At 46.9% G+C, this 288,358-nt stretch overlaps 1 protein-coding gene across 1 annotated transcript; it reads left to right on the top strand.

Annotated features, from left to right (window-relative positions):
• The first annotated feature begins 69,156 nt into the window (after positions 1-69,156).
• On the top strand, positions 69,157-278,850 carry LOC147706627 (cell adhesion molecule CEACAM8-like). Its single transcript, XM_086933117.1, has 5 exons — positions 69,157-69,265; positions 169,055-169,414; positions 215,236-215,343; positions 271,675-273,689; positions 275,298-278,850. Exons 1-3 carry the CDS (start codon positions 69,205-69,207, stop codon positions 215,307-215,309), a joined length of 495 nt encoding a protein of 164 aa, XP_086789243.1. The 5' UTR covers positions 69,157-69,204; the 3' UTR covers positions 215,310-215,343; positions 271,675-273,689; positions 275,298-278,850.
• The last annotated feature ends 9,508 nt before the right edge of the window (positions 278,851-288,358 follow it).

Raw genomic sequence — 288,358 nt, 5'->3', positions numbered from 1 at the left:
CCAGGACGCCCAACCAAGCGCGACCCGCCCCCCACATTTCCCGTCTTGATGACAATTTAAGCCAGCCCCCCGAAGATTTCTGGACCCTTCGATGGTGATCAACAAAGACCAACAAGGACCACCCTCCGCGCTGCTCCAACAATGCTAGCAACTCCTGGCCCACTCTAAGGTACCAGACCTGCTCCAAGCCCCCTGCCGCAACCACTCTTATACCTTAGTCCACTCCGTACCCCCTCTACTTGCCCCTAGCCCCCCGCAGCAACCACCCTTGTAACATAGTCTACTCTTGCCCCCCCACTACTTGCTCCACGTCGCTTTCTCCCCCTTCAGCAACCACCACTATACCTTAGTCCACTCTGTGCCCCCGTAATCACGGCTCCCATAAGTAGGGGGGAACCCCAAGTGCCCACCAATCATTCATCGTGGCCAGTCTCCCACAGTCGATACTACCAGTCCAAGGGAGTCCTGCCCCCCATCAATAGCAAGTCCTGTCCCGCCTACATAATATGCAACAATGTCACCAGGCACACCAGTTTCCGTCGAATCACCCATGTCGATCCACATGAAACCGCACGGCGCAAATGCCTTGGCTATTAGCTTCCCCCCTAAACTCTCCCCTAAAGCGAGAAGAAATCACAAACACAATCTAATCAGACAACACCCAGAAACACTATTTGTAGACATATACCACTGCTCCTCCAAAGGGCAGGTGAAGATGGATTTCATCTTCCACACATATAGACCTGAGAGCTGGAACTCCACTCTAAGAATGCAACTACACATATCTAAAACGACGACCACCTCACATACCTGCAAACTGATGACCTCTCTTCCTAACCAGGCAACAAGAAAAGTTAATACATCAATGACCATTTACGCAAATGGCACAGTTCTGATACAGGCCAACACCGAGAACTTGGAGGCCTTTGACTCCCTCTTCCCTACTCTTTGCGCCTCTCATCTACACTCTCTTCGTCTCGCTCCAACCCAGTCCCCCTCCACGATCAACCGGCCCCTTCAGGAGAAGTAATTATCTACTCCCACTCCCCCGATGAGACCCTCCAACCCCCCCAGAAACTCCTCCCACTCCTCTGTCCCCACGAATCGTGACAAGGAAGATCAGTCCCCACAGCCCCCTCAATCTCATCTTCCTCAACAGCACAACATCATCCCTCGGGCTCGGTCTACAGACCCCCCTATCACTCTTCCAGAATCATTGAGGAAGAGCCCACGACTAAACCCTCTACCAAGGGTCGCGAACAGAGACAGCCGGGCTGTCCCATCCACCATTAGACCTCACAAGTCGACCCTGCCCCCCACCCCACGAGATGTCCCAACCCAAAACTGCACGACACCAGCCCCAGAAGACATGGCGCACCGGCTGGATCTACTAGAAGGCCAACTAGAAATTATATTCAGAGTCCTTGATGAAATCCTTTCCAACCTAGACAAGGCGAGAAAGCCCCAACATTCCCAACTAATGGCTTCCTATCCGTCTGAGTCTACCCCCCTAAAACCCCAATTCGGGATCGCTCCCGCACGCGGGAACAGACTGCTGAGGCCCACTAATACCGATGCTATGATCCCACCTCAATCTCTCACAGGGATCAAAGCCCCCACGTCTGGAGCTCAGATCCACACTAACAAGGATGTGGAGACACAAAAACCAAGACCATCCAGAACGAAAGCAGCAATGTCCGCCAAAGAAGCTATGTACCTAGCCTCCACTTATGACTCGCCTTTCCCAATTTCCACTAACTCCAATATCCCAGTGATCACGGGCTTCAGAAGAGACCTCCCTCTCGTGACAACCTCAAGACCCCCGCCCTCTCTCACCTCCATACCGAGGGCCCCATTAGGAAAGCATCTGAACAAAAGTAATCCAGCGACTAACTGCATGTTCATTAACTGCAGATCCACCCCCAAGCATACAACGTAATTAGCTGAAACCATCCTCTCTCAGGACCTAGACATTGCGTTCATCACGGAGACATGGCTAACGGAGACCTCCCCACCCTGTCTAGACATGCTGGTGCCCCCAGGTTTCACCATCATCAATAAAGACAGAAAAGGTCAACGCGGGGGTGTAGCCATCATCCATAAAGATGACATTGACATCGCTGTAATGGACCCATGCAAATACAGCTCTTTTGAATGCCTATCTGTCACCATCAAGACTAAGGATAACCGCCCTTTAGGTGTTTACCTTCTCTATCACCCAGCTGGCAACTCCCCCACTTTTGGTGAACACCTATCTGACCTGATTTCCCAATGCGCTCTCAAAGACACTAACTTCATAATCCTGGGTGATCTCAGCTTACTCTGGAACGAAGCCAACAACACACTAATTCAATCTCTCAATAATCTCCTTTGTGACAATAACCTTTCCCAACACTGCTCTGAAGAAATCCACAACAAAGGAGCGGCCCTGGATGCCATCATTGCCCATCGAGACGCATTCATGATCAGCAACATCCTCCCTGTGGACTGGTCGGATCATCACATGATCTTTTTCCACTTCAACCAAGGAGTCCTATCCCTGCCTCCTGCTCAAGTCCCCCAAATGGTCAAGAAATCTCAACCAGATCCCCCTGGGCATCAGGGAGGATAGACTCAAATTGCTCCTACCCAGTGACAAAGTTCTCTCCACAAATGACCTCACCTCGCTCTATAACGCGAATATGGGATTCCTTCTTGACCAACTAGCACCCTTGAAACTAAGAAAAAAGCGAGCCATTCCGTCCAGATCCTGGTTCGACTCTGACACTAATGAAGAAAGGAGACAAATAAGAGCCGCAGAAAGATGCTGGAGGAGCTTGCCCACTACCTGCCATCGCGACAAGCTCAGAACTATCCGGAAAAATACAATAATCACACCAAGAACAAAAAATCTATGTTTTTCCGCTCTGCTCTGGGGAGCGCAAAAAACAGACCTACGGAACTCTTCAGTATTATTAGACAGCAAACCTCCAAACCAGGTACTTCCCTGGAGCAGGCCTCCAAAGAACGATGCGACAGCTTCGCCAACTTCTGTGATGATAAGATCTCCAAGATCAAGCACTCTCTGGTCACCAACTGCTCCCCCCCCCACAGCAGACACGATGGGGTGCTTGGTAGCACCCCCCCCCCTCCCACTACTAAACCCTGGTCACTCTTTCGGCCCATTCTAGAAGAAGAGATAGTCAAACTTATCGCCACCTCTAAACCTTCATCTCTCACCCTTGACCCCCTTCCGGCTCAACTCACCAAAAAACTGAAACTCTCCCTTGCCCCACTGTGGTGCAGGATTATCAACAGCTCCCTAAAAACTGGAGTAGTCCGAGACTGTCTGAAACTGGGACAAGTCACCCCTCTACTAAAAAAAAACTGGCCTGGACAGAAATGACTTAAATAACTTCAGACCCGTCTCTAACCTTCCTCTTCTCTCCAAAATCCTAGAAAGATGCGTTCTCCTCCAACTAACTCGGCACTTGGACAATACCAGTCTCCTCGACTCACATCAATCGGGATTCAGGAAAGGGTGCAGCACAGAAACTGCAATCCTCAACATATTTGATGACTTACACAAATTACTGGACTCAGACCATTGTTGCCTCCTCATTCTCCTAGACCTATCGGCGGCATTTGACATGGTCAATCACAATCTTCTCCTCAAAGCTCTGGAAGAAAGGGCTGGACTCGACGACGTGGTCCTCAACTGGTTCTCCTCATTCTTGCACAACGGCTCACAAAGAATCAAAATCAGAAGCTTTGAATCCGACCTTCACCCAGTCAAGAGGAGAGTACCCCAAGGTTCAGTGCTCTCCCCCGAACTCTTCAACATCTACATGGAACCCCTCACCACCCTACTCAGAAAAGCTAACATGCCCTGTCACCTCTACGCTGATGATACACAACTCTGCTTGGAAATCTCCTTTTCTAAAGACATCCATAGGCTCAATGAAACACTAAAGGAAGTCCAATGTTGGCTGTCAAGCAACCATTTAAAGCTGAACCCGGACAAAACTGAACTACTCCTCATCTTGAACAAAGAAGAGAACCCACAAATGATCGAATGGTTTAAAGATATTGATGCGCTCAAGGAGAACCTCACCTTGGCTGACTCCGTTAAATCATTAGGCATCAGGCTAGACTCCAAACTTGACTTGACCAAACACATCAAGATCTCGGTAAAGAGTGCCTTCCTTAACTTGAAACTACTAAACAAAATTAAACCTTTCATTCCATCCAAAGATATCAAACAAGCCACCCAAGCATTGATGTTGTCACGACTGGATTATGGAAAGGCAATCCTCTCGGGAATTGCCAAAACTCACCTTGCTCTTCTGAAAACAACCCTCAACGCGGCCGCCAGAATGGTCACTGGAATGAAGAAATTTGATCACATCTCTCCGGCACCGAAAGAACTCAAGTGGCTACCAATAGAAATGCTGGCGAACTTTAGAACAGCCTGCCTCACACACAAAGCCCTTCACACAGGCAAACCCGAATATCTTATTTATTTATTTATTTATAACATTTATAGAGTGCACTGTTACCAAAATGGTGTCCTGGCGCTAGAAGGAAAGCTTCCCTCGCCTGGCCTGAGACTTAATGAACGGAGAGCCATGTTTTCAGAGTTTTGAGGAAGGTCATAAAATCTGTAATCTGTCTGAGAGCCAAAGGGAGAGCATTCCAAGCCCTTGCTGCCCCCAGGACAAAGCTTCTGCCACCCCAGCGTGCTTTCCTTATCCGAGGGGTCATGATCAGCCCCAGGTTGGCTGGCCTAAGATATTTGCCCGGCAGGTACCATTGAAAGCACTGTGTTAGGAACGACGGGCAAAGCCCACGAAGGGCCTTGAAAATTATGCACAAGGTTTTAAAAGAGATCCGTTTCCGCACTGGGACCCAGTGCAGCTTCACCAATTCCAGGGAGACGGATACAAACTTTGGTACGCCTGTGATGAGATGAGCTGCTGCGTTTTGCAAGGCCTGTAGTTTGTTAAGGAGCCCCTGTAGGGCATTAAGAAATAGGCTGTTGCAGTAATCAAGGCGAGATAAAACCAGGGCAGGCACCACTGTTTTCTTACACTCATCGGGTAAAAAAAGAAGGATTTTCCGTATTATTTTCAATGTAAAATGAATGGATGACGTCATTGCATTGACTTGGGGCCTAAAGGTGAGTTTATCATCAATAAGAACCCCTAGGTTCTTGACCTTGGTGACTGGAATGGGGGTACACCCATCCCTTCAGGCCACCAGCTTGGACCCCAAAAGTTATCACTGGAGCCAAAAAGTAAAACTTCGGTTTTAGCCGAGTTTAACTTTAAACAGTTCCTGGCCATCCAGTTGCTAACCGCTGACATGCACTCTTGGTATTTACTGGCTATGCCTTCCTCTCTACCTGGTAGCAGTGATACCACAATCTGTGTATCATCCGCATATGATGTGAGCTCAAACCCATACGCGCGAATGACTGGGGCCAATGAGGAAAAATAAACATTGAAAAGGGTGGGACTTAGGGAGGATCCCTGGGGAACACCGCAGGGTAGCACAAATGGTTTAGACTCGAACTCCCCCAGAGCCACCACCTGGATCCTATTGGTGAGGAAACCTTTCAAGATCTTAAGGGCCTTCCCTTGTATCCCGCAAGCCTCCAAACGGTCCACCAAGATCGTGTGGTGGACCGTGCCGAAGGCCGCTGACAGATCCAGCAGTATCAGGGCTGCTCTACCCCCAACGTCCATCACTTTCCTGATCTCCTCAGATGATTTAATTAAGGCAGATTCGGTACTATGACCTGCTCTGAAGCCATGTTGCAAAGAATCTAGGGCTTGTGTGGCCCCTAAAAATGCGCTAAGCTGACTGTTCATGGTTCTTTCTATTAGTTTGGCGGGTAGCCGTAGTCTGGCGATGGGACGGTAGTTATTGGGATCAGTAATGTCCAGATTGGGTTTTTTTAACAGAGGGAGGATCGAGGCCCATTTCCAGCTAGATGGGAATTCACCAGCCACAAACATGTTGTTGAACAAAGTGGCTAAAGTGGTGGCTGTAGGAGCCGTGGCTAACTTTGCCACCGTGGCCGGGCAAGGGTCTCTGGGAGAGCCTGATTTTGTACCTAACAGCAGTTTCTTAATCTCCTCCGTGCTCACAAGGGAGAAGTTCCGAAGCTTGACCTCATTTGAGTTGGCAGTTGAGTTCCCCCGCCTAGCCACTGGCAAGTTATCCCTCACTTGACCTTCAAGGGAGTTAAAGATGATCTCCACCTTGCTTATGAAATACTGAGCTAGATCCTCGCACAGTTCCAGACTGGGAGGGGTACTCGCCGGCTTTGGAGTGGCCAGACTCGAAACCATGTGAAATAGTTCCTTAGGTGAGCTCCTGGCACAATCAATACGGTTTGTGAAATAACTTTGTTTTGCCTTCCCAATCATGTCTTTATATACAACCAGACTTGATTTGAGTCGTCTTTTATCTGCCTCATTGTAATTTTTCCGCCAAACATGTTCCAGTTTCTTACAGACAAGCTTATACTCTCTGGCGTCCAAACTCAGAAAAGCGGGTCAGAACACGACTCTCAGAAGCTCTAACACCCTACTTCTTATCCTGCTAAAAGCACGAAAACAAAAAACTGCGGTCAGGTCCTTTGCCGGAAATGCTCCCAAAATTTGGAACTCTATCCCCACCACATGAGAACTATTCCTTCCTTCCCTAAATTCAAAAGCCAGCTCAAAATCCTTTTCCTCGACCGCTCCCTATCGAACAGATAGGAAGAGCTCGTAGTGTTTAAAACGCCACTGTTTTCCTTTCCAATGCGCGCTGTCGTACCCTGAATGTCTTGCTTACTGTATTATGTTTGCTTTCTTTTGCACTACTCTGTACTTGTTGTGAAGCGCTCCGATACCTTCCGGTCAGGCTAGCGCTATATAAAACTTCTTAAATAAAAAATAAATACATAAATAAGTACACAAATAATCACAAGAGGCTTTTCCTCTTTCCACGTGTGCAGCAGAATGCAGCACACATAGAAAAGTATAAACGAGGAGAAATAAAGATATTTCTCCTCGTTGTGTCTCCCTTACGCCTCCCCTGGGAGGCTTAAGGGAGGCGTAAGCGTTTGGCACTGCCTCAGATTTATGATTTCTCATAAATCTGGGGCAGTGTCAAGAGGCCATGGATGTTCCTGGGAACACCCCCAGAAACATCCATTGCACGCCCCTTTAACGCAGAACACTGTGTTAAAGGGACTGATATTTATCAGGCAGCTTTAAGCCCAAAAAAGTGGCTTAGTGCTGCCTGATAAATATCACGCAGGCTTCTGCGCCAGAGAACGTCACAAAAAGTGATGTAACGGAGGCGCAAAGGGCCTCATAAATGAGGCCCTTTCTGTATATAACCCTAGGCAAGATTCCTACTGCAAGCACAGGGCCACTCGCAGCATTTGTTCCTCCTTACCGGCCTCTCACCCTCTCCACCTCCAGATCCCACTCAGCCTCCTGCCTCTGTTCCTCCTCTCCTCTCTCTCCACCTGTCTGTCCCGCTCTCTACCTGACTCTGTGTCCATCTGTCTTTCTCACTCACCACAGGCATGTCCTCTCCATCTCTTCTTGTCTCTGTCCTCCGCTCTTTGCGATTTAACACAGCTCTCTCTACCGTCTTTCCTTGCCTGTGCGCCTCCTCTCTTCACTTTTTCACTCTTCTCTCTCACACTCACATTTTTGCATTTCCTTTCAATCTGTAGGACCTATATCTCATCCATTGTCTCGTTCTCCTCCCGCTTATCCCTTCCTCTCTTCCATGTCCGTCTTTTTCTAAGCGTCCCTCCAGTCTGCGACTGACTCTTTACATATACATTTCTTTTCTTTCTGCTTGTTATCGATATCAATGCCATTGCTATGGAAGCCCCCATGGCTTGGACAAAGTAGATCATCAACTTTTCCCTCTATTACAATCAAAAGCCCTTGTTACTCCCCTCCTCCCCTTCTCTTAGTACTCTCTAATGTGCCTCATGGATATTAGTCGCGAAAAATAGCTTAGCATCGACCCTGTACTCCCGGCCACCTGAAAATGCTGTCCAACATCACCTCTGCGACTTCTAGGAATCTATCCCGGAATCTGTAGACTCCACTTTTACCTCTAGGCATACAAGACCACGCAAATGAATACTCCTATAGACTCATGGAATTCAAACAGAAATGAAAGAACCTAGAACGTTCGTGGAGACGCGGAAACTCGAGTCTGATAGAACTGCCTTTAGGTCCACTCAGAGATTCAATCAAATGCCAGAGCCATGCAAAATCTTCAAGATTGTCCAATTCTTTTACCGCTGTAATCCATGCTATCAATTTATTCCTGCTTCTTCTGTTATGTTATGGGAATTTGTAGAGCACAACAAACCACCCTTGAGGGTATCCAGGCGCTGAGTAGGGCAGGAGGAGATAATGCCTGTTTCGCCTGGAAGAGACATCTATTGAGGTTCCTTTGAAAGTCCAAATGGGAGCTTCACAGGTCCAAAGCTGTGCAGTTTCTCACATAAGGCTCTCCCGATGATCCCTGCACTCACTTCTTCTTCTCCTCTCATGCACAGCTTTTTAGCAACACTATTGCTACACTATTCAATGCTTTCCTGTCCACAGCAGACCTTTCCGGTGCTTGGAAGCAAGCCAGTCTCTTGCCTCTGCTAAAATAAACCCTCTTCTATGCTAATTACACCCCTTTCCCTCCTGTCTTACTCAGCCAAGGCCTTTCAAAGTTTAATCAACAAACAAGTGTCCACTTACATGGAAGTGAATCACGGCCGTCACGGCATCTCAACCGGAAGTGAGTTCCACCTCATTGCTGTTGGTACTCAGAGAGCTTTTTTGCCTACCCTGGCGTCTTTTGTTTTAGGAAAACGCAGAATGTGCGGGAAACCTAGGGGAATTAGAGAACACTGCCATTTGAATTAAAAGCATCGACTTGAAAAACATCTTGGTGCAATAGGCAGTCAACAGGGGAGGAGAATATGTGATCAAATCGTATACAGTGCAAACACAAGGAGATGATGGACGGAGCGCTGAAATTTTTTTTGAGTCCGTCATTGATCTGTAGCTCAATTCTCCACCCCAGTTCAGACACAGATATATGCAAATCAGTCTTGACCCTGTTCCTCATGGGAAACGTCCAGCCCGAACTGCCAAGCCAGGTCCTCCCTGAACTGGAAACAAGCATCCTGGGACCGGTTTTGGGCTAACAGCCGTCATCAGTCAGGCTAGCTTGAATCCAGGCTAACAGCCCTCATCAGCCAGACTGATCAGTAACAGTATCACACTGGGTGTAGTATTTAGCACCCATATGCAAAAGAAATGTGCCCAGAGTGTGCAAATTGGAATGTCACACCATCTGTCAACAGATCCTGCATGGGGGCAAATACCAGGACTCTCCAATACCCACCAGCAGGAAAAAAAAAAAATTCAATTAGTGCATGGGATATTCCAGCCAACTTGTAATCCTGTTTCTGGTGCAAATGAAAGTTTGCTCCTATGAAGGAAGTGCCTAAAATGTAGTATACTCAAGGCACAGACTGCAATGAGGCTTTTTTGATCATTCTACAGTGCTGTGACTCGAGGAAAGGAAATAAACATCTTAGAATCTGAGAAAACAGCTGTTCCAAACAGTTATTATTAGCTTTTCTATTTGTTGCAAGCCAGAAACCAGACGTACAGAAAAAATTGTAATGATAGGGGTGGGCGTAGTTCGCGAAGTAGCGCTACGCAAAGCTACGCGAAGTGCACTTTGCACTACACAAGCTACGCGTAGCACTACGAGAACTGCGTAGTAGCATGCGGACAAGCATCCAGCACTGTGCAATCATTGAAAACGGCATCTTGCACAGTGCGAGCTGTAGTTTCTGCCGCTCGAGTAGATTTTTACTCGAGCTGTAGCTTTCTCAACGCGGACTGGTAGTTTTTCATTGCGAGCGGTCGGGAGCATGCGCGACCACTCGCAATGAGAAACGTAATCTCCCCGCGTTGAGAATCTCGCCGGGGGGTTTATTTTCCATGCTCGCGATTAGCAACTTGATGTTGCTGATCGCGAACAAGGAAAAAGTCTCACGAGAATGTCATTTTGCTTGCTTGCGGTCGCCAACTTGATGTTGAGGACCGCGAGCTAGCAAAAAATGACCGCTGCATTACACTACGCATGTTCGCACTGTGCTACGTGCAGTTCGCGTAATGCAAAGATGCGCAAACTTCGCAAACTACGCGAGCGTAGCGTAGTGCTTTGCCCTAGGTTAGTAATGACCTCAGCCCTAACCAGAGAACCATCATCTTGTGTGACATGCACAGCATCTTCAGAGAACACAGCCTTTGTACAGAACACTCCCAACACTCTGTCACATGTATGTATAGCTGAACCACATGTATGCAGGGTATGAGAAGAACCTCATTTACCGAGGAATGATCGGGTTTTTAAACAAGCATTTGCAATGCAATAGGTCTCACATTACTGAAAGTTTGAGCTAATGGCATTGCAAATAATATTGCAACGCCAATAGCTCAAACTTTCAGTAATGCGAGACCTATTGCTTTGCAAATGCTTGTTTTTAATTTGTAGGTACAAAAGGGGGTGGTAATGGACGGAGCATCTGAACCAATCAAACACTCACACCCAGTGAAAAGATCTGGGTTTAATCCATCACCGTTCTTTAGCCCACTCCGCCACCCCAGTTCAGACATGGCTACATGCAAATCAGTCTGACCCTGTGCCTCATGGGAACAGTCCAGCCCGAACTGCCAAGCCATGCCTTCCCTGGACCGGAAACAAGCCTCCGAGGACCGGTTTCTGTCATTCCAGCCGTCTTCAGCCCGGCTTGCTTGAATCCAGTGGCAAAGTGAGCAAGGGACTCACGTCTGAGCATACCCTGCCACACTTATGGTGGCCAAAAGTGGTACAAAAGGGGGTGGTAATGGACGGAGCATCTGAACCAATCAAACACTCACACCCAGTCAAAAGATCTGGGTTTAATCCATCACCGTTCTTTAGCCCACTCCGCCACCCCAGTTCAGACATGGCTATATGCAAATCAGTCTGACCCTGTGCCTCATGGGAACAGTCCAGCCCGAACTGTAAAGCCATGCCTTCCCTGGACTGGAAACAAGCCTCTGAGGACCGGTTTCTGGCATTTCAGCCGTCTTCAGCCCGGCTTGCTTGAATCCAGTGGCAAAGTGAACAAGGGACTCACGTCTGAGCATACCCTGCCACACTTATGACGGCCGAAAGCGGTACAAAACGGGGTGGTAATGGACGGAGCATCTGAACCAATCAAACACTCACACCCAGTCAAAAGATCTGGGTTTAATCCATCACCGTTCTTTAGCCCACTCCGCCACCCCAGTTCAGACATGGCTATATGCAAATCAGTCTGACCCTGTGCCTCATGGGAACAGTGCAGCCCGAACTGCCAAGCCATGCCTTCCCTGGACCGGAAAGAAGCCTCCGAGGACCGGTTTCTGGCATTCCAGCCGTCTTCAGCCCGGCTTGCTTGAATCCAGTGGCAAAGTGAGCAAGGGACTCACGTCTAAGCATACCCTGCCACACTTATGGCGGCCAAAAGCGGTACAAAAGAGGGTGGTAATGGACGGAGCATCTGAACCAATCAAACACTCACACCCAGTCAAAAGATCTGGGTTTAATCCATCACTGTTGTTTAGCCCACTCCGCCACCCCAGTTCAGACATGGCTATATGCAAATCAGTCTGACCCTGTGCCCCATGGGAACAGTCCAGCCCGAACTGCCAAGCCATGCCTTCCCTGGACTGGAAACAAGCCTCCGAGGACTGGTTTCTGGCATTCCAGCCGTCTTCAGCCCGGCTTGCTTGAATCCAGTGGCAAAGTGAGCAAGGGACTCACGTCTGAGCATACCCTGCCACACTTATGGCGGCCAAAAGTGGTACAAAAGGGGGTGGTAATGGACGGAGCATCTGAACCAATCAAACACTCACACCCAGTCAAAAGATCTGGGTTTAATCCATCACTGTTGTTTAGCCCACTCCGCCACCCCAGTTCAGACATGGCTATATGCAAATCAGTCTGACCCTGTGCCCCATGGGAACAGTCCAGCCCGAACTGCCAAGCCATGCCTTCCCTGGACTGGAAACAAGCCTCCGAGGACTGGTTTCTGGCATTCCAGCCGTCTTCAGCCCGGCTTGCTTGAATCCAGTGGCAAAGTGAGCAAGGGACTCACGTCTGAGCATACCCTGCCACACTTATGGCGGCCAAAAGTGGTACAAAAGGGGGTGGTAATGGACGGAGCATCTGAACCAATCAAAACACTCACACCCAGTCAAAAGATCTGGGTTTAATCCATCACCGTTCTTTAGCCCACTCAACCTTTAACAAGCATGAGTGAAATGTGTGCAGCTACGGCGAGATTAGGTAAACAAGCACAGCCAAGTGCCACAGCCAAGGGCTTCTTTATATATTTAGCCCTGTTGTGTTCCTAGTACTTTTGTCCACCTGGGGACACTGTTTCATGTTGCTCGCTCTCTTGTCATCAGCTGTCCCTTCTCCAATGTTGTGAACCGCTGATGACTGAAGCAAGCAGATGTGTTCCTCGGTGCTCTGCGACCTGAGTGGAATTTGTGTTGGTTGTACAAATAAAGCTTGCTGTTGTATTCCTTCCTCCTGTCCTTTTAGAATTGTTATGATTCTTTTGTGGTTCTACATTCTATATGTGGGAGTTAGGCAGTGCAAGTCTGTCTCCTGAAGATTGTGGATGTACAAGCTGTTATCCTTCATTAAATCTCCTATCTTCCACTACTACTGTCTCCTGGATTACATCATAATTTTGGCGACGATTTGGGATACTTTGAGAACACCACCTTTTCATGTTTTTTTTATTTTAAAAGAAGTGGATACTTGGAGAAAGGATTTAAACAGCGTTCACGCATACCTGAAGGTATTTATTCATATTAAGTGTATATTGATTGCACCAGCCGCTGTAACATTTTTCTTTATTGAATCTTCCTCACGATTTTAACCTTTGAATCTTATTCATGATAAAACTTTTCATATTTTTACCAGCATCGTTTTTTTCCCACTAAATACTGATGGAATCTCCAACATTTCCTGTTTAGAATTCGTTATATTAATCCGAAAACTGACTTCACCTTATTTCCAGTACTGTTCCTGCCGACTGATGTACTTTTGAATTCCTGGCATCGCGTGTACATTTAAATCGCTGGAATCGCGTGAGCCCGCACGCTCTGGATCTCCATTCTGCCTTCTGTCTTTGATCGGTGAATCTTCTACGTCTACACCGAACTCTGACCCCTTGGCACGCATCACGCAACGTCCTACGTCGTCGCGTAGTCCACCATTTTGAATCACCTTGACGATGCTTCACAATGCCGATCCGCACGGCAGCGGCTTTATAAACCTGGATACTTTACATTTTGCATCGCAATTTCTACGCCAGCAAAATAAAAGTATTTCTATAGATTTCTACACCAACAAGCTCAACGCTACTTGATTTCTACACCAGCAAATAAAAAAGTTCTTCTTTGGTTTGTGATTTAACCAAGATAGACATCGGTGACTACCTCTTTTATTTTAGTTTCTTTATTTCCATTACTTTTATGTGTATAATGTATTTATTCTAGGCTTCTTCATTTACATTATATTATTAGATTTCAACCTACTTTCTACAATGTCTAATAACATTGTTTCTCCTGCACATTTTTTACCTATAGCTGGTGATCCCAAAATGGAATGGGATCTATGGTTTCCTACATTTCTAGCGTATGTTGATGTTGTAGAGGAGGATGGCTGTTCTCCTAAAAGGAAATTAGCACTGTTGAAAAACTGTTTAGGTGGTGCTGGTCTCAAAGAATTAGAAAATGTACCTCCTATTGAAGGAGCGGGTGATCTAAATGTATTTGATATTGTTGTTAAGCAATTGGGCATTAGATTTGGAAGGAAGATAAATACTGTCATGGAACATTTTAAATTCTATTCCCGTGCACAAAAAGAAGATGAATCAATTGAGAACTATGTAGCTGCATTACGAACTCTCGCTGGTTCCTGTGCTTTTGAAACAATTAATTTTGAACAGGTTCTCAGAGACCAAATTATGATGAGAACTAAGAGTAAGAAAATACAGGAACGTTTATGGATGGGAACTGAAACTACCCTCAACGCTGTGTTAAACATTGCTAACGGCATCGAACAGTCTGAATTGTTTGTAAGCGAGATCAGAGGTCAGGAAAGCAAAAACAAAGTAGTTATTCCTGAAGTTTCTGTAGTAAAAGAATCTTATAATAAAAAAAAAACGCAGTTTGTTCCCAATAAATAATTTTTTATTCCTAATAAACAAAAAGAGAATTATAGAAGGGACATTAAACCTTTTGAAAGGAGAAATCAAATTGTTTGTTACAGGTGTGGAGGTGTCGACCATGTAGGGAGCTGCAGAGGTTGTCCTGCTTGGAACAAAATATGCATTAAATGCAAGCGTTCAGGCCATTTTAGCAAAATGTGTAGATCTACTCAGAAAGTGAATTTATTGACAGATGATGAATCTGATCCCATTCCCATTGATAATCTTGGAATTAATAGTTTGTTTTGTGTTGGTGACACTAAGTGCAAAGGCTTTCCTAAAGATATAATTTTGATTGATGGCAATGAAATGTCCATGCTTATTGATTCCTGCCTATGGTATAGTATAATAGGCATGGACATTTTTAAGAAATTTTGGGATTCTTTGAAGTTATCACCACCAGATGTATATCCCGGTGGTTACACTGGCCATAAAATTGATTTGGTTGGTTTCATGTGGGCTGACATTACATTTAAAGGTAGGAGTATTAAAGGCAAAGTTTATGTCGCTACTAATGGTGCTTCCATTCTCAGTTGGCCTCATCAGCATGAATTAGGTATTAAACTTGACCCCAATGCATCACATCCTGTGTATGTTATATCTCCTGAGACTGATAAGTTCACCAATTTCATAAAGGAAAAGTTTCCTGCCATTTTCACCGACAAGTTAGGTAAATTCGAGAATTTCAAACATCGCATTATTCTCAAGGAAGGAGCTATTCCTGTGTGGCACAGAGTAAGAAATGTGCCATTAGCGTATTGTGATAAACTAAAAGTCATTTTATCTGATCTTGGGTCCAGGAAGATAGTGGAACCTGTTGAATCTTCTCCTTGTGTTTCGCCAGTGGTTTTATCCATTAAAAGCAACGGCGAACTTCGACTATGTGTCGACCTTCGGAGCTTAAACCAAGAGATTTGGGTTGATAGGCATCCTCTACCCAACATACATGAGTTGATTTCTATTCTCTCTGGTGCATGTGTTTTCTCTACCGTAGATTTAGCTAGTGCTTATCATCAAGTACTTTTGCATGCAGAGTCTAAGTTTCTGACTACTTTCATAACACCAGAAGGTATGTTTCAATTTTGTCGCATGCCTTTTGGTTTAGCCAGTGCAGCTTCAGTCTTTCAAAGACTCATGAAAGAGGTTCTTGAGGGTTGCGAAGGAGCTATAGCTTTTCAGGACGATATTTTAATTTTTGGGAAGAATTTTGAAGATCATGACAGAAATTTCAACGCTGTACTAAAACAGATTCAAGACAAAGGTCTAACTTTAAAGTTCTCAAAGTGTAAGTTTAGACAGAGTAAAGTGGAATATCTTGGACACAAGATTTCTTCCCAAGGTATTAAGCCTAAGCTCAATCATATCCAAAGTATACTTAAGGCTCCTGCACCTTCTAGTAAGGAACAACTTGTGTCTGTCTTAGGACTTACCGAATTTTACAGTAAATTTGTACAAGATTATTCATCAAAAGTACATTCGTTGAGATTACTGTTAAAAAAAGATGCAAAGTTTTTATGGACTGTTGAACAACAATTTGCTTTTGATCTATTGAAAAAAGAGATTCTTAATGCTCCATTTTTAAGACCTTTTGAGTTGGGTAAAGAATGTATTGTATGTGTCGATGCAAGCAATGTAGGTTTGGGTTCTGTATTAATGCAAAAGAATAGAGGTGAGGAGTATGTTGTTTCTTATGCCTCAAGAACTCTCCATGGTACTGAGTACAATTATTCCACTATTAAGAAAGAATTGTTGGCCTGCACTTGGGCCGTCGAACATTTTAGACAGTTTCTTTGGGGAACTAAATTCCGTTTACGAACCGACCACAAGCCTTTAATCAACATGCTAGCGGCTGGTGGTGGGAGAACTCTGACAGCGCGTTTGGCACGCTTGACTGTGAAACTGCAGGAATTCCAGTGTGTAGTGGAATATGTTCCTGGCCGTTTGAATGTACATGCCGATTGCATGTCTAGGTTGCCTTTAGATTCGCAAGTTTCCAATTTTCTCAGTGATTTTGATGTTGTATTTTCCATTGGGGATGTCAATGGTGAAGGTAACAACAAGTTGTCTGGAACTATTTCAGAAATTGACTGGAGAAATGCCATGTATAAGGACTCTGGTTTGTCTAATGTAGTGACGTATTTACAACATGGTTGGCCCAAGGAACGGAAATTGTCAGGTGATGTTCTGTCTTTTTATAAGATAAAGGATGAAATCATGTTTGACCAGGGTTTTGTAACTAGAGGAGATAAAATAGTTCCTTCTTGTGATTTAAGGAAGAAAATTATCTCAATGGCTCATGAAGGTCACATGGGCATGTCCAGCACCAAAAGGCGTATTCGTGAATTCTACTGGTGGCCAGGTATTGATAATATGGTTGATAAATGGGTCAGTTCTTGTTTGCCTTGTTCTTCAAGTGATAAGTCTGTGAAACCTCTAACTGTTGGTGTTTCACCCATTGAATTTGTTACATCTCCTTGGAAAAAATTGGGAGTGGATATTGTTGGTCCTCTTGATTTGTCACCTAACAAAGACCTTTTTATTTTGGTTTTGATTGACTACTTTTCCAAATGGCCAGAGCTAAAAGTTGTGGATAAAATAAGTTCTACTCAAGTTGTGGAATTTTTGGATGAAGTGTTTTGTAGAGAGGGCATTTCTGCTGAAATTGTTTCAGATAATGGTCCAGAGGTTTATTAGCAAAGAATGTTCTTCTTTCCTTAAAAGATGTGGTATTGTACACAAAAGGGTGTCAAACTATAACCCACAGGCCAATGGTCAAACAGAACGTTTTAATAGAGTGATAAAAGAGTCCATCCAACTTGCTGTTAAAAGCAATTTAAATTGGAGAGAAGCACTGCGTTCCTCTTTATTGTCTTATCGTGTCTCTCCCAATTCTGTTACAGGTTTGTCTCCTTTTGAGATGTTAAGAGGCAGGAAACCAGGTTCTAAACTTTTACCCTGGTGGATGAAAAGTAAAATCGTTTGCGAGCGTTCTTTTGATCCTTTCAAAGTCAAAGACAGGGTGTTAGCATATCAGGAAAGGATGAAAAGGAATTGTTCTGGTTCTGTCACTCATAGTCCAAAGATTAAAGTTGGTGATTTTGTGCGAGAAAAATTTGGTAGAACGTTTGGCAATAAATGGAATAGATAGTCTGACCCGTGCAAAGTTTCTGAGGTTTTTTCTAAGGCTGTAAGAGTTGAAGGTGGTAAGGTCTGGAATTTTAGGAGGGTTTCTTTGTATAAAGTCATGGATCCTAAGGCGATTTCGCAATCAAGCTCTAATGCCAACGCAACTTCGCAATCAAACTTAAATGCTGAAGATGATGTAACTTTTTCAGCTTTATTAGACACTTTTGGGTGTGAGCCACAAACTGAGATTGTCAATTCGCCACAGTTTGTCAATTTGCCTCAAACTGAGAATGTTGATTCGCAATTTAGTGATGTTAACTTACCCATCAATGATTGTGGTACTCTAGATGATAATTCTAATGTGAATGCTGATTATGAAGTCTCTAGGTGTGCGGTTGAACAATCTGGCAATGATGCTTTAAGGAGAAGTGTTCGTGTTAAATATTCTCCTATCAAATTGCGTGATTTTGTTCATTGTTTATTTTTTTTATTTTTTCTGTTTTCAAAAGGGGAAAGGTGTGTTGTATTCCTTCCTCCTGTCCTTTTAGAATTGTTATGATTCTTTTGTGGTTCTACATTCTATATGTGGGAGTTAGGCAGTGCAAGTCTGTCTCCTGAAGATTGTGGATGTACAAGCTGTTATCCTTCATTAAATCTCCTATCTTCCACTACTACTGTCTCCTGGATTACATCACTTGCCTTCTAAATGAGGTTGTGTACTTTGCATCTTTACAATTTTGGCGATGAGCGGCCAACACAAAGAACACATGGCGTGCAAGTTCAAAGCTGCCAAATTGAAGAATCGCTTTACTATACTATTAACCGTGGAGGTGTATTTCCAAAAAAACCTGGATGTCGAAAAAAGTAATATTTGTTTGGAAGCCTTACTCTCCTTGGTGTTGGAGAACTACATGAATGCGAACCACTCAGGTCAGTCAGGAATTCTAATACAGGACTGGAGGCTTCAGTTTATGCTTTCTCTTTCTTTACTGCAAAAAAACAGCAGCCAATAAGAACGTTTTTAACATATTAAAAAACATTACATTCCCAGAATGCGGTGCACAGTCTAAATATCGAATTCTAAATATCGACCTACAGAAATATCGAGTTGGTAATATCGAAGGTTAAGAATATCGAGGTCAAGAATATCGTTGGACAGAATATCGACCCTAAGGTAAGTAATATCGATTTTTTTATATCGATGTAAGTAATATTGAAGTTAGTAATATCCATATCAAATATATCGATGTTACTAATCTCGATGATACTAATATCGATATTTATATTATTGTTATGTATTTTATTATGTATTTAATATGTATGTGTTATATGTTTTTGGTTAAGTATTCTACTGGTTTTAAATTATATGTATACTATTTGTATATGTTAATAATGTTTTTTAAGTCAATTATGTGTTTTAGTACTGGAGCGGGTTGTGGGTTTATAGGGGAAAAGGGTGGGAAGTAAATTAATTCTACTAAATAAATTATTAATTTTTCGAAATTATAAATTAATTTAAATTAATTTTTGCGTTTAAGTTCTGTAGGGGGTTGTGGGTTTATAGGGGAATTGGGTCGGAAGTAATTTAATTGTAATTAAATAAGGATTTATTTTTATTTATTGGTATTGATAATTATTTTATTTTGAATTAATTATTCATTGGTAATTACTTTTTTAAATTGGTAATTCATTTTTTTAGTTGGTAATTAATTTTTTTATTGGTAATTAATTCTTTTATTGGTAATTCCTTTTTTTAATTGATTAATTGGTAATTATTTTAAGTGTATTAATGCATTAATGATGTGTGTTGTGAGGTTATATGGTGGGAAGTAATTTAATTGTAATTAAGTAAAAAAGAAATTGTGTTGAGTATTTATAATTACATTATTGCTAATCAATTAATAATTAATACATTTTTAATTATTTTTAATGTTATAATGAATTGGTAAGTAAATATTAATTGTTAATTCAAATTTATTTTTTAATATTTATTTGTTAATCAATAAAATATTGTTAATTAATTAGTAATTACTAAATGTTTTTGAATAATTATTGTTTTTTGCTATTGATTCTTATTATTATTTATTTTATTTGTATTTGTTAAGATATTTTTACTAATTATTATTTAATTATATTCATTTTAATTGTTAATTAATTATTGTTATATTTGTTTTATTATTTCTTGGTATTGTTGATTAATTTGTTGAAAATTAATAATTAAATTGTTATTATTTGCAGAAAAATTATTATTTTAATTATTAGTAAGTTGTTTTGACCCCTATGCTATCGAACACTTCCCCTACTGTTGCATTCTCTGGAGTTGGAATAGTAATTTTTACCCACCCTCTATCCAACACTTTCCCTACTGTTGCACTCTCTGTAGTTGTAATAGTAATTTTTACCCTGCACTATCCAAAACTTTCCCTAATGTTGCACTCTCTGGAGTGGCAATAGCAATTTTTACCCATAAGCTATCCAACATTTTCCCTACTGTTGTACTCACTGGAATGGAAATAGTAAGTTTTACCCCTATGCTAGCTAACACTTTTCTTACTGTTGCACTCCCTGGAGTGGGAATAGTAATGTATTCCCCTAAGCTATTCAGCGCTTTCCCTACTGTTGCACCCTCTGGAGATGGAATAGTAATTTTACCCCCTACGCTATCCAACACTTTCCCTACTGTTGCACCCTCTGGAGTTGGAATAGTAATTTTAACCCCTACGCTATCCAACGCTTTCCCTACTGTTGCACCCTCTGGAGTTGGAATAGTAATTCTAACCTCTACGCTATACCATATTTATTGTTTTAGTTAATGTAGTGTCTAATTTATTTAAAATTATTTTTTTAACTTTGTTATATATAGTTTTGATATTTTTATTCATATTATTGTTGTACGTGTATGTATGTATTTATAAATTATAAAATGTTTTTTAACAATTGCTAAGTTATTAGAGTAATTCATTGTAAATATTATTACGTAATTATATATATTGTATTATATGAACAAGACATTAATTTGTCGAAACGCGTAGCAAGCAATAAAGAGTTTTCTTTGAAGCACTAGAACCTTTTATTGTGCGTTTATCTGGAAAAACTGTTGTGATATTGTATTATATATATATGTTTATTTTTTTTTTATATTATATGTATTATTTATAATGGTAAATATATTTTTAAGTATGTTTATGTTATTTATATGTATTATTTATTTAATGTTATATTATTTTTAAACATTTTTAAAAAACAATATTTTTTACGATGTTTTTACAACAATATTTTTTTCTGATCTTTTTGCACTTACCTTAATGTAGATAGGACTTCGATATTTTTGATGTCGATATTCTACCTCCGATATTTTTTACGTCGATATTCTGAGATTCCCAGAATGCATAGCGTAACACTATCCTCAACCATAGAGACTAGCCCTATCAATGACTCTCCACACCGGAATACTTCCTCTTTCTTTGCTGCTCGCCTAGAGTTAGGTGCTCGATTTTATTTTCTTGCCATAACTCTTGCTTGCTATTGTTGTTGATATTTCTGTTGCATTGATATTGTATGCGATTATATATTGAATAGACTCTACCTTGTGTCAGTGTAATTCTCACTTTGTGCTTGGTGCATAATTTCCAGCGCATCGCGCTATCATTTCATTGTGGGTTCTCAGAAGGCAGCGATTTCCCATCACGCCCCCACCTTCCATATGCCTTTGCCCTCCTTGTAACTCACCGCAATTCTTTTCCGCGGTCTGCGGCACCTTCCCTCATACGGGCCCGTACACTGATTGAGCCTCACATCGCGAAGCAAAATTGGGCTTGTTTTGGGCTATTTTTGGGCTACGCAATGCCCAATATCATTTCCTCCTCGCTCCGTGCGCATTTCCAAATGTGGTCCGGAGAGGAGGTTGTTTTTCTTCAGTGCCCCTCACTGACACCTCTCCTGGGCTGAATAACAAGGCAGGCCCTAAGCTGTGTTCAGGCTTCCTGTATAGCAAAGTGGCTCTTGACACCTCTGGGCTGAGATATTGTAGACTACAGCTTTGCTGAGGAGCATTTCTATATTCTATTATTCTGATTGACATTTGCACCAGGGTTGCTCCCCCTTGACCAATTCCTTTGGGATCCGCATTTTTAATACAATTGTCTTCCGCTGTACATTTCGCGTTGGAAGACTGGGCCTACTTCGAGGAGGAGTAATATGGGTACTATGAGGAGGAGCATGGGCCCCTCCTTGAAGACAACCTTGTGGATGCCCTCGATGCATCAGTACAAGAGTCCGTCAACAAGGTGGTGGAGGTAGCAGTTTCTAAAACCATTAATAAGGCTTTAGCGGGCACACTAAAACCTATTACGGCTCAGTTAGAAAATTTTGCGAAACACCATGGTATGCTTCAGCAGGACGCGGCGAATCCTTCCACGTCTTCTGCAGGAGGAAAATCTGCTCCCACTAAATGCCCTATTGCACGTATGCGCAGGCCCTTAATAAGTTGCCGCCCCCTTCTGCCAGGGATCACCCGTACTAAGGATCGTCAACTCTGCTCCCCTCGTCATCCACGGTGGTTACGGATACCGACACTGGTACAGACACTGACTCCATTGGACACACCGTATCTCCTAAGAAAAAGAAGGCTAAGAAGGCCTCAACCATCCACAATCCCCTCCTGTTTACCAGCCCACAAATCCATTCGATTTCAATCCACAGGACATAGTGCACCCAAGGTCATCCGATTGGGCCCCTCCTCCGGAGGTTGCAGATTACATTCACCAAAATCTGCGCCACCGTTTTGATAGGGAGGTCAGGAACTGGCTGTGGTTGGAATGCCCTCGCCAAGATGTACCTGACAAAGTTGTGGAGATGCCTGATATAGATCCTAATAAGCTGGCCTTCCTGAAGACATTTCAGAAGGATCCCAAAAAAAGGCATCGAACGAGCCTGGTGAGGGTGCCAGGATAAATTGCTACACACCATCGGCCCCTTATTGAAGAACCTGGAATTGGCTCTGTTAGCCAAGGAGTCTGGAGATCCGATTGATCCTGATATTCTCGCTGGGTGGATGCAGCGTATCTGCTTCTTTGGTAACGTAAATTGCACCACTGCCTCTGAGCTCCGAAAATCCCTCCTAATGCATATGGATACTAATTTGACAGAGCTGGCGTCGGCAGAACCAGGTGCCTTGGCAGGCGGCTTACTATTCTGGGAGCGCTTTGTAAAAGACATCTCCAAGTATGTGGGGACCTTCACCTCTTTAGACAAGGCCCAAGCAAACATCAAGAGGGTGTTCCACGTGGGCCTTTTTGGAAGGGCCGGACGAGGCAGGAGCTGCTCGCCGACCTCCAATACCAGCAAGGTCCTTCCAGAGGGGGTTACGCCGCGGGCGAGGAGACTATTAGGACCCTACTAGAGGCGGCAAGTTTTACCCAACAAGACGTTTCAGCCATCGCCGCTACCATCAAGGAGGTCACAAAGGGAACTCCCAACCTCAAATTACACCAGGTGAGTCCACTGTCTCTGTCTCTATACCTTGTGGGGGGTCGTATTCGCCACTTCCTTCACAATTGTCATGCTATTACTCAAGACGCCTGAGTCCATCAGACAGTGCATGGTTTTCAAATAGATTTCTTCCAAACTCCCCAGCAAGGGGTCCCACTAACCCCTCTGTATTTTTCCCAACAAGACAAGCTTTTTATATATGATGAAATAGACAAATTGCTGGAGAAACATGCAGTTGCCTATTGCGAGGAAGGGGAGCCTGCGGGCTTCTGCATAAATTAAGGGACCCCCTCTATATTTACGTTAATGACCAGGGAAAAGAGAGGACGACAACAAGTTAAACATACTAGAGTTCCCCCATGGTCAAATCATATTATCTTATAAGACAAGGCTCATCAAATTGATCTGTTAACCTTCTTAGTAACACAGGTACAACAAATTAAGTACTTTCATTTCATTTCTTTTTTCTTTTTTAGTGATATATCAAAAATATTTTTCTTTTTTTAGAACATTTCTTCTGTATACATCAAGTTCATTGATTGTAATTCAATCATTTTAAAATGCAGTGAGAAATACCATGATCTTTACAATATATTAAAAGAAACCCAATTATTTTCACAATACAAAACAGTAAGGCCCTGTTTCACACACATCAACCCACAAGCACACTACTTACTCATACACATTTACATATATTCCAATCTCAAGAAAAACTATTCCTAAGGTTGAGGTAACACAGATGTTATTTGTGTATTCTCCACGCCTGCGGGCTTCTGCAGCAATATCTTACTGGTCCAAAAGAGGGGCGGCGGTTACAGGCTGGTGATGAACCTGAAGGATTTCAATTACTTGGTACTCTACCGTCACTTCAAGATGGAAGGGATACATCTTCTAGCGGACATCCTAAGGTAAGTGGATTGGTTGGTCCCCCTCGATCTCAAAGACGCTGTTCCGCTCTCTGAACGACTCTGGCCCTTCCTTTATCAGAGATCTTTTCAAAAAATACTGCCCCTCCCGTCACCTTCGATCCACCTACAAATCACTCTTGACTGTGCCTCCTTTCAAGAGGAAACGCCACGGAGGCAGCTGCTTCGACCACCAAGCTGCTGTACTCTGGAATTCGCTTCCTCTCCATATAAAGCAGATTGATAACATACTTAGCTTTAGGCAATCGCTGAAGACCTGGCTGTTTTCTCAAGCTTACTACCGATAGCACTGCCTGTCCTTTGACTGTCCTGTTTGGCTCCTTCTACAGCGCCATGAAGCCTCCGGGCGTACGAGCGCTTAACAAATCCCAACTAACATTGTAACATTGTAACGCATATCTGACGGTTCCTATTTTCCATCCCCATCGCATGTTCCTGCAGTTCCAATGGCGCTGCAGGCACCTGGAATATTTGGTCGTGCCTTTCGGTCTTTCCTCGGCTCCTTGGTGTTTCACAAAGTTATTGAAGCTGGTGATATCACATCTCCGGGAGCAGGGTATACACTTAATAGCTCACCTCAGCGACATTCTGATCATGGCTCCCTCTGCTCAGCTAGCAGCTCTCCATCTCCAAATAACAGTGACATTGTTAGAGAGTCTGGGGTTTGTCATAAACAAAGTAAAGTCGATCCTACTCCCAATGCAGTCGTTGGAGTTCTCGGGGTTTGTAATCAATATCTAGACAGCCCAGCTCCAGTTGTACAAACAAAAGCTGAGGGATTTGAAGAGAGAATTGAGGAGAAATTTAGATACTCAGTTAATGTCCTTACGGGTGATAGCACGTTTGATGGGCCTGTTAGCTTCCTTCATACAGGCGATATTTCTGGGACCGTTGCATTATCGAGCCCTTCAGCATCTCAAGATCAGACATCTCCAGAAGGGCCTCTCTTATTCGGATCACGTTCCCCTGATGGACGAAGTCCGGGCAGAAATTCAATGGTGATTAACCCACGTGGATGCTTGGAATGGTCAGGTATCTTCAGATCTCGCCCGGAGCTGATCATAGAGTCTGATGCCAGCAGGTCAGGTTGGGAAGCCCACTGCAGGGGAGTGACCACAAGGGCAGATGGTCCCTTCAGGAGTTGGAATTACACATCAATTGTCTCGAACTTCTGGCGGGGTCATTTGCGATTCGAACACTCTCTCCCAGGAAGGTATTGTGTTGAATTCTATTGAGAATGGACAATATTTCCACTGTGCGATATATCAACAAGTTGGGGGGAACAAGGTCCCCGATGTTGGTGGAGATCGCCAAGGATTTCTGGAATTATTGCCTAGCACATCAAATCACAGTGATTGCGGAATACCTTTGGGGTTGAGTCAATGCAGTAGCGGACTAGCAGTCCCGCCACCTGAAGGTTTAGAGAGACTGGAAGCTTCATCCGTCCCTGTATCGCTAGCTTCAGTCGCTGTGGGGATCGTTTCACATAGATCTTTTTTCCTCCAAACGAAATCATCAGCTGGAGTCCTTCTTCAGCTGGAGGCCAGATCCCCTGGCGAGAGCGGCAGATGCATTCACACAGGACTGGTCTCAAAGTCTACACTATGTATTTCCCCTGTTTATCTTGATACCCAGAGTAGTGAATCAAGTGTCTCAGCAGGAAGCAGAGATTCTGTTGGTCACCCCAATTTGGAGGTCTCAGCCATTGTTTCCAGTCCTGCTGGAGATGGCATGCGACTCTCCAATTCGTCTCCTGTATTTTCCATTGATGCTCCAGGGCCCTCAGGGAGAGATCCACCCGCTAGTCCTGGCGGGGCAGCTATCCCTGATGGGCTGGAGGCTCTCTGTCGTTGCCAGGAATTTCATCATCATCATTGATAACTTTATTTCGGTCAACACAGACCATAAAAGTACACATAAAATAAGTACATACAAGCACAGAATATTAAAACAATAAATTAGATATACAGTAAAACTTGAGGCTAAAATTGGATTAAACTTGATAGTTATCAGACTGTACAATACAAATAATAGATGAACACAAATATTATAGAAAACTTCTCCGTTTACACCCATACCAAACAAAAACTGTGATACAGCAAAGACGATAGTTGGGTGGGTATCTGTAACAAGGTCGGGAAGGGTGGCCGGGAGGACTGGTGGACACCTGATGGTATTTCCCCTTCTACTCTACAGACTGGAAGAACGAGGGATGCGTGGGAGCTTCAGGAGGAGGAGAGCGAAGAAGCGTCCACGGGCTCCTTTAAGTGGGCGTATTGCAACGAAGAGGGATCCCCGCCTCCTGATGACGTCTCCTCTCCCGGATGGATGAATTCGGGGGAAGTCCTCTACACGGCGTGTGACGACACCGGGACAGGAAGGACCGGCGCAGGCGAGGAGAGGAGAACGGAGACGCGAGCTGAGGACGGAGAAACCGAAGGGATCGACTGTGGAGGAAAGCCAGGAGGCCAACGTTTCTACGCTCCGCCGTGCCATACTCCCGAGGGAGGAGTATGGCTTAGCCAGGTACGCCGGCGTTTGGCGGGCTGGTTGGGGAAGGGTCCCCCTGTTGCTAGCGTAAAAGATTCTTAAGTCTGTGCGCGTCCGACCGCAACTTCCCCCCCCCCTCTTTCCGCTACCCGTACCTGCTACCTTATTTCCCGTACCCCTGTACCTCACACGTATCCTCCCTCCTCAGAGCACGTTAGTAATTACAGGTGTCCCTGCACAAACACCGGGTTCCTTTTGGGCAAACGCGATAAGGACAGTAGTAGCTAACGGCGTCCCTCTCTCCTTCTTCTCTTTCCATGACCGGAGCCCTGAGATCTCACGGCGGTGAGAGACGATCCAGGAGGGAGACCAGTAACCCGGGACAATAGAAAGACCAAGAAGACCAACACCACGGATAACTCCGTGTTCGCGAGGGAGAGACTTACGTATAGAACACGTCGTACCATAAAAATAAAACCCAGCTTAAAGAAGTACACTGGTCAGCCTCTTACTGTTGTAACCCCTGTTCCTATACCAGAGACTGTCCCTAGCACCCCTCCCATGCTTACAGTGGTGTCAGAAGTGGGATCTTGCCCCTCAGTAACAGAGGCGGCCATGGAACAGGTGGTACAGCAGCTTATAGAAGGACAACAGAAATTAGAATGGGCCATCGGTCAACAGATGTCGGCGGCCGATGCTGACCGAGACATGTTTAAAAACACCATAGCAGCCCAAATTGAGGGGCTCCAGAAAGTGGTACAGAACCCAGGAGTGCCTATTCCACTGGAAAGACGGAGTTTTGGTCCACATCCATCAGGAATGCAGCTACAAAAATACGTGCCAGGAGAAGACCCTGACGCCTTTCTTCTCAATTTTGAGCGGGCAGCCAGAGCCTGTGGGTGGCCTGAGGAGAAGTGGCCTTTCTTTCTAGCACCCTTGTTGTCTGGTGAGGCGCAAGCAGCCTACCAAGTGGCCAACCATGCGGGGGTAACACCATATGCAACCATTAAGGCGGTGATCTTAGACCATTTAGGACTTGATGCCGAAGCCTACAGACTGAGGTTCAGAAAAGAGAAAGGGATTACTGGCGAACACCCTAAGACTTTATATCTGCGGCTAAAGATGGCCGCCGATAAGTGGCTAAAGCCCGAGACTAGGAGCAAGGAGGAAGTGATGTCCAGCATATATCTGGAACAATTTATGGAGGCGCTGCCTTATGGTACACAGCGTTGGCTCAGACAACATTCCGGCCTAACGGCTGAACAGGCCATTGAGATGGCTTCAAACTATAACAGAGCTATGCCCCGTACTTTTCCATGGGAAACGGACAAAGGTCTCAAAGGTGTCCCAGGAACAGCAAAACAAGAAAAAAAACCTAAACCAGGATCAGAGACATTGAAGTTCCGCCCTATGAGATTCGAGACCCCACCCACAAAAGGACCTCAGTGTTTTGAGTGTGGGGAATGGGGGCATATAGCCAGAATGTGTCCACGGAAAAGGTCAACAGAAGAACCGATGGAGGTCGGGTACATCCCGAAGGCTGTGATGTACACTGCTGAGATGGGACCGTCGTTTTACGTAAGGGTACAACTGAACAGCAAATGTGTAAAAGCCCTTTTAGATTCTGGCTGTAAACAGTCAGTTGTCAAGAAGCAGTTAGTGCGACCCTCCCAGATAGGTCCCAACATGGTGGTACACATCAGATGTGTACACGGCGACGTGAAGCCCTACCCTGTAGCACAACTGTCCATAAAACCCCTGGGAGGGAACCCCTGTACTGTAAAGGTGGGAGTAGTGGATACGTTACCTGAAGACCTCATCTTAGGGGTAGATAATCCAGATTTTTTGAGTCTCTTCAAAAAGAAGATAGAACAGACAAGAGGGATATACCTAACTACAGAACCTTGGGAATTAGATCGGGGTTTCAAATTAGCTCAAAGCAATGACCCCACCCTTCTGAATGCATGGGAAGCAGCACACGTAGGGGAGACCACACAGAGACAAGGATACCCCAGGTTCAGAATTATTAACGATCTGTTGTACAGAGAAGGAAAAGCAGACGATCCACCTCAACTGGTTGTTCCAAAGGACTTTAGAGAACAGATACTGTTCTATGCCCACACGCATTTAACTGCAGGACATAGTGGAGCTGAGAAAACCCTTCAGAATATCACCAGACTTTTCTTTTGGCCCGGTATTTACAAAGCAGCAGAGGTATATTGCAGACAATGCGAAGTATGCCAAAAGAAAAATATGTACCGACCACCAGCAGTACCCCTTCAACCCCTTCCCATCATTGGCCACCCTTTTGAGAGGGTGGGGATGGATCTCATAGGCCCCCTCCCTCGTACAACTAGGGGACATACCTATGCTTTGGTTGTTGTGGACTACAACACCAGGTTCCCTGAAGCTTTTGCCCTCAGTGCTCCTACAACCAGAAATGTGGCAGATAAATTAATCGAACTGTTTTCAAGAGTAGGATTTCCCAGGGAAATTCTTACAGATCAAGGAACCCCCTTCGTTTCTAAAATGATGGCTGAGGTATGCAAGACCCTAGAGCTCAGACATATACGAACTTCAGCTTACCATCCCCAGACAGATGGGTTAGTTGAAAGGTACAATCGTACACTTAAGACAACCCTCAAAAAAATGTTAACAGCAGAGAACAGGGATTGGGACAAGTTGTTGCCTCTGGCTCTCTATGTCCTAAGAGCTCAAGTACAGAGCAGTCTAGGGTATTCCCCATTTGAGTTGTTATACGGGCGTCAGCCAAGATCCCTCCTGGAAATAACAAAGGAAGCCTGGGAGAAGGAGGAGATGGCAGAACAAAGATCTCTGCTGGAGTACACGAACCAGTTGAAGTCCAGACTAGGGAAGCTAAGGGACCTAGCTTACTCCAACCTGGAGAAATCCCAAGAGAGTCAGAGGTACCAATATGACAAGGGCAAGAAATGGAGAGTCCTGAACAAGGGTGATTGGGCATTGGTACTTCTTCCATCGTCCACTCAAAAATTCAGGAGTGAGTGGAAAGGGCCATATGAAGTGGTAGAGACTATAGGAAAAACAACCTACCGCCTACAGGTTTCACCAGGAAGACAACAAACTTTTCATATCAATATCCTGAAGAAATGGATAGGGTCTCCCCCCAAATCAGCAAACCTAACGTTGCCAATAGCAGATAAAAGCAGTACTCTGGAGATGCTCCCCATCAATCCCGAATTATCATCAGGTGAAAAAGGAGAGCTATTACTTAAACTACAAAAGTTCTCCCCCATGTTTTCGGATGTACCAGGCCGAACACATCTCGCAGAGCACTGCATAGACACTGAACCAGGCAAGATAGTCAAACAGAAGGCCTACCGTATACCGGCGGCACGTAGAATTGATGTGAAAAAGGAAGTCAGGGATATGCTTCAACTAGGAGTCATTAGACCTTCAAGAAGCCACTGGAGCTCCCCCATAGTGATGGTACCAAAACCGGATGGGTCCACCCGGTTTTGTATGGACTTCCGCGCGCTAAACGCTATATCCTCTTTTGATGCGTTTCCTATTCCCAGGGTGGATGAGTTGATAGAGAGGATAGGAGAAGCAAAGTACATCACAACGCTAGATTTAACCAAGGGTTATTGGCAGGTTCCACTAAGAGAAAAGGATAGACATAAAACTGCCTTTGCCACCGACGATGGGTTATTCGAGTTCACAGTACTACCCTTTGGGCTCCATGGAGCCCCAGCAACTTTCCAGAGGCTAATGAACAAGGTGTTGGCTCCACACACTGAGTACAGTTCGGTGTATCTAGATGATATTGTCATCTTCAGCAAGACCTGGCAGGGTCACCTAGAACACTTAGAACGCATACTACTGGACTTACAAACCGCCGGGTTGCATGTTAACTCAAAGAAATCTAGGGCGGCTTTCCCCAAGGTCAAATACCTGGGGTTTATGTTGGGAGAAGGGGTCATCGCCCCTCAGGAGGAAAAGATAAGAGCTATCACGAGTACACCTTTTCCATCCTCGAAGAAGGAACTTCGGGCTTTTCTTGGGCTGATCGGATACTACCGGCGGTTCATCATGAATTTTGCTGTGATCGCTGCCCCTTTGACCGATCTCCTAAAAAACAACGCCAAGAACAGCATAGGGAAGTGCCCATCCCAGGAAGCCAAAGCAGCCTTTGAAGTGTTAAAGAAGGCCATTACCTCAAGCCCTGTGCTAATACCACCAAACTTTGAGAACACTTTCTCCCTATCTACAGACGCCTCCGATGTGGGCATAGGGGCAGTTCTATCACAGAAGGGCGAGGATGGATTGGAACACCCCATCCTCTTCATAAGCAGGAAACTCCACCCCAGGGAATGCAAGTACCCAACAGTCGAGAAAGAGTGTCTGGCAATCCGCTGGGCGGTGGACAAGTTGAGATATTACTTGGAGGGTAGACCATTCACTCTCTTCTCAGACCACGCGCCCTTGCAGTGGATGCAGAGAAACATGACTCAGAATTCCAGGGTGTTAAGATGGTTTTTGTTCCTCCAACCCTTTTCATTCAGGATTGTGCACAAAAAAGGAGTTGACAATGGAAACGCCGACTATTTGTCGAGGACACCCATTCTCCCCGATCGGGAGATTCCAGGGGGGGAGGAGTGTAACAAGGTCGGGAAGGGTGGCCGGGAGAACTGGTGGACACCTGATGGTATTTCCCCTTCTACTCTACAGACTGGAAGAACGAGGGATGCGTGGGAGCTTCAGGAGGAGGAGAGCGAAGAAGCGTCCACGGGCTCCTTTAAGTGGGCGTATTGCAACGAAGAGGGATCCCCGCCTCCTGATGACGTCTCCTCTCCCGGATGGATGAATTCGGGGGAAGTCCTCTACACGGCGTGTGACGACACCGGGACAGGAAGGACCGGCGCAGGCGAGGAGAGGAGAACGGAGACGCGAGCTGAGGACGGAGAAACCGAAGGGATCGACTGTGGAGGAAAGCCAGGAGGCCAACGTTTCTACGCTCCGCCGTGCCATACTCCCGAGGGAGGAGTATGGCTTAGCCAGGTACGCCGGCGTTTGGCGGGCTGGTTGGGGAAGGGTCCCCCTGTTGCTAGCGTAAAAGATTCTTAAGTCTGTGCGCGTCCGACCGCAACTTCCCCCCCCCCTCTTTCCGCTACCCGTACCTGCTACCTTATTTCCCGTACCCCTGTACCTCACACGTATCCTCCCTCCTCAGAGCACGTTAGTAATTACAGGTGTCCCTGCACAAACACCGGGTTCCTTTTGGGCAAACGCGATAAGGACAGTAGTAGCTAACGGCGTCCCTCTCTCCTTCTTCTCTTTCCATGACCGGAGCCCTGAGATCTCACGGCGGTGAGAGACGATCCAGGAGGGAGACCAGTAACCCGGGACAATAGAAAGACCAAGAAGACCAACACCACGGATAACTCCGTGTTCGCGAGGGAGAGACTTACGTATAGAACACGTCGTACCATAAAAATAAAACCCAGCTTAAAGAAGTACACTGGTCAGCCTCTTACTGTTGTAACCCCTGTTCCTATACCAGAGACTGTCCCTAGCACCCCTCCCACGCTTACAGTATCATATCCTAGAACTCTACAGGCTTGGGCACATTGGGTAAAACCTAAGTTCCTACAGAGTGGAACCAACCAACATTTCCTTATTGTCCGTTAGGCTGGGCAAAAAAACAGAACATGGCATACATCCTCTTGCTTGTAATTACATGCTGGGCATACAATATTCTCTATGTTAGCCCCTTTACATGTAAATGCCCTAAGCGGGAAGCTGCCAATCCTAAGCTACATGTAGAGTTTCCTTGCAAGGGAAGGATAAATGAAATCCAAAAAATCCTCCATTCTGGGTTCAATTTTTACTTGAAGGAACTGCACCCTCAATCTTCCCAGAGTGGTGCGTCTCTGGAGAGATATTAAGTTCTGGTTCCTAGCATAGCGCAGCAGCTCGGCTTTCATTATCCTTGGGCAACTATCTACATGGTTCTCCCACAGCTCAGGTAAACCAATTTGCCCACAGAGTGCCCTAATGTGTAGGAGCCACGGAATATTCTTGGTTTTTAGAGCGGCCCACACCTCTGTGAATTCTTCTTTGTAGGAAACGAATTCAGGCACGGACCAAAGCCTCTTCCAATACATCAGTGGCCGTGCTGCTGCTGTCTCCTCTATAGGTTCTAACCCCAAGTCCATACGCAGGGGAATAAGTGGTGTGCTTGCTGGTAGGACCAGTAAATTCCTCATAAAGGCATGTTCTACCCTCGCAAAACTAGTTATACGTTTATGTCCCCATAATTCTGCGCCGTACAAAGAAGCCGCTTTTGCCTGGAGTTTATACATTTCTACAACCGGTGCCGCAGGCTTAAAATCCGAAGTTCTATGGACTTTACTAATTCCCCCACCACTTGGGACAACCTAAAGGCCACCTTTGCTGTCTGGGGGCCCCAATCATAGTTTTCTGTTAAAGTAATGCCCAAGTACTCGAAAGTCTTTACTCTTTCCAAATATGTACCATTTAAAAGGGGGTTAGGGCGAGTTTTCTTAGGGGGATTAAAAATCATAAACTTGGTCTTATCCAAGTTTATCTCTAGCCCGCGCAATGTGCAGAAAGCTGCGAAGCCGTCCAAGGTGCGCTGAATGCCCGTTGATGTTTTAGATAACAACAGAGTGTCGTCTACAAACATCAGAGCGAGCACCCGCCCGGTCACCAACCTTGGGGCATCATTGTCTTTTACTCTCAGCAGATGATCAACTAGCCCATTTATATAGAGACAGAATAAGGTTGGGGCCAGGACACACCCCTGGCGTACCCCTTTCTTCACAGGGAAGCGAGCCGAAAGTTCCCTGTGCCTCCCACACCTAACTTGAGTGTAGTTATTCATGTGGAGTCTATTCAAAATGTCCAACAAATAAGTGGGTAGACCCATGCCTAGCAATACGCCCCACAACTTTTCCCTCGGTACTAAATCAAATGCGACCCGCAGGTCCACAAAAATGAGGTAGAGGCTGCCACCCTCTACACACACCGCTTCCCAGAATTGTACCTGCAGCCTGAAAATGTGATCTATTGTGGAGATGCTCAACCTAAACCCAGCCTGAAATATAGGCAAAATCCCATTTTCCTCTATCCACCCCTGGATTCTGTCTAGAATGATCCTGCCCATCAGCTTTTGTGTGGTATCTATCAAGCTGATAGGCCTATAATTAGACGGGGTTAACGGACAGCCTTTTTTGTGGATAGGGACAATCTCTGCTCCAAGCCAGGTATCTGGCGGGTCATTCCCCTTGAGTATTGCGTTAAATAAAACAGTCAAATATGGTGCCCAGATTTTAGGTTGTGCTCGGAATAAATCCCCAGGAAGCTTATTTAAGCCAGGTGCCTTGTTGGGTAGAGGTTTGGCTATTGCGGTCTCAACCTCCATAAGCGAAAGTCCAGGGGCCCACCCAAACGATACTCACACAGGGAAGCCACTATCCCCTCGCCCCGCTCAGTATCCAAGGGCCCCACCAATCAATGCTCATGGAGGGGTCCTGGGGTAAGGAGCGGGCAAACCTCTTTCACATCCCCCATCACAGGAACCATCAGCCCCTCCAATCTATGCTCATGGAGGGGTCCAAGGGTAGGGGACAGAGATAACTCTTCAGCGGGGTTAGCATATAATGCTCCAAAATGGGCTTCCCAGACTACAGGTGCTATATTCGCTAAGGGAGGTGGTCCACCCCCACGATTACCGGTATTAACAATCGACCAGAACGACTTGGAGTCTTTGTTCAGGAGTGCTAATCTTAATTCTTTCCACCTATTCACCTCCCAGTTTTTCTTTTCCCTATTAACAACCTGCCTATACCTGAGCCGACACTGCTTCATACTAACTCTATCCTTATCTTTTATTGCGACTAACAGGTCTTTTTTTGATTTTCGACAGGATGCGTCATACCAGGAGTGAGTTTGGGCTGGGGTAACCTTTGTTCTTCCACATGGGTAGAACACGTCCGATAGTTTGGCAATCAACTGCTTGTGTATTTCTACAGTCCTAATCTGGGCCTCTCGGTTAGGAGCCCTTTCTCCCACCTCCCCCATTTCTATCAGCTGCGGTAGTGGCAGCTGGTATATTCCTGGAAGTTTAGTCGGCGAGTCCTGAAGTTTCGACCACTTAATTTGCCGCCGATTATTAGATAGCAGGAAAGGCGGTTGAGCAGAATTAGGCTCAGGGGCCGGGCTAGACAGACCAAAACTCCCAAGTTTCAGTGTCAGAACTAGAGCGTTGTGGTCACTATCGTTCCGCGGGTGGACCTTAAAATCCAAAACCCTGTCCCAATGTCTGACTTCAACCATTATGTAATCAATAATGGAGTTTTGCCCTAATCTGTTAAAAATTGATAAGCCTGGTCTATCTGGTTCCACCCTCCCATTACACGCCCACAAAGACGCTGATTTAATTTGAAGAACCAGGGGAGTCCAGGCTCTAACAGGGGCTATCCACGGCTCAGGAATGCGCCAGTACTGGTCCTCATCATCCAGTTCACCCATATCTGAACTGGCAAGAGGTTCAAACTGGCAGTTAAAATCTCATCAAGTCAAGTCAAGTCATAACACTTATATAGCGCACTACATACCCAGAGGGTTTCAAGGCGCTAAGGAAGGGGAGGTGGATTATTTGTCAAATATCCACGTTTTAAGCTGCTTTCTGAACGCTAGGTGATTCTGGGTGAGGCGAAGGTAAGCGGGGAGTGAGTTCCATGTTTTGGCAGCCAGGTATGAGAAGGATCTGCCTCCCATGGTGGTCTTGTTGATGCGAGGTACAGTGGCGAAGGCTTGGCTGGAAGAGCGCAGTTGGCGGGAGGGGGTGTAGAAGGACAGTCGAGAGTTGAGGCAATCTGGTCCGATGTCGTAGAGTGATTTGTGTGCGTGGGTAAGCAGTCGGAAAGTAATCCTCTTATTGACGGGTAGCCAGTGGAGGTCTTTAAGGTGACCAGAGATGTGTTCGTTGCGTGGGATGTCTAATATGAGCCTGGCTGAGGCGTTTTGTATTCGTTGTAGTTTCTTCTGGAGTTTAGCGGTGGTACCTGCGTAGAGGGTGTTTCCGTAGTCCAGTCGGCTCGTGACTAGAGCGTGGGTGACTGTTTTCCTTGTTTTGGGGGGGATCCAGCGAAATGTTTTTCTGAGCATGCGAAGAATGTTAAAGCAGGAAGAGGATACGGCGCTGACTTGTCTGTTCATTGAGAGTGAAGAATCCAGGATGACGCCAAGGTTCCGTGCGTGGTCTGTCGGGATGGGTGCATTTCCGAGGGCTTCCGGCCACCAGGAGTCGTCCCATGCAGAGGGTGATTTACCTAAGATGAGGACTTCTGTTTTGTCTGAGTTCAGTTTCAGACGGCTTTGTTTCATCCATTCGGCGACTTCTTTCATTCCTTCGTGTAGGTTAGTTTTGGCGGTGCTGGGGTCCTTGGTGAGAGATAGGATCAGTTGAGTGTCATCCGCGTAAGAGATGATGTTGAGGTTGTGTTGGCGGGCGATGGCCGCGAGGGGGCTCATGTATACGTTGAAGAGGGTGGGACTGAGTGAGGATCCTTGTGGTACGCCGCAGATGATTTCAGAGGCCTCGGACTTGAATGGTGGGAGGCGGACTCTCTGGGTTCTTCCGGTGAGGAACGAGGTGATCCATTCCAGTGCCTTTCCTTGGATTCCGATGTTTCTGAGGCGTTGTAAAAGGGTGCTGTGGCAGACTGTGTCGAAGGCTGCAGAGAGGTCGAGGAGGATGAGGGCGACTGTGTCTCCATTGTCCAGTAGAGTTCGAATGTCGTCTGTTGCTGCGATGAGTGCGGTCTCAGTGCTGTGTTTGGCTCGGAAGCCAGATTGTGAGGGGTCGAGTGATTTGTTGGCTTCGAGGAAGGCGGAGAGCTGGTTGTTGACAGCTTTCTCGATGACTTTGGCCGGGAATGGAAGAAGTGAGATGGGGCGGTAGTTTTTGAGTTCGGTGGGGTCTGCTGTTGGTTATAGGGCCATTGCAGGGTCAAGGGAAGAAATAAACTGCCCTAAGCAAGGGAGTGTCAGAAGAACACATTGGACGTCGGGTGAGTTGGTTGGAATATGAACTGCCTTAGCACCCAAGTGCATACCCAACCAAATCGACAGGCCACCCGAGGGTCTCTCCCTACCCCGGGTTGTGGCCAGGATATCAAAGGTGGCAAAGCCAACCCTCACAGTCTCTTCCAGCGCCCATGCCTCCTGCATCAGACAGATGTCATGATTTTCTATAAAGAGGCCCCACTCAGGGGTAGATAATTTATTTCTCATCCCTGCCAAATTCCAGGACAGGACTTTAATATTACCGTCCTTAGCCCCAGGACTAGTTGGGCCTGGATCTTCCATTGGGCCGTGTTCACCATATACTGCCCCACTAAGGCACGTCGGCCTCTCAATCACCTGCGTTTGTTCTATTGCTCATTGCCCATTGACAGATCGGCAACAGATCCAAATACACTCTCCTGCATCTCGGGCGATAGAGCATCAAAATCTACAGCCGGGTAATCCCTCTCCGTACTCTGCCCCACATTAGCCCCTCTAGGCCCCCCGCACCCTCTTGTTGAATAATAGTAGGGGCACAGAGGGGATTAGCATCATCATTGCTCCCCGTTCTCACTGCTTGGGGGCCTATCTCACTGGCCACTGGCGGTGGGGGCGATTTGGCCTCCAGGCGTCAATCCACTAAGTCTAGAGTGCTAAACCTGTTATTCTGAGGGAACAATGAGAGCAAGGGGGTAGTTGGTTGTGGGCCCTTCTAATGATTTGCCCCTACTTGATCTCTATATGATGGTAGGTTCTGAGCCCCCTTAGCTGCCCACCTCTGTTTTACTTGGGGCCCCACTGGGGAGCAGGATAAAAATAGGACAAATGTAGGGGTAGGATTTGTGTTTTAGACCCAACTGGGGCCCCGTTGCAGATATAGTCCACTGCACAGATGTTCCTGAAGTTAATAATTACACAATTTCCTACAATGGTTTTTGGCCTTGCCCCTACCCAGTCAACCCGTCTAGCAAACAGTATTTCCCAGAGATCTGTGGGGGAAGAGGCCTATTGAAATTGAGCCACTGTATACATTTATTTTTAGGATCAGTATATGCTTCATTTTTCCCCTTGTCTAACGCTGGAACCCTGGCAAGCAGCACCACATATGGTAATGAGGCTGGGGGGAGATCAATACGAGGTAGGGCTTTTACAAGTTTCTCCTCAGCAACATTTCTACCGACTTGAAGTTGCTCATCCAAGTGCCCTATTATCCCCCCAGATGCCCTTCTTCTAGATGGAACGTTCTTGTTGTCTTCAATCTTTCCCTTAATGGTAGAGGAACAGGATTAGTGGGCGGATTGTGGTTTACCACCGACGGCGGTGCAACAGGTGTATTATTACTGTTAGGCAGATTACTGGAATTGGCTTCACCGTTTCCAGGTTGCTGCTCCCCATCACGAAGACCATCCCCCCCTAAAACTTGCAGATCTGCCCGCACCTGGGCAGGATCAGATCGCAGCTCTAAATACAAAAGTTTCTTTTCAATCTGGATGAGTCTATCATATATGGGGAGACAAGTCCTTTTGAAAATAAGTTCCAATTTCGCCCAAAATGCAGTTCCCAGATCTGCCGGATCAACATCTCTGAAGTTCATTGGAGCAGTGGCCATTTGGGTAGCCTGTGGGGTTGTTACTGGAATATTTGGGGGTCTTGTACTTGATCCCTCACTCTTGTCATTCCCTTTTTTAAGCTTCGCTTTTTTATTTATTAGAGGAGCACCACCCGCTTCCTTTTCACCACTGACTCTGCTACCACCTTCATGGCCTCAATTTTAGATTTCTGTAGGAATCTCGTTTTTGGTCTCATATTTGGAGGGCCTGATTCTTCATCATTAGGGTCAAGCGCACTTGTACTAGCCGGTGCAGTGTTCATGCTTCCTCGTGAGGTTTGCAGGTCTTCGCTGCCCTGAGGATGTAGACTTTCCATCTCATTATGGCCAGCACTGATACCAGGTTGTTGGTTTGGGGAAATTGCATGCAATATTGAACCAAGGGATCAACGTTTATCAAAGGCTGGGTCCAGTGACAGTCTTTTTTCAGTCAATTCAATTTCGCATGAAAGCACAGATGATGCCCTGGTAATGAAACGATCCAAAGTGCCCACGAGGGAGCCACCCATATTGGACTTCCCCCCCTTTGCCTCATTATTGGTAACCATAACAGAGACTACGGGGCAAATACCTCTCTAGATAATCGCCACTAAGGTTATCAGTCCGCTGCAATGCAGTGTAATATTTAGATGCACTGACCTTAGTTCCACACATGGTAGGGGGAGGCCCCGTCCCGTCCTCTACCGGGCTCGAACGGGCTAAGATGGGCCCGCCCTTGGCCTGGGCTTTGCCCGGCGTGCGTCCCGCGGGACAAGAATGAGAGACTGGTTAAATACACCTATTATGGTCAGGGGCGTGGGGGTAGGGCGGCTCTCGGCCCCGGTGTCTCCTGGGGAGCGTGGTTCTCCCCTGTCGTATGCCCCGCTGCTGCTGCTGCCAAAAGTCCGGTGGTTCTGTGAGCGTCTCCCGCAAAGCGGGAGACGCGAGAGGTAATATGCACCTGGTCAGGGGCGTGGCGGTAGGGCGGCTCTCGGCCCCGGTGTCTCCTGGGGAGCGTGGTTCTCCCCTGTCGTATGCCCCGCTGCCAAAAATCCGGTGGTTCTGCGAGCGTCTCCTGCGAAGCGGGAGATGCGAGAGGTAATATGCACCTGGTCAGGGGCGTGGCGGTAGGGCGGCTCTCGGCCCCGGTGTCTCCTGGGGAACGTGGTTCTCCCTTGCCGTATGCCCCGCTGCTGCTGCTGCTGCCAAAAGTCCGGTGGTTCTGCGAGTGTCTTCCGCGAAGCGGGAGACGCGACAGGTAATATGCACCTGGTCAGGGGGGTGGCGGTAGGGCATGGGAAGCGGGAGACGCGAGAGGTAATATGCACCTGGTCAGGGGGTGGCGGTAGGGCGGCTCTGTGCCCCGGTGTCTCCTGGGGAGCGTGGTTCTCCCCTGTCATATGCCCCGCTGCTGCTGCTGCCAAAAGTCTGGTGGTTCTGTGAGCAGGCTTCCAGTTTTATCCAACAAGCCTGGGCCCCTTCGACCAGGAAGCGATATAGTCCTGCATGGAAGGCTAGGATGGGTTGGTGCTTGGAGAAGCACCTGGATCCCGTGGAAGCAGATATTTCTCAAATTGTGAACTTTCTCTCCCAGAAAGTCGCCAATGGTTTATCCTATAGATCAGTGAATCATTTCCGTTCAGCTATCTCTGCAGGCCATGCACATCTGAATGGCAGACCCGTGGGTATGCATCCGATAGTGTGTAAACTTCTAAAAGGAATACGTATAGCGAATCCTCCTAAGGCTAAGTATACCTCTTTATGGGACGTTTCTAAAGTGCTGAATTTTTTTGAGAATTGGCCTATTGATGATAGTGTTACGCTAAGCATTCTGGGAAAGTAATGTTTTTTAATTTGCTAAAAACTTTCTTATTGGCTGCTGTTTTTTGCAGTAAAGAAAGAGAAAGCATAATCTTCGCCTCAGTGTCCTTAATAGAATTAAAAATTCTTGGTGCGAATGCAAGAACATTTTTTATTCATGCATTCTAATTTGAGCAATTCACTGTGTACCTCAACTGTCAGTGATTTTCAGTCTAATGGTCTTCAGCACTGTGAATGAATGTTTGCACTACGAGTGTATGCCGATGATATTTCGTGGCGGTCTTAAGACTAGTACAGTTGAATGGCATGAGGTATGAAAAACCATTGAATAACTGTTATCAAGCCTGGCAGCCTTGACGGTTCAACTGTCAACCAACGGCTCATGCACGTTCCAACTGACAGCTCATCTTGCGCTGGATTCAACTATGTTCTGCATGCAGAGTTGTTGACGAGTGCCCGTTTAGAGCTGTTACGTGCATTTGCGTCAACCGGCGTCATTTTGGATGAAGTGGCGCAGGGCTTTACAACGTGACGCATCTCCCTAGATGTGTCACGTTGTAAATACCCCGCAGCATGGCGCTGGCTTTGCACCGCCACTGGGTCACAAAAGTGATGCAACGGCGGCACAAATGTGGCGTGCGGGACTTGTAAATCTGCCCTGTAACGTTACGCCATCTTGGAAGATTTTTGTGTTTAACATCAATCACAGAGCAAATGTGTTCCCGTTTGAGTGCTTCCTGCATGGATGGGCTCACCGGAATTGAATACGGCTCTGGGCTGCATGGCAAGGTTTGGTTCAATGCTGCTCTCCTGCGGCGATGGGCGCAGCATTGCAAATTCAGCTGCATATTTTAAACAGTCATTGTTCTCATTCCATCAATGTGATGATACTGCTTCTGTTTCTCTGCCGCAGAAGTAGTTTACTAAAAACCAGTTCTGGGACAATTTAGTTTTTACATTGTTGAAGTAAATATATATTAATGAGCACATACAGACATTACATACAGGTATAGTGCCAAGAGGTCTGAATGTAAGGCCCTGATAGTGCCGATTTACATCCAATATGCTTTCCATTTAATAAGGACAAAATAAGATCAAACATCATTTTTTTGTAGCAAATTATTCAGGGCGTTCCTGTTCCTTTTATGAGGAAACGCCCGTCAGATGGAAACTACCCTTTGTGGTCTAACTGAAACCGCAGACTAGTTCCAGCACGTGGAGATGCGAGCTGAGACAGGAACACGGAGGCCCCGCCCCTCCCCCCACATCCGGTCCTGTGCTGGAGGCAGGAACTGTCTGTGCAATGAAGAGCGAGAAGGGACTGCTTCACCCCGGAGCAGCCACGCACCCTGCAAGGACCGGCTTCATCCAGACCAGCACATCTCGAATCTGATTGGACGCTTGGAATGCCAATCCTGTCCCCAGGACTGGATTTAAAGGATCCACTCTCATCTATTCCGATGCTGCCTTTTGAGTGTTTTGACTCACTGAAGCATTCGACTCACTGACGTTTTTGACTCACTGAAGCTTTTGACTCGCTGATGCTGTTCTCAGTGAAGCTTTTGATTCACAGAAACGTTTGATTCACTGACGTTTTTGACTCAATGAAGCTTTTGACTCACTGAAGCTTTTTACTCACTGACGTTTTGGACTCACTGAAGCTTTTCACTCGCTGATGCTGTTCTCAGTGAAGCTTTTGATTCACAGAAACGTTTGATTCACTGACGTTTTTGACTCACTAAAGCCATTGTCTCACTGAAGCTTTTTACTCACTGATGTTTTGGACTCACTGAAGCTATTGACTCACTGAAGCTTTTGACTCACTGATGTTTTGGACTCACTGAAGCTATTGACTCACTGAAGCTTTTGACTCGCAGGCTTGGGGGCTGGCTTGGCTGAGCTCGCCCTGGCAGCAATTTTACTCATTCACCCGACACCGTGGCATTCAGCACTGATGTTACGAGTCTGATTTGTCCAATGGCTCCTGCCGATACAAAGAGGGCGGACACTCATGTGTCACACAGGCACACCTTTGCAGCTGAGTTAAGAACTTCTTAGAGATCCTTGTTGCTCAAATGGGTGTAATTTCTGATAAATTTAGGTTTCTCTCATCTTCGTTGCTTGATTTTGCTCGTGAGAAAGTGTCGCTCATAGTCGTTTAATGCCACTCATGATTACATTGAAATTATGGAAATATCACAAATGAGCTATTTGAAACCTTGGTAGCTCTGTTTCCCCTGAGCAAGACAGCTGGCACAGTATAGAGGTGCGGGAGTTCAGATAGTAATTGAGAAATGAAAATGACTTCATGTTTATGTCCAGAGTTTGGCTGCTTGTAGTGAGAAAGCAGTGGCTGACCTGTTGAAGGCCACCACACTGTGAAGGTAGTGTGGTAGACGTCAACAGGTCGTCATTTGCCCTAAAGCAGTTAAACCTACCAAATCCATGCAGCAAGAATTGTCAACAAGCAGCAGGGATACGATGGCCACATTGCACTAACTCTTTGTTCCATGATCGTAGAGGGCTTCTCCTGTTCCATAAGGGCTTCAGGGACTGGGGAACATTAAAAAGCACAGAGGTCAAGTAAAGGTGACAGTTGCAGCTCATAGCCATGCACAGCCAAGAGAAAGTTTCAGTTGTTCTACATGGTCCATGGAGAAGATGGTCCATGGTCTAGAGAGAGAATAACAAATATTGAGAAGTACAAAGAAGACAGAAGAAAAGATAGACAGAGGAGGTTCTAGAAAAGGAAAGAAGATTGAGAGAAAGAAAGGAGAGTAAAAGAAAAAGCAAGAGAGAGAACGAGATACAGGAATGGGAAGATAGATGCAGCAGCAAACAACCATAACTTCTCTCACTGTGGCCTGGTGTCCCACAGTTCTCATCCAGATACCAACACTGTGTACAAACACTTGCTTCTAGTTGCTCAGGGACGATGTTATGGTTTCCAGGGGACACTCACTGTGTGGGCAGCAGGATGTCCTGCCCCTGAAGTCTGAACATCCATAGGACCAGGCGCGTAACGCCCATTGGGCTCAAAGGGCTTCAGCCCCCCGGACCCCCCCACCCCCGTCGTGTGAGACAGCTTCCCGGGCAGGATCTCTCGGGTGTTAGCAGGCTTCTGTGCCGGAGCTTTATTAAAGAAAATGACATTGGATTGTTGAAGCACGTGTCTCCTTCCTATCTTTGGGAACCCATATAAACCAAAGACTAGATTTACAAACACTTGGTGCAAGGGGGGGGGGGGGGGGGGGGCAGGAAGGGAAGTCGCTGCGCTGTGTGAAAGGGAGAGATATTTGTAATAACAAACATTTATACAGCGCTACGTTCACCTCACAGGCATCTTGGCGCTATAGCATCTTTGCCAGGTTCCCTCTACACCGTACAGTACGCCTCTAACAGCTTTGATAACCTCCAACCCCATTCGTCCTAATTCTTTATTGAAAGGTATCCAGGCTTCCACTGGCTCTTGGTTCTGTAGGCATCTGTTCCACATCTGGGCCGCTTTATCATGGAAAGCCCTCTCTCCCTCCCTGACTTTCCTATGCAGATCAGATCAGCTGTAGCAGAGCGTCTACGAGGTCTGTAGTTGCGGAATGTATTTTGTAGCCGCACAGGCCCAGTGTCATGGGCGTAGGAACTGTGGGGGACGCGGGGGACATATCCCCCCCAGATTTTGGAGTGGGGGGGACGCAGGGGACAAGGGTGGGTCTCCCTTCTAAGAGGGAGATTGGCAGGCCTGTAGCTCACGAAAAAAAGTGTGAGCGGAGCTGCGTGACCTAATGGCCCTGCACTTGACCTGGCGCCTCTCCAGTTACCTGTCTGTGAGCCGCCAATGAATTCCGATAGTCACAGCATAAGGTGACATCAGAGGCCACTCGCCCCCCTGCCTATGCCCTCTTCAACTCTTTGTGTGGCGCAGCACCCCTGAGGCGCCGGGATTTATTTATTTCTCACCTCAGCTGCCTGTAGCCAGTGGGGACGCACCCAGAGCATCGCTGTCAAAACACCGCGACTTTGACATCGCATCCTCATTCAAATCGCAAGCTTTTAGTACGCATGCTAAAACTGCGCGATGTCATTAACATCGCATGCAATTACAATGCATGCGATGTTAATGACATTACAGCGCAAAGCGGTGGTTATCTTTGGCAAATACAGCAGATTAAGCGGTGGTTTATGCAGCAGATTAAGTGGTGGTTTTATATTTGGCAAATGCAGTGGTTTATAAAAGGGGTTTTATTATAAAATACCGGGATTATAAAAAGGGTTTTGCCATATAAAAATGCTGCGGATTTTACAAGGGGTTTTGGCAAAACGGGATTTGTATGCGATGTTGATGGCAAAACGGGATATTAAAAACATCACAGTCACATGCCATTTAAAACTGCATACTGGATGGATGGGTGTATGGGTGAATGGATGCATGGGTGCATGGATGGATGCATGAATGATAAATGGATGGATGCATGATGGGTGGATGGTGGCTGGATGGCTGGGATGAATGGGTGTATGGGTGAATGGATGCATGGGTGCATGTATGGGTGCTGGGTGGGTGGAGTGGGTGTGTGGATTAATGGATGGATGCATAATGGATGGATGGGTGTATGGTGCCCGGATTACTGGGATGGATGGGATGGATGGGTGTATGGGTGAATGACGAGGGCAACAGAGGGCAGAAGGCCACAAAAAACGAGGGCAACATAAGGCAGAAGGGCACACAAAAACGAGGCAAACAGAGGGCAGAAGGCCACAAAAAAACGAGGGAAACATAGGGCAGAAGGGCACGAAAAACGAGTGGAACAGAGGGCAAAGGGGCACGAAAAACGAGGCAAACAGAGAGCAGAAGTCCACAAAAAACGAGGGAAACATAGGGCAGAAGGGCACGAAAAAAGAGGGCAACAGAGGGCAGAAGGCCACAAAAAACCAGGGCAACATAAGGCAGAAGGGCACGCAAAAACGAGGCAAACAGGGGGCAGAAGGCCACAAAAACGAGGGAAACATAGGGCAGAAGGGTACGAAAAACGAGGCAAACAGAGGGCAGAAGATGCAAAATGGATGGATGGGTGTATGGTGCCCGGATGGATGGGATGGATGGGTGTATGGGTGAATTACAAGGGAACAGAGGGCAGAAGGCCACAAAAAACAAGGGCAACATACGGCAGAAGGGCACGAAAAACGAGGGCAACAGAGGGCATAAGGCCACAAAAAACGAGGGCAACATAAGGCAGAAGGGCAAGCAAAAACGTTGTCAAGACGTGCTAAGTATATTCACCGATGTGACACGCAATCCTATTACATGGCCACATTTGCGTCGCAATTACGTGCGATGTGAAAATGGCTGGTGTAACTACCTTTACGATGTAATTGCCACAATGCGAATGCACGTGATGACGTTGAGGCCAATGGATCGTCATACAACCTAGCCAGTGGCAGTACACTGATTGATTTGCTGACCTCGGACTCCTCGCCCCGTGTCTGTTGCCGGCTTGAAGACGGAAGGGCTGCAGCAGCACGCTCCCACTAAGTGTGAGGTCCCTCCTGCGTGAGTACCTATCCCATTGAAGTGACTGACTTTTGGTTCGGTTAACTTGTAAGTAAAGCCAAGGGCTGTTACACTGCATTCATCTGTCGGTCTGTTGTACTCGTTTTTCCCCCTCCCTCCTTCTTGCTTTTTTGTTGCGCCTCTCCCTCTCTTCTGTTCTTTGACTCCAATTTTAGTTTGCCATTTGCTGAACTTTGATTTTACCTGACATTGACATGTGACCAGCCAGGTGTGACATGACAGTGAAATGTTGTGCTCCCCAGTTTTAGGATTCCAGTGGCTCTGCCTAAAACCCATACCCTCCTCTTGTGTAACGCAGACTCAGCTCCAGTGCGCTGGCCAGCAATGACATTCCACAACAAGGGAAATGGAAGACCCATGGCTTGACCACTGTGTATCTAATGATATTATAGACTACGCTGATAACATTAATGGTAAGCTACATTTATTCAGGCAGAACCACTCTGAACCCGGAGAAAAATATGAAGGGCCCTTTTTGCAGGCGCGGCAAGTGTAAACTGAGTTGCCCCATTATCAGTGCTTTAAATGGGAAAAAATAAGTGCAGGTACTCATTAAAATTAGTTAGAGGTGTGGGAAAGGGGTGGGGCTAGCAGCAGGGCTAAGGGTAAAATATGATGATACATAATGACCTCTATATCAGTTACAGCACATATCAAAACGCATAAGGAATGCGTTTATGTTTGAAAAAACACATGTTTATTTCATTGGTAGACTGCAAAATATATGCAAAAATACTAGCCAATAGACTCAACGCATACCTTCCGAAACTCATACACAACTCGCAAGTAGGCTATCTTAAAAACCGGATGTCACATGACAACACGAGACTCCTATGCCACGTAATTAACCACTCCTCACGTAGCGACAACGCAGCAGTCATGATAGCTTTAGATGCTGAGAAAGCCTTTGATAGAGTCTCATGGCCCTTCTTGGATCAGTGCATGGGGAAATTCAGGTTAGGTCCAAACTATAGGAAGATGGTGATGGCCCTATATGAGAACCCCAAAGCAAGGGTGGTGGTCAACGGAGGCACATCAAACACACTCAACTTGGGAAGGGGGACTAGACAAGGATGCCCCCTGTCACCAGCCCTATTCCTGCTAGCCATAGAACCGCTCCTCACGATGATCAGAACCAATGTGGACATTGTAGGGATACCAATAGGGGAGAGACTTTCAAGCTAGCGGCGTACGCAGATGACGTACTAATAGTCACGGAAGACCCAGAGAGATCCATAAAAGCACTGACTGACACCATTGACAAATACGCCAAGGTCTCGGGGTACAAACTTAACAGAGACAAATCTGAATGCAAACCTCTAAACATCCACGCAACAAGAACAGTATTAGGAACATCAGGACTAACATGGCAACCAAAACCTATAAAATATCTGGGTATCCTCTTCGAGAGGGACCTAAGAATGACACTGGAACACAACGAGCACGCAACGATACAGAAAATCAAGGACAAGGTAGAAGGGTGGTCCCCCAGGTTCACAACATGGTGGGGAAGGATAGAGGCAATCAAAATGATGCTCTCACCGATGGTCAACTATTTGCTAACAATGCTCCCACTGACTAACACAGAGAGCTTCCACAAGACACTTGACAAGTTACTAAACAGCTTCCTTTGGAGGGGGAAGAAACCAAGAATAAGCCTACACAAGCTAAGGCTATCTAAAGAACAGGGTGGCCTGAACATAACGAATTTCAAGCGATTCCAGACGGCATGCATAGCTAGACAGGGACTACATTGGCTAGACCCAAGACAGGAATACACCCCAGCATGGCTATCATTTGAGCGCGGACAACTAAAAGGCATGAACCCTATAACACTCCTGACAGCCACACGACACCCAGCAGTGAGGGAGAACCCCGTCCTCAAGAACACAAGGACAGCTCTACTGAGCGTCGACAAAACACTGTCAACAAGCATCAGGGGAGGCCAATTTGAATCCCTCTGGCACAACCCTACCTTAAAATACAGAGATAAGGTTCTAGACATGCCTGTGTGGTACGGACAGGGCATATCCACGGCCCACGACCTTCTAAGACAAGGCGAGAACACAACGTTTGACACACTCAAAGAAGCGCACAACCTACAAAACATAGAACTATACAACTTCCTGAAAATAAAAGTAGCTATTAGGAAGGCAAACCTCACAAGTCAGACACCTTCGCTCTTACAGCTTGCAGCTAATCTCAACAAAACAGGACACCAAATAGCACACCTCTACAGAGCCCTACGCCCCAAACACACCAAACTCAATGACAAAGTCACAAACTTCTGGGGGACTGTAGCAGGGAAGGAACTAAGCGAAACAGAAAAGGCCGAATTGTGGAGATCGACCACTAGGAAAAAGATAACTGCTTCACTAAATCAGACCAAATACTGGTTACTGCACAAGGCTTACTGGACACCGGCCCGCCTATCCACCCTGGGGATCCGAGAGAGCGACACATGCTGGAACTGTAACGAAGGTAGGGGGGATTTAGAGCATCTCTTACTCAGCTGCCCCCAGATCAAGGATTTCTGGGAAAGAACGGGGAAGCTTATCAATGACATCACTGGTGTAGCCATACACATAGATTTTCCAAGTCTAGTCCTGGGCTTTGCATCCCCGTCCATCACAACGACAGAAGACCGCGACCTCATTGACCTACTGTTGACGGCTGCAGTCAAAATAATCCTAAGCAACTGGAAAGACACCACAAAAGCGACACCACAGGCATGGCTCAACTGGGTCACTTTCCTAAGAGGGGCAGATAACATTACAGCGAAATATACACCGAAAACACACAGGCAATCAAACATGTGGAGGCCCTTAGACCTCTACCTTTCATCACATAAACCCCCCTAGGCGCAGACACCAGACACTAGACAGCCACCGAGGGACACACCACAGGGACCGACACTCCAACAAGAGAAACCGGCTAGGAAGTACACTCTCCTATCTCCTACCTCTATCACTCTCTATCCTCTCTATCGTCCGGGGTGCTATACCCACCAGGCAGATCAAAGGGGGGAAAGAAGACAACGCCAAGGAAGACTCGGATAACGGACTTCTTCTTCCTTCTTGGACTAGTAGAACTATCCGACCCCACGCACCATGGCAAGGAACGAACTATTGCAGGACAATATTACTATACCCCCCCCACACCCCCCCCCCCCCCCCCCCGGCGCCTTCTTCTTTTTTTTTTTTTCTTTTCTTTTTTCTCCTCTTTCTTTCCGCCACTCATGTATGCTCCATGTAAATATATATTTTTTTACTTACAATAAAAAATTACAGAAATAAAAAAAAAGAATGTTCTGCTGATTGGATTGTTTGAGAGCTGTTCTTCACACGTTACTATTTCCACCTGCGTTTGGGCCCTTATGATGTTACTACTTGAATAAACATAATTTATCCACTTTACATCTTCGTTTCCTGCTTCAACAGAGGTGCACACAAAGGAAAGCAGCCTTTGTGCTGAACTTTTAGTTGAAAAAAACATCTTTGGGAAGGTAGAGGATTGTTTGGCGCTGCTGCTCGTGCACTTCCCTAAATCGGACAGGATTAATGACTGGCAGCCCCAGCCCATTTCACATGCCTGATGGAGGAACACTTTAAGCGGATAGCCGCTGCGCACCTGATCAACAGTGCACGGTCGGTTTAGACCCTGTACTGTTGATCACAGCGTGACGCAAGGCAAGCCCTCTCAGACCTCTGCAGTGGGGCCATTCAATTGAGCACTGCTGGAATCTCCAGCAGCGACTCTGCAAACGGCCTTTCATGCGCTCTGTGACTTGCAAGCTCCTCGTAAGCAAAGCGGCATGTGCCCTGAGCTGGAGGAGTCACTGAGCCTGAGCCTGCTGTGCTCTCAATGAGGGTACCGGTACTCTTCCCTCAACTAAGAAAAGTGCTGGTACTGGCGGACAGAAAATTCGGAAGTGCCGGTACTCATTACCGGTGAGTACCGGCCCATTTAAAGCACTGCCCATTATCAAATCTTTTACCATTAATGGCCTGACAGTGTTCTCAAATTAAAAATTGATTTTCCCACTTAAGCTGCTTGTGTTTGTGATTCACAAAAAGTGCAAGAGATTTACTCACACTCTTGAACCAGCATTTGAAATGTGTGTAGCCCTTATGACCTTACTGCACCAGTCGGTGCCTGTCCACCTTTAGAAGTGTCAGCCCTGCTGGGGCATCTTCTTGATAAAACATGTGCCAAGTGCCACATGCCCTCCGAGCTTTCTGTTTGTGTTTGTATGTGACAGCTGTGGGTCATCTTGAATTAGGGACACTCAAGTGGGATTTCAGGAAAAATTATGCTTTTGAACACTGTACAAATTAGATTTTCAGCTAAGTGACTACATTTTTACTCACTCCCTTATATATTTTGGGTGCAAGGGCAGGCTATGGCAGAGTACCGGTGGACTATAGGCTAGAGGTTACCTGCACCATGTTTGAGCCTTCGTGCAGTTCATCACACTCACACTCTCTCCTAGTTCTGTGTTTCACAATTCTCTATTGCTCTTAAAACTATGTGGAGTTTTACACCTGATGGTATCTCGGCTCAGGATACTGCTAGCGAAGTTTTTATCTCAAGTCCCTCAATTGCATTTCTTTGTACTTGTCACCATTTAGCAACTGAGCAGGATGATCTCAGTACCACATTTGAGTAGCCAGTACATCTTCCAAGTCCACTACTTTCCTGCCTTTCTTAATATTTCTCTTCATAACTATGCGATTGTATACATTTAACGCGCGTACGGTCTCTCACAATGGGCGATTTGTATAGGGTCACTGGAAAGTCCACAAGATTGTCCCTGTCCCCCCCAGAAATTTAGTGTCTCCTACGCCCATGCCCAGTGTCATGTCATGCCCGGTGTACTGTGCACAATGCCTCAAGTTTTTCTTTCTTTCACTTCCAATGAGTGTAGGGCTCTCATCGCCTCTGACGAGGAATCACTTCTTGTTTGATCCAAGGCCAATTTTGCTGCAAGTCGTGGTCCCCGGTTCAATCTATTGATTAGGTGCTCCGGGGCTCCCAGAAAGAAACGCATTGCAGTAATCGAACCTACTCAGACCTGTGCTTGGTGGGACCAACCTTCTTGCAAGCGGAAGCGGGACTGGGACATATTCCTCAGATTTATCATCAGCCCAAAACAGGCAGCTGCTGTTTGTTAATGTGCGCTTCGAGGGAGAGTGTTCCATCCACACACACTGCCAGGCTTCGCACCCCCTGAGTGGACTGCGGACTCTGCGCTGCCACGGCTGGAGGTTCCTTGCCAGTGATTCAGGAGCACTGGAGGGAGAGCAGCATGGAAACTCAGGGGCAGATTTATGATAACTGGCGCATCCCCAGGGATGCGCCAGTTATTTTGCGCCGCTGCTCCGCCACCCATGGTGCGCCGCATTTACAATGCGGCGCACCGTGGGGCAAAAACGGCACAGATGCGTGACGCATCTGTGCCGTAAAGGTGGCGCATTGCTGGAGTTGCGACGCAAGCGCGACGCAGCTCCAGCAAGGCTCGGGGGTGCCCCATATTTACAATGCTGCATCAAGACCTACGCCTGCTTCAAGCAGGCGCAGGGTTTTGACGCAGCATTGGCCTGAAAGTGACTGAGTGAAATCTTATAGATTTCACTCAGCCACTTTTGTGAGGCGCACCTGCCCCGGAACGCCCACCCTGCGCCGGAACGCCCACAAGTGGCGCAGGGCTTTACAACGTGACGCATCTGCCTAGATGCGTCACGTTGTAAATGGGTCGTAGGGATGCACCACGTTTACGCCGCAGTTGCGTGACGCAAACGTGGCGCATTCCCAACATAAATCTGCCCCTTTGTGTTTCATTCATCAAACTTTAGGCCTTTCTTTTGTAGCCAACTAGCCATCTCTCGTATGCAAATGTGAAAATTATCTAAAGGGCTCGAGCAGTGAGCACTTTTTCTCAATGGTTACAATTAGCAGCGTGTTAGCATGCTTCACGGACGTACCTATATGTGAAACATGTTCCGTTTTCCTAACCTTTGATCGGACAGGGGGGGTAGAAATTGCTTGATGTCTGTCTGCCAGGAAAGATTCAAGCCATAGTAGACAAGTTCCTTCAACTCCTGTCTCTAAATCTCGGTAGCAGTTTCTGGTGGTTGACGGGGTCAAACTCAGCAGTTTCTGGTGGTTGGCGGTGTCAAACACAGAAATTTCTGGTGGTTGGCGGTGTCAAACACAGAAATTTCTGGTGGTTGGCAGTGTCAAATGCAGCAGTTTCCTGGTGATTGACGGTGTCAAACGCAGAAGTTTCTGGTGGTTGGCGGTGTCAAACGCAACAGTGTCTGGTGGATGGCAGTGTCAAACGCAACAGTGTCTGGTGGATGGCAGTGTCAAACGCAGAAATTTCTGGTGGTTGGCAGTGTCAAAGGCAGCAGTTTCTGGTGGTTGGCGGTGTCAAAGGCAGCAGTTTTTGGTGTTTTACGGTGTCAAACGCAGAAGTTTCTGGTGGTTGGCGGTGTCAAACGCAGCAGTGTCTGGTGGTTGGCGGTGTCAAAGGCAGCAGTTTCTGGTGGTTGGCGGTGTCAAAGGCAGCAGTTTCTGGTGGTTGGCGGTGTCAAAGGCAGCAGTTTCTGGTGGTTGGCGGTGTCAAAGGCAGCAGTTTCTGGTGTTTGATTATGTCAAACGCACCAGTTTCTGGTGGTTGGCGGTGTCAAATGCAGCAGTTTCTGGTGGTTGACGGTGTCAAACGCAGCAGCTTCTGGTGGTTGATGGTGTCAAATATAAAAACAGTAGTGCACATGTTTGGGGGGCTATTGCACTGAAAAGGAAGAGGCCAACATTGAGAGTAGCTAATAACCGCATTGACACTATATGGATTTCACTAAGTCACAGACTTCTCCTGGTCTTGTCGGGTGTGTCAGGCTCACGCACACATTAGTGTTACTGTTTGTTTAATTGGTAAACGTGTGGGAACATTGGCTTGCAAGGGTTTTTTCTGTTGCCCATACATTCTTGGTCATTCAGTCTATGAAATGTGAGAAAATATTTTTTTTAAATTAATGTTTGACATCTGCAGGGATTTCAGGATCAGAGAAAGAGGTGGCATCCTCCCAAGTCACACCACCCAGGGCTCCTCCAGCTGTCTTTTAGTCAGTAATGTCTGGGCTTCGTAGAACTCCCTGGGTCTCAGAAGACTCCGGGTTCAGGTGTGGTATTCACAGTTGAGGCTAAGAAAAAACCCAAACAGCCTCCAACCTCCTTGCAGAGGCACGGGAAGGGGGTGGAGCGGAGGTTGGGGGTTTATCCATGTGTCTTTGTGTGTGTGTGAGTGTGTATGTGCATATGTTTCGCCCTTCACCTCTCCCTGCCTCTATCCCCTCCAAGGAGCTGGACATGGTTTGGATTTTATCACAGTCAGACACAGTTTAGATTGGGGCACAGACAGACAGCTCCTTCCTTCCTCTTCCAAACCTCATAGAGGTTACTGAAAGTGCTCCAAAAGCAAAACTAATAACATAGTCTTTGTTCCGCAAGAAAACGGTGTCAGGGAGCAGTGGCGGCTCGGAACTACGGCGATTGGAGTGATGGGAAAATGGATTAATACATTAAAAAATATATATAAATAAAAAGAAATACATTAAAAAAAAGGTACTTACCATGATTTCAGGAGACACGTCCTCCTCGCTCGCTTGTCTTCTTCTCCTGACATCAAGTTCTGCTGGGCTTAACCAACCCTGGCGCCGCATGTGAGCTGAAGGGAGGGCCTCTCTCGCCGCTCCTGAGGCCACTGGAGGCATTCCTAGGCTCTCAACCCGGCTATCTAAGATAGTTAGGTTGAGAGGTTTATAATGGGTATGTTAGGCTGACCATTGCAAGACAGCTGACCAGAGGAACATGTGCACCATTCACTTCAGAATGAGCGGTAGTGTGAGTGGGGGTGTGTTCGGAGGGGCTGGCATTCAGTCTAGACTGAGTGGTAGTATGAGTGAGTGTGTTTGTGGAGGGGCTAGCTTTCAGTGTAGAATGAGCGATATTTTGAGTGCATGTGTGTTTGGCTGGTATTCAGTCCAGAACGAGGGGTAGTGTGAGTGGGTGTGTGTTTAGAGGGGCTGTATTGAGTGCAGAATGAGTGGTAGTGTGAATGGGCATATGTTTGGAGGAGCTGGTATTCATTGCAGAATGAGCAGTTTTGTGAGTGCAGGTGTGTTTAGAGGGGTTGGTATTCAGTGCAGAATGAGTGGTAGTATGAGTGAGTGGATTGTTTAGAGGGCCTGGTATTCAGTGCAGAATGAGTGGTATTATGAGTGAGTGGAGTGTTTAGAGGGGCTGGTCTTCAGTGCAGAATGAGTGGTAGCACGAGTGGGTGTGTGTTTCGATGGGCTAGAATTCAGAGTGGTAGTGTGAATGTGCAGTGTTTTTGTGGAGCTGTATTCCGTGCAGACTAAGCAGTAGTGTGAGTGTGAAGTGTGTTTTGAAGGGGCTGGTATTCCATGCAGAATAAGGGATAGTGTAAGGTGGTGTGTTTGGAGGGTCTGGTATTTGGTGCATAATGAGTGGTAGTGTAAGTGGTGGTGTGTTTGCAGGGGCTGGTATTCAGTGCAGGATGAGCAGTAGTGAGTGCCCGTGTGTTTGGAGAGGCTGCTGTTCAGTGCAGAATGGGTGGTAGTGTGAGTGCAATGAGCATTTGGAGGGGCTGGGATTTAGTGCAGAATGAGCTGTAGTGTGAGTGTGCTGTGTGTTTGGAGGGTCTGGTATTAAGTACAGAATAGGTGGTAGTGTGAGTGGCAGTAATACTTCATTCTACGAGTGAGCCTGCATGGGCTGGTGAGATTCGTGCAGTAGTGACAAGTGAAATGTTTATTTTTTGTGCATTCATTATTGTATTAAAAGTAAGGTCCAGGGCTTGAATGCTGCCTCTGTATCTCCTGGCTCCATGTCATGTGCTTGCTCTGGAAACACTGACATCCTTTGTTTACCAAGGAGCCTCGTTCAGTGGATGTCATGTGAGACATCACAGGGTGTCTCTGTCTCCTACTGTCCCCTCGTGCCCCACCCCTGGGGGCTGATAAAAGAGGGAGGGGCCAGCACTGAGAGAGAGGAGGGACAATGTACATCACATGGGGAGAGAAAGATTTAAAGTGTGAGAGACAGAGACAGTGCAAGTTTTGCTGTATGTGTGATCACATGGAAAAGGGAACGCTACATGTAATGACACACAGGAGGTGCTGTACATGTGAACCCTGAGGGGATGGGTGCAGGTTATCACACGGAGACAGAGCAAGCTGTGCTATATTTGTGATCACATGGAAAAGGGAACGCTACATGTAATGACACACAGGAGGTGCTGTACATGTGAACATAGAGGAGGTGGGTGCAGGTTATCACACGGAGACAGAGCAAGCTGTGCTGAACATGTGATCACATGGAAAAAGGGAGTGTTGCGTGTGGTAAATGTGAGAGGCTGGCCTGGTATATGTTGTACACCTGTCTAAGTGGACACCCTGCACCAGTCCAGACAACCCTAATGGTGATTTCGGAGGTCTTAGACAATCATAGAATGCTCTAGATGGTATATGGCTATCTCACCACCTGGGAGAATGGACTCTGTAGGATGTAGGGTTGTCGTGCTCATGCAGGGGCTCCCTCACACTTAGAACCAAGCACCATATCTTTATGATTGATAACGCCTGCTACAGGGGTGAATTATAGGTTTTGAGTGCAGTGACTCCAAATATAGGAAACCTATATCTTTAGTAAGTGGTGCTAGCACCAGCATACACAGGCTGCAATGGCAGGCCTGTAGTCACAGTTTGAGTAGTCTCTCATGGGTGGCATAATACATGCTTCCAGCCCATGGAGGACCTCCGGGGTACCTATGCCCTGGGTACCTTAGTACCATATACTAGGTACTGATACGGGAACCCCAGTATCCAATCTGGGATGTACCTAAGTACTGAACATAAGAATTTAGGGGAGAAAGCAGAGAGACTGGCGCCCTGATAAGCAGAATCCTACTCAGACTAGTCAAAAAAGTATATAAAGTATACAGCCCCTAAAGGAACTCAGCCTCTTACATATATCAAACTTTAACAAGTGCATCACATAACTGGTCTTCACAGATTTCTTAGACTACCTCTTTCTTTTTGATTCACACTCACATCCAGATAAAAATTCCTGGAGCCAGGCCTGCACTCGCCGTGCACTCACATGGGCACTCCTAACACCCACACAGCACAGAGGGTTAATATGCCTGCTACAAAGTACGTGAATGGTAGGCGACATTTGCCAGTGCGAGCTGCGAAGCCTTAGAGCAGCCCCAGGTAATCTGTGCCCCATGACACCCTTCGTAACTTCAGAGATTCCCTTAAGAACCATCTGTTTCTTCAAGCATTTTTTTAATCCTGTCTACTTCACCCAACTAGCGCTAAGAAACCTTCTGCTGCACATGCGCTTTAAAAAGTTCATTACCATAACGTAGGTATGCATTTATGTAGCGCTTCATTACCATGACGAGGAAGTGAAGCGCTCCTGTTTGCATCATACTCAAAGCGCTCTTTTGGAGTGCTTGGTTGGCAGGCTGTAGAATGAGGCGCTTGAAGGGTCAGAGACATGCTTCAGACATGGTGCAGGCAAGCGTCACCTCCATGCGCATGATGTCAGCAGAGGATGTGAGAAACAGACGGAACCAGGGAACTTTCCTCCCTGGGCGGGAGTGGTCCCAAGCTGATGGTCCTTGAGGGCAGAATAGGCGCATCCGTGGACCCACCCAGGAAGTAGCTTAGTTGAGTGCGCATAGAAGCCGACCTCCCAAGACGCTGTGGAGAGGTTATGGCCTAACAGCCAGAGCTGCCGACTATGGCACTGAGGACCCAAGTTTGAGTCTCGGCGTCGGCTCAGCTTCCTGTGATTCTGTGTGATGTGACTGGTGCTCATGTAAAGCGCTCCAATACCTTCGGGTCGAGTTCGCTCTATTTAATATATACAAAAACAACATGTATAGGTAGTGCTTCAAATGGGCCGTTACTCACTGGTACGGAGTACCAGCACTTTTTAATTTTTGCCCCTTGAGTACCAGAACTTCTCCTAGGACAAGGAGAGTACCGGTACTCATGGGTGCCTTGCCTAGACACACGTGATGCTCCTCATTTTCAAAGAAAAACCAAAGGAAATGATGGACGGAGCGTTGACAATACAAGCACTCACCCCCAGTCAACTGATCTGGGTTTAATCCATCACCGTTCTTTAGCCCACTCTGCCACCCCAGTTCAGACATGGCCACTTCAGCCCGGCTTGCTTGAATCCAGTGGCAAAGTGAGCAAGGGACTCACTTCTGAGCATACCCTGCCAACTTGGGTTAAACAACGGTGATGGATTAAACCCAGATCAGTTGACTGGGGGTGAGTGCTTGTATTGTCAACGCTCCATCCATCATTTCCTTTGGTTTTTCTTTGTTCGCCATAAGTTGGCAGGGTATGCTCAGACGTGAGTCCCTTGCTCACTTTGCCACCGGATTCAAGCAAGCCGGGCTGAAGACGGCTGGAATGTCAGAAACCGGTCCTCGGAAGCTTGTTTCTGGTCCAGGGAAGGCATGGCTTGGCAGTTCGGACTGGACTGTTCCCTCGAAGCACAGGGTCAGACTGATTTGCATATGGCCATGTCTGAACTGGGGTGGCAGAGTGGGCTAAAGAACGGTGATGGATTAAACCCAGATCAGTTGACTGGGGGTGAGTTCTTGTATTGTCAACGCTCCATCCATCATTTCCTTTGGTTTTTCTTTGTTCGCCATAAGTTAGCAGGGTATGCTCAGATGTGAGTCCCTTGCTCACTTTGCCACCGGATTCAAGCAAGCCGGGCTGAAGACGGCTGAAATGCCAGAAACGGGTCCCCAGGCCTTTTGGTTTTTATTTGTTCGCTCCTCATTTTCGCTTGCCTCTGCAGCACTTTTCACATGACCAGCTCTGATTCTGCAATCCTGGGCTGAGATCGCACAGGAGCGCCAGGACCGCAGCTCTTGTGACCTGGACACAGCAATCTTGTCCTGTTACTCTGTAACTCTTACAGCAGTGTTGGGAGGTGACCGTTTGACCCTGCACAGTAGGAGTTGAGAGTCCACCATAAAACTAATGGACAAGGGCGTGGGGACCCTTCTTAAGGGCAGTACAGCCTTTCAGCATGCCATTGTTTCAATTACTGAAAATGTTAGTTCATCAGCAATTTAAATTAGGCATTTTTACTTGAATGTAAATCTCCGCCCTTGCCGGCAACTTTATGATTACCCTCAAACAAAAAAAAATACCTTAAAGGCAACACAATTTGTTTGGGTTTGGTGCATTTAAACTGCTTTTTTTCCTACGGGAAACCATGCCTAACCCAAATGCTACAGGCAGCTCCATGAAATGCCTTAGACTTTCAGACAGTTCTAGATTTTAGCTGGTAATGCTTTTGCATGCTGGGACTCGCAGTTCTAGTTTCTCATTATAAATAAGCGTTTCTAAAAATTCAAGCATGCAAAGCTTTGATGGTAAAATTCAGAGATGGTTTTGAATATACCCTTATTAGTAAATGCTTTATAAATGATTGTTAGGGCTATAACCATTAGACAAATACTTCCAATTTGCTTACAATGCTCTTGGATTTCTTGCATATGAAGTTTGGAAAGGTTGAAAACTTAGCCCGCCCCTAGCTCCGCCCCTAGCAGTGCCTCACACTCCACCGCTCCTTTTGGTGAGCACCTGCACTTTTTTTCCCCGTATACAGCTCTGTCTATAGGCGGAAATGTGACATCACGGGTTTGGTTCGAGTCCCGGCGTCGGACACCTCCTGTGATCCTCGGCACATCACCTCCCAGTGCTTGAAAATATACACAAAACGTGTCCGTCCTTGTCTAACGCAACGTGCTGCTCATGGAAAGTGCGGCGACGCCCTCGGGCCAAGTTGGCGCTACATAAATGAAGTGTCCATAAACGACCGCCCAGGAGGGAGGGAGCAGCACCCCTCCTCGAGGCGCTGTAAACCAGCAGGGCACCCGAGCCTGGTGATGGAAGCCCCTCACCCCCGGCCCTCTTCTCGGTGCAGGGGAAGAGGCAGGCACCCCAAACAGCACAAGAAGCACCAAGCACCACCTGATGAGATGCAGGCGCCCCAAACAACAGAAGAAGCGCGGTGCACCCCCTGATAAGATCCAGGCGCCCCTAACAAGAGAAGAAGCGTGGTGCACCCCCTGATGAGATGAAGGCACCCCAAACAACACAAGAAGCGCCACGCACCCCATTCCTTGGTGAGATGCACTTTCTAGCAGTGGTCGAAGTGGGAAATAAAAAGTAGGGGAACTGTGGGTGGAGAATCAGGGGGCAGGAATAACCAAAGATTGAAACAGTGGGCGGAGTCAGGGGTGTGGCTAGAAATAGCAAAACATACCAATTTTTAGTACGTTTAGCATTTCACTGACCAGTTACAGCTTATAACGTTATTTAATTAAAACAATGGATAAACATGTTTATTTCAGGTTTAATTCAGGAACTTATAGGGAATACAGGTTTATGTAAAGCGTGTGAAATATAAGCAGGAACAACATGTTACTTTAACCCTTTTGTTGCTGCAGTCGGCACACAAGGTGCCCCATGCATAGCCCGGTTCAAACCAGTTACTGGGGCACTCCAGCCCCAGCTGTGGTGCGAAACTGGACAAAGGGAAAGGGGTGTAACCAGGGCCGGTTCTAGGATTTACGAGACCCTGGGCTAAAATGGAATGTGCGAGGCCCCTCTAATGTAGATAAGTGGCCCCTTTAAGGAGACCAATCACAGACACTGTGAGAGGCCCATTGTCCAGCATTTTGCCCCCCCCCCCACAGTCATTTCTAACACCTTCAGTCTGACAGGTGTGAGTATTGCTTGTGGGCTAAAAGTTAAAACTATGGGGGTGCCAAAATGCTGGACAATGGGCCTCCCACGGTGTCTTTGAATGGGTCTCTTTGCAATTGAAGGGGGCGTCTCCCTCCCCTATGCCTCAAGACACCATCCCTGGGGGGCCCCTCTGAAGGACCTTAAATGCAAGGCGACACCTTTCTCTGAAATGGATCGCCAGGGAAACAACAGGACACACCACCAGTGCATGGCCCCATGCTGGTGGGCTGAGTGCGAGGCTCTGGGCAGCTGCCCACACTGCCCTTGCCTAGCGCCGGCCCTGAGTGTAACCACCCCCTTCTCAGGTTCCACTCATAGGAGGGACCTAGCAGGTAATCCAGCCCCTTAGTTTAGTATAAAGTTAGGAGCTGTGTATAGAGACTTTAGATTTATCCTGGAAAGAAACTCTGAAACTAAACTCTTGGACCTTCGACGTTCCATATCGACTGGAAGACTGAAGACATCTCCCTTGTGGTCAAGGAGTGACCACCCTGTGCAAACAGGCACCAACAGTAACTTGCCAGATTGCTTTGTCGACGCTCCCGATGGAACCCGAAGACTTAGCAATGCAGGAACTGGACTTCCAGACTTCTGACTCCGACTCACATCCACAGCAAAGCTGAGACCCGTGGCGGACACGAGAGACGTGGGACCGGACATCCTTACTACCTGATTTTTGCTACCTGTGCAGCTTCTGAGGTACCCTTGAATTTGTGCATTGGGGTTTGAGAGGCCCCAGACCTGAGCAGCATTTGCACCGAAGCTCAGCCCTCCACACTCTACGAGTGCTGCGTGGGGCCTGCGCCTGCATTTCCACTCAATACGTCTTTGCGGTTGCTAGCCCGTTGGCTTATAGGCCCTCTGAAGACATCTTTGTAAAACTACACCGCTTTCCTGGTTGCTCTGGGCTTGCTCCAGCTTCTAAGTGAAGGAGAAGCTCCCCAGACTTGCTGGTCTGAACTAAAGCCAATCTTCCCATCCTGCGTGGATTGCATTTGCCAAGGTTTGTTGGGTCCAATCCGGATACCGACACCGCCAACAACTAGATCCGTCATGGGACAGCTCGACTCCTGCACCTGGTCACTGGCTAGTGACCCAGACTCCGTCCCCACTGCTTTCAGGTTTTTCTCGACTGTGATCCGGCCTTGGATCCACCCGGACATTTTTCTCCTGGTCGCCTGCAGCACTTTCTTGCAGCTCTCCATAGGAGACAGCGACGAAACCCGACACGAAAGAACACCTATGCACCCGGCTTCCCTGGGTGAGGTAACTTGAGTAATCCGGTTCTCCAGTGGGTATTAACTATCCAAGTGTCCTAGTTTAACATGGTTTTCCCGTAGTCCTTCCGGAAGGTCCCACATCTACTACTTCGTAACTTTTACGTTCCCATTGAAACTCTATGGTAACCTGCATATGTGCTTAGACACTGCACACGCGTCCTGTGGGCCTCTTACTTCCAATCCCTTGGTTGCTCAGTGTAGCCCCAGCAAATTCCTAGGCCCTAGGCCTACTCACCTTTCCTGAAGTGGTTCTTATACCACTTATTCAGTATATGGTTGGTGAGGCCCCTAGAGCAGAATTGTATTTGTGCAACTTATAGTATGGTTATTGAGCAACTTGTGCTGTATCTCGAACTGTGACCTCATAAAGAGTGCAGAGGGGTTGTGTTAGTGATAAATACATATATATTTGATATATACCTTGTGTGGTGTCCTTTCATTTGGTATTATATATGGTAAAACAGCTGGCTTCATATGCTCTCTGAAGTTTAAGCCTAAGACTGCCTTGTCCATGCTACCACTAGGATAGCTGGTCTATAAGGTTGACTTTACAACCGTCACCATAAGGGTTGTTTGGACTGGTGCAAGGTGCCCATTAGAATAGTGGACATCATGTACCAGGCCAACTTCTCACACTCCCCTGTTCACTGCTCCTGCCCCGTCCACTGCTCCTGCCCCGTCCACTGCTCCTGCCCCGTCCACTGCTCCTGCCCCGTCCACTGCTCCTGCCCCGTCCACTGCTCCTGCCCCGTCCACTGCTCCTGCCCCTTCCACTGCTCCTGCCCCGTCCACTGCTCCTGCCCCGTCCACTGCTCCTGCCCCGTTCACTGCTCCTGCCCCGTTCACTGCTCCTGCCCTGTTCACTGCTCCTGCCCCGTTACCACTCTTGCTCATGCCTAATCACCTCTCCTGCCCCAACACTTCTCCTGCTTCGTCACCTCTCCTGCCCCGTCACCTCTCCTGCCCCGTCACCTCTCCTGCCCATCACCTCACCTCTCCTGCCCATCACCTCTCCTCTCCTGTCATGTCACGTCACCTGCCCGTCATGTCACCTGCCCGTCACCTCACCTGCCCGTCACCTCACCTGCCCGTCACCTCACCTGCCCGTCACCTCACCTGCCCGTCACCTCACCTGCACGTCACTTCTTCTGCCCGTCACTTCTTCTGCCCGTCACTTCTTCTGCCCGGTCACTTCTCCAGCCCATCACTTCTCCAGCCCATCACTTCTCCAGCCCATCACTTCTCCAGCCCATCACCTGCCCATCATGTCACCTGCCCATCACGTCACCTGCCCGTCACCTCACCTGCCGGTCACTTCTCCAGCCCATTTCTTCTCCTGCCGTCCCCTGCCCGTCACGTCACCTGCCCGTCACATCACCTGCCCGGTCACTTCTCCTGCCCTGTTGCCTCTCTTTCCCTGTCACTTCTCATTCCCAGACACTTCTCCTGTCCCGTCACTTCTCCTGTCCCGTCACTTCTCCTGTCCCGTCACTTCTCCTGTCCCGTCACTTCTCCTGTCCTGTCACTTCTCCTGTCCCGTCACTTCTCCTGTCCCGTCACTTCTCCTGTCCCGTCACTTCTCCTGTCCCGTCACTTCTCCTGTCCCGTCACTTCTCCTGTCCCGTCACTTCTCCTGTCCCGTCACTTCTCCTGGCCCGTCACTTCTCCTGGCCCGTCACTTCTCCTGGCCCGTCACTCCTCCTGCCCCCGTCACTTCTCCTGTCCTGTCACTTTTCCTCCACCGTTGCTTCTGCCCCATTCACTCCTCCTGCCCCGTTCACTGCTCCTGCCCCATTCACTGCTCCTGCCCCGTTCACTGCTCCTGCCCCGTTCACTGCTCCTGCCCCATTCACTGCTCCTGCCCGGTTCACCGCTCCTGCCCGGTTCACCGCTCCTGCCCGGTTCACCGCTCCTGCCCGGTTACCACTCCTGCTCATGCCTAATCACCGCTCCTGCCCCATTACTTCTAATGCTTCATCACTTCTCGTGCCCCGTCACCTCTCCTGCCCATCACATCACCTGCCTGTCATGCCACATGCCTGTCACTTCTTGTGCCCAGTCACCTCTCCTGCTCTGTTGCCTCTCTTTCCCAGTCACCTCTCCTGCCCTGTCACATCTCCTGCCCCATCACTGCTCCTGCCCCATCACTGCTCCTGCCCCATCACTGCTCCTGCCCCATCACTTCTCCTGTCCCATCACTTCTCCTGTCCCGTTCACTGCTCTTGTCCATTCACTGCCCCTATCCGTTCACTGCTCCTGCCCATTCCTAATCACCGCTCCTGCCCCTTCACTTCTCCTGCCCCATCATTTCTCCTGCCCCGTCACCTCTCCTTTCCTGTCACCTCTCCTGTCCCATCACTGCTCCTGACATGTCACCTCTCCTGCCCCGCTACTTCTCCTATCCGTTACTTCTCCTGCCCGTCACTTCTCCTGCCTGTCACTTCTCCTGCCCTGTCACTTCTCCTGCCCTGTCACTTCTCCTGCCCTGTCACTTCTCCTGCCCTGTCACTTCTCCTGCCCTGTCACTTCTCCTGCCCTGTCACTTCTCCTGCCCTGTCACTTCTCCTGCCCTGTCACTTCTCCTGCCCTGTCTACAGATCAACGAGAGAGAGAGGACTAGGTAAGCTAGCCCGTATCCCCAGTATTATATATGTAAATCAATGTGGACTAGCTAGTTTAAGGGAGGAGGTTTTTAAGTGACTCAGGTACGTCAGCAAATAGATAAGGAAAAAGCACTGTTTTCCTTAGAAAACCCTCACCCACCGACCTAGTCGGTGGCATGCTTCATCATCGGGCCCACCACAGTGGCACCGAATGTGCCCCGGGTGTGCTACAACGCCAGGTGACTGTGGAGCTGGTATATTGCTGAGTGTGCAGTGAAGGGGTGTGATAAGTGAAGTTTAAAATGCTATACTAGAGGTCCCAGCACCCGAGGGTTAACAATATTTAATAAACTGGGCCTCTGTTAGCAGGTTAAAAAGGCAAAAGGACGTTAAAGGAGTGTTACGATGACCTCCGGCGTCCAGTGTGGTCTACATGTTTCAGCCAGTGCCTTTTAATTCTAAGCTGGCTTTCCTCAGGACCAAAGAGAAATGTGAAAAGGTGCAAAATTATAATAAACTTAACTTAAGTGTGTGTCTGATTTTTACTATGTGTTGCGCACGCTAAGGCGCTGTAACTGTTAGAGGGGGATTCCCTCAAGCTTTTTCTGTTATTTCTCAGTAAAAAGCCTCATGGGTCGCCTGGCAGAGAAAGAGACCGAGTAGTTCGGTCTGGTTCCTCCTGGGACCTAGTAGTCCATCCGCAATTCTTATACTGGGAAGGAAACAAGCTACCGGGGACCGGTTTCTGGCATTTCAGCCGTCTTCGGGCCGGCTTGCTTGAATCCTGATGGTGCAATGAGCAAGGGACTCACATCTGAGTATACCCTTCCACGCTTATGGTGGACAAAAATGATTCAAAAAAGGGGGTGGTGATGGACAGAGTGTCTGAATTAAGCAGACTACTCTTACCCAGTCCAAAGATCAGGGCTTGATCCATCACCGTTTTTTAGCTCACTGCACCATCCCAGCCCAGAACTTGGCTATTTGCAAATTAGTCTGAACCTGGCCCAGTGCATCATGGGAACAGGGCAGACCAAACTACCAAGCCAATTCTTATACTGGGAAGGAAACAAGCTACCGGGGACCGGTTTCTGGCATTTCAGCCGTCTTCGGCCCGGCTTGCTTGAATCCTGATGGTGCAATGAGCAAGGGACTCACATCTGAGTATACCCTTCCACGCTTATGGTGGACAAAAATGATTCAAAAAAGGGGGTGGTGATGGACAGAGTGTCTGAATTAAGCAGACTACTCTTACCCAGTCCAAAGATCAGGGCTTGATCCATCACCGTTTTTTAGCTCACTGCACCATCCCAGCCGAGAACTTGGCTATATGCAAATTAGTCTGAACCTGGCCCAGTGCATCATGGGAACAGGGCAGACCAAACTACCAAGCCAATTCTTATACTGGGAAGGAAACAAGCTACCGGGGACCGGTTTCTGGCATTTCAGCCGTCTTCGGCCCGGCTTGCTTGAATCCTGATGGTGCAATGAGCAAGGGACAGTGAGATAAATAACGGTGATGGATCAAGCCCTGATCTTTGGACTGGGTAAGAGTGGTCTGTTTAACTCAGACACTCTGTTCATCACCACCCCCTTTTTGTAAATCGTTTTTGGCCACTATAGGTGTGGCAGGGTATACTCAGACATGAGTCCCTTTCTCACTGCTCCATCAGGATTCAAGCAAGCCGGGCCGAAGAAGGCTGAAATGCCAGAAACCGGTCCCCGGTAGCTTGTCTCCTTTCTGGTACAGAATTGGCTTGGTAGTTTAGTCTGCCCTGTTCCCATGATGCACTGGGCCAGGGACAGACTGATTTGCATATAGCCAGGTTCTGAGCTGGGATGGGGCAGTGAGATAAATAACGGTGATGGATCAAGCCCTGATCTTTGGACTGGGTAAGGGTGGTCTGTTTAACTCAGACACTCTGTTCATCACCACCCCCTTTTTGTAAATCGTTTTTGGCCACTATAGGTGTGGCAGGGTATACTCAGACATGAGTCCCTTTCTCACTGCTCCATCAGGATTCAAGCAAGCCGGGCCGAAGAAGGCTGAAATGCCAGAAACCGGTCCCCGGTAGCTTGTCTCCTTTCTGGTGAAGAATTGGCTTGGTAGTTTAGTCTGCCCTGTTCCCATGATGCACTGGGCCAGGGACAGACTGATTTGCATATAGCCAGGTTCTGAGCTGGGATGGGGCAGTGAGATAAATAACGGTGATGGATCAAGCCCTGATCTTTGGACTGGGTAAGAGTGGTCTGTTTAACTCAGACACTCTGTTCATCACCACCCCCTTTTTGTAAAACATGTGTACCCATGCATATTTCTGGGGTGAAACAGGGTGTCCTTTGGACACCCCTGTACCCTTGAAATTATTCTCAAATTGCGATTAGCAAATTGCGAATCGCAAATTGAGAATAACTTCCAATTCATTCCGATGGGCCTCCTGGCCCGTAGAAATGAATGGGAAATATTCCTTAATTGCGATTCGCAATTTGCTAATCGCAATGAAGGAATTTTAAGAAATCGCAAAAAAATGCAATTTTGTACATAAATGCCTATTTGCGATTCTCAAATAGCGATTTCTTAAAAATCACTATTTGAGAATCGCAAAAGGGTATCTTGATACATATGGCCCCCTATCTTTTCCAGCCAACAACCTTTGACAAAGCCAATAGTCCTGGCTTCTTGTATGTGTAATGTTACTTGTTGTATTATATATGTGGAGGCAATAACAGAAGCAGCAAAATACAAGTCGGGCAGCACATTACGCTGGGCACATATTTTTAGCATAAATGTTTTCAGCCAAATCCTTAAGCCACGTCCCTTTGAGAGCCCCCCAGTTTTTTCATCCCACTTAAAGCCCTGCCCCAATTGTGCTGTGCGTGATGGAAGGTCATGAAAAGTTGGTTGTATGGGTGTCAAGGGGGATCATATTATCAGAGCCACTGTCGCGTCACAACGAGAGATTCCCCAGCACACAGGCCCTTTACGAGGAGATACAAAGCTATACTGATCGGCGCTACTTAATGATTTCAATCAGATCTGCAGCCTTTGCAGTCTCAGACAAACAAAGTCAGCATAGAGGGAAGTGAGACAAATAGTTTTTCTCAGTCTCTTTTGATTGTACTGGGTTGCCTTCCTGAGGAACAGTGCAAAAAAATTCAGTGTATCAGTGAAAAAAAAATGGATTAACCCTATACACAGAAAAGGCATTTCTTTCAGGCCTTCTCGCATAACATGACACAATCCTTGTATTGTATTGTAATTGCATTTATATGGTGCTTACTACCCCCAACGAGGCGTCGAAGCGCTCTTGCAGGGAAAGCGCCTCTGTAATCACTAACTCCAATCTCTGTGGCACATGACATGCTAATGGCAGACGGCGGGCGCATTGTCATTCGAAAGTGGGCCATCAGCCTTAATCGTAAGGACAATGGGCCCGCCCTCAGCCTGTGCGAGCTCAGGGAGGGGCTGCTGCTGCCTCTGGAGTTTAACAGAGAAGTGCGAGCAGCCCCTGAAAGCGAAAAAAAAAGCTATACCTTTTTATTAAGTAGAACTATTCTTGCCGTCACGGGATGCGTTTTTGAAAGTAAGAAGTAGGGGAACGGATTGGAATAATTTCTAGAAGTAGGGGCACGCCGTGCCCACCGATCCCCCTCCACTTCTACCACTGCTTTCTAGGGGCTAGTACATTTGCTTAGGGGGGCTCCGTTAGCCCAGGACGCTTTCTTTTGCACCCCGGGGCGCGCAGGCCTCGTTATCTATACTACTATTATAAAGAGAGAACTGTGTCCTTTGAGCCAGGTAAACTTGAAAAGTGCACCACCAATCGCAACACCCAATACAGCGTTGGAAAGGGCAGTCGCTGCAGAAGGACATAGGCTATGCAGACGCCCACCATATACATTTAAAAGGTAAAAGAACCGTACCAGCAAAGTAGTCCCTTGTGGGCGTGTCTGTGTTGTGCTGTGGGCATGTGCTGGGGGCGTGTGGTACGTTCCGCCCTTCATGCCATGTCTCATATTGTGTGCTAATCCCACCCTGCTCCCTTTAAATACCTCTGCACCCCATAATCTTAACCCACCCTTACTCCTTAAAATACCCCAACATCCTTAAACACTAACCCATCTTAACCCTATAAATATACCCTGTACCCCAACACCCAAACCTATCCCTAAACCCTAAAAATACCCCTGTACCCAAAAACCAAAACCTAGCCCTGAACTCTATTATTACCCCTGTTCCTCAAAACCCAAACCTACCTCTGAACCCTAAAAATAACCCTGTACCCCAAAACCCAAACCTACCTCTGTGGAGAAGTGTGGCTCACTGGTTAGAGCAGGCCGACCCTGAAGCAGAGGTCAGACCCGGGACCAGGGTTCAATTCCCAACGCGGCAGGGTCTTGAGCTCAAAATGTCCACGGACTCGATAATTCTCGCTTCAGTGCCTGACCTAATCATGGGTTCACACTCTGCAACTCTGGGCATTAAGCTTGCAGAATCTCCACAACGGCCCCCCGCGGCGGGATGCCTGGCTTACACCTTGGGGATACCCTGTAGGGGCTATCTCACAGGGAAAAGCCAGGACGGGTTCCCAAGGCAAGCGCTTAGAGACCCCTGGGTGATAAGCGCTATATAAATCCAATATACAATACAATACAATACAATACTCTGAACCCTAAAAATAACCCTGTACCCCAAAACCCAAACTTACCCTTGAACCCTAAAATACCCCTGTACCCCAAAACACAAACCTAGCCCTGAACCCTAGAATTACCCCTGTACCTCAAAACCCAAACCTAGCCCTGAACCCTTAAAATACCCCTGTACCCCAAAACCCAAACCTACCCCTGAACCCTAAAAATACCCCTGTACCTCAAAACCCAAACCTAGCCCTGAACCCTAAAAATACCCCTGTACCCCAAAACCCAAACCTACCCCTGAACCCTAAAAATACCCCTATACCCCAAAACCCAAACCTAGCCCTGAACCCTAAAAATACCCCTGTCCCCCAAAACCCATACCTACCCCTAAACTCTAAAACTAGCCTTGTACCACATAACCCAAAACTATATCTGAACCCTTAAAAAAATACCCAAACACCTCAAAACATATACCTCAGTACCCCAAAACATATACCCCTATACCCATACTTGCCTTATCCAAACATTTAAAAAAAACATGCTTTTACCATTCATGCATATACAACGAATTTCGTTGTAAATGTATGCGTGGTAAAAGCATATAAAATGTAATGCCATGCGTTATAATGGCACTGCGGAGTCATGGTACTTTCGTAATGAAAGTATGCGGAGTGATGGTATGCGGAAAGAAAGTTGCGGAATAATGGGTGTTTACCCTTCCCCGGTAAGTACATTGGTGGCACGGCGGGCCACATCTCCAGTCACATACACATATTTTTTCACCACCCATTCGAAAAATGCACAGGTCTCTCTCATTGATGGCCAGCACCGACATACACTTTTAGACACACCTCCCACCACAAGTTCTAGAATTGCGAACTTTAGAGCTGGAAAGCTACGTTCGAATCTCGGCATCAGCTCAACATCCTGTGATTCCAGGCAAATCGCTTTGTCTCCCCTTACCTACCACAAATGAATGTGTTCTTCTGTAATGTAAATTGTGCTCATGTCATGTTGTCGAGTTTGGGCTATATATTGCAAGGAAAAATAAAGTAGGGAAACTTGAGTACACACACTACTGAACGCGCACTGTTAAGTGCATCAGCAGTGCACTGTGAATCGGAGCGTTTCACAGGCCTGTCACAGATAAGAAATGCTATCAAAACGAAATCCTCCAAAACACTATACTACTGGCCGGCAGCAATTCATACCCGGACAACGTCGGGACGGGCTGCTAGTCCCCTTATAAAGTCGGGGCGCCAACTCCTCAGTCGAATCATGTGTGGCTAACAAAGGAGGGAGGGAGGGGGGAGGATGCGCGTCATCTATAGGAGTGTCTGTCTGCAGAGGGAGGGAGCGGCGGCTGTAAAGTATTTATCTCCTGGCGATGGCGGTCCTGGGCCCCGGCAGGGAGCGAGGGACTCCCTCCGTGCTGCTGCTGCTCACAGGTGAGGCTGCTCCGGGGGCGGTGACAGGGAGTGCCGCCCCGTGCCCCCGCCCAGGGCACCTACAGGAGCTGTGCAAGGCTCCTCTCTCCGCCGGGAGCAGGGCCGGTGATCCTGCTCCGGAGCAGTGACAGGCTGTGCCACCCCCGTGCCCCCGCCCAGGGCGCTGTGGCTAGTGAGGCTGCTCCGGGGGCGGTGACAGGGAGTGCCGCCCCGTGCCCCCGCCCAGGGCACCTACAGGAGCTGTGCAAGGCTCCTCTCTCCGCCGGGAGCAGGGCCGGTGATCCTGCTCCGGAGCAGTGACAGGCTGTGCCACCCCCGTGCCCACGCCCAGGGCGCTGTGGCTGGTGAGGCTGTTCCGGGGGCGGTGACAGGGAGTGCCGCCCCGTGCCCCCGCCCAGGGCACCTACAGGAGCTGTGCAAGGCTCCTCTCTCCGCCGGGAGCAGGGCCGGTGATCCTGCTCCGGAGCAGTGACAGGCTGTGCCACCCCCGTGCCCCCGCCCAGGGCGCTGTGGCTAGTGAGGCTGCTCCGGGGGCGGTGACAGGGAGTGCCGCCCCGTGCCCCCGCCCAGGGCACCTACAGGAGCTGTGCAAGGCTCCTCTCTCCGCCGGGAGCAGGGCCGGTGATCCTGCTCCGGAGCAGTGACAGGCTGTGCCACCCCCGTGCCCCCGCTTAGGGCGCTGTGACTGTCCACTGCAGCGTGCAAGCAGCGCCCTCCCTGGGCACGGCTGCGGCAAAAGGTCTATGGGCGGGGTGGGGGGGACTGTTCGAGGGAGGGGGCGGGGTTCTGTGTCTGTCCAGGGCAGGAATGCGGGAGGGGCTCGGTGCAATATCGAGTCTGCAATGAGGGCTTCAAGTGGGGTGAAAAAGGTGTGTGCATTGGGGGGGGGGGGGGCGAGAACTACGGAGGTAACACCGGATCCTTTCCTAGAGGCGTGGTCTGTGTAAAAAGTGCTGGACTTATTTATTTATTTATGCGTTTTTGTATAGCGAGGACTTTACCCGAAGGCGTCAGAGCGCTTCACAATAGGAACACATACATAAGGAGAAAATTACAAGTAACCAAATTACAAAACCAAACGTTAAGTTGTATGAGGCAAAAGTAACAATTGTGAGCAAACAAAATACAAGAGGAGCAAACGGTGCATTACAGGAGGAAAAAGTGACGCGTGCAGGTTACAAGAGAAAACAAAGTACAAGTAGAGGTATAATACTGCAATATATGCTAGACACTCCGGCACAAGAACAAACGTGACGTAGGCAATGGTGGCACTTGTGCAAGTATCGAAAGCAAACAAAATGTGAGGAGCAAACAGTGTGTACAAGAGAAAAGTGACGTGAGCATGTTACAAAAGAGAACCAAACACAGGTACAAGGGTAATCCATATCCATACTATCTATCTATATCTATCCATACTAACATAACAAAGAGAGAGCCCAAACCTTTGAGGCGGGTAATCTCAGGAACCACAGCACCAATCATAACACCCAATACAGCGTTGGAAAGGGCAGTTGCAGCAGAAGGACATAGGCTATGCAGACGCCCACCATATACATTTAAAAGGTAAAAGAACCGTGCCAGCAAAGTAGTCCCTTGTGGGCGTGTCTGCGTTGTGCTGTGGGCGTGTGCTGGGGGCGTGACACACTCTGGGGGCGTGTGGTACGTTCCGCCCATCATGTCATGTCTCATATCGTGTGCTGTGGGCGTGTGCTGGGTTGTGAGCATTTGCGGGGCGCGGGAATACAGGAAAAAAAGCGAGCTTTGTGCCCAATATTTCATTGTTTTTTCTTCCCAGGTTCTGTACATTCCAGCTCCGGGTGTCCACCCTGCTCCCTTTAAATACCCCTGCACCCCATAATCATAACCCACCCTAACTCCTTAAAATACCCCAACATCCTTAAACACTAATACATCTTAACCCTATAAATATACCCTGTACCCCCAAACCTATCCCTAAACCCTAAAAATACCCCTGTACCCCAAAACCTAGCCCTGAACCCTATAAATACCCCTGTACCTCAAAACCCAAACCTACCCCATAACCCTAAGAATACTCCTGTACCCCCAAACCTAGCCCTGAACCCTAAAAATACCACTGTACCCCAAACCTACCCCATAACACTAAAAGACCCCTGAACCCTTAAAATACCCCTGTAACCCAAACCTACCCCTGAACCCTAAAAATACCCCTGTACTCCAAAAACCAAACCTAACCCTGAACCATAAAAATAACCCTGTACCCCAAAACCCAACCCTAAAATACCCCTGTACCCCAAACCTAGCCCTGAACCCTAAAAATACCCCTGTACCCCAAAACCAAAACCTACCCCTGAACCCTAAAATACCCCTGTACCCATAACCCAAACCTAGCCCTGAACCCTAAAAAGAACCGTGTACCCCAAAACCCAAACCTACCCCTGAACCCTAAAATACCCCTGAACCCCAAAACCCAAACCTAGCCCTGAACCCTAAAAATACCCCTGTACCCCAAAACCCAAACCTAGCCCTGAACCCTTAAAATACATTTGTACCCCAAAACCCAAACCTACCCCTGAACCCTAAAAATACCCCTATACCCCAAAACCCAACCCTAGCCCTGAACCCTAAAAATACCCAAGTGACCCCAAAACCCATACCTATCCCTAAACCCTAAAACTACCCCTGTACCCCATAACCCAAAACTATATCTAAACCCTTAAAATACCCAAACACCCCAAAACATATACCTCAGTACCCCAAAACATATACCCCTATACCCATACTTACCTTATCCAAACATTAAAAAAAACATGCCTTTACCATTCATGCATTTACAACAAATTTCGTTATAAATGTATGCGTGGTAAAAGCATATAAAATATAATCCCAGGCGTTATAATGGCATTGCAGAGTCATGGTACTTTCGTAATGAAAGTATGCTGAGTGATGGTATGCGGAAAGAAAGTTGCGTAATAATGGGTGTTTATGCTCCCCCGGTAAGTACATTGGTGGCACGGCGGCCCACCTCCCCAGCAACATACTCATATTTTTTCACCACCCATTTGAAAAATGCACAGGTCTCTCTCATTGATGGCCAGCACCGACATACACTTTTAGACACACCTCCCGCCACAAGTTCTAGAATTGCGAACGTTAGAGCTGGGGAGCTATGTTCGAATCTCGGCATCAGCTCAACATCCTGTGATTCCAGGCAAATCGCTTTGTCTCCCTGTGCCTACCACAAATGAATGTGTTCTTCTGTAATGTAAATTGTGCTCATGCCATGTTGTCGAGTTCGCGCTATATAATATTGCAAGGAAAAATAAAGTAGGGAATCTCGAGTTCACACACTACTGAACGCGCACTCTTAAGTGCATCAGCAGTGCACTATGAATCGCAGCGTTTCACTGGCCTGTAACAGATAATAAATGCTATCAAAACGAAACCCTTCAAAACAATATACTACTGGCCGCAGCAATTCATACCCGGACAACGTCGGGACGGGCTGCTAGTACTGCAATAAATGGCAGATTCTCAAACCACAAGAACACACTGGGAAGGCACTTTCATGGTCATGGAGAATAGACATTTTCTATACTAAAAGGTCTTCCTTCAGATAATAGAGAGGGCGTGAATTAAATTTGGAGGTGTCTTTGGAGGAGGAGAACTTTGAGGTCCGTTTTCAAGGCCTGGGTGGAGGTGGTCCGGAGCTGAGGCGGACGTGAGTTCCAGATTCTCAGCGCGTTGCCTGAAAAGGATTGGGCCATCGATCTTTCCTTCTTCAAAGTGGGAGGTTCAAGCAGTACATTTTCCGCATTACGAGATGGTCCAGAGCCTCCAGAGAGTTTCAGTTTTTTCGCCAGGTAGCGAGGAGAGGAGGAGTGCAAGGCATAGTGGGTGATGCAAGCAGTCTTGTAGATAGCTCTAGCCTCGATGGGAAGCCAGCGGAGGGTGGATAACATTGGTGTGATGTGGTCGCTTCTTTTGGCCTCATATATGAAACGAGCTACTGAATGGAGAACAGACTTAAGGGGGGACAGGTGGGATTTGGGGAGGCCAGTGCGAAGAGAATTACAGTAGTCCAGTCTGGAGAGGACCAGCGATTGCACCAGGATTTTAAGGTCTTGCTCCGGGGAAAAAGCGACAAATTCCCCAAAGAAGGCGCAGTTGGTATTGAGCAGACTTTGCAATGGAATTGATGTGGCAGATTAGATTGAGTGTTTTGTCGAGTATGACACCAAGGTCGACAATGATGGCTTTATTGTTAAGTAGATTCATCTGATCCATCCATGATTGAACCAGGGGAGGAGAAAGTGAAGAGGAGAGGAGGAGGAATTCAGTTTTGGAGGGATTCAGAATCAGTTGATGAGTTGACATCCAGTTTTGAATGGAGTCGAGAGTAGAGCTTAGGACGGAGAGATCATGAGTGGAGGCAACCTTGAGGTAGATTTGAGTGTCATCCGCATGGAGATGATAGTGGATCACGGATTTGCTTAGGAGATTTCCCAGTGGTTCTGAATAGAGATTGAACAATGTGGGTGCAGGTATAGAGCCTTGAGGAACACCTTGACCTACCGCCAAAGGGGATGAAAGACTGTTCGCTATTTTGATCATTTGAGATCTATCAGAGAGGAAGGAAGAAACCATTTCAGCACTGTGCCCTTCATGCCCATTCTCTGTTGAAGAGTGTTGAGGAGGGTGTTGTGATTGACAGTGTCAAAGGCTGCAGAAAGGTCAAGGAGAATTCGAAGACAGGACCCCCCAAATCGAGTATCCGCAGCGCGTCATCAATCACTTGCACCAGGGCTGTTTCAGTGCTGCAGTTTTGGATGAAGCCGGACTGACAATTGTTAAGAAGATCATTGTCCTTGATATGACGAGAGAGTTGTTTCGCAAAACACATCTTTCTGTGATCTTCGTAAGAAAGGGTAGGTTAGTGATGGGGCGGAAGTTGTTGAGGTCATTTGCATCAGCAGTGGGTTTTTTAAGCAGAGGGGTGACTTGCCCAGTTTTGAAGGAGACAGGAAGGGAGCCTTGACAGAGGGAGAGGTTGACCAGAGGGGTCCAATAGGAAAGAGAATGGGTATAGAAGTCAATGGCACTGGAGATGGGGTCCAGAGAATGGTTGGAGGGCTTTATTTCGAGGATGCACTTGAGAAGGGCATCTTCAGAGATTGGGTTAAAGTTCTGACAAATGGCTAAGGATTTATGCTCCTCTGGAGGGGTAGGATGAGCGACCTGATCCACAAGGGATTTCACTTTTTCGTCCAAGAATATAGCGAAATCCGCTGCTTTCTTGGTAGAGTCCTCCAACTTGGAGGTTGGGGAGACCAGTTGGGAATCTTGATGAGATTGAATAGTTTTTTGGGTCTATTTTTGGCTGAGTCAAGGAGGGTTCTGAAGTGCGATGCTTTCCCAAGGAAGATGTGCTTGTGGTACTTGGATCTTGCTGAGCGAAGCGTGGCCAAATTATCTGTGGAGGGCACTTGCCTCCATTGTTTCTCCAGGAGTCTTAGCTGCTTCCTTTCTTCATGGAGGGATTTGTTGAACCAAGGTGCTGAGGGAGTGGGCCTTATCTTTTTGCTTTTGAGTGGAGCGACATTATTGATTTTGGCTGCAAGGACTGTGAGGCATTGGGAGGTGAGTTAGTCAACATCTAGGTTTGGGTCTAGCCTTGGAAGTGATAACAAAGCTGATTCACAGAAGGAACCAACATCAATATTTTTTAGCATCACGGAACCAGGAGGTAGCCCTCTTAAGTTGGCCAAGAGTTATAGAGTGTGATAGGTGAAGAGAGAATGGGATGAGGAGGTGGTCAGACCAGTCAACATGAATAGGGGTAGTGATAGAAAGCATGCCTGCTTTAGAAATAACAAGGTTCAGGATTGAGCCATTAGAGTGTGTTGATTCTGTGCAGTGTTGGATAAGATTGTTGGCAGAGAGGAAGGTGGCCAGTGAGTTCGCAGAATAGTCTTGCGGTGAGCCCCAGTGGATATTGAAGTCACCCACGAAGGTGTGATTGTCACTTTGCGAGAATTGGTCGCTGATGAAGTCAGTGAGTTCCTCCATAAACGAAGGGCCTCTACAAGGCGGGCGGTAAATGACATGGACTGTAACGCATGGCATGTAAAGTAAACCCCGATCTCCCCAGAGTGTGCCCCGGCCAGTGCTCTGGTACCTCGCGGAGGTGATTGCCTCCAGCAGAGCTCACAGCAACCCACATGCATCTAAAACCAGCCACAGCCATTGGCTTTGCAAATGCTTATTAGGAGTATTAGATAGATGAGTAACCAAAATGATCTTGTTCTGAATAATTACAATTGAAAATATTTCCGTTCTGGAGATATGAGACTGTGAATTCAACACTTCTAAAGTCAGAGAATGGGTTCTGCTCTTCCGAATGTGTCACTTACGTTCTTCCCTCACGCCACTTCCTGTACCGCCTCCTCCCCTTGTAAGCAGTTTTCTCATCACAGCTTTCTGAAATCCTCCATCTCATATCTCACACCTCCTCTCTTTCCTGTGCAGCAGCCTCAGTTCTCCCCCTCCTGCATGTACTGAGTTTTTATCGCCTCCAGTTCACCACCCCCTACACACCACACACCCACTCACACTGTGAGCACGGATACCTTTTACTGCTGCCTTGTATAGTATTGCAAAAAGTATAGATGATGGACGGAATGCTGAAGAAATCAAACAGCCACTCCCACATCTTGCCCTATTCCATACTTTTTTTGCTCCCCATACCATTCCAGTATGGACCCAGCCATATGAAAATCAGTCTTGACCCTGATCCCCATGGAAACAGTCCATCGTCTGCTCTTTTTACAGGCTGACTGATGAGGGATGATGCCCTGAAACCGGTCCCAGGATGCTTGTTTCCAGTCCAGGGAGGGCCTAGCCTGGCAGTTCAGTCTGGACTGTTCCCATTGGGGGCAGGGTCGAGACTGATTTGCAAATGGCTAGGTCCAAACTGGAGTGGTTTGGTAAGCAGAACAGCGGATGGATTTAACCCTTAATGTTTTGATTTGTTCTGCATTCCGTCCATCATCTGTTTTTGCTTCTGTATAGTATTGCAGCATTTATATAGCCCCTCCTACCCCTGTGTGCAGCACCAAAGAAATTGCCTACATGAGCAGCAAGCTATGCCATGTAGCAGGTGTGGTTGGAAGGGTGTTTTCTCAGATTTTTTTTTATCATACTTGGGAAGTGTTCCATGTCTTCAGTGATGACCACCGAGGTGCAGTTATCATTTTCAAGGCTCAAGGCTCCTCGCTCAGCCCCACCCTCTTCAACGTCTACATGAGCCCCCTCGCGGCCATCGCACGCCAACACAACCTCAACATCATCTCTTACGCCGACGACACCCAGCTGATCCTCTCCCTCACCAACGACCCCGCCACCGCCAGAGCCAACCTACACGAAGGGATGACGGACGTAGCCGAGTGGATGATGAACAGCCGCCTGAAACTGAACTCAGACAAAACGGAAGTCCTCATCCTGGGCTCTTCACCCTCCGCCTGGGACGACTCCTGGTGGCCCACGGCCTTGGGCAGCGCACCCAAACCCACAGACCACGCACGCAACCTGGGCTTCATCCTGGACTCCTCCCTCTCCATGACCAGACAAGTCAACGCCGTCTCCTCGTCGTGCTTCAACATCCTGCGCATGCTACGGAAGATCTTCCGGTGGATCCCCACCGAGACCAGGAAGACGGTCACCCAGGCCCTCGTCACCAGCCGACTGAACTACGGCAACTCCCTCTACGTCGGAGCCACCGGCAAACTCCAGAGGAGACTCCAGCGGATCCAGAACGCCTCAGCAAGACTCATCCTCGACATCCCCTGACACAGCCACATCTCCGGACACCTGAGAGACCTGCACTGGCTCCCGGTCAACAAAAGAATCACCTTCCGTCTCCTCACCCACGCACACAAAGCCCTACACAACCAAGGCCCAAGATACCTCAACAGCCGCCTCAACTTCTACACTCCCACACGCCAGCTTCGATCGACCAACCACGCCCTCGCCGCCGCCCCCCGCATCCGAAGAGCCACCACAGGAGGAAGGTCCTTCTCCTACCTGGCCGGCAAGACCTGGAACTCCCTCCCGACCCTCCTCCGCCTGACCCAAGACCACCTCGCCTTCAGGAAGCAGCTCAAGACCTGGCTGTTCGAGCAGTAGCGGACCCTCCTTCCCCAAGCGCCTTGAGATCCTCCGGGTGAGTAGTGCGCTATATAAATGCTTGATTGATTGATTGATTGTTCTGGGATGTACTGCTTAGCAGGATGAATGATTGAGTCATTCGATACCCCGCACGAATCACTCAAAACAGGGTTATCTCGGCGCAATGGTCAGTGCAGTAGATTGATGAGTTAAAATAGCGCAGTTTTTAGTCCTTTCCTAAATTTATTATAGTCGGGGCTAGTTCTGACATGGAGTGGCAGTTTGATCCAATGGCTGGGAGCCAGGTAGAAGAAAGTTTCCACCTTACACAACCCCCCCCCTCCCCCAATCGGGCTTGTCGCATGCATGGGACTAACAGTAGTTTGTCTGACTGGATTGTAGGTTCCTGGTAGGTTGGTATCGTAGGCGCCTCTGACAGAGATTCTCGGGGCCCTTGCCCAGCCGAGCTTTGTAGATTAAACAGCAGATTTTTAACCTTATCCTATTTTTTCACTGTCAGCCAGTGAAGAGATTTTAGGAGGGGAGCAGACGCAGATCTGGGTGCTTGGTTACAGATCGACCCGTGCTTCTGTGTGTTGGATGACCTGCAGTTTAGATCATAGAGACTTGCTTGCTTAGGCGAGTAACGTGTTCCATAATCTAGGTGACTCACGACACAAGCCTGTACGAGAGTCTTCCTATTGGGTAGATCAGGGTCTTAGCAGGCAGTATGGTGGATGAAGAGGTGTGAGAAGGAGGCACTCTGTTTATGGTTTCAAGTGAGCTAGCAGCTCTGCAGGTACCTTCATGGTATTTTTTATTGGTGGACCGCATCCTTTTTGCAGGGTTATGCCCATACATTTGGCTTTCCTCCTTCTATTTTTTCTGATCTGTTATTCTTGGCTTTAGGACTCTGGGCACTTTACCACTGATGAACAGTGCTAAAGTGCATGAGCTCACTGTCTAAATTGTAATAGTGATTGGTTTATCCATGATTAGCGTATTTGATTTACTGACAAGTCCCTGGAAACTGCACTGTGTGCGCTCAGGGCCTGTAAGTCAAATGCTACTAGTGGGCCTGCCGCACCGATTGTGCCACCCACACGGGTAGCCCTACAAACATGTTTTAGACCTGCCACTGCAGTGTCTGTGTGGAAAGTTTTAAACTGCCATGTCGACACCCCCCCTAAGGTAGGCCCAAGGTAGGCCCATGGGCAGAGTGCAGTGTATATGAAAGGTAGGACATGTACTGGTGTGCTTTACATGTCCTGATAGTGAAATACTGGCAATTTCGTTTTTCACTATTGCAAGGACTATCCCTCCCATTGGCTATCACTGGAGCTGCCTTGTATCATCTTACAAGTGCAATTTTCAACTGGGAAGACATAGAGAGTTGGAGTTTGGGTTCCCTGAACTCAGCATTTCAAAATGAATATTTTAGTTAAGTTGGTGTTTGAATTGTGTGTTTTAAAATGCAACTTTTAGAAAGTGGGCATTTTCTTGCTTTACCATTCTGTGTCTCTGCCTGTCTGTGAAATCCACATCTGGTTTAGACTGACAGTTGGGTTGTTTGTACATTCACTCTAGACAGTCACACAAAGGGAGCTGAGGTGTGCGTTGCATATCCTGATGGGCCATCACCAGGCTGATGGGTCTTCCAGAGCTTCAGTGGTGGGAGGAGTTGTCACTGACACCTGAATAGGACTGTGCCTATCCTCACACAAAGCTGTCTCGAACGGCTCCCCCCCCCCACACCACCACGATAGTGCATCTGGAACAAGGTCGGGGAAAGGTAGGGTCTTGTGCACTACAAAGACTTTCCATTGAAGTTTGTCTACTTCAAAGGCAGAAACTGTTGTAAGTACTGCAGCAATGACCTTACATGTTTAGAACACTTTTGGATCAAAAAGAGATTTTGCCAATGTTAGAAATGGGGGTCTCTAGTTGGCAATTGTTTGTACCTTTGTCCAAGTAGAGACCTTTGCTTGTAGTCAGGTTAAGGGAGTTACACCCTTAGACAACCTCTGCTCACCCCCTTGGTAGCTTGGCATGAGCAGTCAGGCTTATTTCAGAGGCAGTGTGTAAAGCATTTGTGCATACATACACACTGAAAACACTACAAATGAACACCACACCAGTTTAGAAAAATACAAAAATCTTTCTCTAAACCAAAACAAGACCAAATGACAAGAATCCACCATACATATGTCAAGATACCATTAAAAATAGGTTATTCGCAAAATAAAAGCTTGTAGCAACAAATAGCTCCACCTAAGCCTATAACAGCGTCCTGACAAGTAAACATCCCAAAGTACAGCGCAGACCATGAGGTGCACAGTGCCGGACCCTGAGTCCCATAGACCCCAAAGAACAGTACCATGGCAAACGTTGAAAACATAGACGGTGCACGATTTCGGGAAGGTGATGCTTTGTTAGTGCTGTGCGGCGTCGGTTCCTTATGACCACAGGAGAGGTGAGGCATCAGTTCCTTACTGCAATACAGAGGAGGTGGGGCGTCGGTTCCTTGCTGTTGCCGGGGATGTGACGTTGTGGTGGCGTTGTGGCATCAGTTCCTTACAACGATGCTGAGTCGATGGATTCGGGAGGGCACCCACGTTAGGTATTGGCTCTGTGATGATAAGGCACTCGCGTCGTTGAGGTCAGGGCTGTGGTGCGTCATGGGCAACATGAGCGGTTCCCTCGGCTTTGGTGCAGGCAGCATCCTTGGTGAAAGCGTTGAAGTTGGTGTGGTGTGGTTGAGGTGCAAGTCGGGGCTTTGTGTTGTGAACTTCACAAGCGGTGCCTGCAATTTCGGTACAGGTTACGGCATCATTCCCCGGCGTCAGTGTTGTTATTTCCCTCTGTGGCACCTGAAACAGCAGTTCCAGGTGCAGGAGGGCGGAGGAAATGAAGTTTTTGTGTTCACACAGACCAGGAGGCAAGCTCTACACCAAGCCCTTGGAGATCTTTTTCGAGTAGGATACACAGCACAGTTCAGTTTTTGTCCTCTCCTTGTGAGAAACAGCCACTGTCGGCCAACCACACACAGAACAGAGGCAGTATTTCCCCTTCAGCATTCCCATAATTTTTCCTTGGCAGAGGTTCCTCTTGAATTCAGAAGTATTCTAAATTTCTGGGGTCTGGGCCCCAATATTTATACCACATTTCCCTTTGTTCTCTTGTGGCAGGAGTCTCAGTGCTTCTTGCAAACCAGTTCTGTTCTCTCTGACCCAGCTCCCCAACAGGAGGTGGAGGCAGCATTGTGTAAGGCAGACAAGGCCTTTTCAGGTGTAAGGAAATCTCCTTCCACTACTCTAAATGCAGTCCAGGTCTATTCAATCCAGGAAAGGCAGGACACCCCTCAACCCCCCACTCCCCCCCACACTGGCTGTCTACAGTGAGTGCACCCCCCCCCCCCCAGCCCCTGACAGTCCAAAGCCAGATAGTCGATCCACAAGTCATCAGAGGCACACAGGATGGTTAGGCAAGACAATACCTACTTTCTAAAAGTGACATTTTCAAAACACATAATTTAAAAACCACCTTTACTAAAAGAGGTGTGACTAAATTCTGAGTTCAGAGAGCCCAAGCTCTCTAGCTGGATCCAATGGGATGTTATTTTTCTAAGATGTTACAAAGTATCTCCCATTCTATCCTATGAGACAGATAATTTTCAATAGTGAAACACTGAATACACTGTATTTCACTATCAGGACATATCACATGCACCAGTGCATGTCAAACCTTTCACATACACTGCACCCTGCCCAGGAGGGGGTGCCTTGGGCCTACCTGAGGGGTATCTTACATGTAAGAAAAGGGAAATTTTGGGGCCTGGCCAGTGGGTGCACTTGCCAGGTGGACATGGCCGACACAACTGCACACAGACTGCAATGGCAGGTCTGAGAACCCTTTGAAGGGCTGCTTGTGTGTGTGGCACAATCAGTGCTGCAGGCCACTAGCAACATTCGATTTATACACCCTGGACACACATAGTGCATTGTACTAGGGTCTTAGCAGTAAATCACATCAGCCAATCATGGAAACACCAATCCGTAAACACAATTTATACAGAGAGCACTTGCACTTTTTGCACTGATCAGCAGTGGCAAAGTACCCAAAGCATCTAGACCAGCAAAAATGAAATTCAGCACACAGCAAAAATGCAAGAAGCAGAGGCAAAAAGGCAGGGGAAACCACTCCAAGGATGCCAGGTCAAACAGCCAAGAAGGAGCTGTCAGGAGTACTGCCCCTTTGATTTGATCTATGATTTCTATAGCGTCCGAACCACCCCCATCGGGGTATCTCAGCGCTGTGACTGCTAGTGGCCAACCAAAAGGGGAGTTAGAACTGTGTTGTTTTCAGCAGTTTTCCGATGGCCAGGAAGTTGGGGCATTGAAGCAACTGGGTTGCTGTGTTGCTTTGCTGGTTTGGCCTGCAGTTGCTGCTTCTGTCTTGGAGAGTGAAAGGACTGAACTTTGCTTTCTTGTATCCTGCTTGCCAAGGGTCTCCAAGGGCTTGTGTGGTCTTGCTTCCTGTTAAAAAGTGTCAGCAACACAAAAAACTTCCTACAACTCTGCCTTTGCTGCTGGATTCTGCCATCTGTGAATCCTACTCTTGCCTGAGGTGTCTCCCTCCAGTCAAACGGCCACCAAAGTGGGTTCTGCAGCTGATCTCTGTAAGAACTGGAGCGAAGCAATGCAAAGCCTCATGATGCAGCCTCTCTAAACCAACGGCGGACGACTCAAAGCTTCGCCATGCAACGTTACAGAACCAACGCCGGACAACTCGAAGTGACGCATCACCTCTGGTGTGTAACGCATCACACCTGTGCACCATTTTTCATCAACACTGGGCTTCAGTAAGTAGCAGAGACTGCGTGACCGAAGAATCGACGTATTACCTCCCCTCGCAGAAGGGAATCGACGTGTCATCTCCCCTAGCAGAACGGAATCAACGTATAACCTTCCCTGACAACAAGGAATCAACGTGTCCCGGCCTCTTGCCGTGAGGAATCCACACACCTCTGCGCTTTCGGCGCTTCATGTCCCCCGCACCTGTTTTCGTCTTTGATTTTGACGCATCCCAGGTACTGTGCACTAAAAAGTGACACACCCATTGTTTTATATGGACTGCACTGTTTAAACTTTTTTAAAGTGTTATCTTTGCTTGTGGATGTTGGATTTTTGTTGTCCTGGTCTAATTTCATTTAGATAAAGATTGGTTATTTTTCCAAACTGGTGAGGACTCCTATTGTAGTGTTTTCACTGTGTATGCTATGTACACATACTTTACACATTGCCTCTGAGATAAGCCTGACTGCTCTGCCAAGCTACCCAGGGAGTGAGCAGGGCTTATCTTATCTGTGTATTCCCCTTACCCAGACTAGAAAAAGGGTCCCTACTTGTACAGGGTGCAAGCCACTGCCAACTGGGGACCCCCATTTCTAGCACGTATGATCTTTGTCTACTTATCTGGTTCCTGCACTGAGCTGGCCAACCTACTATTTTGTTTAAAGCTGATGGTCCTGAGCAGGGATTGGTTGGAAAGAGAAGCGGCGTGGAAATCTGCTGCGTTGGGCTTTGTTACGGTCATCCCATGTGCGATTGCCTTTGTGAGATGTATAGAAGTGGTCATGGTGTGTAGCTAGTTCGGACCTATAGTGGTGAAGTACATTAAAGCCCTCTGATTGGCCAGAAGTATGCAGGATCTCTCTAGTCACTCTTTGGCTGCTCCGTTAGTGACGGCTGGTACAGTCCTGGGTGATGGGCAAGGCCCGTCGCAGCTGTCTTACGTGAGTGTAAGAGGATTAAGCTACAGTTGGCTGTTGACCGCTGAGTATTATGTTATTAGCATTAATGTCGGCCAGGAGGGTTATATATAATTTGAATGACTGAATAATGCCCTAGCTGACCGTAGGTGAGCCCTTCTTAGCTTCTCATTATTGCAACAACTCTGTACCTCCTTCACATACCATTGCATAGAATCACAATTCTAATCGCCGCTCGTGACAATTGCTATGTCCACTCTGCAAAGAGGCCAATGATGGGATGAGCATATTTTCTGAACACCTTTATCACACACTGACAGGCACTTTGAGAAACTTGCACAACCTTCAGCCCTAAGGCCTGAGTTCTGTTGTGACCCTTTGTAAACAGCCGCTCACACCTGAGCTCAGCTGGTGGGACTCAGTGGACAGTACCAGTGCACACCAGTAACATAGTGACGAGAAACACGAGAAGTGTTCACAGGAGCTACATTTCTGACAGATTAACTAACCGCTTTCTTGAGAATTTTGATCCGTGCTTTTCGTGTACAGCTCGGTACTTGCCTACGAGGGTCGATAGACACCTGTTTCATGGTCCGGTTAGAATTACTGCCAGCTCTGAGACCCGGAGGGACCCGCACCACTTAAAGCCCCGCATGAGGGTGAAAATGAGTGGTTTTGGGGGTGAGTTCACCATTGGGTAAAATGGACGATGAGGAAGGGTTTCAAGGCGGGTCACCCTAGTGAAGGCTTTCACTTCTTAGGACGAGGAGCCCAAGGAGGTGACACCCCCACAATGAGGGTGAGGTGGGAGGTTTGCCCATGGCGGTGACACCCCCAGATTGAGGGTGAGGTAGGAGGTTTGCCCCAAGGAGGAGACACCCGCAGAATGAGGGTGAGTTGGGAGGTTTGCCCCAAGGAGGTGACACCCCAGAATGAGGGTGAGTTGGGAGATTTGCCCCAAGGAGGTGACACCCCCAGAATGAGGGTGAGGTGGGAGGTTTGCCCAAGGCGGTGACACCCCCAGATTGAGGGTGAGGTAGGAGGTTTGCCCCAAGGAGGAGACACCCGCAGAATGAGGGTGAGGTGGGAGGTTTGCCCCAAGGAGGTGACACCCCCAGAATGAGGGTGAGGTGGGAGGTTTGCCCAAGGCGGTGACACCCCCAGATTGAGGGTGAGGTAGGAGATTTGCCCCAAGGAGGAGACACCCGCAGAATGAGGGTGAGTTGGGAGGTTTGCCCCAAGGAGGTGACACCCCAGAATGAGGGCGAGGTGGGAGGTTTGCCCAAGGCGGTGACACCCCCAGATTGAGGGTGAGTTGGGAGGTGTGCCCCAAGGAGGAGACACCCCAGAATGAGGGTGAGTTGGGAGGTGTGCCTGCATGTATGCAGGGTGTACTGTAGAGGGTCCGTTGAGGAGGGGGAGGGGAAGGGCTGTAGGGTGAAGGCCGCATGAGGGGTACATTCACACGTCATTGAAGGCAGAGTATAAAGCATGCCCGCGTGACGTATTGCTGACAGTTCTTTAAGTCATACCCAGGGTGGGCTTTGGCTCTGCCCACGAGCATAGCCCTCTCACCCTGTCCCACTGGCCCCCTGGTGTATCACTCCGCCCTCCAGGCCGCGCTTCCCTTGGAATGCAGATGTTATGTTGTGTGCGGGGAATGAGATTTTGGTATCAATTTATAATCAATTTAATAATTTATCTCATTCGTTAATTTTGGACCGCTAGTATCTGTCATTGAGTAAAAGACCACCCCCACACAGGTTTAGTTCAGCCCCATTAAATGACGCCACTCTGAAGAACCACTTACAACTGATAAAGTTTAAAAGGTTTATATAAAATCGAATTTGAATGCAAATTACAATCCTCTCAGGATAAATCTCAAAGTATACAAAGAATACAAAATCAATTCCAAACTCAGCAATTTAAAGCTTCGATGTAAAGTGGTTCCTTTGCGTCATCTACAGAAAGAGAAAAATAATCAAGTTAAATCTGTCCCTACTCTATACTAGGTGACATCCCTATGTCGCAAGTTTCTTCCCTATAAAGGTGTCAGCAGTTTGACTTCAAAAGAAGTTCAAACTCTCTTAGCCTCTAAAGGTAACTTAAGTTTAAGAAGCAGTACCCTCACTGCCTACCCATCCGCTCTTCTAAGGGTCCTCAGCCTACTGCTCCCTTGCGCTCTGATCTCTCTCAGCGCATCTGCTCAAGGCATCTACCCTTGCCTTCGCTCTGAGCAATTCACCTCGCTGTTCCTAATCCCCAAATGCTCATTGCTACCTCCTCCCCGGGGTGCTGTCCCTAAAATACACAATCACAGTGTGGGTGGAACGCCCCTTGACGCCCACCACGGACTTTCCCCGATGTCAGTTTCTGGCTCTTTCCATTGCTTCGTCTCTTTGCGTCGTCCGTTAGGTTGACCCTTCTCCTTAGATGTCATCTTCATCTTCTCGTTGGCGACTTTAGTTTGACACTTTCAGATCAAAAGTCATATGAACTTAAACAAGACTTTAACTTACAATTATTTCTTTGACCTTACTAGATCCTGTGAATGGTCATTCAAAACAAAGCTCAAATTCCAATCGCCTCCTCTCATGTTTAGGCAATAAACTTCGTTCGACATTTGTCACCTTAAATCTAACAAATGCTAGACTCTTCGGCTCGCACCTTCAAGTGAAGACTATTCACGACTCCTGCGAGTCCACTAAATTACATACATTGTACTATGCTCCTGCGAACTCTTGGTTAGTCAGGTTATAATCACAAATGACCTAAACTCTTCTAACATTCTTACAAACTTCTTCTACACAGTATAACCTTTAACATACATTTATATGTGAACGCTTTTAGTATACCTTTCTTCTAAACGAATACAATTTTACATAAAATATATAAAGTTCACATAGAATATAATCTCATACATAGAATATAAAGTTATATTCTCATTGGTTACATCGTTATGTGTATGCTCCTTGCACATTTCTCCATGTTACATTTCTCGCCGTTTCTGCATTTAAAGTTACACACGTACATGAATTCTATTCTGCACGTTCTACTGTTCGTAGGCATTTCTACATTAGCCCACTACGTATACGGGCCTTCTAGATCTAATACATTCTAATATGAATACAGTTATACATTTCCTATACCATGTTGTCACTTTCCGTTGACTTTTATACTATAAGCGTCAACTTCATGTTACGATATACATTTCATTCCTACGTTTCATGATATGCTTGTAAATATGGCCTATACATAATTTTTATTCAAATTTGTGCTCTCTCAGTCTCCCCTTTGATGACTTTTAGGAGTCATCACTAAAAGCAATTTGAATAACACCTTTTTAAACCGAACTAGTTATATCATTCCCTCTTTTCATCATTTCAAGTGCTCTCAAGCTTTTATACTGTTGATCTTGTAAAGCAGCTAATCTCCTTTCCTGCTCTCTCATAGATCTTTGTAACCGGTTCGTCTTATACCATTTATATAGTTTCACAAATCCTAACAATGTAATTATGCAAATTAATACTATTAATACAGGTTTTAATATGTACCACACTATACTTTTGCCAAGGTTAGCAAACCAACTTCCAACCTTTCCTACTCCATTACCTACTTTTTCCCAAACATTTATTTTTGTCATGTCTTCGATTTCTTTATGAATCTGTGTAATGTTTCTTATAACCTTTTCTAGTGGTTTTGAATTATCAGGAATATAAGTACAACATTCCTGAACCTTCAAAGCCTTGCAAACTCCGCCTTCTTTTGCTAATATTACATCAAGAGCAAGTCGATTCTGAAGAACCATTGCTCTGATCGATTGCATCTCACCCTCTATTAGCATTAATGACCTTGCAGTACTCGCAGATAATCTATCTACGACTGTAGCTAGTCTCCTGATCTTAACATCGTTAAGTATTAAACCCAACATAGGAAACATCGCTCCAAATACGTCTCCTACTACTTCTGCATCTCCTATTTCTCTTTTCGTTCTTATCGAAGCCTGTCTTTCTATGACCGCTAAATCCTTTGCATGATATATTTTGGGGAAGACAATTGCCAAGTAACACGAACCATACCAATTGTCAGGCAGTTTTACATAGGCACTTCTCCCACATACAAAATATACATTAGGAATAGCCTGCATCCCTTTCATAAAATCTTTCGTATAATACTCTAACTTAAAAGCATGCTCACAATTTACTTCACCTACGAATTCACTCTCATAATATGTCTTGCTTCGAGTTAAACATAACTTTCCTTTCTGCGTTCTATCCAATGCTATTGGACCATTGCTACCTTTCTTTTTATGTGCCTTCTCTTCTTCGGTCCAATCAGTTTTCCACTGTCCTGACATTTTTAGAATCTTTTGCCTTCTGTATCGGTCATCTACTTGTGCTATAAACTTTTTCTCAGTCTCTGACACTTTGCAAGTTAGATTATTTCTGCGTGCATATGAAGTATCTAGTGTATCCCAAGGAAGAAAGAATTTGGCTAGTCTATCCTCCTTTTTGTAATAGTCCCACTTATTCATTTGCTTATAATTCGGAACTTCAGGCAGTACCGAATCATAATTTGAAAAGTAGTACTCAAACCCTTCTCTACCATAAAATATACTTAGCAGTAAACTACATGTTATCCCATAAGTCAATGGGAGATGATGATATCGGATGCCCTCGTCTACAGAAGCCGGCAATTGCATACAAACGTAGCAATCTTTGGCCTCCATGGCATCGATATATTCGTACAACAGTTTAGCATATGCGTTTGACCTAAAGTTTCCCTGTGACTCATCCACATGTAATCTACGAACTTCCTCTGCTAGTAACGCCTTTTCGCGTATAACATTGCTCTCCTCCTTCTTTCCATCAGGAGTAGGTTTTAAAGTCGTTACAAGCTTAACATCTGCTATTTCTTTATCTGCTTCATGTCCTACTATGTATGATATTGTCACTACGGTAATTATGAGAAATATTACTACCGCTATAAGTGTACCTATTATACATCTAGCTTTTCTGTTTGGGTTGCCGTTCTCCATGTTGTCAAAACAGCGTGACTCTTTCTTTTGCGAAAAAGTTTATCAGTTCAGTCCTTCGTTTGCTTTGTTTTCTTCTCCGTTTGTAAAGTGCTCTTTATCAACAAAGTCTCTTTTTCGCAACAGTGTCTCTTTATTTTTAACAACAGACAACCCTAACCCTTCTCCGTTCTCGGCGCTAGGTTATCTTCTTCTTTATAACTTATATACAAAAGTCTTTATACATCAACAATTATTCTCGTACCTGCAGCTCTTGCAACAAGTTCCAATAATTCAAAACGAATGACTTTGTCTTCTTCCTCTGATATTTGATGACCAAATGTTGGAAATTGTAATCTGTTCAACACTAAATCCTTAATCCGACTCAAGTATGGGGGTATGGGAAGTGTGAAAGTCAGTAATCCCTCAGTCTCGAGTCCAGGCGTCAACATCCATATCTCCACTGCCACAAATGGATCGAGATCGATTACTTTCACACTCTTCACTCTCCCAGATTTCTGTCCCCAAGACATCTGCTAGATAAGTCCACTCTGGGGTGGCGTACCTTCGGCAGGGCACACGTACCCTTCTCGACCTTCGTGGACTCTCAGTTCCTGAGTCAGTCGTTTCTTCCTCCTGATCCGATTCTTCAGCGATCGGGACAAGAGTCCTTTCTTGCTTTTCTTCCGAGCTTGGCCTTTTCTTTCTCTCCGGCCAACTGGCTTCGTCACTCCTTGTTCTTCTGCTCCTTGTTCTTGGACCAGTCTCTTGGTCACTCTCAGCTTGTTCAGTATCCGATTTAGTCTCCCAGTTACTTTCTTCTCCTGAGGCGACTTCGGTCTCGCTAGTGTCTTGACCTTCGTCGGCTTGTTCTGACACAGTCTCAGCTTCTTCGATCACCTCTATAGCTTGGCTTTCCCCCTCTGTGGCTTCTCCGTTTTCCGCTGGATTCTCATCCGAGAGAGGAGCTGTTTCTTCTAGAGGTGTTGGCACTCTTCGGGTGTGTGAGGCATGTATCCAGTTTGGCAGGCCTCCACACTTCACCGCAGTGTTCGTGACAAGTATAACTTGAAATGGTCCTCGCCAACGCACGTCTAAGCAGTTCTTCCTGACATGCTTTTTCACCAGGACCCAGTCTCCCGGACTCAGGTCATGGCACAAGTCTTGTGCTGATGGAACCTCTGCAGCCTGGACCTGGAGGGACACAGAATTAATGGCATCAGATAGTCCCTTGCAGTAGTCCAAAATCAAGTCGTCTGTGATGTTCAATAACGCTGCAGTCGGAACCGATGGTAATCTCATAGCTCTCCCCATTAGCACTTCATGTGGAGAGAGGCCTGTTTTCCTATCAGGTGTGCTACGTATGCTCATAAGAACCACTGGAAGTGCGTCTGGCCAACTCAGGGATGTCGATGAACAAACTTTAGCCAGTCTGGACTTGATTGTACTGTTGATTTGCTCTACAATCCCTGAAGCTTCGGGTCGATAGCTGCAGTGTAACTTTTGATCAATATTCAAAGCTGAGCACAACATCTTCACTATTTCGCTGTTGAAATGAGTTCCTCTGTCCGATTCCAAAGAGGATGGCACCCCAAACCTCGGTATTAACTCTCTAAGTAACAGTTTCGCTACTGTAAGTGTATCGCATCTACGTGTAGGGTAAGCCTCAACCCATCTAGAAAATATGCAGACAATCACTAAAACGTATCTGAGTCTGTTACATGGAGGCATTTCTATAAAATCAAGCTGCATTCTATTGAAAGGCCCCCCAGACCTCCCAATGTGACTCAATGTAACTGGTGTTCTTTTTCCCACGTTTAGTTGCTGACAAATCGCACATCGCTGACATACTGCTTCTGCCGCTACTCTAAACTTAGGATTAAACCACGTTTGTCTGAATACTCTCACCATGGCATCTCTTCCTATGTGTGCTGATCCATGCAATTTCCTTGCCATTGGACTAACAAGTTCATTTGGTAAAACTGCTCTCCCATCGGCAGAGACCCAAAAATTCATTTCGCCTTTCACACAACCCGCTGTTTCCCAGCCCTTTTTCTCAACATCTGGTGCATTCTCCTGAACACTCCTTAACTCATCCCACGTATCTACAGTGTCTAACAACATTGTCAATTCAGTTCTTTCCTGTACTCCCCCCACTTTCACATCAGTGTGAGAATATCCTTGCTCTGCGCAGTAACGCGCTACTTCATCAGCATAACGATTGCCCTGCGACACAAAGTCTACATTCTTCGTGTGCGCAGCACATTTGACGACCGCAATAGCTGACGGTCCTTGCAATGCATCTAACAATAGTCTCACGAATTCTCCATTCCTAATGGGAGAACCCGAGGAGGTCATATAACCTCTTTGAGACCATAACTGCCCGTAATCGTGAACTACCCCGAAACCATACTGGCTATCGGTGTATATGGTGACTCGAAGTTTGTCGCCTGCTAAGCAAGCACGCGTCAAAGCAACAATTTCAGCTACCTGAGCGGAGTGTACTCCTGCCAGGCAAGCGGCTTCTATAACTCTGGTAATAGTGCAAACTGCATAAGCTGCTCTCAGCTGGCCAATATCGTCTCTTACGCATGAACCATCAACAAAGAAAATTTCATCAGGGTCAGTCAATGGCTCATCTACGATATCGGGTCTCGGTTTGGTGCATAGTTCAGTCACATCAAGGCAGTCATGATCTGTACAATTTTCATCATCCACCTCATTTGGATGTGGCATCAACGTAGCAGGATTCAAGACAGAGCATCTTTTTAGGGTCACATTCTCGGCAGCCAGTATGACTTGCTCGTAGCGTGTGAGCCTGCTATTCGTCAGATGCTGAGTCTTAGTCCTGGTCATTAACAATTCCACAGAATGCGGTACGTACACCACTAACTGATGTCCCATTACCACACTTTCCGATCTTTCAATGCTGACACCCGTTGCAGCTACGGATTTGAGACATCCGGGCAACGCTGCGGCTACTGGATCTAATGTAGCCGAAAAGTACGCCACTGGCCTACGCGCATCTCCATGGATCTGAGCTAAAACCGCTAAGGCGCATCCCTCTCTCTCGCAGCAGTAAAGCAAAAATGGTTTTGTGTAATCAGGCATTCCTAAAGCCGGGGCGCGACATAAGTCCTCCCTCAGCTGCAAAAACGCCATCAAACAGTCTTTGTCCCATGGTACCGGATCACTCACTCCTTTGTGCGTCAGTTGTAATAACGGTTTTGCCTTCAGTGAGAAGTTAGCTATCCACTGCCGACAATAACCGACCATGCCTAGAAACATCCTGACCTCTCTTTGTGTTGTAGGCGCGTTCATTTTCATAATCGCCTCTATTCTGTCTGGAGACACCTTCTGTTTCCCCTTTTCAATCCTGTGGCCCAAGTATTGCACTTCAGTCTTACAATATTGCAATTTACTTGGTGACACCTTGTGCCCGTTCTCGGCCAAGTGATTTAACAAGGTGATGGTGTCTTCTCTGCAAGCTTCCTCTATTTCTGACGCAACTAGGAGGTCGTCTATGTACTGGACTAGAACTGAGTTCTTGGGCAGCACTAGACTTTCAAGATTTCTCTTTAAAAGCTGGTTAAAGATCGATGGGCTTTCTGTATACCCCTGAGGGATACGACACCATGTTAAAACGCGATCTTCCAGCTTAAAAGCGAAAAGATACTGGCTCTCTTCATCTAAAGGAATCGAAAAGAAAGCCTGGCACAAATCTATCACTGTAAACCATTCAGCTTGGAACGGTATCTGAAATAATATCACTGATGGATTCGGTACCACTGGACAACATGAGACAACAATATTATTAATCTTTCGAAGATCCTGCACTATTCTGTATTTTCCACTAGGTTTCTGCAAACCCATAATCGGTGAGTTACATGGACTACCCACGATCTCCTTCAGTATTCCCTGTTTAATCATGGATTCGATCACAGGCTTTATTCCTGCAATCGTCTCTGGTGTCAACTTGTACTGTGGTGTTCTTGGATATTCGGCATTGAGTCTTACCAAGATCTTTACTGGTTCTACTCCTTTGATCAAGCCTATTTCTTCTCCAGTAAAATCCCACACCTCAGCTGACACTTTCTCCCTCAAATCCTGTGGAAGCTCCTCCACTGTCAGGGTAGGATATAGTTCCACACATTCCTGCGAATTTACAACTTTGAAATCGGCATCTTCATCGTTGGTCTGTACTTCTACTCCTTCAGGTGTGCAATGTATTGTGCAATTCAGTTTACACAACAGATCTCTTCCTAGCAAACACACCGGACTAGAATCACAGATCACAAACTGATGTTCGTCACTGTAATTCCCTATCTTTACTGACACTGGTTCCGTCAGAGGGTTCGTCATCCTCTTGTTTGCGACTCCTACCACCTGAATCATTTCTCCTGATATTGGCAGACCTGGGACTACCGCTGATCTCAAAGTGGATCTAGTGGCTCCCGTATCCACCAAAAAGGTCGTAGGACATCCAGCTACTTCAGCTTCTACGTATGGTCCTCTCTGATCTACTTCCAGGGCTGCTCCTAAAGTACAGTCTTCTTCCCTATTCACTCGTTGCCCTGTAAGAGGATCAACGAAGTAGCATTCTTCTCCTCCTACGAATAATGGCATTTGTCTGTAGGTTTTCCCTCCATTCGTAATGCGAGGTGGTTGAGGAAACGGGGCTCGAGGAGTCTGAGTCCCCCCTTTGATAAACTTTCCCTTCGGGACTGTCGCTCCCTTAACCACGTTATTCTGTACCTCTTCCTCCTCCTGTTCTAATTCCCCTGTCTCAATATTATAAGGACACTCGCGTCTCCAATGTCCCACCTCGTTACACTGATGACACCTGGTTGTTCTTTTCAGTGTTGCGATATCCATTCTCGGTCTCGGTCTTTCTTCCTCTTCTCTGGTCTGATTATTCTGTTTCTTTGCCTGCGCTCCTGTTCCCTGCTGTCGCTGTCCACCCTTTCCAGCTGCTTGCATCTGTACTAACATTAACTTTTCCTTGAGCTTCTTTGCCTTCGAGTCTATCTCATCGCTACAGTATCTAGCATACCTCAGAATTTCGTCTAAAGGTTTGTTCTGCCAACAGATCAAGTGCTGTTGAATCATTAGGCTAATGTCTGGTCTCAATCCGAGAACAAACTTTGACACAAACTGTCCTATGTCTTTAGGATCCATTACGTCCAGCCCACTGTACTGTTTGAATGCTTTCAGTAATCTCTCATAGAACTCGTGAACTGTCTCTTTAGGCTCCTGAGTTGTTCGATCTATCTTAACCCAGTCTATGTCTTGCACCGGCACTTTCTCTTTTAGCCATGTTATTACCCTTTCGTATTTTTCCATGACCCTGTCTGATGGACCACCTGTCTGGGTATCTCTCTGAGGCTCACAAGTGGGCCATTCAATACTAAGTTTGCATGCCGTCCACAAGTCTCCGGGTACTACGATATCGAACAATGTGTTCAAATCAATCCACAGTACCTTAGAGATCTTCACGAATCTCTCTACCTGCTTGTACCACTCAACGGGATTTTCTCTAAGCTTCGGGAAGGAATTAGTGAATGCCGCTAAATCCCCCCTACTCCATGGTACATGCACGTAGTTTCCGTTCGCGATTTCTCGCAAAGGAAAAGCTTCCATTCGCATTAGGTCTGTATCCTGAGACTTCACAAGTGTACTCCGTCTGACAGATCCCTTCTTGGACCATCTTTCCTCCCATCTATCCAGATCTCTCCATATTCTAATACACATGACCAATTCCCTTATGTGTACTCTCAGTCCAATCGTTCTGCGCTCATCTAAGTCTAGATCCGTGCAATTCAGCCTATGATTTGCCTGTAAAGCCTTAGTTCGTGATATATCTATCATGTACCTTTCTGCCAATTCAGATAACTTCTCATGAGCTGCTCTCGCTTTCCGAGTAACGTCTTTAGATAAGAACAGTATCTCATCTGGTGCGTACAGCTCTAACCTCTCAATTGCCACTGTGCCGTCAATTATTTCATCTAAGTCTGATTTCAAACTCATTACATCTATGCGTCTTGCTTTTATTTCGGCTTTCAGTACGTCTGTCCTAGGTTGTTCTCTCATATCCCTCTCTCCTCCACTATGCGCCCTACGCCTGAGCACAGGTGAGTTATGAGGAATTTTCCTTCCATCTCTTTGTTCCCACCTCTCTAGATCCCAAGCCTTTCCATCTTCCCTTGGGGTGTGGTGGAACAATGCTCCATCCTTCAACCCTACATTCCGTCTTTTCGATTCGGTTTCTCCAGATACAAGATAGGATCCTCCGTGCTGTTCTAAACCACTGTAACTTGCTTGCTGTCTGGTATCGCTCAACAAATGGTAAGGACCTTCATGGCTCTCCATGCTCCCGCGATCTCGTTCGTGATCACCGGATGTATGGCGAGACGTTTCGCGACTCCCTATATTCTCATGACTTCGTTCTTGATCACCGGACGCATGGCGAGACCCTTCGCGACTCTCCATGTTCCCGTGATTCCAATGTTGGACATTTTCATCCGGAGCATGGTGTGTGCACCTAAAGGTATTCCGGTACTCCTGCGTCCTTCGTTCTCCCTCACTAAAAGTGACGCGAGGCACTTCGCCACACCCTGCACTCCTGTCATCGCACATTTGCCTATTGCCGCTAATGGTAGGACTCGTATCTCTTCTGCTTCCTTGACTCCCTCTCTCCCACTCCGGGCTGCTTTCGCCAGCTCCACAATGAGAGAGGATCTTGTTATCCTGATCTCTCCATTCAGCTCCTGTTTCTAAACTTTTATTACGAGCCTCTTCGGCAGTATCCCACTCCTTCAGATATTCCCTTAATTCCTTATAGGATTTCGGTTTTGGTCCCCTCAAATCCATCGATCCTCTTTGACCCCCTTGTTCTATCCAGGGACCCGTTGCGGAATCTAATGGGGTACTCCGACTCACTGGTGCTAATCTCTGTCTTTGAGAATTCATCGTGTTATTCCTATTCTCCATCTCTGCCCTTTCCCTGTCCCATCGTGCCTGTTCCTCCTGCTGGACCCCTTCTGGGTTGTAGATTGACACAATAGGGCCTATGGTGACAGGTACTTGTAAAGCGTCTGGCATTTGGTACGACCTTGCGCTTTGCGTCTCTGGCACCTTCTGGACCACGAATCTTCCCACTACTCTCTGTTCGGAACTAGTTTGAGGTATTTCCTCCCTTTTGTTGGAGTCCCATTCTGTTACTGGGATCGATTTATATTCTCCCCATCTAGCTCCGTCCCCTTGCTGTAATATGGGACTTGCGGTTTCGCCACTATATGGAGGTGGTCTATCTGTTAATAGCCTCTCTATCACATCCTCCTCCGTCTCGCTTTCCTCATCTTCCTCCTCTAGAGGTTTCCTTTCTCCCGTGGCTTCTATCATGGTGAACAGTTTGTCTGCTTCTATCTTTTGCACTCTCCACTTCTTAGCTTCCTCATCCCATTTGGCATCCTGCACTGCCTTTACTGATCGTCTCACTCTTTCTTGGCGTCTCTTTAAACTCTTCTCGTGCGCTGCTCTAAACCATGCACTAAGAGCTTCAAACTGTGTTGGCCTCGGTAGAGGTCTTGTCGCAAGCATTACTGCTTTCAGTTGGTTCAACACGTCTAGTTTAAATGTTCCGAATCTCGGAAACATCAGTTCCTTTTCCCCTTCTGTTAGCCTATTCCACTCGGAAATCCACATTATCGAGTGTAAGCCTACATTTACTGCCATATGATAAGCTGGTGTGCCTTCTGGTGGAGCTTCTTCTCCGGCATATAAGTTTCTTCTATTCCTCCTAAAGATTTTTCTTAAACCCTTAAAGCACTTCATTTTTGATAACCTACGATTTTCTCTTATTAATTCTCTTCCTTATTTACGTCCTGATGACAACCACCAATCCCTGTGCGACTCTCGCTAATCAGCCTATCCCAATTCGGTTCTACGCTAACCGACCAATCTCAGCGCGGCTCTACGCTGACGTCACTCGTTCTCTCTGCAGCAATTTTCTTCTTTCTCAACTCGTCTCGCGGTCTCGCATGCGTTTCATTCATACGCCGAAAAATGACTACTTCCGTCCAAGCGATCACTTTTCTCTGACTGTACGGCCACAGTCTAACTGTAATTGTCACCTCAACTGGCGAGACATCTTTCCTCGTACGGTCGGACGCTTGCCTCAACTGATAGGTTACTTACACACAGTAAACGTACGACCAGCATGCGTTTACTCATACACTCACTCAAACGCTCCCCCTATCATCGGTCTGCGGGCGATCAATGGTACCTCATGACCCCCATTAATTGGTAGACAAATTACTCTGGGTGTTCGATACACCCGAACCACTTAAGCCCTCTGGACATAAGATTTTATCCGGTTGCGCGCGCTCACAACCTTCCCTCAATCACACTACAGGCATTCAACTCCGCTTGACATTACAACACAGGAACAACATAAAACACCGCAATCTTACAACGCATGACCCTTATACTCACTCTCGACCGATTCTGCTGCTTTTCTCTCGACGCACCGTCAGCACCTTCTTCGGCAGGGATTCTTCTTCTGGTCGTCGATGACTAGGGACCTTGGGGTAAACTAAACCTGGCCTAGGTCGTCTTCCTCAAGAAGATAACCATCATTACTCTGCTACCAACTGCGGGGAATGAGATTTTGGTATCAATTTATAATCAATTTAATAATTTATCTCATTCGTTAATTTTGGACCGCTAGTATCTGTCATTGAGTAAAAGACCACCCCCACACAGGTTTAGTTCAGCCCCATTAAATGACGCCACTCTGAAGAACCACTTACAACTGATAAAGTTTAAAAGGTTTATATAAAATCGAATTTGAATGCAAATTACAATCCTCTCAGGATAAATCTCAAAGTATACAAAGAATACAAAATCAATTCCAAACTCAGCAATTTAAAGCTTCGATGTAAAGTGGTTCCTTTGCGTCATCTACAGAAAGAGAAAAATAATCAAGTTAAATCTGTCCCTACTCTATACTAGGTGACATCCCTATGTCGCAAGTTTCTTCCCTATAAAGGTGTCAGCAGTTTGACTTCAAAAGAAGTTCAAACTCTCTTAGCCTCTAAAGGTAACTTAAGTTTAAGAAGCAGTACCCTCACTGCCTACCCATCCGTTCTTCTAAGGGTCCTCAGCCTACTGCTCCCTTGCGCTCTGATCTCTCTCAGCGCATCTGCTCAAGGCATCTACCCTTGCCTTCGCTCTGAGCAATTCACCTCGCTGTTCCTAATCCCCAAATGCTCATTGCTACCTCCTCCCCGGGGTGCTGTCCCTAAAATACACAATCACAGTGTGGGTGGAACGCCCCTTGACGCCCACCACGGACTTTCCCCGATGATGTCAGTTTCTGGCTCTTTCCATTGCTTCGTCTCTTTGCGTCGTCCGTTAGGTTGACCCTTCTCCTTAGATGTCATCTTCATCTTCTCGTTGGCGACTTTAGTTTGACACTTTCAGATCAAAAGTCATATGAACTTAAACAAGACTTTAACTTACAATTATTTCTTTGACCTTACTAGATCCTGTGAATGGTCATTCAAAACAAAGCTCAAATTCCAATCGCCTCCTCTCATGTTTAGGCAATAAACTTCGTTCGACATTTGTCACCTTAAATCTAACAAATGCTAGACTCTTCGGCTCGCACCTTCAAGTGAAGACTATTCACGACTCCTGCGAGTCCACTAAATTACATACATTGTACTATGCTCCTGCGAACTCTTGGTTAGTCAGGTTATAATCACAAATGACCTAAACTCTTCTAACATTCTTACAAACTTCTTCTACACAGTATAACCTTTAACATACATTTATATGTGAACGCTTTTAGTATACCTTTCTTCTAAACGAATACAATTTTACATAAAATATATAAAGTTCACATAGAATATAATCTCATACATAGAATATAAAGTTATATTCTCATTGGTTACCTCGTTATGTGTATGCTCCTTGCACATTTCTCCATGTTACATTTCTCGCAGTTTCTGCATTTAAAGTTACACACGTACATGAATTCTATTCTGCACGTTCTACTGTTCGTAGGCATTTCTACATTAGCCCACTACGTATACGGGCCTTCTAGATCTAATACATTCTAATATGAATACAGTTATACATTTCCTATACCATGTTGTCACTTTCCGTTGACTTTTATACTATAAGCGTCAACTTCATGTTACGATATACATTTCATTCCTACGTTTCATGATATGCTTGTAAATATGGCCTATACATAATTTTTATTCAAATTTGTGCTCTCTCATGTGTGTATAGCGCACTAATCACGAGAGGCTATCCAGGCGCTTGGGCAGGTGTGGAGGTGTCTGCTCCAAAAGGTGGTCGTCATCATCATCATCGTCGTCATCATTTTTCCAAAACCATACAGTACAACATATATAAACATCCTTGCAATGCGTAGCAGGAGTCGGCGAGGATCAGAGAGATGTGCATTGATAGAAAACACTGTTGAGAAGCCGCAGGGAAAATGTGAGTAACACAACAGGATTAAAAAAATGATGACGCCATATCCTGGTACAAATTTGAATGCAATTGTAAACCGCTGAAAGTGCCAGTGCTCATTGGATGCAATAACATATACTCAGGAGGTTCAAAGGGAAGGGGGGGCATGGTAATCAGTTCCAAGCAGGGCTTTAAGTGGGTTGAAAAAACTGTGTGTGGGGTTCTCTCAAAGGGGCGTGGACAAAATAATTATGGGCATTGCTTAAAAATGCCAGCTAAAAATCTCTGCTTAGCAAGTGTGCCGCCCCACTTGTATTTTGCTGTTTCTGTCATTGCATCCAGATATATGATACAACAAGTAGCATCATACCTACAACAAGTCAGGACTATTGGCTTTGTCAATGGTTGTTAGTTGCACAAGACAAAAAGGCAGCAACTATGGCTTGTATATAATATTGAAAAAGCTTCCTTTATAGCCCTGATGACACCACAAGGATGTTGCTGCTCCAGAGTTTCAAAAAGAGAAGGGAAATCCAGAGAGGAAATGACTCTTTAAAGGATTTCCCTTTCCCTCCAACGCTCCCCTGGCGTGACGTCATGCCGTAACTTCTCCACTAGTTAGAAGTGAGCAGTGTGAGCAGCGCACATCCATGTGCCGCTGTCACTGCACTCCGCCTGTGCCAGGGCTCAAAACCGAGCTCGATAGAGATCCATGTCGAGGCCCCCTTAAAACAAGCATTCACAATGCAATAGGTCTCGCAGCATTAAAGTTTGAGTTACTTGCATTGTAAATGACAATGCTTTGCATTCATTATTTTTTTTAACTTTGCAATTGGTATATAAGCATTGTTTGTGAATGGTTAGTTGTTGCTTATGCTAAGCAAAGTTGGCAGTTATATAGAGTGCTAATCTTGTTTGTTATAAGCATGCTGATTTAAAGCGCTCTGATACCTGCGGGTAAAGTTTGCGCTATATAAAAGTGAAAACTAATAAATAAATTAAAAAAGCCTACCTGTACCGCGTCCATTCTTATTCTGCGATGCCACATATCTTTGGGTCCCTGTACCTATTAACTGCACCCGGCTGTGGGAAACCTCCATGGCAGGAATAACGTGTTGTAGGGCATACACGGACAATGTAGCCACTGTCCTGTGGCTGCACGGCAGGGTAACAGTGTAGAGGCAGGAAGGCAGGCAGTTTGTAGTGCTGTGCCATAGCAGTGTAGTTCTCTGTGTATGCTGGCCATGGGGGTTGCTATTGGCTGACAAGAAGTGGTGAGGAGGTGCCGGTTCGGTGTGCCTGCTTCCTGATCTTGGGCAGGCGACAGGTAAAAAAACAAGCATTAAAGGGCTGGAGGAAATCGGAGCTGGATTGATGGGTTTGTACAGAAAAGTCGGGGACTGCCTGTGTTAGAATTTGTGTATGTCATTCCATGGGCATCAATTTCCCCCTTGTGAACAATAACACCTTCCTCAGCCAGATAGTTTCACAGATGGGTATATTCAAACACACCTGTTTAGCGTACTAATGCCATCACAAACAACTTTGAGCTATTTGCATTGTAAATGACAATGCTTTTTATTTATGTTTTGGTTTCTAAAACATAAATAAAAGGCATTGTGATTTACAATGCTAATAGCTTAAACTCGTGTAAATGGGGAACTTTGCATTGTAATTTGCTGTTTTATGTAGCGCAAACTGGACCCAAAGGATTTGGCGCACTTAATATGAGCACCAGTTACATTACACAAGGACACATTCATTTTTTGGTAGGCATGGGGAAATTAAGTGATTTGCCCCGAATCACAGGATGTGGAGTCGACGCTCCAAAGTCTGCATTTACAACATGTATGCAAAGTAGATTAATCCGATGATGTTGCAGAGCAGGGAGGCGCCATAGCCGATGACCAAGTACAGAGAGATAACAGCAATGATGGCTGCGGAGAAGAAAGGGGTTGATGTACAATGGTTATTTAGTTTAGTTTCTCAATTGAAGAATTGGGAAAATGGGTCTGTCCCCAAAATTGGCATGTGCAGCACATGAGTCGTGTTCTCCACCGCTGTAGTACCTGTGCCCACCCTTCTCACCTTTGGCCAGATGGTTTCATGCAAAGTTCTGCAACAAAAAGGAGAGACCTGTGTTTTGTAGTAGACTCAATAGGGTCAGGAATACTGACTAGAACAAAGCAATACTAGGGCAAGACTCATTTCTAAAGGGTCCTTAAGTAATCACAACAAAATATAGTGGTAATGTAAATATCAAGCACTATCCATTTATGTACCTCCAAACAATATTTGATAATCAAAAATATATAACAGGTAAACACACCAGTGAAGTGAAAAGTATAAACACAATTTATTAAAATGCCTCCCTGTCAGGGTTACAATCTAAATAAAATCCAGTAAAATTTTCACAAAAAGTGAAACAAAGTTAAAAAAGGGTCAAAGTACAAAGGTCGACGCTGCGTTTCGGTGTGAGTTTATATTGTTTACACCTTCTTCAGGACACTTTGACAGTTCACAATTAATCTAGGAATTTAAAATAACATTATTTTAGATATATGTTCATTCAACACATGATCATTCATCTATATACAGTCTTTAATATCCTAACTGGTGTATATTACGACATATAGTGTATTCTACCTGTTATCCAAAGGACGTGCTTATATGAGGACCTCTATTAGCTCTCAAACTTAACAAATAACAATAAGCCCTTTACTTTCCGCATTCGAATGGTGACGTGGAAATCCTTACATTGTAAGAAGAAATTTATCTACATTGCAGTGAAAGTGAATACCTGATATTGTTGAAGTTTCTCTTTTAACCATTGAGAAGACTTCTAAACCAACCGGATATCTGTAAATCATCTGTTCCTTCAATTTGCACAGTAGCCTTAATGGGGGAAATTAATAAAATATTTTTTATAAACGAAATACCTTGGTCTGTCTTTTATTTGTACATTGTCATTTATTTCTTTGCAAAAGTTACCTGGTATCAATTTAGGTTACAAGGTAAAGAACAACGGAGGAGCCACCGGACTTCTCAAAATGAATCTATGGGGACAGCCTTAGGTCCTTTTCTGAATTTAGGATCCCTGTAAATTAAGGCATATATATGTAATAGGACTCCCTGTTAAGCTTTCTTTAATGAAATACATAAAGGTGTCACCCACTTACCACAGCTATATGTCCAATTTCAAACGCTGTGTTTTATTCAGTTAGTTGTGCTTCATCACCTGTTTGGGTAAAGCGAACGTGTTGGAGTATCATGCTAGACAAATTAGGACAATTAATGTATAAGAGAGCATATTGTGCTGTTTTCTCATACATATTGGCAGATATTTGGCTTAATCTTAGAGGACCTATTATTTTTCTGATGTTACAGTTAGGTCCAACATGTCTCTCTGATTTTAATCTTAGCGTTATTCTTGCAAGAGCCCTTTTTAATAAAAAAGTGGGGCTTATACTATTGTAGCTAATCTGCCTATTTGCAGTAAGGTACAGTTTAGGGCACAGTTTACTTATAACTGATTTCTATGTTCCCAGTTCAGCCTCACGCATAGCGTTTCATGATTTAACGAGACTTTTATCATGATTAATTCGAACCTAAACCACGCATTCTCTAGTTCGCCTACCTGATGGGTATTGGTCGGCCTCCCTGCTCCTCCGTGTTCCGCGTCATCCGGGTAAATGATTGCCGGGACGCGAGGTCTGTTTAAGTACTGTCACTTCCCTCTATAACCCGGAAGTGGAGCGATTAGCCGATGTACTTTAAGGAGTATATATTTTATTTTGCCCATTTTGTATTATGTATTGTCTAAATTGTTCCACAACATGTTGGGGAATTTTTTCTATGTCGGAAGCCAACAGGTCTTTTTAGAATGCATGGTATACCATGTTTCTCCGCTTTCGTGACCCGGATGTAATACCTCCGGAGCGTGTTTGTATTTACAGTACCTAGTCTTTCATGTGCCTTTCTATGAGTAAAAGGATTAATAAAAACAACCCGCAGATGTTTTTGCTCACTAGGCGCTGTCCTGTTTTGTATTTTTTTGGGCGCTTTAAAGTGTTTATATTTGGCTTGTTTTCATTATTGAAGATGGCGGCCATTTTGAATTGGGGAAGGTTCGATTCTACTTTGACTAATCAAACTTCTATCATAGTAGTGTATGACATGTTATGCATGTCCCAAACTTGACATGTACAGTTTACTGAACCCCCCATTTTTCGAACAGACTGCATCTCTGCATAGTTAACCTAGATCCCACATGGGACATGTTAAAACGATAAGGTTAATCAAATATACGATAGGGCTTGATTTTCTTATATACACTTTGTTTTTATGTCCCCAGTGTTATAAACCATCTGCCTTAATAGAATTTTCGCAGAGTATATTTCTTCCAATAAAAAGATTGCAACATTATACGATAAAGCAGACATTTTGTTGATACATAACACATATTATATTCTACTGTTATCTTTACCACTTAGTTGATATCTTTAGGCGATTGACTTCAGTGGTCTCATGGTGTTCAAAAGTGCACAGGAAACTCATGATATAACATCTTCATAACATAGGTTTCATAAACAACAATATTTAATCATAAAGTGTTCTATTAGGCACACAATTAGACTTTTAACTGGCCTAGCGTTATTCAGTACTGCATAGGGTGCTAACGGGGCCTTGGGGTCCAGGGAACTAACAGTTCTATAAATACAGGTGGACCTAACGTCCCTTAGTTTCTTATAAACACTTCCTAGGATGTTAAATCACATTAATTATAAAACTAAGGCTGCTCTGTATTTTGTTGGCTGCACCGGAAACTCATTGCCTATGTTTATCATACTTTATTACAAGTTGATGCACCTGATTATAATGCTGAAGTATGTATACCTATGTGATCAGTTTTTCCCATTCCTCTCTATTATTCAGCCCTGTCCTAAAAGTATGCTCTGTAAAACTGTGCAACTTTAATGAAAGTGGACATGAAGATGTTATATCATGAGTTTCCTGTGCAATTTTGAACACCATGAGACCACTGAAGTCAATCGCCTAAAGATATCAACTAAGTGGTAAAGATAACAGTAGAAGATAATATGTGTTATGTATCAACAAAATGTCTGCTTTATCGTATAATGTTGCAATCTTTTTATTGGAAGAAATATACTCTGCGAAAATTCTATTAAGGCAGATGGTTTATAACACTGGGGGCATAAAAACAAAGTGTATATAAGAAAATCAAGCCCCATCGTATATTTGATTAACCTTATCGTTTTAACATGTCCCATGTGGGATCTAGGTTAACTATGCAGAGATGCAGTCTGTTCGAAAAATGGGGGGTTCAGTAAACTGTACATGTCAAGTTTGGGACATGCATAACATGTCATACACTACTATGATAGAAGTTTGAGAAGTCAAAGTAGAATCAAACCTTCCCCAATTCAAAATGGCCGCCATCTTCAACAATGAAAACGAGCCAAATATAAACACTTTAAAGCGCCCAAAAAAATACAAAACAGGACAGCGCCTGGTGAGCAAAAACATCTGCGGGTTGTTTTTATTAATCCTTTTACTCATAGAAAGGCACATGAAAGACTAGGTACTGTAAATACAAACACGCTCCGGAGGTATTATTTCCGGGTCACGAAAGCGGAGAAACATGGTATACCATGCATTCTAAAAAGACCTGTTGGCTTCCGACATAGAAAAAATTCCCCAACATGTTGTGGAACAATTTAGACAATACATAATACAAAATGGGCAAAATAAAATATATACTCCTTAAAGTACATCGGCTTATCGCTCCACTTCCGGGTTATAGAGGGAAGTGACAGTACTTAAACAGACCTCGCGTCCCGGCAATCATTTACCCGGATGACGCGGAACACGGAGGAGCAGGGAGGCCTACCAATACCCATCAGGTAGGCGAACTAGAGAATGCGTGGTTTAGGTTAGAATTAATCATGATAAAAGTGTCGTTAAATCATGAAACGCTATGCGTGAGGCTGAACTGGGAACATAGAAATAAGTTATAAGTAAACTGTGCCCTAAACTGTACCTTACTGCAAATAGGCAGATTAGCTACAATAATATAAGCCCCACTTTTTATTAAAAAGGGCTCTTGCAAGAATAACGCTAAGATTAAAATCAGAGAGACATGTTGGACCTAACTGTTACATCAGAAAAATAATAGGTCCTCTAAGATTAAGCCAAATATCTGCCAATATGTATGAGAAAACAGCACAATATGCTCTCTTATACATTAATTGTCCTAATTTGTCTAGCATGATACTCCAACACGTTCGCTTTACCCAAACAGGTGATGAAGCACAACTAACTGAATAAAACACAGCGTTTGAAATTGGACATATAGCTGTGGTAAGTGGGTGACACCTTTATGTATTTCATTAAAGAAAGCTTAACAGGTAGTCCTATTACATATATATGCCTTAATTTACAGGGATCCTAAATTCAGAAAAGGACCTAAGGCTGTCCCCATAGATTCATTTTGAGAAGTCCGGTGGCTCCTCCGTTGTTCTTTACCTTGTACCCTAAATTGATACCAGGTAACTTTTGCAAAGAAATAAATGACAATGTACAAATAAAAGACAGACCAAGGTATTTCGTTTATAAAAAATATTTTATTAATTTCCCCTATTAAGGCTACTGTACAAATTGAAGGAACAGATGATTTACAGATATCCGGTTGGTTTAGAAGTCTTCTCAATGGTTAAAAGAGAAACTTCAACAATATCAGGTATTCACTTTTACTGCAATGTAGATAAATTTCTTCTTACAATGTAAGGATTTCCACGTCACCATTCGAATGCGGAAAGTAAAGGGCTTATTGTTATTTGTTAAGTTTGAGAGCTAATGGAGGTCCTCATATAAGCACGTCCTTTGGATAACAGGTAGAATACACTATATGTCGTAATATACACCAGTTAGGATATTAAAGACTGTATATAGATGGTACACAGACAAAATATCGAGTTTTAAATTTCGATATACAATTACATCGAAGTTTAAATATCGATGGGACAAAATATCGAAGGTAAGTAATATCGACAGTCTTAATATCGATATTAGTATGATATCAGTAATATCGAAGTTTTAAATATCGATGTCAATAATATCGAAATAATTTCGATGTTACTAATATCAATTTTTAAATAAATTTAGTGTATATTATATTGTATTTATTATGTTTTATTATTTATTTTTAATGTAATTTAATTAAATATTGTCTTTTATTACTGTAGCGGGTTGTGGGTTTATAGGGGAATAGGGTGGGAATTAATTTCATTATGTTAAATTAATTAATAATTAGTAGGAATTATTAATTAATTAATTGAGAATTAATTTTTAATTAATTTTAATTAATTTATTAATTGATAAATATGTTCTGTAGCGGGTTATGGCTTTATAGGGGAATAGGGTGGGAAGTAATTTAATAATAATTAATTAATTAATATATGTTTGTACATATTTTAATTAATAATTAATTGGTAATTAATGTATATTAATTAGTTAATTAATATAATTTTGTACATATTCTTAATTATTAATTAGTTGGTAATTAATTAATATTAATTAGTTAATTACATTAATTAGAGTAATTTTTTAATATAATTTTTTGTTATTCTTAATTAATTAATTGGGAAAAATAATATTAATTAGTTAATTAATTACAGCTAATGTGCTAATATATTTACTTTATTGGTATTGTTAATAAATAATTGGTAATTAAATAATATTAATTAATTTTGGGTAAAGGAGTATTTTTAGGGTTCAGGGTCAGTTTTCAGTTCTTGGGTAAAGGGGTATTTTTAGGGTTCAGGGTCAGGTTTCAGTTTTTGGGTAAAGGGGTATTTTTAGGGTTCAGGGTCAGTTTTCAGTTCTTGGGTAAAGGGGTATTTTTAGGGTTCAGGGTCAGTTTTCAGTTTTTGGATAAAGGGGTATTTTTAGGGTTCAGGGTCAGTTTTCAGTTTTTGGGTAAAGGGGTATTTTTAGGGTTTAGGGTCAGTTTTCAGTTTTTGGGTAAAGGGGTATTTTTAGGGTTCAGGGTCAGTTTTCAGTTCTTGGGTAAAGGGGTATTTTTAGGGTTCAGGGTCAGTTTTCGGTTTTTGGGTAAAGGGGTATTTTTAGGGTTCAGGGTCATTTTTGGGGTACAGGGATATTTTTCGGGTTCAGGGTCAGTTTTGGGTTTTTGGGGTACAGGGATATTTTTAGGGTTCAGGGTCAGTTTTGGGTTTTTGGGGTACAGGCGTACAGGGTAAAAATAAAAAAAATTACATTAAATCAATTAAATGAAATTAAAAAAAAAATTACATTAAATTATTAAGTGTTTTATTTATTTTAAATGTATATGTATTAGTTTTAATTTTGTTTTAATTTTATTTAATATTAGTAAAATTATATGTATTTTAAAATTATTTTTACATTATTATTAATACATTTAAAAAAACGATATTTTTAATTTCGATATTTTTGTACTACAATATTATTTTTTCGATATTTTTGTACTTACCTTTATGAAGATATGACTCCGATATTTTTGATGTCGATATTTTTGTGCCGATATTTTTGTATTTCGATATTCTGTTTGTCGATAATATGTCAGACATTCATATAGATGAATGATCATGTGTTGAATGAACATATATCTAAAATAATGTTATTTTAAATTCCTAGATTAATTGTGAACTGTCAAAGTGTCCTGAAGAAGGTGTAAACAATATAAACTCACACCGAAACGCAGCGTCAACCTTTGTACTTTGACCCTTTTTTAACTTTGTTTCACTTTTTGTGAAAATTTTACTGGATTTTATTTAGATTGTAACCCTGACAGGGAGGCATTTTAATAAATTGTGTTTATACTTTTCACTTCACTGGTGTGTTTACCTGTTATATATTTTTGATTATCAAATATTGTTTGGAGGTACATAAATGGATAGTGCTTGATATTTACATTACCACTATATTTTGTTGTGATTACTTAAGGACCCTTTAGAAATGAGTCTTGCCCTAGTATTGCTTTGTTCTAGTCAGTATTCCTGACCCTATTGAGTCTACTACAAAACACAGGTCTCTCCTTTTTGTTGCAGTACTCTCCCCCTACCTGTGTATAATAACCAGGAGAACCTTCCATATATTTTGTTGTTCATGCAAAGTTCACCATCATATCGGGCATATCCTATAGTGCTTCACAGCCTTTCCCATTGCGCTTCCCCTCTCTGCCTCCCACACACCCCGGGCTAGGCCCGTACGAGGCAGTGCTGCCAGCAGCCCTCTCCTGTGTTCATCCAGGCCGGCCCTCTATGCACACACAGTGTTGTGTTACGGGGAGAGGCAGAAAGGCCTGGCAACACCGACACAGACCAGTGCGGTCGGCTATGTGCTGACAAGCAGGTATGGGCTGACTGCACAAAGTAATGTCCCCCATTAATTTCCGCCAGGCAAATCAGTGATTCTGATAGAAGTCTGGTGCGCCTGAGGCATAATATCCGTATAGTTAATGTAAAGTCAGGCACCGACTTGAAGCAATATACAGAAATGCCCGGAGCAATACAATACTCCAGTCCTGGCCTGCGGCAATATTTTAGAAAGGTTCAATTTACTATACCATCATCGTAAGGAGAAGGTTTACCAATTTACATTCTATTATACCAATTGCTGTGTCTTTTTACCGTCTATCTGTAACTCTCGTTTCCTATAGCTGCAGCGGGAAGCAGTACAACGGAAATTAGTACACCGGAAGTGTTTCGTGCACTCGTGGACTAAATCTCGTGATGAGATCCGTAACTAATCAAAACAGGGGTGCCCGACCTCGTCAGAGATAAGACTCAGAGGACAGCAAAGCTGGGCTACAGGAAATGACGGCTAACGACCCAATACACAGCGCCTCTAATCCATTTAAAGACGCTTCTAACTGTGCATCAGGGAAAATCTGGCCAAGAGCCCATATTGGAATAGGCACTAGTGTAAGCAGTCTGGCAGAAATCACAACACGTCACCGAGACCTAAAAACTGAAGCCCCCGAAGCCTGCTTACCGCTGGTGCTGTGGTGCGCGTGACCAAAACGACCGTGGGGCTGGACTTCCGTTTCCTGCTGGAAGCTCGCGCCCACGGAGTGGCTGGCCAGGAGAGGAGCAGTCAGGAGAGGAGCAGTGGTGACGCGGGGCTCCCATGCCCGATGGAGAGTCCCGCGGTGGCGGCTGAAGTCCGGAGTTGCGCCGATGAGGTGATTGGGGCTTAGTTGTAGCGGGGGAGGGGGGGTGTCTGTGTGCGCTCGTGTGTGTGTGTGCGCGTGCTCTTGTGTGTGTGCGGCAGGGGGTCATGGTGTGTGTCTCTGTATGTGTGCGCTCGTGTGTATGCGTGCGCGTATGTGCGCTAGTGTGTGTGTGCGTGCGTGTATGTCTCTGTGTGTGTGTGTGTGTGTGTGTGCGCGCGCGTGTCTCTGTGTGGGTGTGTGTGTGTGACTAGCCTGCCGGAATCGGAGCGCGTGGTTGTGCGCGCCACCCGTTCCGATCCCATTCTGGCAGATGCGCGCGGCCAGGTCTTGTCACCTGGAAAGCGAAGCCAGTAACAATAGGTCTCTGGCAAGACCGCGCTTTTTGCGCGGTTAACGCCACAAGACCTAAAAACTGCCTGTGCTCAGACCCAGTGAGACCCGACCCCCTTAAAACCCTGGTTCCAAGCATTAGTCAAGATTGGGAAGGGGGGTGGGGGTTTTCCCACCAGAGATAAGATGGCAAACCCAATGCCAGGCGGGCCAGTGCGAAGAGGGTCCTAGTGGCATTCTGGGGCGGGGCTAGCTAGGGCTACAAGTGAATTTACCCCCTCACAGGATGTGCAAATGTACAATTAAAAGCTAAAACAAACTTCCAGGATGCGGAATACATTCTTCTAGAGCATTAGTGTCAGAAAGATAAAAATATCTAACAATAGAACAGGAATGGGCGGTCTCCTTTCAGCGACAGGCTCCTGGAAAGCATCTCCCCTTCTTAGACCGCTTGTATATGATTCCTGTGCTAAATCCAAACTGACGATTAATATCCAGAGATTAACAAGCATTTGCAATGCAATAGGTCTCGCAGTTGTGAGAGTCTGAGTTATTGGCATTGTAAATAGCAATGCCTTTTATTTACGTGTTGGTTTTTAAAACATAAATAAAAGGCATTGTTATTTACAATGCCAATAGCTTAAACTCTCACAAATTCGAGACCTATTGGATTGCAAATGCTTGTTAAATATTGGTTTACCAATGTCAAATAGAAAAAAAACACGAAGGGCATACTCAGTTAAAATATACACCCCAGATGCCTGCAGAAGACCCCGAGTAAACATCAAAAACATAGCACCAAGTAAGAACTGGATTCAACTTGAATGTTTTCCTTGGCATATTAATCACACATATAGAATATGATATTTTAAATAGTCACTGTTTTGCTCTTCTGTTCGCTCCGTTTTAAAAACCATTATTGTAAACTGTATTGTGCTCTTACCTTATCTTTGTGCTAGGCTCTCTGTGCTCGTGAGTTGTTTGCCAGCACCCCGTTCCACCATGGGTTTTCCTGTTTGCTGTGGAGGGCGCCGGCACAGATTGCTGCTGTCTCTCTGATTGGGGAGCGAGGGTCACGCTCTATTCCTGCCTCCCGGCGCCACCCTACTTAAGTCACATGATCTGTTCCGCGGACGCGCCAGCGGCGTGCCAAAGGTGCTCCAAAGGCAAGCCCGTCTGCGCCCGTCCGCGCCAAGATCGCGCAAGGGACCAGGGAGGCTGCCCCACCGCCCATCTGCTCTCAAGTAAGGCTTTGTTATGACAGAAAGTTCTTGTTCAAACTTAGGCCTTCAGTCAAGTCTTGCTACCAATCTATTGACCCAGAGGCTCTCTCAGATAAATCGGTTGAGGGGTGCCAGAGGTGTGATCATGGAAACGGGGAAATATTAAAGCTACAGCTGACTCCCACTGTATCCAGGCACGCCCCTAATTTTATAACTGAAAAGGGATTTCTCATTAACGCGAGGTCCTTAGTCAAAAGCAATATCGCTTTTAGAGACGTTGTCTCTGCTAGAAAGCCTTCTTGGGTGTTTATTACCGAGACCTGGGCAACGGATGCCTCTGGACCTGATCTGGTATATGCCATTCCCACCGGCTATGCTCTGTCCAGGATGGACAGAGTTGATCACAGAGGAGGAGGAGTTGGAATCCTACATAAGGAGAATTGTATCTGTCGCACAGAGTCTCTCTCCACTCCTTCGGATCCTTTTCAGGCTTTTTATTTTTCCATTAATTCCTGTCTCTCTGATTCTTTCTCTGGCCTTCTGTTCTATAGACAACCGGGCCCTTGATCCTCTTTCAGTCAGGATATCTCTAAATAGTTAGAGCTGTTCATTGAAAGGCCTAACATTACTCTTTTTGGCAATTTCAATTTTCATTTGGAGAATGTGGGCTCTAGGGAAACTCAGGCACTCCTGGAAACTTTGGACTCTTGCGGTTTGGCTCAGCTGGTGGCTGGCCCCACCCATCTAGCAGGGCATACGCTTGATGGAGTCTTTTCCAATGACCCCAGGCTGAAGGTGGGACCTTCGTTCCCTTTAGCCTGGTCTGACCACTTTGCTGTACCACTACTTTTCTCCTACCAGGTAACAGCCCCCTCTCTGCCAGATGCCAAGAAGTGGGAACTCAAAAGAAATTTTAAATCTATTAATAACGAGGTACTTTTTCCCTTTCTGAATGGGCTGGCGCCTGCTCATTTGCAGGATGTTAACTCGGCTGCTTTCGAACTCGCGGATGCTTTTTCCGGGGCATTGGATACCTTGGCCCCGCTTAAACAGCATTATTCAGCAAGGAAGAGTCCCTCGGCCCCCTGGTACACAGACAAACTTAGGCAGTTGAGACAGGGGTGTCGAAAACAGGAGAGGCTCTGGTGGGTTCATCTCGACCCCGCGGAGAAGGAACAACATAAACTCTGTTTAAAGGAATACAAGCTAGCCATTGTGGAGGAAAAGAGGGCCTATTTCTCTAAGGTTACTGCTTCCCCTAACTCTCCAAGAGATCTTTTCTAAATCATAAACTTCCTATCCTCTCCCCAGGTAGCAGACTCTATAGTGGAATCTCAACAGCTGTGTGATAACATCTCTGCCTTTTTCCATACTAAGATCGTGGACATTTATGGCACGCTTGAATCTTTAAACCTGGGCATGAGATCTTTTATTTCCCCTGCCTCCTTTGAGGCCGGGAGCCCGCCTGGTGAGCAGCTCCCAAGTCTTCTGTCTTTCCCTCTTCTAACTCCAGAGGTGACGGTCCAGCTCCTGGATAATAATAAATCGGGCTCTCCTCTGGATTCTTGTCCGCTTAAGGTTTTGAAAGCATGCCAAGAAGTAGTCACTTTACCTCTCATGAAGGTTATGAACTGTGCCATCTCGGATGGAATTTTTCCCTCCTCATGGAAAATGGCGGTTGTAAAACCTCTTTTGAAAAAACCTGCCTTGGACCCTGGAGTGTTGAAAAACTTCTATCCCATCTCACTTCTCCCTGCTCCCGCAAAGATGCTGGAGTCCCATATTGATCTTTATCTTAGTTCCTATCTTAGGGATTCCCCCCTTTTGGATGTCTCTCAGCATGGTTTTAGGAAACCTCACAGCACGGAAACTGCGCTCACTGCTGTTGTTAACAACCTCCGCTCTCAGGTCGACAAGGGCCATACTATACTCTTGGTCCTTTTAGACCTTAAGGCAGCCTTCGACACTCTGTCTCCTTCTATATTGGTGTCTCGCCTTAGAGAGATAGGGGTCGGAGGTTCTGCCCTGAGCCTTCTTGCTTCCTTTCTTAACGAAATGGAACAGAGGGTGAAACTGGGTCAGTTTCTGTCTGCCCCTAAAGGATACATTCATTTTGGTTTTAGACACAGGGAGATGAGTGATTTGCCCAGAATCACAGGATGCAGAGCAACGGCGACGCCGACACTCGAACCTGCTGCCCAGCCCCGAAGACGGCAGCTCTGGCCGTTAAGCCAGACACTCCGCCAGCAGCAATTTGATGCATCCCTGTATGCAAAACAGTCAAAAGTTAAAATCCGCTAATAAACTAAAATATTTCTGGACACATAGACAGACAGTCTGACCAGGAGGAACAAAGAGGAAGACAAGTGGGTGGGGGCAGGTAGAAGCACCTCGCCCGACCCTCTGCGCAGGAAGTGCCCTGGCCTTGGCACTGGACTTTGGGGGACTCCCAGGGGGTCCCCATGACTAGAGCGTGGAGATGTGCCAGAATGTGGCACTAAGGTGACCCCCCTTTTATATGGGCACAATGTGTGCCCCGCGGGCAGCCTCAAATACTGAATTCCTGGGTTCAATGGGGAATTGAGAGAAATCAAAATAAACCAGTACATCACAGATCATGAAAATAACAAAAATAAAGGAAAATAAGCTCTGTTTTACTCCATAAGATCAGCTCAGGCCCATATTGAATTAAAGCATCTGGCTTTACACAGCTGGTTGCCCCATTGACCACTTTTCCATTCTAGGGGCCATATGTATCAAGCAAAATTACACGTTTGCGAATGCAATTTTGCCAAATGGTATGTATTAAGGCAAAATAAGGAATCACAAAATTTGCAATTCCTTATTTTGCGATTGCATTTAAGGAATTGCACATTTTGCAATTCCTAAAATGCAATGTAAGAAGCACCAAAAAAGTGCAATTTGTCCATAAGGAATCACCATTTCCACCAACTTCAAGTTGGTGGTAATGTGCGATTTCTTTGAAAAATGCACTTTTTTGCATTTTTCAAAGTGCAATGTGAAGCACATCATGCCCTTAGTTCAAGTTCAAGTTCAGTAATTTGTATAGCGCACTACTCACCCAGAGGGTCTCAAGGCGCTTGGGGGAGGGTGGGTGCATTACTTATCGAATAGCCAGGTTTTTAGTTGCTTTCTGAAAGAGAGGTGGTTCTGTGTATGGCGGAGGTGAGTGGGGAGAGAATTCCAGGTTTTGGCCGCTAAGTAGGAGAAAGATCTTCCTCCCATGGTGGATTTATTGATGCGCGGAATTGCGGCGAGGGCTTGATTGGATGAACGTAGTTGGCGGGTGGGTGTGTAGAAGGGCAGTCGTTTGTTGAGGCATTCGGGTCCTAGCTCGTAGAGGGCCTTGTGTGCGTGGGTGAGGAGACGGAACGTTACTCTCTTGTTGACGGGAAGCCAATGGAGGTCTTTCAGGTGACCGGAATTGTGGGCTTGACGGGGGATGTCCAGTATGAGTCTGGCTGAGGCGTTTTGTATGCGTTGGCGTTTTTTCTGTAGTTTGGCTGTGGTTCCGGCGTAAAGGGTGTTTCCATAATCTAGTCGGCTAGTGACTAGTGCATGGGTGACTGTTTTTCTTGTATCGGTGGGGAACCAACGGAAGATTTTTTTGAGCATGCGTAGGATGTTGAAGCATGATGATGAAACGGCGTTGACTTGTCTGGTCATGGAGAGGGAGGAGTCTAGGATGAAGCCCAGGTTCCGTGCGTGATCTGTAGGTATGGGTGCTATGCCCAGAGCCGGTGGCCACCATGAGTCGTCCCATGCGGAGGGGGAAGATCCTAAGATGAGGACTTCTGTTTTGTCCGAGTTTAGTTTTAAACGGCTGTTCTTCATCCATTCGGCTACTTCTTTCATTCCTTCGTGTAGATTGGTTTTGGCTGTGTTGGGGTCTTTGGTGAGGGAAAGGATTAGCTGGGTGTCGTCAGCGTAGGAGATGATGTTGAGGTCGTGATGTCGCGCGATGGTTGCGAGAGGACTCATGTACACGTTGAAGAGGGTGGGACTGAGTGATGATCCTTGTGGTACGCCGCAGATGACTTCGGTGGCCTCTGATTTGAATGGGGGGAGGCGGACTCTCTGTGTTCTTCCGGCGAGGAATGCGATGATCCAGTCCAACGCTTTTCCTTGTATTCCGACATTGCTGAGGCGTTGTATGAGGGTGTTGTGACAGACTGTGTCTAAGGCGGCGGAGAGGTCAAGTAGGATAAGGGCAACTGCTTCTCCGTTGTCCAGTAGCGTTTGGATGTCATCCGTAGCAGCGATGAGGGCGGTTTCGGTGCTGTGTTGGGCTCGAAAGCCGGACTGTGATGGGTCGAGTGAATTATTGGATTCAAGGAAGGCGGCGAGCTGGTTATTGGCGGATTTCTTGATGACTTTGGCCGGGAAGGGGAGGAGTGAGATGGGGCGGTAGTTCTTCAGTTCAGAGGGGTCCGCTGTGGGTTTCTTCAGAAGGGCACTGAGTTCGGCATGTTTCCAGCTTTCTGGGAAGGTAGCGGAGTTGAGGGAGCAGTTGATGACATCGCGGAGGTGGGGTGCGATGATGGAGTCTGCTTTGTTGAAGATGTGGTGGGGGCATGGGTCAGTTGGTGAACCTGAGTGGATGGAGTTCATCAGACGGATGGTGTCTTCAGTAGTGATTGGGTTCCAGGCGCAAATGTTGTGAGAATGCTTTTGGTTCGGAGGTGGGTGGAGTGGGTTGTTCATCGGACAGGATTTCAAAGCTGTTATGAATGTCGGCGATTTTGTTGTGGAAGAAAGATGATATAGAGTCGCTGAGGTCTTGGGAGGGAGTGATGTCGTTGGTGCCGGCGGTGGGGTTGGTAAATTCTTTGACGATGTTGAATAGTTCTTTGCTGTTTTGGGCGTTGTTGTCAAGTCGATCCTTGATTGCTGATTTCTTGGTAGATCGGATCAGTTGGTGGTGTTTGCGGGTGGCGTCCTTGAAGGTGGTCAGGTTGTTGGTGGTTGGGTTTTTTTCTCCAGGTTTTCTCGAGGGTACGACATAGCTTCTTGGATTTCCTAAGGTCATCGTTGAACCAGGGGGCCTTTTTGCTACCTGGTTTGATCTGGTGGTTTTTCAAGGGTGCTAATTCGTCAGCGCTGTGGGTGATCCATTGTGTGAGTTTGGTGGCAGCTTGGTGTGGGTCCGATGCTATGGCGGGGGGCTTTTGGTTAAGCGATGTGAAGAGTTGGTCTGTGGTGATTTTGTTCCAGTTTCTTCGAGGAATAGGTTGTGGTGGGGTGTGAGTTGTGGTCTTTTTGTAGCTGAAGTGAACGCAGCTGTGGTCCGTCCAATGGAGAGCTGTGGTGTGACCGAAGGAGATGTGTTTGCTGGATGTGAAGATGGGGTCGAGCGTGTGTCCGGCAAGGTGGGTGGGGGTGTCAACAAGTTGTTTGAGTCTGAGATTTGCCAGGTTGTCCAGAAGGGTGGTGGTGTTGCTGTCGTTATTCTTTTCCATGTGGAAGTTGAGGTCTCCCAGTAGAATGTAGTTCTCGGAGATGAGGGCATGTGGGCTGATGAAGTCAGTGATGTCTTCATTGAATTGTGTGCGGGTTCCTGGTGGTCTGTAGATGAGGGTGCCTCTAAGTGTGGTCCTGGGGTCGGTGTGGATCTGGAAGTGAAGGTGTTCGGCGGTCGCGAGGTTATCGTCGGAGCTGGTCGTGATCCGGATGGTGTTCTTATGGGCGATGGCGATGCCTCCTCCTGTTTGGTTGGTGCGGTCTTTTCGGATGATCTTGTAAATGTCCGGGATGTCTATGGCGATGTCGGGTGCTGATGAGGCGTTCATCCAGGTTTCTGTAAGGAAGGCGACGTCCGGTGATGTAGTGTCGAGTAGGTCCCAGAGTTCAGTGGCATGTTTGTGGATCGATCAGGTGTTCAGCAGGATACACTTCAGGTGGGTAGAGTCTGAGTTGTGTTTGGAGGGGGAGGGTTTGGCATGGGTCCGGATGCAGGTGAACTTGCAGGAGTGGCAGGCGAATGGTCCGTGGGTGTGTCCTGGGGAAGCTACGCATTGTTCTCAATTTGCGATTAGCTAATTGTGAATCGCAAATTGAGAATGTCTTCCCAGTCATTCCTATGGGCCTCTAGGCCCATAGGAATGAATGGGGAGGTATTCCTTAATTGCGATTCGCAATTAAGGAATATGTAGGATTCGCAAAATTTATTGCAAATCCTACATACATAGCATTTTGTGATTCTCATATAGCGATTCGCTAAAAAACGCTATTTGAGAATCGCAAAATGACTTATTGATACATATGGCCCTAAGTCGTTTGTTGAAATCCCCCTCAAACACTCTTGTCACTGAGCCCAGAGAGACCCTTGTTTCATATTGCTTTCCACGGCTCATGATGGAAGACTTTGGGGAAATTTGCAAGGATATTTCTTCTGCCTTCTATTAGGACAGTGATGTGTTTAGCTCAAACCTTTGACATTTTCCTTCGTAAGCCCTCTATAATTATTAGGTCTGGTTCAGCTTTCACTTGAACTGAGGTCAAACTCTGGAGTTCGTTTACTCAGATCCCTATTTTTTCAATGAAACCCCACTGCGTGCTGTAGGGACCTCTGCGGACTATTGAGCCTACCACCTAGAAAATGGAAAAAGAAGGGGGAGTTAGTTTATCTTGGGAGTTGAAAGTGTGATTGCGCTTCACTGTTTTCATCCCCCGCCCGTTGAACTTGATGGTCATTTCTGTGGCCTGACTGAGGTTAACTGGGGACCAGTGTCTGTGGGGTCTGGGTAAAATGGTTCTTGCTGTGGAGTGGTTGGCTGGTTCATCACAAGTAGAGTCCTGTCAGCAGACCCCTTCTGCAGCTGCCCCTGCAGTCAAAAGGTTCCTTCCTTTGTGAATCCACTACGGCTACTAATTTCAGGTATGTAGGAGATATTCTTGCCTTTCAGGATTCCCCTTCTCTATACTTGATGGTTGTTGAGGATGTCCGCAGACCGCTCATCACAAAATCTTTACTCACTCTCGATTGCGGAATAAAAGGCCCATAAGAGCTTCTGCCAGACATTCCTATATTCCGATCCAGGGGAGGCTGCAAGGCTCTAGAGAACGTAGGGATAGACACAAGGGATATTTAATTGATCTTTAGTTCTGTCCACTGGGATAAAATACAAGAGACTCTTCCGGGATCTGTCAGTCTCTCCACAGGGATAAGATACAAGAGACTCTTCTGGGATCTGCGGTCTCTCCATAGGGATAAGATGCAAAAGACTCTTCCGGGATCTGTCGTTCTCTCCACAGGGAACAGATACAAGAGACTCTTCCGGGATCTGTAGGTCACTCCTTAGCGATAAGATGCAAAAGACTCTTCAGGGATCTGTAGGTCTCTCCTTAGGGATAAGATGCAAAAGACTCTTTAGGGATCTGTAGGTCACTTCTTACGGATAAGATGCAAAAGACTTCCGGGATCTGTAGGTCACTCCTTAAGGATAAGATGCAAAAGATTCTTCCAGGATCTCTAGGTCTCTCCTTAGGGATAAGATGCAAAAGGCTTTTCCGGGATCTGTAGGTCACTCCATAGGGATAACATACAAGAGACACTTCTGGGATCTGTAGGTCTCTCCTTAGGGATAAGATGCAAAAGACTCTTCTGGGATCCGTAGGTCTCTCCTTAGGGATAAGATGCAAAAGACTCTTCCGGGATCTTTACGTTTCTCCATAGGGATAAGATGCAAAAGACTTTTCAATGAGCTGTGGTCTCTCCATAGGGATAAGATACAAGAGACTCTTCCGGGATCTGTAGGTCACTCCTTAGGGATAAGATGCAAGAAACTCTTCCGGAATCTGTAGGTCTCTCCCTAGGGATAAGATGCAAGAAACTCTTCCGGGATCTGTCAGTCTCTCCATAGAGATAACTACAGATCCCGGAAGAGTGCTAGCATCTGCAAAGTTCACGTCAAAGGAAGACTAATAGGGGAGTGCAGAAAGCCAGGATTTAAAGTATTTCCTAAAACAGACCAGATTAAAATGATTTTTTTAACATGCAAAGGCAATTTTGTTCCAGAGTTTAACCCTTTCGATGCTGATGACGAGCTCAGCTCGTCATCACCCACGGGTGGCGTGTGCTGATGACGAGCTGAGCTCGTCATGTAACGCGGCTTTTAAAAAAAAGCCGCACAGCGCGAAAATCGCCGCAGCATCGATGCGGTTAAACATATATAAAACTTAACTTCTGCACCCCCACTCCAAAAAACGTTGTTGCATTTGGCATCCTCTTATGGTGTGTACCATAACAGTTTGTTCCTCACGTACCCTGGACCTCTGTTTAGTAATGATTTGTGATCCATACAGAAGCCCCTTAAACGCTACTTGCTTCTTGATCGGAAGCCAGTGGACCTCCACTAATGTGTGAGGAACTGATTTAAATTTGGTATTCTCTTGAGGAGACTGCAGCAGCATTCAGATATATTTGGAGTTTGTTCATGGAGCATTGTTGTATGACCGATAAAGGGTGTTCCAATAATCTAACATGGAGACTACGGGTGCGGTGAATACTGTTTTCTGAAGGTCAAAAGAGAAAAATGGGAGAGTTTTTCTCAAAGTTCTCATAAGGAAGAAACAAAAGGATGAGAGATTATTAATCTGACCTGCGAATGTAATCATTTGACACCCTCTTGGCCTGTCCAGACTGGAGATGGCCTTTGGACTGTGCCACCGTCCAGTGCCTCTCCCCTGATCTTCCGTTCCTTGGTAGCAGAGTGCTTCGTGATTGCCCCAGGATGACCGATGCTTCAGATGTGAGTTCAGGAGCAGGCACACGGTTGGATCAGATCGCGTTGGGCAGTGCAGACGGGTAGATATCGCAGACCTACAACAAGCCTCACCATTCAGATTCATGAGAAGTAACCCTATGGCCATGGAAGGGATCGGATCAAAGAAGGACCGCTCTCGCTTTGTTTTCCTTCACCTCTGCTGCTCTCACGCTCCTACCCAGTGTCTTCAGATGTCCCACCTTTACCTGACTCATGAGCACATGCATCCAGGTTCTTTTGTCAAGCAGGCACTTTAATATCTCCCTTTCCTCCTACATATAACATCCCCAATGTTCTTTTCAGCTCACCAAAGTAAGTTCCTGTTTCTTGCTTCAGTTCTATCCCTTTTGATTTCCATTCACTTCACCCCTCCCACCGTTCTGTCTTGTCTTTTTATCTTCCCTTCTCTCCGTTCATCACATCTGTCTTCTCTCACTTTTATTCACCTTATAGTAAATACCTCTATCCATCGCTTACTTTCTGTGGCCTCCTGTTTAAGTATGGGCGGAAAATCCGTTACGCTCGCTGATTTTGCGGATTTTCGGTAAATTCGCAATCCGCGAGATTTGCGAATTTCCCGCAAAATCGCTAAATTCGCACGCAGCGGATTTTTTGTTTCTTGGTGATACAATTTTGCGGCGCGCGGCGTTTTATCATCGTTTGCCGAGTTTTTTTTCTTGATATTTTGCGAGTGCTGCGCCATTTTGGATCTTGCTGCGGGATCCCGCGGGAATTTGGCAAGCGCGATTACGTAATCGCGGCTTGCCAACTTTTACAGCAAGCGTTTGTCAACGCGAGTACGCCGTGATCACGTATCGCGGTACTTCGCAATTGCGAGCTTTGAGATGCGGCGAGCAGCAACAATCTCGCACACGCGAAAATATAAAATTTGCAATTCTGCACAAGAAGTCCACCAGCAAGCAGCATAAACCTTCTTGAAATGCTGATTTTTATCTGAATAACTCCTTAGGTTGACATTTGCCTGCACTTTTTTTGCGAGGAGTCCATTTTGGGGAGGGGGGGGGTGGGAGGAAGGAAGTGCCCCACAGTCTTCAACTTCCTGTTCCTGTCCAGCAGGCTCCTCCCAGTGCTTTGTCCATCTCCTGGTCACTTTTCATTTGGATCTGGAGCTGGAAGGATTACTTTTTGTGGATGCTGCTGGATATTTGGATTTGAGGCCTTTTTGACTTTCTTTGGATCACTTTTGGATTAGAAATTTCACAAGTAAGTTTGTTTGGGGCATTACAGTTGCTGCAAGTACAATTTTGGAATTTTCGATTTTTGGGCTGTTTTGGGGCCTTTTGCCCAGGGGTACTCAGTGGTGGGTGCACTGAGTCTTTATGTGGGGTGTTTTGAATTTAAACATCATGGAGGGGCTGGGTGGCTTGGGATTGTGCTGATTTTTCTTTGATTTTCGTTTTTTTGGCCTGTTGTGGCCTTTTCACCCGGGGTAGTGAGTGGTGCATGTGCCTAGTCTTTCTGTGGGTTGTCTTGAATTTAAACATCATGGAGGGGCTGGATCATGGCATGGGATTGTGCTGATTTTTCTGTGATTTTCGTTTTTTGGGCCTGTTGTGGATGGACAGGCCATGTGGTTGGGGGCCATTTTGAGTGCTGCTACAGGCCCTGGCCATGTGCTGTGATGGAGGGGGCCATTTTGAATGCAGGGAGTGTTCTCAGGCCTGCACCCATTTTGCCTAGCTTTCATCCATTATGCCCAGGGCCCAGGGGTAGTGAATGGTGCATGTGCCTAGTCTTTCTGTGGGTTGTCTTGAATATAAACATCATGGAATGGGATTGTGGTGATTTTTCAGTGATTTTAGTTTTTGGGCCTGTTGTGGATGGACAGGCCATGTGGTTGGGGGCCATTTTGAGTGCTGCTACAGGCCCTGGCCATGTGCTGTGATGGAGGGGGCCATTTTGAATGCAGGGAGTGTTCTCAGGCCTGCACCCATTTTGCCTAGCTTTCATCCATTATGCCCAGGGCCTAGGGTTAGTACTAGTGAGTGGTGCATGTGCCTAGTCTTTCTGTGGTTTGTCTTGAATTTAAACATCATGGCATGGGATTGTGCTGATTTTTCTGTGATTTTCGTTTTTTGGGCCTGTTGTGGATGGACAGGCCATGTGGTTGGGGGCCATTTTGAGTGCTGCTACAGGCCCTGGTCATGTGCTGTGATGGAGGGGGCCATTTTGAATGCAGGGAGTGTTCTCAGGCCTGCACCCATTTTGCCTAGCTTTCATCCAATATGCCCAGGGCCCAGGGGTAGTGAGTGGTGCATGTGCCTAGTCTTTCTGTGGGTTGTCTTGAATTTAAACATCATGGCATGGGATTGTGCTGATTTTTCTGTGATTTTCGTTTTTTGGCCTGTTGTAGTGGCCTTTTCACCAGGGGTAGTGACTAGTGAGTGTTGCATGTGCCTAGTCTTTTTGTGGGGTGTCTTGAATTTAAGCATCATGGAGGGCATGGGATTGTGCTGATTTTTCTTTTTTTTTTCCGATGTTTTTGGGGTGTATAACTGAACTGATGTTCCTCTGTCTTCCATTGTTTTTAGGTGCACAAGACTCAAGAGAACCACCAGTGCCACTAAGAAGTCCTGCAGCGGTGTGTGTGTGCAGCATAACGTCACGCGGCGTCACGTCTGGCCTCAGACAACATTACAATTCGTGCAACTGCGGCCTGCTGTCTGACCTGCTCTGAAGAAGATGGCCCCAAAAAAAGGTCTCCATAGCTCCTCTAGCAAGAAAGTTGCTGGTAAGGAGCAGAAGAAGCAAGTTACCAAGGAGGGTGGTGTGCCGGCCGCCGCGTTTTTTGGGAGCAAAAAAAAAAAGTACGCCTGCAGCAGCAGCAGGATCTGCTGGGGACCAAGCTGGGAGCAGCACCCCCGCTCCATTGGGTTCAGTGCCTCCACCACCACGCCAACTTAAGTCAAATCCCTTGAGTGCTTCAGAGGCAGTCAGTGTACTTCTCCAATCACCATCGACCAGTGATGTTGGCTCATCGCAAGAAAGTAGCAGCAATGTCCCTGAATAAACACAGGTTGTTGTAACTCATCTGACAAGTGTTGAACAACCACAGCCGCAACAACAACACCATGTGCAAGTACAAGCCCAAGTACATGTGGAAGGAGAGGCAGCGCAAGGAGATGCGCAAGCAGAGGTGCATGGAGGGTCACAAGTGCCCACAATAGTTGTTCCTCCCGAAGTAGGGGCACATCAGGAAATCGACAATCAAGCCGAGGTATCATTGGAAGCCACTCCTCCTGATGATCATTCATTGTCTTCCACATCCCTAGCAAGGAAAAGATCAAGGTTGGTGTCTACATCTTCTTCAAGCCCACCTCCTTCTGATGAAACGGGTCCCAATTGGGAACCAGCACCACTGCCGTCTGAGAGTGAGGCACACCATGATCTGACAAAGGTACCTAAGCGTAAAAGGAAGGTCGTCGAAAAACTCATAGCTATGGAGTGTGATGAGGCTCAACAAGAAGTGACGGATACTGCTGGTGGTGAAGCCTCTCACAATGACGACGATGAGGCAGTCATCATAAAGGTCACTGCAGCCCCAGCGGGCATGCAGCAAAGAGACATTTTGACCCTATCCCGAGAAGCTGCTGAGCGTGATGATGATGTCGACGAGGAGGCAATGGAAATGGAAACACAACAATCATTAGATTTGGAGTTAACTAGTACACCAACACCTACCGCTTCCATATTTCTTTCTCGCAAGAAGGGACCTCCATCCACCTCGACCTCAATTAGTGGTGGTGAAAGTGCAAAACGTACTGAAGTTCGGCAATCCACATCCTCCACTTCATCTGGCATTAGCAGCAGGACCACCACCACCAATATCGCCGCCTCCTCCGGCCCCCAAAGACATTTCAAGTCTCCAGTTTGGGACTTCTTTAGTGTTTGCCCAAAAAAGGAAAACGTAGCCATTTGTAGCATTTGTAAGCTTCGAGTTAGTCGTGGTAAGTTTGGTACCAACTATGGTACCGGAGGCCAGAGAGGTCATCTTAAGAGAACGCACGCTGTCCAATGGCTTGCGCACCTAGATGCGGTCAAGGAAGCCCTAATTGCACGTAATGAAAACGTTGATTTTTCATCTGATGATGACGAGGAGGAAGAAGACGATTCAAACACTTCACTTACACCCAGTACCCCTGTCAGCAGCACACCCCATGTGAGCCACACTAAGAGTGTGGGAGAGAGTGAGACATCAATGCGAAAAAGTTCATCAGCGAGCGTAACTGGGTCGAAGATATCATCATCATCCCGTAAATCCTTGGTCCAGGGCAACATTAAAAAGATGTTGTTTACAGAAGCGCAATATGAACGCAACCACCCACTGACGCGTCTGTATAACACTAAGCTGGCTAAAATGCTAGCTCTGGACCTTCTCCCTTTTTCTTTTGTAGAAGGGGTTGGTTTTCTAGAATTAGTAGCAGCGCTCTGCCCTAAATGGAAGGTTCCTAGCCGGTTCTATTTTGCCCGAGTTGCGGTTCCAGCACTGCATGAAGATGTTCTGAAGGTGATTGGGGCAGCTTTGCAGAAGAGTGCTGTTCACACTATACATCTGACAACAGACATGTGGACCAGTGGCGCAGGCGCTGACTACATGTGCATCACTGCACACTGGGTCTCTTTTTCAGGGGCTAAAGCAAAGCTAAACACAGGTGTTGACCCGGACATTGTTTTTAAAGCTGCTCGGAAACATGCAACACTAGCCATGTTTGGTTTGGAGAAATGTCACACAGCAGAAAACATTTTGGATGTCTTTAACACAAAGGTCCTTAACTGGCTGTCCCCAAAAAAACGCTAGGTTGGTTATGTTTCCACGGACAATGGCGCCAATATAGTTAAGGCCATGAAGCTGGGTGACTATTTCAGAGTGCCGTGTTTGGCGCACTGAATAAACCTGGTTGTCCAAAAATTCTTGGGTAATAAAGACAGTGCAGCGTACAAAGTATTGGACACCTGCCGAAAAATGTGCAACCATTTCAGCCATTCTTTTAAGGCCCGGAAGCAGCTGAGGAGCCTGCTATATCAACGTCAAATGCCAGTGAAAGCACTCATCCAGGAGGTGGTAACACGTTGGAACTCAACCTTCTACATGCTTGAGCGTCTGTATGAGCAGTATACGGTACTCGATCACTATTTTTTAACACAGGGTACAGCTCAGAAGAAGGACCTGAGGATGGGTGCGGCGCAATGGAATATAGTTAAAAGCCTGACACGCATGCTTCGTCCTTTTGAGTTCTTCACGTGTGCAGTCAGCAAGGAGGACTGTAATTTGGGAAAAGCTATCCCATTGTTGTACATGCTGGAGCACCAACTGAAGGAGGTGTGTTCTGTGTTTGAAAAAGATGAAAAAAACCAAGACTCTTTTGTTCTGGCTGAGAAATTATTAGAGCACCTACAAGGTGATGAACGTCTTAAAATGATCCACTCAGACCAGCATTACATTTGTGCTACTATTCTGGATCCACGCTACAAAGAGGCGCTGGCAGGCCAAGCATTCTTTCCTTTTGCTGATGAAGATGTTACAAGTTACAAACGGTGGATAGCCTCCTCAGCCAGGAGGTTTGAAAGAGAACGGCAGTAAATTGAAGGAGAAGGCAATGCATCAGCAGGCCATCCCCAGTCACAACAATCCTCTTCTGCACCTGTGGCTGCGGCACAAGTGACCTCTCAGCCGTTAAAGAGACCGGCAACCGGATCATCTGCACCACCAGACGCAACAGTAACATTGGAGGCTGAAGAGGATTGGCTAGCTCGGCTTGGGTTTGGTTCTCAAAAGGTCACAGCAACAGCTAAGCAAATAGGAGGAACCTTGGAGGAGAACCTTGATTCGATGGTCAAGGACTATCTGAATGACTCAACAGAGGTCTATGTTAATGCTGACCCATTGGCGTATTGGCATGGGAAAAAGAATTGTGGCCACAGCTCACCAACCTGGCTTTAAACTACTTGTCTTGCCCACTCGCAAGCGTGTCTTCTGAACGTGTTTTCAGTGCTGCTGGTGGCATTGTAACTTCCAAACGGAGCCGCCTCTCGCCCAAAAATGTGGAGAGGTTAACAATGATCAAGATGAATCAGCACCTCATACCACCAGATTTCATAGTACGAGAAAGCGCGCCGGATGAAGACGAGGTGGACAGCAACATAGATGAGGGAATTTCTACTCTGTCAGGTGACACTGACTTCACCCTGCCTGAATTTGCATAGTATGATGACGAAGCCTTATTCTTATTCACGGACCATGATACCAAGCCCTGAAAATGAGACAAAGAATCAATAACTCTTTTTCGTCCTTATTCACTTTTATTCCTGTGTGTCTGTCTTTCTTTGTTGTGCACAGTTAATATAATTCAAACTTTAATCAGATAATCACAAAAACAAGCCCATCAGCAGAACTGTCTTCACTTGTTTGCTAATTGATTTGAAGGTGCCGCAGTCTGCATTCCTCAGGATCACAAGTTCAGAAGAACATGCTCCTCTATCGTCCTCCTCCAGACTCCTATTTCCATCAAAGCAGAGGGCTGGTTTACGCCCAATGAAGAAAGACTCAGCACTTGTGGGGGTGTTGTTCTACCTCTTTGCAGGTGAGTTGACGGCGCTGGGGCCATTGCTGGGAAGCTCTAATACCGGATAAAAGTGGTTTGGACCAAATCCCAGGCGGAATTTTTTTTGTGTTTTTGATGACTTGCTTGCCTTTGAGGTGCTCTTAGGGGGGGTTCCGTCTGTTTGTGGGTGAGTTTCGGGGTCTGTGAGCACTGCTGGGACACTCTAATCTTGATTGCATTTGCTTTTCAGGAAATCCGTGGTGGCAAACCGGACTTATGGCCTAACTACGCAGCGCGTTTGGACCGAAGACCGAGAAATATTGTAAGTAGGAGATGTTGCTTTTGGCCTGTTTGGGGTTGTTATGCTTTTTGGCGGGTGGGTTGGCGGGTCTTAGGCCATTCCTGGGAAGGTCTAATACCGGGTAGAAGTGGTTGGGACAAAATCCACGCCGATATTTTTTTTTGCTATTTCTGACATTTTGCTCAATGTAGCGTTTTCGGGGGCCTGTTTGGGGGGCTTCCTGGTGTTTGTGGGTGGGTTTCGGGGTCTGGGAGCACTGCTGGCTATGGATACTTTACTTTGCAAGAGGTTTGAAGCAAATCCATGGTGGCAGAGGGGTGTTAGGGCCTAGCTGCAGAGCGCGCGCGGAGTGATTTGGGAAATTTGGAAAAAAATGACTAAGTCCCATTTTTGTACTTTTGCTCTTTGGCTGTTTGGGGGTCTTCTACTCGTTTTCTCCTGGGTTGACAGCTCTGGGGTCATTGCTGGGAAGCTCTAAGACCGGATAAAAGTGGTTTGGACCAAATCCCAGGCGGAATTTTTTTTGTGTTTTTGATGACTTGCTTGCCTTTGAGGTGCTCTTAGGGGGGGTTCCGTCTGTTTGTGGGTGAGTTTCGGGGTCCGTGAGCACTGCTGGGACACTCTAATCTTGATTGCATTTGCTTTTCAGGAAATCCGTGGTGGCAAACCGGACTTATGGCCTAGCTACGCAGCGCGTTTGGACCGAAGGCCGAGAAATATTGTAAGTAGGAGATGTTGCTTTTGGCCTGTTTGGGGGTGTTATGCTTTTTGGCGGGTGGGTTGGCGGGTCTTGGGCCATTCCTGGGAAGGTCTAATACCAGGTAGAAGTGGTTGGGACAAAATCCACACCGAAAAGCCGTTTGGCACTTTTTGTAACTTAGGGTTTGTTAGCCCTAGCAGCAGGATTGCATGTGTTTCGGGGTGTTCTACATTTTTGCAACTGAGTTCTGGGGTCTTAGAGCACTCGTGAGAATGTGTAATTTTGGTTGCAAGTCATTTGAAGAAAATCCATGGTGGGAAAGGCGGGATTTGGCATAGTTAAAGAAAGCCTTTGCCACAATTCTTAACTTAGGGTTCGTTAGGGTTAGCAGTATTTCGATTGCATGTGTTTGGGTGGGGGGGGTTTCGAGTCTTGGAGCGATGCTGACTATGGATACTTTTGCTTGGTTGCTTACAGGTGGTTTGAATGCGGGTAAGGGGGTATTTGGGCCTACGTTTACTTTCAAAGTACGTTTTGTCACCAGTTTTCTGCTAGGCCTCGTTTTTTGCGATTTGATTGGGGGTCTTCTACATTTTTGCGACTGGCTTTAGTAAGGGTCTGGGTGGGAGCACTGCTGGGAAGATCTAATTTTGTTCTAAAACACACTTTTTACAGTACACCTAGCTTGAGGGGAAAGATCCGCTACATTAATTTGCCCATACTTATTTATCCTTCAAAAGGTGACTCAGACAGAGTACGCACTGTCAAAAATATTGTACGGTCTACTAGGAAAATCAAAGTGTGAGTTTTTGCACTCCACAGCCTACATACCTTATATTTATTTATCAGTGGTGTTGTAATATTATATCACTTCCTGTTTTTCGTTGAATAATTACGGGTTTCAGTCTGTGCAATGGGGAAAAAAGGATGGAGTCAGGCGTCACATTAGCGAGCCGCAATTCAGCATCCGCCAGGCAGGGAGTGGTCAGGGTGTCTTCTGGTCACCAACATTGATGGACGAAGCGTCAGATGGAATGGAGGAGTGCCGCTAATAAGAGGATTTTTTTTTGCATGCAACTTACTTACCAAATTCAACAGGACAACTACAACAACATACAGATACAGTATCCATTGTGTTTTTCTAGGACTGTGACTGCATTTCTTGGATCTCTCTCTGCTTCTAAATTGATCCTTTAACACATCACTTAGTCCACTCCACTATCACATCTGCACCACACATAGTCATTTGTAAGTGCGCCTACGTAATTCGCAAGTCGCAGCACGCCCCAGCCCGTAGAGGACTGGGATGGCCCCAATGATGAAGCATGTCACCAAGGGGCAACCCTGGTGAGTGAGGGGACACCTAGAAAAAGAGCAATTTCTCCTTTTCTATCTACTACACCTTCCAGACCAACCCCATTGAGTGTTGTGAATGGATTTATAGTGACCAGCAAGGCTCTCAGGTATCTGGCAACAGAGACCTTATGTTGAATATAGTTATCAATAATTCCACACATGCCCTGTACTGTCGCATTCTTTCTCCCACAGTTGTCGAAAGTACTACTTACTTTTCACTGACATGCATGCAGTAGTGCATGCACTTTCAAAGATTGATGGATAGGTTTGTACCCAAAGATTTGTTTATGTTCACAATTGTTTGTCCATGCTGTGCTATTTTTTCTTGTCTCCCAAAACCTTTCCCAAAAACCCCCGTACCCATCCATTTTTCAAACCCTATCCCTCTTCCCCCGGGCTGTGTGGTTTTGATTGATGTGTGACTAAATTACAGCAATAAATCCACACACTTGCTGGGGAGGATAAGGTGATAGCAACAGGCTGGTGAAGAAATCCGAGGATATATTCTTACTCTGCTTGACAAAGACCCATGGCTAATGTCAAAGAACTTCAACCGAATTAGTAGTTATACTTTACCATTTGTTAGGCTACAATGTGGCACTGTTCTAGTGTACTGTCACCTGCTATATTCTCTATTGTACCGTTGTATTGCTCAGGAGGACAAACCATATTTCATTTTCTTTTTTTTCATAGGCATGCAACTGCCACTGTGTCACACCACTAGTACCACCGCTATGAGGACATTTTATCCGCCCAGGATCGCCAACCTTATTCGCTGTTTCCCCTGGAGCCAGCCCTTGGTCTAGCCCTACTTTAAAACACAAATTACAGGTACGATAAGCGTTTGGTGGGAGGGAGTACAATGGAGTATTAGGAGAGACAAGAGACTGACGGTAGTACTACTAAAGTCCTAGGACTCTTGAATTCACTTCACTTACTCTGTGAGAGGCACTTAGTGTTGAAAACATTTGGGCATTTACACTTAAAGGAAGAAAATGGAACTAAACATTCAGGAAAACAAAGTTACTGTTAAACCCCCACCCACCAGGCAAGCAGTAAAAAACAGGTATGCTCAGATAAAGTTTGAAAAAGTATATTTATATCCCTAACAAAATATTCTCCCGCAAGACCCTCCCTAACCCCAACGGTTGTCCTTTAAAAGTCCCAAACCCAACTCCCGATTCCCACCCCCCAAAAGTCTCTAAAAAAGGGGCAAGGGACACTATGGGTGGATGCTGTTTACTTTCGGGGCCAGGGCATCATACTCCTGGCGGAGCAAGGCGTGCTCTACGCGGAGCCCCTCCAACACGTTTGTGAAGTGGTGGAGCTCCTGCTGAAGGCGGGACACCCTCAGGGTACTGCGGCGCAGGCGTGCCTTGCAGTTACAATGGCTGTGAGAGGTAGCTGTTGTCCTTGCTGCTCGGCTGTGGCGTTTGGCTTTGGCAGCCCGGCTCAGTCTGGCTGAAGCACTGTGCTGGGTGGCAGCCCGTGGGGGCACGGAGGCCGATGCAGACGACGTTGTTTTTGTGGTCGGCTGCACACTTTCGTCGTCCTCCAGGGCCACCAGCCGCCGATATTCTGCAACAGTGGCAGCGATCCTCTGTTGCCGGGCCGCTCTAGCCAGCTCCTTCCTCCTTGTTTGTTTGGAAGGAGCATCTATATGAAGAAAGAAAGACATAGTCTGTAACCAATGCTCTTTAAGATTAACTCAATCATTCAGCAGAAATTTGTGTTGCAGTACAACTAGCAACTTGCAAGCGCATTACATAACTATTGAGGCCAGTATCTATCTAACCTCCCACTTCTTCATCCTTGCTCTAACATTAGTGGGAGTTTAAGGAACAAATTCTACGAGCACTATGGACTTCCATTGGAGTCGACTATGAAAGTACACCAGTCTTATTCTTCTTCTTGTCTCTTGTTTAGGAAAATTGGTATGTTATCTTCTGCAAGCCGGCATAATGCCAGCGCAGTGAACTTGCACCCGAGAAAAAGAGACGCACGACATGATGAGTGACCTAGACTTGTGTTACTGTACCGGTCCAGTACATGCAGGTGGTGAAGCTCTTACTTTTCTATTACGGGTGGCACTGAGAATACTCTGTTACAAGGGCTACTGCTTAATTAATTTAACTTTCACCCTACAGTGCAAATGAGTACTAGAAATGGAAAAATGAAGAAGATAAATAATCTGATTATCTATCACTTCACATGGGATGTTTTTGCTTACATATGGGATGACTTTAGGTGCTTTGCTTTTTATTGAGTGACCAGTGATACATCCACACATGAATGACTGAGTACTTCTAAACTTATTAAGAGAGGTAGGGAGTGGCCACCGTAATACCCGGATCTATGCTGTGCTTGCAATACAAACTACTGCTACTATTGATGGTAGTATTTGGACAAAATTACAACTTCTTTTCCTTGCCTTTCCTACACTGGAACGGTAGTGCGGGTGCTGTGTTACATGCTCTTCAAAGTTACACTTAGTTCATCCACTGACCGTCTACTCTCTCTAGATCATGGGTACTCACAAACTTTCTCTCAGGGGCTAAATTTACAGTGTAGTTTGTGGCCGAGGGCCGCACTGGTGGGGGCGGAGTCAGAGGGGGCGGGGCTAAAGCAAAACGAAAACTTGTGACCATGAGGTTGCACACAGGTCCCTGCAGCAGATGCCTTCATCCACTGAGCCACCAGACCCAGCATTTACATACATATCTCTCTCCCTCCTGCTCTCCCTCCTGCCCTCCCTCTCCATCTCTCTCTCCCTCCTGCCCTCCCTCTCCCTCCCCCTCTGTCATCTCACTGTGTGTGTGTCTGTCTGTGTCAGCCTTCAGCCCGGGCTGAGACAGCTTCCTCAACGCGCACACACAGACAGCCACACCAAAGTACTTAACAGGTCTTTAAAAGACCATTAACATATTATTGAGGCTTTGTTTGTTGTAGCGCCCCTGCATCTCCACCCTGACAATCACTGCTTGCCCGGCCCCACAGAGCAGAGGCTTTGTTCTATTTCACCTCTTTGTGGCCCTGCATCTCCACTCTGCTCTGTGGGGGCCGGGGGAGCAGTGATTGTTAGAGTGGAGATGCAGGGGCGCTAACAGGTGAAATACAACAAAGCCTCTGCTCTGTGGGGGCCGGGGGAGCAGTGATTGTCTGCAAGGTCTGCGCACCACCAAGGAAGGCTTGCCGGGCCGCCACCGGCCCGCGGGCCGTACTCTGGGTACCCCTGCTCTAGATACACATATGCTATCTAAGAGTCAGATAGTAGCATGATCCAGGTATATTATGGACACATACAGTTTCTGTGTCACCCACCCAGGCTGTTGTCCTTCAGTTCCACCAATCATTGCTTCATCATTCACCCAGCCATGCATCTCATATTCTTTCCTTCCCAGCCACGTCTTCAATCTCAATAAGTAAGGAATATATAAGAGCTTACCTCTGCCCGCCACCACCACCGTCTGAACTCTCACAGCCGGCACTGGAACCGCCGCATCCTCCCCTGAGGAATTGCCCTCCGCCTCCGTGTCGAGCACCACCACCTCCGCGTTGGCCCCGCCACCAGATGTTCCACCTACAAAGTACATTTAAGAATGTTAGAATAAACCACTCACTAGTAATGAAGGTCTAGGAATGAAGACATGTGAAAACAATGTAATTTGTGACTGTGTACTCTAAAGTAAAAAAAAATGTCCCTTTTTCCAGGGAAGGGTGTTGTCTTGCTGCACTTTTTGGCACAACTGATGAAGGCTGACTTTTTAACACGCACCATTTTTCTCCACACAGACAGAAGATGGACTTCTAACAACAAGATCAAGTTGAAACAAGGTGAGAGCTCGGCTCGACCACAAGAAATGTCTTCAATTAATCGTCAGCACTAACCACTTTTCCAGTCTCAGTTAAACGTTTAGTTTTTTTATTATGACTTCATTTTAATAAATGTGTTTACTTTTAATAAAGCTTTTAAACTTAAATAGACTCTGTGTTTTTTGGCCCAGACTAGAGTGACTGAGCGAAAGGTTTTGCAATTTTTGCAAGCATGAGTCCGTGCCTCTGACACTTCTTGACTCTGACTTCGTACTCTTGAGCTACATTGGATAATCATCATTGGGGATCAATCATGGATGAATTCGGGAGGTAAATGACTGTGCCACACTATGTAGTCACTCAGTAAGGACATTGGGGGTTCAAAGTCTGTTATCACAGAGGTATGTGGAAACTCTAAGAGCGCCTATTATAATTGATAAGCAATGCACTATTTATTGTCCATAGTTGTTTCTGCAGAAGAATTGTCCCCTCAACAGTAGTGGTATGGATTGTCCTCCTATCCAAACCAAAAGGTAGTATCTTATTCTTTCTTGGTGGTCATTCACATTTTATAGTTGGGAATTTTCAAAGCAGATAGAACACTTCAAAAGACATTATGGACAATCCCAGAGGACTGCACTGCACTAAGTTGATAGAGCTATTGCTGACTAGAATGGGAGTTTCGCCAACCGTGCAATCTTAGTTAGCTACACAGACAGACTAATAAGAATAATCTAGTAATACCACAGGGAGTCATAGTAGAGGCAGGATAAGAATTTAGATACAGTCTACAAGAAGATCAAAGACGATTTTGAAAAAATCAAATGAGGAACGCTAGGAAAAATAGGTAGTAGTCTAAAATGAAAACTTACTGGGGCCAGCAAAGGAGCCCTCGCCTGCCCGATCCTGGCCCTGTTCAACAGCATCCGCCGCCTGCTGCTCCTGTGTCCCCTCGCCCCTGGGGGGAGCTGACGTACAACATGAAAGAAAGAACAGAAAACATGGATGATTGTTGCTTGTCAATGTCAACCAAATCAAACATTTCAAAACAACAATAACAAAATATTTCCGCGAAATTATATTGATTAGGGTTAGTTTTCATTGATTTGCGGACCTGTGACTTCGAAAGTCACGTAACTCACTAAACAAAGTACTGAAAGGTTCACCTAGGACTGGCAGGCAGCAGTCCGCAGGCAAGACGCAAAGTGACAGACAAACTCCATTGTGATTTCAGTCAGATCAGTGACAACACTAACAAGCGCCTGCTACATAACCAGTCATTTAAATAGTCAAACTATCAATCCACCGCCACTATTTTTCTTATTGTCAGGGGTACAAAGGAAGGGGCAGATTTAAGCCCCTTGCGGCTCTTTTGCTCCGTTCTTGTGTGGCTTTTGTGACGCAGCAGCTAAACAAAAGAGGCGCCATGGTGCGGCGTATATATATAATATATATATAATATTATAACAACGTGACACATTGGGAGATGCATCCTGTTATAAAGCCCTGCGCCATCAGGGGACGTTCCGGCTCAAGGGAGGGCATTCCTGCGCTGGAACACATCCTAAAAGTGGCTGAGGGAAATCTACAAAATTTCAATCAGTCACACAAACCCTGCACCTGCTTGAAGCAGACGTACGGCTTGACCCAGCATTGGGGAGATAGGGTACCCCAGAGCATTGCTGGAGCTGCGCCATCGTTGCGACGCAACTCCAGCAGTAAAGCTTCGGTGACGTTTTGGGCCCATGGTGCGCCGCATTGCAAATACGGCGCACCATGTTTGGTGGTGGTAGCGGGCCGCACAATTACTGGCGCATCCCTGCTACTTTGCAGGGATGCGACAGTAATTGCAATTCTGCCCCTTAGGGGCATACTTACTTACGCATTCTGGCGCATCTCCAGAGATGCGCCAGATAAAATGCGTCACGCAAAACTACCCTTGCGACACGGCAGATGCCCCTCATTTACAATGCGGCGCGCCCTGGTGCAAGGGTAGGCACTTGCGTGACGCATCTCGTCACGTAAGAGCGGCGCATCACTGGAGTCACGTCGCCAACGCAATGCAACTCCAGTAATGCTCAGGGCCACCCAATACTTAACATGCTGTGTCAGTCCTTACGCCTGCTTCAAGCAGGCATAAGGAATTGAATTGACGTAGCAGCGTCGCAGAAGTGCCTGCGTTAAATCTTGTAGATTTCACGCAGGCAATTTTGCGAGGCGCACAGCCGCAGGATCGCCCACCCTGAATACTAGGAACGCACCGATTGTGGCGCAGGCCCATGGCTTTGTAACGTGACGCATCTCCCTAGATGCGTCACGCTGTAAATGACTCGCAGGGATGCGCCACGTTTACGCCGCTGTTGCGTCACGCAAGGCAACGTAAACGTGGCGCAAGGGGCTTGTAAATGTAATCTGCCCTCTAGTGTCTAGCATTACGCAGTTCTGTTAAGTACACTCATACATAATTGTTACTCAGGCCAATGAGACCACAAAATAGAAAACAAATAAGCATAGTAGCAACGCCACTGAGAAGGAGAGCAGTGCACCTGAAATGCACAGAAGATTTTGAAATATAATTTAACTAGAATGTAATCGTCAGCAGCATTATTGGCTTGCTCCATGTAAAAAACAAATATTTGCAATACAACAACACAGAGCATGAGAAAACATAGTAGTGAGTGATGAAATAGCTACTACTACTCACCAAGCCCGGGGATCTCCAAGCCGAGCTGGTCCAGCAGGTCGCGCTCCCTGTCCAGGACGTCCGTCCAGCGGTGGGTGACCCTGGCTGTAGGTGCGCTGGACCCCGGAGAGTTGGGACATGGCCCAGCACACCTTCTCCCACCGCTTCCGGCGCTCCCGGATGTTGTAGCCGGCCGCGATCCTGCCGCCTCCCGCGATGGTCCTGGGCAGGCGGCGCTGGACGAAGTAGACCAGCGCGCCACTTCCTCCGGGCTGAAGATCTCCCGTCGGGTCACCTGCTCCCCCCTCAATCGCCCGCATGCTGTCCTGGCACGGGGTCCAGGACTCCTCCTCCCCGCCGCCGCTGTGTCCCTCAAGTGCCTGGGCAGCTTCACGGCGCCTGGCTTCACCATGGTCTGGGCAGGTAAGGTAGGAAGTAGAAAATTAAGAAGGAATAGGATAGGGAAGAAGAAAAGAAAAGAGTTTAAAAAGTAGTTTAAAAGTAAACAAAAATAGCAGAAAAGACAAAAATATACAGCTAGGGAAAGAGAGGGATAGATAAGAAGCAAAATCGTTTGAAAAAAAACTGAAAACAAGCAAAGGATGGCAAAGATAGCAAGAGGATAAACACCATGCCCAGTCACAGGAAATGAATGAAAAACAAGATGGCTGCCCGTTCACGAGCGCGAAAGTAAGTTTGCACGCAATTTTCCTCGCGATCTCGTGCGAACTTGTACTCGCAATGCGCTTACCTCGCGAGATTATACGTAGCGGGCTGAAACGGAAATACGTCACGCAAACAAAATGGCCGCGCCCGTACTCGACCTTGGGGTAAATTTGCGTGTTGCGCTGCAAGCGGCTCGCGAATACTGCAAAAAAACTCGCGAAATAACACGCTGCAAAAAAAATATAAAGCTCATTCGCACGAATCGGCGGCTTCCGCGGTCGGTTTCGCACGACGCCCAGCCTCGCAAATAGCGCGAAATTACCGAAGAACGATTTTTGCAAAAGCAAAACAAATGAGCAGGTGCAAAAGGTCAATCTCATGATTTGTAACGATTCCCTGTTGTGCTTCCTGAGGGGGCCCTCCAGAATTCGGTTGCCTGCTTGCAACAATTGTGTGACCCTGCAATGACCTTAACTGTATGCCACAAAGGTCCTGACTCCTGATTTACAGCTGAGGGAGCAGACAAGCAGGTGCCAGGCTGGAACTTCAAATTCAGTGACACATTAATTAGCCCCTAATTCATTATTGTCAGTTGGTGCAGGGCAGGTGTTGTTAATAAACTAACCCCAAATTAATTCATGTCAGTTGAAGCAGGGCAGGTGTGCTTCCTTTTCCCCCCCATCTTCTACAGTGATGATGTAACAGAGGGTGGCATTGATGTAACAGAGGGTGGCATGGGTCAAAGAGAGGGTGGCAGTGGTGAAACAGAGGGTGCTGGGAGGCTGTGATGATGAACCAGACGTAGAAACAACTTAGTCGTGACCGTTGCGAGCCGATAAGTAAGTTCGCAATTGCGAACTACTACCAAATCCTCGCGAACTGGCAGAAACACTTGCGAACACAAAAACAAAAAATCCTCAAATTCGCAGGAATTCGCGGATTTTGCGGATTGCGAGTTCGCAAATCCGCAAAATTCGCGAACGCGAGATTCGCAAAATTCGCCCATACTTACTCCTGTTCTCATTTTACCTCCACCTCATAGTCTTCCTTTTAATGCACTTTGGGCCAGATGTAGGTAAGTATATTTTACCGATTCATAAATACCGAATTTTACCGATTCGGTATTTATGAATCGGTAAAATAGAAGGGGGGAGATGTAGGAGAATTCGGTAATTGAATTACCGATTCTGTAATAATCGGTATTTACCGAATCGGTAAATACCGATTCGGTAATGCCCATTGATTCCTATGGGCATTGAAACCCATAGGAATCAATGGGCATTACCGAATCGGTATTTACCGATTCGGTAAATACCGATTCCAGCAAGGGTGCAGGGATTGTGTCACTTTGACACCATCTAGCACCCCAAATACTGGCATGTGTGCCATGTGGCACACAGACATGCCCTAAGGGCCTGTCTGTCTGTCACCTGGCATAGGTGTGCATGCACACATGTGCATGCACACCTGGATTCGGTATTTTACCACCCAATTGGATTGGGTGGTAAAATACGGAATCTGTAGGCCCATTGGGACTCAGAAGAGTCCCACCTACATCAGGAAGTTACCGAATCGGTAAAAATACCGATTCGGTATTTTAACGATTCGGTAAATTTACCGAATCGGTAAAATATGCCCCCTACATGCCAATTACTAAATACCGGTCGGTAACGGCCGAAATCGGCCGTTACCGATCGGTATTTCGGCTCCTACATCTGGCCCTAAATCATGTTCTTTTACTTAAGCTCTTCCTCACTGACTCTATCCTTTCAGGCTGTCATTTCCTTTCTCTTTTCAGTAATATTTCCTGTCTCTTTCAGCTAGATGCATCAAACAAAAATCCACTCGCAAAGGGGCAGATTCTTAGAATCTGCCCCTTTGCGACCGGTATTTTTGTATTTGGGATGCATCATCCCAAATGCAAAAATCGCAAACTGAAAAATCGCTAAATTGCGATTATTTGCATTTAAGGAATCTCAAATTGAGATTCCTTAAATGCAATGCATGAAATTTTAAAAATAGCGAATTCGCTAATAGGGCACGCAAATTACCATGAAGTACAACTTCATGGTAATTTGCAAAAACTTTGAAAAATCCTCTAAAGTGCATGTTTCATGTTGCGCACACACATGCCCCAAAGGGCATGTGTGTGCGCAACATATGTGCACATATCAATTTCAGGGGTGCAACAGGTGTCCTTTGGACACCCCTGCACCCTTGAAATCGCAATCTCAATGTGCGATTCGCTAATTGCGATTCGCAAATTGAGATTGTCTTCCCATTAATTCCTATGGGCCTCTAGGCCCATAGGAATGAATGGGGAGGTATTCCTTAATTGCGACTCGCAATTAGGAATTCTAAGAAATCGCTATTTCTTTAGTGATTTCTTGATGCATTCCATTTTGCTATTCCTTAATAGCGAATCGGTATTTTTCGCTATTAAGGAATCTCAAAATGGGTTGTTAATGCATCTGGGGGTTAGTATGCCTTTTCTATTCATTTCCGTTCCTTCTCCTTTTCGTTCAGCTATCTCCCTATGTTGCATTTCCTTCTTTACTTTCCCCTTTCACTTCTCTCTTTCCCTCTGCTTTCTTTCTGTTTTCTTTAGTTCTTCAATCTGCAAACTTTCATTTTCAATCCTATGCTTATAAAGTGAAAAAGCCAAATTCCATTATCTAAATGCACAGTGATTCTGGCTCAAAATCTGTAACTGGCCAAAAAGTAACTTGCAAATTTAATGTGCATGAAACTCTTCTAAGTTAGATACAGTCACTGGTGTATTTTACGCTCATGGGTGGATGCGTTTTCTGCATCTTCAGAGCTACTCTTGTGTCCTCTGTTTGGTGTTATGGTGGGACCCACGATTGGAAGGTGAAGGATCTACACAAATCTATAGTGATCGTTCTTCTTTTCCTACTCTGTCCCTTCATTTTTCCTCAGCTGGAGGATCTTTTTCTCACGCTCTTCAAGACACCTTCTATCCAAAGTTTATTTTTGTCATCGCTTGGTAACTAATGAGCCAAGAGGTGGTGTCAGTCATTTGAGAGGCAAAAACTGAGAACGATTGTCTAAAATCCCTTCCGATGCTTCTTGTAGCCTGAAAAGTATCTGGCAACCACGGCTGTACCTCAGAGCCTGATAGGGAAAGAAAAACATCTATTTTTGGCCTTTGAAGCAGATTGTTTCAAAATCTTTGGTCTTGGATAATGTCTGAGGGGGCTACATGACCAAGTTTGTTTACACTGCCACTAGATTCAGGTCTTCTGGTTAATCCTTGGCCATGTTGGAGAAACCAGAAGCCTTGATGTTAGGGATTCACTCTTTCTTGGACAAACAAGCCACCATTTGCAATCCTATTCTCAAGGAAGATCACGGAAGTGGGGAGTATTCTAATATTTTTCCTAGTACCAAAGATTTCAGGGGGAACTTCGTCTTGTCACCCTGAAAGGCATTCGTCTGGTTGAAACAATAATCCATTCCAGAATGGACGCGGTCTGTGATTCCTCAACTCTGGTTACATTGGACCTCAGGGATGTTTATCTGCAAGTTCCTAAGTGGACTCATCACCAGTTCCTATTTTCTGCATTTCCGACTGATCCTTCCTAGGTTCGGACCCTGCCCTTCTGACAATCAATCATTTGTAAAGAGCACTACATACCCACGAGGGTCTCAAGGCGCTGGGGGGCACTCGTGATTGAACAGCGAGGTCTTGAGTATCCTCCTGAAGGTCAGCAGGTCTTGGGTCTGTCCTCGTCTCAGTGGGAGGATCCTTTCTAGGTTGGGGTCCTGTCCTTCTTACTGAAGTCCTCTTGGAGGGCATTCTCCAAGTTACTTGGTCCTTGGTGACTTTCTCTCAGGGTAGGAGTAGTCATGACTGACTGACTGCTGGTGGATCCTGGAGAACCCTTTGAGGGGCGGTGTCTATAGTGTGCAGCGCTATCAAAGGACAGAGTCTTCAAGGATCATGGAACAAACTCCTGAAAGACCAGGAGCCTCTCGATGCATTAGGCCTCAAGGTGCATTTCGTAGAACCCTGAGAGGGCTAGCATCTTTATTGTGCTTTGAGCCATTAACATAATCTGTAGAGTTCTCGGAGGACCAGAGTCTCCAAGGAGCACTGGGTCTTTAAAGACACGGGGCAAAATCAACCAATATAAGGGGTCTCTAACCTTTTCTGTAATAAAAGCAATTTTATGAATTTGAAAAAATAGACCACTCAAAAATGACTAGGCTAAAGACAACTTGTAGATTTATTCATGTGATCACTTATTGACAAGGTGGTTTCCGCAAAGTCACAGCCGCCACCCCCCCCGCTGCACCACCAAATGTTGGAGGCTGGCTCTCTGTATAGTGCACTAAAACGAAGAACACTACGTAGAGAGCCCAAGAATACCCAAGAAGCGGTGTTGTAGTAAAATAGATAGTACTAACGCTATGTTTTGGGGCATTGTGGATGAGCAAATAGGCCTACAGGCTTATTCTTGGGTCGTGCTAAGCATCTGTTGTCACACACCGAAGCAAGAAGCACGAAACACACTGAAGAATAAATCTGAGACCAATGTTGTATAAAAATAACATGAATCTTTACATGTTTTTGAGAACCAAGACTTCTAATCAGGGATCTACTCTGTACAGCTTTAAAAGAGTTTAAAGACTATGAACTTCAGAATAAAAGAGATGTGGTTCAAAGTAGGCACCAGTTTCAGTATCTACACACTCGGCGGTCAATCCCATCAAATATTCACCATCGCTGTCAGTACAGAAGGCATTGGAGCGGGGTTCTTTGTAATAAGTTCAGTGGGTCGCCAACGCAGTCGTCGGAAGCAGCCATCAACAGCCTACTCGCCACATTCATTGAAGAACACAACACCCTCGACTCCTCCCAATCCGGCTTCAGAAAAAACCACAGTACGGAAACCGCCCTCCTTGCCGCAACAGACGACATCCGCACCCTACTGGACAAAGGAGAAACAGTAGCCCTCATCCTCCTAGACCTATCAGCGGCGTTCGACACAGTCTCCCTCCGCACCCTAATACGCAGACTCTACGACGCAGGAATCCAGGACAAGGCCCTCGACTGGATCTGCTCCTTCCTCTCCGGCAGGACGCAACGGGTCAGACTCCCCCCTTTCCTCTCAGACCCCACACCTACCACCTGCGGAGTCCCCCAGGGCTCCTCCCTCAGCCCGACGCTCTTCAACGTCTACATGGCTCCACTTGTCTCTATCGTCAGAACCTATGGACTCAACATCGTGTCATACGCAGACGACACCCAGCTCATCCTCTCCCTATCCAACGAGCCCAACTACGCCAGACGCAACTTTCAAGAAGGCATGGAAGCCGTCGCCAAATGGATGAAAAACAGCTGCCTACAACTAAACACCAACAAAACAGAAGTACTCATCATGGGCCCAAACCCCGATGCCTGGAGCGACACCTGGTGGCCCACCGCCCTCGGAAACCCGCCAACCCCCACAGACCACGCACGCAACCTGGGAATCATCCTGGACTCCAAGCTCAAAATGGACCGCCAGATCAACTGTCTCATCTTCCTGCTTCCACACCCTCCACATCCTTCATAAGACCTTCAAATGGATCCCCCTAGAACACCGAAAGACAGTCACTCACGCCCTGGTCACCAGCAGACTCGACTACGGCAACGCACTCTACGCCGGAATAAGGAAAAACCTCATCCGCAAGCTACAGAACATCCAGAACGCCGCCGCAAGACTGGTCGTCAACCTGCCAAAACACTGCCACATCTCCCAGCACCTATGCACACTCCACTGGCTCCCCGTCGAGGCGAGAATCACCTTTAAGATGCTCACCCACGCACACAAGGGCTCCACGGCACCGGACCAGCATACCCGAACAGCAGACTCAAATTCCACGCACCCCAAAGGACCCTACGATCAGCCCAGCTCTCCTACGCCGAGGTCCCCCGCACCAGAAAGACCAGCTCGGGAGGCCGCTTCTTCGCCTTCCTCGCGGCCAAAGCATGGAACGCCCTTCCGCTCCACCTCAGACAGACAACATCGCTCCCCATCTTCGCAAGAAACCTCAAAACCTGGCTCCTCGACAGACCCCCTCCTTGATGGAATGGAACCTGCACCCCCCCCACCCCTAGCGCCTTGAGACCCTTACGGGTGAGTAGTTGCGCTTTAACAAACTCCTGATTGATTGATTGACTGTAAGTCCATGGGAGCCCCTCCAACCCAGCGTCGCGGGTGCTGGGATGCAGGCTTGGTTGGTGGAGTACCACTGAAGCAATCACCCTTGCAGTCGCTGGAACGAGGACTCTGCCGGGGAATTGCAGATGACCAAGCTAACTGCAGTGGTTAGAGGTCTTCTTCAGCAGCAAGATGAAGCTCTTTGAGGGTGCAGGGTTCTGGTACAGCAGGAGACAATGGGCCCCTGGAGCAGGAGTATTAGAAGCATTGAGTATAGAAGGTCGGAGTCCACCTGGAACGGTAAGGCCACAGGTGGGTGCAGTGAAGACCGTCACAGGGGTGGTCATACCAGGAACATGGGACTTATAGGGGGAGTAAAAGCTGTGCCGATAATGGTGGTGCATTTTTGGGGAAGAGATCAGGGGCCTTATTATGAATAGGGAACACTTTTCCTGTTTGCAACATAAAACAGGTGTGTCGGGCACAAAAAGGGAAAGTGCACCCTATAACATAGAATGCGCTGCCCCCAGGACAACCGCAAACTCTGCAAGGGAGCGCCCCCATGCAAATGAGGGAATGCCCCCAGTAGGTAGTGCTGGCGTTTTATGTGCCCAGGGCTATCGGTATTACAGACGCGGCTGGACCCCCGACTGTAATATCAAAGTGCCCCGGGGGCACACGAAGCTTGCAAAAATGCCCGTTGCTGCCCCGGGGCACTTTATGTAATACGGCCCCAGATGCTGGGGCCCTGGTTGGCGGGCCCCCAGCACACTTACAGGTGAAAGTCACATCAACATCTGGCAGTAGGCGCGGGCTAACAATGTAAAAAGAGGCACTTTCCTTCACAGCAGGTAAGTAAAAAAGGTTTGTCTGTTTGTAATGCCTTTACATAAGTAATCCATAATAGCTATAGCTTGAATGTCCCTGGCACCCAGGTCATGCTAGTGACTTTAAAGATATTTAGGGAATTCAACCATTTGTCTCCAAACATCAGCTCATGAGTCCTGAAAATCCATGTTTTGACTTGAATGCACACTTTTGAATGTTGATATAAATATATTAATTCAGCCAGTCAAAAGCTTCTGATTTAGTAGATTGGGCTGGACACAGGAGAGCTACTTACAGGTACCTGGAGAGCTATCAGTGGCTTCAGAGCTGCTTGTTGGAGAAGCCTGGTCCAGACGCATTAGTACTCTACTTATGCATTATGTAGAACTCTTAACCCTATCCATGCTGATGACGGAACCGCTCCGTCATCAGCCGCGGTAGCGTTGTGCTGATGACGGAGCGGTTCTGTCATGGCCCGGCCGCCGCACCTGCGCGGCACGTTCTATTGAGCGGGCGGGGCCATGACGGAACCGCTCCGTCATGAGCACAGCTCAACCGCGGCTGGTGACGGAGCGGTTCCATCACCAGCATGCGCCCGCCACGCGGCCGCCCCGCCCCCTTAGCACTGCGGCGGAATAGCCGCCGCAGTGAAGGGGTTAAAGGGGTCGCTGTCTTTAACGTGCTTTGATCCATTAACAAACACTATGCAGAGTTCTGAGAGGACAGGAGCCTTGAAGGAGCAAGGAGGTGGGAGTGGGAGTGGGAGTGGGTGTGGAGAAGAAACCAGCATTGAACCAAACCCATCAATAGATTTATCTTGCTCCATACAGTTTAGGTTTTGTACATCTTCATTTATAAAATCTAAACCTGGAAACAATGAGAGCTGCTTAGGAAATGAGTGGGCAGGCCAGTACCTTTTTCTGAATTTAACAAATCTTTAATGCACGCCACAGCTGCTGGAACAGACTTGGGTGAACATCCAGGTACAGGAGGGGCGTGGGGGCCCTTATACAGTATGATTTGGGTTTGATCATTAAAGATGAGTGTGAGAAGTTGGCCTGGTATATGCTGTCCACTAGTTATAGTGGGCACCTTGCACCAGTCCAAACAACCCTTAATGATTAATAGGTTTAAAGACAACCTTTATTGGAAGCTATCCTAGTGGTAGCTATGTAGAGCAGCCTTCAGGCTAAGTCTTGGAGGAGTGTAAAACAGCTTGGTTTACCAGATTATAACCTCCTGAATGACCAAATGAAAGGAGAACCACACAAGGTATATATCAAATATGTTTTATTTCTAAACACTCTCTACTAATCTCTTTATGAGATTAGAGGCCAAGATATACAATAATACAGTTCTAAAACGACAGTAAATAGCACAATATACAATGGGCCCCAGGGGCGGAACAAACCATATATAAAGAAAGTGGTATAAGAACCACAACTTGACTAGACACAGTGCCTAGAGCACGTAGAATCGCTGGGACCCCAAGGAACCACCCAAGGTAGTGACACAGGGGACCCACGGGGGACGTGTGCAGTGTGGGAACACAGCCGCGAGCTCCGTACAACTCTCTGGGAAAGTCACGGTTGGAATTTAAGAAGTTAAGGACACTTAGGAGAGGACTCGGTGCAAGCCCCTTTAGACTTAGGGAGTTCTAGGGCTAACACCCATGGGAGCACCAAAGTACTTGCGCTACCTCACCCAGGGAAGCCGGGTGCATAGGTGTCTTTTGGTGTCTGGAATCGTCGTTGATTTCAATGGCGATCTGCTGCAAAGTGCTGCTGCCGGGAAGAAGAAAAGTGTCCGGTGTGATCCAAGCCTGGATCGAAGATCAAATGAACCTGAAAGTAGAGGGGACAGAGTCTGGGTCACTTGCCAGTGACCAGGGGCACGATAGACGAATGCCCACCGATGGCGGGTGTTTCAGGTGCAAAGAGGTGAAGCTTGACTTTGCAACCACGAAGACCAGGAGGTGTCGATGATGACCAGGAGCTGGATTTGAGCTGTCCTACAAAGGATGTTGAGTGCTGCGGTGTCGGTGCTTGGATTGAACACAACAAGCCTTGGCAACAGCAACCCATGCAGGAAGAGAAAAGATGCTTCGGTGCGGACCAGCAAGCTCCTGGGGACTCCCCAAGCGATGGAGAGTCAGGGCCCATATGGAGCAACCAGATAAGCCCAATTAAAGTTAGAGTTGCCCTTCACAGGGACCCACCAGTTGACGGACCAAGGATCGCAAAGGGATCTCAAGAGGAATCACACAATACCAGCCCACAAGATACTCAACGAGTGTAGGCCAGTAATCTTCGGTGGAGACTCTGCTCGGAGCGTGGACTACAAGTAGCCCAAAGCACAGCCTCAAGAATTGACAAGAAGGATATGCACTTGCAAATGTGACGTGTCCAGGGGTGCCGGTTCCATGGTACCCACGAGGGCTACTGGTCTCAGCTTTGCAGGGAGCTCCGGTCGGCCTAAGGGAAGTCTGGGAACCCACCTCCTGTGTTGCAAATATTTAGGAGTCCGGTGGGAGCTTCGGAGATACAAACCGGTCAGATGCATCTCAGGTGCCTACCAAGCAGGGGAGTAACTCCTTTACCCCAAGGGAGATTTCTCAGTTATCTACCGCCTTGTAGATCGTCGAAGTTCCAGGATTATGTATCAGAGTTTCATCCAGGTAAATCTAAAGTCCTGTGGCCAGGGTTTCCTATCTTATACCCAAGGAATGGGTGGGACAAACTCTAGGGACCCACCTAAGGGAGGGTCAGGAAAGAGGGCTGGCAACACCCATTTCTTTTGTCCAGTTTTGTGCCAGGGCAGTGGCTGGTAACCCTGTAACCGGTTTGGGCTGAACTATGCACAGGGACACCAAATGTGCCCCCAGTGCAGACATCAAGTCACTCTTATAGTGCACCCACCCATCCCCAATACACTAAAGCCTGTCTGGGAGGTGGTGACAGCTCTCTGTGACAGGAAACCTATTGTCCAGGCCTCCCCTGCTGGAGTTTCGTCGAGCAGCAGGAGGGCAGACTCGTGTCTGTGGCTGGCAGCATTTGTTTTGTGATGCCAAGGCTCAGTTAGCTGGTACCGGAAATACCGGTGCTGTCATGTCTCTCCCTCTAGAAGGGTGGGATCATACTCCCACACCAGTTACTCGTGTGGAGGTATGATTCCAAGGTGTTTGACACCAAACACAACATATTTCCATGCAGCTATTCGAAAGTTAGCATTTATCGTCAGGTTATAATGCACTTAAGAGCATATGGTCTGGCTGCATCACAAACAATCCCGGAATTAAGGTTCCGAAAGCTGCAGAGGGGCTCTGCTCCTGCTTAGGCACCCACTCACATGAAACCCAGCACCCTGCCTTCAGGATTGTTACGGCCTGCTATAGGGGTGACTGATGGGTTTACATGTGCAGTGATATAGAGATATATTGTGAACCTATATCTCAGTAAGGGGTGCATGCACCACCTTACCCAGGCTGCAGTAGCAGACCGGTGGCGTCAGTTTGAATGGTCTCTCAGGGGTGGCGTTATACATGCTGCAGCCCCTGTGAGGCCTCTGGGGTACCTATGCCCTGGGTACATAGTATACCACATACTAGGGACTCCTAAAGGTACCCCAGAATCCAATCTGTGGTGTACCTCAAGTACATGCAATCATTTTAGAGAGGAAGCAGCCAGGCTGGGGTCCTGGATAGCAGGGCCCCAGCCAGATTAAAGTAGAAAAACAGTGAAACACCAGCAAAAGGTGGGGGTAACCATAGGAAGCAGATCCTATTCTCCTACAATGAGACTCCAGCCCTGCCCTGCCCCTCAGGGGCTGAGCACTGCACCGCTGTGCGCTTAGCTAAGATGGGCGAGGCCTGCCCTGCCCGACCCCGATTCAGTCCAGGAGATGGCGGGTGCAGAGAGCCCCGCTTCCGTATGCGGCTCGCCCTGCTGTGCTGGTGCTTTGCATCTTATTAGCAAGGAATAGAGTAAATAATCTCTTGAATAAACAGACACAAGCAACGCCAGAGTCCCTGGCACGTGGTGAGCGCGAGCTGCACTCTGGGCGTGAGCTGAGGCACGAGGTGTGCTGTGCTGTATGTAACACTTGTCATTGTGAGCTCTTGTAATCTAAAGTGAGTGGCGTGGTGAGCCTCATGTGACTATGGAGCAAACACAAGCATGCAGACTTGCAAAAAATATCCCACTGGCTTTGGAAGAACAGGGCGGGGCGTAACGGGCATGGACCCTTGCGCCCTGCCCTGACTTGTCTAAACACAGGAAAAACTGTGATCCCCCCCGTTCACTGGAGCCCTCGGGGGAGGGTTAAGAAGTGCCAGGGTGAGAGGAGCGGAGTCAGACAGGGAAGCGACCTATCAGTGGGGGGTGACAAGGCTCATCATGGGGGAGGGGCTGAGAGGGCCAACATTGATTGGCTGAACCCGGAGCTCAGATATGGGTCCAGGAATCCTCTAGGAGGCTGAGCACATCCCAAAAGCAATACCCCCCCATGCAAAACACAGGCCACCATCCAAATAAACAGATAAGAATTAAATGTCGAACCCGCATTTTTCAGTCATCATTTTTTCAGAGTCCAGTAGAATGAAGCTGCCTAATTGGTCAAATCCCCCCCATGCAAGTTGGGCGCGCCATAACAGGTCTGTGCACTGATGTCAAGTTCCAATGTTTCACACACCGTTTCTCACCGGAAGTGACCTGACTGCATGAAGTGTCAGCAGGTTTGACCCACAAGTCTCCCTCGAGCCCTGAGGTAGTGCCCAGGTGTTGGATTCCTCCCTGTGCTCTGGATATGTAAATGTCTGGATGGGGTTGGCCTGAGGCACCCTCTGTTGTCTGGGAGACCCCATCACATCTCTAGGGCTGACCCCAGGATGCTACAGGTAAGGTCTCAGGCTTGCCTCTCCAGCAGGGCAGGGCGTCGCTCCCTGTCGCTTGAGGTGGCTCTCACAGGCGAAGGACGTGGCAGGAGACCGCTCCCTCACCATGGCTTGGTGCTCTCAGCACAGAACCAAGGGTGCTTGGGAGGACTGCTGTGCCTGTATGTCTGCTGTGCCTGCATGTCTGCTGTGCCTATATGTCAAGCCATGAGCCTGTATGTCTGTTGTGAGCCTGTATGTCAAGCTCTGAGCCTGTATGTCAAGCTGTGAGCCTGTATGTCAAGCTGTGAGCCTGTATGTCAAGCTGTGAGCCTGTATGTCAAGCTGTGAGCCTGTATGTCTGCTGTGCCTGTATGTCTGCTGTGCCTATATGTCAAGCCATGAGCCTGTATGTCTGTTGTGAGCCTGTATGTCAAGCTGTGAGCCTGTATGTCAAGCTGTGAGCCTGTATGTCAAGCTGTGAGCCTGTATGTCAAGCTGTGAGCCTGTATGTCAAGCTGTGAGCCTGTATGTAAGTTGTGAGCCTGTATGTCAAGCTGTGAGCCTGTATGTCAAGCTGTGAGCCTGTATGTCTGCCGTGCCTGTATGTCAAGCTGTGAGCCTGTATGTCTGCTGTGCCTGTATGTCTGCTGTGCCTATATGTCAAGCCATGAGCCTGTATGTCAAGCCGTGAGCCTGTATGTCAAGCTGTGAGCCTGTATGTCAAGCTGTGAGCCTGTATGTCAAGCTGTGAGCCTGTATGTCAAGCTGTGAGCCTGTATGTCAAGCTGTGAGCCTGTATTTCAATCTGTGAGCCTGTATGTCAAGCTGTGAGCCTGTGTGTCAAGCTGTGAGCCTGTATGTCTGCTGTGCCTGTATGTCTGCTGTGCCTGTATGTCTGCTGTGACTGTATGTCAAGCTGTGAGCCTGTATGTCAAGCTGTGAGCCTGTATGTCGAGCCGGGAGCCTGTATGTCGAGCCGGTAGCCTGTACGTCAAGCTGTGAGCCTGTATGTCTGCTGTGCCTGTACGTCAAGCTGTGAGCCTGTACGTCAAGCTGTGAGCCTGTATGTCAAGCTGTGAGCCTGTATGTCAAGCTGTGAGCCTGTATGTCTGCTGTGCCTGTACGTCAAGCTGTGAGCCTGTATGTCAAGCTGTGAGCCTGTATGTCAAGCTGTGAGCCTGTATGTCAAGCTGTGAGCCTGTATGTCAAGCTGTGAGCCTGTATGTCTGCTGTGCCTGTACGTCAAGCTGTGAGCCTGTACGTCAAGCTGTGAGCCTGTATGTCAAGCTGTGAGCCTGTACGTCAAGCTGTGAGCCTGTATGTCTGCTGTGCCTGTACGTCAAGCTGTGAGCCTGTATGTCAAGCTGTGAGCCTGTATGTCAAGCTGTTAGCCTGTATGTCAAGCTGTGAGCCTGTATGTCTGCTGTGCCTGTATGTCTGCTGTGACTGTATGTCTGCTATGACTGTATGTCAAGCTGCGAGCCTGTATGTCGAGCCGGGAGCCTGTACGTCAAGCTGTGAGCCTGTACGTCAAGCTGTGAGCCTGTACGTCAAGCTGTGAGCCTGTATGTCAAGCTGTGAGCCTGTATGTCAAGCTGTGAGCCTGTATGTCAAGCTGTGAGCATGTATGTCTGCTGTGACTGTATGGCAAGCTGTGAGCCTGTATGTCGAGCCGGGAGCCTGTACTTCAAGCTGTGAGCCTGTATGTCAAGCTGTGAGCCTGTATGTCAAGCTGTGAGCCTGTATGTCTGCTGTGCCTGTATGTCAAGCTGTGAGCCTGTATGTCGAGCTGTGAGCATGTATGTCTGCTGTGCTTGTATGTCAAGCTGTGAGCCTGTATGTCGAGCCGGGAGCCTGTACGTCTAGCTGTGAGCCTGTATGTCTGCTGTGCCTGTATGTCAAGCTGTGAGACACCGAGACAGAGGTAAGCTTTGTACGTGCTTCTTTATTCCCTGCCAGCATCGCACTGGCTCACAGACTAAACTTCCTTCTGGACGTCACTTCCTATTCCTGTTTCCTGTCTGCCTGTCCTGTCCTGCGACAGGGTCAGGCAGGACGACATGACATCTCCCCTGTTTTACAAAGTCTCATTTCCTCTACATTTCCTCAACGAGGCGTCGAGGTTTTCTGATCAGGCGTTGCGGACGTTCTTCTCGCCTCGGTGTGCGACTTGTGGTTTCCACCATTCGTGGGGGGCTGTGATTTTGGTCACTGTGATGGTTCTGGTCACTGCCATCACTCTGGTTAGAAGAGTCGCTCGAGATTGGACTAGATGAGGTCTCGTGTCGATCGTGCCTGTTGCATCTTTTGAAGTGCGAGATATTTCTCGTCAGCTGCTTGTGTTTCGATTTGGCTGTGATCATGGTTCCTTTTCTCTGGATGACCTGCAGCGGGGTGTCGAGATATCGACTGTTTGCTTTGGCTCGTCAATCACCCCGTACTATTACCCAGTCTACTTCTTGGATATTGGAGTCTTTGGCGTGTCTGCGTCGGTCAGCGTATGTCTTCATCTTGCGCTTGTTTTCATTGTCTATTTCAACTAGAGTATTATGATTGACTGTGACATGTCGTTGTTGAGGAGCCGCGTTTAACATGGGTAGTCTGGTTCGAGGCGTCCTTCCTAACATCACAGTCGCTGGACACTGATTCGTGGTGGTGTGTGGCGTGTTTCGATACGCCCTTAGTACCTCATTTAATGTTTGTTGAATGTCCCGGTGAGTTAGTTCGGCCTGCTGAATCGCTTTTTTAAGTGTCCCCATGAATCGCTCCACCATGCCATTCGCTTGCGGCCATAGTGGAGTGATCTTTTGATGTTTGAAGTTGAGGTGAGTTGCGAAGTTTGTGAATTCGTGGCCGTTGAAGGGGGGGCCATTGTCTGTCTTTACTCGCAGTGGTATGCCCCAGGCTGCGAATATCTCATCAAGCACAGGGATCACGGTAGTTGCTCGGGTGGATGGTATTAGGTGTGCAAATGGGAATCGAGAATATTCATCCATGGCTACGATAATGTATTGCCCTGATTGTAGTGGTCCAAAGAAGTCGACTGCAACTTGTTGCCATACTCCTTCCGGTAATTCCGACATTTGCAGCGGTGCCGGCGGTTCTTCCCGGCTGACTACTTGACACGTCATGCAGTCCTTCAGTGTTGTTTCTACCATGGCATCAAGAGTGGGGAACCAGACATGCTCTCTCAGGGCTTTCTTGGTTGCGTTTATGCCTCTGTGGCCTTCATGTGCCAGATTGACAACTCCCTGGCGTAGTTTGTGCGGAATCACAATCCTCCCCCCTCTCAAGAGAAGACCATTGTCACTAATGGAAAGTTCATCACGCACACGTTGAAATGCAGCGAGGTCTTGACGAAGTTGAGCAGAGTCTTGAGGTGACTGCTTTACGTCCCTCCACGAGTTGGTGCGAATTCGGGTCATTATGGCTTGTACAAGAGGGTCAAGTGCAGACGCCTCCTGTATGGCTTCAACTGGGACTGTGGGGGGACATGCTGTGTCAACAACGAAGTGGAGATATTCATCAGCCACAGAAAGTGCAGCTCGCTTACCAGGTAGAGGGTGACGCGACATGAAATCAGCAGGGTTTTCGGCTTTCCCTGGTTTGTGGACTATAGTGAAGATGTAGTCCTGCAAGCGGAGACCCCACCGTTCGATGCGTGGTGGCATTTTCGCATTGGGGTTTCCGAAGATTGTGATGAGTGCCTGGTGGTCTGTGATGATTGTGAAATGCTTGCCGTATACGAAAAGATGGAAGTGTTCGCACGCCCATACGACAGCTAGGCTTTCTTTTTCTGGTTGGGAGTACGCCTTTTCAGTGTCCGTGAGACTGCGGCTTGCAAACGCAATGATGTGTCGCTGATCGGAATCTTCGCGATACTGGGCTGGCATCTACCGTGATTTCTGTCTGTCTTCTTCCTGGTGTCGAAGTATGCCAGGTTGATGGCGGATCCGACGGCTTGTTTGCTTTCGGTGAATGCTTGATGACATGCTTCAGTCCATTCAAATGTCTGACCTTGACGAGTGAGCTCTCGTAGTGGGTAGCTGATTGTGGCGTAGTCTCGAATGGAGCGCGCACAATAGCTTACCATACCAAGGAAGGAGCGAAGGTCACTCACGTCTCTGGGCTTTGGGGTATCAGCGAGAGCCGCTACTTTTTCAGGGTCTGGTCTCATTCCCTCTTTGGAAAATATATGTCCGTAGAATTTTAGAGTGTCTCTGTGGAATTCGCATTTGCTGGCATTGAGTGTTAGGTTTGCAGTCAATAATGCGTGACAGACTCTATCCAGAGCGGTGTCATGCTCTGTTTGGTCCTTTCCGAATACAAGTAAGTCATCACTGTAGTTAAAGGCGTTTGGGATGCCTTGTATGACCCTCCTAATGGCTTCCTGGAAGATCTCGGCGGCCGAGGAAATGCCAAAGTTCAGGCGTTTGTAACGGAACAGGCCCTGATGGGTAGTGAAAGTCGTAATGTATCTTGATTTTTCATGTAGCTCCAACTGGTGGTAACCTTTATTCATGTCGAGTTTGGAGAATACGGTGGCGCCATTGAGCTTCGTGATCATATCACTGATGTGTGGCCCAGGGTGACGTTCTCGCTCAATGGCGGTGTTGGGCGCACGCATGTCGACACACAGTCTGACCTTATTGTCTTGCCCCTTTTTGGGAACCACCACTACCGGGGATACCCATGGGGTGGGTCCTGTCGTGCATTCAATGATGTCTGTTTGGAGCAGGTCTTGGAGCTCATCATCGACGGCTTGTTGTAGGTGGAACGGCACCTTTATATGTGTTGGGCGATAGGTGTCACGTTTTCATTGATGTGGAGCTTCACTTAGAAGTGATTTAGCTTTCCGAGACCTTTGAACAAGTTTGGGAACTTTGCTACGATGTCGGGAGCATCTTCAGTCATGTAAAGGAGTTCTACAAGCTTGAGTCTTTCAGCTGTGGGTAGGCTAAGCAGACAGTCCGCCACATCCGGTCCTTCTACTACGTGAATGAAGGCATCAATTTTGCGGTCTTTGAAAGTGAGGGTGGTGTGGAATCGACCCAGGCATGGTAATGGCTTGCGTGACATCCATGTGAATATGCGGACAGCTGCGGGTTCCAGTTTAGGTTTGTGTTTCATGTTATGATATTCCAGGGCGCAGATGTAGTTTAAGGAAGCTCCGGAGTCTAAGACAAATTTAGCTGGGTGGTCACCTATCAGGATGTCAAGCTTTGGGTATCGCTTCAGCCGGTCCGGGTCTGATACTATGCAGATATACTCATCACTGTCTTGTGACGTTGGAGTGTGTGATGATGACTCGCTGGAGGTGTCTCTACGTGACCGGTAGGATTCTGTCGTTTGACACCTGGTGCGGTGACTACTTCCGGAGCGACCTCTTGATTGATAGGAGTATGCTGACTGGACGCTGGAGTTGGATGAGCTGGATGAACGTCCTCCTCTCTCTTTTATTGCTCGAGCGTGATGACGCGTGTCATGTCTTTTGGCGGACGACCTGTGAGTTGACTGCTTGGCTTGACATGCAATCTCGAAGTGGTTGTCCCTCCCACAGCGATGACATCGCTGGCCGATCGCTGGACATTGTCCTGAATGTGGATAATCTTGTCCACATCTGTAGCAGGTGGGCGCAGACCACTATTCGCATACCAGAGAGCAAAAAACATTAAGAATATTCTTGAGACTGAACCCATTGATCCTTCCGCACACTATTCAGGCACCATACCGTGCCTCAACTGCAGCCATTGCCACAACATCATCTCAGGGAATACCTTGAACCATCCAGCATCAGGGAAAGCCATCAAACTACGGACTAACGCGACCTGTGACTCTAAGAATGTAGTATATTTACTCAAGTGTCCCTGCGGACTGCCTTATGTAGGCAAAACTGAAAGAAAAATTAAAGTTCGCTTGACCGAGCACAAAAGCACAATCAGAAATAAATCCACCAAAGCACCTTTGGCGGCTCACTTCACTACACACCAGCATAACGTGAGTCAACTGAGGTTCCTTGTATTAGAGGTTGTCCCACTGAGATCAGGCGTTGACAACAGAAAAATACTACTCCAGAGAGAAACCTTTTGGATCAAGAGACTTGATGCTTGCCAGCCTAAGGGCCTCAATGACAGACTCGAATACAGCTGTTTCCTATAATGAGTTGTTGTCTCAATGTACATATTTTCTAATCCTGCTTTATACCTCGTGGTTGCGAGCTCCCCTTCCTGATACTAGTATGTTTATTTTCAGATCTTTCGCTATCCCCTGACGAAGGGCTCAGCCCGAAATGCATAGGGATAATTTATTGATCAATGGATGTCATTAAGAAGTAAAATCAATATACTGCTTTGCAAACAAGTCACTATGATGTAATATGTGACTCATCGATTAAATGAACTTCCTAAAAGGATTACCATTGACTACGTTTGTTTAATACTTCTACTACCTTGTGATGAAAACATAATACAGGAGCTCATTCTCCCATCGGAGTGCCTTTGGAAACAGTGCAGGTGGTCCTTGCACTCCCCCTCTGTTCAGTACAATTACCAGTCCCTACCGGCCGGAAGGGACTATTTCCTGGCACCATAAAATACGAATAACCCACCTTACATCATTTACATTTGTGAACATTTTCTACCACGAGTGCCGCCATCTCTCCACAGCTTTTTGACCTCCCACAGCGATGACATCGCTGGCCGATCGCTGGACATTGTCCTTAATGTGGATAATCTTGTCCACATCTGTAGCAGGTGGGCGCAGACTTTGTGGACTTCGTGTGTCGTGAGCTCCGTTTGGACGATGTCCTTCGAGTGGTGTGAGATTTGTGAGACTTAGACGTGTGCTTGGTCGTCTTGGAAGATCTATGTGCTTGGACTCGCAGAGCCTGGTCTTTCCGATCTGACGATTTTTGCGTTCCCATTTGTTTAGCATAGTCTTCTGCTTGATCATTGATTCTGGTTAATTCTTCAATTTCTTCTAATTTGTATGGTTTTTTTAAGAGTCTCCTGCGGAGAGTTTCGGATTGGCATCCATCGATGATGCGGAGTCTCAAGGCATATTCTGTTTTGAAGTTATCAAAATCACAGTATCGCGCTAATCTTTTAATGCGCGTGATAAAATCGCTCATGCATTCGTCTTTTTCTTGCGTGGCTAAGTTGAACGTGTGGCGTTCATAATCTACATTACGTTTATGAAGGAAACGTCTATCAAGGGCAACTTTTACTTCTTCATAGCTGGCAGTTGCTGCATTGGGTAGTTCTTTGATAATCTGCGCAATGTCCGGGCCTATCAAGTTTCTCAAGGCCACTAGTTTCTGTTTGGGGTCTTGCACCAGGGATCCTACCATGTAGTCTTCAAAGTCCTCACTCCACGTTTTCCACGTTGGACCCATGCTATTGCCTGGCGTCAGTGGCAATGGTTGTGGTTGGCGCATGAACGATGCTCCAATGGGATTGGTGGCATTCGTGGGCACGTTAATTGGGGAAGCCGGACCTCCTGTGCTTGCTGGTCCCACTACGTCGTGTCCTCCTGACGAGCTGTCGGGATTCGTATCGGACATCTGCAGCTGACTGGACTGGAAGATGCTCAGGTTTTGTATTGCTGCTGGCTGCAGTGAGTGCTTCTCTTATGTTGTGGGGTTTTCTTTTGGCCTTGGGCGCGTATTTGCCCGCCTTTTCCAGCAGTCCTTGATTTTAAATTGTGCCTGACCTTAAGATGGCCGCCGTCGAAGGCGCGTGAAGTAGTTTACGCACTGGCGCCTGACCCCAAAATGGCCGCCACGCGGGACATCATGTCTCTCAACTTCATAGCAAGTGGTATATTTTAGTGCGCAGGGACGGCTGCAGGGTTTTTTTGGACTCACCCTCGCTCTTCGCTTCGTCCTGGCGTTCGGCTCCTTCGCCTCTCTCCTGAGCGGGCGCTGCTCTCCAGCACACTGGCGCTGCGGGGAGCCGGTTGCTCGCGTCTGGGGACACGTGGTGACAGCGCTCTAGTATCCGCGCTCGTCCCACTGCAGGTAGCGTGTGTCTTGGCAGGCGGCGTCTGGATACACACACACAGAGCGGCACTCGGGCACACGCGCTCTGGCTCTCCGGCAGACGGCTTGGTGTACCGTGACTTTCGTGCTCTTTCCGCGGAGTCAGGAATGGTGCTGCAGGGTTCGGTGGTCGGCCACGCTGGTTGGCTAAGCGATGATGTTGCATGTGGGTTTTATGGAGATCCCACCCTCGTCGCCATTGTCGTATCGCTCTTTGCAGTAAAACACACCGAGACAGAGGTAAGCTTTGCACGTGCTTCTTTATTCCCTGCCAGCATCGCACTGGCTCACAGACTAAACTTCCTTCTGGACGTCACTTCCTATTCCTGTTTCCTGTCTGCCTGTCCTGTCCTGCGACAGGGTCAGGCAGGACGACATGACACCTGTATGTCAAGCTGTGAGCCTGTATGTCAAGCTGTGAGCATGTATGTCAAGCTGTGAGCATGTATGTCAAGCTGTGAGCCTGTATGTGTGCTGTGCTTGTATGTCAAGCTGTGAGCCTGTATGTCAAGCTGTGAGCCTGTATGTCTGCTGTGCCTGTATGTCTGCTGGGCCTGTATGTCGGTGTGTGAGCCTGTACCGATGCTGCTGTGGGAAGATGCCACCTCTGTAGCGCTCTCTACGGAAACTTGAGTGAAGTTTTGATGGTACCCATTCATTCATTTATCAATTGATTCATTCTTACAATCACCGACTCCGTGACACCCCCTACACACACACACCCTTAGCAAAGCCAGTCGTTCTCACCTATAATACCGATTGGCTTTGGCAATGTTTGTTGTCGTGTTGTGCAGCAGCGCGGATGCTCTGCAATGTCGGCGAAAACACATTTAAAAAGTGCTTTGACACAGTCAGCGTTGATGCGTTTATTACGAGTTTTTTTTTTAAGTGCATTAGCACTGGATGAACCGTAGCCTTTTTTAAAAAATTATTATTTGGGTCCTGCTACTTCAAATCCTTGCCAAAGCTGGCAATGCTCATACTGCACAGCAGGAACGAAAAGACATGTCAGACCTATGCTCTCACAGGAGAGACCTATTGGCTTTACCAATGATTGTTAAGTCTCGGCGTAACACCCCTGTGATTCTGAGCAAATCAATGAATCTCCCCATGAATGAAAACGGAAGACAATATGACATTTGGCAGAAAATCCCCTCATCTAAAGAGAGCATTTGCGCCAATGTCCATGTCCTGATGAAAATACATCTGTTGTCCCAATTGAAGCAGATGACCTCTGACGTCACCATAAACATCCCTTTCAAAGGAGAAAAGGGCTCTTTGAAGAGTGTGTGTCCAGTAAAACAAAGCTGCAAATGGGCGGAGTTTCAACAAGGCTGACAGGGAAGAAGAAAAAATCAAGTAGTGCCTCAATCACGACCCAATCAGCAGAAGGACAGCAATGCGGCTGAATGAATGAAGACGCACTTGTATAGCGCATCGCTACCCGAGGGCATCCCAGCGCTTCACGTGGCCACTCGCTCAGCAAGCACAACTCAGGAGAAAAGGAAGGTTTTGAACTGTTTCCTGAAACTAAGGAAATTGGATTCTAGGCGAATAGGTTCAGGAATTCGGTTCCATAGCTTGGCTGCATTATATGAAAACCGCCGGCCTCCTGCTCGAACCCGCTTAATCAGAGGCACTATGAGTCAGCGTTTACGATTGGATATCAACAACCTGTTAGGATGATAGAGTTGAACCATTGACTAGTTCCGAGGGGAGCCTTTTCCAGAGATGGTTTTGTGAACAATGACTTTGCCTTGAAACTAATTCTGGCCTGAATGGGAAGCCAGTGCAAACCAGTAAGGGCTGGTTTGGCTGATCTCCATTTCGGAATGTTCTTTAACCCCTTCGGTGCTGATGACGGCCCCCAGCCGTCATGCATCACGGCGCTCGTGTGCTGATGACGGCTGGGGGCCGTCATGAACCCGTCCACTCATTAAAAGGGCCGCACAGGCGCAAAATCGCGGCTGCGCCCAAGGGGTTAAAAGGCGAGCAGCACAGTTCTGAACAATTTGTAACCTGTTGGCAGTACCCTGGGGTGCACCAAGGTGCACTGCGTTAGCAAAGTCCAATCGCGAGAGTATCAGCGCCTGGACTCACACCCGTCTCGCATCCAGAGGGCGGATCTTCCTGATCAGACCTTAGCAGCTAGCTGCAACTTTGCAAGCCTGTACTTTCAAGTCAAGCTAACAGTCGAGCCAGATTCCCAGACTCTTAATCTTCTCACTTGGTACAGGTGGGGGGCCCAGGCAACTGGGCCATGAAGCATCAATACTGGCAGGGATCGTATGCCCAAGAAGCAAGAGTTCTGTTTTAGCTCCATTTAGCTTCAAAAATGACTTATCCATCCATTCAGCGATCTTTCCCAAGCACGATGTGAACCGAGCTCTGACTTGTCCTTCTGACTAAGGGAAACCACTGATTGCGTATCGTCAGCGTACATGACGATTTCAGTTCAGTTCAACTTTATTCGGATACTACAGTACCCATAAAAGCACACAAAACAAATACATCACAGAAATTGACCATAAAATTTGAAATAATTTTTTAAAACAAGTCGCAAAAAAAGAAATGCAGAATGCTCTGTACTCCCTATATAAGATTGAGCGGGAGGCGGCAGAGGCCAGGAAAATAACTGTGCGCAACTACATGGATATTGAACGGTACAGTCATCCACTCCACATGTATCTGTCCTTACCATTGAGCCGATGGGAGACAAGCTTATTTTTTCGTCTACGAGCTGGTACAATTCGTTTTGCACTCTGCTTTCCACTCGGTTATAGTCCTAACTCAAATTTGAACTTGTGCCCTTGTGACGGGAGGAGTGAGCAAACTATCATGCACTTTATACTTTTCTGCAAATACTATATCAAATATTTAAAACTGTTTTTATGTCCTTATTTTAATAAAAGAAGACCAATCAGTCTAGAGGTAGCATTTCGATCCATGTTAGTATTATACGATGTTGATCTTATTTCCCGCACTAGCACTTTTCTAAAACAGCAGTAAGGGCGTGCAGAACTATGACGGACCCTTGATATTGTCACAAATAGACTCTGTAATGCTTTTATATTTTAAAAATGTTTATGTATTGTCATGATGTATAGCTTTGCACAAAATCACTTTAGCCTCTGTATGATGAATATTTTTAAATTATTTCAAATTTTATGTTCAACTTCTGTGATGTATTTGTTTTGTGTGCTTTTATGGGTACTGTTGTATCCGAATAAAGTTGAACTGAACTGAACATGGCGATTTGGATCCCCCAAGGATATACCAATTCAGCTAGTGAGCTCATGTAAATATTGAACATGGTGAGACTTAGTGACGATCCTTGGGGGACTCCACACAGCAGATGGATATACTCTGATGCAACTTCACCCTCATAGACGCAGAAGCAGTGATTGTCCAGGAAGGACTGAAACCAGACCAACCCAGTTCCTGCCACACCAACCTCCCTAAGTCTCTGAATCATAAGTTGACGGTTGACAGTGTTGAAAGGCTGCGCTAAGATCTAACAATATTAAAGCAGCGCAGCCTCCGTCATCCACGATCTTCCTGGTCGCTTCTATCACCACAATGAGGGCCGTCTCAGTGCCCTGTTGGCGTCTAAAGCCTGTCTGAGAAGGGTGCAGACACTTATTGTATTCCAGAAATGAGGACAGAACCAAGTTGACATGTTTTTCAGCTAACTTGCTGATTCCAGGCAGCAAGGAGATGGGCCGATAGTTTGCCCAGTCCTCCGGGTGAAGATTCACCTTTTTTAAGAGTGCCTTGACCCTAGCCTGTTTCCAAAGAGGGGGCACCACTCCACTAAGGAGGAAGGAATTTATCACATCCCTTATAATTGGAGAGACTAGTTCAGGAATTAGATTTACAATGGACAGAGGTGCGATGTCATCACACCACTGCTGAGAATTATCAGGGGCAGAGATGGGGGTAGAGAGCGTAAACATATTATGGGGGGGGGGGTTGGCTGCAGAAACAAACTTCTTATGGTAATAACTTGATTGAGAAGCCTTTATTTATTTTCTGTACAGTTTAATTGCCTTGTCTATATTTGGCTTTTTTATCCACAGAAAAATCCCTTCTCCACTTCCTTTCCAATTTTTTGCACGATTATTTGAGTTGCCTCGAGTTGTGAGAATACCAGGCCTTTTTATTAATTCCCACTCGATGAAGGGATTCTTTCCTGGGGAGCACAGTATCTAAGGAACATTAACACCTTGGCTGCTAGGTGTTTTCCCCTCCCATGCTGACTTTTTTGATTATCATTTTGCATGACGAGCTCAGCTCGTCATCAGCACAGCTCAACCGTGCCTCATGACGAGCTGAGCTCGTCATGAGCATGGAAGGGGTTAAAGACAATTATTATAATCATTATTGGCAGTAATGGGATTAGCCTGAGGTGAGGGGACTGAGTTATTTAACTCGTGATCCACTTTCCTACCAGTTATTTAGACCAGGTGCGACTGTGTTTTCTAATTTTAGCGAATGACCACAGGGGTCAGATAGCGTCCATGTCATTGAGAGTAAAAAAGGGTGAGACCAAGGGACCATAAGGTTCTGTACATTCAGTATTTAGTCTATGCTTCAGCCGAAAGAAGAAAAAATGAAGTCTGCATGTGCCGGCATATTAGAAGGCACCAAATAAGAGTGGCAATGAAGCCAACAAATCATAAGCAATGGGTGGGTTGCAAGCCCCTTGTTGTATACAAAATCTGTCGCAAGAGAGAGCGCATGCAGTGCATGTGCTGTTGCAGGCGAGACCTAAAAAAAATAGACCTATTGGCTTTGCCGGTGCCTAGGTTTGTCTGTCGCTTCACAGTATTCCTCTGTCCCCGATTCTCTAAATACAGTGTGGCTGCCACACAACCAGGGCATCTTATTTCACAAAGAGCAGCCAGCCAGGAACTAAAGTCCTGGTCACTGGAAATCAAACGTTACCAGTTAAGGCAGCTCATTTCCGTAAATGTCGCTCTAAATGCCAATGCCTTAATGAACTTGACTGCGCCAACCACAGATCTCATGACCACCATGGTAGCAGAGCACATTAAAACACACATTCAAGCAGCTCCAGAGGCCACATAGTGTCGGGTCCCTCTTCAATGGTGAGTATAAAACAACCTGAACTCCTTGAGTGGCACAACGCCACCCTCCGGCAAGCCTCGCGGTGCTGATGCCAGTCATAGGGTAACATGATGCTCTATAACAGAATGCACCACCATAAGCAGCATTACACCCAACCAGGACTTGATGCAGCACTCTTGCATGGCTGCACTCGAAGCAGATGATGCAACAGAATCGCCTCGAGTCACCAAGGCTATGCACGCATGCACATAACACACAGGCACCCACACATGCACAAGACACACATATACCCAGGCATGCACAAAACTCACACACCGTCGCATACACACATACACCCTGGCACACACACAACACAAATACACCTACACATGCATACAACACAAAGGCACCCACACATGCACAAATCACACATACACACACGCAACACATGGACACCCATGCATACACACAGCACACACACACCCACGCATACACCTATGCATGCATACAACATGGAGGCACCCTCTGTACGGCTGTGGCGCAGCCGCTCACCTGAAGGTCAGGTTGTCTGGAGGAGAGTTGAACTGTCCTCTCTCCTCCTAGAACAGCTCTCGGCACTACTGAACTCGCAACAGGAGTCCCGGCAGGTGTCCCAAAAGGGAAGGGAATGGGACTAGAAAAAGAGAGAGAACGCCGCTACTCCACACAGCCTGGTCCAAACTGGCAACCTCGAGGGGATCTGTTTGCAGAATAGGGTCACCTTTTTGAGGACTTGTGTTTCTCTATAAAATAAGAACTGCAACAGATGAGTACAGAGACACTTCTGGGCCACCCAGGCGCACTCAACACAGAACATTCACTATGAGCGAGTTATGTAAATCACCTGGTTTTCAAGAGGAGTTGAGATACTCTCTTAGCCTTTGTCTGTAGGTTGGAAGAGAATACAGTCCAAAAAGAGTTCTCTAGGAACCACACGCCCAAAATGGAGTCACTGGTAATGATTATGTGTCGTCTACAGCCAGGTAAACAAATGGCACCTAGACTCATCGTTTCGTTTGCACAAAAAACCTATAAACAAATATTCAATTTCATGCCAGGTGCCTCAGCCACACCCATGAGCATGCAAGGTGCCTCAGCCGCACCCATAAGCATGCCAGGTGCCTCAGCCACGCCCATGAGCATGCCAGGTGCCTCAACTGCACCCATGAGCATGCCAGGTGTCTCGGACGCACCCATAAGCATGCCAGGTGTCTCAACCGCACCCATAAGCATGCCAGGTGCCTCAGCCACACCCATAAGCATGCCAGGTGCCTCAGCCGCACCCATGAGCATGCCAGGTGCCTCAGCCACGCCCATGAGCATGCCAGGTGCCTCAGCCACGCCCATGAGCATGCCAGGTGCCTCAGCTGCACCCATGAGCATGCCAGGTGCCTCAGCCACACCCATGAGCATGCAAGGTGCCTCAGCCGCACCCATAAGCATGCCAGGTGCCTCAGCCACGCCCATGAGCATGCCAGGTGCCTCAACTGCACCCATGAGCATGCCAGGTGTCTCGGACGCACCCATAAGCATGCCAGGTGTCTCAACCGCACCCATAAGCATGCCAGGTGCCTCAGCCACACCCATAAGCATGCCAGGTGCCTCAGCCGCACCCATAAGCATGCCAGGTGCCTCAGCCACGCCCATGAGCATGCCAGGTGCCTCAGCCGCACCCATAAGCATGCCAGGTGTCTCAGATGCACCCATAAGCATGCCAGGTGCCTCAGCCGCACCCATAAGCATGCCAGGTGCACATGTCCAATAAAGTGACACTGTTGCTAGCACCCCAAAATAACAAGCAGTGGCAAAACAAGCACTGGCACCAACAAATACAATAAAAAGAAACAAACATTGGCAGGGACAAGAAAAGAAAAAAAGCAAACAACTTAGTGGACATAAACATTAGAAAGCAGGGACACCTGAGGGTCCCGACATAACAGACAGTACAGGGAGCTCCTGACACCCACACATGCACAAATCACACATAAACACATGCATGCACACAACACATAGACACTCACACATGCACAAAACACACATACCCACGCAAACACACAACACACATACACCTACGCATGCATAAAGCCCAGAAGCACCCACACATATACAAATGAATGAATGAACAAATGAAATGAAATTTATAAACGCGCAACTAAGCCCGAAGGCATCAAGGCGCCCAACCAAAAGAAATCAGAAAAAAGGCAAATCCAGAGCTAAGGGTAGGCTTTGGCAAATAGCCACGTTTTAAGCGCCTTCCTAAAGGCTTGCTTTGAGGGAAGGGATTTAATCTCAATTGGCAGAGCATTCCACAGCCTTGGAGCCAGAGTTGAGAAGGCTCTGCCACCCCACTTGGCTCTACTGATGCGGGGAATTGCTAGCAAGGATTTGTTGGCTGAGCGCAGAGTTCTGGAAGGGGAATAGGGAACCGATTTTGGAAAAGGGGGTGGTGATGGACAGAGTTTCTGAATGATGCAGAATACTCTTACCCAGTCAAGAGATCAGGGCTTGATCCATCACCGTTTTTTAGCTCACTGCACCATCCCAGCTCAGAACCCGGCTACATGCAAATTAGTCTGTTCCTGTCCCAGTGCATGATGGGAACAGGGCAAACCAAACTACCAAGCCAATTCTTATACTGGTAAGGAAACAAGCTTCCGGGGAGCAGTTTCTGGCATTTCAGCCGTCGTCGGCCCGGCTTGCTTGAATCCTGATGGTGCAATGAGCAAGGGACTCACGTCTGAGTATACCCTCCCACACTTAGTGTGGACAAATTCGATTTGGAAAAGGGGGTGGTGATGGACAGAGTTTCTGAATGATGCAGAATACTCTTACCCAGTCAAGAGATCAGGGCTTGATCCATCACTGTTTTTTAGCTCACTGCACCATCCCAGCTCAGAACCCGGCTACATGCAAATTAGTCTGTTCCTGTCCCAGTGCATGATGGGAACAGGGCAAACCAAACTACCAAGCCAATTCTTATACTGGGAAGGAAACAAGTTTCCGGGGACCGGTTTCTGGCATTTCAGCCGTCGTCGGCCCGGCTTGCTTGAATCCTGATGGTGCAATGAGCAATGGACTCACGTCTGAGTATACCCTCCCACACTTAGTGTGGACAAATTCGATTTTGGAAAAGGGAGTGGTGATGGACAGTGTTTCTGAATGATGCAGAATACTCTTACCCAGTCAAGAGATCAGGGCTTGATCCATCACAGTTTTTTAGCTCACTGCACCATCCCAGCTCAGAACCCGGCTACATGCAAATTAGTCTGTTCCTGTCCCAGTGCATGATGGGAACAGGGCAAACCAAACTACCAAGCCATGCATACAGCCCAGAAGCACCCACACATATACAAATGAAAGAATGAATGAATGAATGAAATGAAATTTATAAACGCGCAACTAAGCCCGAAGGCATCAAGGCGCCTAACCAAAAGAAATCAGAAAAAAGGCAAATCCAGAGCTAAGGGTAGGCTTTGGCAAATAGCCACGTTTTAAGCGCCTTCCTAAAGGCTTGCTTTGAGGGAAGGGATTTAATCTCAATTGGCAGAGCATTCCACAGCCTTGGAGCCATAGCTGAGAAGGCTCTGCCACCCCACTTGGCTCTACGGACGCGGGGGATTGCTAGCAAGGATTTGTTGGCTGAGCGCAGAGTTCTGGAAGCGGAATAGGGGACCAACAGGTCCCTCAGGCCTCTAAATCTATTTATAGCCAAGGCCCCATAGATCAGGAATAGGGACTTAAAAGAGATCCTGGCCTCTATCGGGAGCCAGTGCAACTTTTTTCTGGCAGCCGTAGCGGAGGCCCGCTTAGGTAGATCTAGTACAAACTTCGCAGCGGCATTCTGTACCATTTGAAGTCGCATTATAAGGCCCTTGTTAATGCCTAAATATAAGGCATTACAATAATCAAGTCTTGAGCCTATTAATGCTATTGCAATTTGCTTTCTGGCTTGAGGGGACAGATAGTGTTTTATCTTCCTCAAGATGTTTATTATGCCCCAGCATGTAGAGATGGTCCTGTTTACTTTATGACCCATCCCCAGAGTAGGGTCAATCATGACTCCTAAATTCCTGGCCAGGGCAATCGGTGTAGGGCATAGGCCCAGGGATGAGGGCCACCATTCCGCCGACCAGATGTCCTCCTTACCTCCGAACACCAGAATCTCTGTCTTCTCGCCATTGGGCTTCAATGAATTGTAAATCATCCATTGAGCCACTGCCTCCATACAGTGTCTAAAATTGGAGGCAGCCGAGATGAAAGGTTGGGCGAGAGACATCAAAATCTGCGTGTCGTCGGCATAGGAGACTACCTCCATCCCATAAGATCTAATAAGCCTGGCAAGTGGGGTCACATAGATGTTGAAAAGGGTCGGACTTAATGCCGACCCCTGAGGGACCCCACAATGCACCGGGAGGGATGGAGATAGAAACTCCCCCAGCTTGACTCTCTGTTCCCTCTGGCCGAGAAAAGAGGCCAGCAAACTAAGTGCGGGCCCCTCAACCCCTATCTCCCTCAGTCGGGATGTTAACACTGAGGGAGACAGGGTATCAAACGCAGCCGTGAGATCTAGCAGGATGAGGAGGGTAGTCTGGCCCTTGTCCACTCTAGTGCGGATGTTATCAAGCACAATGGTAATGGCCGACTCAGTACTATGCTCTCTCCGAAATCCATGCTGCGAATGATCTAAGAGGCCAGAGGTTTCCAGAAAGGCTGCGAGATGCTGGTTGAGATGGATTTCCAGCATCTTCGCGGGGCTGGGAGCAGCGAAATGGGGCGGAAATTTTTGAGAACCCCCGGGTCTAATGTGGGCTTTTTTAACAGTGGTTTAACCACCGCTCTTTTCCATTGTGAGGGAAAAGTACCATCCCTCATTGCCCTGTTCATGATCTCTAGATACATAGGCAGGAGAGACTCCTTGCATTGTTTAAGGAGCTTCAAGGGGCAAGGGTCTAAGGGAGACCCCGATCTGTTCTTTAGCAGAAGGACTTCAAGTTCCTGGAGGGAGAGGGGTGGAAAGCTGGACAAACACCCTGGCAGCAACTCCTTGGAGGGTATTAGCGAAGGGACAGATGGGCACAGTGAGGTAGATAGGGCCGACCTCTGAAGCTCTAAGCCCGAATATATATCCACAATTTTAGATTGAAAAAATTGTGAAACATCATTGCAGAGCTGCTGTGAGCTAACAACAGGGTCTGGCACCTTCAATGATGTGAGCGTGTATACTATCTTGAACAGCTCTTTCGGCGAAGAGAGTGAGGTGGTAAGAGAGGTAAAATACTCCTGTTTGATCCTTATCACCTCCATCTTGTAATTCCTTAGGAGGGTTTTGTGACTATCCCTATCTCGCAAGTCCCAAATGGTCCTCCAAAGACGTTCCTGTCTTCGTACTCCCTGCCTGAGAAGTCTTAATGATTCACAAAACCACGGTGCCGATGGACTTTTCCTCGCAGAGTAACACAGTGAGACTGGGGCAAGGTCATCAATAGCTGTTTTGATTGCAGTGTCGATCCTCTCAACTGCAGAGCCTACATCCTCCTCTGAGGAGATCGCCCAACTGGGCAATCTGGGAGCGAGCATGTCATTGGTAATGCTTTTGAGATTACACCTCCATTCCCTTTTACTAGGCTCACTTTCCTTGCTATTCCCAATGGCGGTCATTAAATCTATGGGGATTGCATAATGATCCGACCAAGAGAGAGGGATGGGAGACTCAATGGTCAGCCGGGGGTCATTCGAAAAGACCCCATCTAGCTTATGGCCTGCCTGGTGGGTAGGACCTTTGACTAGCTGTTGCATCCCACAGCCAGAAAAAATATCCAGTAGGGATAGAGTTTCCTTTGACTCCAGATTTTCCAAATGGAAATTTAGGTCCCCTAAAACAGTAAAATGCTCACAGCCAAAGTGTGGCTCTAAAATGTTGAGCATATGATGGCCAAAATCTGTTCTGGTCCCTGGGGGTCTATAGATGAGAAAGCCCTTAAACGGAACTACATATGCTCCGTTAATAGAAAACTGAAGGGCCTGGAAGGCGTCTGGAGATTCGGAGAGTGGGATAATATGGCAGGAAAGAAAAAAAATTTGTAAATTGATACTTGTATAGCGCACTACTCACCCGCAAGGGTCTTAAGGCGCTTGTACGAATACCGCTGTGGAACCCGTCCTGGCTTGCCCTGTGAGGCGTCCACTCCTGGGCACCCCAAGGTGGAGGCCAGGCATCCTTAGCGTTGTGGGGGCTGTTGTGGAGTTTAAGCAAGCTATTGCCCAGAGTTGCAGAGTGGCCTCCATGATTGGAATAGGCACCAAGGCGAGAATTATCAGGTCCGTGGACCTATGAAGGATGCCCAGCCCTCCCCCCAATATGTCCAACTCTGTCCTCCCTCACCAGGGTATAACCTTCTGGTACCGCCTCGACCAAGTCCGGTCCCGAGGAGTCCTTGCCCCACGTTTCCGGGATGAAGACCCAGGCGGGCTTTCTGGCCAGTACAAAATCCTTGAAAGCGAGATTGTTCTTAATCAAAGACCTCGCATTCAGGAGAAACCCCTTATCGCTCCTCATAAAGGTTCCTAATTTAACGTTAGGACCTGCAGGTATAACCACCGAAACAGGAGGCGGCACCGTAGAGGTGGGACGAAAACAATGACAGCCTGGGGAGGTCAGAAGCGACTCCGGGGCGCATGCCTATGATGGCAAGGCAACTTAGAGGGCTTAAGAGTGATCAAGTCCTGCCAAGAATAGCTGATCTCTGCATACTCACCATCAGTACATCCTGTCTATCAGCCATCCACCCCATCCTTAGCGCGGACGGGCGCAGACGGGCTGGACTCTGGAGTGACTCCGGCGTTACTGCGGCACACACGCCGCGCGCACACGCTGCGCGCCTGCATGTTGAGCCTATATAGGACTCTAGCGAGTCAGCCTGACTGCTAGAGCGCTACCTGGCCTGGCGTCCTATCAGCGTCCCCTACCTACCCCCAAGAAGGTGTCGATGTTCCAAGAAAGCGCGAAAACGCGCTGGAAAGGACCCGCTGAAGCCGCCGTGAAGGCACAATTATGGTGCAAGTAAGTGGCCGAGAATTATAAAAACAGGGGAAATATTTTAAATGATTTTAACTAAGCAGACAAAAACGGGGTACTTAAAAACGTCACACAGCGCCTAATTGCCACAGCGCAGCGGTCAGCAAGGGAGAGAGTTAACAGGCAGACCCACCTTCACCTGCCCCTTAAATAGCGTTATGCTCTGAATGCCTCTAGCGAGTCAGCCTGACTGCTAGAGCGCTACCTGGCCTGGCGTCCTATCAGCGTCCCCTACCCACCCCCAAGATGGCATCGATGTTCCAAGAAAGCGCGAAACGCGCTAGAAAGGACGCGGTGAAGGCACAATTATGGTGCAAGTAAGTGGCCGAGAATTATAAAAACAGGGGAAATATTTTAAATGATTTTAACTAAGCAGACAAAAACGGGGTATTTAAAAACGTCACACAGCGCCAAATTGCCACAGCGCAGCGCGCAGCAAAGGAGAGCCTTAACAGGATCACACATACACACACGCATGCACACAACACAGACACCAATGCATACACACAACACACATACACGCACGCATACACACAACACATACACCTATGCATGCACACATACACCCACACATACATGCACACAAGACACAGGCACCCACACATGCATAAAAGACACATACATGCACACAAACAAAACACAGACACCCAAGCATGCTCGTAACACACATTCATCCACGCATGCACACAACACACAGAAACCCACGCATACACACATCATGCAGACACCTATGCATACACACAGACACTTGCTCAAGCACACACAGCTCAGCATCACAGTGCACAAGGCCAGGTGTTCTTCCCCAAGAAGATATACCAAACTCACCAAAAGGCATTCCACACTTTAATTAAACAGCAGAGAGCCAAGTGCCAACAGTTCACTATCAAACAGCACAACAAACATCCAGGGCACTGACCGAGCTGCACCCCCCTGTTGAGTTGGTTACCAGTGCACACTTAGAGATACTTAACAGAACACAAACTCCAGACAGGCCAGTGAAAATACCACCAAGCACTGACTGGCAGTACTCCAGCTACAAGAGGCCAAACCAGTGGTAGATATCAGTAAAGAACAGAAAACACCATGCGGGTCCCAGCAGTAGAGCATTGGCAGCTCTCCATGGCTGTGCTCTTCTCACTCAGATGTTGGGAGGGTCAGGGGTGGACTCGCCTTTTGCCTTTCCATGGAATTTAGTTTTGGTCACAAAACTCAGGATTGCATCATGGGCAACAGGGGTGAGTTGTAGTGCTTAATTTGTAAAAAAGTAAATCTCAGAGCCCTTCTTAGGAGGCCACTTCAAATGACATCACCCATCAACCCTGAATGCGCTTCCAATGCCAGTACCAGCACTACTACACAACTACTAACCATCGCACTCGTACATCTGTGACTATTAGGACTCATCTAGTCCATCCAAAGCTACTAGAGTGGTGTGGGCAGAAGGAAGTATCATCTCAATATTAGGCTGACAACGCCATCATGTGGGGTACTGTCATTAGTGCTGGTGTTGAGAACTACGTGTCGATGCGGGGCACCAGAAACAACTGTCTCAAAGTAAGCACTGGGAGATGGCTCAAACTGCAATATCTTTGTTAAAATAACTTTTGTTCTTTTTGATCTGCAGCCCTCTTGACTTTGTGGATATCACAAACGTCGTCTCAAATCATTTTCAACCCACCAACTGTACTTGTCAAAAATGGATCCACCGCAAAGTTGACCCCTTCGGGGATCACCCAGGAAATCAAGTATTACAACTGGTTTCGAGGGAGCGACACCTCCGCCTCCAACCGCATACTTGGATTTGTCTCTGGTAACAAACCAACCATCAACAATGGCCCTAAATACACTGGAAGAGAAACTGGGCTTCCAGGAGGTGAGCTGCAGATATCAAAAGTGAGGATGAATGACACTGGAAACTACACAATCCAGATGAAGATCGGAGTCCAAAGCATCCAGCAGGGCACCGTCCAGCTACAGGTCTACAGTAAGTGTTTATTTATTTGACAGTTTTATTTAGCGTATGCGTGACTTGAGGTATCGGAGCTCTGCACCGTAAAAAACTATTTTCCACCTGTAAGAGTGGTTACATGGACCCATAGTTTACATAGCAAGTTAAGCACCTGTTCCTTCATCTGTGGTATACCTGGTCCATTCTCTGTATAAGTTGTTTTATTTGCATGGCTGGACTGGCCATAGCGCGCATCGGGCGTTTCCCCGGTAGGCCGCTAGGGTGGGGGGCGGTTTTGTTGCCGGGGGTTGGCAATTTCGGCCCCCTGTAACAAAATCGGCCAAAACCAGCCCTCGCAAACAGCTCAGATGCACTCCCCCTCACCCGATGGGGAGGGCAGCTGAGCAGTTTGCCAGGGCCGGTTAATTTTCCCAGTCCGGTCCTGATTGTTTGCCATAAATCTGAAATTCCCAGCCAGTAGTTGTAAGACCTGTCCGCTTCAGGGACGTTTTTGCCCAATCTTTTTGCCTTCACCCTCCTATTTTTCCCCTTCTTTTTACTGGTCTTAGGACTCTGTGCACTTTCTACTTCCTAACCAGTGCTACAGTGCTTGTCTCACTCCCTAAAACATTGTAAAATTAGCATACACCCGATTGACATATTTTTTCACCACCATTTGAATATTTTTATTTGGCATATTTAACCATAACAAATAGCACTTTACAAACAATTAAAATATGATTTATCCCAACGATTTCACCATAAGACAATCAAATACACAGTAAAAACCTACTAAAATATACAATAGGGGACTCTTGTATAAGAACTCTTAGTGCTTCACCAAAGCAGCAAGGAGTTGCTTATACATTAGCTATACATTTGTACACAATCTCAAATAGTCCACAGATCATAGATGAGATTAAATTTCTACAATGTATTAGTTTCAACCTATGCCATTTCCTGCAAAAGTTCCTGTATTGCAATTAAAAATCTTCCTATTGCACATGCCACGTTTAAAAATCTCATATTTGTCAATAAGCTAAGTGCTTGGTCCCTACTGAAAAATTCAAAGACAATAAAAATAGGTTTTTACATTTTTAGGGCTCTCCTATTATATATCCTGCAGGGATTAATAGGCGAGACTGTAGGGGCTAAACTAAGAGCTAAACTAAGCTCTCAAAAAAGCGGATTTCCAGAAGTGCATGTGGTCTCGTGAACGCGCTTCTATCCGCCTGCCTGCCTGCCTCGCATCACCACATCAAAGGCAGCCATCTGTTGCTTCCCCAGCGTGGTGCCGCCAGCAGCTTCACTTTAAAGGGATCTGCTCTGCCCCCTGCTGCATCAAAGGCTTTCATTTCGCGGCCACGTTTTATTTACTTTCATTTCGCGGCCGTGTTTTTTCTGCCCCTGTTAGACTCGCTTTTTTGTGCATTTTTTTCTGAGACTCGTTTATTTTTATATTAAGTCTTTAATTCATGCATTAACGTAGTGCATTGTCAAATTGCACTGCTTGATTTATTATTTGTGGTTTATATGAAATGGCAATCTCATGTCCTTTGGCATTTTAGCGTATTCAGTAGTGCGGGAACAAATTTCCAAATAGTACAGAGGTTTCCAACAGAACGGACACTGATTTTATGACTAGAGACTGCTGCCCCCTTGTGGAAAATGTTAATACTTGTTTTGGGGTTGGATTTCACCGGCTGCAGAGAACAGGAGGCAAAAAGCAGCCCTCTTCTCACAAACCCTCCGAAACCCCTCAGTGCCAGGTTCACAGTTCTAATATTCCTCGATTTTTCAGAGTCTCGTCTTCCTTCTGCGGTTCTGCCCGGAGGGCTTGGCGCGCTCCCTGACAGGCCCCTGCGTCTGTTGCCTCCCTCTCCTCAGCACTTCTCGCGCTCATCCATTTCTCCATCTCCCCTCTCATTTTGGCTCCCATTTCTTCCTTCCTCTATTTTCATCCCCCCTTAGCTCCGCTTGCTCCATCCCTACCTCCTTCCTTTGCATTTCGTGCTCGCCCTCGTTTTCTCAGCCTCATTCCTTGCTTGGTGTGCCTCTCTGCCTCTGCTGTCTTCGTCTGTCAATTATTCGGTGGTCATTGATGAAAAGCCGAGACTTTTTTGTGTGCTATATTAGCACATTAAAAACACTGTTACCCAGTACAGAACAGTGAATCAAATCGCTTCAGTCGCTTGGTCTGATATTTCTAGCCCCTCCATCATTCTCGGAAACATCTGGAAATAAATTCCAGCCCCCCCCCCCCTCCAGCTCAGCTGGATGTCCGTTCACTATTGGAAGCCGAGGCGGGGACAGAGAGCTGCTGTACCCTGGCAGACTCTGTGTGCCTGGTCAGCCGGCAGCTGTGCCCTGCAGCTGGCAGGAATTAGTTCCAGCCTGCATCAAGGTGGCTGTAAGTACTTCCTTATTTATTAGACACCGGTTTCAAGTTGGTCTAAAGTGCCAGCATAATTAGAGCACTCGTTAAAAAAGCAAGACTGACTGAAGTCACTTTCATGTATTTATTTCCGTGTTTTAAATAGAGTATCGGCGGTCAAGTGGGCCAGATTTCATGAGTCACATTCCCCAGTCAATCCTTTGTTTTTACCAAATCCGCCCTTCGAGTTATTTTACTTTTTAACCCCCAGCGTTTTAATTGTAAAAGCTGAACTACAAGTCCCAGAATACAAAGCGCTGTGAGAGCGAAAAGCCCGGGCTGGCTGAAACTGACCTACGTGGCACGAGGCCACCTGACAGCCGTTCCTCCTTTCTCACGCTAATGACATGAGGCGAGTTAACCATTATATAAGCCCCTCCCCTCTTTGACTCCCTCCCCATTACTACGCACACCCACTTTTCTTGCCCGCCTCCTATGCCTTTCCCCTACTCCTCTCCCCGTTCACCGGTTCTGCCTTTTCCTTCCGCTCTCACCCCAGCCTCTTCTCTTCTCCACTTTACTTCGCTCGCTTCCTGTGGCACTCTCCAACCCATCACTGCTGATCACATCCTCTGGGGCCCTTTTCGGACGTTTTTTTTCCTCTCGTTTTCGCCCCCCCTCTTCTTCCCGCTTTATTTTTCTTGTCACTTTTTTGCATAACTTTGCACACTTTTTTTCTAAATTCTCATCGTGATGCCCTTCTTCTCCGCCCACTTTTCATCTGGCATAACTCACCCCTCCTCTCTCTGATGTGGCTTTCAATAGTAGACATTTTTTCCCTTCAACCGCATTTCAACAGTAGCGCCAAGAGGCCCTTTCGAGGCCGATAAAGCGCTCTATAAAATGACTCACCTTCTCTATTTTTTTTTTGTTCAAATTCTGTATAATTTCTTTCGCCACCGCCCCGTCTCCATCCCTCCTTCATTAATTTACACCTCAAACCCTCTACTCCCCGACTCTTGCCCTCACTCCCTCACATGTTCTGTCTTCCTCTTTCTCCCTTCATTTCTACACTTCTCAATTTTCATCCAGCTTTTGTGTGTGTTTTTTTTCAGTTTTATTTAGCACTAACTCGACCCGAAGGTATTGGAGTTTGACACCTCCCCCACTCCTTTCCACTCTAATGCACTTCTGCCTTCCACTGCCTCCTCTATGACGTGTCTCCCTACACCTCTACCACAGCCCTCACGCCTTCTCCGGACTAGACACCCTCACTCGCATTTCCTATGTTTCTCTCCCCGTCATTTCATCTCCTGTACCCAGCTCTTCTCCTTCCTTTCCTCTCCCCCATCCCTTCTCATCACCTCCACCACGGTTGTTCCCTCTCCCCGCACTCCTCTTTCTTTACAACTTTTTCCTAACTCCCTTTCCATCCCGCCTTCTGCTCCTCCACTACTCCCCCTGCCCCTGATATGCCCGTCCCCTCTCTACCCATCGACGCTCCCCCCTGTTCCCTGCTGTCCCCTTTTCGGAAAGATCCAATGTTTTAATCTCCCCTTTCATCCCCACTACCCTCTGCTCTCCTATTCATCTCCACAACTCACACTGCCCTTCTCTCGCCCATCAGTCAACCCACTTCCCTCCTTTACTCCTCCCTCCCCTCCCCTCCTCTTTCCCCTCCACTCCACCATTCCTACTCACAAACTCCGCTCCCTCCGCCCTATCAACTGAACTTTCCCCTCATTCACCTCGCCCTTACCCCCTTTTCCGACTAGCCCCCCTCTCTTCTACACCTTTCTTCTTTCGTCCCTCCTCTGCTTCCTTCCACGACCATGCCACCCCTCCCCACCCTGTCCAATTTCCTCTCATCTTGACTTTCTCGCATTTATTGTATCCACCCCCACTTCATCTTGTCTTCTCCGCCTGCCCTGCTTTCCGCCCCTTCCCTATCCGCCGCTCTCTCCCTCTCTACTTCCTGCTTCGCTTCTCTCTCCCTTGTCTGCCTCCTCTTTTCTCTCACTGCCCCTCGTAGACAGCCCTCCCTCCTGTACCCACCCCAATGTTCATTGTCCTCTCTCGTTTCTCACCCTGCCTTCCTCCCTCTTCACCCCCCCTTCATTTGACCTCTGGTCACCATCTCTCTTTCCTCCACCCCCTCTATTCATTTTCTTCTTATGTCATCCCTTCACTTTCCTTCTTCTTGTCTTTTGCTACCCGCCTCACACCTAATCATTTACTCTGTCCTCCAATCCTGCTTATTTGTTAATCGCCTACAATAAAGTCACATTTTGTGGAAATCATCTAAAACATTTATTAAGGGTTGTAGGATATTTGGCCTGGTTAGTTATTGATTTACAAATAACCATACATTTATTTCTCAAAGGTAAGATGCTATAAAAGCATCTCCCTTCGTACACCTCATACTGCACAATTTCGAGATCGGATAAATTAGCCACGATGGCCCAGAACTGATCAAATGGCATGCAAGAGAATGATGGAAAGTGGCAGGTAAATGAAGTCATTATACATTTCTCACGGTATATGGTATTGCACTCTGCCCTTGTTCCCTGTTTCACTAGGTGGTTAGCAATGTTCAAGGTAGAGCGTGTGTTGGGTATGCTGAGGATCTCCGGGGTTGTGTAATGTTTCAATACATCTGGGTTCCGGCACCTCAATCTCTCTTGCCATTATTTAAGAGTTCTCTTAGTGTATATGAGTTGTACTGAGCATTACAACCTGCATTTCTTAACATTTCAAGGACTACCACATTCAAGAATCATTGCTAAATACTCTTGAATTGGACAATAAGGAGCATATCCCTTACCTTCAAATAGAGACAGTGCACTAGCACAATATAGAATCTCTCTAAATACACAGTGTACCAGACACCAGTTTGTGAGCACCTCCCATGCCCCTTGCACTGGTTTTGCAGCACCTTGAATTTGTTACTCAATCAGCACCACCACAGCATCACTCAGCGCCACCCCAGCATCACTCAGTGCCACCCCAGCATCACTCAGTGCCACCCCAGCATCACTCAGTGCCACCCCAGCACCACTCAGTACCACCACAGCACCACTCAGCACCACCACTCAGCACCACCACAGCACCACTCAGCACCACCTCAGCACTACCACAGCATCACTCAGCACCACCATAGCACCACTCAGCAATACCACAGCATCACTCAGCGCCACCCCAGCATTACTCAGCACCACCACATTATCACTCAGCACCACAACAGCATCACTCAGCACTACCACATCATCACTCAGCACCACCACAGCACCACTCAGCACCACCACAGCATCACTCAGCACCACCACAGCACCACAACAGCATCACTCAGCGCCACCCCAGCATCACTCAGCGCCACCCCAGCATCACTCAGCGCCAACACAGCACCACTCAGCACCACCACAGCACCACTCAGCACCACCACAGCACCACTCGGCACCACCACAGCACCACCACAGCACCACTCGGCTCTACCACAGCACCACCACAGCACCACTCAGCACCACCACAGCACCACTCAGCACCACCACAGCATCACTCAGCACCACCACAACATCACTCAGCATCACCACAGCACCACAACAGCATCACTCAGCGCCACCCCAGCATCACTCAGCTCCACCCCAGCATCACTCAGTGCCAACACAGCACCACTCAGCACCACCACAGCACCACTCGGCATCACCACAGCATCATTCAGCACCACCACAGCATCACTCAGCACCACCACAGCACCACTCAGCACCACCACATTTTCACTCAGCACCACCACAGCATCACTCAGCACCACCACATTATCACTCGGCACCACCACAGCACCACTCAGCGCTACCCCAGCACCACTCAGCACCACCACAGCACCACTCAGCAGCACCACTCACCACCACCACATTATCACTCAGCACCACCACATTATCACTCAGCACCACCACAGCACCACTCAGCACCACCACATTATCACTCAGCACCACCACAGCATCACTCAGCACCCCCACAGCATCACTCAGCACCACCACAGCATCACTCAGCACCACCACAGCACCACTCAGCACCACCACATTATCACTCAGCACCACCACATTCTCACTCAGCACCACCACAGCACCAATCAGCACCACCACAGCATCACTCAGCGCCACCACAGCATCAATCTGTGCAACCATTCAACAACAACTGCTTCAAATATGTTCTCTCAATGTTTCAAGCTTTATTATAAATGTCACAAAAAGATGTTAATATTTCACTTCTGTTGTTGGATTTTCGTCACAATAAAATACACTGAACATAATCTTCACAAAAGTTATTTACAAAAGTTTAAGCTATTGCCATTATAAATTACAATAACTTTTATTTAAGTATTAATTATTTAAAAAAATTAAAAGCAATTGTTATTTGTAATATCAATACATCTAAGTCACGTAAATACAACACATATTAGAACATTGGAATGTTGGGAGCTCCATTGCAGACAATGGAGTGCTCCCTGCTTCTACGGGCCAGTAAAGGCCCGCAGAGCAACATTCCAATGTTCTACAAAGGCTTCTCGAAGCTCGAGGGGATTTATATCCCCTCGAGCTTCGAGAACCCTTTGTTTAATTTGTTAGAACATTCTGCCCTCTAGTGGCAGAATGTTCTAATAGCCTTAAAGCCCTTCGTAGCAGGGCTATACCGGCTATTAAAGTCCCGCTGTCTCGTTAAAGTCCCTCGCCTTCGTCTCGGGCCTTTAACGATTCAGCGGGCCTTTAATAGCCGGTATAGCCCGCTACGGTGGGCTATAAGGCTATATTACATTACAAAGGCTATAGGTGTCACATTTGCGAAAGTTAAAAGTATTGGCATTGTAAATGACAAAGCTATTAATTTCACTATTTTCAAAACCAATACATAAATAAAAAAATTGTCATTTACAATACCAATAGCTCAAACTTTCCTAATAAGAGACCTATTGCATTGCAAATGCTTGTTTTCTGTTCTTTTGAAAACCACAAACAATCCAACAAAATATGTTGACTACTACATTTTACTTGTAGGCCACAGGAGCACAGGCCTTGGTCATTCGACATACGTGATTTTATCTTCCTATTGATGTTACGTGGGTTCCGGAGGACTCTAAATTTCAATATTGCATTTCTGAGCTTTGGGTTAGGCATAGCTTCTATATAGGGGAAGATATGATCATTGACCAATCCGTTTATCAGAAACCGGGCCGAAGATTTGCTCTTCAATAATATAAATCTTCTTGGGCCTTCATATTAACAATTGCCCGTAACTCCGCTTAGGGATTTGCTGCCCTGATTTCCATTGGTCTCGCTCTAGGGTCTCGCTCTAGGGTAAGTTTAACACATAACTTATCTAGTTTATTCCTTGCTTGGACCGCCCAGATAAGATCATCGGTCTCTATTTCTTTCTTTGGGGGGGGGGGGGGGCGCATCTCCATTCATTCTTTTCCAGAAGTTAAATGTTGCTTGCATTCCCCGATAGTTCCAGGCTGTGAGGTGTCATTCCACTCGCACAGCCTGTATCATAGTTGTCGATGGGAGAGCGAGAAGCTTCTTCACACATTTCCCCTCCTCTAAGTTCCAATCTGATTTACCCCCATGAATAAAACATCAACACCATACAGGAATTGTGGTCAGACCGAAGCCGATAGTATTGGTCGCAGCGATAGCCCTCCATACTTCTGTTTAAATTGTTTAAGGCCCCAGACTGTAGAAAGGGACCTCCCTTTTAATGCCTGTATGCGGTCTTTCCAATTCAGTTTACTATCAAACCACATGCCCAAATATTTATAGTTATTGTTAGAACTGGGGTCTCTAGTTGGCAGAGGTAGATACCACTGTCCAAATAGGGACCCTTGCTTCTAGTCAGGGTAAGGAGGAAACCCTCTGAGATAACCCCTGCTCATCCTCTAGGTAGCTTGGCACGAGCAGTCAAGGCTAATCAGAAGGCAATGTGTAAAGTATTTGTACCAACACTCACAGTAACACAGTGAAAACACCACAAACTGACTCCACACAGTTTTAGAAAAATAAAGTTATTTAATCTAAACTACACAAGACCAAAACGACAAAAATCCAACATACACAGTTCAAGAATATAGTCTCAAAAGAGTTCTTAAGGTTGCAATAAAAGTTCTTTAGGTTGCGATAAAATAATTCACAGTTGCGTGAAAAGTTCACAGTTGCGTCACGTTTCAGACACAGTACCTTTAGTTGCGACAAAGTTCCAAAAGCAGAAGCTGGTGCGGTGGAAAACATGCGATGCGTTGCTCCTGAGACCCTGGGGATGCGTTTGCGACAGCCCCGCTGCAGCAGCGGGCGTGTTGCGACGAATCCGGTCTGTATGGGGAGGAAGGCCACTTGTATGGATTCTGGTGCGTAGGTTCCGTAGGAAGTTTGTTCTCGCAAAGGCACGATGCGTCGATATCGTAGGGGCTGCGACGATCTCCGAGGCGACGATGCGCGATCCAGCGGTGATCCTCTCTCTCGCAGTTCCTCGATGCGATGGCTTCGGCGATGACTCTCGCAACGACGTGATGCGGTCCGCAAGCAGGCGGTGCGGCGATCTTACCCAGCGACGACAGGCTCTGCGACGACACTCGCAGCAATGTTAGGCTTCCCACACCGATCGGGTGCATCCCGCAAACAAAGGATGCAACCGCTCTGACAGCGGCAACAGGCGCTGCGACAATCTCCACCTTCGTAGCGGCGGGAATTTCCTCGCACTGTGGGAGATGCGCTCTGCAGCGAGCGATGCGATAACTTTTCTGTAGCAAAGTCTCTCAAATCTTGGTTTCAAGCTTCCCAGCTCAGGTACAACTTCCAGGGGCACCACACATGGGCCACGCACTCCAGGAAGGACATAACTCTCTCAGATGAGCTCAGGGGGAAGCTGGGGGTGAATTCCTTTTGTTCCTGGGACTTCAGAACAGGGAGCCAGCTCTTCTTCTGGCTCTTGGAGATTACTTCAAGCAAGGGGACACAGCACAAAGCAAAGTCCTTTCCCTCTCCTTGGCAACAAAGCAACTGCAGGTCAGCCCTGGCAACACATCAGGGCAGTCTTCCTTCCTCCGTCTTCCAGCGTGATCCTTGGCAGAGGTTCCTTCTTGATTCCAGGATGATCTAATTTTCTGTTGTCAGGGGTCCTGTACTTATACCCCTAAAAGTCTTTGTTCTCCTTGTGCAAGTGGGCCCTGAGCCCGGTCTGAACCAGTTCTGGGTGTTTCTTGAGCACTTTGTTTTCCTGGCTTCTCCTTTCCTTTCAGAGTGAGGGGCAGGGTCGTCAGCCGTCCAGCAGGAGGTGGAGCCAGCATTGTGGAAGGCAGGCACAGCCCTATTCAGGCCCAGGTGCTATCTCCTCCCACCACTCAAGTTGCAAATGCAGTCATTCAGCCTAGGGCTGACTCAGCCAGCCTCCTGAGGAATCCCCAGCCCCTGTCACTCTCAAACCAGACAGTCAATACACAAACAGGCCAAGGCACACAGAAGGGTCAGACAAGAGAACAGCAACTTTCTAAAAGTGCTGTTCTCAAACACAGGATTTAAAAACAACATTTCCTAAAAGATGTGTTATTAAATTCTGAGTTCAGGGATACTAGACTCTTATGTCAATCTTGTTCCTATGGGAAGAAATGCTGGTAGCCACTGTAGCCAGCATCCCCCATGGTAACCTATGGAGCAAGATAGCCTTACAATAGTGAAAAACGAAAATGGCTGTAATTCACTACCAGAGCATGTCACCTGCACTAGTACATGCTCTACTGTTCACATACACTGCACCCTGCCCAGGGGGTACCTTGGGCCTTCCATCGGGGTGACTGATGTGCACGAAAAGGGAAGGGTTAGGCATGGTCAGTCGGGACACTGACCAGGAGGACATGGCAGTTCACAGACTGCACACAGGCACTGCGGTGGCAGGCCTGAGACACCATTTTGGGGCTACTCATGTGGGTGGCACAATCAGTGCTGCAGGTCCACTAGTAGCATTTGTCATCACTAGCCCTGGGACACTCAGTGCACTTTACTAGGGACTTCATGGTGATACAAATATGCCAATCATGTAGATCCAATCACAATAACAATTTACACAGAGAGCATATGCACTTTAGCACTGATCAGCAGTGGTAAAGTGCGCAGAGTCCTATTGCCAACAGCCACAGGTCAGGAAAAATAAGGGAGGAAGAAGCAAAAAGTTTGAGGATGACTACTTTAATTCTAACATCCCCAAGTTTCCAGTAGGAGCATTTTCTTTCTACAAATACCATTATTTTGGTATGTTCTAAATCAACCACGAGGCTTTTCTTTTTACAGTATTCAAAAAAGGTATCAAGTTTTTTTTTGTAAGCCTTACTCTGTCATGTCTGTAATCACTAAATCATCCATGTTAAGCAGACATGATATATGGGTTCCCCCATTTTAGGGCTTAAACCTCCTGCTTTGCTCAATGTAATTGGCAGGTCAGATAAAACTGAGAAAATAACAAAGAGGAAAAAGCACAGCCCTACCTCCGGTCATTCATTATCTCAATCTTCTTAGATAATGTCCCAAGACCATCCAGGATTACTCTCGCCCAGTCATTTGAATGCATATCCTGGATTAGTGAAAGAACTGCTTTGTTTATTCCGAGCTTTACCAACATACTCCACAATGTATTACGATCTACCAAATGAAATGCGGCTCGGAAATCAACGAAACAGCAAAACAAGCTGCCGCGCACTTCTATTGCCTTTCTTGCCAATGCCCATAAACTAAGGCAGTGATCAACAGTTGAGTGCCTTTCTTTAAACCCCCCTTGTTCTATTGGTATCAGGTTATGCTGTTCTGCCCAGGCTTTCACTACCCCTAGCAATATTTTGGAGAAGAACTTCTCCCCCACATCCAGTACGCTTATGAGGCGATAATTCTGGGGCAGCATAGCATCCTCCTTTTTATAAACTGGTCTCGTAATTGCCCCCTTCCAACTTTCTGGGAAAAAACCCAGCAACAAGAATTTGTTGGAAGTTGTTTTTAAGAAGCTTGCCCACCAATCTGTACTATTTTTCAAAATGATTGCAAGTAGATTGTCTGGTCTTGCAGCTTTAGTTAGCTTTAAAGATTGAATCGTTTTTTTATATTTTGAAAACAAAAGTGCCACTTTAATTGTTCTAGCTCCTCGGGTCTTAATTCCAGGGTCTTCTTCGAATCTTTACCCCTATATAAGTTACTCAAATGAATGTAAATGTAAATGTAAATGTAATTGAGCTTATATAGCGCACAGCTACCCGCAGTGGGTGTCCCGGCGCTTGCTTAGGGAACCCGTCCTGATATTCCCCTGTGTGATAGCCCCAGCCGGTATCCACAAGGTGAAAGTCAGGCATCCCGCCGCGAGGGGCCGTTGTGGAGATTAAGCAAGCTATTGCCCAGAGTCGCAGAGTGTGTACCCGTGAGTCGAGAAGGCACCGGAGCGAGAATTATCGAGTCCGTGGAATTTTTAGCCCAAGACCCGCCGAGGCGGGGAACTGAACCCTGGTCCAGGACCGATCTCAGCTTCCAGGTCTGCCGCCTCTAACCCCTGAGTCACACTTCTCCAATAACCCAATCATGCTCACCCACCAGGCATTGTAATTCCCCTTGCACCTTACCCTCTTTTACCAATTGCCAGAAGGACCTTATATTATTTGTGTTTATCACTACTAACATTATTTGCCAATTTTTGGATTTATATTCTAATTTCCTTTCTCTCGTTTTATTTTTGTATTCCAATTTCGCCACTCGAAGGCTCTCCATTGTCTCCTTGTCTGTTTTTTTCCTTAATTGTCTTTCTCATTTCCTTACCCTATTACTTTTATTTTTAGGCAATTTACCACCTGCTTGATCGCCTGCTCTTACCATGTTAACATTTTTCCTTTTTAGGTTTCGCCTAAGTGAAAGCTGCGCACTGCGCCGCTTTTCGCGCAGGCGAAAACCTAATGAGAATACTATGTGGCTTGGGAATCCGCCCTCTGTGTGTGCTATTTTTTTTTTGTGTATGTTTACGTATTTTGACGTTTTCGCTCTCAATGTCTTGGGAGCGCTGTACCTTTTCTTATAGCGCCTGGGATGCGCTGTACTTTGCCTTCAAGCGCCTCGGAGCGCTGAAATTGCCATAGCGCTCAGAGCGCTTTATTTTTACTCTAGCGGCTGCCCACGCCGCGTTGCCGCATTTTTGGCCGACTCTGTGTCCCCATTGCCCGTTTATTGGGTCAACTCGAGGGAGCCAACCCCTCGGTTGAAGTCAGTCCCCGCCTGCCTAAAGCCTGCCTAAAGCGGGCCGCCGCGCTGCCCGCGACGACCCGGAAGTGGTTGGCCGGCCGGCCAATCACGGCGCGACCTGGCCGGAAGTCCCGCCCCCACAGGCAGAGGGGAGAGAAGGAACGAAGAAGAGTCCTGCAGCTGGCGCCTTCCACGGGGCTCCCAGGAGTGAGGGAGAGCCCCGTGGTAACCGGCATTGAGAAGTAGCGTCCCGTGCTGCCGAGAGGAGAGCCGCCTCCGCAAAGCAATCCGGTGAGTGCAGGGGGAGCTCAAAGAGGAGAGGGGGGCATTGGGACACATTGCCGGTGTCCGCCCCCCCCCAGTTGCGCGATCTCCCAGGGGGGCCCTTTCCTCAGTGGTGCAGAGCCCACGAGGCTCCAAGGCTCCGGGCACCTTTTTGTTGTTTGTTATTTAGAGTCCCCAGCGAGGGACTCCAACGAAGGTGGCATTTGTGTGGAAGAGCCAACCAAGGCTCTCGGGGGCAGTATTTTAGTTTGAGTCCCCAGAGAGGGACTCCACCAAAATCCTGGGGACATTTGTTGTTGAGCCCTGAGAGGCTCTGGTTGCATTATTGATCCCCGAGTTCCCCGAGAGGGACTCCACCGCCCCCCCCCCCCCTGTTTACTCAGAGTCCGGAGGGGACTCCAACACTGCAGTTGTTTGTAGGGCCCAGAGGGGCTCAGGGGGCATTATGTATTTAGAGCCCTGAGAGAGGCTCGAGGTGCCAGATTTGTTTTAGAGTCCAGCGAGGCTCTTGGGAGGACAGCCAGTTGGTTTGTGCAGAGCCTGGAAGGCTCCAACGTTGTCCCCACCATTGTCTACAGCTGCCCAGCACTTCGTGGGCAGCTGCCACGTTTAGGCCCCTGACACTGGGACACAGGGCGTCCTAGCCCCAACGAGGCCAGAGGGCCTAGGGACAGTCACAGGTGGTGACCTACGTGAATTTGGTGCAATTGTTCTTTTGCTGCACCTCTGAATGTGTTTTTAATGCGTCATGTGCCTTGTTCCTTACACCTCTGAATGTATGTTCTGCATCATGTGTTATGTGCTTATACCCCTACAGGTATTGTGATACTTAGGTGGTTGTTCTTGCTAGTACAGGTGGTGCTAGTGAGGTCCTGGTTCCCTGCGTGACCTGTTCCTAAGGTGGTTAGGATTGCGTAGGTGGTACTTAACCGTTACCAGTAGTTGCTGGTTGTGTGCTTTATGTTCTATTTTGTGCTACAGTAATTTTATATTCCAAGTTCTAAAAGTGCTGATTCCTGACAGTGGTCCATGTGGCCCTGTCTTGTACATATCCCCTGTAAATTCTGCCCGTGCCTGTTGGCACATTGTAAAGTGTGTGTTTTTATCTAATGTATTTTTGGTGTAATACAAAGGCTATTTTTATATATAACATTGTGTGGAGTTTCCTTTGTGGTGGGCCTTGGGTGTTGTTGCTGGGGTGCTTGCGCAAATACTTAACTCACATCGCCTCCAAGTTTAGCCTTGCTGCTCGCGCCACGTTACCTAGAGGGTGAGCAGGGGTTATCTTGGCGTGTAACTCCCTTGCCCTGACTCAGGTAAACGATTTTGTGTTTTTTCATACTTTTCTGTGTAAAGTAAAACACATCAACGTTTTACACATAATTCAAAGAAGTTAGAAAAGACCATTTGTGAAAAGCAATACCAAAAGCTCAAACTTTAACAAAGGCGAAACCAGTGCATTGTAAATGCTTGTTACCGTAAGTTACCAACAACCGAATAATCAATATACAAATTATTAACCAATTGCAGGCTTTCCTCGGTTATACGGGTGGTTATACGTCTAGGGCAGTGAGTCCCAAACTGTGTGCCGTGGCTCCCTGGGGAGCCATCAAACCTAGCCAGGGGAGCTGCGCACCAAGCACTTTAATGTATTTAATGTTAATGGGTCTGTTGGATTCAGTTAAACTAATTCGACTTGAGCAGGTGATGTCGATGATTGATTTATAAGTGACATGCCTAAAGATGTAAACGTAGTGCTTAATTGATGACATGTCGAGGGAGATGACCTCCATATTTCACTGGCTCTCCACTTCCAATGGAAAAAACAATAGCATTTAAGTCTGTGTGTCTGGCCTATAAAGTCCTCCATGGGAGGAGATCTCAGTTTTTAAAAACACATCTGAAACTTTATGAGTCATCCAGGAATCCGAGAACTAGCCAAGCAAAACTGATTCAGGTGCCGAAATACAGGCAAGTCAGGTGGGGGGGAGAAGCTTTCTGCTGCATGCAGCTAAGGCCTGGAATCTTCTTCCTATTGCAATCAAAAATAGCCCATCTCTGCTTTCATTCAGGAAAGAGGTGAAAACCTGGCTGTTTAACTCCTGTTAGAACTTAGTCTCGGCAGAATCCCGTCTTTCTTCATCTACCCAGCGCCAAGACGCCCATGGGCAATCGCGCGCTTTATAAATCCATAAATCAAATCAACACTTCCAAAGTAAGCAGTAGATGCCTGAATTATTTTGTAGACTCGTTAATTGTTTTTTTTTCCAAATGCATTTTACACCAATGCAAGTGATCAGGAAAGTACAGTTGTCCCAAGTGTTATTACGTATTGACATTTGCACTTGAATCTTAGGTACTTCCAGTACACATTTCTTTCAGCACATGCACATTTCCAGAAAGGCTTGCTCTCTCCTTGAGCACAGGGTAGTAAATCACCATATACAACATAATGCCAACATTTGGAAGCAAGAAAGAGGGACGTCAGAGGATTTTTTTTTTTACTTGCATTGATTTGGAGGCAATTTTAGGGAGGAGACAGCAAAAATAAAGCTGTATGTGGTTTAAAAAATCATGAGTCGCCCTGCTGAGACAGGTGTGTTGGCACATATTAAATGGGTAGAAATGGTAGTGCATGCAAATATTCTTAAAGCACAGGAACACTTTGGCAATTGGGCCTACATGCATGGGATGCCATCTATCACTTTAAGTGGGATAAAAAAAATGAGGGTACTTTAAAAAAGGCATGGGCAAAGAAGTGTAACTAGGAATATTTTATTAGAGGCGCCACCTTAGTAATATGAAACACCCTGCATATATGATTATAATACCTTCATCAGCTTCATCCCAATTATTTTCAGGGAGAAAATTGCAAGTACTCCCAAAGCCGAGCTTACATCCGCCCCGCCCTCCTAAAAAAGTAACAGTGGGGAGCCACGGGCAACAGCCATTGGGTCAGGGGAGCCGTGGGTCGAAAATGTTTGGGAATCACTGGTCTAGGGTATTCAATCTGTAAGGGGATCACTCTTTCTCTTTCCGATTCCTTTTCCATCTTAATTAACAATTCTAAAGGCCAATGTTCACTGTCCTCACTCAGCAATACCTTAAATTGTTCGACATCCTTAAAATGCTTGCATTAATGAAAGCATAATCAATTGGGCAATTCTGATTCCCTATACGAAAAGTCTTCTTTGCTGGACGATCCAACTTCGTCCGCCCATTGGTCCAGAATAATCCTATTGATCCAAGGAACTGTACCAAATATTTGTCTCGTGCGGCACTACCTACTCCACCAAATTTTGCTTGAGGAACATGTGAGATAGCTAAAATCTCCTTAAATAGTTTATCACTAAGGGAGGGTTCTAGTTTATGGTTAAATCTCCTAAGATCATTACCCAGTATGCTGCTTTTGTTATACAAATAGATTCTAAATCTTTCTCTAACAAGCACATTTGTACTTCATAATCTGTTATTACTCCTGGCTGAATATGTACTTGTATCACAATAATTTGTCTTTTTGCCCGGATCCCACTATAGAGTTCTACCTGACATGCCAGTAACCACCGACATTTCACATTTAACGTAATTATTTTATTAGCTTTTTTTTACTGATACCAGTGTAATTAAGCCCCCGAAGGTCGGCCTAAGTTCATTCGTACTGCCTCATTGGTTACCATTAAAAAAACATCTATTGGAACTGTACCTCACACAACCAGGACTCCTGTAGACACAATATGTCGTAATTACCCAACATTTATCTAAAAGTGTCTTGTGCTAGCTGTCTCTTATATCCCCCAATATTCCAAGACCGAGTCCGTAGGCTGTGCGATTACCCCGAGTCCTAGTCCAATTCACTCAACACATCGGACATATTGTCCTCCCAACTATTTGAGTATTCAACTCCCTGCTGGCCCCTCACCTCAAGGAAGGAAGTTTGACCGCCTCCTCGGCTGTCTGTCACAGGGTGGGTGGGGTGCGTAGCAATGCTGTGCTTTTCTTAGCAGGGGGTCGAATACGTGATTTGCCCAGAAACACAGGATGTTGAGTCGATGCCGAGACTCGCACCTAATTCTTGCTGTGGTCTCTTTCTGCTCCCCTGCCTTCAGCGCCTTTGTTACTCTTTCTGGGTAAATATACGCATGTGATATTTTATTCTTACAATAAGAAGGCCAACATTGCCTTTTCACGTTGAACCCGATTTTCATTGTAGAGCTGTTGGATTTTATTTTACGAAAATGCTTTCAGTTTACATTTATTTTTCTGTCTAAATGTTAACGCGTGCTTCTTAAATTATGTTTTTATGTTTCTATAACATGCCATTGCATGTGAAATGTCTGTCTAGGGCTTTCCTTCTTCCTACGCCTATTTGAGCCTCTGGTACACCAGGCAGTAAGCTTGGTTGACCAGTTGAAAAGTTGTGGGCATCTTTCTGGGGTACATTAATCATTTAGGCCTTTTGGGGCCAGTGGGACTTTGAGCCATTGTCTCTATAAACAAGCATTTGCAATGCAATAGGTCTCGCATTATTAAAGTCTGAGCTATTGGTGTTGCATTCTTTAGCAATGCCAATAGCTCAAACTTTAGTAATGCAAGACCTATTGCATTGTAAATGCTTGTTTATTTATGATCTCATCTATCAGTGGTCTCTCTTGTCCTAATATTACTACACCCTGTTTTATACTCTGGCTTTGATATACCTCCCTTGTCTTTCCCAGCATTTTCTGCGACTTATTTCTGATCTTTCTGCTCTTATGCTCGGGCCTATACCTTTTAGATCTGTTCTATACATTCCTCTTTATTACCCGCGTAGGGCACTTCGAGATATATACTGTCCGGGGGTTTTCAATCTGTATTACTTCATTCACCTGTGGAGCTTTATTCTCATCGATGTACAGAGGTACATTTAGCTCCTGCTCCCTTGTCTCCACTACTGGGCGTACTATATTTGGCACACAATCATTAATTTCTTTTAACTCCTCTGCAATCAGTTGTAGTTGGGTTTTATGGGATTTCCCTTATCCGGTATTCTCGACTAAAGCTTCTAATATTGCTTGGCGAGTTTTTTACATTAAAAACATCACCTCTAATAGTGATGATTCCGAAGAAGCTATCATGCCGAGCACCAGGGATGATTGTAGAGTATAAGGGGAGTTAAAGCTTCTCTGGGGAGTTACAATTCCCCTCTTCTCCTGACTATTAGATACCTGTTGTGGTGCTTTATATACTCTAGGTCTCTCCCCTTCCGTTCCACTGCAGGATAGACGAGGTGTTGATGATAATCTGGGTTCCAACCCAGACATTTCCCCTTCATTTATCCCCCCTCGGTCCAAATCTACTGGCTGGAAGGAGTCATTTGTTACACCCATTGTTACACCTGTTAAAGTCCTTTGGCTGCTCATACTATCTCTATCTGGAGTTCCCCCCCAACTGCGGGGAATATTAGAATACATCAAGATTCCTTTTAAAATATTTCCCCTCAAATGGCTTTATAGATTGCCCTAAGGAAGTCCCGCTCACTTCGTCTACTGGGGGTAGTGGAATATCATGTCTATTTGGTGTTTGATTATTTCTCCTGCTGGCTCTTTTGATTAACCTTTATTGGTACAAAAGCTTTCGAAGCCTTGTTAACCCCGCGTGGTTTCACTTATGGGGGCATTTCCCTTACATCTCATGGTTATTGCTCTCTGCAACCACTTCCTTCACTTCTTTGGTGACGTTAGTCCTCAAAGTCAGCAAGGGCCGCAAGGGTCTTATAGTCCTCAAATTCTGGTCTCTTGCTGGTCTCTCTACTATTAGATATTTTCCACAGCTGCCCGCTATATGTTAAGTCTACCAGGTTACCGGGACTTACTAGAGCAACACTCTACCATGTGATCCTCACACCGTGCTGGTTGATCCGGATGAATGGTGCAGGTCTAGGGACTTGAAGTATTAGGGTAATACAAAGCCTCCCTGTGACCGCTATGGAGGAAGACCCCACTCTATGGGGAGCAAAAAACACTTTATCCCTCCGTCTGACCACCCGTATATATAGTAACAACGGGAGCCTCGGGCTAAAGGTCGACAAGGGTCAGGGGTGCGACGTTGCAGCTCAGCATCTCCCCCGTACTCTCAGCAGGCTGGTGAACACGGCAGACTGGAGAACACGGAAAACCTGCCACATTAAACAAGCTTTTCTAACATATATCCAATATGTGTCCAATATGCATGTATCTAATGCAGTGTTAGACCAACTTGCTGGTATGCTGTGGCTTTCAGCAGCGTTTTTGCCGCGTTTCCACAGCCCGCTATGCATGCTGACCGGCACCACATAAACTGGATCACCAGCTGAGCCAAATCCCCTTCAAGCTCAGAGGGAATCAAGCAAGTGCTTAACTAGTGCTTAGCCGGCTTTTCCGATATGCGCCGGTATGCGTCACATTTGAAATAAACTTTACCAATGTACGGCTCCTTCCACGTTAAACACCGCTGCGGCACAGAGGGTCCGGTGGTTTGCCACTGCCACTGGCAAGGGGGGGCCAGTCCCCGGCTCCCGTCTGCGGTTGCGGCTTGGCAGCTTCTGTGTCTGCGGCTCGGCGGCTTCCACGATTTATTCCACATTTGTGGCCGGCCTGCTCACAACCGCTCACAACCCTCTTTGCTCCGCTCTGCTCCTCCGAATCCTTGCAAAACCACAGCTCCTTGCAAAAATCATTGGCATATTTAATTTACTTACAAGTCCCTAGTAAAGTGGTATACCACATACCCAAGGCCTGTAAATTAAATTCTACTTGTCGGCCTGCAGCACCTATTGTGCCACCCCCTAAAGCACCCCCTTAAAACATGTTACAGGCTTGCCATTGCAGCTGTGTATGCAATTTTAAACTGCCAATTTGGCTTGGCAAAATAGCCCCTTTACAAAGCCTAAAACTCCCTTTTTACTACAAAGGTCACTCATAAGACAGACTCTAAACAGGACAGGATACAGTGATTTATGGTTTGCTTGTCCTGATAGTGAAAAAGTCACAAATTTGTCTTTCAATATTGTGAGGCCTACCTCTCTATTAGGATAACGTTATGTTACCTTATTACATTTGATGAGTGCTATCGTTTGATTGGGAGCAGGTGGAAAAGTTGTATTTGGTATCTGAGGAATTGTAATTTAAAATCCTCTTTAACGTTAAAGTCAGATTTTTGCCCTAACCATTTGATGCCTACAGCAAATCGCATGTATAACAAAAAGAAAGTTTGTAGTAGAATTTCCAATTAAAGCCTCAATGTAGTGTGAGGTGTAGGCAGTCTGAGATTGTGTATTTTTCTACACAGTTTAGTAATATTGTATCTAGTTTTACAATTACTTGTTTGTGCGTGATCAGTTAAAGTTAATTGCAGCGATTAGAGAACATATGGCTCCTCCTCTATACCTCTGTGCAAATCACCGACAGACGAGTGTTGTATTGACACATTTATTGGCCTTTTTAGCCATGTCTTGTGAGCAGTTGAATTTTCCCTGGAGGGTTCCACTCCAAGGTTGGAATGTTTTTTAACAGGGTCAGGTCTCTTGGCAAATAGTCCATTTGTAACCAGATGGCCAATGGCCAAACATATTATTTTGGGTTTGTCATAGTTTATTTTCAAATAGTTGGAATAAGTATTGGGTTCCAATCAAATAGAAATTGCATATTGTCTATAGGAAGAAATCACCCCATCATTATCGGCAGAGAACTTCTGCACCATTACAAAATCGATTAAAGCAATTCTCACAAAGACTTCTGGACCTTCATGTAGTAAAAAGAAAAAAGGATGGGGTGGTTTGACGGTGCCTGCACTAAAGCCCTAAGGGGCTTGAAACATGCCCTGTCTAAATCACCACAAGAATTATCAACCATCCAAACTTTACGAGGGAGTATAAAATAGCTGTATCAGCCCAGAAAGAGATACTTAAGGCTGAGGCATGGGAAAACTTGAGTATTGCTGCCAAAACTAAAAATGATAAACTTTTCTGGGAGGTGGTTAATGCCCCATTTCTGAAGAGTGATAATATTCCAGAATTGTGTTCTTTTGTCTCTGCGAATAATAGGGTGAATCCTTTTTCGGAAATTTTTAACCGTAATAGGGAGCCGAGGACGATACAGGACGAGTTGTTAAGTGAGGGAAGAAACCTCCCCCTGAACATCACAAATGAGGAAGTCATCTAGGCAATCCATGCAAGTGCCGGGGGTTGGGCCCCAGGGCCGGATGGTGTCCCTATTGATTTGTTTAAATCAGCCGTACTTTATGGGGACCCATCCTAACTAGAGTGTTCAATATAGCCTCCATAGTCAGAATACCAAAGACATAGGGAGGCTCGATTATTATATTCATATTTAAAAAGGGGAATAAAGAGGACCCCAGAAATTATCGACTAATCTTTCTCCTAGATACTGCTATGAAATTGATGAGTAGGGTCCTGCTGATAAGACTCGAGGAATGGGCAATTGAATATTCTGTTTTTAACACCATTGCAGTATGGGTTCAGAAAGTGAATAAGGACCATTCAGCAATGCACAAATTTAGTGTTGCTTATCAGCAAATATACTAGAGCAAAGGCAGGCTCCATATACCTTTGCTTTGCCGATTTAAGCAGTGCCTTGGACTTGGTGGACCATAACCTGCTCTGGACAACCCCAATTACAATGGGAGCACCTAGGACGATTGTTGGGTTTCTCTCCCGTCTGTATTAGAAGCTGTCTAGCCTGGTTCGATTTGGCCCCCCGGGAGAATGTACACCCAAATTTCAAATGGGTCGGGGGATCGACAAGGTTGCGTGCTAGCATCAATTTTATTTTCCCTATTTATCAATGGGATAGACAAACCTCTACAGACAATACACGCAGATGCCCCTATGGTGGCAGGTCATCCGACACCCGTCTTATTATAGGCGGACAACGCCGTACTGTTAGAAAGAACCTTGATTGGCCTACAGAGATTAATGGACGCATTTTCAGCATTTATGACACAGATGAAAATGATTATAAATAAATCTAAAACATATACCATGATCTGAGGGCCCAAACCCAAATCTCCTAAAACCTTTTTTATTGAAAAAAGCCCTATTAGGACTGTTAATTATTTTTTCTCTCTTGGTATTCATTTTATGGATATTGGCTCCTGGTCCCAACACATTTCAAATACTAAAGCTAAAATGAGCAGGGCAACCCAGGGAATTTTTAAATTTTTTTCGAAATTGGGGACTCGGCCAATTAACGAGATGGTAGCTTTATATAAAGCCAGATGTGCAAGTATAGCCCTTTACAGGGCAGGGCTTTGGGGCCGTACAAATAACAAGGACCTGCAAATACAAGAACACCTGTTCTTGAAACGCTTGCTTTATTTTCCGCCATCTCTTTCAAATACCATTCCTCATCATGAGGTGGGCCTCCAGTTTTCAGAAGACCTCCTATTGGTTCGGCCACTGCTACTGTGGGACTCAATATGGAAAAGGGAAGAAACTGCTTTTACTAAATTAATTATTTTAGATTGTCTTAAACTGCACAATGCACTTAAGATGCCATTAGTTGTTATACATTAATTCCGCCTTAGAAAATATGTATAAGATATCAGTATGGCCAGAGACATCAAAACTCTGTCATCCACAAAGAAAGAGATCAGACACACCTTTTTACAACTTTGGGTGGATCTGAGATCCAAGGCTGAAAAGGATAAACCTATTGTTGCCCTGTATACATCATACAGCATAGAGCCAAGTGCCAATAATTATTTGTCATAAGTGACCTATGCCCATCACCTTTTTGTGTTAATAAGATTAAGATGTGGCATTGCTCATTATCTGGTAGCTTTTCCTACAATGCGGTCCTATCCGCCTGAAGATACGTTTTGTCAGTGCGACAATAAAAGCAAACCAAGTATAATGCACTTTATGTTATTTTGTCATTTTTATAAGAATGTTAGATGTTTTTACCTGAAGCCATTGTTTCAACCATAACATCAGGTCACATAATTCAACTATGACAATAGGTGAACCCCTGACTTGGTCTAGCATTGCCCTGTTGATCTTGAAAGCAATCAATATGAGAAAAACCATGGGAGTATAGCAGAAAGGAACTGACATGATTTTATAGGATTTTATTATAGTAGTATTCGATTTTCTACAAGTAAATATAATGTCCTGCTTCGAAAGGTGATGTATTAATATGTGGTACCAGAGTTTATGCAATGCATATTCTGCTTTGTCTGTGAATAGAGTTCAATGCACATTAACCCCTCTTCTACTTTCTTAGCAGATTTTAAGATGAGCAGGTATTCATTTTATATATGCTAGGTACGTAATAGAGCTTTGGGCATGGCGTACCGTTGGACTATGTAACTGTCTATCATAAGTAATCCTCACCAGGTAGCAATACCCACCACCCACAGTGGTACAGGAGAGTAGGCAAGGCCCGGATTTTTATCTATGAATGTGCACCAGTGGAAATGTAATCATTCCTTATCCTCAGACAGTCTAAACTTAGTGGTGTTCATTTGTGGATGGGGAGGGAGTTCCAAGTCTTGGCTGCCAGGTAGGTGAAGGATCTTCCTCCGGCGGTGGCTCTGCGGATGCGTGGGACGGCGGCGAGGGCGAGGCTGGTCGGCCGTAGCTGGCGGGTAGGTGTGTAGAAGGTCAGGCGGTTGTTGAGGTACTTGGGGCCCAAGTCGTGGAGAGCCTTGTGTGCCTGGGTCAGGAGTCTGAACATGATCCTCTTGCTGACGGGGAGCCAGTGCAGGTCTCTCAGGTGGCCAGAGATGTGGCTGTGTCGGGGGACGTCCAGGACAAGTCGTGCGGAGGCGTTCTGGATTCGTTGGAGTCTTTTCTGAAGTTTGGCTGTGGTTCCGGCGTAGGGGGTGTTACCGTAGTCCAGTCGGCTGGTGACGAGTGCCTGGGTGACCGTCTTCCTGGTTTCGGTGGGGATCCATCGGAAGATCTTTCAGAGCATGCTCAGGGTGTTGAAGCACGATGATGAGACGGCATTGACTTGTCTGGTCATCGAGAGGGAGGAGTCCAGGATGAAGCCCAGGTTACGTGCGTGGTCCGTTGGCTTGGGGGTGGTGCCCAGGGCAGGGGGCCACCAGGAGTCGTCCCAGGCGGAGGGTGATGATCCCAGGATGAGGACTTCCGTCTTGTCTAAGTTCAGTTTCAGGCGGCTGTTCTTCATTCAGTCGGCGACTTCTTTCATCCCTTCATGTAGGCTGGTTCTGGCGGTGGCCGGGTCGTTGGTGAGGGAGAGGATCAGCTGGGTGTCGTTGGCGTTGGAGATGATGTTGAGGTTGTGTTGGTGTGCGATGGCTGCGAGGGGGTTTATGTAGACGTTGAAGAGGGTGGGGCTGAGCGATGATCCCTGTTGTACTCCGCAGATGACTTTGGTGGCCTCAGATCTGAACGGGGGGAGGCGGACTCTCTCGGTTCCTCCGGCGAGGAACGAAATGATCCACTCCAGTGCCTTCTCTTGGATTCCGATGTTGCTGAGGCGCTGCACTAGGGTGCGGAGGCAGACAAGTCAAGTCAAGTCAAGTCAAAGAATTTATATAGCGCACTACATACCCAGAGGGTCTCAAGGCGCTTAGGGAGGGAAGGAGGATTACTTGTCAAATAACCACGTTTTAAGTTGTTTTCTGAATGCTAGGTGGTTCTGGGTAAGGCGAAGGTAAGTGGGGAGTGAGTTCCATGTTTTAGCTGCCAGGTATGAGAAGGATCTACCTCCCATGGTGGTCTTGTTGATGCGAGGTACAGTGGCGAGGGCTTGGTTGGAAGAGCGTAGTTGGCGGGAGGGGGTGTAGAAGGACAGTCGTGAGTTGAGGCATTCTGGTCCGATATCGTAGAGAGATTTGTGTGCGTGGGTTAGAAGTCGGAAAGTGATCCTCTTATTGACGGGCAGCCAGTGGAGGTTTTTCAGGTGATTAGAGATGTGTTCGTTACGCGGGATGTCTAAAATGATCCTGGCTGAGGCGTTTTGGATTCGTTGGAGTTTTTTCTGGAGTTTAGCGGTGGTGCCTGCGTAGAGGGTGTTTCCGTAGTCCAGTCAGCTCGTGACCAGCGCATGGGTGACTGTTTTTCTTGTTTCGGTGGGGATCCAGCGAAATGTTTTTTTGAGCATGCGGAGAATGTTGAAGCAGGATGAGGAGACGGCGCTGACATGTCTGTTCATTGAAAGTGAAGAATCCAGGATAACGCCTAGGTTCCGTGCGTGGTCTGTCGGGATGGGTGCTTTTCCAAGGGCTTCCGGCCACCAAGAGTCGTCCCATGCAGAGGGGGATGTACCTAAGATGAGGACTTCTGTTTTATCTGAGTTCAGTTTCAGACGGCTATGTTTCATCCATTCGGCAACTTCTTTCATTCCTTCGTGTAGGTTAGTTTTGGCGGTGCTGGGGTCATTGGTGAGAGAGAGGATCAGTTGAGTGTCATCCGCGTAAGAGATGATGTTGAGGTTGTGTTGGCGGGCGATGGCCGCGAGGGGGCTCATGTATACGTTGAAGAGGGTGGGACTGAGTGAGGATCCTTGTGGTACGCCACAGATGACTTCAGTGGCCTCGGACTTGAATGGTGGAAGGCCGACTCTCTGGGTTCTTCCGGTGAGGAACGAGGTGATCCATTCAAGTGCTTTTCCTTGTATTCCGATGTTTCTGAGGCGTTGTAAAAGGGTGCTGTGGCAGACTGTGTCGAAGGCTGCAGAGAGGTCGAGGAGGATGAGGGCGACTGTGTCTCCATTGTCCAGTAGAGTTCGAATGTCGTCTGTTGCTGCGATGAGGGCGGTCTCAGTGCTGTGTTTTGCTCGGAAGCCAGACTGTGAGGAGTCGAGGGATTTGTTGGCTTCGAGGAAGGCGGCGAGTTGGTTGTTGACAGCTTTCTCGATGACTTTGGCCGGGAAAGGAAGGAGCGAGATGGGGCGGTAATTTTTGAGTTCGGTGGGGTCCGCTGTGGGTTTTTTCAGAAGGGCGGTGAGTTCAGCGTGTTTCCAGCTTTCCGGGAAGGTGGCGGAGTTGAAGGAGCAGTTGATGACGTCTCGGAGGTGCGGTGCTATGACGGAGTCTGCTTTGTTGAAGATGTGGTGAGGACATGGGTCTGTGGGGGATCCTGAGTGGATGGAGTTCATCAGGCGGATGGTGTCCTCAGTGGAGATTGGGTTCCAGTCGTAAAGGGTGTTCAAGGGGGGAGAATGTTCAGCATATGGTTGGGTGGGTTGGTCTCCGGGTTGGTTGTCGAAGCTGTTGTGGATGTCTGCAATTTTGTTGTGGAAGAATAAAGCCAGGGAGTCGCAGAGGGCTTGAGAGGGGGTGATGTCGTTGGAGTTGGCCGAGGGATTGGTAAATTCCTTGACGATGTTGAAAAGTTCCTTGCTGTTGTAAGCGTTGTTGTCTAGTCGATCCTTGAATGCTGTTTTCTTGGCCTTTCGGATTAGTTGGTGGTGTGTGCGGGTGGCGTTTTTGAAGGCGTCCTTGGTGCTAGTGGTTGGGTCTTTTTCCAGGCCTTTTCAAGGGAGCGGCAGAGTTTCTTGGACTTCTTAAGATCATCGTTGAACCATGAGGCCTTCTTGCTGCCAGGTTTGCTTTGACGTTTTTTCAATGGTGCTAGGATGTCGGCGCTGTTGGATAACCATAGGGTGAAGTTGGTGGCAGCTTGGTCTGGGTTAGAAGAGTGGGCTGGGGTGTTTAGAAGGAGCGATGAGGAGATTTGGTCGATGGTGATTTTGTTCCAGTTTCTTTGCAAAGTTGGTTGGGGGTGGTTGATGGGTTTCGACTTGTTGTAGGTGAAGTGAACGCAGCTGTGGTCAGTCGAGAGGAGATCCGTAGTGTGGCTGAAGGAGACGTGATTGCTGGAGGTGAAGATAGGGTCGAGTGTGTGACCTGCGATGTGGGTGGAGGAAGTGACCAGTTGTTTAAGTCCGAGGTTGGCGAGGTTGTCCAAGAGGGTGGTGGTGTTGTGGTCGTTGTTCTTTTCAAGGTGAAAGTTGAGGTCTCCCAGAAGGATGTAATCTTTGGAGGGGAGCGCGTGTGGGGTGATGAAGTCCGTGATGTCTTCACTGAATTTTGCGCGGGGTCCTGGTGGCCTGTAGAGGAGGGTGCCTCTGAGTGTGGTCTTGGGGTCGATGTGGATCTGGAAGTGAAGGTGTTCAGAGTTGGCGAGATTGACGTCAGAGCTGGTTGAGATGTGGATAGATTTTTTATGGACGATAGCGATTCCTCCTCCTGTGTGGCCGGTACGGTCCTTGCGTGTGATCTTATATTCTTCAGGGATGGCAATGGTGATGTCTGGGGCGGAGGAAGCGTTCATCCATGTTTCTGTTAGGAAGGCGACGTCTGGAGAGATGGTGTCTAGTAGATTCCAAAGGTCAATGGCCTGCCTGTGGACTGATCGGGTGTTGAGAAGGATGCATTGTAGATGGTTGGTGTCGGGAATCTGAGATGTGATCGTAGCGGAGTTGGTGACGGTACCGGTGAATTTGCAGGAGTAGCATGAGAAAGGTCCATGGGTGTGTCCAGGAGCGGCTTGGACGCAGTTGGGGGAACGGCCGGGGTTAAGGGCTAGGAGGGTGGAGGCTTCGTAGGTAATGCGGGAGGGCTGGGCAGCGCGAGGGCCAGGGGGTCTGGCGCTGGGCGCGGTCCAGGCGCGGACGGGCGTAGACGGGCTTACCTTTGGTGCACCTTCGGCGCGGATTGGGCGCGATCGCTGCGCGTAAACGCTGCGCGCGGGGAACTCCTGTCATATATGGGTAGTGGAGGGGGAGGGGCGAGGGCGTCTCAGCTGGGAGGCGGGGCGGTAACACGAGGACGACAACAACAAACAAAATGGAGGCGGAGGGGGGAGCAGAGCGGAGCGCTGGAGGCAAACGCGCAAATTACGTTTTAAACAGCACAATCAAATAAATCACAGTGTAAATGAGTCTAAGCGGTAACTAGGCACAAGCAGGCAAGATGAAATGCAGCTTTCAAGGCAATGAGCGGAGCGCTGGAGGCAAATGCGCAAATAACGTTATAAACAGCACAATCAAATAAATCACAGCGCAAATGAGTCTAAGCGGTAACTAGGCACAAGCAGGCGAGATGAAATGCAGCTTTCAAGTCAATGCAGCGCTACGATACCAGGTGTCAGCAGGGACACTGGGAGCGACTACTCAGCTCGTGAGAGTGTCGAACGCTGCGGAGAGGTCCAGGAGGATGAGGGCCGCTGTTTTCCCATTGTCGAGCAGGGATCTGATGTTGTCCGTGGCTGCGATGAGGGCGGTCTCGGTGCTGTGGTTGGCTCGGAAGCCGGACTGCGAGTGGTCGAGGGATCCGTTTGTCTTGAGGAAGGGGGAAAGCTGTCTGTTGACGGTCTTCTCGATGACTTTGGCAGGAAAAGGGAGTAGCGAGATGGGGCGGAGGTTCTTGAGGTCGGAGGGGTCCGCTGTTGGTTTCTTCAGGAGGGCGCTGATCTCGGCATGCTTTCAGCTTTCCGGGAAGGTGGCAGTGTTGAAGTAGGTGTTGATGATGTCCCGGAGTTGGGGTGCGATGATGGAGTCGGCCTTGTTGAAGACGTGGTGGGGGCAGGGGTCTGTTGGGGATCCGGAGTGGATGGTGATCATCGTGCGGGTGGTGTCTTCGGTGCTGACCGGGGTCCCGGCGCAGAGGGTGGTGGTGTGGGGCATTGGTTCGGTGGTTGGGTGCGAGGTTGGTGCGCCGAAGCTGTTGTGTATTTCGGCGATCTTGTGGTGGAAGAACGAGGCGAGTGAGTCGCAGAGGTCTTGCGAGGGAGTGATGTCGTTGTTTCCGGTGCTGGGGTTGGAGAGCTTTTTGCGATTACCACATTGGTAATGCCAAAAGGCCACCTTGATGCACCCCTAAAATTGTCATGGGTGCACATGTGGCACACATGCATGCGCTACATAGCATTAGGAAAATGCAATTTGGTGCATTTTTCAAAGGATTTTCAAATTACCGCCAACTTGAAGTTGGTGGTAATTTGCGAATCCTTTAAGCAAGGTCGCAATTTTTAAATGCGTCCTGAATTGCAAATTGCGATTCCCTAAATGCATTTGCAAAATAGGTAATCACAAAAATTGTGATTCCCTATTTTGCAAATGCCTTTTGGGATGCTACATCTCAAAAGGCTTTTTACCTTTCACAAATGGGCCGATTCTGCAAATTGGCCTGTTTGCTACCGGTAAAAGGCTTGATACATCCGGCCCTTAGTCTTTATCACATGGATGTAGTAATTGTCTTTTATCCATTAGAGCAGCATGACTTGCAGAGCATTGACTTAAACTGTTCAGTCGGAGAACTTTACCCCACTGGAGGGGAGTTCTTCCCAGGAGTGAATCCTATGACAGTTTCCAGTCCCCTAACACGAGGGTGGGTGTCGGGGCCAAACTCCATAGGAGATGGTTCAAGGGTGTATAAAAAGGGCATAAGTGGAATTTGGTGCATCTGTTGTACCAATTGTCATGATCAGTTGTTTGGCCTTGGTAAATGCATATAGCCCTAAGGGTGGAATTTGCTTTGAAAAGGTTGAACGTGCCACCTGATTTTGAAAGGTTGGAGAGGTTTGGGTGTGTATGTGGGTCAGGTTTGAGCCAGTTACTGCTCGCAACTAATCCTACCTATTCATGGCTACGCTTATGTGTCTCAAATAGGATCGGTGTGTTTCCTGTAGCAATGCCACGTCAATGGGTGTTTGGGGACAAATAATGTAGAATTAGTTCCTCTTAATGTTCTGAGGGATGCCTTTGGCATTTATGTACCTGTCTGTAGCAGATATGGAAGGCTCATGGGTTCCATGATATGGTCTGTTGGTGCCACCTGGGGAAAGAACGGCATCTGTTGGAAAGGTTTTGCGAATAGGTCAGCAGCGGTACCTAGGCGCATGTCCAGGTAGAAGAGTTTAAGATGAATCCGTGTCCTCCACGAAAGCGCAGTTGTCCTGTGAGATTTCAAATTTGAGGAGAAATGGTACAGACATCTGTCAGCTGAGTTCAGTCCACACTCAGGATGGGTGTCCATCTTTGGACAGTTTGACAAGGGAACGCCTACTGTAATAATAACCTGGTTTTTGTAAAGCGCAAATTAATCACCAATAATGGTCTCCAGGTGCTGGGGGCCGTTGGGGAGATTAAGTGAGCTATTGCCCAGAGTCACATGATGCTGGGCTGATCTGCCTCCGGCGCTGGGGATCGAACTGTGAACCCCGCTGTTGTATCTTACTGTACTTTGTTACGGTGGAATTTGAGGTATTCCAATGTTACCATAGGAGTGGTAAAGTGTAGGGGATGAATAGCAGTACCTGTTTGAGGATTTGAACTGTGCTGCTGAGGTTAAAGGTTTCATTAAACCTTATTACGTCTCAGGAAGGATCTTTACAATGGCGTCGAGTGGTAAATGAAGACATACCTGTTACAAACGTCTAAGCGGCACAGGCGCGGTGTGTATTCAGTGATTCAAGAGATTTTCCTGCACGTCGGAGCCTGGAAAATGTGCCCGTCGAGTAGCTGATCCGGCACCTTTTGTTTTGCTGTTTTTCAGAACTCTGTGGTGCATCGGATGATGAAATCGGAGATTGTCGAGCCATTTTTAGGTTTGGGGTAAAACTCACTGCGTCCAGGGCTCACGCTCCTACAGAAAGCGGAGTTGCACGTGCGTACGCTCTGCCCTGCATCAATGCGGGTCCACACAGTGCGCACGCGCTGAGGAACAGTGTTCATTGGGTTCCTGTGTCTTACGTGGGTTCTGAGGGGGTAGGTGATTTTTAGAGCCCTACCTCAAGTGGGAGATGGAGGTGATCATACTGTGTACGAAGAGGCTTTCCTTAGATTAGAAAGTCATTTTAAACCTATGACTAGTGCGGACGTGAGATTTTGATCGATTATCTGATCACCCAAATTCTTATCTCACTTGAGTCCCTTTGGATCGATTATTGACTGTCATTGAGTAAAAGGCAACCTTACATAGATTAAATCAACCCCAAAGACTGACGCAACTCTAAAGAACCACTAACTACGGAAAAGTTTTAAAGGTTTATTATAAAGCCAAAATCAGTTGCAAGTATAAACACCTCAATATAATGGTCAAAAGATACGCAGGTAATAGGATGAACATAAACTCTCTGAGAGATCTCAATCGACAGAAGAAAACTACCAAAACCAATTCAAAAATCAGTAAGTTGAATATCATTGACACAAGATGAATCTTAGGCGTCATTTACAGAAGAAAAATGAATCAGGTTAAACTGACCCTACACTAAGCTAGATGACATCCCTACTTAACAAGTTCTTTACCTAAAAAGGTGTCAGCCGTTGGACTTCCGAAGAAGCTCAATCTCTCTTAGTCTCAGATGGAAACCTATGTCGTGTAGCAGTACCCTTTCTGCCTACCCATCCGCTCTCTAAGGGTCCTCAGGCCATTTGCTCTACCTCCTCCCCAGGGTGCTTGTCCCTAATACAAAATCACAGTATGGGTGGAACGCCCCTTTGAGACGCCCACCACGTACACAATTCACGTGGTCTCGTTTCTGTTTTTTTTCCATAGTTTTGTTTCTTTGGATCGTCTGTTAAGTTGACCTTGCTTCCCAGGCTCCGTCTCCAGCGTGCCGGTACCCCCATGACATTCCAGTAGACTCCTCCGGACCCGAGCCTATCTCCTCAAACAGAGCTCTATTCATCAAGCTTTTGATTGGTACCCCACTCGCACCTGCAAACAGACACTTCGAAAACAGGGCCCCAAATTCCAGGCTCCCCTTATCGGACTAGGCCGTAAAACTTCGACCAGCATTGGCAATTTATTTTAACGAGGCTTGACTTTTAGCTCACACGTGCAGATCAAAGACAACCCTTTATCTCTCTTAGCCTACTAAATTAAATGCAGTAGTCTGCACTCTGTGAACCCTTATTTCTTAGCTTAAAATAATATGCTAACACACCACTCTTGTTATAAAAACACTCATATAAAATACAGCCTTTAACATATATGTAAGCACAATCATTGGGTAATATTGAATCCATGCTACGTGAAAGATGCAATGGTACATTTCGTTCTTACACAGTGCCATGTGGTCTGCACGTTTCTTCATTTTACATTTTACATCCTTCTTCATTTAGCAGCTACATAACATGGAACCTGATTAACACATCTAATATTTCTAAGCATTTCCACACATTTCTACATCAGCCCACACTCTACATGTGCTCTCTATCCCTAATAATATAATCGTGAATAAATGCGGATACATATTCTCATCTCTCAAGTTACATTAGCTAACTTTACGCCATGGGCTTGTACATATGGCGTATACATACGTTTCATTCAAATTGCGCTCTCTCAGTTCCCCCCTTTGATGACCTCTAGGGGTCATCACTAGTACATCAATTTGAATGTATCACACAGAACTTGTTGCAAGGCTCCCTCTTTTTATCGTTTCTAGAGCTCTCAGACTCCTATACTGATGATCTTGCATAGCAGCTAGTCTCCGCTCCTGTTCTCTCATAGACCTTTGCAATCTGTTTGACCTATACCATTTGTACAGTCTTACTAAACCCCACAATATGATTATGCAAATTACAATTATGAAGATAGGCTTCAGAATATATCAGACAAAACTCTTCCCGAGATTGGCAAACCAACCTCCAACTTTACCCATCCATGACCTACTTTTTCCCAGACATTTACCCTTGTTAGGTCCTCAATTTCTTGGTGTATCTTAGTAATATTCTGTATAGCCTTCTCAAGAGGTTTTGAATTGTCTGGAATGTAAGTGCAACATTCCTGGACCTTCAAAGCCTTACAGACTCCGCCCTCTTTTGCTAGCAGAACGTCTAAAGCAAGACGGTTCTGAAGGACCATTGCCCTTATCGATTGCATCTCCCCTTCTATCAGCATTAGTGATCTTGCGGTACTGGCAGACAATCTGTCTACGACTGTAGCCAGTCTCCTAATCTTGACATCATTAAGTATCAAACCTAAAAGAGGAAACATGGCTCCAAATACGTCTCCAACTACTTCAGCATCACCTACATCTCTTTTCCCCCTTGCTGAAGCCTTTCCCTCTATGATCTCTATATCCTTTGCATGATATATTTTGGGGAAGACAATTGCCAAATAACATGAACCGTACTAATTGTCAGGTAGTTTCACGTAGGCATTTCTTCCACATACAAAATATACATTAGGAATCACTTGCATCCCTTTTAAGAAATCTTTTGTATAATATTCTAATCGAAAAGCATGTTCACAACTAACTTCACCTACAAACACACTCTCATTGTAAGTTTTGCTTCTGGTTAGGCATAACTTTCCTTTCTGTGTCCGATCTAAAGCTATTGGACGATTACTACCCTTCTTTTTGTGTGCCTTTTCCTCCTCGGTCCAATCTGTTTTCCACTGTCCTGACATTTTCAGAATCTTTTGCCTTCGGTAACGGTCATCAACTTGTCCAATAAACTTTTTCTCAATCTCTGACACTTTGCAAGTCAGATTATTTCGGCGTGCATATGAAGTATCTAATGTATCCCAAGGAAGGAAGAATTTCGCCAATCTATCTTCCTTCTTGTAATAGTCCCACTTATTCATCTGTTTATAGTTCGGGACTTCTGATAACACTGAATCATAATTTGAAAAGTAGTGCTCAAACCCATCTCGTCCATAAAATATACTAAGCAATAAACTACATGTAATCCCATATGTCAATGGAAGATGATGGTATCGAATGCCTTCGTCTACAGAAGCTGGCAATTGCATGCAGACATAGCAATCCTTGGCCTCCATGATGTCAATATACTCATATAATAGTTTGGCATAAGCGTTGGTTCTGAAATTTCCCTGGGACTCTTCTACATGTAACCTACGGGCCTCAGCTGCCAGTAACGCCTTTTCCCGAATCACATTGTTCTCCTCCTTCTTTCCAGCAAGAGCAGGTTTCAAAGTCGTTACAGGCTTTACATCTGTTATCTCTGTTACACTCGCATGTCCCACTATGTACGATACAGTGACTACTATGACTATAAGGGAAATTACTACTGCTATAAGTGTGCCTACTATGCATTTTGCCTTGCGATTCGAACCACTGGCCTCCATGTTATCAAACAGTGTAGTTTCTTTCAAAAAAATGTCTCTTTTGTTTTCTTCACTCTGCTTTCATTTCGCTTTCTCAGTCTGCGAATCACACTTGGAAAATGACAAAGTCTCTTTACAACAAAGTCTCTTTACAACAAAGTCTCTTTAATTTCAACGGCAGACAACCCTAGCCCTTCTCCGACCACTAAATGAAATGTCCCTAATTTTCTTCTTCTTCCACTAGGCGCTAGGTTATCTTCTCTCTCTCTGGTTTATTTACAAAGTCTTTAGGTATCTACGATGATTCTGGTACCAGCAGCTCTAATGGCATATTCCAACAATTCTAAACGAAGGATGGTTTCCTCGTGTGCTGGCACTGGATGACCCAAGGTTGGAAATTCTAATCTGTTTAGTACCAAGTCTTTGATCCGGCTTAAATACAGAGAGACGGGGAGTGTGAACGTTAGCAACCCTTCAGTTTCGATTCCAGGTGTCAACAGCCGTACTTCCACCGTTACAATTGGATCGAGGTTGGTCACCTGCACTTCCCTCACCCTCCCGGATCTCTGTCCCCAAGACATCTGCCGCCAAGTAGGTCCACTCAGGAGTGGCGTATCTTCTGCAGGGCACACGTACCCTCCTTGATCTTCTTGGACCCTCAGAGTCTGAGTCCGCTGCACCTTCGTCTAGGTCTGAGTCTTCAGAAATTGGGACAAGAGTTCTCTCTGGATTTGCTCTCAAGCTTGGCCTTCTCCTTCTTTCCGGCCAACTAGCTTCTCCACTCCTTGTCCTCCTGCTCCTTGTTCTTGCACTTGACTCTTGACCACTTGCAGCTTGATCAGTGTCTGATTCGTACTCCCAGCTACTTTCTCCTTCTGTAGCAACTTCCGTTTCGCTGGTGTATTGACCGTCCTCGGCCTGGTCAGACACGCTCTCAGTCTCCTCTGACACCTCTACAGCTTGACTTGTCCTCTCTGCGGATTCTTCATTCTCAGCAGAAATTTCATCCGAGGAAGGAGCTGTTTCTTCCGGAGGTGCTGGAACTCTTCGGGTGTGTGAGGTGTGGATCCAGTTGGGCAAGCCTCCACACTTCACCGCAGTGTTTGTCACCAATATGACTTGGAAAGGTCCACGCCAGCGCACGTCTAAACAATTCTTCCTGACGTGTTTTTTCACCACGACCCAGTCCCCAGGGCACAGGTCGTGGCACAAGTCTTGAGACGATGGAACTTCAGCAGCCTGCACCTGAAGAGACACAGAATGAATGGCGTCAGAGAGTCCCTTACAATAGTCCAGGATCAAATCATCTGTGATGTTCAACAATGCTGTAGTTGGAACTGATGGCAGTCTCATAGCCCTCCCCATTAACACCTCATGTGGGGAGAGACCTGTCCTTCTGTCTGGTGTGCTACGTATGCTCATAAGGACCAGTGGCAGTGCATCAGGCCAGCTCAAGGATGTCGACGAACAAACTTTGGCAAGTCCGGACTTAATAGTACTGTTGATTTGTTCCACGATCCCTGAAGCCTCTGGTCGATAGCTACAGTGCAGCTTCTGATCTATACTTAGGGCTGAACAAAGCATCTTCACAATTTCGCTGTTGAAATGCGTTCCTCTATCTGATTCCAAAGAGGCCGGCACCCCGAAGCGCGGTATCAGTTCTCTAAGCAATAACTTTGCTACTGCAAGTGTGTCACACCTGCGTGTGGGGTAAGCCTCAACCCATCTGGAAAAAATGCAGACAATCACTAGGACGTATCTGAGGCGATTGCACTTTGGCATTTCAATAAAATCTAATTGCATTCTATTGAATGGCCCCCCAGACCTCCCTATGTGGCTCAATGTGACTGGTGTTCTCTTCCCTACATTCAGTTGTTGACAGATCACACAACGTTGACATACTGCTTCTGCCGCTACTCTAAACTTTGGGTTGTACCATGTTTGCCTGAATACCCTCACCATGGCATCTCTACCTATGTGTGCTGGTCCATGTATTCTCCTTGCCATTGGACTGACTAGTTCGTTTGGTAACACTGCCCTCCCATCTGCAGAGATCCAAAAGTCCATCTCACTCTTTGTACAACCTGCTGTTTCCCATGCCTTTTTCTCGAAATCAGGCGCATTCTCTTGTATACATTTCAACTCATCCCAAGTGTCTACAGTTTCTAACAACATGGTTAACTCGGTCCTTTCCTGAATACCATTAACTTCTACCTCTGTAAAGGAATATCCTTGTTCTGCACAATAGCGTGCAACTTCGTCGGCATATCTATTGCCCTGTGACACAAAATCGGTATTTCTAGTGTGAGCTGTGCATTTCACAACGGCAATAGCTGCCGGACCTTGCAATGCTTCTAACAATAATCAAACAAATTCTCCATTTCGAATAGGAGAACCTGAAGAGGTCATGTAACCCCTTTGAGACCATAACTGCCCATAGTCATGAACTACCCCGAAACCATACTGGCTATCGGTGTAAATGGTGACTCGAATTTTGTTACCTGCTAAACAGGCGCGTGTCAATGCAATGATTTCAGCTACCTGTGCGGAGTGTACTCCTTCCAGGCAAGTGGCTTCCACCACTCCGGTAATCGTGCAAACGGCATAAGCTGCTCTCAGCTGACCAATATCGTCTCTTACGCATGAGCCATCAACAAAGAATATTTCATCGGGGTCGGTCAATGGCTCATCTACGATATCTGGTCTTGGTTTGGTGCATAGTTCAGTCACATCAAGGCAGTCATGATCTGTACATACATCATCATCAATATCGTTTGGAAGCGGCATCAAAGTGGCAGGATTCAAAACAGAGCATCTTTTGAGGGTCACGTTCTCGGCAGCCAAAATGACTTGCTCATAGCGCGTGAGCCTGCTATTTGTCAGATGCTGTGTCTTGGTCCTGGTCATCAACAGTTCAACAGAATGCGGTACATACACCACTAACTGGTGTCCCATAACTATATTTTCACACCTCTCAATGCTGACACCCGTTGCAGCAACGGATTTGAGACATCCGGGCAACGCTGCGGCTACTGGATCTAAGGTAGCCGAGAAGTATGCAACTGGTCTACGGGCATTTCCGTGTATCTGGGCCAAAACTGACAACGCACAACCTTCCCTTTCACAACAGTAAAGTAAGAATGGTTTCTCATAGTCTGGCATCCCTAGAGCCGGGGCACGACACAAGTCCTCCCTCAGCTGCAAGAACGCCATCAAACAATCCTTGTCCCATGGTACCGGATCACTCACCCCCTTGTGCGTCAGCTTTTGTAAAGGTTTCGCCTTCAGTGAAAAGTTAGCTATCCACTGCCGGCAATAACCAACCATTCCTAGGAACATCCTGACTTCTCTTTGCGTTGTGGGCGAATTCATTTTCATGATCGCCTCTATTCTGTCTGGTGACACCTTCCGTTTTCCTTTTTCAATCCTGTGACCCAAGTACTGCACTTCTGTCAAGCAGTACTGCAATTTGCTCGGAGACACCTTGTGTCCGTTTTTAGCCAGATGATTCAGTAGGGTGATGGTGTCTATTTTGCAAGCTTCCTCAGTTTCTGACGCCACAAGTAGGTCGTCTATGTACTGGACCAGAACCGAGTTCTGTGGCAGTACTAGACTTTCAAGATTTTTCTTCAACAGCTGGTTAAAAATCGATGGGCTCTCTGTATACCCCTGTGGGATACGACACCATGTTAAAACGCGATTTTCCAGCTTAAAAGCGAAAAGATATTGGCTTTCCTCATCTAAGGGGATTGAAAAGAAGGCCTGGCACAGGTCTATCACTGTGAACCACTCAGCTTGGAATGGTATCTGAAACAGTATCACTGATGGATTCAGTACCACTGGACAACACGAAACAACTATATTATTAATTTTTCGAAGGTCCTGCACTATTCTGTATTTCCCACTAGGCTTCTGCAAACCCATAATCGGGGAGTTACATGGGCTTCCCACGATTTCCTTCAGTATTCCCTGCTTAATCATGGATTCGATCACAGGCTTTATTCCTGCAATCGTCTCCGGGGTCAACTTGTATTGGGGTGTTCTTGGATACTCAGCATTGGGTTTTACCATGATCCTTACTGGCTCTACCCCTTTGATCAGTCCTATTTCTTCCCCAGTGAAATCCCACACCTCAGATGACACCGCACCTCTCAAGTCCCATGGAAGCTCCTCCACCGTCAAGGTAGGATATAGCTCCACGCACACCCTTGAATTTGCAACTTTGAAATCAGCGTCATCATCGTGAGTCTGTACCTCCACTCCCTGAGGCGTGCAGTATACTGTACAATTCAGTTTGCACAGCAAATCCCTTCCCAACAAGCACACAGGACTGGAGTCGCAGACTACAAACTGATGTTCATCACTGTATTTTCCTATTTTCACTGATACTGGTTCTGTCAGAGGATTCGTCATTCTCCTATTTGCGACTCCTACTACTTGGATTGTTTCTCCTGACATTGGCAGACCTGGGACTACTGCTGATCTCAGAGTGGAACGAGTGGCCCCCGTGTCCACCAAAAAGGTCGTAGGACACCCTGCTACTTCAGCCTCCACGTATGGTCCCCTCTGATCTACCTCTAAGGCTGCCCCGAGGGTACAATCCTCCTCTCTATTCACTCGCTGTCCCATAAGGGGATCAACGAAATAGCACTCTTCTCCTCCTACAAAAAGGGGCATCTGCTTATAGGTCTTTCCCCCGGTCGCAATTCTGGGTGGTTGAGGGAATTGGGCTCGAGGAGTCGGGGTCCCCCCTTTGATAAACTTTCCCTTTTGTAATGTTGACCCCTTCGCCAAACTGCTCTGGACCTCGTCCTCCTCTTGTTCCAGTTCCCCAGTCTCAATATTATAGGGGCACTCGCGTTTCCAATGCCCCACCTCGTTGCATTGGTGACACCTGGTCGTCTTTTTCAATGTCGCAATATCTACTCTAGGTCTCTGTTTTTCCTCATCGTCTTTATTCTGATTATTTTGCTTCCTTCCTAATGTCCCTGTTCCCTGTTGTCGCTGTCCACCCTTTCCAGCCGACTGCATCTGCACCATCATCAGTTTCTCTTTAAGTTTCTTTGCTTTGGAGTCTATCTCGTCACTGCAGTACCTGGCATACCTCAAAATTTCATCTAAGGGCTTGTTCTGCCAACAAATTAAGTGTTGCTGGATCATCAGACTAATATCAGGTCTCAAACCCAGCACGAACTTTGACACAAACTGTCCTATGTCTTTAGGGTCCATTACATCCAACCCACTGTACTGTTTGAATGCTTTCAGCAATCTTTCATAATACTCATGAACTGTCTCTTTAGGTTCTTGGGTGGTCCGGTCTATCTTAACCCAGTCAATGTCCTGCAACGGCACCTTCTCCTTCAGCCATGTCATTACCCTCTCGTACTTCTCCATGACTTTTTCTGATGGTCCGTTTGTCTGTGCGTCCCTATCTGGTTCGGATGTTGGCCATTCAACGCTAACCTTGCATGCTGTCCACAAATCTCCTGGCACTACAATGTCAAACAGGGTGTTCAAGTCTACCCACAGTACTTTGGATATCTTTACGAATCTTTCTACCTGCTTATACCATTCCACGGGGTTCTCCCTCAGCTTAGGAAAAGAATTGGTAAATGCCGCTAAGTCCCCCCTACTCCAGGGCACATGCACATAGCTTCCATTCGCAATTTCTCGCAAAGGGTAAGCTTCCATTCGCGGTGGCCCTCCCTCTGGGGACATCCCAATTGTGCTCCTTCTGACGGTCCCTCTCTTGGACCATCTTTCCTCCCATTTATCCAAATCCCTCCACGTTCTTATACTCAAGATCAGTTCTTTTATTTGTATTTTCAACCCAATCGTCCTCCTTTCATCCAAGCCCTGATCCGTGCAATGCAGCCTATGGTTACCCTGTAATGCTTTAGTTCTTGATAAGTCTATCATGTACCTGTTTGCCAATTCAGATAGTCTTTCATGTACTGACCTCGCCTTCCGAGTAACATCCTTTGCCATAAACAGTACCTCATCTTGTTCATACAGGTCGATTCTCTCCATTGGCAATGTGCCGTCTATTATTTCATCTAAGTCTGATTTTAAACTGGTCACATTAAGTCTTTTTGCCTTTACCTCAGCTCTTAGTACCTCACTCCTAGATGGTCCGTTTACATTCCTCCCGTCCCAGCTCCGAGTCCTACGCCTAGGCTCAGGTGAACTATGAGGAGTCCTCCCTTGTTCCCATCTTTCTAAATCCCATGCTCTTCCATCTTCCCTAGGTGTATGGTGGAATAATGCTCTATTCCCCACCACCCCATTCTGTCTCTTCGGTTCTGCCTCTCTAGACACATGACAGGATCCCCCGCTATTTTCTATACCTTCGCAATTCCCTTGCTGTCTGGTGTCACTCAATAAATGATAAGGTCCCTCACAGCTCTCCATGTTCCCGCGATCCCGTCCGTGATCACTGGATGCATGGTGAGATCCCTCGCGACTCTCCATATTCCCGCGACTCCAATGTTGTACATTTTCGCCCGGTGTGTGGTGAGTGTACCTGTAACTGTCCCTGTACTCCTGTGTCCTTCTATCTCCCTCACTGAAAATGGGGCGAGGCACCCCCCCACATCCTGTACTCCTGTCTTCATGCCTTTGTCTATTGCCACCAGTGGTATGGCTGGTATCTCCTTTGCTTTCTTGACTCTTTCCGTTCCACTCTGGACTGCTTTCGCCAGCTCCGCAGTGAGAGAGGATTCTGTTATCTCGGCCTCTCCATTCAGCTTCCGTTTCTATTCTTTTATTCTGAGTCTCTACGGCAGCATCCCATTCTTTCAAGTACTCCCTTAACTCCTTAAAGGATTTCGGTCGTGGTCCCCTCAAATCCATCAGCCCTCTCTGATCCCCTTGCTCTATTAATGGATCCGTTACTGAATCCAATGGGGTACTCCGACCTCTCGGTCCTAGCATCTGCCTTTGTGAATTTATCGTATTGTTCCTGCTTTCCATCTCTGCTCTTTCCCTGTCCAATCGTACCTGTTTCTCTTCTCGTGCTCTCTCTGGGTTGTAGATCGACACTACAGGACCTATAGTAACAGGCACTTGTAGAGCATCCGGCAGTTGGTACGACCTTGCACACTCTGTTTCTGGCACTTTTTGTACCACAAACCTTCCGACCACTCTCTGTACTGGACTAGGTTGAGGTATTTCCTCGCCTTTTTTGGGTTCCCAATCTGATATGGGGAGCGGTCTATATTCCCCTTTTCCGGCCCCGTCCCCCTGCTGGAGCTCGGGACGTTCGGCCTCTCTATTGTACGGAGGTGGTCTGTCTAATAATAACCTATTTATCAGGCTGTCATCTGTCTCGCTCTCATCATCCTCCTCTGGAGGCTTCTTTTCTCCTGTGACTTCTATCACTGGGTACAGTTTATCTGCTTCAATTCTCTGCACTCTCCATTTTTTAGCTTCTTCATCCCATTTGGCATCCTGCACGGCTCTTACCGATCGTTTCACTCTTGGCGCCTGTTCAGGCTCCGGTCGTACGCCGCCCTGAACCATGCATTGAGGGCTTCAAACTGTGTGGGCCTGGGTAGAGGTCTCGTTGCGAGCATTACTGCTTTCAGCTGGTTCAATGCTTCTAACCTAAACGTTCCGTATCTCGGGAACGTCAGTTCCTCATTTCCCTCTGTTATCTTGCTCCACTCAGAGATCCACAGTATAGTATGTAACCCAACATTCACAGCCATATAATGAGCTGGTGTACCCTCCGGCGGGGCTTCTTCCCCAGCGTATGAGTTCCCTCTGTCTCTCTTAAAGATCGCCCTCAGACATTTAAAACACTTCATTTTCAAAAATCTATGATTTTCCTTAATGCACTTCCTTGTTTACTTCCCGATGGCGAACCACCAATCCCTGCGCGGCTCTCGCTGACCAGCCTATCCTAGCGCGGTTCTCGCTGACCCGCCTATCCCAGCGCGGCTCTACACCAACCGGCCTATCACAGCGCGGCTCGCTCTGACGTCACTCGTCCCCTTTGCAGCAGTTCCCCTCCTTTCTCAGCTCGTCTCCCGGTCTTGCATGCGTCTCATTCATATACCGAAAAATGACTACTTCCGACCAAGCGATCACTTTTCTTGACTGTACGTCCACAGTCTAACTGTAATTGTCACCTCAACTGACGAAACGTCTTCCGTATACGTTCAGACGATCGCCTTGACTGATAGGTTTCTTACACACAGTAAGCGTCCGACCAGCGTCCGTTTACTCATACACTCACTCTTACGTTCCCCCTATCACGGTCCAACGGGCGATCAATGGTACCTCATGACCCCCTTCACAATGGTAGACAATTACTCTGGATGTCCGATACACCCGAACCACTTAAGCCCTTCCCTGGACTTAAGATTTTCACCGGTTGCGCGCGCTCACAACCGTCTCACAATCACGCTACAGGCATTCAACTCCGCTTGACATTACAACACAGGTACAACACAAAACACCGCAATCTGGCAACGCATGACCCTTATACTCACTCTCGACCGACTCTGCTGCTTTTTCTCTCGCACCGTCAGCACCTTCTTCGGCAGGTAGCTCTTCTTCTGGTCGTCGATCACTAGGGGCCTTGGGGTAATCTTAACCTAACCTAGGTCGTCTTCCTCAAGAAGCCAACCATCTTTCTCTGCTACCAACTGCGGACGTGAGATTTTGATCGATTATCTGATCACCCAAATTCTTATCTCACTTGAGTCCCTTTGGATCGATTATTGACTGTCATTGAGTAAAAGGCAACCTTACATAGATTAAATCAACCCCAAAGACTGACGCAACTCTAAAGAACCACTAACTACGGAAAAGTTTTAAAGGTTTATTATTAAGCCAAAATCAGTTGCAAGTATAAACACCTCAATATAATGTTCAAAAGATACACAGGTAATAGAATGAACATGAACTCTCTGAGAGATCTCAATCGACAGAAGAAAACTACCAAAACCAATTCAAAAATCAGTAAGTTGAATATCATTGACACAAGATGAATCTTAAGCGTCATTTACAGAAGAAAAATGAATCAGGTTAAACTGACCCTACACTAAGCTAGATGACATCCCTACTTAACAAGTTCTTTACCTAAAAAGGTGTCAGCCGTTGGACTTCCGAAGAAGCTCAATCTCTCTTAGTCTCAGATGGAAACCTATGTCGTGTAGCAGTACCCTTTCTGCCTACCCATCCGCTCTCTAAGGGTCCTCAGGCCATTTGCTCTACCTCCTCCCCAGGGTGCTGTCCCTAATACAAAATCACAGTATGGGTGGAATGCCCCTTTGAGAGGCCCACCACGTACACAATTCACGTGGTCTCGTTTCTGGTTGTTTTCCATAGTTTCGTTTCTTTGGATCGACTGTTAAGTTGACCTTGCTTCCCAGGCTCCGTCTCCAGCGTGCGGGTACCCCCATGACATTCCAGTAGACTCCTCCGGACCCGAGCCTATCTCCTCAAACAGAGCTCTATTCATCAAGCTTTTGATTGGTACCCCCCTCGCACCTGCAAACAGACACTTCGAAAACAGGGCCCCAAATTCCAGGCTCCCCTTATCGGACTAGGCCGTAAAACTTCGACCAGCATTGGCAATTTATTTTAACGAGGCTTGACTTTTAGCTCACACGTGCAGATCAAAGACAACCCTTTATCTCTCTTAGCCTACTAAATTAAATGCAGTAGTCTGCACTCTGTGAACCCTTATTTCTTAGCTTAAAATAATATGCTAACACACCACTCTTGTTATAAAAACACTCATATAAAATACAGCCTTTAACATATATGTAAGCACAATCATTGGGTAATATTGAATCCATGCTACGTGAAAGATGCAATGGTACATTTCGTTCTTACACAGTGCCATGTGGTCTGCACGTTTCTTCATTTTACATTTTACATCCTTCTTCATTTAGCAGCTACATAACATGGAACCTGATTAACACATCTAATATTTCTAAGCATTTCCACACATTTCTACATCAGCCCACACTCTACATGTGCTCTCTATCCCTAATAATATAATAGTGAATAAATGCGGATACATATTCTCATCTCTCAAGTTACATTAGCTAACTTTACGCCATGGGCTTGTACATATGGCGTATACATACGTTTCATTCAAATTGCGCTCTCTCACTAGTATTACTCTCATAGATTAAAGTTTTATACCAGAGCACAAGAAGAAAATGATTCTTTTGATGACTTCCTAACTAGTCCAAGGGTATTAACTTCAAATTACAATTTTGGGCAAATCATGGACGAAATGATCAGGGATCAGATCATCGTAAGCAAGAACGTACAAGAACAATTGTGGATTATGGGTGATCCAAATTTGTAAACCATTGTAAACACAGATAAAGCCATGGAACAATCAGAAAGGTTCATGAAATCCCTTAACCGTGCTGCATGATGAGCTCAGCTCGTCATGCAGCACGGTGACGCTGTGCTGATGACGAGCTGAGCTCGTCATGGCCTACGCGGAACGCCCGCGCGGGGATAATTACCCCGCTGTGCTGGGCGTTCCATTGAACAGGCGTGGCCATGACGAGCTCAGCTCGTCATCAGCACAGCGCCACCGTGCTGTATGACGAGCTGAGCTAGTCATCAGCACCGCGGCGCGCGGCCCCCCTCCCCCGCGCCACGGGGGAATTAGCCCCTTGGCGATGGGGTTAAAAAGGCAGTTGGAGACACCGGAGGCATCTGCAGGGTAGGGGGGGGAGCAATTCACGTGCATTCCAAAATCAAAAAGACTAGTGCAGTGCTTCAGGTGTGGTAACATCGGTCATGTGGCTTCCTTTTCCAGGTGCCCTGCGTTATATAAAGGAGTGTAGTGAGTGTGATAGAATTGGACATTTTTCACGCGTATGTGAGGATGTTAAACATTATGGTAGCAGTAACGTTGAAAAAGGCAAGATTTCATGCATGGATGAATGCACTAGTTAAGGAATCAAGTCGGGAGCAGAGTGTGGATTTTTTTTGTCCATTATTGATTCAAAGGAAGGATAGGAAGAATATGTTAGAGAAGAATACGTGATTGGACCTCCCGAGTGTTCAGTTAGGGTTTTAAATTTTGAGCTGGTTTTAATGGCTGATTCAGAGTCACTTTGGACCATTATAACAAGAGAATACTGTACACAAAAGCTTGGAAATTTGATACAGTTAGATAACCTGGCTCTATATCACACATGCAGAATTTGAAGACGACACGTGCTAAAACATGCTTCGGTGGCTCCGTTGCAACCGCAATTCAGAGGGTTGAACCTGAGGGTAACTATCATGGATGGATCTCAATCCATCGGCTTTCCTGGATATATTCAGATTCAATCGTCTCCTCTCTCGCTCTAAAATGTAGAAACCTATGAAGTGCCCTCCGTAGCATGGCTTCCTTCCTGTGTGCGCGGGCATGGGGGGCAGCAGGGCATGCCTCAGCTCGGACTGCTTACTTTGAGTTGTGGAGATCCATGTGGCTCTGCTTTTTCACCATTCTCTTTTTAGCACTTACCGTTTCCTCCTAGACATACTAACTTGCAGCTTGGGTGTAGTGTTCTACAACTAGGTCAGTTACAGCAAGTTATGATTCAGATAATCAACATCCACTAATCAATATAAGTGCAACTTATCATGACGTTTGCACCAGCTCCGTGATTAGGCAGTCCCTAACCGGAATCGACTGGTCGTCTGGAGAGCAGCCGGCGGGGGCGGAACCTCAGACCCTGCACACCAGGCATCTCTCCTAAGACCGGACAAGAGCTTGAAATATCTGTGTGCTAGTTTATGCTCACTTATCTATGAGAGGAAATGTTCCAGCTAATGTCAAGAAACAGGTAACACACATTTTTGCTTGCAATGCCTAAGGTAGTGTTGTAATGTAAGGTAGAAGGATGTTAGCAACCATTCCACATTTTAACAGAATGCCTTTCTCCTTCCAGGTGGGGCTTCATGGCATCCTCCCCTGGCACTACTACTTGGAGTAATCCTGCTTCCAATCAGCAGATGCCTGTAATGGAAGGAGAGGTGCAGTCGAAAGGGGACCTGTGGTGAGTAACGTGAGAGTGGTGAAAGTGGTGCACGGTGGGTTCTGCGAGGTATATGTGGCTTGTGGTAACATGAGGGGTAAAGTGCTGCGCGTTGGGCTTCGGAAGCTATATGTGACTTGTGATGTGTAACATGTGAGTGGTGAAAGTGGTGCACAGTGGGCTCTGCAAGCTATTCCCTGTCATCTTCTAGATCTGCCACTTCAAAACCTCTGACTCCCCACTTTAGCCACCATCTTACTATAGGGATTTGGTCTACCACTTTTCCATCGATTGGGAGACAATCAAAATCAATTGCTGGGTCATTCAGCAAATCCGCAGGGCCTATGCCCTACCCTTGCTGTTTTCCCCATTGGGCTGCCCTCCCTACACTAGAATACGCTCTCTGTCAAACAACTCAATGTTGGAGGCAGAAGTTCTTGTCCCGCTGAACAAAGGGTCCATTGAGGTTGCATCTCTGCCAGGAAGGGTGTGGGATTCTTTCCCTGTCTCGAAGAAGATCCGAGATCCATTTTGACCTTTACTTCTTGATCTTTTTCATTTAGCATGTTAGAAATGGGGTATCTAGTTCAACAGTGGTTTGCACCCTGTCAAGTAGGCACCCTCACTGTTGGACTTGGCCCTTCTGGCAGGTTCACCCTTGAACTTTTTGCCTTTTAATGTCACATCATTATAGTGATTTCTGGTCTGTACGCTCTCTGGGTGCATGTGTGAGATTGGCCTGCCCTCCGATAGGAATGCATGGGGAATGTGTGTGTTCCTGGTAATACCTGATGCGTGGGGAGTGCAAGGTTGAGTTTGGTATGTGTGAACTCGTCCGATTAAATGCTGCGCAATGATGTGTGCGGCTTTAATGTGTCTAGTGTGGAAGTTGGCATGTTCGTGCAGTTAATGTGATTTGACTGTCTACCTTGTGATTGGCTGGAGCTGGCTGGTGTGCCTGGCTCCAGGAGTCAGGATGGGTCTGCCCCGGTGGTGAATGGAGAGATCTGCATGTTGATGGCAGGGAGGGGCTGCACCTTGGACCTGAATAGGGCTGGGCCTTCCCTCTACAATACTGGCTCCGCCCCCTGTGGTGCGACCGATGTCCCAAGCCTGTCCTGTGAATAGGGAGAGGGGCTGAGCAAAACAAAGTGCTCCAGAACCAGCTGCGTCTGGTTTTCCCCACCCTGCACCCTAGAGACAAAGGGATTTTGTGTATAAAAAGAGGCTGTGACCTCATGTTCAATGTTCTTGTGTCCTGATACTTGAATCTACCAGCGGCGTACTGCTGCTGGGGCCCAGGGGAAGGCTTGCCTCCCTAAGCCCTGCCCAGCCCTGAATTGCTAGAGGAATTCCTGGAACCCCTTTGACCTTTCTCTACAGCTCCCAGGACCCTTTTACAGCATGGTAGAGCTGTATTTTCCTTTGGGAATGCTGTCCTGGTGAGCGCTTAGTTTTCCCCTCTGGGAGCGTGCCATTTGAACCCTGCAGTGCTGGGCTGCGTTGTGTGTGATGGAGTCCCCCTGCCTGGGGATCCCCCCCCTCTTTGTGCTTTCGCAGGTGCCCTCCCTGCATGATGGCCACCGTGCAGATATTATTCTCCTTGCTCGGGTGCCCACCTCGCAACTTTGCCCGTGTGCTTATTTAAATTAGCACAGGTGCCACCCCGCTTATCAGGGCCGGACATGACCGCAGGGCTCCCGTGAGCTGGGAGAGCCCCGCAGGTATGGTGAGGGCCGCCTGGAGCCTGGCTGGCTCCTCCCTTGAAGGCCCGGTCCCGAGGTGGGGTACTGGGTGAAGGCCGCCAACGACAGCGAAGCTCTGAGAGAGCCCCGTCCGCAGACCGGAGAAGCAGTCCAGTTCGCCGTGACCGGGGGAGGCACAGCCGCATCGGGACTCCAGTAAGGCGGGGGTTCCATGCTATCTGTGCCCTTCGAGGCACAGGGCCTTTCTGGATTCTTTGAGCAGCCCCATCTTTCAGGGGTCAGCTCCAACGATGGGGCCTCTAATTCTGCAGGCACAATGGAAGTGCCATTTTCCAGAGCGGCCCCGATGGCAGTGGGCCATTCCAGCCTTTAGGGGCATTATGTCTTTCAGAGCCCCGATGGCTCCCACAAGTGGCCGTATGTGTATTCCTGGGTCCTGAGGGGCCCATGCTTCATTATTGAGATAGCTAGTTCTCCCCCTCGAGAGGCCCCATTATTTAAGGAGCCAGTGTGCTCCCTGGGGCCTAGTTGATTTCAGAGCCAGATGGCTCAGTTTGGCGCAAATTGTTTAAAGGGCCAGTGAGAGCCCATGGCGCAGTCTTTGTTCTAAGGGTCCGTGAGGGTCCATGCCGCAATTCTACCCTCAGCTGCCCAGCAAGTAGTGGGCAACTTCTGCATTTAGGTTCTTCTTTCTAGGGACATGTACTTTGCATCCAGGAGTGAGTTGCACTCCTTCGCCCCCTACCTTGGCCGTCCACAGCTGCGCAGCACTTAGTGCCAGCTGCAGCGTTTAGGCCCTGTTCTGTCCTCAGCTGCCCAGCAAGTAGTGGGCAGCTGCTACGTTTAGGTTTTGGCGCAGTGGCGCAATCTGGAACTTGATGTGAGTTATGCGCTAAATGTGATTTATGCGCTAAAAGTGATTTATGTGCTGTTATGATTTATGTGCTAATGCTTTTGGGTGTTAGAAAATGTACTGCGTGTAGTATGTTTTGCGCACCCTGTGTTTTTATTTATTTATTTATTTTATTTGTTTACATTTGTAATGCGCACAGCTACCCAACAAAGGGTTTCCCGGCGCGGCAGATCCCAATAGCAATGCGGTTACAGAAAACTAGATGTTAAAGAGCCATGTTTTTAAGGCTTTTCTGAATTTGATGTAATTCGACTCAGACCGCAGTGTATGTGGCATTGAATTCCAGAGAGAAGGTCCTAGGAATGAGAAGGACTTGCCACCCTGTGTTGATGCCTCTAGATATGATTTCTGCATAGGAGGTTGTTTTTCCTAGTATAGGTTATGCTAGTGAGTTCATGGTTCCCTGTGTGATATTTGCCTAAGGTGGTGAGGATTGCGTAGGAGGGATTTACCTTTTACCAGTGGTTACTGGTTGTGTGCTACATTTGCTATTTATGCTGCAATTGTCTTATGTTCTAAGTGCTAGTTCTACCAAATGCTTATTCCTGACATTAGTCCAGGTGGCCCTGTTTTATGTACAGGGTAATGAGCGTTGCCAGGAAGTGAGGGTGGCGAGGTAGGGCTTGGTCCTGGTATGCTAGAAGCAGGGTAATGATATGCTAGGAAGTGAGGTGGAGCGAGGGGAGTGCTGGGTGTAGGTATGCTAGAAGCAGGGTAATTCCAGAGAGCATGGGTGGCGAGGTAGAGTTCGATGTGGGGTGGCTAGAAGCAGGGTAATGAGCGATGTGAGGAAGTGAGGGTGAACAATTGGGTATGCTAGAAGCAAGGTAATGGGTGATACCAGGAAGTTTGGGTGGGGAGGGTGGGCTGGAGTTGGGTACTCTAAATATAGGGTAATAAGCGATGCCGGGAGGTAAGGTTGAGGGGGATTGCAGGATCTGGGTATGTTAGAAGTTGGGTAATGAAGGATGCCAGGATACAGAGGGGTGAAGAAAGGGCTGAATCTGGGTATGAAGAAGCATGCTAATGAGTGGTGCTAGGAAGTAAGGGTGGAAAGAGGAGAAATGAACCATGTAAGCTAGAAGCAGGGGGAATGAATGATTGTAGGAAGTGAGGGTTCTGAAGGGAGGGCCAGATCCAGGTATGGCTAGACCTAGGGTAATGAATGATCCCGGGCAGTAAGGGTGGCGAGAGGACAGTGGGACCTGGGTGTTCTAGAGTAAGGTAATAATAAGCGGTGCAAGGAGGTAGAGGACGAGGGAAGGGCTGAACCTGTCTATGCTAGAAGCAGGGTAATGATGCCTAAAAAGTAAGGGTAGTGAAGGGATGGTTGGATCTGGGTATGCTAGAAATAGGGTAATTTGGGATACCTTGAAGTAAAGGGTTAGCAAACAGGGTTTAACTCTAGTAATGCTATAAGCAAGATAACTAGCAATGCCAGGAAGTAGCGATAAATAACAGAAAGAGATTGCCAGTACTGATATCAATAGGTAATTTACATGTGTTACAACACAGCACTTGAAACACCATTCAAGACCGGGAGCTCGTTAGTAGCTTTTATTATTCTTTATAACTTTTGTCAGCAAAGAAATAATTGTTTCATAAAACGCTTATTCAAAAAACAAACAGCTAATACATGCTAGGCACAGACTATAATTTGGAAATCATTCATCATATCAGACATGTCACAGGCATACAACAAGCAACCATTCATAGGGGATAGGGGGTATAATGACTGCAAAGACTAAAAAAGTGCAAAACGTACAATATTTACACTGTAATAACAAGCACAAAACACGGGGGAATGAGAGAGAAAAGCCAAAGTCTGCAAAACAATTGAAAAATAATGTCACTTGGAAGTTATTCAAACAAGGGGTACATTCCCATGTCAAGTTAGAATGTTCGTAATATTTTGTTAATTGTTAAATAAAGGTAATGTACACAAAATAGTGATAAGCAACAGAAGAACTTTTTAAAGAGCTTATCACTCTTGCAGACAGCGGTATGGCTTGGGCGCCGGAAGGGCTGCATCACTTCTAGAACTAAGGTAAAGAGCAATGCCAGGAACTAAGGATGGTCAGAGAAAGGCTGTACCTGGGTATCCTCCAAGTTTTGTTGGGAGTGATTTCAGAAACTAAGCAGGACGAGATGAAAACTAGATCTAAGTTTGGTAGAAGCATGGCAATAAACTATAACATGAAGTAACAGCGTTAAGGGAAGAGCTGAAGCTGGGTATGCTAGAAGCAAGGTAATGAGTGCCAGGAAGTAAGGGTGGTAATGGGAGGGCTGTATTTGGGTATGCTAGATGCATGGTAATGAGCAGTGCTAGAGAGTGAGAATGGTGAGGGGAGAGCTGGCTCCTGACATCCTACAAGGTAAAGTAATTAGCGTTGCCTTAAATAGGGGTGGCAACAGAATGGTTTAATCCTGGGGTGCTAGAAGTAGGGTAAAGGACAATGCCAGGAAGTAAGGTGACAGGAAGGATTACCCTGTATGCAAGGAGTTGGGTAGTTAGCGAAGCCAAAAACTAAGGGTGACGAGATGAGGGTTGGATCTAAGTATGTTAGAAGCATACGAACGACTATGCCAGGGGCTAAGGGTGCAAGGGTAGGGCTGAACCTGGCTATGCTAGAAGCAGGGTTTTGTTCAATATCAGGAAGTGAGAGTGGATCAGGGTATGTTAGAAGCGGAGTAATGTGCGATGGCAGGAATTAAAATTGGGGAGGGCTAGATCTGGGTTTGCTGGAATCAGGGTTAAGAGTGAGGCCAAGATGTAGGTTGGCAAGAGGAGGGCTCAACCCTGCTATGCCAGAAGTAGGGTAATGAGCGATGCCAGGAAGTAATGGTGGGAAAGAGAGGACAGAACATGGGTATGTATAAACATGTCCCACATTGTAAATGAATTAAATATAAACAACTTATATATTAAAAATCAAATTAACATGTTTTTCGATTGTTTGAATTAAATAACGTTATTAGCTGTAACTTGTCAGTGAAATGCCAAATGCACTAAAAATTGGTATGTTTTGCTATTTTTAGCCACACCTCCGACTCCGCCCTACTAATCCAATCCTCTGCCTATTCCCGCCCCTGAGTCTCCGCCCACAGTTCCCCTACTTTTTTGTCCCCACTTCACTACTGGCTACGATAAACAGCAGCCAGAAGCAGACGAAAGTGATTACAAGCACTAAAAGAGTAAATAGCAGATCCAGTTCTACCATGAGGCTAAAACAGTGTATATATGCAGGCTTACGATACAGGGCAGTAATCAGACGTACTCCTACTATGCAAGCCCTACTCTGTGCGTACCTAGAGCGTGTGTAGGTGTGAAGCCAAGAATCCCCCCCCAAGGGACGATCCATCCCCATTACCTGGTGGGAGAGAATGTAGGGTCCCGTCTTGGTCACGAACTGGACACCCCTCACCGAGATGTCAGTCCTCAGAACCCTCGAATATCTTGAGTTTACTGCGCCCTCTGCGGAGGACATTACTATTTTATCCACATGACCTCTGCCCCAATTGTGCAGCTAAACTCACTGGGGAGGCCCCCTGAGTCCGCTTCAAGGCGCTCTGCTTAGCCTATAAGGTTCTTCATGATCTTGGCCCTCAAATTCTCAATCAGAGCTTCAGATGGTCCTGCCCCGACAGTAGTCTACCTTCTGCTAATGTCAAACTCTCTGTACTTCCAGGTTTAACCGAGCCAGGTGTGCTGGGACCCTCCAAGGGCTGGAATGCCCTTCCTCTTTCCGTCAAAGCCAACATAAACCCCGCCCAGTCTGGCTCATCACACACCGAACAGTAGGGGTGTAGATTCTGGTGGGTTGTTTGGGGTGGTCCACCCTCCTAGTGGCTGAAGTGGGTCTATATTTTTTTAATTTAAGGATAACAGTCCCCCCTGCTATATATGAAAAGATAACAGTCCTGGGACGGTTAATTCCGAGAGTTGAAATGCTTCAGCTGAAGTGAGTCAGGAGCATCCTGTGCTGTGTCATTTCATAATCATGAATCAAAATCAAGAATAGATTTTACATTACTATCAATAGAGATGTTTGATAGAATTGCGTCGTATAGACTTAAAAAGGTAATTGAGAGTGATCACAGCCAGCAAATATAAGAAATGTGCTTCGAACTTCCAAAATATCAAAACTATTTAACTACACGAGGTCAGATTAGTACAATTAACCATAGGAAACTCATTTGGAAACCGGATAAAAAATATGTTCTGGAAAAAAAAAGCCCAAAAACTGGTCCAAGAATGTTTTAATGAACACCCTAACCAACCTACACTATCATATTGGGAACAGTTTACGCGGAAGGTAGTTGAATTAGATGAAGGCTTTCTAACCAGCAGGAATCCCAAACTCAAGTTGAAAATAAAAAGAGATATTAGTATTAATCTCTCATATACAATTAAAAAAGTAAGGCGGACTCGTAACAAACTAAGAAAACAGCTAATTAGGATGCCGGATAACAAGGAAATTAGAAATCAATTTAGAAGTGTGAATAATAATTGGAGGAAATTATTGTGGTCTGAAAAAACAAAGCTCAGCAACAATTGTGGACAAAAATCTTCCATGCAAGTAATCAACCAAATTCCAGAGAATTTTGGAAAATAATTAATTAAATAAATAGACCGAATAAACACGTGATAGCCTCGCCAATAACGGAAGAGGACTGGGTAAGATTCTTCAAAAAGACCTTATACATGGAAGTAGAGTTTCACTCACAGGATGACATTCAGACATGGATCACCGAACGAGAACAAGAAACTGACCCGGTGAAAGACTTCTCAGAGAGTGAGGTAGCCAATTTAATAAAGAGACAAAAGGATGGAGCGCCGGGTCCCAACGGAATTCCGTTTGCACTTTATGAAGATGACCCCGCTCTATGGGCTACATATTTGACAAAGGTCTTTAACGAAGTTATTCAAACAGGGCAAATACCGGAATCCTGGAGAGGATCATTAATATCTCCTGTGTACAAAAAGGGTAATTGGCAATTACCCGAGAACTATCGTTTGATCACTCTCCAAGATACGGACGCAAGGGTATTTGCGGGTCTTTTATTATTAATTTTGACAGATTGGGCTAAAGAAAGGCTAATATTACCCCCAAACCAAACAGGATTTATTAAAGGATTAGGAACCACAATTAATATTTTAATCATAACTGTTTTAACGGATAAAGCACTTTTAGCTAGACAGCCTCTCTACTTTTGTTTTGTCGATTTTAGATCGGCCTTCGATCTTGTTAATAGAACTCTTCTATGGAAAAAACTTGAGGATTATGGAATACCTGGCTCACTACTTAACCTTATCAAATTACTCTACTCCCGAAAATTGGGTCATGGTACGGATCGGAGACGGCCGATCATTATCCAACAGAATTCCGGTGACACGCAGCCTTAAGCAGGGTTGCGTGCTTGCACCATTACTTTTTAACTTTTTAACCAAAACTCTAAATGAAGTTAACTCACACCCGCCTAGACTAGCCGGAAAACAAATGTCGAATTTGCTATATGCAGATGACGTGGTGTGGTTGAGTCACACAAAAGTGGGATTACAAAGGTTAATTGATCGTACACTTATGTATGCAAAGGATAACCAAATGATAATAAATGAGTCAAAAACAAAAATAATGGTTGTCAAAAGGAATAAAAGAAAAAAGTATAAATGGATGCTGGGACAAACTCACCTAGAGCAAGTTGATAGCTATCGGTATCTTGGTGTCTTATTCAATGAAAGTGGAAGCTTTCTCCCCCAACGGAAGGATATCACAAGGAAGGCAAATAGCTTGACTGCAGCATTTAGAACCATACAAAAGAAATTACCTGCACTGACATACGGTCCTCTATTAAAAATCATAACTGCTAAACTATTACCGGTTTTAACATAAGGAGCCGAAGTTTTAAACGGTAAGGATGCGGAGTTACTTAACAACGCAGTGGCACAAACCCAAAAAATACTATTCAACCTACCATGTAATGCCTCACAGGCACAATTAAGGCTGGAGTTCGGGATAAACAATCAGTAATATGCCCGGCAAAGCCAAATTTTAAAAAGTTTTGAACCGTATAAAAAATTATCAGGACAATCAATTGCCTCGAGCGTTGTGGCAAGAAGTAGTAGTCAACACAAAACTTCAAGCACGGATATACTTAAATAAAGCTAAAGAAGAATTTGGAATTAAATCAATTTGGGAAAATACAATTACCCAGGAAAGCTTTAAAAAAAACAATTAATAAACTGGTTATTCATCTATCGCTTCTAAAAGACAAAGAACTACTGGTAAAAAGAAAGCACTCATGGCCAATTGTAAACGACTACAAAAAAAAGCAAGTCCAAAATTACCTTCAAACTCCCTGGTCCGTCCAAAGTAAGCGAGCATTTATAAGAGTACGCTTTGGTCTATGGCCAGGTTTGTGCCATCTTCCACCCTGGAAGTCAACTGATGGCATTATGATATGCAGGTTGTGTAAAGGGGGATAAGAAGATATTTTGCACTTGGTGTCTCTGTGTCCTGCAATAGAAGCAGAAAGGAAAGTAATCCTCAGACGGTTATTTAATGCTCCAGGCATTAGAACTTGCAGACAAGCAATAATGGCATGTCGAAACCCGACCGATCTATTAATGAATGCTGCTTTTGTAAAATTTGTAACTGTGATTGCGAAAGGCCTTAAGGAAAACTTTATGTAGATTTCTTCTTTTAAAAAGATCAGCACTATTTCTGTATGAAGTTCTTAAATTTTTTAATGAAGATATTTTAATGTGCATTTTTTGTAAGATTTTAATTAATCAAACAAATAAAATTAAACTTGAAACTTGAACTCCTGTGCTGTGACAGTGAGGGAGGGCAGACGGAAGCCCTCGTGCCAGGGTTCTGCTGCCCTGAAAGAAATGTATATGTGCGCAACGAGTTAATCTGCAAATGTAAAGGGATCTCGGAAGCAGGGTATTGGCCTTAATTCATGGATTCATTTGCAGGGGTGGCTGTGTTAAAGGGCTAAGGGTCTTTGCCCCTTCCCTATTGTGGCCTCTCCAATGAAGCAGTTTGTAATTTAAACACATCTAAAAAATAAAACTTTTTGTTTACTGCACTTTCCTTCACCCGTGCTCCAAGTGGAAGGCCTGCCCTTTCATAACCCCCTCTGCGCCCGTGTGCGTGTGTTTGAAGCTGCCCTGCTCGCCCACGCACAGCCCTTATGGCTTCTCATACCCCTGTGACGTCACTGTCTTATCTCCTCCGCCAGCAGCTCTGATGGAAGCAGCTCTGAGCGTTTCCCTCTCCAGCCCGACTCTAGAGCCTGCCTGACACTCAGCGGCCATCACCCCACCCCAGGCGCGGATTGGCAAGGCGGGCATTCGGGAATGGGCCGAAGGGCCGGTGCCCCAGTGCCCTCTGTGGCCCGTTTTTTTCTCCCCTGTCCCAGTCCACAGAGAGTGGACTAGGAAAGGGGAGAAAAAAAAACGGCCCACAGAGTGCACGGAGACAGAGACGTAGAACATGAAAGCAGCCTCGCTGTGCGGCCGGACAGCGATTGTCAGCTGTGGGCTCTCCTTCACCCCTACCCGGCCAAGCAATCAAGCTGAGGCTGGGCTGGGGAGGGGTGATTGTTTGCAATAATCGGTCTCCCTGGGGGCCAGGTGTTTCTCAGGCCTTTGAGCCATTTGCACCTCGGCCCCCTGGCGCCCATGCAGCCCAGAAACGGTGTTAGTCTTAGCACCTCGCCCACAGCCCTTCACATTCAGGGCATAGTGGGCGAGGAAGAATGGGTCTTGCAGTGGGGGCCTGGTGATGTTTGGAATTTTTTTATTTTATTTATTTATTGATGCGATTTTATATAGCGCGGACTTTACCCGAAGGTGTCAGAGTGCTTCACACTAGAAACAGCAATAATACATGAAGTGAAAATTATAAGTGGACAAATTACAAAAGCAAACATTAAGTTACATGAATCAAAAGTGACAATAGTGAGCAACCAAAATACAAGAGGAGCAAACGATACATTACAGGAGGAAAAAAGAGATATGTGTGCAGGTTACAAAAGCGTACAAAGTACAAGTAGAGGTAAAATACTGCAATTAATGTCAGACACTCCAGCACAAGAACAAACGTTACGTAGGCAATGGTGGCACTTGTGCAAGTATCTAAAGCAAACAAAAGTGAGAGGTAGCAAACAGTGTGTTACAAGAGAAAAGTGACGTGAGCAAGTTACAAAAGGGTACCATACACAGGTACAAGGGTAATACTACAGTAAATGGTAAATACTCAAACTGCCAGAACACACTGAGAAGGCACTTCCCATGCACCAGCTTCACCTCAGCCTCCCCCCTGGCTACCTGGCTACCTTGGATGACCCAGAAAGCTGTGTTTTGTGCTCCCCTGCCAGGACATTTTCGCGAGGCCTGGCGGGCTGATTAATTTACTAATTGCAGGGGCCTTACCTGTTCATGTGCTCCTGAGCTGAAGGTCTGGGGAGGGCTAAGTAGGTTAGTAATATCAGGGGCTTTGCTGCTTTTCAGGTGCTCCTGTGCTGGAGGGCTGGAATAATTTTGTGACAGAAAGGGGCCTTGCTATTTTTTTTAGTTGCTCAGCATGTAGGCCATTGGCACCTTTGCCCTGTGTTCTGTGCAAGAACAGTATCCTCCCACTTTCATTCCTTGTCTGTGCAAATAGTGTTTCATGAAATGGCACGCCCCTTGAATGTGGGCCACGCCCCTTAAATATGGGCCACGCCTCTTGAATGTGGGCCACTTTTTTTCGTCAGTGCCCGGGCCAAATTGTGATCCCAATCCGACCCTGCCCCACTCTGTCCTATCTCTTCAATGGTGGGGTGTTATCAGCAGGCCTCACTGACCACGCCCACCCGCCCCACCCTATGAGGAACCGATAAAAGGCGGGTAGGAAGCATGTCACCGGAGGCCACATTTTGTTACGATCAGGTGACATCACTTGAAATCCCCTCCGTATCCCAGGAGCAGGACAAGTCCTGGCAAGAATATATGTCAATAAAAAACTTCACCCAGTGGGTCTCCGGGAGATGAGCGTGTGTGACCCCACGTGACCTCCAATCATAACTATGCCCAGGACAACCAGTGCACAGAGTACGCTGCAGCGCTGTTAGCAGACATAAGAATCGCGCGACAGATGACTGTTGAAATCGTAGTTGCGTCACCTGTTTGCGTTTAAGCCCAGGTGTTATGGCCTGAAGAAGTGGTTTAGGAGTTTGGATTTGACGTTGTTGCTTGTTTTAACCGCTGCCCCACAAGCCCTCTGACGTCTTCCACAGTGTTTCTTTCTCTGCGGATTGCCGGCAGTCTGTCCGAATGTGGAACTGAAACCGAGCTGTTGCCGCTCCATGCTGACACCAGGGACAGGTCCATCTTTAAAGAAGGCAGAAAGCGCCTGAGGTCAGGCTCAAGTACAACCAAGACTGCCCCTTCCGCCCTGGGCAGACTCCCTGGGACTTGTAATGAGGTCAGACCAGCCTTCTTGCCTCAGAGGTAGCACTCTTTTCTCAGCACGCAGAAGATTCAACCCTGAGCAGAGTGAACTCGATAGCACAGACTCCTGTTTCTTTCAGAGCCGGCAGGGCTAGCTGCTCTGACCTCAGTGAACTCTAGAGTACTACAGACTCCTGTTTCTTTGGGAGCCGGCAGGGCTAGCTGCACTGACCTCAGTGAACTCTATAGTACAGACTCCTGTTTCTTTCAGAGCCGGCAGGGCTAGCTGCTCTGACCTCAGTGAACTCTAGAGTACTACAGACTCCTGTTTCTTTGGGAGCTGGCAGGGCTAGCTGCTCTGACCTCAGTGAACTCTATAGTACAGACTCCTGTTTCTTTCAGAGCCGGCAGGGCTAGCTGCCCTGACCTAAGTGAACTCTATAGTACAGACCCCTGTTTCTTTGGGAGCCGGCAGGGCTAGCTGCTCTGACCTCCGTGAACTCTACAGTACAGACTCCTGTTTCTTTGGGAGCCGGCAGGGCTAGCTGCTCTGACCTAAGTGAACTCTATAGTACAGACTCCTGTTTCTTTGGGAGCCGGCAGGGCTAGCTGCTCTGACCTCAGTGAACTCTATAGTACAGACTCCTGTTTCTTTGGGAGCCGGCAGGGCTAGCTGCTCTGACCTAAGTGAACTCTATAGTACAGACTCCTGTTTCTTTGGGAGCCGGCAGGGCTAGCTGCTCTGACCTAAGTGAACTCAAGAGTACAGACTCCTGTTTCTTTGGACGCCGGCAGGTCTAGCTGCTCTGACCTCAGTGAACTCTATAGTACAGACTCCTGTTTCTTTGGGAGCTGGTAGGGCTAGCTGCTCTGACCTCAGTGAACTCTATAGTACAGACTCCTGTTTCTTTGGGAGCCAGCAGGGCTAGCTGCCCTGACCTAAGTGAACTCTATAGTACAGACCCCTGTTTCTTTGGGAGCCGGCAGGGCTAGCTGCTCTGACCTCAGTGAACTCTATAGTACAGACTCCTGTTTCTTTGGGAGCCAGCAGGGCTAGCTGCTCTGACCTCAGTGAACACTATAGTACAGACTCCTGTTTCTTTGGGAGCCGGCAGGGCTAGCTGCTCTGACCTCAGTGAACTCTATAGTACAGACTCCTGTTTCTTTGGGAGCCAGCAGGGCTAGCTGCCCTGACCTAAGTGAACTTTATAGTACAGACTCCTGTTTCTTTGGGAGCCGGCAGGGCTAGCTGCTCTGACCTCAGTGAACTCTATAGTACAGACTCCTGTTTCTTTGGGAGCCGACAGGGCTAGCTGCCCTGACCTAAGTGAACTCTATAGTACAGACTCCTGTTTCTTTGGGAGCTGGCAGGGCTAGCTGCTCTGACCTCAGTGAACTCTATAGTACAGACTCCTGTTTCTTTGGGAGCTGGCAGGGCTAGCTGCTCTGACCTCAGTGAACTCTATAGTACAGACTCCTGTTTCTTTGGGAGCCAGCAGGGCTAGCTGCTCTGACCTAAGTGAACTCAAGAGTACAGACCCCTGTTTCTTTGGGAGCCGGCAGGGCTAGCTGCTCTGACCTCAGTGAACTCTATAGTACAGACTCCTGTTTCTTTGGGAGCCGGCAGGGCTAGCTGCCCTGACCTAAGTGAACTCTATAGTACAGACCCCTGTTTCTTTGGGAGCCAGCAGGGCTAGCTGCTCCGACCGAAGTGAACTCTATAGTACAGACTCCTGTTTCTTTGGGAGCCAGCAGGGCTAGCTGCTCTGACCTAAGTGAACTCTAGAGTACAGACTCCTGTTTCTTTGGGAGCCGGCAGGGCTAGCTGCTCTGACCTCAGTGAACTCTATAGTACAGACTCCTGTTTCTTTGGGAGCCGGCAGGGCTAGCTGCCCTGACCTAAGTGAACTCTATAGTACAGACCCCTGTTTCTTTGGGAGCCGGCAGGGCTAGCTGCTCTGACCTCAGTGAACTCTAGAGTACAGACTCCTGTTTCTTTGGGAGCCGGCAGGGCTAGCTGCTCTGACCTAAGTGAACTCAAGAGTACAGACTCCTGTTTCTTTGGGAGCCGGCAGGGCTAGCTGCTCTGACCTAAGTGAACTCTAGAGTACAGACTCCTGTTTTTTTGGGAGCCGGCAGGGCTAGCTGCTCTGACCTAAGTGAACTCTATAGTACAGACTCCTGTTTCTTTGGGAGCCGGCAGGGCTAGCTGCTCTGACCTAAGTGAACTCTATAGTGCAGAATCCTGTTTCTTTGGGAGCCGGCATGGCTAGCTGCTCTGACCTCGGTGAACTCTATAGTACAGACTCCTGTTTCTTTGGGAGCCAGCAGGGCTAGCTGCTCTGACCTAAGTGAACTCTATAGTACAGACTCCTGTTTCTTTGGGAGCCGGCAGGGCTAGCTGCTCTGACCTCAGTGAACTCTATAGTACAGACTCCTGTTTCTTTGGGAGCTGGCAGGGCTAGCTGCTCTGACCTCAGTGAACTCAATCGTACAGACTCCTGTTTCTTTGGGAGCCAGCAGGGCTAGCTGCTCTGACCTCAGTGAACACTATAGTATAGACTCCTGTTTCTTTGGGAGCCGGCAGGGCTAGCTGCCCTGACCTAAGTGAACTCTATTATACAGACTCCTGTTTCTTTGGGAGCCGGCAGGGCTAGCTGCTCTGACCTCAGTGAACTCTATAGTACAGACTCCTGTTTCTTTGGGAGCCGGCAGGGCTAGCTGCCCTGACCTAAGTGAACTCTATAGTACAGACTCCTGTTTCTTTGGGAGCTGGCAGGGCTAGCTGCTCTGACCTCAGTGAACTCTATAGTACAGACTCCTGTTTCTTTGGGAGCTGGCAGGGCTAGCTGCTCTGACCTCAGTGAACTCTATAGTACAGACTCCTGTTTCTTTGGGAGCCAGCAGGGCTAGCTGCTCTGACCTAAGTGAACTCAAGAGTACAGACCCCTGTTTCTTTGGGAGCCGGCAGGGCTAGCTGCTCTGACCTCAGTGAACTCTATAGTACAGACTCCTGTTTCTTTGGGAGCCGGCAGGGCTAGCTGCCCTGACCTAAGTGAACTCTATAGTACAGACCCCTGTTTCTTTGGGAGCCGGCAGGGCTAGCTGCTCTGACCTCCGTGAACTCTACAGTACAGACTCCTGTTTCTTTGGGAGCCGGCAGGGCTAGCTGCTCTGACCTCAGTGAACTCTAGAGTACAGACTCCTGTTTCTTTGGGAGCCGGCAGGGCTAGCTGCTCTGACCTAAGTGAACTCTATAGTGCAGAATCCTGTTTCTTTGGACGCCGGCAGGGCTAGCTGCTCTGACCTCAGTGAACTCTATAGTGCAAACTCCTGTTTCTTTCGGAGCCGGCAGGGCTAGCTGCTCTGACCTCAGTGAACTCTATAGTACAGACTCCTGTTTTTTTGGGAGCTGGCAGGGCTAGCTGCTCTGACCTAAGTGAACTCTATAGTACAGACTCCTGTTTCTTTGGACGCCGGCTGGGCTACCTGCTCTGACCTCAGTGAACTCTAGAGTACAGACTCCTGTTTCTTTCAGAGCCGGCAGGGCTAGCTGCTCTGACCTCAGTGAACTCTAGAGTACAGACTCCTGTTTCTTTGGGAGCCAGCAGGGCTAGCTGCTCTGACCGAAGTGAACTCGATAGTAACAATTCTGAGACATCCATTTTCCAATTGCTGCCATGCAATCGTGGAACCTGTCTTCAATTCCTAAAGTCTGACCAGGCCGCAGAGCCACCACTATTTGTGTGTCGTCTGCGTATGACGTCAAACTGAAACCAAATGATCTAATCAGGGTCGCTAAAGAAATAAAATAAATATTAAAAAGAGTAGGACTAAGGGAAGACCCTTGGGGTACTCCACATGGCAGGTAGAAGGGCTTGGAACTAAAATTACCTAATGCCACCGTCTGAGATCTGCTTGACAAAAAAGACATAAGGAGGTCATGGGGCTTTGCCTCCTGGTTCTTTGGGAGCCGGCATGGCTAGCTGCTCTGACCTCAGTGAACTCTATAGCACAGACTCCTGTTTCTTTGGACGCCGGCAGGGCTAGCTGCTCTGACCTCAGTGAACTCTATAGCACAGACTCCTGTTTCTTTGGACGCCGGCAGGGCTAGCTGCTCTGACCTCAGTGAACTCTAGAGTACAGACTCCTGTTTCTTTGGGAGCCGGCTGGGCTAGCTGCTCTGACCTCAGTGAACTCTATAGTAGAGACTCCTGTTTCTTCGGGAGCCGGCAGGGCTAGCTGCTCTGACCTAAGTGAACTCTATAGTGCAGAATCCTGTTTCTTTGGACGCCGGCTGGGCTAGCTGCTCTGACCTAAGTGAACTCTATAGTACAGACTCCTGTTTCTTTGGGAGCCGGCATGGCTAGCTGCTCTGACCTAAGTGAACTCAAGAGTACAGACTCCTGTTTCTTTGGGAGCCGGCTGGGGCTAGCTGCTCTGACGTAATTGAACACTATAGTGCAAACTCCTGTTTCTTTGGGAGCCGGCAGGGCTAGCTGCTCTGACCTAAGTGAACTCTATAGTGCAAACTCCTGTTTCTTTCGGAGCCGGCAGGGCTAGCTGCTCTGACCTCAGTGAACTCTATAGTACAGACTCCTGTTTCTTTGGGAGCTGGCAGGGCTAGCTGCTCTGACCTAAGTGAACTCTATAGTACAGACTCCTGTTTCTTTGGACGCCGGCTGGGCTACCTGCTCTGACCTCAGTGAACTCTAGAGTACAGACTCCTGTTTCTTTCAGAGCCGGCAGGGCTAGCTGCTCTGACCTCAGTGAACTCTAGAGTACAGACTCCTGTTTCTTTGGGAGCCGGCTGGGCTAGCTGCTCTGACCTCAGTGAACTCTATAGTACAGACTCCTGTTTCTTTGGGAGCCAGCAGGGCTACCTGCTCTGACCTCAGTGAACTCTACAGTACAGACTCCTGTTTCTTTCGGAGCCGGCAGGGCTAGCTGCTCTGACCGAAGTGAACTCGATAGTAACAATTCTGAGACATCCATTTTCCAATTGCTGCCATGCAATCGTGGAACCTGTCTTCAATTCCTAAAGTCTGACCAGGCCGCAGAGCCACCACTATTTGTGTGTCGTCTGCGTATGACGTCAAACTGAAACCAAATGATCTAATCAGGGTCGCTAAAGAAATAAAATAAATATTAAAAAGAGTAAGACTAAGGGAAGACCCTTGGGGTACTCCACATGGCAGGTAGAAGGGCTTGGAACTAAAATTACCTAATGCCACCGTCTGAGATCTGCTTGACAAAAAAGATATAAGGAGGTCATGGGGCTTTGCCTCCTGGTTCTTTGGGAGCCGGCATGGCTAGCTGCTCTGACCTCGGTGAACTCTAAAGCACAGACTCCTGTTTCTTTGGACACCGGCAGGTCTAGCTGCTCTGACCTAAGTGAACTCAAGAGTACAGACTCCTGTTTCTTTGGACGCCGGCAGGGCTAGCTGCTCTGACCTAAGTGAACTCAAGAGTACAGACTCCTGTTTCTTTGGACGCCGGCAGGGCTAGCTGCTATGACCTAAGCGAACTCAAGAGTATAGACTCCTGTTTCTTTGGGAGCTCGCAGGGCTAGCTGCTCTGATCTAAGTGAACTCTATAGTGCAGACTCCTGTTTCTTTGGGAGCTGGCAGGGCTAGCTGCTCTGACCTAAGTGAACTCTAGAGTACAGACTCCTGTTTCTTTAGGCGCCGGCTGGGCTAGCTGCTCTGACGTAAGTGAACACTATAGTACAGACTCCTGTTTCTTTGGGAGCCGGCAGGTCTAGCTGCTCTGACCGAAGTGAACTCTATAGTACAGACTCCTGTTTCTTTGGGAGCCGGTGGGGCTAGCTGCTCTGATCTAATTGAACTCTAGAGTACAGACTCCTGTTACTTTGGGAGCCGGCAGGGCTAGCTGCTCTGACCGAAGTGAACTCTATAGTGCAGACTCCTGTTTATTTGAGCGCCAGCCGGGCTAGCTGCTCTGGCCTTCTTGTCCACGGATTGGTCTTGCTTTAAAGCTGCCCTGTAGCACTGCACACTCTTTATGAATATTTGCTGTGTCGCAGGTCCCCATTCTATCTGGCAATGGCTCCTAAAAAGGAGACTCTGAAACTCAGAGCTTCTGTTATTAATTTCAGTGGAAACCCTTTTCCATTCGACCTCTCACCCTCTAGCCGTACTCTAAATCATGTCCTGGCTCACCTTGCATTCTGGAACAATTGTTGGTGACTATTTTTGTGCTCAGAGAATCACCGCTTCGGCTGCGTTGAAGGATGAAATGCTGGAAACATGCTCCCTTCCTTGCACCCTCTCTGTGCACACTATCTCCGCACACTCCATTCTGGCCAGCACGTCTCTGCTTGTCCGAGGTCTGGGTGTGTGGCATAGGTTCATCGGTATGCCCCTCTTGCTTTTGTATCTTTTAACTTGCTCTCAAGGCTGTCCTCACACCTCTGAGGCTGCCCGTCACATTCTGAGACAAGTGCTGCATTTATATTACTTTGGCGTAAGTAACAAGGACCCCCTGCTAAGGTAACAGAATATGTTTGTCTTTCCAACGGCTGCGGGACGCCACTTGACACATCGGTCGTGACGCCCGCAGGTTGATGTTACTGCGGATGCCCTAACCTTTGGAGATTTGCCACCCACGTTACAGAGATACCTCCGTGACCCCTGCGCCGCTCGAATTTGACCAATTGTATCGAAGTCGGCTTAGGAGCATTCTACCTGTGTAACATTGTGCAGCTCAACATCAGGAACGAGCGCCACCTTTTTAAAAAGCAGTAATAAAATACGTGGACCTTTTAACGACCGGGCTGGAAACACATCAGCACCTAGAAAATACAGGACGGTGCCCTCTAGAGAATAATCCGCACCCGTCGTAAAATAGACAATTAGGTTTAGTACTCTGAGCCGTTGATTGACTTCAATCAGAAGAACTCAAGCAATCGCAGCTATTTCCACAGAGGACAATCCCTCCCCTGCATGTTTCAGATTGTACATGTGGCTCCTGAAGAAGGCGTTCTTGTGAAAACGCCGAAACGCGCGTCGAGAAGAGGACTATTATTGTCCACCACTGTTTTAATGAATTAGAAATGTTGTTGTGTATATTTGATTAGATGTTGTATTTTCTTTCATTCTATGTTATCAATTTTAATGTTTTTTAACTTGAGTATATATACATAATAAATAGAACATTTTGTTAATTTTTAAAAAAAAACTGTTTCTTGTGTGCTTCATATTTACCGTTGTCTCCCTAGCGATATTATACTTGAATGTAAAGTTTTTTTCATACCTTTATATTACTTTGGGCCATATGTATCTAGCCTTTTTCCCGTTTGCAAACGGGCCGATTTTCAGAATCGGCCCCTTTGCGCATTGGAAAAATCCTTTTGGGATGTATCATTCCAAAAGGCCATCACAAACTAGAGAATTGTGATTCTCTATTTTGCTAATGCAATTAAGGAATTGCAAATTGCGATTCCTTAAATGCAATTCTGGAAGTACCAGAATTTTGCTATTTGGCCTTAAGGAATTGCACATGCCCTTAGGGCATATATGTGGGTATAATGTGCACACGTGTATATTGTGTATCCTCATGGCACCCTTGTATCCCTGCAATTGCATTCTCAATTTGCAATTTACTAATTCGTAATCACAAATTGAGAATGTCTTCCCATTCATTCCTATGGGTCTCCTAGCCCATAGGAATAAATTGGAAGGTGTTCCTTAATTGCGAACCTCAATTTGCGAATCACCAATAAGGAATATGTAGGGTTCTCAAAATTTCTAGCAAATCCTACATACATTGCATTTAGCAATTCTCTAATTGTGATTCGCTAAAAATCGAAATTTGAGAATCTCAAAACCCTTTTTTGATACATATGGCCCTTAGTGTTTTGCTACCACTGATGGACGGGTGATCTCCTGGGGACTGGGTGGCACTTCTTTCTAAGGACTTAAACTCTTAATTTACCTGCTTCTCTTCTTGAACAGATACTTTTCGGAGAAAAGGCTTTGTAGCTCCAACTTTAGGCAGTCTTCTTCAGACCAGCTGGCTGCCTCGTCTGCTCTAGATTTCCAGGTGCTCCCCATTATAACCTCTTACTGCATTCAGTGGGATGTATGTCAGTACAACGTGATCTTTTATATCGCGGTACTTGACATCGCTGGCATTACAACGCAAGTCGTTACATCGTTGGTGGGCGCGGATTTTGGAATATTATAATTTTATATTCCAACACCAGTCCACGTAACAGTAGGGAAGGTGTTGGATTATAAAATTACAACATTCCTTGTCCAACAGTGCCATCCAGCGCAAGTCGTAGCAACGGCTTGCGTTGTAATGGCATCGTTGTAAAGGCACTGCGGTGTAAACGCGGCGTTGTAAACGATGCTCCCACATTCAGTGCCGTAAGATGCCACTGCTGTTGAGTTTCTTTTAGAGTTGTATGTTTTCTGGGTAAATCTACTTTTTAAGTGTACACGCCAACACTTTCTTTAAACCTGAAAAGTACTGGAGTACCGAATAGCCCCCAGCAGCAGTAGTGGCCAGTGTGTCATGGGTCCCAGAATGAATGAATTCCAGAGTATTTGGAAACAAGCTTCGGTTCCTGCTGGAGCGCTGCTCCTTTAGGTGTCGTCGCCGTTAACTATGGGCGGCAGACTTTGAAGAAAATATCGTAAGCAATTATGTGGAGATCGTAGCCCAAGTGATCAAATGGTGGCTTTCGTGCATCTGCTTTTGGAAGTCCTTAACTACCCATCTATGTCCCAGGTTACTGCTCAACATCGGATTCAGGAACTATCAACCGATCACACCTTCAGCCTAGTTATTTTTACCTTTTTAGCCAAGATCTGCTCTGTGTGGCGATCTCTTAACTACTGTGGCCTGATCCTAAAATGGCGGCAAGAAAGTATTGCGGTGATTGTATTACCGATTACGAGGATGATGAGCAGTGCGGAGATGTGCAAGCGTGAAAATATTTCAATTGATGTGACTGAAGAGCGGGCGGATGTGTGAAGCATTCTGGAGCGGGCCGATCTTAGTCTTATGTTGTGTTTCAGCTGATCATTGCCTGATCCTGCTATGGCGGCCTTGTGATGTCGATGAGGAACGGATACTGGGGATGCCGCACAATGTTTATCTGGCGTGTGCTCTGTGCTTGTGGTCCAGGTTCTGCTATTTAGATGAAGCAGAACAACTATCTACTTGTAAAGAATAGCCGTTGTCAAGGTCTCTGAACCTATGTGAGTGCTGGTATCTTGATTTGCAGCATATCTCAAGGTTTTTGTCCTCGTTTACTCTAGCAGTAAGACTGTGCCCGATGTCCTCTTCCTCTGACACCTCAAGCTGGGGTGCGCCTTACCTTCATCATCAGGCTTCAATCTATTAGTCACACTGGCTGCCCTGCTCCTTGCAGGATGTGCCTTCAGCATAGCACTATGATGGGCAGGGGGGGCTTTGAGGGAAGAAGGGGCTCTCCTGAAGCATGAATGTCCCTGTAGAAGAGGTCACCTCTGACCCCCCTTTAGGCGAGCACTGCCCGGTCCAGGCCCTGTGTTTACTAGATGTGCATACAGTTTTGTTCCAGGCCGGGAGCCCAGCGGAGGAGTTAGGAAGTGGAAATGGTGATCCCGGGTGGTGCGGGACACATAGCGAAGGAAGAGCAGTGGGCGGCCTGGAGGCTTTGTGGACAAGCGGAGCTGATCCCTAGTAGGCCGGCTGGTGAGTGCGGGGCCGCATGCGTCGTCTAGGCCCTGCCATTGTGGAGACCGAGGCTGAACGTGGTGCCGGCGGATCGGGAGGAGGAGTACTGGAGAGCAGGACACGCCCGGTGAAGAGGAGCAAAGCCGAGGAGCATAGTAGACGTGTGCCTTCCCCGGAGGACTTAGAAATACAAGTAAGGCTGACGGGGCTGTGGGGCACATCGATGGACCCCTGAGCGTACACACATCCCGGGAAAAGGTGTGTGTCTCCAGGAGGCCAGAAGGGGAGTTGTGAAGCGGAGCCCTGCAGGTAGTCTATGCTTTGAAGCCGGGAAACCCAGAGAGCTGGCTTCTGGACCCAGAGCACTAGAATCAGGATGTGCTGATCTGCGGGCCATCATTTTATACCGAGGTTGCTGTGACCTTACTCTGGGCCGACCATCTTGTTAGCCTCAACCGTTTCCTGCGTGTACAGCTAGCCTTCTTTCATTAGTCTGTCCAAACCTGCCATTGTTTGCCATCAATGCTGCGGCAGTCCTGGAGAAATGTCATGGAAGTGCTTTTGTGTGTGCGTCTGTGCTTGTATGAGGGGGTGTGTGCGTACTCACGTGTGTGTGCGTTTGCACCTGTGTGTGCGTTTGCACCTGTGTGTGTATGAAAGACTGTTCACATTTTTGAGTGCTTGTGCATGTCTGTGCGTGTGATGGTGTGGACATGTATTTGGGTGTTTTTGTATTAGAGCATATGATTCTATGTGTGCTTGTGTTTGTACGAGCAGATGTTTCTGTATGTGTGCTTATGTCTGTGCGTATGATGGTGTGTGCATGTATCTGAGTGTCTTTGTATTAGAACATGGGATTGTATGTGTGCTTGTGCGTGTGGATGTTTCTGTATGCGTACTTGTATGCACCCTCTGCGTATGAGAGTATGTGCGCACATTTGTGTGTGCTTGTGCATGTCTGTGCGTGTGATGGTGTGTGTGTGTGCATGTATTTTGTGTGTACATCCTTGGGTATTTTCGTTCTGGAGCATGTGATTGTATGTGTTCCTCTGTTTTTGATAGTTTCTGTATGTGTGCTTGTGTGTGTGTGCGTGTCTGCGTGTATGAGAGTGTGAGCTCATTTGTGTGTGCTTGTGCATGTCTATGCATGTGACGATGTTTGCGTGTGCATGTATTTGGGTGTTTTTGTATTAGAGCATGGGATTTTATGTGTGCTTGTGTTCTTGGATGTTTTCTGTCTATGTGCTTGTGTGTGTGCGTCAGTGCGCATATGAGAGTGTTTGCTCACATTTGTGTGTGCTTGTGCATGCCTGTGCGTGTGATGGTGTGCACGCTGGATTTGTTATTCTCGGGTGGCCGCTGTCCTGGATATTGACTTTAACTGCCAGATGCCTGACCTTAGGATGGCCACCAGTGTACAGTACAGTCCCCCACCTGACCCCAAGATGGCTTCCATAATGGCCCCCTACACTTTGTTTTACTTGCCTGGGACAACAATTGGACATTGACCAGACCTTGAACCTATCCCCTAACCTGCCTACACATCAGGACTTGAAACCTGCAAAATTTACCCCAGACTGTGGAGACCTAGCGATTTGGCTGATGCCTGGTGGAGCTACTATATAGCTAAAAAGGAGATGGGTTGTGGACTACCCCCCCTCCCTGCCGTCACCTACCCAGCCGGACCTTGGGCAGATTTTCCCCTCGTCTCCACGTCCTATCTTCCTCCTACCCCTTTACCCTATCCCCTTACCCTTCCTTGCTCCATTCACCTTATCCCCTATGTTCTTTAAATACTTTTTTTGATACTTATGTAACTTTTAACTGATGTAAATTGCAACATTATTGTTCCTCCTGTAAAGCGCTCTGATTCCCTCAGGTCTTGCCAGCGCTATAAAATAACTCATTAATAAATGTGTTCCCATTTAGTACTCTTTCTCTCTTTGTCTACTTCCCTAGCTCCTATCCCCTCTCCCCTGAATCTCTTACCTTGCATGCTAGTCTGCCTAGACCTCTGTCCTTTGTGCCCTTGGACTAATCACTCCTTCTCCCCTTGTTGGGGAAAGATCCAATATTTATACTCTGGAGTCTCAGCAAACCCGTTGAGAGAGTTCACTGCGCCAAGGGAGCCACTCACAGCTGAGGTATGGTATGGCATCCTTTGCCAGAGCACTCCCTCTCCCCTTTTTAGGGAGGGATCCAGAATGTAGGCCTTGGAGTCTCAGAGACCCCTCTGAGAGAGTCCACTGCGTAAAGGGAACCTCCCGCAAAAGATATAGAGAAGTGATACCACTTCCCATGGGATCACAGCTTACTGGACTTTGGACGTTGCTTTGACTCGTTTACCGGTTTGTGTCCCCGTCACCCTTCCCCTCCTCTTTCCATGCTGTGTCCTTCACCCTCCCCTCCTCTTTCCTACCTTCATTACCTGTCTACTTCCCCAGCTCCTTCCCCCTCCCCTGAATCTTTCCTCCTGCCTGCTTTTCCCCTTTTGTATTTGTGCTTATTGTTTATCTCAACCATACAAGTAACTATGTTGCCGGCTCTAATAACTGTGTAACCTTTGTAACGATGTAACCTGTAACTATGATCTGATGCTCATGTAAAGCACTCTGATACCTCCGGGTCTAGTCAACGCTATATAAAACCTTTAAAATAAATACATTTTTTGAATCAAGCATTCCACCGATAGGGTGGGTGCAGTCCAGTTCCTTTAGTGTACAGGTAACTGGAACCCGGTGTTGACTATATCAGGAGAGCGCTTGGGTTGGTGCATTACTCCGAACAACACACCTTCCCAGTGGCTAAGCCGACCCCTGGGGGTTGGTGATAAGTTAGAGTTTGGCACAGGGACGGGAGGCCCCCGCTAACATTGCTGTGGTGCTGACTGTGCATTGCATGCTGGTCTGGGGGCGGTCTCTGCTCCAAGGCTTCTATAACCCCTTCCCTGGGGCAGGACATTCTTTGTTCCGGTGCCCGAGGGGCTCACTTTTGCCCCAGCTTCCAGTGCTACAGCGCCGCAGTAGAGCTGTCCCTCGAGAACAGTAAGTAGCATCTCTACTGAGCATTAAAACATACCAGTCACCTAAACATACACATGTGGGACACCTGGCAGTGTTCGTTTGAGACAAAGATGCTTAATCTTTGCTTTCCTTAATTAAGCAGCGATCAGGGTTTTTAGGTCTCGCGACCTATCAATGCGCATGCGCATTGAGCGGAGCGAGAATTCAAGTGCTCAAAATACTCGTGAAACCACAGGTTTTTTCGTGCGGTTTTCTTCGAGTTCACATGGCCCCAGGCACGCGCGTTTGGGCCATAAACTCTCACAGCCATCTGTTGCCCAGCTCCAGCACCTCCCCTCTCTCTCCCCGCGCACAGCCTTCCTTGGATTTCTCCTCCCCCTCCCCAGCCAGCTTCCCCCAGGCCGTAGCAGCACTCCTCCCACACCTTTGAAGTGAAGCTTAGCTTCACTTCAAAGGCCCCTGCTGCTTCACACCCTCATCGCCATCTCTCCCCGCTGGGCCCCCTCCCCTGCCCGCCGTGTCGCATTTTTCCTCCCCCCTCACCTTCTCTGCCTTCCGTCCGTCTTGTTTTTTAGATCCGAGTAAACCGACATCTTACCCTTTTATTGACCTACATTCTTACATTTTCATCCATCATTCAAACAGCTGAAAACAGTTTCATATTTTGCAGCGCTTGATATACATGAGTTTGGTAACAGTAACTATTTCTTCTGTTAATAGCCAATGGTATTGCATTGTAACTCAGATGAGTTAATTAGCTGTAAAGCGCCTTAATCGTGGAGCAACACGAACACAGAGTCAATAAAAGCAAGGCGCAGCAGAAGAGCTAGCTCTGTATGTATGCTTCTGCTAATCCGGCTGTATTATATAGTTTTCTGTCCTGAATTTGTTTTTTACCAGTGTGGCATGCTTCGGGTACAACAATGGAGACCGCAGCTTTCTTTTCCTATGCTTGGCTCGCCCATTAGACAAGGACATGAACAACATGAAAGGCAAAATTATTTTGTTTACAAAGAGACACATCGCGCTAGAACTTTAACAATGGCGGCCGCATCCTTTATTTTGTTGAGTGTGGCTGTCAAAATACAATCAGTCCTTGTACGGCAACATTCTAAATTATATTTCCCATCGTGGCACGCCGCAAATAATACTACACAATGATGGCCGCGCGTCTTCTGTGCACTGAATGTTTGTTCTTTCCTTCATTGCATCCCCTCCTTCAGCGTACAGTGACAATACTTTCGACACAGTGGAACTGGAATAGAATTGTCATGGTGGCTTTGCGCATGTGCACATTTAGTTCTACTTGGAAAAGCACGGCAGACAATATGCGTTTGAAAGGTATCGTGTAACTCCTTGCCCCGGTAGTGAATCAAATCAGATTCATTAATCACACGACTTGCATGGTCTAGTGCTTGTTAGAGTGACAAGTTGCTGTTTCTGTTGCACATGCGCGTGGTGGATCAGAGGCGCTGAGGGCTTGCATCGTGTTTTAAGCTTCTGGATCGCAAATTGAGCCTCTCTTACTACTGACATCATGAATACTACCCTATGCCGAGCCAACTCTCTCTTCACTTTCTCCATAAGCGCCATTGCTGAGAGGTTCGTGCCTGTTGCCATCCACGTGTCACAGGTCATGCTGTGAGTACTGGGGCCCAATTGCATACTGGAGCTAGCTGTTAAGCCCCAATAGCCTCATGCACTAGCATCATCACTCTCCTCTTGCTAACATTGTAACTCAAGCTTACTGCCACAAACTCAAAGCATTTGGAGCCAAAACAGGCAACCTCTATCCTACATAACTTCCTTTCTTTCCCCCTCGTACTGCGTTCTTCTACATCACTGTGCTCTTCTGTATCACTGTGCTTTATTTAGAAAATGTTTTTCCCTTTCTCTTATTTTGCTTGGCTCGAACAGGGACATTTTGTAAAAGTTACATTGTGCGCTTTTAGTACCATTAGTGGCGGGCACAAATGCACTAAGCTAGTAAAGAGTGCAGTGCCACAAGCTATTACTAGTTTTTTTTCACAACTCTCATGCCTGGCTGCCCTTCTCATCTCAGCTCTGATCCCAAAGCTGGCTAACAACAAGCATTCCCATAGCCAATAGGACTCGCATTAGGAAAGTGTAAGCTATTGGCTTTGTAAATAACAATGCTATTAATTTATATATTTTCAATGCCAACACATATTAAAAAAATAATTGTCATTTACAATACCAAAAGCTCACACTTTCCTAAAGCGAGACCTATTGGCAACGCCAGTGCTTGTTTCCACTTCCCTCGGATTTGTTCTCCAGTAGATGCTGTGTTGCTAAGGGGGTGGTTGAAGCATTGGATTTAGGACACTGCACTTGAGGATGGGAATAGACAGGAGGAGAATGACCTTAAAGGGGCCCAGAAAAATGGCTCCACTTCTGGTTAGACTAATCATGATTTTGAACCTTCTTTTCCACTCCAGCACAAACCCACTTGGTAGACATATGAATCCCATCATGCGCATAGGCCACTGACCCTCAGATGAGAATATACTCCGGCAGGGCATTTACTTGTAGTAAGTACCATATTAGGAGATCTTACAGTTTTCTAATGAGTATTATATTTTAAAATGTAATTAACAGTAGCAGCTAGGGACACATCGCATTGCTCCAAAGATGGGGTACTTTCATAGGCAATCAGATTTTTTTTGTTTTCAGTGTGGATCGCATTGAGCCTGCAAGTCTTGCATGTTGTAGTGAACACTGTTTTGCATTCCTGCACAAATCAAATATTGAGTTTAGACTAGAGCCGGATGTATCCAAAGGTTTTACCCTTTCTGTGTCTATGGGAAAATGTGATAGTACATATTGACCTTATTTTCTTGAAATGGGAATTTGTCCCGTTTTAAGATCAAACTCTACTGTTGGTCTTGAATTTACCCCGTAGGTCCCCGAATATTCTCCCGCATACATTCAAGGTGCTCGTGCCTGCTTTGGGCAGACCTCTAACTGATAAAACCTTCATGCAACTCTCACTAGACCTTAGTGGATCAACAGAAAAAAGAGCTTTAAGAATCAGTACTGAGGGAGGGTATTAGCCTTCCTTCGCCTATGTGCTGACTTTTTATACGCTGTTGATAGTGGAAGGCGTATGCTTCCACTGAAAGGGTGCTTTCTTTTGCCTGTTGGTAAAGCTTACAACCAGTGCATAGGCCTGCAATGGTTAGTTTGGCAGGCCAGAGAGGGAGAGCAAGCACTGCCTACAGGTTACGCACTGGGTCACCCACCCACTAATTAAAATAATGCCAATAGGCCACTTACACCATTTGATATATGGATCATCACAAAGCACGATGATAAACATCTCCCTTCAGACACCTTTACATTCTAATGGAAAACTTACCCTCCCCTTCCAAGCCTCCCCCCCAATAAAAAAAGTGTCCAGCACATAAGGGGTGGAAAGTAGATTTGTAATTGTATTTTTATAGTGCTTACGAAGCACTTTTCGAGGAGTAGCGCTCTATTCTGGATACCTAAAAGGATTATTGCTGGACTAGTCTAGAGAAATACAAATTATTAATTTGAGTGGTGGACATGTGAGCCTGTTAGTTTGATTGAATAGGATAATGGAGGAATAGAAGAGGGAAGAGTCTGGAAAGGGATTAGGGAGATCAAAGCAGTAGAAAGGAGTTTGGGATGAGTCAAAGGAGGGCTGGAGGAGGGAAGAGTCTAGAAACGTTTTTTTTTGTGGTATTTCTCTGGCAACTGCCTCTTTTTAACTTTCTTAAGTTCAAGTAAAATTTTATTAGGATAAACAAAATTGTCATTACAAAAAGTGACACGGAATACAATAGTAGCAATAAGAATAATAAACTAGAATACAACAATAAATTTCATCAGATTAAAGAATGTAGGGGGAGAAAGAGGGAAAAAAAAAAAGGGAAATGGAAAATAAATGAGGCTTGGAGAATAAAGTGTACATTCGATGAGGCTTATATACTACGGGAAACAATGCAAATATATGCGGGAAGTTAAATATTAAAGAAAAAGAAGGAACAAAAGGTAATTCATGGGGGTTTCGAAACCTCTTGCTGCGATGGGGGAAGGTGAAATGAGCGTTTGGCGGAAACATCCAAGTAGAGGGTAACAGGGAGCCACAACGCATGTCTATTTGGGGCCAGGGTAATGGGATAAACAAATGCAGTATCTAATCTATGATTATAACATACATTGTACCACCACGCTTTAAAAGTAATACCCTCAGAATTCTTCCAGTTAACAGTAATCTGTTGAAACGCAACAGCTAATAACAAATCAATAATATGAATATTCATTTCAACTTCGGTCCAAGAAGAGGATAGTGAGCCAAGGAAAATGTCAGTGATAGAGAAAGGGATAGAAGTGTGGAAGATAGAGTTGATTTGATCCCATACTTTGATCCAGAATGTTTGCGTGAGAGGACAAAGGAAAAGCATATGAAAAAGCGTGGCATTGGGGGCGGAGCAAGACCAGCAAAGGTCCGGAGTTGTAGGGAATCTTTTGTGAAGGAGAGATGGCGTGTAAAGGAGTCGATTGTAAAGAAAGAAAAGTGTTTGTGTAAGAGAAGCAGCTCTGGAAGACTTGCGAAGCTTAATCCAAATTTTATCCCATAAAGAGGTGGACCAAGAGACGAGACGGCGAGTTCAGATTCCCACTGCACCTCCACCGTAGTTTGATCTACGTAGGAATTTCTCTCTCCCCTCCTCTTTTGTCCACAAATATATCTTACTCAAGACTGCAGTCATGTCCGCATATGATTCCCTTTCTCACTCTTCTCCACCTACGATTTCTACCTCTCCGATTTCCTCTTTACACTCACAACTGCGCTCCAACTCTTCAGCGTCTTCCATTTATCATTTCTCTATTTAACTTTCTTGATAGAAAACGACCAGCAGAGGTCAGTAAAATTCCAGAATCACTTTAGCATTCTCTAGATTCCATAGCAATTGTCTTCCACGAGCACCCGTAAACAATAATATAAATTTTTTTAATGTTGTATTTTCAGTGATATGACCACTGAGGCCCTGATTTTATATTAAAAACAGGGCTTTGGACTATACCATTTCCCACTGAAAGGCAATATTTCTCTCCATGGGTTCCCATACCAGGCGAGTCACGCAGTTTGGTGCTTACTTTCCCTACATGTTAAAGAACAGTAGATGTTTCAGCACCCAGGCTAATGTGCTGCATATCTAAATACATATAATGTCCCAAAGGCGAGACCGATTGCATTGCAAATGCTTGTTTAGATACACTTCGACTGCTGCACCTCTGTAAAAAAATTTACTTTCTTGTAAATAGTTGGGTACAGTTACTTTCAGTCTGGTATGTTGAGGTTTTTGTCCGATTTCATCAGCAATTTGTAAATACACACAGAAAAAGCACAAAACACTCTCTCTCCCTCCGTTTCCCCTAAAATGTGGGTTATTTTACCAAATACTGTGTTTTCTCTCACTAAGTGCCACTATCAATCACATTCCTATCCCTTTCCACTGCCCCTCTCATGCGGCCTGCTTGTCGTATCATGTATTTTAACATTATATGCCAGCGGGATTGTTGGAAAATCTGAAGCTCACCCCATCTCCCCCTCTTTTCCACCCAATCTTACTGATCAGGCCACGCCCCTGCTGAATGTTCCCTTAGGTGAGGGTTTATCGCTTCTATCCCTTCTATTTTGAAGGAGACATTCACATTGCTGGCCACAAGAGGGCAGCAGAGGTAAAGTAATGCGGCAGAAAGAACAGCCAGAACCAAAGTACTGTGGCTGTTACACATGGTTCCTGCATCCTCCCTGGTACAGGATGCTACAGGCTGCCCCGGAGCACTTGGGGCTGCAGCCTTTCCCAAAGTAAAATACCAGCCATCCCTTCACGTTTTAAATATCTGCAAAGGCCCAAACTGATTCTTAAGTAGAACTTTATATGAAATTGTCTGTTTTCATTTTTAACATGTCCGTCTTCTCTGTGTACTTAAATGATCAGTTTTAGATGAATTTCCTCATTTTTGTACTGTAGGGACATTAAAAACCACCCATGCCGGTGTAAAACTAGCCAGGTGGTCACTCCAGGTGGGGCCCCATCTTCAGAGCGCCCCAAAGCAGCGCTGCTTTTCTACGCCTCTGTGCAGGCTTTTACTTGCTCAGTGAGATGAAGGCGAGACATAGGAAGGGTGTTCTGGTCTGTTCCAGAGATGCAAACTTTATCCCGCTACCAGCGCGGGAGATGAGGGAATCCACTTGGGGCCATCAGCTACAATTGGTTTGGCCCTGGGCCGGCCCCAGTCAGACATGCTGAATTTGTCCTGGTGTGATTTGCCGACACTTGTGCACATTCAACGTTACTGGTGAGTTGTCTTCTCACCATTCAAAGCAGCAATTGGTAGTGGATGAGGCAGATTTCTTAGTTTCACTTCCAGCTAGGCCCAACTCAAAGGCCTCACTTAATGGGCCAACAGCCCTCTTTTTGTCAGAGTCTCATCGTGTCTGAGAGTTCTATGGAACATAACACTCAGACCAAGATTTACTTGGATTTTCCATCAGCCTTGTGTCCCTTTTTAGACACAGCCCCATCACAAAACCTATTTTGGTATTTACTAAGCCATGCAAAGCCGGAAGAAGTAACACTGCATAGTGCCGCCTTGCGTTACTTTATGTAGAGTATGCATTACAGGGTGGAGCAGGGGCATTCCTGTGCACCCATCAATGGATTTTGATACAAACCCATATTTACAAAGACTTGAAAACCCGATTTTCTCCAAAACTCTGTGCCTAGCTGAAAGAGATGAAGCGAGGACAAATATCGGCATTTCTTCTCTATACTTTCTCTTTCTTTCATTCTGCTGCACACACAAAGAGGAATACGCCTCAAAGGATACTTTTTGTGACCTTAAGGTCGGCACATTTGGGGAATGAAGTAAATGTTTGAAATGGGGTTACCAATTCTACGGGGGTAGCATGGAGCAGAGCGGGCAGGCCAAACTCTTGAGGACATGTGTGAAGCATCCACGCAGTACCCACAGACGACACACCAGGCACACTACAAAAGAGACACAACACCACTTCTGGTTGGAAATAGAATACGTTTTATATTGCCTCCAACCTGCAAAGGAAAAACACAGTAATGCACAGTAATCACAATAGGGCACCAACGGGCGCCAGGGCAGCGGATACCAGAGGGATTATTTACAAGGAAAATGGGAAAAGTAAGAAAAAGGTAAGTAAGTCCATCGGTGTCCAGGGCTGAAAATAAAAAGAATGTTATCAATTGGCATGTAACACAAGGTCAGTATTGCAGGGCAAACACAGGCATTAATCCTTGGCATCCCCTTAGCAGTAGGCTGTAAGCATAACATAGGACACTAGGCATAAACACAGCTGGCCTGGCATTAGCAAATCCTGCAAAATGGAACCTTAAACACCTAGCATCGACATCTGGCATAGGCATGCAACTTTAATATCACATATACCATGGGGCACATAACTTTGGCAGGGAAAACATTAGGCATGACATCAGCACCCCCTGCGAAAATAACATTAAGCGTACAGCATTAACATAAAATGGCATAGAACATCAGCAATATCACTGTGAGGGGAAGAAACACGGCATCAGCCTTTGGGCATGTCAGCATGAAATAAAACATTAGGCAGGAAGGCACATCATGCATGAACTCATTAGGTCAGTAACAATGTGCGTATAAACATGGCCTAAACACCTGGGGCTTAACCTCATGCAGGTAAGTACACTATAGGCCTAGAAATGTAAGAGGCATAAACTACACCGGTACGCAGTAGACTCAGTGACTGTAACATTTCCTAGGTCCGTGCGCCAGAGACAACCTTTCCTATGCACCTGGTCAGCATCAACCACATTTTCTGCTCAAGGTCAGGCTGCAAAGAACACTCCCCTAGCCAGGGGTTAACTTTAGCACCAAAAGAAAACAGTATCAAGGACACCGGCCTCTGCAGGGGGCTAAACAGAGCTTTGTAGACGCAGCGCTGTAAGAGACAGCAGGCCTGGCATAAGACAGTTCTTCCCAATAAAACAGTTCCTTCAGGCCAAGCAGCGCTTCTGCCGCACAGCGCTTGGGGCACAGTCCTTCTAATACAGCGCTTAGGAACCAGCAGTTCAGGCAGTAACACTTCCAGCAGTGCTGTGCTTTGCAGGGCAACAGAGTCTTCACGGCACAGAGCTTTAGGGTTCTAGCGCTTAGAGTACACAGCAGCGCTCAAGCGCTTGGGCCAGCAGCAGTTCCCAGGGCAATACAGCCCTTAAAACACTCACAGCAGGGCAGTGTTGGTCACGGCGCTTTGGGCACACGAGGCAGTCTCCTGCAGGCCAGCGCTTTCAAGGGCACAGCAGGCTGCAACAGTCCTGGGCAAGGTTAGTGCTTTGCAGGCACACAACGCTTCTTCTAGGCACAGCGCTTTAGGATTGTGGTGCTTAGGGGGTAGACAGTCCCAGCAGCAAGCCCCAGGGGCCCCAGGGTAACACTCCTCATCTCCTGGGGGTTCCAAGGTGCTCCTTCCCTCCCAGGCGCTTCTGGGCGCAGCGCTTGCATGGCGCAAGGTCCTGGCAGTTTCAGGGACCTAGGAGGGCCCTCCTTCAGGGGGCCGGTGGACAGAGCAGCAGGCACTACTGGGCCAGGCCAACAGTCAGTGGGGGCTTCATCAAAACAGGGCGGTAGGCTGACACTATCCTCCACTGCAGCGTGGCCCTCCTCCTGAACCGCAGCCTGAACTCCTGAAGTGGGGCTTCCACTAGCCCTGGGGACAGTAGAGGGGGGATAGATGGGTGCAGGGTCCAGCCCAGAGGCCCAAGTGGCTGTACCCCCTGGCAGCAGGTCCCCTCACGTTCCTGTCCCAGCTCTGTCTCAGCACATGACAACTCTACTGCTCTACCTATACCAGAACGGTTGGAAGCTTCTAGAATTCTCAGGCGAACTAGTTCTAACTGGCTCAGGGGGAGGAGTAGAGCACCCTGGGTGCCAGGCTTTCCCTCCATATGCAGGGATGGCTTGGTACCTAACAACTAGACTGCTAACCTAATGCAGTCAGGTGGCACAACGTACAGCCATGGCATCAATTTTGAATACAGCATTCCATCAGGGTACATTTCTATAATGGGGGGTGAATAACTGCACACCATTGCATTGCATTGTCACATTAAACAGCGCATCTCATACCACACATGGCCTATACAATTTTATTTACCATGGGGGAGACATCCTAAAACAGGGGGTTGAAAAGCGAACATTTTTGGGAAAAGGAGCCAAGTCCAACAGTAAGGCATCCCACATGGTGCTAGGCCGCCATTAGTGCGCTGGCGCTAGGAGACTGGAGAACTGCACACAATCTTTGTAAATATGGTACAGTTCTGCTCTCTCTCGTTCACGCAGTGCAGCACAGCAACTTTACTTGCTGTGCAGTGTAGCGTTACGTAAACTGTTTGCAAATACACCCCATATGTTAAGGCAGTGGAAGGAAACAAAACCACCAGCGTTTTATCACTCTACAAGCACTTAAGAAAACTAGTTTTTGGAGGGAGGTGTTTGACTTTGTTCAACCTCTATATGCAAAAGATACACATGGATTGTAAGAATGTCAGACTTGTCTGTGTGAGTAAGGCGCTAATATTGATTTGAACAATACTTACTAATACTTTTATTGAAGTTCTTTTGTAGCACTACTCAGTCAGTCAAAATCTTTATTCAGTCAGAATAGGATCAAAGAGCACATGATAAAACATCATTATCACTCAAACATAGCACAATAAGCATCAGACATAAAATGAACTATAAAAATAACAGAAAAACAAGTTAGCATTCCAGCCTTGCCTTGGGAGTAAAAACAAGATGAGACTTAGCGATAGACCATCCTAATGGAAACCATAAGATAAAGCTTTACATTTTAATACATTGGAATCAGGATGGTTAAATACCAAAAATATTACAGTACAAACAAGCCGTCTTTCTCATGTTGGAAAAAAAATTTGTGGTGAAAATATGTACGTTACAACCAGGCAAGAGTCTATTGATAGCTGTGGTCACGAGGTATAGTTCCTTCTCAGTTTGAAAGCAGAAGAGATCAGGTTTATGACCGAAAAAAAAGTTGTGAAGTATCTAAACATTGCGAAAAGTGCCACCTTCTTGATGTGTGTTAATATTCATATGTCGTAACATCAGGGATAAAAAACGATATCTTTGAGTAGAACGCACCTCCATAGTTGTGTCCCAATGAAGGCACCTTAAGAGGTCAAGTAAGGGGGGGGGCTCAATACCTGCTTGTTCCATCAACTCCCATAATTCCCTCCAACCAACTAGATCTAAAGCTAAGGAGAGGTCCATAAAGGCCCTATGTGTGACCCCTCTCCTGAAATTGACATATTTTCCTAGGATTGAAGAAAGATTAAGCGCTTGTTTGACAGTGTACAGGCCATAAAGGAACCCAGATGGGGCTTCAGAGAAAAACGAATTTGCCTCAGCCTAATCTTTTAGTTTGGCCAAAATGACCCACCCTAGGATTTGAAAAAAGGAGTCGAGTAACAAAATAGGGTGATAGCAAGCTGGAAGATTACTATTGCCTTTCCTGAAAATCAAAACAGTGATAGATTGCCTCTAGGAGTAAATGAGACCCTTATAACCGCTCTAAGAACATTGCTTTTAGGGGGGGCCCAGAAAATTAACAGGGACCCCATCAGAGCCTGGTGCCTTCCCAGCCGCTTAACTAAGAATTGCTTCAGACACATCTGCCACAGCAATAGAGTCACATAAATGATACTTGCTGAATCGTTTTGTCCACCATAAGCGTGGAAGGGTATGCTCAGATGTGAGTCCCTTGCTCATTGCACCATCAGGATTCAAGCAAGCCGGGCCGAAGACGGCTGAAATGCCAGAAACCGGTCCCCGGAAGCTTGTTTCCTTCCCAGTATAAGAATTGGCTTGGTAGTTTGGTTTGCCCTGTTCCCATGATGCACTGGGACAGGGACAGACTAATTTGCATGTAGCCGGGCTCTGAGCTGGGATGGTGCAGTGAGCTAAAAAACGGTGATGGATCAAGCCCTGATCTGTTGACTGGGTAGTAGTATTCTGCTTAATTCAGAAACTCTGTCCATCACCACCCCCTTTTCTGTATCGTTTTGTCCACCACAAGCGTGGAAGGGTATGCCCAGATGTGAGTCCCTTGCTCATTGCACCATCAGAATTCAAGCAAGCCGGGCCGATGACGGCTGTAATGCCAGAAACCGGTCCCCGGAAGCTTGTTTCCTTCCCAGTAAAAGAATTGGCTTGGTAGTTTGGTTTGCCCTGTTCCCATGATGCACTGGGACAGGGACAGACTAATTTGCATGTCAAGTCAAGTCATAAAATTTGTATAGCGCACTACATACCCAGAGGGTTTCAAGGCGCTTAGGAAGGGGAGGAGGATTATTTGTCAAATATCCACGTTTTAAGCTGCTTTCTGAACGCTAGGTGGTTCTGGGTGAGGCGAAGGTGAGCGGGGAGTGAGTTCCATGTTTTAGCAGCCAGGTATGAAAAGGATCTGCCTCCCATGGTGGTCTTGTTGATGCGAGGTACAGTGGCGAAGGCTTGGCTGGAAGAGCGAAGTTTGCGGGAGGGGGTGTAGAAGGACAGTCGAGAGTTGAGGCAATCTGGTCCGATGTCGTAGAGTGATTTGTGTGCGTGGGTAAGCAGTCGGAAAGTGATCCTCTTATTGACGGGTAGCCAGTGGAGGTCCTTAAGGTGACCAGAGATGTGTTCGTTGCGTGGGATGTCTAATATGAGCCTGGCTGAGGCGTTTTGGATTCGTTGGAGTTTCTTCTGGAGTTTAGCGGTGGTACCTGCGTAGAGGGTGTTTCCGTAGTCCAGTCGGCTCGTGACCAGAGCGTGGGTGACTGTTTTCCTTGTTTCGGAGGGGATCCAGCGAAATGTTTTTCTGAGCATGCGAAGAATGTTAAAGCAGGAAGAGGATACGGCGCTGACTTGTCTGTTCATTGAGAGTGAAGAATCCAGGATGACGCCTAGGTTCCGTGCGTGGTCTGTCGGGATGGGTGCTTTTCCGAGGGCTTCCGGCCACCAGGAGTCGTCCCAAGCAGAGGGGGATGTACCTAAGATGAGGACTTCTGTTTTGTCTGAGTTCAGTTTCAGACGGCTTTGTTTCATCCATTCGGCGACTTCTTTCATTCCTTCGTGTAGGTTAGTTTTGGCGGTGCTGGGGTCCTTGGTGAGAGAAAGGATCAGTTGAGTGTCATCCGCGTAAGAGATGATGTTGAGGTTGTGTTGGCGGGCGATGGCCGCGAGGGGGCTCATGTATACGTTGAAGAGGGTGGGACTGAGTGAGGATCCTTGAGGTACGCCGCAGATGACTTCAGAGGCCTCGGACTTGAATGGAGGAAGGCGGACTCTCTGGGTTCTTCCGGTGAGGAACGAGGTGATCCATTCAAGTGCTTTTCCTTGGATTCCGATGTTATGAGGCATTGTAGAAGGGTGCTGTGGCAGACTGTGTCGAATGCTGCAGAGAGGTCGAGGAGGATGAGGGCGACTGTGTCTCCATTGTCCAGTAGAGTTCGAATGTCGTCTGTTGCTGCGATGAGGGCGGTCTCAGTGCTGTGTTTTGCTCGGAAGCCAGATTGTGAGGGGTCGAGGGATTTGTTGACTTCGAGGAAGGCGGCGAGCTGGTTGTTGACGGCTTTCTCGATGACTTTGGCCGGGAATGGAAGAAGCGAGATGGGGCGGTAGTTTTTGAGTTCGGTGGGGTCTGCTGTTGGTTTTTTCAGAAGGGCGGTGAGTTCAGCGTGTTTCCAGTCTTCTGGGAAGGTAGCAGAGTTGAAGGAGCAGTTGATGACGTCTCGGAGGTGCGGTGCTATGACGGAGTCTGCTTTGTTGAAGATGTGGTGAGGGCATGGGTCTGTGGGGGATCCAGAATGGATGGAATTCATCAGGCGGATGGTTTCCTCAGTGGAGATTGGGTTCCAGGCGTTAAGGGTGTTTACGGGGGGAAGATGGTCAGCAGATGGTAGGGTGGGTTGGTTTCCGGGTTGGTTGTCGAAGCTGTTGTGGATGTCAGCAATCTTGTTGTGGAAAAAAGAGGCTAGGGAGTCGCAGAGGGTTTGAGAGGGGGTGATGTCGTTGGAGTTGGCCGAGGGGTTGGAAAATTCCTTGACGATGTTGAAAAGTTCCTTGCTGTTGTGGGCGTTGTTGTCAAGTCGATCCTTGAATGCTGTTTTCTTGGCTTTTCGGATCAGTTGGTGGTGAGTGCAGGTGGCGCTTTTGAAGGCGTCCTTGGTGCTGGTGGATGGGTCTTTTTTCCAGGCCTTTTCAAGGGAGCGGCATAGTTTCTTGGATTTCTTAAGATCATCGTTGAACCATGAGGCCTTCTTGCTGCCAGGTTTGCTTTGACGTTTTTTCAGTGGTGCTAAGGTGTCGGCGGTGTTGGATAACCATAGGGTGAGGTTGGAGGCGGATTCGTTGGCGTTAGAAGAGAGGGCTGGGGAGTTTCGAAGGAGCGATGCGGAGATTTGGTCCGTGGTGATTTTGTTCCAGTTTCTTTGCAGGGTAGGTTGGGAGTGGTTGATGGGTTTCGGCTTGTTGTAGGTGAAGTGAACGCAGCTGTGGTCGGTCCAGAGGAGATCCGTGGTGTGGCTGAAGGAGACATGTTTGCTGGAAGTGAAGATGGGGTCGAGTGTGTGACCTGCAATGTGGGTGGGGGAAGTGACCAGTTGTTTGAGTCCGAGGTTGGCGAGGTTGTCCACGAGGGTGGCGGTGTTGTGGTCGTTTATCTTTTCAAGGTGAAAGTTGAGGTCTCCCAGAAGAATATAGTCTTTGGAGGGGAGCGCGTGTGAGGAGATGAAGTCCGTGATGTCTTCACTGAATTTTGCGCGGGGTCCTGGTGGTCTGTAGAGGAGAGTGCCTCTGAGTGTGGTTTTGGGGTCGATGTGGATCTGGAAGTGAAGGTGTTCGGAGTTGGCGAGGTTGGTGTCAGAGCTGGTTGAGATGCGGATAGATTTCTTATGGACGATAGCGATTCCTCCTCCTGTGTGGCTGGTACGGTCTTTGCGAGTGATCTTATAGTCTTCAGGGATGGCAATGGTGATGTCTGGTGCGGAGGAAGCATTCATCCATGTTTCCGTAAGGAAGGCGATGTCCGGAGAAATGGTGTCTAGTAGGTTCCATAGGTCAATGGCGTGTCTGTGGACCGAGCGGGTGTTGAGAAGGATGCATTGTAGGTGGTTGGGGTCGGGAATCTGTGGTGTAGTCGTAGCGGAGGTGTTGTCGGTGCCGCTGAATTTGCAGGAGTAGCAGGAGAAAGGTCCATGGGTGTGTCCAGGAGCGGCTTGAACGCAATTGGGGGCGCGACCGGGGTTAAGGGCTAGGAGGGTGGCGGCATCGTAGGTAAAGCGGGGGGCAGGGCAGCGCGAGGGGCAGGGGGTCTGGCGCTGGGCGCGGTCCAGGCGCGGACGGGCGTAGACGGGCTTACCTTTGGCGCACCTTCGGCGTGGCCGAAGCGCGTGGACGCTGCGCGTGGAGGCATTGGCCATAAATGGAAGGTGGAGGGGGCGGAGCGTGGGAGGGTCAGCTGGGAGGCGGGGTCTGGGAGGAGACACGGGAGAAACCCCAAACAAGTCGAAATGGCCGCCTAAATGAAATCGAAAGTGGGCCACAGCCGGAGCTTCAAACAGAGATTCTTCTAAGCACAATCGCCGTTTAATGCAAATAGATACAATGTAGCACAATCGCCGCTTAATACAATTAGATTCAATGTAGCAGTGCGAGCCTAATTGCTAATAGGCGCTTTAACTTTCTGAAATGAGGTCGGAAAAGCAATGCGTGCATAAACGATACCAGGCGCAGTAAGATGCTGCAAGCGCTGTAGCAGGAGGGCAGTCAGCAGGAATCCGGGCAGGCAAGGCAGGCAGCTAGCACAGGGCTTCAGAGAAGCGAGTGGAGAGCTGTGGGAGCGACCGTGATGGATGGAATCCAGACGGTCACCGGGCTCTGAGCTGGGATGGTGCAGTGAGCTAAAAAACGGTGATGGATCAAGCCCTGATCTGTTGACTGGGTAGGAGTATTCTGCTTAATTCAGAAACTCTGTCCATCACCACCCCCTTTTCTGAATCGTTTTGTCCACCATAAGCGTGGAAGGGTATACTCAGATGTGAGTCCCTTGCTCACTGCACCATCAGGATTCAAGCAAACCGGGCCGAAGACGGCTGAAATGCCAGAAACCGGTCTCCGGAAGCTTGTTTCCTTTCCAGTAAAAGAATTGGCTTGGTAGTTTGGTCTGCCCTGTTCCCATGATGCACTGGGACAGCCTGTCAAGGAAAGGCAATCTGATGCTGTAGCAAAGTCATCCCTGTGCACTGTGCATCCCCATTACTTTGTTGACTGGTGCTGGTGGTAACTGACTCTGACTGTCCCTGGGTTCTGCCTAACCAGGCCCAGGGCCAGTGCTATCTTGAAAACACAGCGAAAACACACACACACATTAGGGTACACTGTGGGTTAGGGTACCCCTACAATGGGCATGACCTCCCCTATAAGACCCTAGTATATAATAGCGCAAAGGGATAGAAACTGCCTATAAGTCCCTAGTATACAATAGGGCATGGCAGTTTAAAGGCCGGTAGCCCTTTTCTGCACTTGCATCTGTGCACTGCTGGAGCCTGAAATCACTTTTAAAGCAGCCCTGTGTTACAGAACCGCTTTTAAATGTAAATTGTGCCCAAACTCAATGTAGTTGGCAAGGGCATTTTTTGGTACCACCAGGGTCTCTCCTAGGTGTCCCAGGGGTGGTGGTTCAGGTCATTATAAAGAGGGCCCTTATATAAGCTGTTTTACATGCTCTGGGGATAGAGAAATTGCACATTTCACTTTCCGCATTGTAGTAAAGTGCCTCCCAAAATTCACTTTGGTGCTAGGAGCACTGTGGAGTGAGGATCTACACTATTTCTGCATATTCAGGACACCTATAGTGTCCTGTAGGTGTTCCAGGGGTGGGGGTGACTTAACTAAAAGCAAAGGCATTATAAAAGATGTTTTATGTGCCCTGATGATGGCGAAATTGCACATTGCATTTTCCCCATTGTAGATGCCTAGCCCCAGAGGATAACTTGGCAATAGTTTATGAATGCATAAGTATTTCTGGGAAGTGATAAAATACTGTTCATGATGTAGGAGAATAGTATTGAGAGTGAAGTATACAGAAAAGAAGTTATAAGACTTTCTCTACTGCTTGAAACTAAGAGAAATAGGATTGCCAAGCTGGATATTTGTGATATTTTGTGATATTTGTGATATTTGTGGGGTATTTCTAGAACGCGACGTTCGCTCCGGAGGGAGCATCTTGGCGCTAGGGAACCTAAGTGAGCCAGTCCAAGAGGATTAGATGGAAGCTTTGGAGTGATCGTCCGGGAGATTAAAGATCCAGGTCTTTAGCAGTTTTCGGAAAGGTTTTTCCTGGGTTTGTTGTCTGAGTGTTTTGGGTAGTTTGTTCCAGGCTTTAGTTGCAAGGAAACTGAGGGTCTTCTCACCCTTCGTTTTCAGATTGTATTTAGGGAGAAGAATGAGGTTGTCGTTGGTTGAACGAAGGTGACGGCTGGGCAGGTAGTGGGGGAAGCGTCTGGTGAGGTATTTAGGGCCTGTCTTGTTGTAGGCGCGAAAGGCTATAATCAGGATCTTGAAGAGAATCCTTTTGTGAAGGGGGAGCCAGTGAAGTGAACGAAGCGCTGCAGAAATAGAGGATCTGCGGGGGAGGCCCAGGACAAGACGGGCGGATGTGTGTAGTACGCTCTGCAGTTTTTGGATGGTGCTCTTTTTGACTCCTGCGAGCAAGCCGTTGCAGGAGTCCAGTCTCGAGATTATGAGTGCTACTGTCACCGTCTTTCTGGCATCGATGGGGAGAAAGTCGAAGAACTTTCTCAGGGATCTGATCGTTCCGAAGCATTTGCCTGCGACGGTTCTGGCATGCTGATCAAAGGAGAGATCGGAGTCAAAGATAACGCCGAGATTCCTGGCCGACGAAACTGTCTGGGGGGGGCAACAGAATTGTCCGGCCACCAAAGTGCTGGACAGAAGGAGATATTTGTGCCGATCGGGAGGATCTCCGTTTTGCTCGAATTTCATTTCAAGTGGTTATTGTCCATCCATTGAAATACTTCAGTCAGGCAGTGTTTCAGGTTAAGTTCAGCTTTGGTAGATAGTTTGTCCAGTGGCACAATGAGTTGTGTGTCATCGGCATACGAGGTGACAGGTATGCCGAATGATTCTATTAGATTAAGGAGGGGAATGAGGTAAACGTTAAAAAGGAGAGGGCTCAGGATAGAACCTTGCGGGACACCTGAGGAGACAAGTTTGTCTTTGGAGTGAAATGGGCCCAAAGAAACGGTTTGGGAACGGTCGGAGAGAAAAGACGAAATCCAGGATAGGGCAGAGTCAGAGATGCCGATGTCCCTGAGTCTGCTGATAAGGATGGTGTGGGAGACGGTATCGAACGCCGCCGTTAGGTCGAGAAGGATAAGGATGGAGTTTTTTCTCTGATCTTGTAGGGTTTTTATAGTGTCAGACAGTTCAATGAGAGCGGTTTCTGTCGAGTGCTTGGGGCGGAATCCGGATTGTTGGGGATGGAGAAGGTTGTTAACATCTAGGTAGCGTTTCAGTTCATTGTGGACTAGATGTTCCGTGATTTTTCCCAAGGCCGGGAGTAGCGAGATTGGGCGGAGGTTGGTGAGATCCGTCGGGGGTTTATTCGCTTTCTTCATAAGGGGTTTGATGATTCCTTTTTTCCAGCGGCTAGGTACTGTGCCTGAGCTAAGCGAGGAGTTGATTAGGTTGTTGATGGTCGGGTTAACCTCGTCGATTAGTTGGTGAAGTATCTTAGGAGGACAAGGATCAGACGGGGCGCCCGATTTGCAGGCCAGGATGGCTTTTTTCGACTGCTCAAGAGTGACAGAGGAGAAGCGACTTAGCGTACAGCTTAGGGGGACCAGTGGGGGGGGGCACTGGGGGAGTGGCGGGGGGGGGGAAGTTGATCTGGATCGAGGCAATTTTTTCCTCGAAGTAGTCAGAAATTTGGTCGCAGAATTTCTGAGAAGGGGGGATTTCAGGTAAAAGTGCCTTAGGTTGCGTAAATGATTTGACTATTGAAAACAGCACCTTTTGTTTTTGGCCTGCGTTTTTTATGGCGTTGACGTAGTAGTTTTTTTTTGCCAGTTTGATTTCCGAAAGGTAGTTTTTCCTTGTTGCGATATAAGAGGTACGATTAGTAGCCTCGTATGTCTTCCGCCATTTTCTTTCTGCCTTTTTACATAGCAGATGCGCATTAGCGAGTTCTGGTGTAAACCAGGGGGCATTGGGTTTAGTTTTGCCCCGGGAGGTGCGGGGGCGTGAGGGCGGGATTCTGGATTTTATTTCTTGGGCGATCCAGTTGTGAAAAAGATCGGCGTCGGTATCAACATTGCCCGAGAGGGTGGGAGCTTGAGTTTGCATTGACGGATTAAGAGTGATGTTATCCTGGACCTTTTTCCAATTGATGTGATTGCCGGGGAGGGAGGCAGATTTGTCGCGGTTGGGTAGGTTTTCGTTCAGGATGTGAAATGGGATCAAGGAGTGATCAGACCAGATCTGGGGCGAGGGCGATAGTGTGGTCAAGAAGGGGGAATTAGTGCAGACTCCATCGAGGGTATGACCTAGGGAGTGGGTGGGTGAGGTGACGAGTTGCTTAAAATTGAATATATCGAGGGTTTGTACGAAATTGATGGTATGAGTATCTGTTTTCGATTCTAGATGGAGGTTAAAATCACCAAGGAGGGTGAAAAAAGGGTATCTGAGTGAAAGTTGTCCTAAGGAATCGTGCAGTGAGTCGAGGAACTCAGATGCGTTGCCGGGTGGGCGGTAAATGAGTCCGCCTGAGAACGAAGTATGATCGTTTAGTTTAATGGAGAAGCCTAGTCCTTCAGTCTTTTTTAGAGACTCTAGACTAAAGGTGTGGCAAGAGAAGGTGTCTTTAAGGATGATTGCAACACCTCCGCCACGGCCCTTGGCTCTGTCTTCCCTGAAGAGTGAGTAGCCCAGGGGAAGAGCGACAGCAATATCAGGGTTACTGTCAGCTGTTAGCCATGTCTCAGTTATCATGAGGCAGTCGAGGTCGGACTCCAAGATAAGATCGTGTATGTCTTGGTTGTGTTTGCACATGGAACGTGCGTTGATCAGGCCGCCTTTGAAGGAGGGCCGAGGGGCCTGAGGTATATTGGCCGTTGGGACAGCTGAGTAGAGCCCAGTGGACCAGTGGCAGTGTTTGCAACTGACTGGGCCTGAAAGTGCGGCTGGGTCGAGTATACATGGACACTGCTTAGTGACCTGTAGTTGAAGGAGGTCGCTAGATTGGTAGGAGATGTGGGAGGTAAAATGGGCAGAGTTTCCTGCGCCTGTCGCGTTCTTGTCGCGTACGGGCGCAGACGGGCTTGCCTTAGGCGCGCCTTCGGTGCGCAAACGGCGCTCCCGCTGCGCTCGTCCGCTGCGCGTCCTGTACAGGCACATTTATAGGAGACAGAGGGGGGTGTGGCCTCAGAAAGGGGCGGAGTCAGCGTGCACGCCGGTGGTGATGGCGGCGGCAGGCTAATAGAGCTAGGAAGGGCGCCAAGCAGCTATTGTCATCAGCTGTGCGCGAAGGGGGAGAGCGAGCGCTACGTGAGGTAGGAAGTTTGTTTTAAAAAGGCAAATTAGCAAAATTGTGACACCACACAAAATAATGATTAAAATGAGCAAAGTACCTCCAGTTCCCGGCTTCCGCCTCAGGAACTGGGTCAAAGGTTTCTAGTAGCCGCAATTGGATCAGCGGTATTTGTACTATGATCGGGGGGCGTGGCCTCAGAAAGGGGCGGACTCAGCGTGCACGCCGGTGGTGATGGCGGCGGCAGGCTAATAGAGCTAGGAAGCAGCTATTGTCATCAGCTGTGGAAACGTGATTTGCACCATCCTGCCCTGCGCTCTGACTGACTGCGCCTGCTGCATTATCTGCAATTACAGCCCTGTGCCTGTACCTTGCTTCAAGAGGAAGTGGGCTCCATGCAAGCTACAGGTTAACCGAGTGCATCAGCATCAACTCCACCAAGAGTCCCTGCTTGGAGTGCATCCAGTTGATTTTTAAGGGTTTTGGCCAGGTGCATTGTGGGAAGTGTGGTTCCAAACTTTCAAGGACCATCTTGGAGCTTCCAGACCCTTGGATTGTGTTTTGGACCATTTGGACCCTTGAGAGGAACTTTAGGAAGAAATTTCAGATGTTTGGAGCAACCTTAGAAAACAAACTTTATAAGGTGAGTAAGTGCTGGAAAGTGTTTACTCTTTACAAATTCACATCTCCGGTTCCCAATTTTGGATTTTGACTGTTTTGGTGTCATTTGAAAGATACACATATTTCCTATATTTATGAATTGGTGTGGGATTTTTATTGTGTGTTAAGTCTTTATTATTTACCGAATTGCTGTTTTGGAATGCTTTACATACCTGTCTCTTATGTTAAGCCTGCCTGCTCGCTGTCAAGCTTCCCTGGGTTGAGCTTGGGAATGAATTATTCAGACCTATTCTGAGCCCTCGACTGTGTTAGTGGCCTTATTGCCAGAGGTAGGTCCATATTTACCACTACTAATAACTCACTTTCTAACAGATGCCAAATTACAAGACTCAAAGCTCTGGGAGAAATGCTGGACCTGGTCATGTTCCAGGATGTGACGTTCTATGCCTGAGGCTGGCCTTCAGAGAAAAAGGGGCCGTTTGTGATCTCTTATTATCTCTCGATGAGCTGCTCCTTCCAAGTCCTCTCAGGCTTTACGTCTAACTTCCTGCGTTCGAGTTTCTATGGTCCATTTGTATTCTTTCCTGGCTGCCTTAATGCATCTGGATTACGCGGAATCCTATTGGCAATCTGACTTAAACCACGACGGCCCTGGTCGCACTCTTGGAAGTTTATCCCTTGTAAGTTTGCGGGGAGCAGATTTACAAAGTGCTGTAAATCGATCTAGAATTTTAGTAGGTTCAGTATCTGCAGAGAGACAAGTTATATCCTCGTAGTGATCAGTAATCCGATCGATAAAAAATTTATTTGGGTCAATGTATTATTTCATGCGAACCCCCTGTTAGCGGAGTAATGTAACAAGAGGTATATTCCTGCTCCTAAAACTAGGTAGCAAAGAGAAGGAAAAACCGATAATAAATGGGAAATGATCACTAAACGATAAAGGGAGCCCTAGTTTAGGAGCCAGGTTCACCGAGAGTAAAAAGGAAATCGATTACACTGCCGTTGCCAACAATTGTAGGTTAATTAATAGAACTTAAACCCTTTAAAACCTAAAAGATAAAAAAGACAGGTTATGAGTAAGTATTATCCGATTCAGGGCTTTCCCATACACTGAATCCGTGATTCTGCAATTATGATGACCACTGTGAATACATTTAACAATATTTGAATCATCTGCCTGGGGCTAAGACGGAGGAGCGTCACCCCAGCGCTCTGCGAGCAGGGGAAGGAAAAATAAAATGATAATAACCCCGTTATTATCCTTTTATTTTTGACTATGGGGCTAGATTAGGGCTGGCTGGGGTCACAGGGGGAGGAGTGGTTTGCACTCCCTAAGTGTGCTTGATTGTTTGCCCTTCCGTCTTGGGCCAGCCACACAGTCATGCGCAATTTGCATTACACAGCCTGGTAAGAAACATTCCCAGGTTCCCATTTTCCACAAAACACAGCACTCAGGCCAATCACAATGCTGCATTGAAGCATTGGGATTGGCTTACAGGAGGTAGCCTGTGTGCTTCCTGCTTCTGCCAAAGCTGAGGGGAAAGCGGTACAAAAGGGGGTGGTGATGGACGGAGCATCTGAACCAATCAAACACTCACACCCAGTCAACAGATCTGGGTTTAATCCATCACCGTTCTTTAGCCCACTCTGTCACCCCAGTTCAGACATTGCTATATGCAAATCAGTCTGACCCTGTGCCTCATGGGAACAGTCCAGCCCGAACTGCCAAGCCATGCCTTCCCTGGACCGGAAACAAGCTTCCGAGGACCGGTTTCTGGCATTTCAGCCGCCTTCAGCCAGGAGAAGGCAGTGTGGGAAGGGAACAAAGCAGAAGAGAGACTGGCAAAAGGGAAGAGTTTTTTTGGTCCGCCTCACCACCCTCATTCCCTGCCAGCCACCACTTTTGTGTCCCATATAAGTAAGACATGGTTTCTTTCACTCAGCATTAATTTTCCTTTAATGCCAACTGGTTGATATAGTAAAAAATGAATTCATAATATGATAACTGAATTTAACTGAGACAGCTTCATAATCTGATAATAGGGTTTAGACAGCAAGACCTTGGCATTGAAATGCCTAAAAGCAATGGAAACAAGAAGAACTGGCCCCCCCCATTCCCCCTTCCTGCAACTGATGGGACGGCAGGGGAACAAAAAGATTTCATACCCTCAACATGAATCGGGTTAATGGCCTAGGTCTCTTGACAATAAATTGTATCTAAGGCTCCCTGTTTCCATTTTTATTGATTTTTAAAGATAAATACAGACAGAAACCCATTTATGTTCTAGTCCGTATTTATTTTTAAATATGGATAAAAACCGAAGTTGGGTGCTTTTTGAGTGATTCTAAATACACTTTGCCATGACTGCCAGGCCACAATTACTGTGAGGATTCATTGGTAGGGGAGCTACAAAAGAATTTTTTTTAGAAAAGAGTAGCTATGCACAAGGTTGATACTGAAATGTGCATATTTTCATATACGTGCATTGATTTGTCTTCTGCGGGTGTTTCTATCACTGAAACCTGGCAGGCATTCAAGCATGACTGCATATTTATTGGTTAAATAAATGTGGAAATATGCCACTTTCAGCTTTGCTTTTTTTCACAAAACCCATAATAAATATGGATACATACAGATAGAGTTGGCAAAAAATAAATATGAATAAATACAGATGGAAATGGAAAAAAAAATACCATAAAACCGGGAGCCCTAAATTTGTATCCTAGTCTTTGATGAGGATTTTCCGCCCTCGTTAATCATTTTCTGATGTTTCCCTGTAATATTCCACGATAAAAACTGAAAATTCAAGGGTGTCTTGGCTGAGATCTGATCCGTACTGGGCTTTGGTGCCAACTGGGGGAGACTGGATGGACCTAGAACAGTTTCTCAGTGACTAATCGGGCTTTAGGACTGGAAGGCATCCACATTCACTCAAAGACTGATAAACTTGATAATGGTTCAAAGCGGGTGCTGGTAGTGATGGGAGCCAAAGATACAGGACGTGAGGATTATTACCACCAAGTTGGCATCAATTATTGTCACTGACTTCAACGGGGGTGGGCGATCGAAAAAGTCTAATGGGAGGGCACTCATCTTTGATTGCTGATTTGATAGGTAGGCAGAGTGTCGAAGCAAGAAACGAACGAATCCAGGATCTTTCAAATTCATGGCCACGCAATATCCCCTTGAACTTTTGGGCGCAGAGACCCCCTATTTCACTCTGCCAGCCTTGAGGATTTTGTCCACTACGTCAATTTGGCACCCTACACTTAGTTTACACCAGTGTACAGCTTTATTTATAAGGCTCTGGCTGTCCTCCTGAGGTTCACCCTCTAATGGGGGACCCCTCCAGGATCATCACATGCGGCGTACAGGTGGGGGCAGATATATATGGGCCGGTTGAGCCCTTGATTGTTATAATGAAGCCTGCTGAGTCTGGGTATGAGCGTGAAGGGTCTGAAGGCGGGTGGGTGGGGGGACAACTGGGTTCCTATGAGTGGGCTGTAGGAATGTTTGTAGTTGATCCTCAGTGGCTTTCGTTTGCCCCAGGGGTGCATCGCCAGTGTTGCTTTGAATTTCTTGAGACTGTAGGGTGGCTACGCGATAGTCCCCTGTGTCACCTTATTGAGTACCTCGATGAGGGATAGGATTTTGACAGAGATTTACTTTGGGCGACCATGACCTGCTGAAAGAATCTCAAGAAGGCTTCCACTCCTGCTAGTAGAGGCTGGCAGCAAGCTGGAAAAGCTGCGAGTATCTTGGCCGTGGTTGTTGAGTTTGTAGGATTATTTGCTGGTTGTTGAGTTTGTAGGATTATTTGCTGGTTGATGTGTTTGTAGGATTAATTGCTGGTTGTTGAGTTTGTAGGATTGTTTGCTGGTTGTTGTGTTTGTAGGATTAATTGCTGGTTGTTGATTTTGTAGGATTATTTGCTGGTTGTTGAGTTTGTAGGATTATTTGCTGGTTGTTGATTTTGTAGGATTATTTGCTGGTTGTTGAGTTGTTGAGTTTGTAGGATTATTTGCTGCTGGCTGAGTGGAGCTGAGAGAGGATGATGCCACATCCTGCTCTGTGTGAAGAAAGTCCAAACTAGCGTGACCTGTTTGAGGAGGGCTCTCGGATCTCCCTTCTCCCCGCTTCCTTTTGGAAGGAGTGTGCAGATGTCCGACATGGGGAACACGTAATCACTGCATGTGTAGCGTGTGCTGTGTCCTGATTGGCAGAGTGTTCCTAGCTTCATGTGGCATCTATCTTTATAGTGTTTTGGGAACCATCCAGCCTTGTGTGTTTCATTGGGGCTAACCTCCTGGGACCATTGTGGTGACGTTGCCTATCTGTGAGATTAATCTGCGTTTTTCCTGTTTGTGCGTTTGTCCTTCTGGTTACGTACTACCCCACCTATGATATGTCAATCAGTAGCCCAAGGACTAGGGTGCAGGGCCCGACTGACCACATATTTCTGACTCGGGGTTGATGGAGAGGTCATATCGGGAGATTTTGACAACAGTGATTCGATTTCATTTTGGTAGATATACGTATCATTGTTTATATCAACATCAATATTAACAAGTTCGCAACCAGAACTGTGAGGTATCCATGTTAATAGAGACACTGGGGCGGTAAACCAGTGATCTACTTTGACCACTTTTTTAAAGTATGACTACTGTCCACAGAAAAGCAAAAGAAAATAGCTCCCCTTGAGCCTGTGCACCCCTGTAAGGTGGGTCCCCCCCTCATTACATGGGAGTCATCTCAGAACAGCATTTAGTTCCTTGGAATAACACTGAATATATATATTTTTTCATAATTTTTATTTGGTTTTGAAAGTCATTATAACAAGAGCATGAAAAAGTGTTGAATCCAAATAAAAAAAATTTAAAAGCAGAAGGGCTTGTGTAGATCAGGTCTTTCCATATGGTTCACGCTTCCAGAAGAGCTTCCGTCATCCTCGTGAGCACCGAGCTTCACTGAAGAGGGGGGAGCATAGTCAAGGGATTGGTGGCCCCCCGAATTGGGACTTGCCCCTTCCCCAAAACAGGTAGGTGTTAAGCCAGATGCCTCACTGTCCATGAAAGAATATGTCTCAACTGTATGAGCAGTTTCTTGGCTCCCCCTACCTCTAGATGAAAACCCTGCTTCAAGCATTGATTTCAAGTAGGCTTGACTGTGGAAATGATCCACTTGAGGTGCTAATGAGACCTTGCTGTCTCAGGTACAGATGGTGCCGAATGTGCAGTCGGACGTGTGTGCAACCTTCTGTCTGGCTCCCTCTGATCCTTTATCACACTCTCTGCATTGGCTACCTATCAGCAAGAGGCTCATTGTTAAGACTCATACGTCCTGGAATGGTAACGCCCCCGGCTACCTTCAGCTGAGACTTGGCTACTATCTCTAGGCCAGACCGCTGCGATCCGTTGACAAAGTCCTACACCAAGCTCCACGGATTCGCACCCCCAGAGTCGGTGGGAGGTCATTTTCTTATCTGCCCCCCTCCACTGGATTAAACTTCCACTACAAATTTGTTTGTGTACTGAGCTGGGAAAGTTTATTAAAATTCTAAATGCGTGGCTGTTTTAGTTCTTTTCTGTAGACCCATACATCAGCAAAAGAAGTTAAGATGTTCCTTCGGGCGGATTCGCTGCGCTTAAGCAATGCAAACATAACATAACAAGGGGCCCGATAAAAGTGCTAAGTGAATGGACCCTCGAGGAGCTTTTAGTTTCTACTCAGGAGGCAGCAGTCACAACTTCAACCACCACATGTCCCACTACCAGTGTCTTGTCTGAGCGCACGCTTCCTGCAGGCACCTTGAAGCTCATTTCATCTTCTAAGAACTGCAGCCTTGCTGTCCTCAGTGGCGTGCACTTTCCTCTTGACTCTAAAAATCAACTGTCTGGTAGTGCTAAAACCCCAAGCGTGTCTGCTTGGTTTCCACAGAGGACGTTCGCACGTTTTCTGGCCCTGGGCCATGGTCTTCCCGCTCAGGGGGGAAGTGGTCACAGACCCTCTCTGTGTCTTGACAGTATCGCTCTTACCACTTCACAGATGCCTCTTCAGTGCTTCACCGACCTGCCTCTGCCTGGTCGTAGTGCCAGGGTGTAGAGGTCGGAGATGAGGGGGAGGGTCTTTGTGAAGGCGCTACTGGTGAGCAGGCAGGATTGCGCTCTTCTTCGCCCTACATGTCGTCTGTAAATGTTTTTGTATGTGGGTTTGCGCATTAAGTTCTGAGTCGCAAATCATTTCATAATAAAGCCTTGCTTCTTGACCAAAGTTCTACTCATTGTACCTAGTGCAACGTTTTGAAGGAAAGTCCAGGATGCTGTGTTCCTTCTGGAGCCTTGCCCCCTGTCCATTGATGCCCGCTCACCCCTGAGTCCAGGAGGGGCAGACACTGATCACGTCACTCAGGCCTGGCTGCCTCGGCCCCTCCTCCCAGTCATGGGGACTCCAGCTGGGTGATGGCTGCCACCAGCATGAACCAGGTCTCATCACTGATAGATCCAGACACAGATGTTACTCTAATAATGTAAGAACCTTGCATCACGTCCAATCACATGGTCTCCTGATGCTTCAGGTATGTTGGTCGATTCTCTGTTTAAATTTCCTCATGCATTAAAAACTGAATAGTATCACACCTGTCATCTGCACTTCGCCTGCGTTGAGACCCCAGTGACGAACTTTAGCAGCCGGTACCCAGTTTCCTTACTCCAAAGACCACACTTTCAGGACCTCGCGTGCCAATGTCTCCTTAAGGACAGATCACCCCAGCGAACATAACATTTCTGCTCAGCGCTACAAGGCACTTCTGGCCACGACAGACGTTTTAAGGCTCTCTCTCCCCCTATCTCTGTCTGGTCCCCTTTCTTTTTCTTTCCCTCTCCCTCTCTCACACCCTCTCTCCCTTTCTCTCTCTCTCTCTCTGTCTCTCTGTCTCTATCTCTATCTCACTCTCTCCCTGTCTCTCTCTCTTTCTCTCTCTCTTTCTCTCCATCTTTCTCTCTCTCTCTCTCTTTCTCTCTCTCCCTCTCTCTTCATCTTTCTCTCTCTCTCTGTCTCTCTCTCCCCTCTCTCTTTCACTCTATCTTTCTCTCTTTCTCCCTCTGTCTCTCTCTCATTCTCTCTCTCCCTCTCTCTCTCCATCTTTCTCTCTCTCTTTCCCTCTCTTCCTCTATTTCTCTTCATCTTCCTTTCTCTGTCTCTCTCTCTCCCCCTCTCTCTTTCTCTCCATCATTCTCTCTCTCTCTCTCTCTCTCTGTCCCTCTTCCTCTCTTTCTCTCTCTGCCTCTCTCCCTCTCTTTCTCTCTGTCTCTCTCCCTCTTTTTCTCTCCCTCTTTCTCTCTCTCTGTCTCTCTTTCTCTCCATCTTTCTCTCCCTCTTTCTCACTCTCTCTCTCTCTTCCTCTCCCTTCATCTTTCTCTCTCTCTCTCTCCCTCTCCCTCCATCGTTCTCTTTGTCTCTCTTTCTCTCTCTCTCATGTCTTGTCCAGTTCCCCTCAAATCCTTCAGCTGATGCCGGATAATGGGGCCCTGCCGAAGCCCAAGGACGGGTGGGATAGCCGAAGGGCAGGGCCCAGCCCTGGTGAATACTCTTCTCTGTAAAGTTGACCACCTTCGTTTCTGATACCACACATGTGCGCCCCCCACGAGGGCACCTGTGAGGTGGGGGGCAGCGAGAGGAAGAGGCCATTAGGGCAGGGGCAGGCCCCTCGTTCTTTTCCCGGAGTGCAGATGCGCACACTCATGTTGACCACTGCTACAACTTCAGCTGAACCCCCATACTGGGCTTACAGCTGCCCCTGCTTCAGATAATGCGATATCTGATCATTTTCAGAAACGGAAAGCTTACCTCTACTCCCAGATTACAAAGAGTCTTTGGACTTTAGAGATTTGGAGAACGGCAAAAAAATGGAAGAGTCCAAAATGGCTGCGGGAAAGCGCCCCCAAGTGGGCAGAAATCCCTCTGAGCTCGAGATTCTATGATTCGGAAGGGAAGGGCGGTGACCTGCACTGCTCTCAGCTTGACCAGCGCCAAGAAGCCCTGTCAGGTGCTGTGCGCTGTATGAATGATGCCTGTAGCGCCTTCTCTAGCGTCAGATTCGCCCACTGACCCAACTCCTGCCGGAACACTCTTGGAAAGCACCCTCAGGAGCAGCCTTCGAAGCACCGAAGGAGGGAGAAGTTTTGTTATTTTTATTACCTAAGAAATGCAAGGCCCCCTCTTGAAGACACCATTGTTAAGTGAGGTGGGTTTGGTCTGCAGAAGTGCATGCCTTTTTACTTCTGCAACAAACACACACATGAGAGACCACACTCACACCAAAGCTGTCCCCTGCCTTATCCACACAACCGGCTTCACTAATTCACCCAAAACAAGAGCAGCCTCAACCTCTGTCCCAGTCACAAGAAAGGGGATTTATATAAAACTGTAACTCTCCTAGCACAGACTTCCACCAGAGGGGTCTCAAGGCGCCCCTTTACTCCTCTTGTCATCATCAGCTCTCATTTCCTTGCATTCTGGAACTTGCCTTTCCATTATTCCATAAATGCATCCGCCCAGGATCCAAATGAAAGGAAAAAATCAAATGATGTAGAAGTTTGAGAACGCTAAAAACTCACATTTTGAACAGCCTGTTCAGTGCAGGGTGATTTGTAATTCCTACTTTGAAGCACCTCACATCGGGGCTTGGCGCTTGTCTACATTCCTGCGTTGCTTTGTTTCTACAGAACTCTGCTGACATTGTTGAGCTTTAACCTTTGGTTTATAAAGCTTTGGAATAAAAATAAAAGTAGTAAATGCATGTATTTTATTTTGCTACACCCTATTGCATTTTTTTAAAATAGTAATGCCATTCAATAAATATTCTGCAATGCTCTGGGATTTTTATCATGCACACATCTTGCAACAAACAGTTAAAATTGAGTAGGGAAATCCATCTTTGTAAGACCTGTGCCTGGCTTTTCCGTTCAATGTGACTAAAGTAATCCACTTAATACAGCTTTAAAGTAACTAGACATACTTCATTTGGGTATGTATCTTTTTATTCATGTTACTGATATCCACAGTAGGTCTCTTCAGCGATGCCAAAGAAGATGAATAGTCCTGTGATGTCACTTCCTGTGATATCGCTTCTTGTGATATCACTTCTAATGACGTCATATGCAGATTAAAGGTTCCTCCCATCTTTCCTTTCACCCGGGCCCCCAAAAGTCCTGCGACTGGCCCTGCTGACCGTCTCAAGAGTTGTCCATTGGGCGGCGGGCAGTTGTGTGCCTCTGCTGCAGATGTGGAGGGGCGGCGCGGGCGAAGGTAACAGGCGCCCATACTCACCCACTCCAGCTTGAGGGAGGAAAGTCTCTCCTGTAGGATCTTCCTCAGTCCCAAAACTCAAGCTGACCTGTGAAATGAATTAAAAAGCCCCCCACCCCCCAGTTTTCAGCGGTGGTCTTGCTAAGGTGAAGAACAGCTGAGTGCTGCTCCAAGCCCTCACAGGCACTTCTTGTTCTTGTAGAGTCCAGGCCGTTGATTGCTGTTACGGGTGTCATCTTCTTTGTAGTGTCTGCTTAGTTTAGTTGTAAATTTCCCTGGGTGAATATTTCTCTGGTGTTTGATGATTTGCGTCTATGATGCCGTCACCATATATCAGGGAGATCAGCAGGTGATCATATACCCAACAGCCCTGGTGTTACAGTCGGTGTGTGAATTCTGTCTCCGTAGGTAAGTCCTTGTCCTGCTCCGTGGGCCGATTCACAGAACTAACTTAAGACAAAATCCTAAACTTACTATCATTTTGTTATTCACAGAAAGCACTTACTCATTTGGGTATTCACAGAAGGCACTTACTCATTTCGGTCTTCACAGAAGGCACTTACTCATTTTAGTATTCACAGAAGGCACTTACTCATTTCGGTATTCACAGAAGGCACTTACTCATCAATGAGTAAGTGCCTTCTGTGAATACCAAAATGAGTAAATGGTAGTAAGTTTAGGATTTTGTCTTAAGTTCATTCTATGAATCGGGCCCTGTGTGTGGTGAACCTGCAGACTGTGGAGCTCAGGTGCCCGGTGCTCTCAGCGGTGCCCACACGGTCCGTTCGGGATTTGTTTCTTGGTTCCATGTATCTTGAATGAACAACATGGCCTCCTGTCCGTTTCCCCTTTTGACGAGATCAGCGTTTTCCCAGCGTGAGGCCACTTGCTTTTTGTTCTTCTTTCCTCCATTGCAGAGTGGAGACCACGCTGTCACCATGGAAGTCTCTCCGATGTCACGCCCTGCAGGGCGTGAGTCCACCACAAAGCACCTGAAGAAGGCTTTGCAGAATCCCCGCCGTTCGCGGTGCTGAGCGGCTCTTGCCTCCCGACCTTCATCTTCGGTACCACTAATGTACAGGAGGACAGAATGTATCCTGGGGATGCCGCATTCAAACACAGCACATGTACTCCAGGCTTATTCTAACATACATTCATACGTGTGTCATCCATGACCCATATGGATGAGGAAATTACCTGCTTAGAGATCCTTGACATAAAAAGGGATCAGGAGCCCTGAGAGCATCTCTCTCTCTTCACTGTTCTGCTGGGAACATTGCAGTCCTCCACAGCACGGCGAGCTCATGGCAGTGTACATGTTTTCCTATTCCAGTCCACCGATCCCAGCTCTCGATTGCAGTCTGTGTCATAGTGCGCGTGCTGTGCGCATGCATGAGAGTCATGCATGATGAGACCAAAACCTCAAGCCTCACCAGAATACTACTACGGCCAACTACCGTCATACACTCTCCGAAGTCCTACAAGGGGCCTTTTGCATCCACGTATGGGTGTTTGGGTAATATCTACAAATCGGCAGACAATGCAACACAATTCTGGGTTAGCCCCTTAATAAAATGTTAGTCATATTCTTTTTGTTTACATTACAAATAGTCTTCTGTGCTAATGAGTTGCTTATTGTTACCATAATATTTATTTCTGGTTGACGCCCGCTCCTAAGCCATGTTCCCTGCTGGGTACTCTGGCTGGCTGAGGCAGTATCTACTGACCTGTCGCTGTGATTGGTTCAATGGATGAGTCTTTGGTGCGCCCGTCCATTGACAAGACTTCTTGATCAAGTAGAACATGTCAAAATAGAGTCCAAAGCAGACCTCATGGTATCAAGATGAGCTTGAGATCGGCTTGGCAACTGTCTGTGATGAGGTCAAAACTTTGGAACTTTATTTAAACTGCTGATATTCACTTCGCATGGAGGGTTGGTCTAACCTTTGCTGTTTTTCTCTTTCCTGATTTCCAGGTTTGCAGCAAGTTGTGAAACACCCTGGAGCTTGACCAAGTGCTTTCGAAAGACGACGGGACCACCATATCTCTATTTTTACCCATTGTTTTCTGAACAGTGCATCATGAGTTTGCTTTTGCCTGCTCTGCTGGTTGTGGTGAAGACCAACGCTTGAAGATGATGTCCGTGTCATGTGATTGGGGAACACTGGCTGCATGAGCCCGCCCGACCGTCTTGTTTTTGTCTCTGTTTGTTGAAGAGAGATGCATTGCCATTCATTATCATTTCATTCAGTATTAACTTTAGGTTTGAGGTGGTTTAATGCATTGTGTGTACTTAACTTTGTGCTCACTCAACCTTACAGAGATGATCCTGGTGTGGGACTGGAGAAGCTTGAAGCACCCCCCACCTCCAGTGGCCAACCGTACCATCAGATTTATTTAGTAAACACACTCGACAAGTTCTTATACAACTGATTTCCTGCGGCAGACTCATGACAAGTATTTCTGTAGGAAGCCTTGTGTTGCCCGAATTCCTCAGAGTGAGGGTCCACTCATGCCAGACCTCAAACCGGCTGCCAGGCCTTCTGTACCTGTTCTGTCTTTGCAAAATCTACCTGGACAGGGCAGGAGGTATTTCTCTGCCTGAAACGCAGAAGGTACCACCCGTGTCTGGCTGGTTACACTTTTATGTTCCATTAGTGGCAAAAGTCTCATGTGGCCTGTCCTGTCTGGCCACCTGTTAGTCACATTAGTGCTTCACCACACTTTATAAAACTAGAAAAAGCTTCAACATCTCAACATTTCACCAGTGTCCACTCATTTCAAACCGCAGCCTCCGACAGTATTTTTTGGTTTGTTATTCTGTTCTTACCAAACGTATTTATAGAAATGCATAAAAATACAAGTATTTCACCAGTTTGTGTTACTTTTAGGTTGAGTCTAGGCAGCACGTTTGCAGCTTCTTCAGGACATGCTGTATGCACTCTGTGGTCTTACAGCCCTCCCATTGCCTTTCTATTGGTCACTTCGATTGTCCAACAAAAAGGCTTGCTTGCTAGTGGTTAATCCTACTTCTTTGTCCCCTCTTGTTGACATTTGCATACCTCCCACAGAGCAGTCTCTCACTACTGTATCATTACGCTTTTGTTTTCATGAGTTGTTCATATGGAACTCTATTTTTCCTTTCACTCCGCTCTCAACTCCTTTGCGGTCTACAGTCACGCAGGGCTCTGGATACTGACATGGTGGTCAGGTAGAGCAGCAACGTTTCCCTTGATCAGGCACCATCATGCCAGCAGCTTCAGGAGGCTGTGCGCCTCTCTTTTAGCAACATGGCACCTGCTTCACGGCCACCGAATGTTAGCATGGTGGCAGTGCGCCGTTCTTTTATCAGTAATGAGGCTCTGCGCCTTATTGTATGCCACCACGTACTCCCACATCCCTATGTCCGTTCACTCCACACGGCCCTGCCTGTCTGCAAGAGGCTGTCGCAGCTTTAAGATGTGGTTATCGCTGTCTTGTTGCCACTGCTTCTGCTCCCCTCGCCATCACTCACACATAACAAGGTGGAGATTTTAATGACAAAATTGTCAAAAGCGGATCGCTGAACGTCACAACTTAGCACAATAGTCTAACCTTGAATAAACGTGCACAACCATCTTATTTCCATGTAGTAAATAAATAACTCCAGTTCACTCTTAGCACCACCCTCGCGCCGCCCCACCCTTCCCCTGTTAGACACATTATTCTCCATCCCGACCCCCTCCCTTTCTGTTGCTAGTTTGAGTTCCCATTATCTCTCTGTCTCTTTAAAAGTGGCCGATGTCTGCACACAGTGCCATGGCAGACCGTGTTTGTTCTAATGTTTTGATTAATTTCTGTAGCGCTTCATATCCATTTGTAAAAAGAACAATTGATGGACATAATGCAGAACAATGTCATACATTCACCCCAATACAGAGATCAGGGCCTAAAGCCATTGTTTTTTGCTCACCATGCCTTTCCAGTTTGGACCCAGCCATATGCAAATCAGTCTTGTCCCGCTCCTCATGGGAACAGTCCAGTCCGAACTGCCAAGCCAGGTCCTCCCTGGACTGGAAACAAGAATCCTAGGACCGGTTTCAGCCCTCAACAGCCAGGATAGCTTGACTCCAGTGGCATGGAGAGCACAGGACTCACTTCTGAGCATACCCGTCCCACTCAGGGTGACAAATGTAAAACCGGTCCTAAGATGCTTGTTTCTGATCCAGGGAGGACCTGGCTTGGCAGTTCGGGCTGGACTGTTCCCATGAGGCACAGGGTCAAGACTGATTTGCAAATGGCCAGGTCTAAAATGGGGTGGCATGGTGAGCAAAGGAATGATGGCTTAAACCCAGAACTCTTGACTGGGGGTGAATGTTTTAATTTGTTCTGCATTCCGTCCATCAATTATGTGTCTTTTGCTTTCTCACCCTAAGTGCGCCAGGTATGCCCAGACGTGGGTCCTGGGCTCACTGTGCCACTGGAATCAAGCTATCCTGGCTGAAGAGGGGTGAAACCCCGAAATCGGTCCTGGGATGCTTGTTTCCGGTTCAGGGAGGACATGGCTTGTCAGTTTTGTCTGGACTGTTCTCATGAGGCATAGGGCTAAGACTGATTTGCATAGGGCCAGGTCTAAACTGGGGTGGCATTGTGAGCAAAAGAATGATGGATTTAACCCAGATATCTTGACTGGGGGTGAATGTTTTGATTTGTTCTGCATACCATCCATCAATTGTGTGTCTTTTGCTTTCTCGCCCTAAGTGCGCCAGGTATGCCCAGACGTAGGTCCTGGGCTCGCTGTGCCCCTGGAATCAAGCTATCCTGGCTGAAGAGGGGTGAAACTCCGAAACCGGTGCTAGGATGCTTGTTTCCGGTCAAGGGAGAACCAGGCTTGGAAGTTCGGGCTGGACTGTTCCCAAGAGGCACAGGGTCAAGACTGATTTGCATATGGCCAGGTCTAAACTGGGGTGGCATTGTGAGCAAAAGAATGATTGATTTAACCCATGTCTCTTGACTGGGGGTGAATGTTTTGATTTGTTCTGCATTCCGTCCATCAATTGTGTGTCTTTTGCTCATACCCATTTGTGGCAGTCTGGGCACTTCATGCAGACTCATTTCTTTAGAGCACGCAGCATTTCCTTGGATTCACAAGCTTGTGTTTGGAGATTCTCGGCAGACCAGATCCATTAGTGATTTTATAACCTCACTAGTGTGTTTGCAGGGACCTCAGAAGTTCTTGTTACCCGTATATGTGGAAGGGCCATCTAAAGGCACTAGCGGGCTGCCCCCTCTTCAGTTACTTGGGTGGTGATGTACTCAAAGACCCCTTCACCCCCCCCCCCCAAAATTCCAGATGCCACTCCTTCAAGACCTAGCTCATCTCACACAGTAAAATATACCCAAAGGTGGCAATTTTGTGCTCCAAAAAGCATCCTTTACACATCTTAAAGTGGATTTCAGAGGATCTATGGTATCAGGACTGAGCCTTATGTATGCTTGTAATAGTATAGGAAGAAGGGCAACAAGATGATTATTCTTTCATTTCAGCAGAAAAGTAGAACTTGGATGAACTAAATGTCTCCGAACCGTTCAAGATGATTTTGTCTCATCGTACGCGAGTCACAAGCCATGCTGTTCCTAAATTGCAACAAGTCACAGTGTACATTCTGGAATATGGATTTATTAAATGTAAATATGAATAATGTATGTTTAGCCAGAGATTTGGTTTAATTAAATTGAACCATGTCTAGGCGGGGAGCGTCGCGGACGAATATGTGGTAGAGGTGGGCCAGGAGGCGACAGCTGGGAGACTTTGGCTGAGACCATTGTGAGAAGACTATTGGTTTGTGAGTCTTCCTTCAAAAGGGTGTTGCAGCTACTCCACATTTTATCCTACATGTGTTCCTCATTGTGTGAGACTTGATGCTTAGCATTTATAACTTTTCTGGTTGTCGTAGCCTGCTATTCTCGTCTGTGTTTCGTGTTAACAAGTCTCCGATCCCTTCATGTATCAGTCGTTTTACTGGATTAGTTTATATACTGTTGTCATAGGCTGGCGCTCTGCATTTTCTCAAGCACTTCCTGTTGTCTCCTGCGTCTCCTGTTTTACTTGCCCGTGGCCGGTTAGAATCATGTACATACTTAGCCACACTAGTGGTTCTCTGCAATAGTGTCTCCCCAGTCTGCCCTCGGGGACTGACTGCTGCAGGTCATCGGATAGTGCCTTGAAGGTTCTCCTAACTAACCTTCCACTGAAGCTCAGTCTCTCTCCTCCTTCTAATGGTCAGCAGTATGCTCTGGAGTCAGTGCTGTAGTGCAGTCAGTGTTGTGGTGGCCCCTGAGCCTTTGGTGTGTGCTTCATGCTCTGACTCTGAGGTTGACTGTCCCATGTACACAGCCACAGTGTCACTCAGTGGGTACTGTGGCAACCCCAGAGCACCCCAGCCTTTTTCCCTCTCTCCTGCTGTCTGTGCTCTGAGGTCACTGTATGTTAGTGAGGGCTCTGCAGATCTCAGGGCCTTGGCTCCAAGCTCAGCCCACTTTTCACTCTGATGTGGAACCCTAACATGCTTTATACCCTGAGTTCTGTTCATATCACACTGTTGCTGTGTTGTTGTAACACAGCATTCTCGTCTGCCTGCACGAGAATGCAGCCCCTTCTAGATCTGCATCGCGTCAGCATTAGTCACTGTGCAGCACAGGGCCAAGGGGGATCGCAGAGGGGACAAGCCTGACTATTATCATCAATTGGAAACAAAGATCACACTGTGGAAAGGAAAATCTGAATATGTGCAAGTACATTAGATCTGTACATTGAACAAATTCTCCCTTGTATGGACAGGCATCAAACCCTGAGACCAAGAGGGCGGCAATACAAACCAGACAAAGGAGGATCAAAAAACGGAATAAACGAAGGAAGTGCAACAGGAAACACAAAATCAAATCAAAACAAAGATGGAGGTGATACTGAGTGAGAACTCCACCATGACTGGGGTCAATTTATCCTCCATTGTTGGAACACCAAAGAAACAGCAGATTTGATCTTCGGGGCTGTAGTACTGTCCCACAAGTAAAATGAATGGCGCACAGACAAGTGTACTTATATAAGTTTGTCAGGAAATTTAAATTGGCTACGTATTGTCTCCTCAAAGACCAGACAACAACCTGAAAGAGTGGGAAGTCCAAACTTGCAGAGTTCTGATCTGAGACTCCTTAGTGAGCTCCAGGAATTGGAGAATGAAGCATTGGGTACTTTTCAGCACATGGAAGATCAACATGAGATTGAAGCAATGATCCTTGATGTCTATGGTGACGTTAAGACGCGTCTACATTTATGTCCACTTCCCCCAAAGATTCCTTAGACGTGTTTAGTGATTGTATTGAAGAAGTCGTCAAAGCGTTCCATAGATCAGCTAGTCAAGGGCAGTGCAAATGGAATTACCAGCAACGAGCGTACAACAATTTCATAAAAAAATGTAATGCAGTTAAACAGGTGGTAAGGCTAAGCTCGATTAAGGAGAGAATATTGTGTTGTGCTCTATAGAATAGTACACTACTGAAGCGTACAAATAGTTGAATGACCCAAACTGTTATACCAGTAGTGATCTTGAGAGCGAGCGAAGGATGAAAACATAGCACCACTCTGATTTGCTGGGATGGAGAAAGCAGGGTCGCATAAACCAAGACGAATACCTTTTTTTTGTGCAATGATTAATTTCCAAAGACGCCTATTCTATACCTGATCCCAAAAATTCATTAGGATTTGAGGGAGCTGCCAGGGATACTGTTCATCTCTACTAAAGAAAGTTTGTTTTTACAGGGATATGTTTGGAACATGTTTGGAACGTACCTTCATACATCAAGGACACGGGCAATTTCTTGATACACATATATGATGTACCATGGTGTAAGGACTATCTATTCATAACTTTAGATGTGTGATCATTGTATATTAGTATATATCATGAGGATGGGTTGCATGCAGTTGAACATTTCTTACAAACTAGATCAGTGTGTGGTAGTCTGGAGGTGGTGAAAATGCTTGCAGCAGACTAGTGGTTTCCACTGATTTCACAGGTGTAAAGCCTGTGTTGTTAGAATTAACACCAGTGAATAAACAACACCAGTTAGTCCAGTAGACTGTAATAGAAGAGGATCATATGTCACTTATGCAGTGCCGAGAATCCTGAGGGGTGGCAACCAGTAGTGATCATTGAGACAGTAAGAGTGTAGATAAATTGTCAATCTTGATTCTAAATTCCCTACTGGTCTAAATGCAGAAGAGTAAATCTATTTGTTTCTATAATTTGGCTAACATTATAACCTCCCTGACCGAGCTACAGTTATAAACAGTCCACGTGCAATGAATGATTGAGAATTAAATTGTGGATTACATTAAGTGATTGGCACTGTAATATATGAATCTTAACAATGGGTGCTGAATTAGGCTAACATATAAAGGAAAAGATTTGTAACATTTATTTATATTTGATTCAGAGTTCTTTAAATTTTGTTTGATTGCTTACAGTGTTATCTGAATTTTATTGGAATGTATTGGATTCATCCTGTGAACATTGGGGATGATGCAATGTGATTTTCCGTAGGACTTTGTCCATAGGGGCACAATTCTGATGGGTTAGTTATGTTAACAGTGCAATACCTGATGCCCACTGATGAGATGATGCCAGGAGATAGCATTGAGAGGGATTTCAGGTGTAACTTTATCAAGTCAATTGCAGAAGCTCGTACCAGCCCTGCTTTAATGAATTTTAGTTATTGACTCATGGTAGTAAAAACTCATAAAATGTTCACAGAAACGTTATTTTTTAAAAATATGACCAAAAATATTGTAACCACATATGCAATGATGCATATACTCCATATTAATTTAGTATTATTCATTTCATATTTATTTTTTCAGTTACTGCACTTCACACATATGCATTTTGAATGTTGATTCTACTATTAATGTATGGACACACATCCATTTAATGTTGTTCCTCTGATGATGCTAATACACGGGTGGAAAGACAATTTAATGCAATCTTTCTTTGGAGTGATTAACACGTGTGCAGTATTTACAGGCACTTATGATGGTGCTGCACGTCACTGAGGGACTGAAACGACTTATCGTGGATTTTCAGGCTTAAATAAAAAATGAATGGAGACCAAACGGAGCCTGCGCCTGGTCCTTGACAGATTTGTGGATTTCGAGCTGTGGAGATCCATTAGATCCTCGCCATCATTTTCAGGTGTTCCCTACGCAGCGCATGCGTAGTGTTGCAAGATATATTGTTTACAATTCCATGGGCTTCCAACCCCCCTACAGAATACCATTAGTTGTTTTTGTTGTCACTCGCATTTGCCATCTTTCGATTACTTAGCTCCTATAGGCTTCCCATCCGTTCTTGTTTTGTTTCTTGTCCAAACTTATCACCTGCCCCCTCCCTGTTTCCTACGTGCCCTCCCATACCTCTCTTCTCCTTTTCGCACCAGCCTCTTCTCTTTTTAAAAAAACGTGTCCCCAACCACTCCCTCCCTTTTTAGGTTTTGCCTGGCGAAAGCTGCGCCCTGCGCAGCTTTTTCGCGCAGGCGAAAACCTAATGAGAATTGTACGGGAGACAGGAACGGCCCCCGTCTTTCATTGGCTAGCTCCATAAATGGAGGCTAGCCATTGGAAGACAGGCCTGTCCGTCAATGCCGGACCAGATTCGGGGGCGTTCCCGAGAATTTTTGGCTTTTGGCTACGTAACGCTACGTCAGCCAAAAGCCGGGAACGCCCCTGAATCTGGTCCGGCATTGCCGGCACCTGCCTTCCTGCTCCGTGAACGGTGTGATTAGAATTATTCGGAAATACAAAGAAAAAAAAGTTTCTTGCTGCGCAAAACGTCCATTGGAAAATCCTGAAGCTCTCTCTGCCAACGACTTCTGCTTTTTTACGCAAGAATAATTGAAACCATTATCTGGAGAGCACAGAATGTTTTTGAAAGCCTGCCAGCTAATTTTCCAGTAACTTCTTCGGCAGTGGTACGCAGACAACTCTTCGATCTGAAGTTCAACAATTGCACTTTTAAGAGCTGGCCTCTAATTTGATTTGCAGTTATAAGATTTATATTTTGTGATTGGCTCAACGTTTAATTATTGTTTTAATTAATACAATCTTATTATATGAAAAACTAAGTGCTTACCCATTGAAATTTTACCAAAGCAACACTTTAGTTGTTTCCCTTACTTTTAACTCGGATTCACGCTGTAACCCAGCATTAAAAGCAGTAACACTGGCCTTTGAAAGGGTGTGATTGCCTGCTTTATAAATTCATTTTTAATATGGCTGTTAACGTCTCCCTGGTCCGTGATACAAAATGGCTGACACTGGAGGTCTGTCGAGAATTCCAGAGAGGTACTTGTTCTCGATCCGATGCAGAATGCAAGTTTACCCATCCGTCACAGAGTTGCCATGTGGACAATGGTCGAGTTATTGCCTGCTTTGATTCTCTGAAGGTAAGAGCAGTTTAATTTATGTCTTCCATTATTTGCGTGTTCTCTTCTGCCTTATGGCACAAATCAATCTTATGAACATTGAACAATGAATGATAACATGCAATTATTAACGGTAGGTTCTTCCGAAAGTAGATTGTTTCGTGGAACTGAATGTAGAGACTTTAGATTCGGCATCAATGAACTTCCAAATATTGGCAATTTCCTAAGCTTGTCCCAGGTTACGTACTAATGGCATAAGCAACTTTGTGCATTATATGCTATGGTTTCGTTTTTAGACAGATCTTGGTTGACTGATCACACAGTGATAATAGCATAGACTGAGCCAGGAATAATGAATGTATGTATAGAAGTCTTGCACAGTTCTTCACTCTACTCTAGGCATATCACCACAAAGTTCAGTCAAAATTAAGGCTTTGGTTTGATGAATATCTCATGCTACTTGGGTTTATTTGCATATTTTTACAATAGGAGCAATACAAATCTTGAAGCACAAATACATGTTTTAAATATATAGACAACTACATCTCTTTGAAGTTCAGTATTTCCATTATGTTCAATATGATGTGAAGATCGCTAAAAGAGGGTAGGTCCACCTAGTCTAGCAGTAGAAACGGCCATAACGATATTAAAGAGGCACAAGATTGCATGCCTACAGAGCCAAGGAAACTAATTCCACGCTGCCCAGTTCGCCTGCTTGAAGATGTTCTTGAATTACTTATTTCAGCTATTGAGTGCCCAATCTGAATATCATTGAGTTTAATACGTTACACCACAGAAGGCTAGCAGTGAAGCTGTTGGGCTGCTGCCCCCTGTGGTCTAGAAGAAGCTGACCCACCGTAATTAAAGGTTTCTACTGTGTTGGCGGAAAAATTTGCTTTTGTGTGCTTGGTACCCCACCTGGAGAACATATATATTAGTTTTCATTTTAGCCTTCTTGGTCTGATGTTTGTTTGCTAACCACACAGCCTTGAGCCTCATAAGGTAAAAAGAAGATATTAATATTTCAGAAGGTGAACATTTTTTGGCAAAGGGCTCCCACAAACAGGCCATGGCCACAACGACAGCATTCTGCTGGTCATGCCAGCTCGACTTGCATGTTTCTGTTGTAAAGAAACAAACCCCAAAATAAGTGGTTTGTGTTGAAAAATAGGATAGCAATGGTCGAGACACAATGGAAACTTTTGACAGGAATTTGGGGTAATTGTAAATTTTTCCTATTTTGACTGCCCTTCCTTAAACAAAAGTGTGGTGGGCAGAACAACCGTCGATGGTTGACGGATTGAGGAGTGCAGAATACACTGACCCCCTGCTTCTTGGTCTAACTCAGTCATTGCCCTATTTTCATGTTGATCCCCAGTGTGTGTGGGGGGTCTCGCAGTGTGTGGGGGGGGGCTCGCAGTGTGTGGGGCTCGCAGTGTGTGGGGGGGCTCGCAGTGTGTGGGGGGCTCTGTGGGTGTGTGTGGGGAGCTCTGTGTGGGTGTGTGTGGGGGGCTCTGTGAGGGGGGCTCTGTGTGGCTGTGTGTGTGTGGGTCTGTGTGTGTGTGTGTGGGGGGGCTCTGTGTGGGTGTATGCCAGGAAGCATAAATAGTAGTGATTCCCCAAAATTACCCTGAAGGGAGGTATCAAAGTGCTGGGCCTAAATGGGGTCCCTATTGACTTATTCAAAGACAATAGATTGGTGAGCCCCACTATTATTCAACGTATTAAGGAGTGCAGAATACACTGACCCCCTGCTTCTTGGTCTAACTCAGTCATTGCCCTATTTTCATGTTGATCCCCAGTGTGTGTGGGGGGTCTTGCAGTGTGTGGGGGGGGCTCGCAGTGGGTGGGGCTCGCAGTGTGTGGGGAGGGCTTGCAGTGTGTGGGGGGGCTCTGTGTGGGTGTGTGGGGGGCTCTGTGTGAGGGGAGCTCTGTGTGGCTGTGTGTGTGTGATGCTCTGTGTGTGTGTGGGGGGCTCTGTGTGTGTGTGGGGGTGCTCTGTGTGTGTGGGGGGGCTCTCTGTGGGTGTTTGTGTGTGGCATTTGCGAGAGATTAAGCTATTGACATTGTAAATGACAATGCCATTTATTTATGTTAGAAAAAAACATAAATAAAAATAATGTCAAGAGCAATGCCAATAGCTCTAACTTTAACAAAGGCAAAACCATTGCATTGTAAATGCTTGTTTCCTATTCCTTTCCACCCGCCCCCTCGTCCCTGTTTCTTCTCCCTCCTCATCTCTGTTTCTCCCTCCCTGCCACCGTTCGCCCACTCTCACCCGACTGCTAAAGCCAAAAGCTCTCCCATGGGCGAGACCTATTGGCTTTGCCAATGCTTGTTCCTTCATGTATCCAGGCATTACATTCTGCAAGCAGGCAGCTTCACTGCAGAAGGATGGATGTCACATTGAGAGGGATGCAGATCGATTGATATAGGGGATATGACGTAGAGGACCCCTGGACCGCTGGAGATTCACTGCATCTACTCGGATCTTCAGCTCTTCAGAGAATCAGCAGGTTGATAAAGTCTGCATTTATATATATTAAAAAAGCAAAATGTACACGCTCTGTAAATGTGATGGAATTTAAAATTGGATGTTAAAAATGAAGTTGGTATCCGTAGCCTGATGCGTGGGAGCAGCACAGCAGCAGCAAACAGACTAGTATGGGTGACCGCTGGCCTGAGCTGAGGTCCTGCTGTGTGCCAACATAAAGAGGGCATGCATTAGAAGCAAAAAAGGGAAAATAAAGGCTTGCTCAAGTCTAGTATATACATTTGAACTTTATAAATAAACTAGCATTTTGAAAAGATCAAACCTGCCCATTGCAAATAATACTTTTTTTGTGAGTTAAATATTTGTTTTCATAATTTCTGTGTCTGTTTGATGTTTACTTGTTTCTATTTTTTTGTTTTGAGGTGACTTTGTGGGGGTCCACAGAAGCCAAAGATTAAGGACGGCTGGTGTCGGGCTCCAGAGACAAGGGATTCCAGGCTGCGGGGAGAATGAAAACACTAGACATACTCCATCACTGGCAGTGTCCTGGGTCCCTGGTCCATCGATGCATGTCGGGGACCCTGGCTTTCCATCCCTTCCTGCAGGTTCGGTCTCAGTCTGGCCGAGGAGGAGCAGGCTGAAAGGAGGTATAAAAAGGAGTGCTACCAATGGTAGTTTGGGATTTGCATTGAATGAGATAAGCCCCTGGTGGGGGGCACATTTAATCATCCCATAAAAGAAGGAAAGGAAAAGAATCCCACCGCGGTGCCGGTGATAATTCCGACCCGGCTCCGCTCGGTCTCCTTCTTTTATGGGATGATTAAATGTGTCCCCCACCAGGGGCTTATCTCATTCAATGCAAATCCCAAACGACCATTGGTAGTACTCCTTTTTATACCTCCCTTTGTCTCTCCCCCTTTTTCCCTTTGTGGCATAACAGACCTGTGGTTTTCTTATCCATTACCTACAGGTAGGATGCACACCCCCGTTTATATCCCACATCCCTAAAGTTTCCTTTATTCTTTTTACCCCCCCTTCCACAATACTTCTCCACCACTATTTATGATCCATTTACCCACAAAATTCACCACTCCCTTTGCGTCACTCGAAGAAATGTTTCCTTGAATTTGTGAATGTATTAAGTGTTGCAAATACCACAATTTTTTAGTCACCGTCAACCCACTTCCCTCCTTGCACTTGTTAGGACAGCGTTCACAGGTACCAGGTTGGTGTTGTGTGCATCCACTACTGTACTACTTTTATTAACTCACAATACACTCACCTTACTCAGTTTTTCACCATATAGAGTCACCTTTGAAGTCTTCTTATTGTTACCATGTACTCCATCCATTATTTTGTATCCTCCCCAGCCCTTAGGATTCGCGGAAACTGTGTTTTCTGGCGACGAAACACGTGTCGGCTGGCTTATTTTGAATAATAAAAGAGGAACCGAAATACTGATGTTCCACATCTTCGCTCATGGATTTTGAACTTTATGTCCATTGTGAAATCTATTTTGCTTGAACTTATACATAAGTGTGCAGCAGGTCTTGTTTTCATTGTATTCAGTGTGTCTTTCTAAGCACATTTTGAGGGGTTTCAGGGACTTGCCCCTTACCTGCATGCACCTTCTACATTACAGCATCTCTTCTACGTGTAACCTAAGCAGTGCGCCCAGTATTTCCCTCAAACCTAAAACCCTGTCTTTTGCTATACATGTGTAAGCATCACTCAAAAAACCCAAGGCTGACCCCAAGGACTTCAAGAACTTCCTGCCCATCTCCCTGCTCCTGTTCCCGGCGAAGGTCATCGAGAAGAGTCTCAACAGACAACTGACCCACTACCTCAAGGAGAACAACATCCTGGATCCATCCCAGTCCGGGTTCTGCAGCAACAACAGCACCGAAACTGCCCTCATCGCCACCACCGATGACATCAGGGCCCTGCTGGACAATGGAGAAAACACGGCCTTCATCCTCCTGGACCCGTCAGACGCCTTCGACACCGTCTGCCACCGCACCCTACGCACATGCCTCCACGATGCTGGGAACCGAGACAAGGATCTGGACTGGACCACCTCCTTCCTCTCCGACAGAAACCAGAGCGTCCGCCACCCTTTTTTCCGCTCCTAAGCCACCAAGATCATCTGCGGCCTACCCCAGGGCTCATCCCACAGCCCGACGTTGTTCAGCATCTACATGCCACGGCTCGCCCACATCGCCCGAATGCATGACCTTAACATCAACTCTTACGCCGATGACACCCAGCTGATCCTCTCCCTGACCAAGGACCCCCTCACCGCCAAAACCAACCTCCACGAAGGAATGAAGGACGTCACCGATTGGATGAAGAACAGCCGACTGAAGATAAAATCAGACAAGACAGAAGTCCTCATCCTCGGCTCTACCCCTTCGACCTGGGACAACTCCTGGTGGCCGACCGCATTGGGAGCAGCTCCAACACCTACCGATCCCGCACGCAACCTAGGGTTTATCCTCGACTTCACTCTCTCCATGACAAAGCAGGTCAACGCAGTCTCGTCCTCCTGCTTCAACACCCTCTGCATGCTCCGCAAGATCTACGGGTGGATCCCCAATGGAACAAGAACAACGGTCACCCAGGCCCTCGTCAGCAGCAGGCTGGACTACGGAAACTCCCTCTACGAAGGAGCCTCGACCAAACTACGGAAATGACTGCAGCGCATACAGAACGCCTCTGCATGCCTGATCCTTGACATTCCTCGCAGCAGCCACATCACACCCCACCTGAGAGGCCTGCACTGGCTCCCCGTTAACAACGTAATTTCCCTGTGCCTAACAAAAATGAATGTGTCCTCACGTAACGAAACTGGTGCTATGTAAAGCGCTCTGATACCCGATATCTTCGGGTCTAGTTCGCGCTATATAAAACTCTATTAAAAAAAAGAAAAAAAGAGGATCACCTTCAAGCTCCTCACCCACGCACACAAGGCACTCCACCATAATCCCACTTTGCTTATGACAGCACTCTTATTCGTATTTCCCATTAACCCTTTCGATGCTGATGACGAGCTGGGCTCGTCATGGTGCACAGTGGTCGTGTGCTGATGACGAGCCCAGCTCGTCATAAAACAATGAAAATAGCAATTTCCAGCACAGGAGGGGAATTGCCTTAGCAGCGAAGGTGTTAAACATGTGAACATCAGTCCCCCTAAATGAAATAACCATTAGTGCATGCATTTCTGTGCAATTACACCTCTTCACCTCCAGGGGATGCCCTTCTCCAGACATCCCCACCTCCGCCTTTTACTCCATGATGCATTTCGCAATACACCCCCAGCTGTAGAACAAAAGTTCCAGCCCAGAAGGTGTTAAATGCAGGCTGAGCCCTTGAGGGGGTATTCCTATCAACTCCCAAGGAGGGATGTCTCTTCGTGCTGGGGGGAGACTGCGCTTCTCCAGCAGCTCTTCCAGCACCTTTGCATTTATGTGGTGGTGACCCCTTCCTCCAGGGGCAATCACAAGCAGAGAAAGCAGCTGTTTGCCCATGCAGGCCGGTCCTGGCCTGCAAGGCATTATGGGCATCCTTGCATATTGAATTAGCGGCTCCCCCGCTGTGTCGGGGGGAGCCGGGATTCCAGCTGGTGGCTTCGCCGCATCCTGCTCGTCAGTGGGGGGGGCCCGGTCCCACCCGGACCCCCAGGGGATTCCTCGCAGCTCGGGGAGCCCACACCTGGCTGCCCGTGAGGATGAGTGCGTCTTCTTCCTCTTCAGGGAGGTCCAGCCCCACTCGGACCTCCCGCCAGGCCACCGTGCAGGCGGGCAGCCCAGGGAGCCCACCCCTGGCTGCTCCGGAAGGCTCCCCGCGTGGCCCACACCTCCGTATGCGGCCGTGGGATCGATCTGGCACATTCATTCTGGTCTGCCTGCTCCGGCGGACAGACACGGAGGCTCCCGCCGGTCAGGCGGACCTCAGGGGAGTGCGCCGACACTCCCCCCCGCCTCCCTCCAGCTTCGGGGCCCGGGGATGGGGTCCCGCCCCCGCCTCCTCTCTTTGCGGGTAGTGCGCCTGCGGTCCCCATCTTCACTGGTTTGCCAGGGGCCAGGGTGGGCTCCTTGCCCCCCGCCTCCCGCATTTTCACAGGGAGCGCAACGGCGCTCCCCGGCTTACATCTTCGCGGGGGCATGACGGCGCTCCTCCGCCTCATCTTCGGTTGGCGCCAGGGTGGGCTCCTGGCCCCCCGCAGGGCACCTTCGCAGGGAGTGCAACTGCCCTCCCCAGTGTTCCTTTTCCTTGGGGGCAGTCCCCGGGACCTGACCCACCCCAGGGGCATCTCTGAGACCGGCGGCGGAGCCCCACGCACTTCGTCGTCGGTCAAATTAGGGGTCAAAGGTTACCTGCCTTCCGGGGGCCATATCTCAGTCCCTGGTGGTCCGATCTGCCCCATTTTTGCATCTTCTTGCTCCTGGTGGCGCCCCCATGCACTGGGAACACTGCTTTGCCCTCCGGGTCTCCAGGAGAGTGCATTCTGCAGGGTGCGGTCTTCATTGGCTCCCTGCGCCAGCCTTGCACCTGGCTCTCCTCCTGTACCTCTCTTCTCCCTGCGCAGAGGCCCCTGCTTCTGTGCACCTGTCCTTGGCTCTTCTTCTGGTGCCGATGGGGCCATGGGGGGCAGTCAAGGGGGTACCGCCTTCCAAATGCCCATTGCCAGGCTCCAGCACCTTCCACCTCAGCAGACCACACCCCAGAGAGAGCTTATCTTCCTGCGCAAGCACTTTGTAAAAGTTTAGTAGGGGCTGGCAGCAAGTCTCTGTTGGTCCTATCGAACAGTGACACATCACTTCCCTGCCCCTTCTCCTTCCTTCCTGCCCATCCTCTGGGTTTGTTCAAAATGGCATCATCCAGGGTCCCTTGCCACATGTTCTCTGAAAAATCCCCTCACTGCCTTCACTCCTTGGTGCAGCCTGGTGCATTGCACCCAGTGAAAGCTGCTAATGGATGTGCCTGTATCCCCACCCATCTTCTCTTCGTGGAGAGGAGGCATTAGCTTGTGGAAGAAAGGTTATCAATCCATTCTTCTGAGGCCAGCCCTTAGCCAGGCCCTGGTTATGACTGACTCAGAGAAATGTGACACTTCTAGATGACCCAAAAGAAGTACAAACATTGCTTTGGACTCTGCAGAATACTCCTTTTCACATCCAGTGGACTTTAGTGCGTGTCTGAAATCTGTAGGCCTTATGAAAGGTAATCTAGCAGATGGGCTCCACAGCCCCATAGGGGAATAATGAAGTTAAAAACAGTAAAAACACACTGACTTTCCCTGGCGTGTTCCTTCCCAGTGTATAACGCCTATTCCATATTACCACCCAATTCTGCACAAGTCCTGCCACACCCTTCATCTTTTAGCTGCTCTTGGACTGCACACGCTAGGAATCTCCCCTGCGCAGCCCCTAAACGTGTGCACACGCATGTACACATGTGTCTGCATGTAACTAGCCAGGTGTCCCTTATTCCAGCTGCTGCGCAGCGGCCTAGTCAAGCCAGGAGGACACCAGTAAAATCCCCATGCAGTCTCTTTCACCCTGAGTTCATTGTGAGTGAGTCCCAATTTATAAGCCTCCCCACAGTAAAAGCTCAACAATTAGATGCTCAAAAAGCTAAAAATCCGGGCGTCCCCTAGTGTCAGAACCACCTTCTAAAAATACCCTACACTTAGGATATCCAGTTC

Source organism: Lissotriton vulgaris, chromosome 7, assembly GCF_964263255.1.
Source record: "Lissotriton vulgaris chromosome 7, aLisVul1.2, whole genome shotgun sequence".
In the NCBI taxonomy this organism is placed as follows: domain Eukaryota; kingdom Metazoa; phylum Chordata; class Amphibia; order Caudata; family Salamandridae; genus Lissotriton; species Lissotriton vulgaris.
The sequence above is the reverse complement of the archived record's forward strand: the minus strand, read 5'-3'. Positions and strand labels throughout refer to the sequence as shown.

Bases quoted from the DNA above. Each gene is read 5' to 3' on its own strand.
- LOC147706627 (XM_086933117.1), top strand. From the start codon at position 69,205: ATGGCGGTCCTGGGCCCCGGCAGGGAGCGAGGGACTCCCTCCGTGCTG. The intron at 69,266-169,054 runs GTGAGGCTGCTC...TTTGATCTGCAG, and splicing joins CGTGCTGCTGCTGCTCACAG to CCCTCTTGACTTTGTGGATA. The intron at 169,415-215,235 runs GTAAGTGTTTAT...TTCTCCTTCCAG, and splicing joins CGTCCAGCTACAGGTCTACA to GTGGGGCTTCATGGCATCCT.